Genomic DNA, 288358 nt, shown 5'->3' with positions numbered 1-288358 from the left:
TATGTTTTGTAGGACTATGTAAGGATGGAAAGAAATGTCATAAAAAACATTACTTTATAAAGGCATATACAGTTCTTCACAATCTTAATCATTTCATTAACAGAGAGATAGCCTGAGAGTTCTAGGAATTTTCTGTTCCATCCTTATTAGGGTATCATGATAGAGACCTGCTCAAGTATCTAATCTTCCTTGTCAAGTGATTCCTAATATTTTGGGATTTGGGGGATTATGAAGACAGATGGTAATGTGTGTGTTGAGGTACAAGAGGAAGGGAACTAGGGCTTACTAAGTCAGTGAGCAATGGCTTGACATTGATGTACCTTTAGAAACATGTTTCAGTACATGAAAGGGAATATAGTCTGCACTAAGCTTTCCATTTATAAAAATACCATGATCATATTTGTGATTGTGCTGTCTTGATGGTATAGAGGAGTTGTAACAGCTGATGTGCTTGCCCAGAAGAGCTGGTATAGTAGTCAAGTCAGCAAGTCGAGTTTACAAGCATTTTTTTAAGGGATTACAAATTGCCAGACACTGTGCTAAGGGCTGAGAATATGATACAAGTAATAAAAAAAGAAGACCCTGCTATCAAGGAGCTTATATCCTCATGGGAGAAGACAAACTGTAAGTATGTCTTACTGAGAAATAAGAACAAGCAAAACAGAGATGCCACCATCTTAATAGTAAATTGCATTCAGCAAAAACATTCAGAATACACTGAACTATGAGTTGGGAAACTGCATCAAGAAACATTGACTCTATGCTCAGCTCTGTCATAAGAGAGCTGTGAGAGTTTGAGTAAGTCAGGGGTCCTAAATTTGGAGTGGCAATGGAGATGATAGATTACCTATAAGTCCTTGCATCTTCTTGTACATCCAACCTTCTCATTTTATAGTGGTAGGGGAGGGAGGAGGAGGATTGAGGATAAGCAACGCAACTGGAATGCTAAGGTAAAAAGGCAGCAAATTGTCAGTTAACTACCATGTTTCTCAAACATCTTTAACTTAAAAATGACAATAACAAGATATGTTCTATCTATATCATAGTATTGTTATTCAGACCAAATGAAACAATGTACATGAAATCCATTTACAATATTCTTTTTTCTCTTTCTCTTTGCCTCAGTTTTTTCTATCATCCTCATTTGCTAAGGTCTCAAATTTATTTTCATCATTCTTACTACTGAATAATAATAATTGATATTTTATAATATTTTAAGGCTTGTGAATCATTTTGTATTCTTTTTCTCACTGGAGTTTTATAACAGCCTCCTGTGTCAGGTATCATGGATACTTATCCCTCCTTTGCAGGTGAGGACAATGAGACAAATAGAAGCAAAGTAAGAGACTCACCAATGTTCTCAGAGGTAGTTAAATATGAAAGCAAGCTTCAAATCCAGATTTCTCCAAGCTCTAAACCTAGATATCTGGCTATCATTTTATGTTTCTTCATTTACTGTTTTTTTTTTAATACTCATAAGCCAATGGTTTTTAAAATATCCTCACATGAGTGTGTCAGCAAATACCAAGCACTTCCTTCATGCCAGGCACCGTGTGCTAAGTGCTGGGAATGCAAAGAAAGGCAAAAATAGCCCTTGCCTCCTAGAACCTCAGATACTAATGGGGGAGACAACATGGAAAAAATTGTGTATAAACATGATTTAGAGAGGATGATCTCAGAGGGACATGATGTCTTTGTGTGTCTGAATCTCCTTCTGTCTCTGTCTCTGTCTCTCTCTGTCTCTCTCTGTCTCTCTGTCTCTCTGTCTCTCTGTCTCTCTCTCTCTCTCTCTCTCTCTCTCTCTCTCTCTCTCTCTCTCTCTCTCTCTCTCCCATCATACATGTGTTTTTGTTAGCATAGGGAGTTCATGATGAAACATTTCCTTTACCAAAGAATATTGCTCTATTTTTAAATCATCTTAGAGAGTGACAATAGCTTGGTACAAAGAAGATAACTGACTTGAACAGAGTCTACACAATCAGAGGAAGGACTTAAGTTAGGACTCTCTAACTGCAAGGCCCAGTTCTTTGTCCACATCTTCCTATCCTATGATTGGTAGAAATTTGGACTACACTTTTGGTTCTTTAAGTTCTGTTTTCTGAGCTTTGGTCTTATTTTGTCAGGGTCCAGATGACTCTCACAATTTCTCAATTATTTCTACATTATGACAAGTTGTGGGTACCTTCCCCTGCCATTTTCACCATCATCCCTTTGTGTGTTTTCTCCATTATAAGCTCTGTGAAAAAAGGAACTTTCTTGCTTGTGTTCATGCCCCTCAAACTCTAACATACTGTCTGGCATATAATAGGTTCCTAAGAATGTCATGTCTATCTGTCTATCTATCATATCTCTATCTATCATGTATCTATCTATCATCTATTTATCTATCTTATCTATCAGCTAATAATATTGTTAATTATTTCAAATTTCTGTTTTTTATCACCAGCAGCTAGCCCAGTACTTGGTACATGAGAGTTGCTAAAGAAATGCCAGATGATTAATGCTGTGAAAACATCTTAAGTTCCTTAGCACCACATTCAAAATCATTATTTTCTATTTATCCAAACCTAGAATTTTTATTTAAACATTTAGAATTGTAAGTCCATTAGAGGTTACCAAGTCTCACTGTCTCATTCTGCTGATAAAGAAATCATCTCTTTCTGTCTTTTCTCTTTAAAGGAGGGAGACTTGAAATTATAGAAGGGAGGCCTATGACAGAAACAAGAGTTAGATTTCAAAGAATTTTTTTAGATACTAATTTGAGATCTCATGAGATGGGATAACTACATTTCTGTTCTTAAGAATGTTTACGAGTTCTTTCAATTTCTTTTACATCAAGAATTGCTTTCAACAAGGTCTGGGGGTTTCGGATTTGAAAGTGTTCATTCTAAACTAGAAATTATTTGATGGACTATATAAAGCCCCAGAATAGTAGTCAGGAGCCTTGGGTTCAAATTTCTACTCAGTCTAACCTTCTTTGACCTTGAATAAGGTCTTCCCCTTAATTTTGTGGTTATAATCATAAAATTTGTGGTTTCAAGCCTTTAAGAAGTCAATCATCATTCAGTGTTGGAAAGCCAGGATTTCTTAGACTTAGACAGATGAAGCTGCTCTTGCCAGTTAAGACATGAGTTCAGTGAAAGACTGGAAAGAACTTCACCAAAATCTAGATAAATGCTGGCATATTTTTATATGAACCTGCTCCTTCTTCCAGTGGTTTTTGTTCCCTGGTTAATTACCTATATTGTTCATATTTTTTCTTATGTGAAATTTGTCCCTGATATAATTTAAGCCCATTCCCACTGCTCTTTGGTTTATAGGAAAAATTAAAAAATGTGCCTTCTTTAAAATAATGATTTAGTAGAAGGTAGTTTGTATAGAATGCATCTACATGATGTCAGAAAAGGTAATTGAAATGTGAACATTTCATGTCTAATGAGGCTCCTTATGTAGGTAAAACAGAGCTTCATGTTTTTTCTGATCAATATCATGTCACACACTGAGCATGTAACTGAGAAGAAGTAGGAAAAAAGGAAAACTACTCAACGTGAGCCAAAATGGCATAAGAAAATCCTTGAGAGCAAAGTTGGTTTTGGTTAACTAGATCACATTTGCAAATACTTCAGAGTCAAGGCTGAGAAACTATATTTTAAAGATTCCTTTCTGTTATTCACATTCATTAGAGACAATGTAAATTTCTGCCACTCCAAAGGACCTTTGCAGGAAGAATGATGAATGCCTTAGAAGCAGCTGTCCAATCATGTTAAGATTGGAGGAAACTGAAAAAGGGAGCTGGCCCCACGTGGGCAGGTGTAAAAAATAGCAATCCCTGAATAGAGCACTAAGTGAATTCTCTGTTGAAATTGCATTTTATCTATGCATTGAACTAAGAAAGGAAAGGGAATAATATATCTGAAGAAACTGAGTGTTTAAATGAAAGTGGAGATCCTAATAGCAGACAGAGACTTTGTGAATTTTCCAAGTTACATAACTAATAAGTGTCAGATTCTGGATTTGAATGTAGAAATTGATTACTAAATGTAGGTCCAGCACTTTATCCATTGTACCACCTTGAAACTTAATCTTGGGACAAATCTCTTTGTATGGCCTGTCATTCTGTTTTTGATTCCATTTCTTATAAAATTTCCATTACACATACAGCACTACTTTCCACCACTTTCCAGGCATGCACCTCCACTATCTTGATCTTGAGCATCAGTCTTGTTTCTGGCCTGTAACAGTATAGAGAATTCCCAAATATGACCATCCATCACACACAAGACTCAGATAATGGAATTATTCCATGGACCTTATTTGGTCTCAGTGAAAGACTGGGGTAGTAAGGGGAATTTTTGTTTAAGTATTAAAGGTGTTCCAAAACATCAGATGAAAAAGAACATGAGATTCCTGAAGAAAACTCTCTCTCTCCCTCTCTCTCTCTCTCTCTCTCTCTCTCTCTCTCTCTCTCTCTCTCTCTCTCTCTCTCTCTCTCTCTCTCTCTCTCTCTCTCTCTGTTTCTGTGTATTTTTGCATGTGTGTGTGTGTGTGTGTGTGTGTGTGTGTGCATGAGTTTTATTTAACTCAGTGGGGGAAATGAACTCATTGACACGAGATCTCAATAACCAAGAATTGTGTATCTACTTTTCATCTGTGATGCAATACAGTTAGGTGACTTCATCAAAATTTTATTTTGCTATATCAAAGCATTTTTAAGTTACCTAATTTTAATTCAGTTCTTTCTTTTCTTCTCTTCAGTGAACAAAATAAACTATTTTGTGTTGGATTTTGCAGTCATACACCAACAAAAGGAAACCAGACAACCTACTCATATGGCATCAGATAATCACTCCTCAGTGACTGAGTTCATCTTACAGCGTTTCTCTGAAAATCCTCAGGTTCAGATCCTTATCTTCAGCCTCCTTTTAGAACTTTTTATAATGGCGTTGATAGGTAACTCACTCATTATCACTGTGATTAGTCTAAATCCTGGCCTCCATACTCCTATGTACTTTTTCCTTATTAATTTGGCCTTGCTGGATATTCTCTCCACCTCCACTATAGTGCCTAAGTTGCTGTAGAACCTAATAAGCAAGAGCACCATTTCCTATGGTGGCTGCATAGCTCAGATATATTTCTTAACTTGGTGTTTGGGGGCTGAGCTCTTGCTTTTCACAGTCATGGCCTTCGATCGGTATGCAGCCATCTGCCAGCCCCTCCACTACACCACTATCATGAGCAAGACAATTTGCTGTCTCATGGCATCTACAGTGTGGGCTATCAGTGGGGTCAATACAATAATAAACACCATCATGACTGCTCGCTTGTCATTTTGTGGCCCCAATGTCATTGATCATTTCTTTTGTGAAATTCCTCCATTATTGCCTCTCTCCTGTTCCTCAACCAATGTCAACAATACAATGGTAGTTGTGGCAGACATGTTCTTTGCTATTCTGAATTTCCTGCTCGTCTTCATCATCACCAGCATTTTGAAGATCTGGACCAAGGAAGGAAAGAAGAGAGCATTTTCCACTTGTTCCTCCCACCTTATTGTGGTTACCATGTATTATTGCACTATAATTTATGTATACATTATTCCTGGTTTTGGTCAGTCTCTGAAGAAAGTCAAAGTAGCTTCAGTGATGTATGCCATAGTGACCCCAGCCTGGAATCCTCTGATCTACTCCCTGAGAAACAAAGATGTGAAAATAGCACTCAATAAATTGTGTCCATTTCTTAGGAAGTAATTGACCATTTAGCAAATTGATACAGTTGAGAAAAATGAGAATAAGATTATCTTTGTAACAAAGTTGTAAATGGATAACAGCCTGGACAAGTTTACACATCATTTTTCCTGGTAGGCAATATTTCTGAACTCAGGATGTGCCTTTAGTGGAACCAGTAAACTCACTGGTTACAGGTTTTCCTTAAGACTTTAATGAAGGAAAAGTCAGAATGTTTCCAAAGAATAGCACAGTAACATTTGAAGTGGCCATACTATGTCAGAAAAATGCTTGAAGCAGAACAAAATTTTGCTGCCAAGATATACTCCAGGAGATATTTCATTTCAAGGTATGGTATCATATTCTCTCTGATGTCAAATTATTAGGTGAGTCTTATTGATGTTTTTATTGTGAACTTGGTAGGCTTCAGTCGTAATGAAAATGACCTCATTTAAGTCCCTTACACAACAAGAGGACTTCCTTTCATTTAACTGTGGAGTAAAGAAAAGGTCTCTCTTTACTCTTTCTCCACATCCAAAGGAAAAGGCTTCAACTAAGGCTGATTTTTCTAGGGAATTTGAGGACTGTAGCAATGGAAGAGGTGTAGAGAAAGGCTACCAGTATGAAGGATGGGTCCTTAACTTAATTCCATATAGAACTCAACTCCTGAGACCTCAGCAAAAAAAAAAAAAAAGAATGATGAAACAAGAAAAAAATACTTTTATTATGCCAGGAATGATCAAAGCACTAACGCAAAAGGCAAAAATAAAAAAAAAAAAATTAATCCCCTATAATCAGAATCCTCAAAGAAAAATAGTTTGTCTATAAGAGCAATTAGATTTCCTCACAAAAATCATGCATATTTTTAAATTATATTTCACTCATGCATGTTTTTAAATTATCAAAGAAATGAGAGATATGGAAGGGAAAGGAATAAGCATTTAAATAATGGCTACTATTGTCACATCCTGTGCAAAGAAAATTTTACAAATACTATCTCATTTGATTCTCTCTCCAAACTGAAAAATACACATTATCATTATCCATATTTTGCAGTTGAAGAAACAGAGATGAAACAGATGTCAAGTGATTTGCTTAGGGTCATAAAGCTGGTGTTTGAGGCCAAACTGGAACTCAAGACTTCCTAGTGCTCTACCCACTATCCTTCCAGCTGCCCTCAAGAAGAGGAGGAGAACATTGGAAATAAAGTCCCATAGTTTAACAGAAGATGTAAAAAGCCACACTCTAGTAAAAATTCACTAAAAATCAGAATGGATAAAATTAATGATTCTATGAGTCAACATGAATACTTCAAATAAAGTCAAAATTGAAGAAACTGCAAGATATTTGATGTCAAAAAAATAACTGAACTAGAAAATAGATCAAGGTGAAAAAACTGAAGACTTATTGTGCAACAATTAAAAAGAAAATAGTTGGTTGGATCACAAATTCCCTCTGAGATTTATAATTTTTCAGAAAGAAAACTAAGTGGAGATCTACCCACTGTTGTGGATAGATATTTTTGTTCACAAACAGTGACAGTATGAGTTTTGGCATTCTCAAAAATGTGGGCTTTCTTTTATAAATCTGTCTAATGCTTCTTGGACTAGCTTACAATAGGATGACCTGAACTTTATAATAAAAAAAAGAATTTAAATATCATTTTTTCCAGAAATCATTAAAATAATCATCCACATATATAAGAATAAGAGGGAAAAATAAAAAGAGAAAGAATATACTGATAATCTCCTAAAAAACCCAAATAAAAAATTCCTAAATGTGTCATTGCCAACATCTAGAGCTTCCAGAAAAACAAATTACAAGCAGCCAGAAAAAGAAAGAATCAAAATATGTAAGAACCACAGTCAAGATTGAACAAGATTAAGGAGCTAGCACTTTAAAGAAATGGAGAACATGTAGGATAATATTCTATGGGGCAAAAAGATAGGTCTACAAACAAAAATATCTTACCCAGTAAAACTAAATGTCATGTCCTATGAATAAAAATGAATTTTGATTGAAAAGGATTTTAAAATATTCTTGATAAAACAGAAGTGAAAAGAATTTTAAAATATAGATATGAAACTGTTTATATTCTAATAGAGATGGAAGAGAATGTTAAAAGATTTCTTTTATCATGGGCATCACTGAGGAAGTCAACTGAGACAAAGACTGGCAAATTGCTTTGAAGATGTAATAAAAAAGAGAAAATAGGTAGTTGCAAAATGTACATTAAGGGAATATGGGAGAAAATGGGAGCTTTGTTAGGACATAATCAACTTTTATGAGCAGACATAGATACAAACATGGATACAGTGAGGAAATTGAGTGCTCTGTGGATGAGATTTTAATCTAAACTGGTCAAAAATGGGCATAACACACCCCGAGTTAAGTGTATAAATAAACAGGGTTACAAAAAAGAAAAAGGAAGAGAGAAAGGAGAAATATAGGTTGGAAGGTGTGTTCAAGAAGCTGTTTATAAATACAGCAATCCTGAAACTAGGAGAAGGAATAGGAAGGAAAAGGACAAAAGTGGGTAAAAGAGTAACAACTTTAAATGAACAAGAAGAAGAGAGAATAGAGAAAGACAAGCATAAGAGAATAAAATGGGGGGGGGAGGGTAAACAATTAATTATCATAGCTGTTTGTGTACTTGGGCTGAATTGACATAAAATAAAACTGGTTAAAAGAACTAATTAGAAAGCAATTTTAAAAAATTCCTTTTCCAATAAATGTACCTGAAACCAAAAGGGTTATAGACAGTTGAAATAAAGGATTGGAGCATTATAATTTCAGGAAAAGGATCAGAAAAATGTACTTTATTAAAAGATTTAAACAAGTATGCTGCATTTTGTTGAAAGGTAAAATCAAGTTACTTCAATACTTAGTATATATTCAACCATTGCCATATTTTCTTTATTCTTAAAGAAAAATATAAGTGCATTGTAAAGGAGAAAAATCAATAAAATGATAATAAAGGAGGAATCTCAATTTATTCCTGTCAACCTTAGATAAATACAAACAGAAATAAGTAAAGAGGTTAAAAAACAATTTGCCACTGTTTGAAAAAAGAGAGAGAGAATAATCAATGGAAGAGATTATGTACATAGCACAGAGAAGCAAATGTACCTAATTCCTTGTTGTTGTTCCTTCATGCCTGACTCTTAATGACCTTGGGGATCATACTGTTCATGGTTTTTTGGTTTTTTGTGGTTTTTTTTTTTTTGGCAAATAAACTGGAATTGTTTGCCATTTCCTTCTCTAGTTGACTTGTTCAGGGTCACATAGCTGATAAGTGTCTGAGGCTGAATTTGAGCTCATATTCTTCCTGACTTCAAGCCCAGTGCTCTATCAGCTTAGCCACCTAGTTCTCTCCTCTAAGTCAATAAACACAAAGGCTTTAGGTGCTGAGACAAGGACTCATTATTGAAGAACAACAACAATACTGATGGGAAAATTGGACAGCAGTATGTAAGAAACTAGATTTAGACTAACACCTCACACCATAAAGATAGGCTCCAAATGCATAGATGACCTATATATAAAAGGTTACACTATAAATAAATTTTTAAAAATGGGGAAAATTATCTGTCAAATCTATGTATAGATGAAAGTTCATGACCAAGCAGGGAAGACAGTGTACAGAAGATAATATGAATAGTTTTACATATAAAATTTAAAAATATATATCCAAACAAATCTCATAAAATTAAGATTGAGAAATAATTAATGAGAAAAATCCTTACAGTAAGTTTATCTTAACAAATTAATTTGTTTTAAAAATTCCAATAACTAAAAAAACTAAAGAGCTAATTCTAATTTGTTAGAAAGAGCCACTCACCAATTAATAAATGGCCTAGGATAATAAGAGAAAGATCTCACAGGAGAAAATCAGGAGAGTTATGGCAATTTGAAAAGTACTCTAATTCACTATTTATTAGGAAAAGAGCAAATCAGACCGATTTCGACATGCCACCTCATTCATCATAGTGGCAAAGATAAAAAAGAAAAGGATCAAAAGTAGGGGACTGTGGGGAAATTGGTACATTGATGAACTGATGGTGTTCATTTGAGTTGGTAAAACTATTGTTGAAAAATAGTTTGGAATTATCAAAAGTTACTAAACAACAATGCAATTCAAAAGTTAGATACTAATTTTATGCATATGTATATATACAAACATACACATAAGTACACAAACATATAACATATGAATACAGCCATCGAGGGAATGCTTTGTTACTATACATATATGTTAAAAGAATGTTTTTTTTTTCAATGAGGTTAAGCAGAGAGAAGGAGAGATAATGGATTTTCTATTTTTTTTTAGAGAGGTGTGGCTATTACAGGTAAAGGTTCCATGAATTTTCATATGAAGTTACTGTACTATTCATTTTATTTTGTTACAGGAGATGTTTAATGAAATGAGAGTAATCTATAAATATATGAAAAAAATTATAAAATAAACCTGTAAATAAAATTGCCTATAGATACGTTTGAAATGTAAAAAAAATAGAATATCAAGTTTTTTTAAAAGAGTAGTCTTGTATATTTTAGTCATTCAAAAATTGATATAGACCTTTCAATATTTTGCCTTTGCCAGTGCCACCTCATAGGCATGAGCTCTATGTCTTTATTAGTATGAATTTTAGAGATGGATAGAAACTTAGAGATCGTGTATATCACACTATGTCTGCATATAAATCCCCTCTAAAGCAATGCAGGTGTTTGCTTAAAAACCAAGAGTGAGATCTCTTGAGGAAGACTGGTGCATTTCTGGACTATTCTGTCACGAAGATATTTCCTTATGGCTAACTTAAATATACCTCTAGACAGCTTTACTCTCATCACTTTGTTCTCTGGGTACAAAGTAGAAAAAAAATAATCCCTTTTATTTTTGACAGCCTTTCAAAATTTAAGGTTGCTCTGAGTGACTGGTCCAGCAACCATCATTCTAGGTGCGAAAAGATTATAGCAGAATGAAAAGACAAATTAAGGCAATTTCCAGAATTTCTCAGTAATTGGTTTTCATTTGAGTCCTTAGAAACATAGAGGTCCAACATGCTTAAAGTAGAATCCAGGAGTACTAGATTTGAAGAGACATTAGAGTCATACTATTACAAACATATCGGTGTAGATGAAGACATGGAAACACAGAGAGAGAAAGTTTTGCAGCCAACCGCTGTGGCTTGTCTGGCAAAGAAGGAATTACTCCTTGCCCTTAGGCTTTAGAGACTGAACCAGTACTTGAGTGATGAACTTCCTGCATCATTTTTCAGAAAGAATGAGACTTGTAGGTCAGTGGAAACATCAAGATTTCAATAATGCATCTGAATCTCTCCATTGCCCACCTCAGCCTTGGAATGATAGGGAAGCAAGTCAAACAGTTCTATGCTGTATATTTCACAAAGCAGGAGGCTGCTAAGGTGTTTATTGCAACTTCAATTTCTCTTGTACATGAATCCTGGGAGAATCAATAAAGAGTCTCAAGCAGATGAGGACTTGTTGGCTATATTATAGAGGGAATTTTTATTCAGATATGAATGGGGACTGGATGGTGTCTGATGTCCCATTCAACTCCAAGGCTATTTTGGTGATAGGGTACATTGTAACCAATTACTTAAATCAAAGGAAAAGTGGGAGCATACAGAATCTGTTGGGTGAGATTCCTAAAGTCATGTGAATGAGGCAGTGTACTGTTTTTGTTTTGTTTTCTAAGGTGTAAACAAGTCACAATATGTGTTAGTTCTGTTTTTATGTCTTAGAGGTGTGTCTATTTAGGACTTCAACATCTTATTATTTATAGTCAATTCATTTTGTGAATTCCCTAGGGCAAAAATAAACTCCCAATCATCAGTCACATCAGTTGGTTAGTGCCATGTAAACCAAAGAATTTAGTACTTGAATTTTCCTTTGACCAGAATTATACTGTCATAGTTTCAACACAATCCAAGATAAGTCATATTTAATTGTTCCTCTAGGGGCTAAAATGACAGCATTTCCCAGTGCTCTCTCTAGTTGACCTTTGGAAAAGGACCGGGCATAATTGAGTCTCTGTGCTATCCATACATATAGAGCAATGAACACACAAGGCTCTGAGCACTCATGATTTTCTAGAAAAAAAAAAGCATCTTCCAGTTATTGTCATCTAGCAGAAAAAGGTAAGTTTTCTAAAAAATGAGGAATGGTACTTCTTTTTTTATGAGATTTTAAAAATACTGACTACAAGAGTATGGAAGGAAAAAAATACATGTTTAAAATTTAGCTATATTTACCTTTTTATGATAGATCACTTTTTAATCTATGTGAAATGTCAAAAGTAGGAGAGAGAGAAAGAAGGATAAAAAGAGAGATATGGAGATAGTAAGGGAAGGACAGGAGTGACAGAGGGAGAATGAGAGCATTTTCAATAAAATAGGAAATTACATAATTGTTCATAAAAAATAAAAAGTAGTATTTCTGTTTACAATTCCATGTTAACATTTGTGATTGACTCAAAGAATCAGGCTCTGGAAATTCTTTATTATCAAATATATCTCTAATTTTAATTTGCTGTTATCACCACCAGTAGCACTACCAGTACCACAACTATCACCACCACAACCAGCACCAGCACCAGCACCAGCACCACCGCACCACCAGCACTACTACTACTACTACTACTACTACTACTACTACTACTACTACTACTACTACCACTACTACTACTACTACTACTACTACTACTACTACTACTATTATCCACACCAAAAAATTCATAGCAGTAGAGAACATTTAGTACGAAATTTCACTTCACTTATGTAGTTTGGCACCTGCTATAACTTGCTATCTCAGTTGCCCAGGGTACTAACCATTAGTCCCTGATTTGGTCAAGCATGTGTCAGAGGTTGAATGTAAATTCAATTCTTCCTGACAGGGAGGTCAATCTTATATGTACCATTCTCTAGTGCCTCTCACACCCTATTTGAATTCATGGCAATAATATATTATAAACTCATAACATTCTGAAAGCATCAAAGAAGAAATTTTGTTCAATGCAGTTTTTGTAAGATGTTTACATTCCTTATCCTCCTTTAAAACTTGGTCACTTCTTCTATACAAACACACATAGTAATAGAGTAGGATAAGATAAGATTGGACATAATACAAAATAATATAATAATACTATGGATGTATGGATATTTATATTATAAGTGTATAATACATTTATACTTACGTGTTACATATAAATATATAACATTTTGTATAGACTATTAGTAATATTTTTCAAAAAATTATCCAATTTAGGAGAGAAAATGGTAGTTAACTGATTTCCTTCTTTGGTATCATATAATCTTGCCAGAATTTAAAGTCCTTATTTCAAAAAGACTGTCTGGCATAGTAGAAAAAAACTGAACTTAGAAAAAAAAAGGATCTAATTAGAAATGAGAATCAGAAGAATCTACCTTTTCCACTCATTATTTCCATTGTCATACAAGTTGATTGAGTTCTGTAAGTATGATTTGTAATTTCCAAAGTGAAGATAATTATATCTGTCCTGTATTTTTCAGGACTGTGTGAGGATGAAAAGAAATGTCATAAAAAATTTTGTTTCATAGAGGCATACTGATTTCTTCAAAATCTTACTTTTTTGTTAGCAGAGATATAACCTGAAAGTTCCAGGAATTTTCTGTTGCATCCTTATTAGCATATTATGATAGAGACCTGCCCAAGTATCTAATCTCCCTTTTCAAGTGACTCTTAATACTTTGGAATTTTGGGGACAGGCATTACAAAGACAGAGGGTGACGTGTGTGTTAAAGTACAAGAGGATGAGAACTAGGACATGCTAGTCAGTGAGCAATGACTTGAAATTGATGCAACTTTAGAAATATTTTCAGTACAGGAAAGGTAATATGGTCTGTACTAAACTATTCAATTATAACAGCACCATGTTCATATTTCTGATTGTTCTGTCTTGATGGTACAGAGGAGTTACTATAACTGATGTGTTTGTCCAGAATTGTCAAGTCAACAAGTCGAGTTTATAAGCATTTTTTAAGGGATTACAAATTGTCAGGCACTATGCCAAGGGCTGAGAATCTGATACAAGTAATAAAAAAAGAAGACCCTGCTAGTAAGGAGCTTATCCTCATTGGGGGAAGACAAACCATAGGCTTGTCTTATTGAGGAAAAACTCAAGCAAGCCAGGGAAACCACCATCTGAATATTAAATTACATTGAGCAAAGACATTTAGAATGTGCTGAATTATGAGTTGGGAAACTGGATCAAGAAACCTTGAATCTGTGACCAGCTCTGTCATAAAAGAACTGTGAGAGTTTGAGTAAGTTAAGGGTCCTAAATCTGGAGTGGTAATGGAGTTGATAGATTATCTATAAGTCCTCATATCTTCTTATACATCCAACCTTCTCATTTTGTAGTGGTGGAGGATGGGGGAAGAGGATTGAAGATAAGCAGTGCAAGTGGAATGCTTAAGGTAAAGCAGCAGTAAATTGACTGTTAACTATCATGTTTCAAAAACATCATTAGCTTCAAAATGATGATAATAAGGTATATTCTATCTATATCATAATGTTATCATTCAGACCAAATGAAACAATGTATATGAAATCCTTTCTCAATAGTCTTATTTCTTTGCCCCTATTTTTTTCTATTATCCTCATTTGCAAAGATCTCAAGTTCATTTTCATCATTCTTACTACAGAATAATAATAATAAGTGATATTTTACAGGACTTTAAGATTTGTTAATGGTTTTTTATTCTTTTTCTCATTGGAGTTTTCTAACAGCCTGCTGTGAAAGGCATCTTGGATATTTATCCTTCTTTTTCAGATGAGGACAATGAGATCCACAGAGGTAAAGTAACAGACTCACCAATGTTCTCAGAGCCAGTTAACTATGAAAGCAAACTTCAAATCCAGATTTCTCCAGGCTCTAAACCTAGATATGATTTCATGCCTCTTCATTTACTGTTTTTTTAATACTCATAAGCCAATGGTTTTTAAAATAACCACACATGAGTGTGTCAGCAAATACCAAGCACTTCCTTTATGCCAAGGCACCGTGTGCTAAGTGCTGGGAATGCAAAGAAAGGCAAAAATAGCCCTTGCCTCCTAGAACCTCAGGTACTAATAGGGGAGACAACACGGAAAAACTTGTGTATAAACTTGATTTAGAGAGGATGATCTCAGAGGGATATGATGTCTTTGTGTGTCTGAATCTCCTTCTGTCTCTGTATCTCTGTCTCTCTGTCTCTCTGTCTCTCTCTCTCTCTATCTCTCTCTCTCTCTCTCTCTGTCTCTCTCCCCCATCATACATGTGTTTTCGTTAGCATAGGGAGTTCCTCAGTACCACATTCAAAATGATAATTTTGTATTTATCCCAATGTAGAAGTTTTATTCATAGGTTTAGAACTGAACATCCATTAGAGGTTACCAGGTCTCTCTGCCTCCTTCTGCTAAAAAAAAATCATCTGTCTCTGCCTTTCTCTCTTTGGAGGAGGGAGGCCTGGAATTATAGGAGGGAGGTCTATGACAGAAACAAGAGTTGGATTTCAAAGAACATTTTTATATACTAACTTGCTACCTTGAGGTCCCATGAGATGTGAGAACTATATTTCTGTATTAAGAATACTTGTGAGTCCATTCAAACTCTTTCACATCAGGAATTGCTTTCAACAAGGTCTGGAGGTTTCAGATTTTGAAAATGTTCATTCTAAACTGCCATTAATTTGGTGGAATATATAAAGCCCCATAGTAGTAGTTAGGAGTCTTGGGTTCAAATTTCTACTCAGCCTAAACTTCCTTGACCTTGGATAAGGTCCTCCCCTTAATTTGTGGTCATAATCATAAAATTGGGGGTTTCAAGCCTACAAGAGGTCAATCATCATTCAGTGTTGGAAAGGGAGGATTTCTTAGACTTAGAAGGATGAGACAGCTCTGGCCAGTTATAATATGAGTTCACTCAAGGATTAGAAAGAACTCCACTAAAATCTAGATAAAGTCTAGAAGATTTTTTTATGTTACCCTACCCCTTCTACCAGTGGTGTTTTTTCAATGCTGTGTGTGTGTGTGTGTGTGTGTGTGTGTGTGTGTGTGCTATTTAACTCAGTGGGAAAAATTAATTCATTGAGAGGAGATCTCCTAACCAAGCAATGTGTCTCTACATTTCTTCTGCGATGCAATGCCAAAATTTGTCAAAATGATTTTGCTAAATCAAAGCACTTTTACTTTGCCTAATTTTAATTCAGATCTTTCTTGTCTTCTCTTCAGTGAGCAAAATAAACTATATTGTGTTGAATATTGTGGGCATGTACTGACAAAAGAAAACCTGACAACCTACTCATATGGCATCAGACAATCACTCCTCAGTGGCTGAGTTCATCTTACAAAGTTTCTCTGAAAATCCTCAGGTTCAGATCCTTATCTTTAGCTTCTTCTTAGGACTTTTTATAATGGCATTCATAGGTAACTCACTCATTATCATTGTGATTAGTCTAAATGCAGGCCTCCATACTCCTATGTACTTTTTCCTTATTAATTTGGCCTTGCTGGATGTTATCTCCATTTCCACTGTGGTACCCAAGTTGCTGCAGAACCTAACAAGCAAGAACACCATTTCCTATGGTGGCTGCTTAGCTCAGATATATTTCTTAACTTGGTGTTTGGGGGCTGAACTCTTGCTTTTCACAGCCATGGCCTATGATCGGTATGCAGCCATCTGCCAACCCCTTCACTATACCACTATCATGAGCAAGGCAGCTTGTTTTCTCATGGCATCTGCAGTGTGGGGTATCAGTTGGGCCAATATAACAATAAACATCATCATGACTGTTCACTTGTCATTCTGTGGCCCCAATGTCATTGATCATTTCTTTTGCGAGATTCCTCCATTATTGCCTCTCTCCTGTTCCTCAACCAATGTCAACAATACAATGGTAGTTGTGGCAGACATGTTCTTTGCTATTTTGAATTTCCTGCTCATCCTGGTGTCCTATGGTTTCATCATCTCCAGCATCTTGAAGATCCAGACCAAGGAAGGGAAGAAGAGAGCATTTTCCACTTGTTCCTCCCACCTTATTGTGGTTACCATGTATTATTGCACAGTAATTTATATATACATTCTTCCTGGTTTTGGTTAGTCTCTGAAGAAAGGCAAAGTAGCCTCAGTGATTTATGCCATAGTGACCCCAGCCTTGAATCCTCTGATCTACTCCCTGAGAAACAAGGATGTGAAAATAGCACTCAATAAATTATGTCTATTTCTTAGGATTTAATTGGCCATTTGGCCAACTGATACAGTTGAGAATAGTGGGAATAAGAATATCTTTGAAATTAAATTGTACACATATCACAGCCTGGACAAGTTTATATATCATTTCTCCTGCTAAGCAATATTTCTGAACTCAGGATGTGATTTTGGGGAAACCAGTAAACACCCAGGTTTCATTTTTTCCTGAAGACATTAATGAAGGAAAAGTCATAATATGTCCAAAGAATAGCACAGAAATGTTTGAAGTTGCCATACTATGTCTGAAACATGCTTGTAACAAAACAGAATTTTCCGGCCAAGATACAGTTTAGGAGATAATTCATTTCAAGGTAGGGCAGCATTTTCTCTCTGATGTCAGATAATTAGGTGCCTCTTATTGGTATTTTTATTGTGAACTTGATAGGCTTCAGGTGCAACAGAAGTGGCCTCCAGAGGAGGAGAACATTGGAAATAAAGCCCCATAATTTAACAGAAGATGTACAAGACCATCCTCTGTTAAAAATTCACTAAAAATCAGAATGGATGAAAATAATGATTCTCTGAGTCAAAATTAATACTTCAAATAAAGTTAAAATTTAAGAAACTGCAATATATTTGATGTCAAAAAATAACTGAACTAAAAAATGGATCAAGGTGAGAAAACTGAAGACTTATTGTGTAGCAATTAAAAAGAGAGTAGTTGGTTGGATAACAAATCCCCTCTGGAATCTATAATTTTTCAGAAAGAAAACTAAGTGGATATCACCCCTCAGCTGTTATTGTGGGTATATACTTTTGTTCATAGACAGTGACAGTATGAGTTTTGGCATTCTCAAAAATATGGCCTTTCATTTATAAATCTGCCTAATGCTTCTGGGGCCAGTTTGCAATAGGACAACCTGAACTCCAAAATAAAAAAGGAACTTCGACACCATTTTTTAAGAAGTCATTATGAAAATAAGAGGGAAAAATAAAAAGAGAAAGAATACATTGATGATCTCCCAAAAGAAACATCCAAATAAAAAATTCCTAAACGTGCCATTGCCAATATCTAGAGCTTCCAGAAAAAATAACTACAAACAGCCAGCAAAAGAAAGAATTGAAATATAGAAGAACCACAGTCAAGACTGAAGAAGATTAAGGAGCTACTACTTGAAAGAAATGGATAAGATGGAGGAAAATATTCTATGAGGCAAACACAAAGGTCTACAACCAAGAATATCTCACCCAGTAAAACTGAATGTCATATCCTATGAATAAAAATGAACTTTGAATGAAATGGATTTTCAAATATTCTTGACAAAACAGAGCTGAAAAGAACTTTAAAATTTGATATGAAACTTTATATTCTAGTGGAGATAGAAGAGAATGTGAAAAGCTTTCTTTCATCACAGGAGTCACTGAAGAAGTCATCTGAGACAGATTGGAAAATGGCTTTGAAGATGAAAGAAAAAATAGAAAAGTATCAGAAAAAAATGTACTTTATTAAAAGTTTTAAACAGGTAAATTGCATTTTGTTGAAAGGTAAAATCAAGTTACTTTAACACTCAGTATATATTCAACCAATGCCATATTTTCATTATTCTTAAAAGTATCAAGGAGAAAATCAACACAATGATAACAAAGGAGGAATCTCAATTTATTCCTATCAACTTTAGATAAATCTAAACAGAAATAAGTAAAGAGTTTAAAAAACAATTTGGTATTGTTTAAAAAGAGAGAAAGAAAGAACAATCAGTGGAACAGATTATATGCACAACACAAAGAAACAAATGTACCTAATTTCTTGTTGTTGTTCATTCATGCTTGACTCTTCATGATCCTGAGTACCATAATGTCTGTAGGGTTCTCTTGGCAAATACACTGGAATTGTTTGCCATTTCTATCTCTAGTGGATTAAGGCAAACAGAGGTTATATGACTTGCCCAAGGTCACACCTGCTAAGTGTCTGAGGCTGGATTTGAACTCACAGTCTTTCTGACTTCAGTTTCAGTGCTCTACCAGGTGAGCCACCTAGCCACCTTGTATAAATCAATGCACACAGAGACCTAAGCTTCTAAGATAAGGATTCATTATTGAATAACAACAACACTGATGAGAGACTTGGATGGCAGTATGAAAGAAACTAGATTTAGACTAACACCTGAAACCATATACAAAGATAAACTCCAAATGCATAGATGACCCACATGTAAAAGGTCAATCTCTAAACAAATTAGAAAAAACAAGGGAAAATTATCTCTCAGATCTATGGATAGATGAAAGTTCATGACCAAACAGGGAAGACAGTGTATAGAAGATAATATGAATAGCTTTGTATATAAAATGTACAAGTATATATCCAAGCAAATCTCATTAAATTAAGATTAAGAGATGATTAATGAGAATAATCTTTACAGTAAATTTATCATAACAAATTAACTTGTTTATAAAATTCCAATTTCTAAATAACAAATTTGTAAGAAAAAGAGTCATTCACCAATTGATAAATGGCCCAGAATATTAAGAGAAAGATCTCAAAGGAGAAAATCAGGAGAGTGATGTTAAATGAAAAGCACTCTAATTCACTATTAATTAGGAAAAGACCAAATCAGAGAAATTTTGAAATGCCACCTCACTCATCATAGTGGCAAAGATAAAGAAGAAAATGGTCAATAGTAGGGGACTGTGGGAAAATTGATGCTTTAATGGACTGACAGTGTTCATTTGAGTGGGTGAAACTATTCTTGAAAGCAGTTTGAAAGTATCAAAAGTTAATAAACAAAAATGTTTTTCAAAAGTTATATATTATTTATATGCATAAGTATACATACAAACATGTATATATGCATATACCCATAGATAACATATGCATATAACCATTGAGGGAATTAGTTTTGCTTACCATGTATATTTGTTAAAAGAAATGTGTTTGTGGGTGGAGCCAAGATGGTGGAGTAACAGCTGTGACTTCTAGAGTGCTCCTGCCATATTCAGCCAAATACCTGTAAAAAATAGCTCTAAACAAATTCCAGAGCTGCAGAACCTACAGAATGATGAAGTTAAGCAAATCTCCAGCCAAAGACATCCTGGAAGGTCACCAGCAAGTGTCTATCATGCCACCCTGTGAGCAGAGCACAGTCCAGTATGGGCCACAAGTACACAGAGGCGAAGTGATAAGGCCTTGGGGAGACTGTATCTCTTGCACCTGTGGTGGTTTCCAGACTTCAACCCCAAAACACTGAGGATAAATTGGAAGGTCAGTGGAAAAAGCCAGTGCACACCAGTGGAGTGATCCTGTCCCAGGCTCAGGGTTGCAGAAGGAGAAGGGAGAAGGGGAACCAAAGGCATATAGCTCTAGACCAATGTATTGTGGGAGAATTGAGTGGCTAACAGTACACTTTTCCACCCCCAATGGAAGCAGAGAACTACCTTGACAAAACGTTCAAAAGTCCAGTAAATGACTGGGGAAATGAGCAAAAACAAACAAACAAAAAGAATCAGACTATGGAATCTTACTTTGGTGACAAGAAAGACCAAAGCATGCAAACAGAAGAAAACAAAATCAAAGTTCCTCCATCCAAAGCTCCAAAAAAAATGCGTATTGGTGTCAGGCCATGGAAGAGCCCAAAAAGGATTTTGAAAATCATGTAAGAGAAGTAGAGCAAAAATTGGGAAGAGAAATGAGAGTGATGCAAAACAATGATGAAAAACGAGTCCACTGCTTACTAAAGAAGACTCAAAAAAATGTTGAAGAAAATAACTCTGTAAAAATTAGAGTAACCCAAATGGCAAAAGAGATCCAAAAAAGTCAATGAGGAGAAAAAAATGTGCTAAAAAGCAGAATTGGCCAGATGGCAAAGGAAATTCAAAAGTTCAGTGAAGAAAATAAATCCTTAAAGATTAGAATGGAATAGATGGAAGCAAATGACTATAAAAAATCAAGAAACTAAAAAACAAAAACAAAGGAATGAAAAAATACTAGAAAATATGAAATATCTCACTGGGAAAAAAAAAGCTGACCAGGAAAACACATCCAGGAGGGACAATTTAAAAAATATAGTATTACCTGAAGGCCATGATCAAAAAAAGAGCCTAGACATCATTTTTTACGAAACTAGCAAGGAAAACCCTGATATTCTAGAACCAGAGGGCAAAATTAATAATGAAAGAATCCACCTATCATCTCCTAAAAGACACTCCAAAAGAAAAACTCCTAGGAATATTGTAACCAAATTCCAGAGGTCCCTGGTAAAGGAGAAAATATTGCAAGAAGCCAGAAAGAAATCATTCAAGTATTGTGGAAATACAATCAGGATAACACAAGATCTAGCAGCTTCTACATTAAGGGATAGAAGGGCTTGGAATATGATATTCCAGAAGTCAAAGGAACTAGGACTAAAATCAAGAATCATCTACCCAGAAAACATGGATATAATACTTCAGGGGGAAAATGGACATTCAGTGAAATAGAGGACTTTCAAGCATTCTTGATGAAAAGACCAGAGTTGAATAGAAAATCTGATTTTCAAATACAAGAATCAAGAGAAGCATGAAAAGGTAAACAGGAAAAAGAAATCATAAGGGACATACTGAAGTTAAACGGTTTACATTTCTACATAGAAAGATAATATTTGTTACTCTTCAGATTTGTCTCAGTATTTGAGTAGTTGGACGGATTATATGCATGTAGACAGAGAGCACAAGGTAAGTTGAATAGGAAGGCATGATATCTAAAACAAAAATTAAAGAGTGAGAGAGCAATGTGTTGTGAGGAGAAAGGGAGAAATGAAATGGAGCAAATTATCTCTCAGAAAAAGGCAAAAAGCAAGCTTTTTCAATGGAAGGGAAAGGGGGAATGTGAGAGGAAAAAGTGAAGCTTACTCTCAGCACATCTGGCTTAAGGAGGTAATAACATACACACTCAATTTGGTATGAAAATCTATCTTACACTACAAGAAAGTAGGGGACAAGGGGATAAGTGGGGTGTAGGGGGATGATAGAATGGAAGGCAAATAGAAGGAGGGAAAATTAGAAGCAAACACTTTTTGGGAAGAACAAGGTCAAAAGAGAGTATAGAACAAATGGGGGACAGGATAGGATGGAGGGAAATATAGTTAGTGTTCCACAATATGACTTTTATGGAAGTATTTTGCATAACTACACATGTAAAACCTATATTGAATTGCTAGCCTTCTCAGAGGGGATGGGTGAGGAGTGAGGAAGGGAGAGAAGCTGGAGTTCAAAGTTTTAAAAATAAATGTTAAAAATTGTTTTTACATGCAGCTGGAAAATAAGAAATACATCTAATGGGGTATCAAAATGTATCTTGCCCTATAAGATAGTAGAGGAGATGGGGAGAAAGGAAGAGGGGGTTTAATAGAAGGGGAGGCAGATTGCAGGAAAGTGTGATCAGAATGCATGGTGTCTTGGGGTTGGAGAAGGAGAGAGATGGGGAGAAAATTTGGAACTCAAATCCTATGGAAATGAATGTTGAAAACTAAAAATAAATTAATTTTAAAAAATAAAAAAAAATGTTTTCTTTTTTTCAATGAGGTTAGGCAGAGAGAGGGAGAAACAATTAATTTTCTAATATTTTTTAATAGAGAGATGGAAATGTTACAGTTGTTAAATGCTGCATGAATTTTCATATAAAGTTACTATATTGTTCATTTTATTTTGTTACAGGAGAAGTTTAATGAAGTGGGGACAATCTATAAATATGATAATGAAATAAACATATAAATAGAATTATATATAGTTTTGTTTGAAATGTAAAAAGTAGAATATCAAGAAATTTTCTTTAAAAGTAGTCTTGTGTATTTTAGTTATTCAAAAATTGCAACAGAACTTTCAATATTTTGGTTTTGCCAGTGCAACCTCATGGAGAAGATGAGCTCTGTGTTTTTATTAGTTCATTAGTTTGAATTTCAGAGATGGATAGAAACTTATAGATCATGTATATCACACTGTGTCTGCATATAAGTACCCTCTAAAACAATGCAGGTGTCTGCTTAAAAACCAATAATGAGATTTCCAGAGGAAGACTGGTATATTTCTGGGCAATTCTAATTATCAAGAAGATTTGCCTTATACTTAACTTAAATATATCTCTAGACAGCTTCCCTCTCATCACTTTGTCTTCTGGGTAGAGAATAGAAAAAAGGCTATCCCCTCTTATTTTTGACAGCCCTTCAAAATTTAAAGTTATACTGTTTGACTGCTCCAGCAACCATCATTCCAGATGTAAAAAGATCACAGCTGAATGCAAAGACAAACTAAGTCAATTTCCAGTATTGCTCAGCAATTATTTTTCATTTGAATCTTTAGCAATATAGTGGTCCAACACGTTTAGAATAGAATCCAGGAATACTAGAACTGGAAGAGACATTAGAGTCTGGCTAGTGAAACACTTCAATAAAGATGGAAGTCATGAAAACTCAGAGAGAGAAAGTTTGGTAGCCTAATGCAGTGGCTTGTGTGGAAGAGAAAGAATTGTTCCTTGTTCTTAGGTCATAGAGACTGAGCCACTATTTTACTGATGACCATCCTCTTTCATTTTTCATAAAGAATGGGGCTTACAGATTTGATTGATGCATCTGGAACCCTTCATTGCATACCTCAGCCTTGGAATAACAGGCAAGAAAGATGGACAGTGCTATGCAGTGCATTTCTTTTTCTAAAATCACTTTAAATATATAATGCATTTATTTTTCAGTTCTCCACATTCACTTCCACAAGAATTTTACTTCAAAATTTTCTCCCCATCTCATCCCATCCCCACCACAGGACAGCCTGTCCTCCAGTCTGTCCTCCCCTCTATTACCCACCCTTATTCTGTCCCCCTTCCCCTCTACTTTCCTGTAGGGCAAAATACATTTCTATACTCCATTGCCAGTATATCTTAATTTCCAGTTGCTTGCTAAAACAATTTTTAGCATTCATTATTAAATCTTTGAGTTCCATATTCCCTCCCTCCCCACCCATTCTCATTGAGAAAACAAGCAAATAAATATAGGTCATACATGTGTAACAATGCAAAACACTTTCAAAATAGTTATGTTGTAAAAGACTAACCACATTTCCCTCTGTCCCATCCTGCCCTCAGTTTATTCTATTCTCTCCCTTGACCTGTCCTCCCACAATAAAGTTTGCTTCTGATTTTCCTTTTCCTGATTTACTGTCCCTTTAATTATCTTCCCTCTCCTGTTCCTTTCCCCCTTGAATTCTTGCAGGGCAAAATAGATTTCCATATCCAACTGAGTGTGTGTTATTCCTCCTTAAGCCAAATCCCATAAGAGTAAGGCTCACTTATTTCCTTTCATCTCCTCCCTCTTCCACTCCATTGTAAAAGCTCTTTCTTATTTCTTTGATGTGAGATGATTTGTTACATTCTACCTCTCACTTTCTGTTACTCCTAGTATATTCCATTCACTACCAAACTTAACATTTTTAGGTATTCACCCTTCCTATTCAGCTCATCCTATGCCCTATGTCCATATATATATATATATATATATATATATATATATATATATATATTATATATACATACACACACACACACACATATATGCCCACATACATATAGGTACCCACACACATATAATGTAGACATATATGCATACCCATGCATACTTACATATATATATGCATATGCATATGTATTTATATATATATATATATATATATATATATATATATATATATTCCCTCTAACTACCCTAATACTGAAAAAGATCTCATGAGTTACAAATAAGATTTTTCTATGTGGGAATGTTAACAGTTCAACTTTAATGAGTTTCTTAAGGCTTCTCTTTCCTTTTTATCTTTTCATGTTTCTCTTGATTGTTGTATTTGAAAGTCAAATTTCCTATTCAGCTCTGGTCTTTTCAAAAAGAATTCTTTAAAGTTCTCTATTTCATTGAAATTCCATCTTCCTCTGAAGTGTTATACTCAATTTTGCTGGGCAGGTGATTCTTGGTTTTAATTCTATCTCCTTTGACCTCTGGAATATCATATTCCAAGTCCTTTGATCCCTTAGTATAGAAACTGTTAAATCCTGTGTTATCCTGATTGTATTTCCACAATACTTGAATTGTTTCTTTCTGACTGCTTGTAATATTTTCTCCTTGACCTGAGAACTCTGGAATTTGGCTACAATATTCCTAGGAGTTTTCTTTTTTGGGATCTCTTTCAGAAAGTGATTAGTGGATTCTTTCCGTTTGTATCTTACCCTCTGGTTTTAGAAAATTAGGGCAGTTTTCCTTGATAATTTCATGAAAGATGATGTCTAGGCTCTTTTTTTTATCATGGCTTTCAGGTGGACCAATAATTTTTAAATTCTCTTTCCTGGATCTATTTTCGAAGTCAGTTGTTTTTTCAGTGAGGTATTTCACATTGTCTTCTATTTTTTTTCATTCTTTTGTTTTGTTTTGTAATTTCTTGGTTTCTCATAAAGTCATCAGCTTCTATTTGCTGAATTCTAATTTTTAAAGAACTGTTTTCTTCAGTCAGCTTTTGAACCTCCTTTTCCATTTGGCCAATTCTGCTTTTTAAACATTCTTCTTGTCATTGACTTTTTGGACCTCTTTTGCCATTTGAGTTAGTCTATTTTTAAAGGTGTTATTTTCTTCAGCATTTCTTTGAGTCTCCTTTAGCAAGCTGTTGACTCACTTATCATGATTTTTTTGTATTGCTCTCATTTCTCTTCCCAATTTTTCCTCCACTTCTCTTATTTGAATTTCAAAATTCTTTTTGAGTCCTTCCATGTCCTGAAATCGTTGCATATTTTTGGAGGCTTTTAATATAGAAGTCTTTATTTTGATGTCTTCCTCTGATGGTATGATTTGTTCTTCCTCATCTGAAAGGATGGAAGAAAATACTTTTCACCCAGAAAGTAAGTTTTATAGTCTTATTTTTTTGCCCTTTTGGGAGCATTTTCCCAGGCAGTTACTTGACTTTTGAATCCTTTGTCAAGTGGAGGGTATACTACCCTGGGCTTCAAAGGTTTTGTGCAGCTGTTCTCTGAGGTATCTCTAGGGGCCTTTGAGTTCTTGGTTCCTCCTTGGTGACACAAACAAGGGAGAGGAGCTTACTCCTCTGCTGGTCTGCCCTCTAGTGTGTGAACAACCACAAGCATTCTTTTCTGCCCTGGAACAGTGAATAGGGTTCCCTCTCCACAGCCACTACCAGCTTCCCCATGCCAGCACTCTTCCTCACCCCAGTGCCACCACTCCCGACTGAGATCCAGATCATCTGCTCAATTCCCTCAAGGTCTTTATGTCAAGGGGTCTAAAAGTGGATGCTGCTGCCACAACAGTTGCCTCTGTCCTGGGACTGGGGCTGGGAGCAGACCATGCTCCTCTCTACCATACTTGAAAGAACTTTCTTATTGACCTTTGAAGCTGTCTTTGGTGTTTGTGGGTTGAGAAGTCTGGGAGCCACAGCTGCTATCCATGATTCTGCACCCTGCTCCAGGCCTATCTGTACCACGTGGCCCAGGCTGACTTGTGCTGTGCTCTGAGCCCAGCACAATAGACCCTTCTTGTCTGTCTTCCAGGCTGTCTTAGGCTGAAAATCTGTTTGACTCGTCATTTTGTGACTTCTGCTGCTCCAGACTTTGTTTAGAGTCATTTTTACAGGTATTTTATGGGTTATGGGGAGAGAACTAGGACAGGTCCATCCTTCTACCATCTTGGCTCTGTCCCTGTTATACAGTATATTTCACAAAGGAGGAGTTTGCTTAGGTGTTTTTTACAACCTCAATTTTTCTCACACAGGAATCCTGGGAGAATGGATAAAGAGCCTCAAGCAGATGAGCACTTGTTCTCTATATTATAGAGGGAATTTTTATTCAGATATGGGTGAGGACTGAATGGTGTCTGATATCCCATCCAAATCCAAGTTTCTGTGATTCTGTATTTGGAGCTGACTTCACTTCCCTTATTTTGATGATAGGGTACATTGTAACCAATTAGTTAAATCAGAGGAAAAGTGGGAGCATACAGAATCTGTTGGATGAGATTCTTAAAATCATGTAAATGAGGAAGTGTACTGTTTTGGTTTTGTTTTCTCAGGTGTAAAGAAGTCACAATATGTGTTAGTTCTGTTATTATGTCTTAGAGGTATGTCTATTTAGGACTTCAACTTATTATTATAGTGAATTCATTTTGTGATTGCTACTAGAAAAATAAACTCAGACTCATCAGTCACATCTGTTGATTAGTGCCATGTAAACCAAAGAACAGTTTAGCACTTGCTTTATCTTTTGACTTGAATTGTAGTGGCTTAATTTCAACATAGTCCAAGATAAGTCAATACTTTAATTTTTCCTCTAGGGGCTAAGATGACAGAATTTCCCAGGGCTCTCTCTAGCTGACACTTGGAAAAAAACTGGGCATAACTCGATCCTATTCAATGCCTACTTAAGAACTAATGAAGACACGAACTAATGAGCACTGGAGGTTTTCTAGGGGAAAAAAAAAAGAACACTTCAGTTATTGCCCTCTCAAACAAAAAGGTAAGTTTGCTGAGAAATGAGAAATAGTGTTTCCTTTGGTATGAGATCATTAAAAAAAAAAATCTGATTACAAGAGGATGGAAGGAAAAAAATGCACATTTAAAATTTAAGTATGTTTGCATTATTATGAAAGATCTCTCTATATCAGTGCAAATTGTCAAAAGTAGGAGTGAGACAGAGTGAGACATACAAATAAAAAGAGAGAGAAAGATGGAGATAGAGCAGGATTGAGGGAGGGACAGGAGAGACAGAAGCAGAGACAGAGAATTTTCAATAAAATAGGAAATCATATATTGTTGATAAGAATAAAAAAGCTTATTTGCTTTTCATTTTTAATTTCCATCTTAAAGTTGAAGACTGAGTCAAAGAATTCAGTTAAGGAAATTATCAAATATATCTTTATAAATAATTTGTTATTATCATCACCATCAGCACCACTACTGACTATTACTACTACTACTACTACTACTACTACTACTACTACTACTACTACTACTACTACTACTACTTTTGTCCACACCAATAATTTCATGGCAATGGGAACATTTAGTACAGAAATTAGTTTTACTGAAATACCTTTGCACCTGCTGCAACTTGCTGTCTTAGTTTCCTGGGGTACTCAGCATTAAGGTGATGACCTTTTCAAGTATGTGTGAGAGACAGGACTTAAATACAGTTCTTCCTGACAGTGAGGCCAACTGTCTGTCTACAATTCCACACTGCCTCTCTCATCATATGTGAATTCATGGCAATAATATAGTGTAACATTGAACAGTTTGAAATTATCAAAGATGAATTTTTTCTATGTGGTTTTGGTATAAAGTGTAAGTTCTATGTCCTCCTTTAAAACTTGGTAATTTCCTTTATGCAGACATACGTTGTAATAAAATAGAATAGAACTGGATTGAATATAATACAATATAACATGATAATATGATGGATATATATACACATTCATATTATATATAAATGTGTGATACATTCATATTTATGTATTATATATAAATATAAAACACATTTATATCTTTATATATCATATTTATACAAAATTAATAACATTTTTAAAAAAATTATCTCATTTAGATCAGAAAATGGCAATTACTGCCTTGCAGTTAAGCGATTGCCATCTTTGGGATCAAACAATAACACCAGTATTTAACCCCTGTATTTCAAAAGGGTAGCCTGGCATGATACAAAGAGAATTGCACTTAGGAAGAGAAGGATATGGTTAGAATTACAATTGATTAGATCTGATTACACCTAATTACATCTGATGATTAGGAACTGATTTGGTTAAAAATTGAAATCAGAAGGATCTAAATTTTCTACTTATTATTTCCATCCTCAGACAAGTTAATTGAGCTCTGCAAGCATGATTTCTCATGTCCAAACTGAAGATAATTGTCTTTGTCCCATGTTCTGCAGAGCTGAGTGAGGATGAAAAGAAATGCTGTATAAAACTTTGCTTTATACAGGCATAGAGATTTATTTAAAATTTTTAATTTTTATTAGCAGAGAGATAACCTGACAGTTCCAGGAATCTTATTTTGAATCCATATTAGGATATTATGATAGAGAAATGGTTATCTTTTCCTTCGTAAATTATTGCTCAGTAATGACATAATATAACCTGTTTCAGTCTAGCAACTACCAGAAGCGTAGAGTGGGACCTTCTGCATTTACATGCCTACAACACTTGGTTTTAGCTAATTGCTTGGGTCTTCTTTGGTGGCAAAAATGGCAAGAAGTGGATCCAGACATGGGGATCACAAAGGAAAGATGAGCAAGAGATGAGAAGTGACAAAAGTGCCAATTACTGTTGGTCCACCTTCTCTGTCATCCCCAACCCACCCATTGCATTGCTTCATCCCAGATGGTGAGTGATGTCCAAGCAATCTAGTCCCTTGTTTTGGAAACCCATTTCCTTGGAAACTCACCAGGTCTGTAACTTTCAAATCTTTGGTAAAGTATCTAATCTCATTTTTCAACTGATTGCTGATTCTTTGGGATTTTGTGGATAGGGATAAGAAGACAGAGGATGATGTGTATGGCAAGGTGTAAGAGGAAGGGAACTAGGACTCACTAGTCAATGAGCAATGGCTTGAAACTGATGCAATTTTAGAAATATTTACAGGACAGGAAAGTTGTCATCTTCAAAAGGGAATATAGGCTGTACTAACTTTCTCATTTATAAAAGCACCACAAACATATTTGGGATTGTGTTGTCTTGATGGTATAGAGAAGCTGCCATAGCTGATGTGCTTGACTAGAACAGATGTTATAGAAGTCTTCAGTAAGTCAAGTTTAGAAGCATTTGTAAGGGATTACAATGTGCCTGATACTATGCTGAGAGCACAAGGTGAAAAAAAAAAGAAGCCCCTGCTCTCAGGGAACTTATATCCTAATGGAAGAAGACAACATCCAAGCATGTCTTATTGAGGAAAAACCTAAACAAAACAGGATAACCCTCATCTTAATACTAAATTGAATTCAGCAAAGACATCTAGAATGCACTGAATTCAGAGTTGGGAAACTGAGTCAAGAAACTTAGAATTTATGCCCAGCTCTGTCATAACAGAGCTGTGAGAATATGAGTAAGTCAAGAATCCTAAATTTATAGTGGTAATGGAGTTTACAGATTATCTATAAGTCTTTATTTCTTCTTATAGGTCCAACCTTTTCATTTTATAGGAGCAGGGCTGGCAGGAGGAGGATAGAGTACAAGTGATGTGCCTCAGGTGAAAAGGCAGTAAATTGTCATTTAACTTTCCTATTTCTCAAGTATCTTCAGCTTCAAAATGAGAATAATAATGTATGTTCTATCAATACAATGGTACTGCCATTCAGACCTTTGTCATAAAACAATGTATATGAAATCCTTTTTGAATAGTCATCTCTCATTCTCTTTGCTTCAGTTTCTTCTATCATCCTCATTTAGAAGGGTTAAATTTATTTATTTTCATCCTTTTTCTATTGAATAATACCGATAACTCATATTGTATACTATTTTACAGCTTATGAATCATCTTTCATTCATCTTCTCGATAGTTTTTTTTTAAAACAGCCTTCCTGTGGCAGGCATCTCTGACATTTATCCCTCTTTTTCAGATGAGGATAGGGAGATAAAGGCAATAAAGGTAAAGTAAGAGACTCATCTATGATCCCAGAGCTAGTTAAATTACTGAAGCAAGCTTCAAATTCAGATTTTTCCAGGGTCCCAAACTTGTTATCTAGCTATTATTTCATGATACTTCATTTACTGCTTTTTAGTACTTTGATTTTTTTAAATATCCTCACATGAATCAGTCAGCAGATATTGACACTTGCTTTGTGCCACACACTGTGTGCTAAGTTGGGAATGCAAAGAAAAGCAAAAATAGTCCTTGTCTTCTGGAAGCTCAGACACTAATGTGGGAGGCAACATGCAAACAATTGTGTATCAATATGACATAAGGGTGAGCTAGAGGTGCTCTCAAAATGAGATAGCTTCTTTCTCTCTGTCTCTGTATGTTTCTCTCTCTAATCATACATATGGTTTCTTTGTAAGAGGGGGTTTATGATGAAAAATTTCTTTTACCAAGGAAGATCAGTCCATCATCAAATCATTTTAGAGAGAGAGTTGCTTCAGATAAAGAAGATGAGTGACTTGTGCATAATCTACACCATCAAAGGAAGGAACAGAGTTAGGACTCTTGCATGAGAAAGCCAACTTTTTGCCCACGTTCTTTTATCCTTCCAGTTTTAGAAACTTGGACTACACTTCCGTGCCTTATGAATACCTTAACCCGATATAGTTATCACCATCACTTTGTGTGTTTTCTTCATGATAAGCTTCTTGAGAAAAGGGAATGTCTTCCCTGTACTTGTAACCCTCAAAGCTTAACATAGTGCCTGGTACATAGTAGGTTCTTAATAAATGTTCTGTCTCTCTTGGATACTAGCTACTATTATTGTTAATTACTCCAAATTTCTTTCTTTTTATCACCAGCACCTGGTACATGAGAGTTGCTAAAAAGAAATGCCATTTGATTGAACGTGTGAAGATATCATAAGTTCCTCAGCACCATATTCAAAATCACTATTTTCTATTTATCTCTAACTGGAATTTTATTCAAGGATTTAGAACTATAAGCCCATTAGAGCTTACCTTGTCTCACTCTCCCATTAAGTTGATAAAAAAAGATCCATCTCTGTCTGTCTGATGTGTTGGCAAGAGGCCTGAAACTTGCAACTCATTCCACTGAGACAAACAAGGAGTTGGAATTCAAGAATATTTTTAGATACTAACTTCTACCTTGAGATCCAATGAGATGTGATATCTGCATTTCTGTTCTTAAGAAGGTTTGTGAGACCTTCCAGTTTTTTTATATCAGAAATGGCTTTCAACAAGGTCTTCTTTCAGATTTTGAAAAACCTCATAGAATAGTAGTCAGGACTAATCTTCTTTGTGATTTTGGATAAGTTTCTCCCCTGTTTAATACCCTTGTGACAAATGAAAGTGATAATTACTGAGCTCTCAAGTTTCTTTAACTCTAACATTCTGTAGCTCTGTGAATACTTCTGCTTACTGTAGCATTGAGAACTGTGTCATATAATGGCAAAAACCTGAGCTTAAGTCCTGTCTTAGACATATACAGGGACTATGACACAGAGCAACAAATGAACGTTCTAGGCAGCTCTCAAAGACTAAAAGTGGAAGAGAAGAGTGTTAGTAAAGTCAGTTTGTGTTAGTACAGGCAGTTTATCAATTTTTACAGTTATCTAACTGTATGTAATTATATTCTGCATTAATAAAAGAAATTACTTAATTATCAGCACTTCTGTCATAGACAGTATGATTCAGAGCCAATAGTATGGTTGGTATTATAATCTTACACTACGTTTGTGCTCTACTGTATCCTTTAATATATCTTTGTTCCCACATGAAAACTGATCTTATGAAGGAAGTGGCTACACAGCAATATGGACAAATGATCAGTATATTTTTGGTAACAATTTTTAAAAGTTCATTTGAAGAATGGTAAAATCCTTTCTTAATTTTGTGGATATGATCATAAAATTGGTACCTTCAGCCTTCAAGAACTCAATATTCTTTCTGTGATGGAAATGGAGTATTTCAAGAATTAGAAGGATGAGAAGGCTCTGACTAGTTATTACATGAGTTCCCTGAAGGACGAGATAGAACTCCAATCAAATATACATAAAGGCTGGCAGATTTCTGATATGATCCTACCCATCAACCAGTGGTTTTTGTAAAATCGTCAATTATCTATATAATTAATATTTTTTCTTTGAACCAATTTACCTCTTTGATATAATTTAAGCCCATTTGCACTAGTCTTAGGGTAACAAGAAAAATAAAATAAATGGTGCCTTCTCGAAAGTGATGATTTATTAGAAGATAGTTCTTCTTGAAGCTCCCTATAAAATGTCTGGACAGGTAATTAACATGTGAACATTTCATGTATAATGGGGTTCATTATGTAGGTAAAGCAATAGCTTCACCTCGTGTCTAATCAATATCATCAACATAGACACTGAGCACATCACATAGAAAAAGAAGGGAAAAAAACTAGAGCCAAAATGGTACAAGAAAATCCTAGGGAGGTAAATGTGAGTTGAGTTATCTAGATCATGCTTGCAATTACCACAGAGTTAACATTGATAAATCATATTTTCAAGATTCCTTTCTGTTATTTAGATTGATTAGAGAAAAGGGAAATTCCTGACACTTCAAGGGACCATTGTCATGAAGAGCGATGAATGCTTTAGATGCAGCAGTTCAACTATGGTGAGATTAGAGGAAATTGAAAAACAGAGCTGGTCCCACCTGAGCAAGCATAAAAATATAATACCTGAATAGAACATTAAGTGAATTCTATGTTGAAACTGCATTTTACCTTTATATTGAACGGAGAAGGGGAAAGGGCATAATATTTATGAAGAAACAGAGTAATTAATCAAAGTGGATATCCTAATAGCAAACAAAGATTAAGTACTTTGCTCAAGTGATACAACTTATAAGTGTGTGAAGCCAGAACTGAACTTAGCTATCACTAACTCCAGTTTCAGTAGTTTATCCATTGTAACACCTGACTACTTATCCTTGGGCCAAATCTTTTTGTGTGACTCCTCAATTCTGTTTCTGACCCTGGTTCTGATCCAGTTTCCATTACAGATACAGCACTAATTTCTGAAGCTTTTCAGGCATATACCTCCACTCTCTATACCTTGAGCAACAATTTTGTTTCTGGTCTGTAATAGTACATAGGGTTTCCAATTTTGGCCATCCCCCAGACCCCAGATTCAGATAAATGAATTATATCATGGAACTTGTTTGGGCTCATCTCATGGCTGGGGTAATAAAGGGAAATTTCAACTAAAGTATTAAAAGTGCTATAAAATATCATATAAAAAAACATGATTATGATGATGAAGATGGATGATGAAGATGATGGAAGGATGTGTATTTATTTTATTTAACCCTGTGGGGAGAATGAATGCATTGACAGGACTCATTGACCAAATAATGTTTAACTATTATCGGTGTAATAAAGTTAAATGACTTTGTAAAAACTTGGTTTTGGAAGACGAAAACATGTTAATTTTCCTAATTTTAATTCAAATCTTTGTTTTCTTCTCTTTAGTAAACAAAATAAACTATTGTGTGTTGGATTTTGCAGTCATACGCCAACAAAAGGAAACCTGACTACCTACTTATATGGCATCAAACAATCATTCCACAGTGGCTGAGTTCATCTTACAGCGTTTCTCTGAAAATCCTCAGGTTCAGGTCCTTATCTTCAGCCTCTTTTTAGGACTTTTCATAATGGCGTTCACAGGTAACTCAGTCATCATCACTGTGATTAGTCTAAATCCAGGTCTTCATACTCCTATGTACTTTTTCCTTATAAATTTGGCCTCCCTGGATATTCTCTCCACTTCCACTGTGGTACCTAAGCTGCTGCAGAATCTAGTAACCAAGAACACCATTTCCTATGGTGGCTGCATAGCTCAGATGTATTTCTTAACTTGGTGTTTGGGATCAGAGCTCTTGCTTTTCACAACCATGGCCTATGATCGATATGCAGCCATCTGCCGGCCTCTCCTCTATACAGCTATCATGAACAAGGCAGCTTGCTGTCTCATAGCATCTGCAACATGGGCCATCAGTGGAGCCTATATAACAATAAACATCATCATGACTGTTGGCTTGTCATTCTGTGGCCCCAATGTCATCAATCATTTCTTTTCTGAGATTCCCTCATTATTGCCACTCTCCTGCTCCTCAACCAATGTCAACAATGCAATGGTAGTCGTGGCAGATATGTTTTTTGCTATTTTGAATTTTCTGCTCATCCTGGTGTCCTATGGTTTTATCATCTCCAGCATCTTGAAGATCCAGACCAAGGAAGGAAAGAAGAGAGCGTTTTCCACTTGTTCCTCCCACCTTATTGTGGTTACCATGTATTACAGCACTATAATTTATATATATATTCTTCCTGGTTTTGGTCAGTCTCTGAAAAAAGGCAAAGTAGCCTCAGTGATTTATGCCATAGTGACCCCAGCTTTGAACCCTCTGATCTACTCCCTGAGAAACAAGGATGTGAAAATAGCACTCAATAAATTATGTCCATTTCTTAGGAAGTAATTGGTCATTTGACAAATTGATGCAATTGAGAAAAATGAAAATAACAATATCTATGAAACAAAATTGTACACACATCACAGCCCAGACAAGTTTACACAACATTTCTCCTGCTAGGCAATGTTTCTGAACTTAGGATGTGCTTTTAGGGAAACCATAACTCCCTGGTTACAATTTTAAATGGCACAGAAACATTTGACATGCCCTACCCTGTCAGATCCATGCTTTAAGTGGAACAGAATTTTGATGCCAAGACATACTCTAAAAGATAGTTCATTGAAGGCATGGTTGCATATTCTCTCTGATGTCAAATAATTATGTGAGACTTACTGGAATTTTTATTAGGACCTTGATATACTTCAGGTGAAATGGAAATGACCTCATTTAGGTCCCTCATACCACAAGAGGACTTCCTTTGATTTAAGGAATAAAGAATAGATCTCTCTTTATTCTTTCTCTGCATATAAAGGACAGGGCTTCAATTAAGGGTAATCATAGTAGAGAATTTGGGGATTGTTGCAATGGAAAAGGCATAGAAAAAGGCTACCAGTACGAAGTTCAGGTCCTCAACTTGATTTCATCTAGAACTCAACTCGTGAGAATTAAGCAACAAAAATGAATGATGAAATAGGAAAAATAACACTTTGAATAAGCCAGGAATGATTAAAGTACTAATGCAGAAGACAAAAATAACAAAAACAACCCATATAATCAGAGCCCTCAAAGAAAAAAGTTTGCCTACAAGAAAAATTAGGAATCCTCATAAAAATCATGCATATTTTTAAATTGTAAAGGAAATGAGAGCTAAGGAAGAGAAAGAAATAAGCATTTATATAGTGGCTACTATTGCCAGATACTGTATTAAGCAATTTTTACAAATGTTAACTCATTTACAACCTGAAAAATACAAAGTATTATTATCCACATTTTGCAGCGGAGGAAATAGAGATGAAACGGACATTAAGTGATTTGCTAAATTTCATAAAACTAGTAAGTATTTGAGGCCAAATTTGAACTCCAGGTTTCCTAATACTTTACCCACTGTCCCACCAACTACCCTCAAGAAGAGGGGGAGAATATTGGAAATAAAGCCCCATCGTTAAACAGAAGATGTATAAATTCACACTCTAGCAAAAATTCATGAAAAATTAGAATGAAATGAATTAATGATTCTATGAGTCAGCATGAATTCTTAAAGTCAAAATTGAAGAAACTACAAGATATGTTTTATAAAAAAACTGAACTAGAAAATAGATCAAGATGAGATAACTGAAGACTTATTGTGTAACAATTACCAAGAAAGTAGTTAATTGCACCACAAATTCCCTCTGGGATCTATAGTTTTTCAAAAAGAAAGCTCAGTGGACAACAGCCCTCGGTTGTTGGTGGGGGGGTTGAAATTTTTGTTCACAGACATTGACAATCTAAATATGGGGATTGTCAAAAATGTGGTCTTTCTTTTATAAGTCTGCATAATGTTTCTTGGGCCACTTTACAATAGGATGACCTGAACTTCATAAAAAAAAAAAATAAACAGGAAATTGGATATCACTTTTGAAGAAATCATTAAAGATATCATCCAGATATATAAGAACAAGTGGGAAAAATGAAAATAGAAAGAATACACCAATAACCTCCTAAAAGAAATATCCAAATAAAAATTCCTAAATGTGCCATTGCCAATGTCCAGAACTTTCAGAAAAAAAATTATAAGCAACCAGAAAAAGAAAGAATCAAAATGTTGAAGAACCACAATCAAAACTGAACAAAATTTAGTAACTACCACTGCAAAGAAAAGAAGATGGAGTGAAATATCCTATGAGACAAATACAAAGGTCTACAACCAAAAATATCTTACCCAGTAAAACTGAATGTCATGTCTTGTGAATAAAAATGAACTTTGAATGAAATACAATTTCAAATATTCTTGATAAAAACAGAACGGAAAAGAACTTTAAAATGTAGATATGGAACTGTTTATATTCGAATAGAGATGAAACAGAATGTTAAAAGATTTCTTTTGCAACCCTATTATCACAGGTCATAGAGGAAGCCAACTGAGAAAAAGATTGATAAATAGTTTTGTTTTTGCAGATGTAAGGAAAAAGAGGAAAAGAGGGAGCTGGAGAATGTACATTAAGGGGAGATTAGAGAATAATGGGAGCTTTGTTAAGATATAATCAGCTTTTATAAGTAGACATACATACAAGCATGGATAGAGTAAATTGAGAGTCTACTGAATTAGAACTTTAATGTGAACTGGTCAAAAATGGGCATAACACCTCCAGAGTTTAGTGTATAAATATATCCAGCTGAACAGGAATACAAAAAAGAAAAAGGAACAGGGAAAGGAAAAATGTAAGTTGGAAGGTGTATTCAGGAAGCTGTTTTTAAATATAGCAAACCTGAAGCTTAGAGCGGGATGGTAAGGGAAAGGTAAAAAGGGGGAAAAGATTAATAACTTCAATTAAACAGGAAAAAGAGTATAGAGGAAGATAAGCATAAACAAATAGAATGAAGGGAAGTAAACAATTAATTATCATAGCTGTGAGTGTACTTGGGATGAATTAACCTCTAAAATAAAACAGACTAGAAGTATTAATTAGAAAGCAATTTAAAAAAAAAAAAGCATTCCTTTTCCAATAAATGGATTTGAAACCATGAAGTTTTATTTATTGTGTTTAGGTAAATAGAAAACAGTGTTGGTGATGAGGTCATGTGATGCACAAGTCATCAGTAGTAAATGACCATTGCTGCTGCTGTTTCTAACTTCATTCCTCCCTAGGACTCCCTGCCAAGTCTGATAGTCTGAGACTACTCTAGCATTAAAGTCACCCAGAATTATAAGCTTGTCGCCTTTTGACACATTGATGATAAGGGTCTCTATGTTTTCATAAATTTTTTCTTTGACCACATCAGCGTTCGTCATGTAGAAACATAGGCACTGATGATGGTGGCATGGTGCTTTCCTGAAAGTGGCAATCGCATCATCATGAGCTTGTCATTCACTCCTTTTGGCAGGCATACCAGTTTCCTGACTAGAGCAGTTTTGATTGCAAAACCCATGCCAACTTCAGGGCACTCCCCTTCACTGTGTCCACTCTAGAAAAATGTGTACCCAGCTCCAAGTTCAGTAAGCTGGCCTTCATTTGCCAGCCATGTTTCACTCAGTGCTGCTATTTGGAGGTGATACCTGTTGAATTCTCTTGCAACAAGATCAGTTTGTCTTTCAAGTCTACTGGATTTTGTGTTGTCTATAAGTGTGCACATGTTTCATGTGCTGATGGTGAGTGGAATAATTTTTGCAGATGTTTTTATAAAATTTGTACTTTTTTTTGTATTTTGACCACATAGTGGGATTTCCTGCCTATGGCAGTAATCATGCCTGGGTTGGGTAAGCAGGAAATAGGGCACTTTTTCTAGTCCCATTCCTCACATCAGGAAGTGAGCAGTGTGAATCTTAAAAGGCTGCTCAGACACCCAAGGGGCGTCTTGGGTGCAGAGACCCAAGGAGCTGCTGAGTCCCACTGCTGCTTCCAGTGAGAAACAAACCTATGACCTAGGCCACCTGTGTGCTGGGTTGTGACTACAGCTCCCAGGGTATCTGCACCTGCTGTTTTATCACTTGCCTGTCACCATAGGACTTTGAGGAATAATAGCAAAATGGTATAGGTGATGTCTTTTGATTCGTGCATAAATAGAATTTAAGTGAGGCAGAGTTGCACAAAGTCATCAGCCTCACTCCCTCCTCCAGAATCATCATAGTCCAGTGGCAGGAGACAGTCAAGACAGCTGGTGATGGCTCAGGATGCAATGGATGACCTTGACGTCTTCAGTGTCTAACCAAGCTCTAAGTGCTCCTCATCACCTGTTTCAGCTGCCTTCATGGCCATTGGAACTAATTGTTCTCATCCACCCATTCCACCAGAAGTTTACAAATGCTTGGGGGAGACACCCACCTAACTCACCAAGGGGTCTGAGAACTCTTGGTTACCCTCAACCTGGTTTGGCTGCTCATGCTGCAACTTCTTGGAGCCTCAGGTGACAGTTGGGTGGGACTGAAGAACACCAAAGTTGGAAAGAGCCTCCAAAAGGACTTGGTAGCCATCACGCCAAAGGTACTGGTCCTCCCTGAACACACCCTACACCTTTTGGATGCACTTCACAGATGCACCCTTACAGCAAACATTGGCATCTAATAGATTATGTGATTGTAAGGAGAAGAGACAGACAAGATGTGAGAGTAACAAAGGAAATGTGTGGTGCAAAGTTCTGGACTGATCATAGATGTATCCTTTTCAAGCTAAATATTTGCATTCATCAAAAGTGCCACTCCCAAAGCAAAATGACTGCAGAAGAATTAACATCAACAAATTAGAGATCTTCTCTGAGTGTGAACAGTTGGTTGATAACTTGGAGGAAGAGTTGAGCCAACACATAGTTGGCAACAGTGGAGCAGAAAAGCAGTGGGCAGCTTTCAGAGACTTGATGTATAGCATTGCATTTGCTCATCTGGGTCAGAACACTCACAAACACCAAGACTGGTTTGATGTAAATGATGGGGAAATTCTGAAGCTAGTAAATGAAAAATGAGAACTTCGAAGGATATACCAGCAGAATAGTTCATCTACCTCAAAGAAGGCAGTGTTTAATTCCATCAAAAGCAAAGTACAAGCAAAGCTCAGAAAGATGCAGGATTTCTGGCTCAGTAAGAAGGCAGATGAAATTCAGTTTTATGCTGATAGTAAAAATCCAAAGCACTTTTATGATTTCCTGAAAGCCATTTATGGACCAAAAACCAATGGCACATCACAACTACTCAGTGCTGATGGAGCCACATTGATTAGTGATAAGGGCAGAATCCTAGAAAGATAGGCTGAACACTTCCATAGTGTTCTCAACACACCATCATCAATCAATGCTGAGGCCATTGACCATTTACCTCAGGTTGAAGTCAGTCCCTCCTTAGCTGAACTTCCAACTGAAGAAGAGGTTTTGAGGGCCATTAGGCTCCTTTCATGTGGCAAAACACCTGGTGCTGATTCTATTCCAGCTGAGATTTACAAGATAGGGGGACCATTGCTCATACAAAAGCTGATTGAAATTTTCCAGGTTATATGGCAAGAGGAGGTTATCCCCCAGGAGTTCGAGGATGCCTCCATTGTCCATCTCTATAAGGGTAAAGGGAACAGATTGTCCTGTGTCAATCACAAGGAGGCTCCAAAGAAAAGTTTGGGAGAGAAGTATTAGACTAACTACCAAACTGAAAGTCTACAGAGCCATTGCGCTGACCTCATTATTATATGCTTGTGAAACATGGACAGTCTACCAGTGGCATGCCAGGAAACTGAATCATTTCCATTTGAACAGTCTTAGGAAGATTCTCGGGATCACCTGGCAGCATAAGGTACCAGACACTGAACTCTTTGCTCGAACCGAACTGCCGAGCATTCAAACTATGTTTCAGGAGAGCCCAACTGAGATGGGCTGGCCACATCATTCAAATGCAACATGTATGCTTACCAAAAGACTATTTTATGGAGAACTCATATGTAACAGGTGATCACATGGTAGTCAGAAGAATCTATACAAGGACACTTTCAAGGTTTCTCTCAAGAACTTTGGATTTAATTGTGCAATATGGGAGACACTGGCACAGGATCACTCAGCATGGCATGCCCAGATCAGAGAGGCTGCTGTGCTCTATGAGCAAAGCAGAATTGAGACAGCACAAAGTCAATGTAGGATATGCAAATTTGGAGTATCCAACACAAATATTCACACGAACTATCTGTGCCCAATCTGTGGTAGAGCTTTCCAAGCTGGCATTTGTCTGATGAGCCACAGTCGGACACACTGAAACTTCACTTTATCATGGTGATGTCATTTTGATCCTCTTCAAAAACAGAGGACAACCAATCAGCCACCCCAACAAACCAACCATTTGAAACCAAAATACTTACAGACAGTTGAAAGAAAGGACTGGAGCATTGTAATTTCAGGAAAATAATCAGAAAAATGTACTTTATCAAAAGAGTTAAACAAGCAAGCTGCATTTTGTTGAAAGGTGAATGAATTTGCTTTAATACTCAGAATATATTCATTCAATGTCATATTTCCTTTATTCTTAAAGAAAAACTAAATGTGATATACAGGAGAAGAATCAATAAGATGATAGTAATGTAGGGATCTCAATTTATTTCTATCAATCTTAGATAAATTTAATAAGAAATGAATAAAGGATTCAAGAAAAATTTGGTACTGTTTAAAAAGATAGAGAAAGAATAATGAGTGGAACAGACTCTGTACATGACACCAAGTAGTAAATCTACTTAATTCTTTATTTTTCATTCATTTCTGACTGTTCATGACTCAGGGATCATATTGTCCATAGAGTTTTCTTGGCAAATATGCTGTAATTGTTTGCCATTTCCTTCTCCAGTGGATTAAGATAAACAGAGGTTGTGTGACTTGCCCAGAGTCACACAGCTGGTAAGTGTCTGAGGCTGGATTTGAACTCACATTCTTCCCAACTGGAAGCCTAGTGCTCTATCAGCTGAGCCATGTAGTTGCCTCCTATAAATCAAATAAAGACAAAGATCTTAGCTATTGAGATAAGGACTCATTATTGAAAAATAACAACAACAACAACACTGAAGGGAGAATCGGACAGCAGTATGAAACTAGACTTAGACTAACACCTGAAGCCATATACAAAGATAGCTCCAAATGCATAGATTCCTACATATAAAAGGTCACACTATAAACAATTTAGAAAAATATGGGCAAAATTATCTCTCAGATCTATGGATAGATTAAAATTCATGACCAAGCAGGGAACACAGTGTACAGAAGATAATATGAATAGTTTTGTATATAAAATTTAAAAACATATATCCAAGAAAATCTCATAAAATTAAGATTGAGAAATAATTTTTAATATTTATTTATTTATTTTTAGTTTTCAACATTCATTTCCACAAAATTTTGAGTTCCAAATTTTCTCCCCATCTCTTTCCTCCCCCTACCCCAAAACACCATACATTCTCATTAACCCTTTCCCCAGTCTTCCCTCCCTTCTATCACACCCCTCCCTTCCCTTATCCCCATCTTCTCCCTTGCCTTGTAGAGCCAAATAAATTTCTATATCCATTACCTGGATTTCTTATTTACTAGTTGTATGCAAAAACAATTCTCAACATTCATTCCAAAAACTTTGAGTTCCAACTTCTCTCCCTTCCTTCCTCCCCACCCATTCTCACTGAGAAGGCAAGCAATTCAACATAGACTATATATGTGTAGTTTTGCAAAAGATTTCCATAATAGTCACATTGTGTAAGATTAACTATATTTACTTCCATCCTATCATACCTCCCATTTATTCTATTCTCTCTTTTGACCTGGTCCCTCCCCAAGAGGGTTTACTTCTAATGGCTCCCTTCTCACATTTTCCCTCCCTTCCATTGTCCCCCCAACCCACTTGTCCTCTTCTCCCCTACTTTCATATAGTGTAAGATAGATTTTCATGCCAAATTGAGTGTGCATGTTACTCCTTCCTCAAGCCAAATTTGATGAGAGTAAGCTTCATTTTTTTCCTCTTCACCTCCTTTCAAAATTTATTTTATCTTCTGGTTGTAGGATATCAGGGCAGTTTTACTTGATGATTTCATAAAAGATGATGTCTAGGCTCTTTCTTTTTTTTTATCATGGCTTTCATTTAAATTGTCTCTCCTGAACATATTTTCCAGGTCAGTTGTTTTTCTGATGAGATATTTCATATTATCTTCTGCTTTTTTCATTCTTTTGGTTTGTTTTGTAATTTCTTGGCTTCTTATAAAGTCATTAGCTTCCATTTGCTGCATTCTAATTTTTAAAGAACTATTTTCTTCAGTGAGCTTTTGAACCTTCTTTCCATTTGGATAATTCTGCTTTTTAAAGCACAATTCTCATTGACTTTTTGGACCTCTTTTGACAATTTAGTTAGACTATTTTTAAAGGTGTTATTTTCTTCAACATTTTTTGGGGGTCTTCTTTAGCAAGCTGTTGACTCACTTTTCATGGTTTTCTTGCATCACTCTCATTTCTCTTCCCAATTTTCCTCCACCTCTCTTATTTGATTTTCAAAATCGTTTTTGAGCTCTTCCATGGCCTGAGATTGTTGCATATTTATTTTGGAAGTTTTGGATGCAGAAGCCTTGACTTTTATGTATTCCTATGATAGTAAGCATTGTTCTTCCTCATCCAAAGGCATGGAAGAAAATATTTGTTCACCAAGAAACTAACTTTCTATAGTCTCATTTTTACTCTTTTTTGGGAGTACCAGTCAGTTACTTGATTTTTGAGTCCTTTGTCAAGAGGGTAGTATACTCTAGGGGCCTGTAAGTTCTCAGTTCCTCCAAGGTGGCACAGTCAAGGAAGAAAAGTTTACTCCTCTCCTGGCCTGCACTTTGATCTGGTAGCAACCAAAGCTTTTCTACCCAGGATCTCCAAGCAAAAATCCCTTTCCAGAGCCTCCACCAGCTCCGCCATGCAACCAGCACTCTTCCTCACCCCAGGGCTGCCACTCAGGGCTGAGTCACAGATCAGCAGCTCAATTCCCCCAGGGGCTTTAGGCCGAGGGCTGCAAAAAGTGGATGTTGCTCAGGCTGGCGTTGCCTGGGGCAGGGGTTATGGGAGGACTCTGTTCCCTTCTCATTAAGGTTAAAAAGCTTTCTCACTGACCTTTGAAGCTGTCTTTGGCGTTTGTGGGTTGAGGCATCTGAGAACCACAGCTGCTGCTAGGGATTCTGCCCCCTGAGGCCTGTTCTAGTCCTCTTCCTGCTGGGGCCATGTGACCAAGCCTGGGCTGGGCTCGGTGGGTTGTGCTCTGCTCCATACCCCAAGCAATAGACCTTTCTTATTGGCCTTCCAGGCTACCTTGTGCTGGAAATCTTTTTTACTCTGTCGTTTTGTGGACTCTGCTGCTCCAGAATTGTTTAGAGTCATTTTTTACAGGTATTCTATGGGCTCTGGGGGAAGAGCTAGCATAGGTGCATCTTTCTATTCCACCATCTTGGCTCTTCTCCCCCTTGAAAATAATTAATGAGAAAAGTCTTTACAGCAAGTTTATTGTAACAGATTAATTTGTTTAAAAAATTTCCAATATCTAAAAAACTAAAGAGCTAATTCAAATTTGTCAGAAAAAAAGTGTGACTCATCAATTGATATTTGGACTGAGATATTAAGAGAAAGATCTTAAAGGGGAAAATCAGGAGAGTTATGGTAATATGAAAAGTACTCTAATTCACTATTAATTAGAAAAAGAGCAAATCAGACCAATTTTGAGATGCCACCTCATTCATTACAGTGGCAAAGATAAAAATGAAAAGGATCAACAGTGGGGAATTGTGGAAACATTGGGACATTGATGAACTCATGGTGTTCATTTGAGCGGGTAAAACTATTCTTGAAAAAGTTTGGAATTATCAAAAGTTACTAAACAGCAAACATACGTCAAAAGTTATATATTAATTTTATTTATTTGTATATATACAAGCATGCACACACACACACACATATAACATATACATATAGCCATTAAGGGAATGTTTTACTTACTATACATATTTATTAAAAGAAATGTGTTCTTTTTTTTCAATGAAGTTAGTCAGAGAGAGGGAGAAACAATGGATTTTCTATTTTTTTTAGAGAAGTGTAGATGTTACAGTTAAATGATGCATGAATTTTCATATGAAGTTACTATATTGCTCATTTCATTCTGTAAAAGGAGGTGTTTAATGAAGTAAGAGTAATCTATGAATATATTAAAATAATAATAAAATAAACCTACAAATAAAATTCTCTATAGATATGTTTGAAATGTAAAAAATAGAATATCAAGAATTATTTTATAAAAGAGGAGTCTTGCATATTTTAGTCACTCAAAATTGATACAGATTTTTCAATATTTGTTTTCACCAGTGTAACCTCATGGAGATGAGCTCTATGTTTTCATTAGTTGGAATGTCAGAGATGGACAGAAACTCATAGATCATGTATATCACACTGTGTCTGCATATAAATCCCCTCTAAAACAATGCATGTGTCTGCTTAAAAACGAAGAGTGAAATCACTAGAGGAAGACTCCTGCATTTCTGGACAACCCTAATTGTCAGGAAGATTTTCCTTATGGCTAACTTAAATATACCTCTAGACAGCTTCAATCTCATCACTTTGTCTTCTAGGTACCAAGTAGAAAAAAATCTAATCCCTCTTATTTTTGACAGCCCTTCAGAATTTAAGGTTGCTCTGAGTGATGCTTTCAGAAACAATCATTCCAAGTGTGAAAAACCATAGCTCAATGTAAAGACAAAGTAAGACACCTTTCAATATTGTTCAGTAATTATGTTTCACTTGAGTCCTTAGAAACATAGTGGTCCAACATGCTTTGAGTACAATCCAGGGATATTAGAAGTGAAAGAGATGTTAGAGTCTGACTAGTACAAAAACATAAACATAGATGAAGATATGGAAACAGAAGGAGAAAGTTATGTAGCCAAGTGCTATGGCCCACGTGGCAGAAAAGGAATTACTCCTTGGTCTTAAGCCTTAGAGACTGAGCCAGTATTTTAAAGATGACCTTCCTCTGTCATTTCCTAGAAGGGATAGGGCTTACAGGTGAGTGGAGAAGACAAAATTTCAATGGGCGTTCCTATATCGCTTCATTACCCACCTCAGCCTTGGAATGACAAGGAAGCACATCGAACATTTCTGTGCAGTATATTTCACAAAGCAGGAGGTTGCTAAGATGTTTTTTGCCACCTCAATTTTTCTCTCACAGGAAACCTGAGAGAGTGGATAAAGAGTCACAAGTAAAGGAAAACTTGCTGACTTTATCATAGAGAGAATTCTTCTTCAGATATGGGTGGGGACTGGATGGTCTCTGATGTTCCATCCAACTCCAAGATTCTGTGTTTGGAGATGATTTCAGCTCCCTTATTTTTGTGATAAGATACATTGTAACCAATTAGTTAAATCAAAGGAAAAGTGGGAACATAAAGAAAAAAATTATTTGTTGGATGAGATTCCTGACATCATGTGAATGAGAAAAGGGTACTGCTTTTGTTTTATTTTCTAAGGTGTGAAGAAGTCACAATATGTGTTAGTTCTATTAGTATGTATTAGAGGCTTGTCTATTTAGCACTTCAATATCTTAGTGTTATAGTCAATTCATTTTGTTAATTCACTAGAGGAAAAATGAACACCCAAACACCAGTCACTTCAGTTTGTTAATGTCAAGTAGACTGAAGTAGAAGTTAGCACTTTTTCTTTTGACTGAAATTACAGTGTCATAGCTTCAACATAGTCCAAGATAAGTCATACTTTAATTGCTCCTCTAGGGGCTAAGGTGACAGAATTTCCCAGGGCTCTCTCTACCTGACCTTTGGAAAAGGACTGGGCATAACTGGATCCCTATTCCGTATCTACTTAAAGACCAATGAACACACAAAGAAATGAACAGTGAAGAATTTCTAGAAAAAGGAATCCTCCAGAGACTGCCCTCTAGCAGAAAAAGGTAGGTTTGCTAGGAAATGAGAAATAGTGCTTCCATTGTTACAAGATTTTAAAAAACTGACCAAAAGAGAATGGAAAGAAAGATGAACATTTAAAATTTAAGTATTTTTACATTTTTATGAAAGATCTTTTTTATTTATGTAAATTGTCAAAAGTCAGAGTGAGAGAGAGTGAGAGAGTCAGTTGGTAAAAAGAGAGAGAAAGATGGAGATAAATGGGAAGAAGGGAGGGACAGGAAAGACAGGCAGAGACAGAGAATTTTCAATAAAATAGAGAATCATATAACTGTTAATAAGAATAAAACCTGGTATTTCTGCTTTTCCTTTTTAATTTCCATCTTAAAGTTCAGGATTGAATCATAGAATCAGGCTCAAGAAACTATTATCAGTTATTTCTTTATCAATATTTTGCTATTACCATCACTGTCACCACCACCATTACTACAAAAACTACTATTACTACTACTAGCATTAGTACTACTGCTACTGCTACTCTTACCGCTGCTGCTGCTGCTACTGCTACTACTACTACTATTGTCCAGACCAATAATTTCATTGGAGTAGGGAACATTTAGTATAGAAATTAGCTTCATTAATGTGGCAGACTATAGCACCTGCTGTAACTTGCTGTCTTAGTTGCATGGGGTATTAAGCATTAAGTCCTTGACCCATGTAAATATCTTTCAGAGATAGGACTTAAATGCAGTTCTTCTTGAGAGTGAGGCCGGCAATCCATCTACCATGTTGCAATTTCTCTTGTCATATATGAATTCATGGCGAGAACATATTGTAACACTCAACATTTTGAAATCATCAAAGACAAAATTTTTTCTATGTGGTTTTAGTATAAAGGGTAAGTTCTGTGTCCACCTTTAAAACTTATTAATTTCCTTTATGTAGACATATATTATAATAGGCTATAATAGGATAGGATTGAATATATTATAACATAATATAATACAATAATGTGATAGACATATAGACATTTAAATTACATATAAATATGTAATGCATTTATACTTGCATATTATACATAAATGTGTGACACATTTATATTTTTATATATTATATTTGTATACTACTAGTAATATTTTTTTAAGTTATCTAGTTCAGGTCAGAAAATTATAATTACTCCCTGGCAGTTAAGTGACTAATTTCTTTGGGACCAAGCAATCATACCAGTGTTTAAACCCTTTATATCAAAAAGACAACCCAGCATAGTGGAAAGAAAACAATTTAGAAAAAGAAGGATCTGATTAGAATTACAGTGGATTAGATCTGATTATATTTAACTCGATTAGAAACTGATTGGATTAGTAATTAGAATCAGAAGGATTTTGTTTGCCACTTGTTTCCATTGTCAGGAAATTTGGTTGAGCACTGATTTCTCATTCCCAATGAGAAGATAACTGCTTTTGTCCCTGATTTTGCAGGAGTATGTGAGATTAAAAGAAATGCTGTATAAAACTTTGCTTTACACAGCCTTATACATTTCTTCAAAATTTTATTTTTTTATTATCAGAAAAATAACCTGAGAGTCCCAGGAACTTTCTGTTGCATACTTGTTAGGATGTTATGATAGAGAACTGATTAACTTTTCCTTCCTAAATTATTATTCAATAATATCCTAATATAATTTCTTGCAATCTAGCAACTACCACAAGCATGGAGTTGGTACTTCTGCATGTATATGCCTACAACTCCTGCTTTTAGCTAGTTCCTTGGGTTTTCTTTGGTGGTGACCATGGCAAGACATAGGTCCAGACGTAGTGATCCTACAAGAAAGATGAAGAATGAGAGATGAGAAGTGAGAAAAATGCCAATTATTGCTGACCCACCTTCTCTATTCCCACCCCCACCCTACCCATTGCATTGCTTCATCCCAGATGGGAAATGAAACAAAGCAACCTAGTCCTTTGTTTTGAAAACCAGTTTTCTTGGAAATTAACCAGGTCTGTCAATTTCCAATCTTTGATCATGTATCTAATCTCCTTTATCTACTGATTGCTATTTCTTTGGAACTTTGGAGACAGGGAATAAGAAGACTGAGAGTGATGTGTGTGTTAAGGTATAAGAGGAAGGCAACTAGGATTGACTAGTCAGTGATAAATGATTGAAATTGCTGCAACTTTAGAAATGTTTTCAGGACAAGAAAGTTGTCATTTTCAAAAGGGAATATAGTCTGTACTAACCTCCTTTATAAAAGCACAATGAACATATGTGTTATTGTTTTGTCTTGATGGTACACAGGAGATGATATAGCTGATGTGCTTGCCTAGAACACATGGTGTACAAGTCAAGTCAACAACTCAAGTTTACAAGTATTTTTAAGGGATTACAATGTGCTTGACACTTTGAGAAGGTCTGAGAATACAAGGAGAAAAAAAGAGGTCCCTGCTCTCAGGGAACTTATATCCTAATGGGAGAAAACAAACTCTAGGCATGTCTTATTGAGGAAAAACTTAAACAAAACAGGATAATCCTCATCTTAATACTGAATTGAATTCAGCAAAGACATCTAGAATGTACTGAATTAAGCACTGGGAAACTAAATCTAGAAACCTAGAATTTATGTCCAGTTCTGTCATAAAAGAGCTGTGAGAATTTGAGTAAGGCAGGAATCCTAAATCTGGACTGGTAATAGAGTTTATAGATTTTCTATAAGTCCTTATGTCTCTTATAGGTCCAACCTTCTCATATTTTAGGGGCAGGAGTGGCAGGGGGAAAACAGAGCATACGCAATACAAGTGACTTGCCTCAGGTCAAAAGGCTGTATATTGTCACTTAACTTCTCTATTTCTCAAGTATCTTCAACTTCAAAATTAGAATAAAAATGTATGTTCGATCAATAGAATGATACTGCCATTCAGACCAAATGAAACAATGTATATGAAATCCTTTTTCAATAGTCTTATCTCTCTTTCATTCTCTTTGCCTCAGTTTCTTCTGTCATCCTCATTTAGAAGGGTGTCAAATTTATTTTCATTCTTTTTCTATTGAATGATAACACTGACAACTCATATTATATACTACTTCACAATTTATGAGTCATCTTTCACTCCTTTTCTCATTAGTGTTTTATAACAGCCTCCTGTAGTAGGCATCTCTAATATTCATCCTTCTTTTAGAGACAAGGACAATGAGATTCATAAAGGCAAAATAAGAGACTCACCAATGATCCCAGACCTAGTTAAATTACAGAAGGAAGCTTCAAGTCCAGATTTCTCCAGGCTCCCAAACTAGATATCTAGCTATTATTTCATGCTTCTTCATTTATTGCTTTTTTTAATACTCATAAGCCAATGATTTCTAAAATATCCTCACATGAGTTGGTTAGCAAATATTAAGCACTTGCTTTGTGCCAGGCACCATGTAAGAGGTATTGGGAATGCAAAGAAAGGCAAAAATAGTCCTTGTCTTCTGGAAGCTCAGATAATAATGGGGGAGGCAACATGCAAATAATTATGTATAAACATGATATACAGATGGTGAGCTGGAGTTAGTATCAGGGTTCATGATGCAGCAATTCCTTTACCCAGGGAGATCAATCTCTCTTCAAATAATCTTAGAGAGTGAGAATTGCTTTGACAAAGAAGGTAAGTAACCTGTACATGATCTACACAATCAGAGCAAGGAGGGAAGTTAGGACTCTTGCACTAGAAGGCCAGTTCTTTGTCCACATCCTCCTATCCTACCAATGATGGAAATTTGGCTCTACTTCTGGGTCCCTAGGTTCTGTTATATGAGCTTTGGCCTCATTTTTTTAGGGCCCACATCATTTGCAAAACTTCCCAATTACTGAGACATTCTGAATTATTTTGGCTGCCTTACCCCATCATAGTTACCACTATCACTTTGTATGTTTTCTCCATTGTAAACTTCTTGACAAAAGGGACTGTCTTCATTGTATTTATAACCCTCAAAGCTTAGCGTCATCTCTGGACAGAGTAGGTTTTTAATAAATGTTCTACTGCTCTTGAATATCGGTTACTATAATCATTAATTATTCTAAATTTCTTTCTTTTTATCACCAACACCTAGCCCTATACCTGGTACAGAGATGTTAAAAAAATACCAGTTGATTGATGATGTCAAGATACCATAATTTGCCCAGCAGTATGTTCAGAATCACTGTTTTCTATTTATCCCTCTTTGGAATCTTTATTTGTGGATTCAGAACTATAAGTTCATTACAGTTCACCTAGTCTCAACCCCTTATTCTGCTGATAAAACTATATCCATCTCTGTCTGTCTGTCTATGTAAGCAGAAGGCCTGAAACTTGCAAAACATTCCATTGAGAGAATAAGAGTTGGAATTCAGAATATTTTTAGATATTAATTTCCTACCTTGAAATCCCATGAGATGCAATAACTGCAGTTCTCTTCTTAAAAATGTTTCTGAGTCCTTTCACTTTCTTTTAGATCAGGAACTGCTTTCCAAAAGATCTGCTTTCAGATTTTGAAAAACTTCATACAATAGTAATCAGTAGCCTTGGGTTCTAATTCCTACCAAGTCTAATCTTCTATTTGACCTTGAATAAGTCCCTACCCTGTTGAATACCCTCTTTGTCAAACTAACTTGGTAAATTACTGAGCTTTCAAGTTTCTTTTAGCTCTGACACTCTATACCTCTTCGAATATTTCTATTTCCTCTAGCTTTGAGAGGCTGTGTATTATAATGGCAAAAACATGAACTTAAAGCTAACAAGACCTGAATTTAAGTCCTATCTCGGATGCATACAAGGACTATGATCCAAAGCAATCAATGTTCTAGGCATCTCTCTAAAACTAAAAGTGGAAGAGAAGGCAACAGACTATGTTATTAGAGGCAGTTTCTCTACCCACTAGTTTCCTCTATTAATAAAAGAAATCCCATAAATATCAGAATTTTATCACAGATGGAGCATGATTCAGGGCCAGTAGAATGGTTGGTATTGTAATCTTACACGAGGTTTGTGTGCTACTGTGCCCTTTAATATATATATTTGTTCCCACATAAAGACTGATCTTATGAAAGAAGTGGCTATACAAAATTATGGACAAATGATCAGTACATTTTTGGCAAAATTTTAGAAGCTTCATTTGATGAATGTCAGTATTCTCTCTAAATTTTTTTGGACAAGATCATAAAATTGGTGGTTGCCACCTTCAAGAAGTCAATCTTTCAGTGTTAAAAGGGAGGATTTCCTAGACTTAGAAGAATGAGAAGTTTCTGACCAGCTATTATATGAGTTCCCTGAATTATTTGAAAGAACTTCACTAAATTCTAGACAAAGGCTGTCAGATTTTAGATATGACCCTACCCCTCTATCAGTGATTTTTGTAAAATGGTCAGTTACCTATATAATTATTTTTTTCTTTGATGAAATTTGTCCCCTTGATATAATTTAAGCTCATTCCCACTACTCTTTGGTTTATAAGAAAAATAAAATAAATGATGCCCTCTTGAAACTAATGATTTGTTAGAAAAATAGTTTGTACAAAAGTTCTCTAAAAGATGTCTGGACAGGTAATAAAAATGTGAACATTTCATATATAATGGGGCTCATTATGTAGGTAAAGCAATAGCTTCATCTCATGTCTAATCAGTATCACATCAGACACTGAATACATCACCAAAAACAGTAAGAAAAATGGAAACAAATCAACCTGAGCCAAAATGACATAAGAAATTCGTTGGGGGTAAGATTGAAATTGCTTTTCTAGATTGTGTTTGCATCTACTTCACAGTAAGTGTTGATAAATCACATTTAAAAGATTCCTTTCTGTTATTCAGATTGATTAGAGATAATGAAAATTTCTGCCACTCCAAAGAGTGAGGAATTCTTTAGAAGAAGCTATCCATCTATGGTAAGGTTAAAGGAAACTGAAAGAGTGAGCTGGTCCCACATGGGCAAGCATAAAAAGGCAACATCTGAGTAGTACAAGTAAATTCTACATTGAAATTGCATTTTATCTATATATTGAACTGAGAAGGGAAAAGGAAAAAATAGTGATGAAGAAAATGAGTGTTTAAAATGGAAGTGGAAACCCTAATAGGAGACACATATTAAATGACTTGCCCAAGTTATATAAATAAGAAGAATCTGATTCTAGATTTGAACTTAGGAATTACTAACTCCAGGTCTACCAATTTATCCTCTGTATCACATAACTACTTAACCTTGGGCCAAATTTCTTTGTATGACCCTTGTATTCTGTATCTGATACTGCTTCAGATCTAGTTTCCACTACAGATAAAGCACTATTTTCCACCAGTTTCCAGGCATGCACCTCTGCTATCCATATGTCTGCCATCAATTTTCTTTCTGGCCTGTAATAGTCCAGGGAATTCCCAGTTATGGCCATTCCTCACACTGCAGACTCAGTTAAATGAATTATACCATGAAACTTAATTGGGCTCACCTCAAGGCTGGGGTAGTAAAGGGAACTTTCAACTAAAGTATTGAAGGTGCTATAAAATATCACATGAAAAAGACCATGATTTTCCTGAAGTAAGACTGATGATGGGGATGAAGATGATATTTCTTTCTCTGTTTTATTTACCCCTGTGGCAAGAATGAATCCATTGAGAGGAGATCTCACTAACCAAATAATGTTTCTCTATTTTTGGCACACTACAGTTAGATGATTTTGTAAAATTTTGATTTTGGAATATCAAAGCATTTTAATTTTGCCTAATTTTAATTCAGATCTTTGTTTTGTTCTCTTTAGTGAATAAAATAACATATTGTGTGTTAGATTTTGTGAGCAGACACTGACACAAGGAAACTTGACAACTGACGCATTTGGCATCAAACAATCATTCCACAGTGGCTGAGTTCATCTTACAAAGTTTCTCTGAAAACCCTCAGGTTCAAATCATTATCTTCAGCATCTTCTTAGGACTTTTTATAATGGCATTCACTGGTAACTCAATCATTATCACTGTGATTATTCTAAATCCAGGCCTTCATTCTCCCATGTACTTTTTCCTTATTAATTTGGCCTTGATGGATAATCTCTCCACATCCACTGTAGTGCCTAAGTTGCTACAGAATCTAGTAAGCAAGAACACCATTTCCTATGGTGGTTGCATTGCTCAAATATATTTCCTCACTTTGTGTTTGGGATCTGAACTCTTGCTTTTCACAGCCATGGCCTGTGATCGGTACGCAGCCATCTGCCAGCCCCTCCACTATACCACTATCATGAGCAAGACAGTTTGTTGTCTCACAGCATCTGCAGTATGGGCTGTCAGTGTGGCCAATGCAACAGTACATATCATCATGACTGTTCGCTTGTCTTTCTGTGGCCCCAATGTCATTGATCATTTCTTTTGTAAAATGCCTCCATTATTGCCTCTCTCATGCTCCTCAACAGATGTCAACAATGTACTGCTCGTTGTGTCAGACATATTCTTTGCTATGTTAAATTTTCTGCTCATCCTGGTGTCCTATGGTTTCATCATCTCCAGTATCTTGAAGATCCGGACCAAGGAAGGGAAGAAGAAAGCATTTTCCACTTGTTCCTCCCACCTCATTGTGGTCACTGTGTATTACAGCACTATAATTTACATATACATTCTTCCTGGTTTGAGTCAATCTCTGAAGAAAGGCAAAGTGGCCTCAGTGATTTATGCCATAGTGACCCCAGCCTTGAACCCTGTGATCTACTCCCTGAGAAACAAGGATGTGAAAATAGCACTCAATAAATTATGTCCATTTCTTGGGAAATAATTGGTTATTTAGCAAACTGATACAGCTCAGCAAAATGGGATTGTGAGTAACTTCAGAATTTACATGTATCACAGCCTGGACAAATTTGCACATCATTTCTCCTGGGAGACAATGTTCCTGAACTCAGAATGTGCTGTTATGTGAACCAGTGAACTCCCTGGTTACATTTTTTCTTGAAGACTTTTAATGAAGGAATAGTCAAAATGACTTCAAAGAATGGCACAAAAGAATTTGAAGTACCATACCATGTCAGATCCATGGTGTAAGTAGAAAAGAATTTTTTTTTTACCAAGATATATTCTGAGAGATCATTCATTTGAAGGTTTGACTGCCTATTTTTTTACGTCAAATAGTTAAGTGAGACTTATTGGAATTTTTGTTATGAACTTGATAGGCTTCAAGGGAAATGAAAAAAAGCCTCAGTTAGGTCTCTTACACCACAAGACTGTTTTTGATTTAACTGAGGAATAAAGAAATGACCTCTTCTTACTCTCTCTTCATCCAAAGGAAAGGTCTTCAACTAAGGCTGATTGTACCAGAGAACTTTGGTGACTGTGGCAAGCCAAAAGTCACACAGAAAGGCTACCAGGATGAAGGATAGGACCTCAACTTGCTTCCATCTAGAACTCAGCTCTTCAGGCTTCAGTAACAAAAATGATCAAACAGAAAAAAAGAGTTTTATTGTGCCAGGTATGATAAAAGTAGTAACCTAGAAGACAAAAATAACAACAACAAAAACCCCTTATATTTAGAACTTTTAAAGAAAAAAGCATGCCTATGAAAATAATTAGAATTCTTCTGAAAAATGATGGAATTTTTTAAATTATAAAAGAAGTGAGAGCTATGGAAGGGAAAGGGATAATCACTTATATAGTGGCTATTATGTGCCAGTCACTGTGCTAAGCAAAATCATCACTTTGGATTCTCTCAGAAACCTGAAAAATAACAGAGATGAAACAAAAGTTAAGTGATTTGCTCACGGTCCTAAAGCTAGTTAAGTGTCTGAGGTCAGATCTGAACTCAAGGCTTCCTGACTACAAACCTAGAGCTCTATCCAATAGCCACAGCATGTCCTCAAGAACAGGAGGAGAGAATTACCAATAAAGCACCATAGTTTCACAGAAGGTGTATAAAGCCATACTCTAGTAAAAATTCACTAAAAATCAGAATGGACCAAATTATTGATTCTGAGTCAACATGATTATTTACAATAAAGTTAAAAGAATGAAAGTGATATTTGATATCCAAAAATAAGTGAGATAACTGAAAACTTACTGTGTAACAATTACCAAGAAAGTAGTTGGTTGGAGCACAAATCCCCTCTGAGATCTATAGTTTTTCAAAAAGAAAACTAAGTGGAGATTAGCCCTCAATTTTGGCTGGGTGGATAGAAATATTTTCTTTTCACTCAAAGTGACAATGTGAGTTTGGGGATTCTTAACAATGTGAGGCTTGCTTTTACAAAACTCTCTAATACTTCTTCATTCAGGATAACGTGAACTTCAAAACCAAAAATAAGGGAACTCTGATATCATTTTTCAAAAAATCATTAAAGAAATCCTCCACATAGGTACGAATAAGAGGAAAAATTGAAAATAGAAAGTATACACTGATAATCTCCTAAAAGAAAACCCAAAATAAAAATTCCTAAGTATGTTATTCCTAAGTATCCAAAGGTTCCAGAAAAAAAAGGAAAAAAATGCTATAATGTTAAGGGAATTTGAAGATCTTCCCTGCCCCTTAATAGGCTCATGTGATGACCTGCTTTGAGCTTTGGTCCAATGCACAGCTTGCTGAATGGGTGGAGCAAGATGGGCAAAACTGAAAGTCAAAGCTAAGGTAAAGCAGCTAGGGTGAGTGAAAAAGGTAGTAGTTTTGCCTAAGGGAGTTTGTTTGTATGGAAGCCTGATGGAGGGAAGGCTTGGGGATGGCCCTGATCCCTGCATTGATAATGTGTATAGATTTCTTTGTTACTATGATGGATTTTTTTTTCTGGTGTTTGAATAAACATCTTGGTTTCATCTCTGAGGAAAAGAGTTTATATTTTGTAAATTTACCCTGGAAATATGCATGCATATCCATAGTAACTGCTGTGGGTATGGTATTGACCTTACAATTACAAGCAGTCAGAAAAAAATAAAAATATTGAAGAATCACAATCAAGACTGAATAAGATTTAATAGTTACCATCCAAAGAAATGGAGAACATGGAATGAAATATTCTATGAGGCAAAATACAAAAGTCTACAATAAAGGATATCTTACTGAGTAAAAATGAATATTATATGTATCAATCAAAATGAACTTTGAATAGAATAGATTTTCAAATATTCTTGAAAAACAGAACTGTAAAGGACCTTTGAAATATAGGTAAAGAACTGTTTATATTCTAATGGAAATAGAAGAGAACATTTAAAGATTTCTCTTGAAATCCTATTATCACAGGGGTCATAGAGGAAGTCAACTAAGACAAAGACTGATAAATAGTTTTGTTTTGAAGATGTAAGAAAAAAGAGTTAGTTGGAGAACGTACATTGGGGAAGATGGGAGAAATATTGGAGCTTTGTTAAGACATAATCAGCTTTTATAAGTAGACATATGTATAAACGTGGATAAAGTGGGGAAACTGAATGTCCCTTGAATTAGACTTTAATCTAAAGTGGTCACAAGAGGGCATAACACACCCAGAGTTTAGTGCATAAATATGTTCAACTGAACAGGGATACAAAAAAAGAAAAAAGGAAGAGGGAAAGGAGAAAGAGAAGTTGAAAGGTGTATTTTGGAAGCTATTTGTTTTTAAATATAACAGACCTGAAGCTTGGAGAGGAGATAGTAAGGAAAAGGCTAAAAATGGGGAAAAGAGTAACAACTTTAAGTAAACAGGAATAAAAGAGTATAGAGTATTAAAAGTATAAGAGAATAAAATGGACAGGAGTAACAATTAGTTATCATAAATCTGAGTGTACTTGGGATGACTTCACCTATAAAATACATGAGCTTAAAAGAATTCGAGAGCAATTTTTCAAAAAAATATCTTTTCCAATACATATATTTGAAAACAAAAGATTTATATACAGTTGAAAAAAAGGCTTAGAGCAAAATCCATTGTTTCTCAGATGAACATAGAAAAGCAGTATTGTTGATTATAATTTCAGGAAATGATTCAGAAAAATAGACTTTATTAAAAGAGATTAACAAGTAAATTGCATTTTATTGAAAGGTAAAATGAATTTACTTTAATATTCAGCATTTATTCATCCAATGGCACATTTTCTTTATTCTTAAAATAAAATCTAAATGCATTATAGGGGAGAAAATCAATAAAATGATAATAATGAAGGAATCTCAATTTATTCCTATCAACCTTAAATAAATCTAATCATAAATAAATAAAGAGTTTAAAAAATTTGGTACTGTTTCCAAAAGAGTCTTTCTCTTTTGTAAAGAGAAAGAACAATCAGTGGAACAGACTCTGTACATAACACAGAGAAGCAAATGTACCTCCTCACTGTTGTTCATTCATGCCTAACTTTTTATGACCCTGGGAATGATATAGTCTGTGGGATTTTCTTGGCAAATACAATGGAATATTTTGCCATTTTCCTTCTTCAGTGGATTAAGGCAAACAGAAGTTATGTAGACTTGCCCAGGGTCACACAGCTAGTAAGTGTCTGAGGCTGGATTTGAACTCATATCTTCCTGACTCCAGGTCAGTGCTCTGTCAACTGAGCCACCTAGTGGTCTCCTATAAATCAATAAATACAAAGACCTTAGCTGCTGAGACAAGGACTCACTATTTAAGAACAACAACACTGATGTGAAAATTGGACAGCAGTGCAAGGGCAAGCAAAGTAGTATCTTTGATTGTTTTTATTTTAGTACAAAGTGCTTCTGATTATGATTAAAGGAGATCTTCCCTGCCCATGGATTGACCTCAGGTGGGGTTATTGAGAGACACTTACTTAGGGGAGGCTTGTTTCCTATGAAGGCCCACATCTTTCGCTGATTGCTAATGAGGCACTGGGTCAAGAGGGGTCACACCCTCTGGCTCTTAAAAATCTGAGATGGGGTTTTGCTTTGGGGCTTAGTTTTGGAAAAGAGTTTGTGTGCCAGATGAGATGCTGGGAAGCCACTAAGCAGCCCTCAGTGTTGAAAACCCGGATGTTGGCTCTTCCCTCTCTGGTAACTATATATGTATGTAATGGTGAGACAGTTAGATCTGCCTGTTGAACTATGATTTGTGTATTCCTTACTGTTAGACACTTTGGAAACACCATCTGTTGATTTAGATTTCTCTGTATTTTCTCTGAAGTTCAAGGTGCTGACTTTTTCCCCTGAACAACATGAATGATACATGTGCTCAATTAAAGTTATTGTTGATCCCTTGAAAGTTGCCTTTCTTTTTAAAAATGCAGATCTAAGAACGTATGATAACAGGGCCCCCTGTGTATATCGAGGTCCTTACTGATACAAGCAGTATGAAAGAAATTAGATTTAGACTTAACATCTCACACAATATAAAAGATAAGTTCCAAATGGATAAATGACCTACATATAAAAGGACACACTATAAACAAATTAGAAAAAAAAAAATGGGGAGAATTATCTGTCAGATGTATGGATAGATGAAAGTTCACGACCAAATGAGGAAGACAGTGTTACAGAAGATAAAATGAATATTTTTGTCTCTAAAAACTTTAAAAAGTATATATACAAATAAATTTCATTAAACTATGATTGAGAGATAACAAGAAAAATATTTACAGAAAGTTTATCTCAAATTAATTTTTTTATAAAATTCTAGTTTCTGAATAACTAAGGAGCTGATTTAAAGTCATAAGAAAAAGACCCTTTCCCCAACTGACAAATGGTGTAAGACATTAAGAGACAGATATCAAAGGAGAAAAATCAGGATAGCTATGGTAGTATGAAAAGTACTCTCATTGGTAATTAGGAAAAGAGCAAATCAGAGCAGTTTTGAGATTCCACCTCACTCATCACAGTGGCAAAGATAAAGCAGAAAATTATTAGAAGTAGGGGGACATGGGAAAATTGGTGGATTGATGGACTCACAGTGTTCCTTTGAGTGGATAAAACTATTCTGGAAAGCAGTTTGGAATTATGAAAAGTTCCTAAACAGCAAATGTGCTTTGAATGTTATATATTAATTATATGCATATGTATACATACATACCATATATAAACACATACATATGCACATACATATAATATACACACACACACACACACACACACACACATATATATATGTATATATATACACATAGACACACACACACACACACACACACACATACAGCCATTGAGGGAATTTGTTTTGCTTACTCTAAATATTTGTTAAAAGAAAGGTGTTCTTTTTTTTTTCACTGAGGTTAGGAAGACAGAGAGAAACAATGGATTTTCTATTATTTTTTTTTTATATAGGGAAGTAGAGATATTACAGATTCTAAATGCTACATGAATTTTCATATGATGTCACTTTACTATTAGTTTCATTTTGTTGCAGGAGATGTTTCAGGAAGTGGGAGTAATCTATAAATATCTGTAAGTAATAATAAAAGTAAACCTATAAATAAAGGTGTCTATAAATATGTTTGAAATGTAAAAACATAATATTAAGAAGTTTCTTTAAAGAAGTACTCTTGTATATTTTAGCTACTCACAAATTGATACAGACCCTTCAATTTTTTTTCCAGTGCAACCTCTTGCACTGTATATCTTTATTAGTTTGAATTTCAGAGATGAATGGAAACTTATAGACTATGTATATCACACCATGGCTGCATATAAATTCCCTCTGAACAACTTAGTTGTCTGGTTAAAAACCTGGAGTGAGATCTTTGGAGGAAACCTGGTACATTTCTGGAGAATTCTAATTGTCAGGAAGATTTTCCTTATAGCTGTAAGGGAAAGCAAAGTAGGATGTTTTACTTTTTCCGGATTGAGTTTTAACCCATCAAGTGCCTTTGGCTTTGATTGAATCAAGAGTCTTTGATTGGAAACAGGATATTCATTGTATTGCTTGAAGGGAGAGAGAAACAGAGCTGAGAGAGAAGAGGGAGAAGCAGAGTTGAAAGCAAGCATGAGAGGACTAGGGGAACTGGCTTATGAGGAGGTCTAACAGAAAGAATGTGATATCGGCTCTCCCTCTGTTGATCTGTGTTGATTTCTCAGACAGAAGTCCTATCTGTTAGTCTGTGTTAATTTATCAAACGGAAGTCCTGTCTTGATGACACTGGTAATGTGTATAAACATTGTTATAGCACTGTTAAGCTTTGTTTTCCTAGAAACAGAAACTCTGGGCAGGAGCCCCTGGAGCCTGCTGTGAGGCAGAAGCAGGAAGAGTTTGGAGACCCATGAGTTGAGACAAGGAGCAGGAGCAGAGATGTGCCTTCATGTGAACTCAGCCAAGAATGGAGATGGAGCCTTGAGGTTTGAAGTTAGCCTCAAGTCAAGATGAAAGAGGACTTTACTTGGAGACTGTGTATTGATCAAAGAGGTTGTTCTTACCATGACCTAGGGATGGATGGTGCAGTATTTTCTCCTACCCCATAAGGATGCATCATGCATGGGAAGACCCTAGTCTGGGACCCCTGACTTTGTGGATGAAATTGTATATGCTATGTGCCATATGACCTACTGAGTGTTGTGAGATACATATATACATGAGATGATATGTTTTGCTTAAGGATGTTGCTAAGAATGTTATGCCTTACTTTACTGAACAATGCTTAATTTATTGCTGAATAAATAGAGAGTTCATTATACTGTGTGATTAGACCCTTAAAATTATTCACAGCAGTAGTCCTCAGGTGTGCTGACATGATGGGTATTACAATAACTAACAAATATATTTCTAGACAGCTTTCCTCTCATTTATTGGTCCTCTGGCTACCAAGCAGGAAAAAAAATCTAATCCCTCTTATTTTTGACAGCCCTTCAAAAATTTAAAGCTTGTGGTGAGTGACTACCCCAGCAGTCATCATTCCAGGTGTGAAAAGCTCATAGATGAATACAAAGACAAAATGAGACTTTTTCTAATATTGCTCAGTAATTATTTTTCATTTGTGTCCTTAGCAACATGGCAGTCCAACATTCTGTCAGTAGAATCCAGGAATACTAGAATTGGAAGAGACTTTAGAGTGTGCCTAGTACAATCGCATCAATATAGATGAAGACATGGAAACTCAGAGAGAGGAAGTTCCTAGCCAAGTGTTATGGCTCTTTTATCAGAGAAGGAATTACTCCTGGTTCTTAGACCTTAGAGACTGAACCAGTATCTTAGTCCTGACTTTCCTCTATCATTTCCCAGAAAGGTTGGGGCTTATAGGTCAGTGGAGAAGTCAAGATTTCAATGATGCCTCTGGATAACTTCACTGCCCACCTCAGCCTTGGAATGACAGGGGAACAAACTGAACAGTGCTATGCAATATATTTTACAAAGCAGGAGTTTGCTAAGGTATTTTTTACAACCTTAATTTTTCTCCCATAGGAAGCCTGGGAGAGTGGATAAAGAGCCTCAAACAGATTAGCACTTGTTGGCTATGTTATAGAGAAAATTCTTATTCAAATAGGAGTGGGGACTAGATGGTCTCTGATGTCCCATCCAGCTCCAGGGTTCTGTGATTCTATGTTTGGAGCTGAGTTCCCTTCCTTTCCCCTGTTTTGGTAATTGGGTAACTAATTTAACCAATTAGTTAAATAAAAGGGAAAGTGGAACCATAAAGAAACATATTGTCTGTTGGGTGAGAGTCCTAGCATCATCTGAATGTTTCTGTCTCTGTCTGTCTCTCTCTTCCTCCTCTCTTCCCTCTCAATTTTTGTTAATTAAAATACAATTTAGTCAAAAATAGGGTTCAGGGGCTACAGATGGGGAATGGCGAATACACTTTCCTATGAGGTCACTATATGTTTAATTTCATTTCTTTTATTCTATTAAAAGTAATCTCTCCTGGAGTGAGCATGATCTGTAAATGTTTGTAATTTAAAAATAAAGAATGTCAATTAAACTTTAATTAAGAGAATAAGCACAGATAAGAAGAAACAAAATTATTGCTTTTTCATTTACTTAGAAAATCCTGAACTAAGATGTAATTGAAATAATCAACAACCTCAGAGTTGTTTCAGGACTTAAACTCTACTTGGCATCTGCTGTCTGCCTGTTTTTCAGCTCCATGGAACTAGATCCTCCTCCCAGCATTACTAATGATCTCATTACCATGCAGCTAAACCATATTGTGATTGACACCATGTCCCTCAGCTTTCTCTCCTCTCTGAGAAGAGGACTGGAAGGTGGAATAACCAGCTCCTCCCATTGCCTTTCTTTGTAGAGGCAGAAAGTAGATTTTTAGCACTCTCTACTTTGCACCAGCTGCTCTTCCTCTGTTTTGAACTCCACAGTACCTCTCAATGTCCCTCCCACCCTTTTTCTGCCTCCTTTTGTGTTATCTCTCTTAGTTAATTGTAAGCTTCTTGAGGGTAGGGATTGTTTTTCTTTTTCATTTAATTATATCCCAGTGCTTAGCTCAGTGACTGGTGCATAGCAGGTATTTAAAAAATATTTATTGGATTAAAAAAACAAATCTAAATAAGCCATCAGCATTTATGTATGTTGCCAACAAACTCCAGCAGGGGGAGATAGAAAGTGAAATTCCCTTAAAATTACAGAAAGTAAAATATTGGTGATTTTATTTGTCAAGAATCAGATCTGAACCTCTCCTGCAGCCCTCCCTACCTGAATTTATGAATAAAACTACAAAACATTCTTTATAGAAATAAGTTGAGGAAATATTCATTGTTTAAGTATAGGCCAAGCCAACATAATAAATATGTGATACTAGCTAAATACATTTACTCGTTCTGTGCCTTACCAATTGAACTACCAAGTGATTACTTTACAAAGCTAAAATAAGAAGAAGTAAAAGTAATAAGAACTTGCATATACAAGGAACAAAATGTGTAATATTTCAAAGTACTTTCACATTTTAAAGGAGATAGCCTGGGAGAGTGTAAATTTTTCGGAATGTGAAGACGCAAAGCCTGTATTACATTCCAAGTTTTGCCACTCTTTTACTTTGTAGCTTAACGCATGTTACTGAACATGCCTCCATTTTTCTACTAATAAAATGGAACTGAGTACTTTAATTGCGATGCTGCTAGCCCTCAAAAACCAGAATGATTTCTTTCATTTGATACTTCTGACAACTCCATGAGATAGTCAGAATAAATATTTTTCTCCCTTCACAGAATATAAAAATCAGTTTGAGAAAAGGTGATTTGCCCAGGGTCACATAGGGAACAGGTGGCAGTCATTTTTGTATTGATGTTGCTTGGGTACCCAGAATGTATAGATCAACAAAGTAAACTTTATTTCCAACACACACATACACACACACACACACACACACACACACACACACACACACACACACACACACCTGATTTGTCCTAGCAAAATAGCAAGATATATATATAGAGAGAGAGACAATGAAGGAGAACTTTTTGATTTTTTTTCTGTATCCACAGTGATTATTAACACAATACCTCACACATAAAATGTGCTTAATAAACGCTTGTTGACCAACCAGCGGTATAGGCTGCCAGGACTTCTGCTGTACACCTTGTCTCCTCCACCCACCTCTTCAAGGGACAATTTTCCATCAGTCCTTGAAGTTTCTACTAGGATTTAATAGATGAACCTACTATTGCGATAGGAAATTTCCTGTTTCCATTTGACTTTCAGGTAGTTCTTAGCAAACACTCCATAGTTTCATTGTGTTACATAATATGTTAGATAAATATTATATAAATATGCGGAGAAAAAGCCATGAAGTAGACCACTCTAGAATTCAAAATCTCAAATTCAGAGAAGCATGAGTAATTGATTAATATTCTATTAGGAAGCAGAGCAACATTCCTGAGCATCCAAAACATGTCCTGGAAGACAAAAGCTTTTGCTATCAGTCATTCTTGACCTTTGTCCAAATCCTAAAACAGAGTCAAGTTAATTAGAGGAGACTTAGCAGGTATCCTCAGTCACAGAATCAGAAGTTTGGAAGGGTCATCATCTCCTGAAGAAAGACAACACTTTCTTGATTCCCACTTTGACTTCTTTGTTCCTCAAAGTGTAGATAAGAGGGTTGAGGGTGGGAGCCACCGATGTGTATATCACAGATACAACTTTATCCTTATCCAATGAGTAGCTCGAAGATGGCCGTATATAGGTGTAAATTACGGTGCTGTAATACATACTGACCACAATGAGGTGAGAGGAACAGGTAGAAAAAGCTCTCCTTTTGCCCTCAGTGGTGCGGATTTTCAGGATGCTGGAGATAATGCAGGCGTAGGAGAGCATTGTGATCATGAAATTCCCCACAGCTAGGAATACATCTGCTGTGAAGGCCATGGTTTCATTTAGGGAGGTAGGGCTGCAGGAGAGCTTCAGTAAAGGGGGGATCTCACAGAAAAAGTGGTTAACTATATTAGAATGGCAGAAAGACAGTTTTATCATTAGACCAGTGTGTACACTAGTGTTGATAATACTGATTATCCAAACACTAGTAGCTAACAGCAAACAGATCCTCTTACTCATCATGGTGCTGTAGTGGAGGGGATGGCAGATGGCCACATACCGATCATAAGCCATAGCAGTGAAGATCAACAACTCAGCCCCTAAGGACCAAGTGAAGAAGAATAGCTGGGCCATGCAGCCTTCATAGGAAATAGTCTTCCCACCCATCATATTCTCCAGTAATTTTGGAAGAATTGTGGAGGTGCAGAGGACATCAACCATGGCTAAATTGATGAGGAAGAAGTACATTGGTGTGTGCAATGCTTGGTTAAAGCTGATTGTAACAAAGATGAGGATGTTCCCTGAGAGGGCTACTGTGTAGAGGGAGAGGAACAAGACAAAGAACAAGGACTGAAGATGAGGGGCTTCTGAGAATCCTTTTATTAAGAAATTAGTAACTAATGTCTGATTTATCCATGCCATTAGGGAAGGTTAAATCTTGATGAAATCAAGAAAGTCACAGAAATTCCATTTTCCTTCATCTGCTTCATTATGATGTAGTATAAGATAAAGAAAATATGTATATTAGTATTAAATGTTGCTAATTCAACTCTTTTAAAAACATGCTTATAGGAACACTAGGACCCTTGACCATCCTGATGCTTGGAGTCAAGATCCTTTTATGGACCAGAAACATCAATTTATTATATTGGGCAGAGGATCGAGGGGCTACAGAGATTTTGAATATTCTACTTATCTGACTTGATCAGAGCAGTTCTGATCATTGTATTTTCCTTGGACTAATTCTCTTATGGTTAAAAGTTCCCACACTCCTCACTCTCCAAATCCCTAGTATATTGTATCATCTTATTCCCCAAACCCTATTCACTTAAATCCTACCTGCAGCAAGGTCCAATTTTCTGCTGCTTATTTGTCCACACTATCTACTACACCCTCTGGAGCTCCCACACTATAATTGTCAAATGGCTTCATTCTATACCTCTTCTTATTTTCCTTCCACCTTCTGAGTTTCATTGAACTCTAACTTTATGAGATGATATTGCATCATTAGCCATATTTTTCAGTACTTATTACAGTTTTTCATATTACCAGCTCATTAGTCCTAAAGAGGGAGAGGTGGAATACTCTTTGCTTCCCATTGCCACTTCTAGATTCCCTCTACTGCCATCATTTTCAGCCTCACTTCCTTTGAATTTCCCTTTACTTTTTCACTCAATTCAGATCTTGATGGCTATTATCTACTAACTACAGAATATTCTCCCTCCTTCTTCAGTGTATTCCGTGGTTGGTTCACAGTTTCCCACTGTACTGCAACACCTGTTCTCAAACTGTCATTTTTCAGTCACATTCAACTCTTTGTGACCCCAGTGGGATTTTTTTGGCAGAAATACTGGAGTGGTTTTGCCATTTCTTTCTGTAGCTCATTTTATAGGTGAGGGAACTGAGTTTTTTGACTTTGCTAGAGTCATACAGTTAGCAAATGTCTGAGACTGGATTCAAATTCAGGAAGTTGAGCTTTCTGATTCTAGGGCTGAACTCTCTCCATTGAGCCACTTAGCTGGTGAGGCGTTCTCAAGCCAGAGGACTTCAGCTTGCATGTTGATATTGCCTCAAATATTCTAGCTCATTGATTCATCAATATACTCAACTTCCATGACATATACTCAACATCTTCCATTATACCTTAGTTATATACAGAGATAGACACATACTTGCTATCACCCACAAATTTCCCACTTCTATAGTGATGAACTCTGAAATGTTTTATCAGAGTTTTTATCTGATTATCTGGTCTATCTCTCACTATGTATTATTCCTCCTAAAATTTTCTTTATTCTCATCACAATCTATAATTCTGTTACCTTTCAGTAATTTCCCAATCGTCACTCTGGCTTTGTCCATATTCTATTCCTTTCCCTGTCTCTGTCTTTTGATGAATCATTAAAGCTCTGCACTATCTTATACTCTCAAATCCCTTTGTTCTATTGTTTTTCAGACATGCAAAACCCCAACTCTGAATTAATTAATTCTACCTACCACCTCCTCTACTTCTACATACAGGCTACCGAATGGAGTTGAGGGAAGTAGTGCAATTGTACTGATAGAGTCCACTACAGGTTTATGCTATTGAATCTTATCTAGAACATGACTGCATCAAAGTGATTCTTTGAATTCTCCCCAATAGATCTTTCTGTCTCATTGCACTGGTTGTCCCAAACTTATTATTCTCTTCTTAAACATCCCATAGAACCCCCTCCTCTCACATTTTTAGTTTAGTTTGAGAATCTCCCCTCATGTTTTACTGAGAAAATTGAAGCCATTTATTTTAAGTATCTTTTCTTCCCCCATATCTTGATCTTTTCCCTTGTCCCCCAAGTTACTACGGACAATGGGCATTGTCCTATATTATTATCATCATCTGTTATTTTCTCAGTTACTCCAGTCTCTGAGGAAGAGATGAATCATCTTCTTGCCGAGGCTAATCCTTCTATGTGTGCCCTTGAATCCAACCACTGTCTCCCTTTGAAGATTGCCTGCATTATAATTCCCTTTTCAAATTTTTAATTTCTCTCTTTCTTCTGGCTCCTTCTCTGCTACCTACAAACATGCCTACATCTCCATCTTTAAACAACTTTCACGAGATCCTAGTATCTCCTATCATCCTATGTATTATTTTATGTCATCAGCCAAACATTTTTAAAAGCTGTGTACACTAGGTGTCTCCAACTGTTCTCTACTCACTATTTTTTTTTTTGTCTTTTGTAAACTGGCTTCTGACTTCATCATTCAGCTAAAGTTGCTTTTCCCAAAGATGTTTGATGTCTTAATTGTCAAGTTTTGTGATTTCTTCTCAATTTTGACCCTTCTTGACCTCTATGTAGCATTTCACAATGGTGACCACTTTCTTCTTCTGGATTATCTCTCTGGGCTTCTGACAGCATTGTTTACAGTTTCTCATACCTGTCTATCTTTCTCAGTCTTATTTGCTAAATAATTGTGTATGCCATTACTCTAATTGTGAATATATCACAAGGCTCTGTTTTGACTCATGTTTCTTTTCTCTATATATAAAATGACCTTATCAGCTTCCATGGATTAAATTATCTTCTATATGCAAATAATTGCAAGGCATAGTCACGCTGGCCACTGTTCTGTACTTCAGTCTCACAGAGGCAATTGCCTATTCAACATTTCAAACCAGCATCTCATAACACCACAAACTCAACATGACCATAATAGAACTCATCTTTTCTCTCAAGCATACCTAATTTTCATAATACAGTTAAGGGTGCCAACAACCTTCCCTGGATCTCAGACTGTGACAACAGTCCAGGTAACAACCTCAATATTATCCTCATCTCTTCATTCTCATTCCAAGTATTAAATTAGTTGCCATGTACTTGACCAGCTCAATCAATTTTTGCTTCCATTTCAACTATATCTCTAGTAAATGTCCTTTTCTTTCTTCTCACCTCAGTTCAAGCCCCCATCACCTCTTTCCTTGAGTATTTCAAGAGTCTCCTAAATGATGTTCTTACCTCAAATCTCTCCCTACTCCCAGTCATCCTCCATATTTTTTTCCTAAATTTTTCCTAAATCTCAGTTAAGATGATGGCACTGCATCCTTCATTCAATAAATTCCAATAGCTTTCTATTACCTCTAATCTAAAATATCAATCCTTCTCTCCTACCTTTAAAACTTTTCATATTTTTTTTCCATTTCATCCCTTTCTACGTTCTCAGAATTATTCTGCATTACTCTTCTCCATTCATTATGTAATCTTGTCATGCTGATCAATTGCTGTTATTAACTGAAGACATTCAGCCTCCCATTTCCATACATTTGCATTGATTCTCCCCTAAGGCTGCAATATTCTCTCTCCTCACATCTGTCTTTTAACATATCTACTTTCCTTCAAAATTCAACTCAAGTACTACCTTCTACATGAAACCATTCTTGATCACCTCTGTGCTAGTATCCTACCTCTACTAATTCAGAATTATGTGCATAATTCATATTGCTCATATTCTGTACATATTTATCTATGTATATATTATCCCTCATTAAAATGTATATTCCTTAAGGGCAGAGTTGGGTTTGCTTTTTCTTTATAGCACCAGTATTAGCACCATATAGCAATGACTGAACATAGTAAACACTTAATAAAAACTTGTCAATTGGCTGACTGAATGAATATTTAGGAAAAATTAAAGTTTTCTGACTGAACTTAGAAAATCTGGGTCTAGTCCTACTTCTACTTCTCTCTAGCTGTATGATTTTGGCCAAGAAGGTATCATGGTGCTTTGGAAATAGCACTGGCTTTGGAGTGAGAAGATTTTAGTTGAAATACAACGTCTGATGCTTAAAATCTATATGATCTCCAACAAGTCACTTTAACTATCTATTTCAGTTTTCTCATCTGTGAAATGAGGGTATTAGAAAAGATGTCCTCTAAGATCCTTTCTAGCTCTCAAGCTGTAATATCACGCTCTCATTTAGACCTCCTGGGTCTATTTTCTCACTTGGAAAAATGGGAAAAAATGCCCTTTCTCACTTCCTTTGCAGGATTGTTCTGAATACTGAATGAGGTGAAGGATATCAAACCACTTTGAAAGTTGTAAATTAGCACATAAATGTCCAGAGGTCTTGTGGTGGTGGTTGGGATGACATTGGAAATCCCACAAGGATGCTAGACTCTCTCTTCAGCTACCCTCAGCTTGACCCCACCAGTATCCCTTCACCTTTCACTAGAGATCCATTAATCCAATCAAAATTATCATTGCAACTGGGATAAAAGTGTGATAATATTCTACTGCCTTATGACTCCACTCACAATCTCTCTGACTAGTGAAACTCAAGTTGCCTTCTCCAGCTATCACTTGGAAACAAGTACTAAACCTCCCGGAGAAAGCAAGGACATCTCACTTTTGTCTTTGTATCCCAGAGGTTTGTAAGATGCTTAAAACATAATGGACACTTAGTAAATGCATAATTATAACTGGTTGAATGTTAATATCATCAGTAGCATTAGTATTTAGGATTAAGTAACTTAGAATCTTGTTTTGGGTCATAAACCAAAAGGGATTTCAGCATTGAATTTTAGAATACATGGAATTAAAGACAGAATAAAAATCCCCTCCGGCAGTTATTCTGATTAGTAAAGAAGCATCTAGGTTTTTAGCCTCATCTATGCTACATGACTTGTATATTCAGTCAAACAAAGTTCATAAACACCTTGATCAAAGACAGCTTTGAGATACTATTGAAGCTGACCTCTTGTCTGTTACTGGTAAAGATTGGCTGGTGATTTAATTCTGTATGTGCATGTGGTAAGGCAGGGGGAGGAACTCTATCAATATTTCTGAGCCCTATTCATGTTTTCCTAGTGTTGGGCAATGAACTGGCACAGTTATTATAAAGTGGTAAATGCTTAATAAATTTTTGTTGACTGAATGACTATCACTAAAAGAAAGTTATCTCTAACTCTTACAGTTCTTCTATGAGCACTTCTTGACCTTGAACTAACTTTATTCATCAGAACTTCATTATCTCTTCTGGTAATAGGATAATCATAAAGAAATTTGGTCTCTCAATTTGGTCAGGGTGCTCCCATTCTATAGTTTGGTCTGTTTCCTGGGTGTTGTGATCTGTGACAATTATACAATCAAGACAATAAAGGAATACTCAGAAGGTCAAAGATACAGATAGAACTGACTTTAAGTCAAGGAGTCATCACCACTAAGGTCTCAGTGTTCTGCGTACCCAGACCTCAAGCATCTCACTTCAGAGTCTCTTCACAAGATGCCTCTTGAGTCACACAAAGTATAAGGGAATATAAAGGAAACAAAGAGGAAGTCACCAAGGAATTTGGGATTACAAAAGGTCCAGATTTCCATTACAGGGAGATGTCATTCACTTGTTCTCTCTTTTCCCAAGAAAATTACCTATATTTCAGATATAGAAAGTTCTACTGGACCAGAGATCCCTTGTTCTCATTCTGTCTGCTCAGAATGAAGAATTGGTGCTTTTGTGAAAACACTTCACAGCAGCTACTGCCTTCTTGTCCCCAGTCTCTAATCCCCACTAATCCAATTTCTCTGCTTTCTGAGTATATTAAACATTGTTAAGGTCTCACTGTTGTGATGATGATGATGATGATGATGATGATGATGATGATGACGAGCACGACGACGACCACGACGATGGTGGTGCTGATGGTGAAAAAGAAAAAGGATGACACATGATAATGACTGTTTGTATTTATATAACCTGCCTTACTGGGGTTGTTGTATGAAAACCTACTGGGGAGGCAGAATTCCATTATGATCATATTATTAGCAGAAGACAGTGAATGATTCAATGCCAACATAAATTGAACTACCAAGTTCAAGGTAAATGAAGAACCAAATAAAAATCATAAAAGACAGAGAGATCATTTCTCATAGTGACAGTCTGTCAGGCAACAAGAAACCCACTTTGAAAATTCTAAAATGAAATACTATGGAGAATTTTTATTTTTGTTTTTTTAATATTTATAAAATAAATCAATACCTAGAAAAAAGTGTGGCATAATGGATCAGGAGATGGCCTCCAAGTCAGGAAACCTGGGTTCGTCTGACACAGTCTTGGTGTGTGACACTGAGCAAATCACTTGAACTTCTTAACGTTCCAGACAACTTACTAAGAATATGTTACTAGACAGTGACTAAACTGAATCATTAGAGGAAAGTTCTTCATTTATAGGATATCATAAGTGTGATTAAAAGAAATCTAATTCTAATACCTGATCTTTGCCCATATCTCATTTCAGATACAGACTTCATAGAGGGACATTTTGAAGATTTCCTCACTATGGACCTATATAGTCCAGAAAAGCATCATCATCATCACAATAATAACCCACATAATAATGTGCTTCATAGTGTACAAAGAATTTTCCTCACAACTCTATGTGATAGCATATTATTATTATTATTATTTCCATTTTACTGATGAGTAAACTGAGGCTCAGATTGTATAAGATAACTTACATACTCACCTTAAAACATGCCTTCATTTTATGGATGAAAGGAAGGGTCTATGGTCAAATTTTCTCCTAGTCTTAAGACCTTCACCTTTAGCTCCTAAGTTTATTTTTAGTGATAGTCTCCAATAGTTTTGTTATTTATCCTACATTGACTACCACATTAAAAGCCCATGAAGAAAAGAGTCATGATTACAGTGCACATTTCTCAAAGATTTCTTACTTAATGACATGGAAGTAGATGATCCTTTTGCAACAAATTGCTTGATTTGGCTTCAAGTAAACAATCTCTTACCAAATTATTGTTTTCCTAGGTAATCTCATTTACCTTTGCTCATTTGGTCCAAATGATGTCCTTCCTCAATATGTGGAATTCAGAAAGGAAAAACCAACAATTAAATCCAACACCTGTAAGTTAAAGTCGTTTAATCTTTCCACAGTACCAAAACAAAATGCAATTGTCCAACCTTATCATCTACCAGAGTTTCATCAAATTTTTAAACACCATTTTAAAATAGTATAATTATCTCAATATTGTAGGAAAGTATAACTCACATAAAAAAAAATCTTTTTTAGCCGTTTGCTTTAAAACATGAAGCTCTTCCCTTACTCCCAAATAAAGCCACTTTAACTCTGCTATTATGAAGAACTAAAATTTGGACAGGCAAATAAGAACCTGAAGTGGTACCAGGGGTGGAAAAAACTCTAAGTGGAAAATGCAGAAGGTTTGTGACCACAACTGGAAGTTATCTATATCATGTCTAGTGGACACTTGGGATTTCAATTTTTAGTAAAACTCAAATGAGTCCCTCAAGGAACAATTAAGACAATGCTTACATTCTCTAATTACAGACTTCCAAGTGCATTTTCCCTGAAGTCCAAGATAGAGTTAATAATTTTCAGAGTAAGTGGTGAGTAGGTCAGGGTATATTTGCTAATTCCAGGGCCATATCCAATGACTAAACCAAGGACAAGAGAAAAAATGCTGGCATGTGATAATGTCCTGGTCTGAAATTAGAGAAGCTAGAGGAAAAGATGAAGAGGACTAGATTTACCTCCTGACTGATCACTAACTAAAAAACAAACAAACAAAACTTAGATTGAGCCAAGCTTTTGTTGGAATGTACTTTTTATAATATTACATTTCTAGTTTTTCTCCTTCCCGTCTAAACACATTTCCTCAATATCCTTGGCTAGATCATCATCCATCTCCTTAGCAGATATTTACTCCATGGTTGTCTTTGGCCTTCACTTCTTTCCATTAGATTGGAAGTTTGTTGAAAGCAAGGCATTGAGAAAAGATTCTAGCTTTTAGAATAACAGCTGGCATATAGTAGGCCCTTGCTAAGTGCTTGTGGTCATGACTTTCATCTTAATTCTGAAGGTGATGTCTTCTCCTTCCATGAGTTCAGCTATCATCCCTATGCATTTTTGTTCCATGAATAGCCTCAGACAAGTCATTTCTCTCAGCCTTCCTCACCACTATCTCCTGGCTTCCTTTAGATCCCAGCTAAAATGCCACCTTCTCTTAAAAGTCCTTTACAATCTTCTTTGATGCCAGTGCTGCTGCTATGTCAATAACTCTAGTTTTTTTTTGTTTGTTATTTCCATTCTCTATTATCTCTAATTTATCTTTTTTTTTTTTAATGCATAGCTGTTTGTGGATGGTCTCCCCCACTAGACTATTAGCTATTGCAATGAAGGGACATGTTGTTGGGTTTTGTTTTATTTAATTTTTCTTTGTATTACAAGCACTTAGTACAATCTCTGGCACATAATAGGCAATTGTGGACTTGCCTTGTCTTCTTTTAAGGGTTGTGTTAATTACTGTGTTCTCCATGGTGGCTTCTCTGACTAGTAAAATATAAATTCCTTGAAGTTAAGGACTATTTGTTTTTTTATCTCTGTATCACTTAACACTAAACCTTGGTTATACTTCAGGAGTATGCTGGACACAGCTTATTCTGACTTTGGAGAGCTGATTGTTAAATTATCAGTGTGAGAATTTACACCTCAAAAATCAGTAAATACTACAAATCAGGGCTTCCTTTATTGTGTTGTTGATTGTCTAGACTTAAGAAAGTGACTGAGAAAATGTTAATAGTAAAAATCAAACTTAAAAGTATGTCATGCATTCTTAAATTTTTTTCCTGAAAAGCTGGTTGTTAAACTTTTACCAGCACATGTCACAATCCTGTATAAGGTACTTAGTAAACGTTTGTTGAATTGAACATTCCAAATTATTAGGATTCAACCATTCCTCAAATTAATTGTTGTTTACTTAGTTACTAATCTACTTTTTCCATTTTTACCAGTCTCAAGTAGTTTTGATGATTACTTCTTTCTGTGACATCTTGGAATATGGGCATAAATTTTTCAATGATGGAATAGATTTTTTTTGGGGGGGGGGTGTCTCCTCATACCTATTCCTTTGACTCCCACTTTATCTTTGCAGTTTTATTAAATTCATTGTTTTATATTTTGGCGACAGGTGTTCTTCCAGTTTATATTATTATAATAACTGTATATATTGTTTTCTTGCTTCTGATTACTTCATTCTGTATCAATTCAGATAACGCTTTCTGTGCTTCTCTGTATTCACCGCACATAATCTCTTATAGCACAATATTATTCCATTACATTTATATAGCACAATTTGTTTGGTCATTCCCTAATATAGGAACATCTACTTTCTTTCCAATTCTTTGCTCTCTCAAAAAGTGAAACAATAAATATTTTGGGTACTTTTCTTGTTACCCATCACTTCTTTGGAGTATAAGTCCAGTAATAGAGTCCTTGCTTCAGAGGGTATGAACATTTTAGTCACTTTATTTACATATTTACAAATTCATTTCCAAAATATTATTATACTATTTCATGAATACATCAACAAATTATTAATATACTTATTCTTCCACTAACACTCCTTACAGTGAATTTTGTTATTATTTTCTAGAGTTCTATAAAGTAGTCATCCACTTGATAGTTTGATTGGTATTACATGAAATCTGAAAATTTATTCTGATAACATCACTTTTATTATATTGTTAAAACATGTTGATCTGTGTAGATAATCTATTTTTATTTTGCCCTCTAATTTTAACAATTCACAGTAATGTTCTTTGTAACAATTCATTTAATAGAACCAGAAGTAGCGCCTTAGTAGAAATGAGCAGTCATGATAAGGCAGCAAGTAGACTTGGGTTCCATGACTTGCATTAAGGGGATTCCTAGTATACCATTCTGCTTTCTTTGTAGACTGATATTTCTATGAGAGGGACATAGCCAGCATATGGCCCTATTAAACCAAACCAAACCAAGCCATGTAAATATGCATCTATCCATCTATCCTTCCATCCATCCACCTATCCACCCATCCATCCATCCATCCATCCATCCATCCATCCATCCATCCATCCATCTATCTATCTATTGTTCCCAAACCTCAGCTGAAGAATCACTGAAGGACCCTGTCAGGTATCAGTTGCCTGGTACTAGGCAGTGAGAGTGGGGTGGGAAGTACTTCCCTAGAAGGATATATAACACCCTACTCTCAGATTGTTAGCATTTATGGCAGAACCCCTGTTGCCTGGTGCTTGTTCCAACCCTAATTATTGAGAAATAAATTATACTTATGTTTGTTTTAAATGTTTCATACTATTCAAGTATTATTCATGTTATGATATATAAATATGAGAAAGGTCCATAGAGAAAGAATATTTTAATTAAGATCTATCCTAGATGAGACAGGAATAAGAGGTATAAAGGCATAAAGTTGGAACTGTTCCCAATATGAGTGCCCTTGAGAAAGCACCAGGGAAAGGCAAGAAAAAATAGATAAGAAACCTGGTGGGGGTTCATAGTTTTCCCTGGAAAGGGCAGACATACAGAAGACTACAATAGAAAGTAAATTTACACTTCTAAGGAGCATCACTGCTGAATTCTTATTATCTGACAGAAAAATGAAAAGACATAACACTTGGATTATATATTACTTTTTTAATGTTGTACTAAATCACACAAGTTTATTAATGAATAGTTCTATAAACTTCATTGTTAGTAATAAAGTGTTTTATATGGGCATTCTTTTCTACTTACCATTTTTTAAAGAGGGTTCAAGCTTTTCAAAGTAAAGGCTAAGAGAGAAGGCTGCTATCTGGTGGTTAAACTTGGACTCCCTTTTAGAGTAAATAGATGTGTTGTCCAGAGCCTTCCAGAGGCAAAAACATGTTGACTGTTCTATTAAACAAAGAATTTATTCATTTGGATCATTTATAGCTTTCTGTAGTATATTTTTTAAATCAGAGGAATAATGCCATATCTCTGTGAAGAAGCCTTTGAAGTCCCTTAGCAACTCACTAATCATAACCTTTTCTTGGCTTTGAATTAATTCCCACCACCACCACCAAAGTCTTATTCTTTAATCTCACCAGTGTTTAGGGGTAACTGTGGGTTCTCTATGACAACAGATAAGCATTTGTTGGCTATGCAGGACACTGGCCAGTTAAGAATCCATTCCTTGGCCGATGATGAAAATAAAAATACAAAATCACCCTCAGTCCTGTACGGCTCTCTTTCAGGTTTGGTATCAACTATAAAAAAAAGTGGGTAAGAAAGCAATGGTTACTAGGGATTACAGTTTTTAGAACATCCAGATGTCTGAGCTTTGTACAGAATAAAGTAAAAAAACATATTAATAAGAAATGATCCAATTAAACAAGTATTAAATGAAAGCCACATACCTTGGTACCATGTGAGGTACTGAGGTATGACTACAAGAGCTAAACAGTCCCTTGCCAGATTTGATAATTTATAGAAGGGACAACACACATTTACAATACATACATACACATGTATGTATGTGTATATATGTATATTACATACACAACACTATCCACATGCTGCATATAGGTATATGCATGCATTATGTGTTATACATAAAATTTATACATAGTTGGATATGCTTATATACACATGTAGTACTATAAATTTGGAGTTATTAACTTGGTTTCTGTGGACTCCAAAGAAGCCTATTAACAGATTTCAGGAGATCTGTGAATATGGATGCATAAAACATTACATCCTTATTCCCACTAAATTCCAACTTATATTTAGCATTTTTCTTAATTGTTGTATTATAAAAAGACTTATAGATTTCACCATATCTCAATGGGGTGCATAACACAGAAAAAGTTAAGAACCTCTGTTATATACATACATTGAGATTACTTAAGAAATAGACACAAGATGATTTTGTGGGAAATAGCACTAGTATTTAGATAAATTATGAAATTTTCATGTAGAAGGTGGTACTTAAGTTGAGTTTTAAAGGAAACTAAGAGGTAAAAGTGAGAATGGAGAGTAGTCCAAGCATGGGGTACAGCCAAAGTCAATGCAAAGATTTTGGAAATAAATCCTTTAGGTTAATGAACATATAATGAAAACAATTTATGTATGTCAAGGGGCATTGTTTGGTATAACAGGTTTCCCTAGAGGTACATGTCATTACTTTAGGGAGGTAGTGCCTGACTTTAAGGCATAGGTGATAATCCAATCAGTGAATAGGAAGACAGATCACATCTCAACTTTGCTGTAATAACCAATCAATGATATTTGTCTATGTATCAGTAAGCACCCTGGCATACACAAGAGGACCTGCTGTACAGGTTCTCAGATCTGCTTTTTCTGAAAACTAAGCAACTTTTGAGGGGTCGGCAATATACTTGGATCAAGCACATATATCATTCACTTAATTCAGGGGAAAATTCAGCACCCTGAACTTCAGAGAAAGTATAAACAGAAATTATAAGCAGAAATTACAAAGAGACCAACAGATGGGCTTCCAACTGTCTGACCATAGACAATACATACCTCACACATCAACAGACAGATCCAACTGTCTGACTATGATATACATACATAGTTACCAGAAAGAGAAGCACCAACATCTGGGTTTTCAAAACCAGGGGGGCTCCTTAACAGCTATCCTGAGTCTCATCTGGTCAAAAGAACACGTACAGTGAGTAAGCCCCAAAGTAAAACTTCACCTCAGACTATTTATACACCTTTCAGAGCCAGACGGAATGCCCCTCTGATCCATTACCTCAGTAGAAATTAACAAAAGCTACTGAGGCCTACTAATAGTTGGAGAAGTTTTAACTCATTAGAGTCTACAAGACAATTGCACCTATTCTACCCTTTAACCTGTGCCACCTTCTGCCACTTAAGCTCTAAACCCCTTCCCCCACATTCTGAGAGTATTGCCAGTCCTTTAGATCAGGTATAAAGTAAGCTAACTATGAACTACAGTAGCTATACCAGAGCCACTAGGAAAACTCAGTCTTCACCTATTTTGCCCAGATCATCACCTCCATATACTAAGGACTCCTCAGAGGACAGGCTCTGCCTTCAGAGTTCAGCAACCAGTAAGGAAACACCCTGGCTTCTTTCTTTCAGTTTTGAGTGATATCAAGTGACTCACACAGAGTAACTAGTCCTGTGGAGAGGGAATTAGGCCTGGAATCAGGAGGTCTCATATTCCTGAGTTCAAATCTGGGCTCAAACACGTACTAACTAAGTGACCTTCAGCAAGTCACTTAACCCTGTTTGCCTCAGTTTCCTCATGTATAAAATGATCTGGAGAAGAAAAGGGGAAACTATATCTTTGCTAAGAAAACACCAAATGGGATCAAAAATTGGACATGATTGAAATGGTGCAACAAAAAATGAGTCACACAGAATAAAGAGGCATGAGTAGATTATGATCTATTTCTCAGATATCATCATATCATATCCTCACTCTTCAACCTAGCCTTCTTCTAAATTTCCCTTTTACAGGGGAGGAGCCAAGATGGCGGAATAGAAAGAGACACATATGCTAGCCCCCAACCCATAGCCCATAAAATACCTGTAAAGAAGAACTCCCAAAAAAATCTGGAGCAACAGAAGCCACAGAACAACAGGGTGGAGGAGATTTCTGTTCCAGAGAGACCTGAAAAACAGACGCAAAAGGTCATCACGCCTAGCCCTGCCTTGGCCACGCGGCACCAAGAGGAGCAGATCTGAGCAGGCTTCAGGGACAGAATCTCCAGTGGCCGCACAGGTCCCTCCACCCACAGGTGCCAAAGGTCAGTGAGAGAGTCTTTTTGGCTCGCAGAGAGGGGAGCAGGGTGTCCCAATAACTCAGGCCCCTCGGGAGGCAGCAGCCGAGGCAGCAGGGCACAGGGGCTCCCAAAGCAGGCAGGAGCTCTGATCCATTGTTGAAGGTCTCCATGTAAACCCCCTGAGGGAACTGAGCCCCAAGTGGTGGCCCTGCCCAAACCTGAGCACCTGAACTTAATCTCACACTGAATAGCAGCCCCACCTACACCGAAAGCCCTGAGGCTGGGAAGCAGCATTTGAATATCAGCCCCCAAGCACTAGCTGGGTGGATCTGGAAGCCAGATGGGTGTGGAGAGGAAACTCAGAGGTCAAGTAACTGGCTTGGAAAATGCCCAGAAAAGGGAAAAAAGACAAGACTATAGAAGGTTACTTTCTTGGTGAACAGATATCTCCTTCCATCCTTTGTGATGAGGAAGAACAATGCTTACCATCAGGAAAAGACATAAAAGTCAAGGTTTCTGTATCCCAGACATCCAAAACTGGGAAGAGAAATGAGAGAGATGCAAGAAAAGCGTGAAAAGCAGATCAACACCTGGCTAAAGGAGACCCAAAAAAATGCTGAAGAAAATAACACCTTGAAAAATAGGCTAACTCAATTGGCAAAAGAGGTTCAAAAAGCCAATGAGGAGAAGAATGCTTTCAAAAGCAGAATTAGCCAAATGGAAAAGGGGGTTCAAAAGTTCAATGAAGAAAATAGTTCTTTAAAAATTAACAGATGGAAGCTTATGATTTTATGAGAAACCAAGAAATCACAAAACAAAACCAAAACAATGAAAAAAATGGAAGATAATGTGAAATATCTCATTGGAAAAACAACTGACCTGGAAAATAGATCCAGGAGAGACAATTTAAAAATTATGGGACTACCTGAAAGCCATGATCAAAAAAAGAGCCTAGACATCATCTTTCATGAAATTATCAAGGAAAACTGCCCTGAGATTCTAGAACCAGAGGACAAAATAAGTATTCAAGGAATCCACCAATCACCTCCTGAAAGAGATCCAAAAAGAGAAACTCCTAGGAACATTGTGGCCAAATTCCAGAATTCCCAGGTCAAGGAGAAAATACTGCAAGCAGCTAGAAAGAAACAATTCAAGTATTGTGGAAATACAATCAGGATAACACAAGATCTAACAGCTTCTATGTTAAGGGATAGAAGAGTGTGGAATGATATTCCAGAAGTGAAAGGAACTAGGACTAAAACCAAGAATCACCTACTCAGCAAAACTGAGTATAATACTTAAGGGGAAAAAATGGTATTTCAATGAAATAGAGGACTTTCAAGCATTCTTGATGAAAAGACCAGGGCTGAAAAGAAAATTTAACTTTCAAACACAAGAATGAAGAGAAGCATGAAAAGGTAAACAGCAAAGAGAAGCCATAAGGGACTTACTAAAGTTGAACTGTTTACATTCCTACATGGAAAGACAATATTTGTAACTCTTGAAACTTTTCAGTATCTGGGTAGTTGGTAGGATTACACACACACACACACACACACACACACACACACACACACATACACACACACACACAGAAAGCACAGAGTGAATTGAATAGGATGGGATCATATCTTAAAAAAATGAAATTAAGTGATGAGAGAGAAATATATTGGGAGGAGAAAGGGAGAAATGGAATGGGGCAAATTATCTCTCATAAAAGAGGCAAGCAAAAGACTTTTTAGTGGAGGGAAAAAGAGGGGAAGTGAGAGAAAAACATGAGGTTTACTCTCATCACATTCCACTAAAGGAAGGAATAAAATGCACACTCATTTTGGTATGAAAACCTATCTTACAATACAGGAAAGTGGGGGAGAAGGGGATAAGCAGGGTCGGGGGGATGATGGAAGGGAGGGCAATGGGAGGAGGGAGCAATTTGAAGTCAACACTCTTGGGAAGGGACAGTATCAAAAGAGAGAACAGAAGCAATGGGGGGCAGGATAGGATAGAGGCAATGGGGGCAGGATAGTTAATCTTACACAACACAACTATTATGGAAGTCATTTGCAAAACTACACAGATATGGCCTATATTGAATTGCTTGCCTTCCCAAAGGGAATGGTTGGGGAGGGAGGGATGAAGAGAAGTTGGAACTCAAAGTTTTAGGAACAACTCTCGAGTACTGTTCTTGCTACTAGGAAATAAGAAATACAGGTAATGGAGTATAGAAAGTTATCTGGCCCTACAGGACAAAAGAAAAGATGGGGACAAGGGAAGGGAGGGATGACAGAAGAGAGGGCAGATTGGTGATAGGGGCAATTAGAATGCTTGGTGTTTTGGGGTGGGGGGAGGGGACAAATGGGGAGAAAATTTGGAACCCAAAATTTTGTGAAAATGAATGTTAAAAGTTAAATAAATAAATTTTAAATAAATAAATAAAATTCCTCTTTTACCTTCAAGACCACTTTAATGCCTCAGTGTTGTTTTAATTTGCCCTTCTATAATCAATAGCGATTTAGAGCGTTTTTCTGTGACTATGAGATAGTTTTGATTTCTTCTTCCAAAAACTGCATATTCATATACTTTGACCGTTTATGAATTGGGGATTCTTATTTTTTATAAATTTAACTCAATTCCTTATATATCTGAGAAATGAGTTCTTTATCAGAGAAACTTGCTATAATTTTGTCATTGTTGTTATTACTTCATTGTCTCTGGTATCCTTTATCAAGATCTAGTTTCCTTGTCTTGGCAATTTTAATCCATGATTTCATGAAGTATAATATCTGCTCTACCTTTTTTCTGTAATCAAAGACAGCAATAATACAGGGATTCTGATTTAGTTTTCTCCTTGACACATTTTCCATGTTACTTTTTTATATAAGGTTATTTATATTGTATTCTATTTTTTCAGTCTTTGTTTTAATACACCCCTTTATATATATATATATATATATATATATATATATATATATATATATATATATATATATATATAATTTCATGAAGTCATGAAATCATTGTCTTGTGTGGTCCATTTTAATTTTCAGGGAGTCTGATACAAAGCATTTCAAGATAAGCATAATATTTTACATATATTATGTCATTTTATCCTTACAATAATTGTGGGAGAGAGATACTATAATTATCCTCATTTTACAGAAGAGAAAATTGACAAGGAGTAAGTGATACAGGACCACACAACTAAAGTGTCTGTGACAGAATTCAAATTAAGGCTTTCATGATTCTAAGTCCAGCACTCTATCCACTGCACCACCCATTTGCCTGAAATACAAAAGTAAGTCCAAACTTCAGTTCAAGATGGCTTTTAGATACAGCTCCAGGATTACAGCAATACAACTGATGACTATTTCCTCTTCCTTCTTCCTACATAACAGACAAGTTCAAGTGTTGAACATGCTGTATCTATGACTCTTCAGCTTGTCCTAATACATAGCCAAAAGGCTCTGTGAATGTCTTCTTGGTGCTCACAAGTCTTGGACAGTCTCCCCACACTGACCTATACTGTAAAAGTGACCAAGTATGGTTTCTCCTATAATTTCCTGATCATTGCAAAGATCTGATATTCTTCTTTGATCTTTGAGTAATTGTGTGAAAAAGTTGGGTTGTATTGATTTTTCCTTTACTACCATGTTTGTTGATTTTCCTGCAATAGCTTACTAATTGGTCTCATATTTAATTCTCTCCTCACTAGAATCCACCCTCCACATAGCTGCTAAAATTGTATTTCTAAAGTGTGGATCTCACAATGATACTCTTCTACTCTATAAACACCAGGAATTTCCTATTGACTCAAGATTTTGTTTTCATCTCAAGGTTTAAAAATTGTTATTTATGTGTATTTTATAAAGTATTTAATTATTAGTACTGTAGTATATATAATTGATTTATAAGCAAAATACATATATGGGATTGCTAAAATTATTGTTACTTATTGGTATATACAATCCAAAATTTAGAGAGTGTTGTCATAGACTATAAGAATGTGGTTATTTCATGAACTGGATAAGATTTTAAGGTATGAGGGAGTTTACAAATTATCTAGCACTTGTTTCCCCAGCTAGGATCATACAAAGTATTAAGAAATGCTGGAATGGGGGTGGCTGATTGTAGTGAGGGGAATCCAGAGATTCATTTAGGTTCTATCTTTTTCTTTACATTAATCTCTATGCTTATAGTGGAGAATTCAGTGTATATATAGATATCTCCTTAAACACTCATTCCTTCAGGGTCATGGACCTCTTCAGTTCTAATGACCTGAATGCACCTTCTTAGTCATGCAAAAAAAGAAAAAAAGATTGTTCTTTAAATCTTACCATCACCCATAAGACTAGTACCTCCATGATGTACTACTCTGAAATTGTCCCAAAGGATTATAACCTCATATACTTCTCTCAATCTATTTAAATTCCTTGTGATTTTTTTTCATAAATTTCAGTCCTTCCATACTTCCCTTGTTTCATATCCCTTTACCCGTACTTTGTTTCCACGTTCCTCTATTCATACTTTTGAGCATTTGAACATTATGCTTCACCCACTCATCTATATAAAGTTGTCTTTTTTATGTTCTTGACTCCCTTTCTTTTTGCCACTTATACTTTGTAGGACCCCAGCCATGTATCATTCTCACTCTTTACCTTCTCCATTCCTAATCATCTTCTTATGAATGCTGCTGGATGAAATCAGTCAATTATGCTGACTGGGCCATTTACAAATGTATCTTCTCTAATTTCAAATGAGCCTCATTGCTTATTGATTATTCTCTTATTGATTCTCTATCCTACTCACCTCAAGGGCTATTCCAAACCTTATTACTTTTCCTCAACCATTCCACCAACCATTTCCATTTCTTTTACTGCAGAGGATATAGCCTCCCACTTTACTGAGAAAGCTGAAACCATCCATTGTGATCCTCCAGTTCTTTTGTATAACACGTCTATGACACTTTTATATTATTTTCTATTTTTTCCCATGCTCTAATCTCTAACCAAGAGGCAGGTCATTCTCCCTACAAAGGCCAGTCCTTCTACTCATGCTTTTAATTCAATTTTTTCTGGTCTCCTTTGAAGAATTTTCTCCTGCCTTCATTTCTTCTCATTCTCTAATCTTCAGTCTCCTTAAGCACTGCTGCCTTTAAATATACCTTCACCCTTGACTTCTTAGGTTATTATCCTACATCTCCTCCTTTCATGTACAAATACCTAGAATGAATTCCTTATCATAGTAGATCATATTTTCTCATCTCTATCGTTTCATCATCTTACATTTGACTTCTGATCAAATACCTAGCTGTAAACTGTTTTTACTGTGTTTACCAATTATCCCTCAACACCAGGGGCTTCCACATCCTGGAACATCCCTCTTGCATGCTGGACTGAACTTTACCACCATTTCTTAGCTGCGGTCGCATATTACAATTGCCCTCATCACCTGGGGCCTCCTCTCAGTACAACAACCCACTTCTCATTGATGAGTTCCTGCTAGGATTTCTATTTTTAGGAGAGGCTCAGGCTCACCAAACTTCACTAGCTCTGCTAGCTCTCTTTTAGACTTTTTATACTTCAGCACCATACTTCTGAGGGCATATGATGTTTTCTTTCTAAATTCCATTTTTTGCCGTTGTGCCCCATTAAATTTTAAGCTTCTTGAGGACAGGGACTACCTTCCCCTCTTGTGTGTGTATCCCCAGTGTTTATCACAGTCCTGACCTGCATCTATCTTTGTTCCAACATCATTACTGCATTTAGATTAACAGGATATACATTTGTGTAAATATGTTTGTTTACAGTGGTTTGGGTTAATCTTACCACATAGGAATATACTTACAATACTAAAGAATCAAAATGTAATAAAGATTTGTATACTGGTATTCTGAGATTTTTAATTCAGAATGAATCTCAGCCTTGAAAGTAATTTGGACCATTATAGTCTTTGAGTCAAAATATTTTTACCTAAGTTTCCCTCTATCCCTTTCATTTAATTTTGAAAAAAAAAATTGAAACTCTTCTGAGAATACATTTGAGGTTTATGCCCAATTAACTATTTTTGTGACTATGCTTATAGCTGTTTTGACTTTACTGTCTTCTTTTGTACTTGTATCTTGGTTTTCCCTGTCACCCTAGTAACTTTTTATGGTCAGATTATTTTTTGGCAGTTGCTCATTTTCCACATGACTTCCTGATTTAGAACTTTATGTTAATGTTGGGCTTTGTTCCCAGAGGTGGGGAAGGGAGTGGTTATGTCTATAGCTTCAGGCTTCCTCATAATGTTGTTTCCAGAGCTAGTTCTGGGTGTTTAGATGTTTTTAGTGCTTCCAAAGGGAGAGGTGTGGAAACAGTTCTCTTGGTCTACACTTTTTTCATTACCCAGGAACAGCCTTTGATCCCTTGGGATTATAATCCATTCCTCTACACAGCCACTCCTCCTTTGGAGTTGGAAGTGATCCTGCCCTTCAGGGCTTCCATTTCCTCTTGAACGAAAGTGCTTGAATTATGAGCCGGAAGTGGGTATAGGCAATGGAGCTGCTAAACATCATCTGGTCTTGCTTCCAGTGCTAGCACAGGGATACCCTACAATCTCTTTCTGACTAGTGTCTAGGTCTCCTTACCATCTCTGCCTTGAAAGCTTCTGCAGCTGCTTATGTTTCTGTCACCACCATTTAGTCTAAAAACTGGAATTTCATTGACATAAACTTCCCCATGTCAGACATCTCTATTTCAAACTTCCTATTTTGTCTTGGGATGAAAGAATGCCTCATCGTGACTTTTTGTTGGCTCTGCCATATAGAATTTGATTTAAGGCATTATTTTAATGTTGTTTAGAGGAAAATGTTAGGAGAGTTCAGCTTAATACTTCTCTACTTTTCCATTTTGACCCTAATATAATTGTGAGATGGAATTTTAGTAGTAATGGTATAAAATAGTACATTATATTAGCTGTAATATTTCTGAGGATAAAAAGCTGACATAGCAATTGTTTCTTATATTCTATCAGGCTAAACCAAGTTGAATTATATAATGAGACTATGAGGAGTCAAGAATATATTGTTTTTCAAAACAAGCTTTGAAAATCCATCTCCTTTTGGAAAGAGTTTAAACATTTTTGCATTTCCTACTTTGAAGATACTTTGTCCAGGGTTGTTGTTTATGAGTTTCTGGATAAAGTTAATTTTGCCCTTTTGTCCCTAAAACATTTAATGTTTACTGTGAAAGTGACCAGGTGTAATCAAAGGTACATTGAGTTGGAAGTTAAAAGTCATTCCAGTTCCAGCTCTGTTTTATCTAGCTATGTAACCTGTGATAGGGACACTTCCCTCTGAGCTTGTGTTTACTCATCCCTAAAATGTAATGATTGGACTAAATGATATCTTAAGTCTTTTCAAGTTTTCTTCTTTCATTTAATTATGTTAACAGTTACAATAATGTTTGAGAGCCAATGTTATAGCATCTTTTCCCTTGATATAGAATGCTATATTAATCATTTGCCAATTTTAACTTTAAAATCTTCTAATTATAAATTTAAAATTCATTACGAATATTGGTCTATAATTGCTATTCTTTGGTTAACTGTGCTTGGTCTAGTTAACAGGTTGGTATTTATCTGTACTGGATGGTATTTGGGGGTTATCTGTCTGTAAAAGGAGTTAGGTAGAATGTTTTTCTTTCTCCAAATTGGAGATGTATCTAGTGTAGACTCTACGTATTTTTTAAGTGTTTGATAGAATTCGCCTCTAAATCCACTTAGACAAAGTTTTTTTTTTTAATTTAACTTTTAACATTCATTTTCACAAAATTTTGGGTTACAAATTTTCTCCCCTTTTATCCACTCCCCCCTCAAAACACCAAGTATTTTAATTGCCCCTATGACGAATCTGCTCTCTCTTCTATCATCCCTCTCTGCCCTTGTCTTCATCTTCTCTTTTGTCCTGTAGGGCCAGATAGCTTTGTATATTCTTTTACCTGTATTTCTTATTTCCTAGTGGCAAGAACATTACTCGACAGTTGATCCTAACACTTTGAGTTCCAACTTCTTTACCTCCCTCCCTCTCCACCCCTTCCCTTTGGAAGGCAAGCAATTCAATATAGGCCAAATCTGTGTAGTTTTGCAAATGACTTCCATAATAGTTGTGTTGTATAGGACTAACTATATTTCCCTCCATCCTACCCTGTCCCCCATTACTTCTATTCTCTTTTGATCCTATCCCTCCCCATGAGTGTTGACCTCAAATAGCACTCTCCTCCCCATGCCCTCCTTTCTATCATCCCCCCCACCCTGCTTATCCCCTTATCCCTCACTTTCCTGTATTGTAAGATAGGTTTTCATACCAAAATGAGTGTGCATTTTATTCTTTCTTTTAGTGGAATGTGATGAGAGTAGACTTCATGTTTTTCTCTCACCTCCCCTCTTTATCCCTCCACTAATGAGTCTTTTGCTTGCCTCTTTTATAAGAGATAATTTGCCCCATTCAATTTCTCCCTTTCCCCTCCCAATATATTTCTCTCTCACTGCTTGATTTCATTTTTTTTAAAGATATGATCCCATCCTCTTCAATTCACTCTGTGCACTCTGTCTCTATGTATGTGTGCGTGTGTGCATGTGGGTGTGTGTAATCCCACCCAGTTCCCAGATACTGAAATGTTTCAAGAGTTACAAATATTGTCTTTCCATGTAGGAATGTAAACAGTTCAACTTTAGTAAGTCCCTTATGACTCCTACTTGCTGTTCACCTTTTCATGGTTCTCTTCATCTTGTGTTTGGAAGTCAAATTTAGTTTTCAGCTCTGGTCTTTTCATCAAGAAAGCTTGAAAATCCTCTATTTCATTGAAAGACCAATTTTTCCCCTGAAGTATTATACTCAGTTTTGCTGGGTAGGTGATTCTTGGTTTTAGTCCTAGTTCCTTTGACTTCTGGAATATCCTATTCCACGCACTTCGATCCCTTAATGTAGAAGCTGCTAGATCTTGTGTTATCCTAATTGTATTTCCACAATACTTGAATTGTTTCTTTCTAGCTGCTTGCAATATTTTCTCCTTGACCTGGGAATTCTGGAATTTGGCCACAATGTTCCTAGGAGTTTCTCTTTTTGGATCTCTTTCAGGCGGTGTTCTGTGGATTCCTTGAATATTTATTTTGCCTTCTGGTTCTAGAATCTCAGGGCAGTTTTCCTTGATAATTTCATGAAAGATGATGTCTAGGCTCTTCTTTGATCATGGCTTTCAGGTAGTACCATAATTTTTAAATTGTCTTCCTGGATCTATTTTCCAGGTCAGTTGTTTTTCCAATGAGATATTTCACATTATCTTCCATTTTTTCATTCTTCTCACTTTGTTCTGTGATTTCTTGCTTTCTCATAAAGTCCTTAGCCTCCATCTGTGCCATTCTAATTTTGAAAGAACTATTTTCTTCAGTGAGCTTTTGAATCTCCTTTTCCACTTGGCTAATTCTGCTTTTGAAAGCATTCTTCTCCTCATTGGCTTTTTGAACCTCTTTTGCCAGTTGAGTTAGGATAGTTTTCAAGGTGTTATTTTCTTCAATATTTTTTTGGGTCTCCTTTAGCAGGGAGCTGATCTGCTTTTCATGTTTCTCTTTCATCCCTCTCATTTCTCTTCCCAGTTTTTCCTCCACTTCTCTAACTTGATTTTCAAAATTCTTTTTGAGCTCTTCCATGGCCTGAGCCCATTGGGTGGGCTGGGACACAGAAGCCTTGATTTCTGTGTCTTTGCCTGATAGTAAGCATTGTTCTTCCTCATCAGAAAGGAAGGGAGGAAATGTCTGTTCACCAAGAAAGTAACCTTCTATAGTCTTATTTCTTTTCCCTTTTCTAGGCATTTTCCCAGCCAGTGACTTGACCTCTGAATATTCTCCTCACACCCACCTCGCCTCCTGATCCTCCCAGCCAGCATTTGGGGTCTGAGATTCAAATGCTGCTTCCAGCTTCAGGGCTTTGGGCGAGGGCAGGGCTGCTATTCAGTGTGAGATTATGTTCAGGTGCTCAGGTGGGGGCAGGGCTGCCTCTCAGGCTCAGTTCCCTCAGGGAGTTTATGCACAGACCTTCAACAATGGATCCATGCTCCCGCCTGCTTGTGGAGCCCCGGTCTGCTGCCACCCCTCAGATTCTGTCTCCTGAGGGGGCCCGAGCCATGGGGGCACCCCACTCCCATCTCGACCCGCCAAAGAGACTCTCTCACCGACCCCCATCACCTGTGGGTGGAGGGACTTGTGCGGCCGCTGGAGATTCTGTCCCTGAAGCCTGCTTGGATCTTTTCATCTTGGTGCCGCGGCCGCGGCAGGGCTGTACTCAGCTCCCAGTCCCGGCGCCCAGTCCGCAGTGCAAAGGACCTTTTGTGAGAGGTTTGCAGGTCTCTCTGGAAGAGAAATCTCCCTCGCTCCAATGTTCTGTGGCCTCTGGGTGCAGAATTTGCTGTGAGTTACTCCTTTGTAGTTGTTCTATGGCTTGTGGGTTCGGAGCTATGTGTATGTGTGTCTTTCTACTCCACCATCTTAGCTCCGCCCTCCGACAAAGTTTTAAATATTGATTATTTGGTAGTTTCTTTGCAGCTAATCCAATTTTTCTTTCTTTTATTTTGAAAGTTTTATTTCGTAGAGTCAGCTTTCTTTTTAAGTTTCTGCGAGATTCTAATAGCGATAGAAGAGTATGGCTATTCTTCAACATTTCTGCTAGTATTGTTATGGTGCTTTTATCCCCCACTTAATAGAATTTTATGTTTTCAATTACGTGTAAAGATTTGAGTTCCAAATTTTTCTCCCTCTTTCTCCTCCATCCCCCCTCCTTAAAAGACCAAGCAAGTAGGTATAGGTAATAAATATACAATTATGTTAAACATATTTTCAAATTAGTAATGTTGTGAAAGAAGAATCAGAACAAGAGGGACAAACCTCAAGAAAGAAAAAAACTTTCAAAATGAAAAAAAAAATATGCTTTGATCTCCACAGTTCTTTCTCTGGATGTGGTTAGAATTTTTCATCATGAGTCTTCTTGAATTGTATTGCTGCATCATTGTATTGCTGACAAGAGCTAAGTCTATCATAGTTTATTATCGCACAATGAAGCTGTTACTGTGTATAATGTTATCCTGGTTCTACTCACTTCACTCAGCATCAGTTCACATAAGTCTTTCCAGGTTTTTCTGTATTCTGCTTGCTTTCCATTTCTTATAACACAGTAGCATTCCACTATATTCATATACCACAACTTGTTCAGTCATTTCCCAATTGATAGACATTCCCACAATTTCCAATTATTCGCCACAACAAAGAGAGCTACTATAAATCTCTTTGCACATTTACGTTCTTTTCCCTCTTTTCTGATCTCTTTGGGATACAGACTTAGTAGTGGTATTGCTGGATCAAAGAGTATGCACAGTTTTATAACACTTTTGACATAGTTCCAAATTGTTCTGAAGAATGATTGGATGAGTTCACAACTCCACCAACAATGCATCAGTGTCCCAATTTTCCCACATCCTCTCCAACATTTATAACTTTTTGTCACATTAGTCAATCTGATTAGTTTTGAGGTGATACTTCAGAGTTGTTTTAATCTGCATTTCTGTAATCAAGAGTGATTTAGAGCACTTCTTCACATGACTATAGACACTTTGATTTCTTCATCTGAAAACTGCCAGTTCATATCCTTTGACCATTTATTGATTGAGGAATGGCTTGTATTCTCATAAATTTGACTCAGTATTCTCCATTTTTGAGAAATTAGACTTTTATTGGAGACATTTGCTATAAAGATTGCTTGCCAGTTTTGTGCTTTCCTTCTAACCTTAGTTTCAGTGGTTTTGTTTGAACAGAGGCTTTTCAACTTAATATGATCAAAATTATCTAATCTTCATTTCATAATGCTTTCTATCTCTCCTTTTGTCAGGATTTTCCCACTCCCCATAGACCTGATGGGTAGACTATTCCTTGATCTTCTAATTTGATTGCTTCATTGTCTATGTTGCCTTTTAGAAAATGCAGTTTCCTTATCTCCTTTAATTAGATCTGTTTTTACTTTTATTTTGTCTAAGAGCAGGATTGCTACCCCTACTTCTATTTTTTTTTTTTTACTTCTGTGGAAGCATGATAGATTCTCTTAAGCCCCTTAGATCTATTCCGTGTGTATCTATTTAAAGTGTGTTTCTTGTAAGCAACATCTTGTAGGATTCTGGTATATGATGCACTCTGCTATCCACTTCCATTTGGTGGGAGAGTTCATCCCATTCACATTCACAGTTATGATTACTGTGTATTTCTCTCCATTCTATTCTTTGTCCTGTTTGTTCTCTCTCTCCTTCACTCTGTCCCTCCTCTCCAGTATTTTGCTTTTGTCTACCACTTCCCCTGATCTTCTCTCCCTTCTGTCAGTCTCTATCCCAATCCCTTTACCTAATTTCACCCCTTCCTACTTCCTTGTTGGTAAAATAGATGTTTATATTCATCTGATTGTATGTATCATTCCCTCTTTGGGCCAATACTGGTGAGAATTATGTCCAAGCAATGCCCACCCCCTTTCTCATCTTCCCCTCCACTGTAATCAGTTTTTCTCACCTCTTCATGTAAGACAATTTATACTATTCTACCTCTCTATTCTTTCTGAACCCATTATACTCCCTTATCTCAACCCTTAATATTTTTTATTCATTCCCTCAAATTAACCTTATGCACATACCCTCTGTCTCTGTATATTCCTTCTACCTGTACTGTTAGTGGTACAATATTTAAGTTATTAGTATCATCGTCCAATGTATGGATGTAAAAAGCTTAGCTCTACTAAATCCCTTATATTTTCTTTTCCCTTTTTACCTGTTCATGTTTCCCTTGGGTCTTGAAATTGGAGGTCAAATTTTTGGATTGGTTCTGGTTTTCTCCTTATGAAGGCTTGAAGTCCTTCTCCTTTGTTGAATGATCATGTTCCCCTTGATATATTATACTTAATTTTTCTGGATGATTCTTGGTTGTAGACTTAGTTCCTTTGCTCTCTAGAACATCGTGTTCCATGACCTCTAATCCTTTAATGTTGTAGCTGTCAAGTTTTGTGTGATACTGATTCTAACTCACTAATATTTGAATTCTTTTCTTCTGGCCACTTACAGTATTTATTCCTTGACATGATAGTTATGAAAATTGGCACAATGTGCCCTGGGTTTTTTGCTTTTTGTTTTTTACTTTTGGATCTCTTTTCTAATGAATTTTTTCAATGTCTATTTTGCCCTCTGGTTCTAGGACATTATGGCAGTTTTCCTTGATAATTCATGAAAAATGCTGTCCAAGTTTTCCTTTTGATTATAGATTTCAGGTAGTCTAATGATTCTGATATTGTCTCTCAGTTTTATTTTCTAGGAGAGTTGTTTTTCCCATGAAGAATTTTACATTTTCTTCAATTTTTTCATTCTTCTTCATTTGATTGATTCATGATGTCTTTAGCTTAGTCACTGGCTTCTACTTAGTCAGTGTTAACATTTTTTCCCTCAGTTATTTGAATTTTTATTTAGTATTTTATTTTTTCCCACTTACATATAAAAGCAATTTTAACATTCACTTTTAAAACTTTCAGTTCCAAATGCTCTCTGTTCCTCTCCTGCCACAATCTCTCATTGAAAAAACAACCAATTCAATATAGGTTATACATGTATAGTCATGCAAAACATTTCCATAATAACATGCTGTGAAAGAAAACAAAGACAAAAAAAGTCAAGAAATTTAAATAAAGTCATGTTTCTTCTATAATCAGATGCCATTTAGTTTTTTTTTCCCTTGGGGAGAGATAGCATTTTTTATCATAAGTACCCAATGTTGTCTTAGATCCTTTTATTGTTGAGAATAGTTAAGCCATTCATAGCCAATCATCTTAAAATGTTGCTGATATTTTGTACATAGGATATCTCATTTTGCATCAGCTCATGGAAGTCTTTCCCATAGAAACCATGTAGGTTTTGGAGGGTGGAGCGAAGATGACAGAGTAGAAAGATGAACCTGTTTTAGCTCTGCCTCTCATAGTACATAAAATAATTGTAAAAAATGATTCTAAACAAATTCTAGAGCAGTATAAACCACAAAATGATACAATGAAAGAGATTTCCAGCCCAAGACAACTTGGAAGGCCAATAGGAAAGGTCTATCACACCAGGCTCAGAGTGAAGTGTAGCCCAGCATGGGCCATACAGCATGGACAGGACTGGAGAAGACTTCAGGGTATGTAATCATGGGTAGCTACTGTTATTCCATAATTTTTCAACCCACAAACACTAGAGACAGCTTCAAAGGTCAGTGAGAAAGCTCTTTCACCTGGGTGAGAGGGGAGGAAGGACCAGTCGCAGCCCCAGCCCCAGAGCAGCAGCAGCCACTGCAGAAGCAGCCTCCACTTTTGGAGCCCTCCACACAAAGACCATGAGGGAATTGAGTGGCCAACTGAGTCTCAGTTCTGAGTGGCGGTCCTGGGGGGAGGAGGAGCATTGGCATGGTTAATTCTACTCTCAGATCTTGAGTAGAAAAGAGTGCTTGCAGTTGTTCACAGAGCAGATTGTGTCACCTTGGAGAAACTGAGAACTTACAGGTCCCTAGAATATACCCTCCACTTGATAAAGGACTCAAAAGTCATGTAACTGGTTGGGGAAAATGCCCGACAAAGGGAAAAAATAAGACTATACAAGGTTACTTTCTTGATGAAAAGGGATTTTTTTCCATCCTTTTGGATGAGGAAAAACAAAGCATACCATCAGAGGAAGAGGCTTCTATATTCAAAATCTCCAAAAAATGTATGCAATGGTCTCAGGCCATGGAAGAATTCAAAAAGTATTTTAAAAATCAAGTAAGAGAGGTGGAGGAAAAATTGGGAAGAGAAATGAGAGCGATGCAAGAAAATCATGAAAAGCAAGTCAATAACATGTAAAGGAGACCCAAAAAGTGCTGAAGAAAATAACACCTTTAAAAGTCAACTAACCAAATGGCAAAAGAGGCCCAAAAAGTCAGTGAGGAGAAGAATGCTTAAAAAGCAGAAGGAGCCGAATGGAAAAGGAGGTTCAAAAGCTCACTGAAGAAAATAGCTCTTTAAAAATTAGAATGAAGTAGATAGAAGCTAATGACTTTATGAGAAAGCAAGGAACTATAAAATAAAACTAAAAGAATGAAAAAATAGAAGACAAAGTGAAATATCTCATTGAAAAAACAACTAACCTGGAAAATAGATCCAGGAGAGATAATTTAAAAATTATTGGTCTGCCTGAAAAATCATGATTCTTGTTACATATATATAGTCTGATTTTTTTCTGGTGTTTGCTCATTTCCCCAGTCAATTACTTGACTTTGCGGCTTTTTGTCAAGACAGTTCTCTGATTTCAGTGAGAGTGTTGTGGGGTATACTGTCCCAGGCTTCAGTGGTTTTATGTAGCTATTTTCAGAAATACTTCTAGGAACCTGCAAATTTTCATCTCTTCCAAGGGTCTATGATCAAACGAAAGGTGTTTGCTCCTCTCTTGGTCAGTGCTCTGATCTGTGAGTGATCATATGCATTATTTTCCTGCCCTGGAACTGTGAGGAGGGTTCCCCTTCCACTACATAAGCCTCACCACACTAGAACTCCTTCTCATCCCAGGACTGTCATCTAGGACTGCTACCCAGACTCAAGCATGGGTAAAGCAAGAAAATCCCACCTCAGCACCAGCAAAGAGATCCCTTCAATCCTCCTCTGAGAAACCACTGGATTCCCTCACAATCTGGAGTCTTAGAGGTTCAGAAATAGCTCAGGTTGCTGCTGCTGCCACCAGGATGGTCTCTGCCACCCCCTCCACCACCCTGGGACTGGTACTACTCTCTCACACAGGTCCAACAAGACTTTTCCACTGACCTTCCAAGTTGTTCTTGTCATTTTGGGAACAATAAATCTGGAAACTACTACAGCTGTCAGCAATTCCATCCCCCAAGCCCTGCTGAGGTCCCATCTGTGTTGCTGAGGCCCACACTAGACTATGCTCTGCTCCCAGTCTGGTGCAAAAAATGCTTCTGTTGACCTTCAGGCTGTCTTGGGCTGGAAATTTGCTTCCCTCCATCATTCTGTGTGTTCTTCACTTCCATAAATTGTTTAGAGTCATTTTTTACAGGTATTTGGAGGGGTTTGGTGGAGAGCTCAAGCAAATCCCTGCTTTTACTCTACCATCTTTGCTCTGCCCCAACAGTTTTCTTAATAAGATATCTCACATTGTCTTCCATTTTTTCATTCTTTTGTCGCTGTTTTACTGTTTCTTGACTTCTCATAAAGTCATTAGCTTCCATTCCCTCAACTCTAATTTTTAAGGAATTATTTTCTTCAGTAAGCTTTTGGACCTCCTTTTACATTTGGCCAATTCTGCCTTTCAAAGCATTCCCCTCCTCATCGACTCTTCATACTTGCTTTACTACTTGGACCAGTTTCTTTATTAAAGTGCTATTTTCTCGATTCTGTCTCCCTCTCTACTTCCTTTGGGGATTTAGGATTTACTGGCTAGATGTCCTTCCTTCCTTCCTTCCTTCCTTCCTTCCTTCCTTCCTTCCTTCCTTCCTTCCTTCCTTCCTTCTTTCCTTCCTTCCTTCTTTCCTTCCTTCTTTCCTTCCTTCCCTTTCCTTCCCTTCCCTTCCCTTCTCTTCCTTTCCCTTCCCTTCCCTTTCCTTCCCTTCCCTTCCTCTCTCCCTCCCTTCCTTTCTTCCATCTCATTCCCAAAACCTTCATGAACCATGAAGCCCATGGGCTGGATAACAATAGGTCCCTGTCCAAGCTCCACTTAATGGCTGGCTTAGAGTGATTATCACTAGCAACAGGTTCTGCTGATTTAGTTATTTTTTTCTTTTGTTCATTAAAAGGGCCATTCTCTGACTACTTCTTAAAGAGGCTTATTCACTCACTGGGTGTTACCTCCATCTAGGTGAGTACATGAAAATTCTAGCCTAAAAAGACCAAGGTCTCCCATTGCATCCTGGGCCATCTCCAGTCATCCTGATGAATATCTGGTCACTGGATCCAGATGGTACAGGAGGAGAAGGTGAGGTTGGTGACCTTCCACAGCCCTCCCTCACTCAAAACAAAGTCAAGTGCAAATCATGTCATCATTTCTCTGATGTCATGGTCTTCTTTGAAAATGAAGGACGAATACAGATTTTCTTTGGTATTTTTTTGGGTGTGTCTCCTCTACCAAGATGCTGACTCATTTCTCATGACTTTTCTGTATCCCTCTCACCTCTCTTCCCAGTTTTTCCTCCACCCCTCCTACTAGATTTTCAAAATCCTGTTTGAGTTCTTCCAAGGCCCAAGACCAATTCAAATTTTTCTTGGAGACTTTGGATGTAGGAGTGTTGACTTTGTTGTGTGTTTTGATCTTCCTTACTACAATAGCAACCTTCTATAGTCATAGTGTTTATTCATTGTTTACTTATTTTTCTACTCTATTACATGACTTTTTACTCTTTGATAAAGTAGGGCTCTGCTTCCAGTGTGGAGGATGCACTGTCCTAACCTTTAGGGGTTCTGTGTATCTGTTTTCAGAGATCCTTAAAGAGACCTCTAAGTTTCAGTTTTTTCTCAGGTGGAATGATCTAAGGAAAGTTGTTTACTCCTTTTTGGCCTATGCTCTGGTATGTGAGTGACCACAAGTATGATTTCCTGCCCTGGAACTGTGAGAAGGATCCCCCACTACACTGTGGTCACAAGTTCTGCTGTGCTAGTGCCTTACCTTTCCCTGGCATTGCCACTCATCTGGGCAAAGTATGGGCAAAGTAACATATTCCTGTCTCAGTACTACCAAAAAGACCCCTGTAATCTCCTTCTGAGCAGTTGTTCAATCTCTTTTACCATCTATGAGCTGAAAGCTGAAGCAGCCACTGTTGCAGCTGATTTAGTCACTCCCAAAGACTATTCCTGGTTTGCTATGGCTGAAACTATGCTGAACCTGCACTGGACTGTGGTCCACTCTCACTCAAATATGACAGACCTTTAGTGCTTGACTCTCTAAGTTTTCTCTGGCATCTGTAGGCTTACAGGTCTGGAAACCACCACTGCTACCTCTGATTCAGTCACCCAAAGGCCTGCTCCGAGTTTGCCAGGGCCTGGTCTGTGGTGGTGCTCTTCTCCCACCCTGGAACAACAGACAATTCCTGTCTACTTTCCAAGGTGTCTTAGGCTGGAAATTTCACTCCATCTTTTTGTGGATTGTGCTGCTCTAGAATTTGTTTAGAATCATTTTTAAATGCATTTACAGATATTTCGGGAAAAGCTCAGCTGAGTCCATTTTGGCTTCACACCCAGCACCCCATTCTAACTTTTAAGGTCTTGTTTTCCTCAATTAGCCTTTGTCTTTGTTTTCCATTTGGACAATTGTACTCTAAGTAGTTGTTCTCTGGATTTTTGTATCTCCTTTTCCATTTGGTCAATTCTACTTTTTAAGCAGTTTTCTAAGTTGCTGATTTTTTTTTCATAATTCTCTTGCATCACTCTCATTTCTTTTCTCATTTTTAATTTTTTTCTCATATATTTTTAAACTCCTTTTTGAGCTCTTCCATGAGTCCTTTCTAGGCTTGGGATCACTTCCCATTTTTCTTTGGAGTTTTGCCTATAGGTTTTTCAATAGTGTCCTCTTCTGAATTTATGTCTTGGTTTTCTCTGTTACTATAATAACTTTCTGTGGTCAGATTCTTTGCTGCTTTTTGCTCATATGACCTTTATCTTTTCTTTTAAATTTGGTCTCTGCTCCTAGGGTAGATGTGGCTTTGTCTCGGGCTTTTTGTGCAGTGGCTACAGGCCTTGGCTATTTACTTGGTATTGCATTGATGTTGCTCTGAAGCCCATGGGGGACCCTTGTGCCTGGTGTTGTGTTGAGGTTATGGGGTGGAGGCTGCCTGACACTGCTGTAAGTTGTGGGGGTCTGGCAGATTACCTGATGCTGAGTTGAGGTCCTGGTGGTGGTGTCTGGTATGTTGTGAGGTCTGGTGAGACTTTTCTACATTTCCCTGGAGCTACACTGAAACATGTGGAGGTCCAGCCACTGTAAAATGCCTACCCAGGACAATGCTGAAGCACGTGGACTTCCAGTCATGGGAGGATGTCTGCCTGCCCAGAATTGTGCTTAATCATGAGGATTTCTGACAGCCAGAGGATGCCTGCCTGCCAAGAGATGTGCTGAAGCACACGGAGTTCAGGCCACTGCAGGACATCTGCTCATCTGGGGCTGTGCCAAAGCACATGGAGGTCCAGCCACTACCATATATGTCTTTACACGTGGGACTACACTGAAATACATGGTAGTTCTTGGAACTGGAGTCCACCAATTCCTCTGGCTATGTTAAATCACATGGGACGGCCTGGTGTTGGCATTTGCCTACTCCATCACACTGGGCATCAGGATCTCCCACTGGTTTGCTGAGGTGGGGCTTGTTGCCAGATTGCTAGGATGCTTCCCATCCTGGACAGCACTCTCCTTTTACCCAAGTAGGACAGAATTTTCTTGCTGATCCTCCAAGTCTCTTGGGATAAAAGACCACTCTATCTTGTCTTTCTACTGCCTCCATTGTTCCAGTATTTGTTCTGGGCCACTATTTTATGGTTGGTTTGGTGGAGGTAAATATGTAATAACTATAGTGATTTGCTGTTTACTCTGCCATCTTGGCTCCCAAAATGGAAAAATGTTGTTTGACTGGTTCTTGATGTTTCATAGAGTCATTAGCTTCTGTTCCCCCAATTCTATTTTTTAGGAATTATTTTCTTCAGTTAGCTTTTGTCCCACCTTTTCTATTTGGCTAGTTCTACTTCTCAAGGAGTTATTTTCTCCAGTTGATGGAGTTTTTTTTTTCCATTTTCCTAATTATATTTTTTAAGGAATTGCTCTCTTTGGTCAATTTTTGTCCTTCCTTCACCAAGTTGTTGACTCTGTCTTGCATACCTCTCATTTCTTTTCCCAATTTTTCTTCTGCCCCTATGATTTTTAAAATCCTTCTTGAACTCTTCCAAGAAGGTACTTTGGGCTTGAGACCTTTGAGGCTTTGTGTGTAGGTATTTTGAAAAGGTTGCCTTCTTTTGAATTTGTGTTTTGATCTTCCCTGTAGTAGCTTTCTATGTTCAGGGCTTTTTTTTTCTATTGTTGCATTTTTGCTCATTTTTTAAGTCTTTTTCATGACTTTTAAAGTTTAGCTCTGTTCTTGCGGAAGAGGAAGTACTGTTCCAAACTTCTTGTACTGGTCATTGACTTTCTGCACTGGAGTCTCAGGTACTAGCAACTTATCCAGTGAGCTGGGGTGGCCTGGGTTAGTTATACCTATTGTGCTGGGGTTCTGTGACTGACAGTTAACCTTCTACACTGGGACTGGAGGCCTCACAGTTGACCTCTTGTGCCACAGGCCTCCTGAGCCAGGATGAAGGGGTCGTGACTTGAATTTATGCTGTGGCTAAGAGCCTCCCTCATGCTTGCCCAGATACCATCTGGGCTGAGCTGTGCTCCCTTTCTTACCCAAGTAAGACAAAAGTTTCCTAAAGTCCTTCTAAGCTGGAAAATTATTTCATTCTATCTTTGTGTAGATTCTGTAGCTTGAGAATCTATTGAAAGGCTTGATTTAATATTGTTTCCAAGGGAAACTGGGGAGAGCTCAGGCAACTTCCTGACTTTTCTTCACAATCTTGGCTTCACCCAATTTTCTTTTTCTAAAATCAGATAATTTAAAATCTATACAATGCAATATGTTGATTTAGAATTTCATAATTTTTGCAGATATTTTTTTGAATCTCAGAAGTTTCTTAAATATATATATATATGCTATATATATACATACAGACACATATATCTACACATATATTATATTTTATTTTATTTTGCATTCTGACACCAGAACACAAATACAGATTAGAGAAAAGAACCAAAAGCATATCATAAATAAATATTGCCACTTAAATACAAAGTTAAAAATAAAAAAAAGCATGAAAGAACCATAGCAGAACATAAGAGAAGATTCAAGTTATGTAACAATAAATTTGCATTTCAAGAAAGACTGTATGATAAGTAATATTTGTTGTGTTGAATATTGTCCATCTTTTCTTTGCTTCCCTGTGAATTCTTTTGTTCTCTGCCATGCATTTTTTTATTTTGTTCTTTTCCCTCTTCCCCCACCCCCAGAAGGCTACAAAAAAATTAGATTTGTTTCTCTATAGCTATAGATATATACATACATATATCCATGTATACATACATATATAGACATATACTTTTCCAAACATGTTCTACTCCTGATCTTTGTTTTTATGTTTGTGCATATCTCTTGCTTCCCTATCCCTCCTGCCTCTTCTATTTTACTTCTACCCACTACTTTGCCCTCCTATTAGTTGTCTGCCCCCTCCAAGGATCCTTACCCTGTCCTCTCACTCCCATAAATCTAAACACCCTTCTATATCCCCCTTTTACCTATTCCCTCCAAAGATCTCTCCCTTGTCCTCTCCCCTTCCCTATTCCCCTACCAGTGTATTTCTTCTGAATTTAGAAGACTTTTATACTCTTCTAAATATGTATGTTCCCTCTTAAACCCAATCCTGATGAAAGTAGATTACCAGAACTATCCGCCTCCTTCCTCATCTAATTCCTCTGTATCAGTTCTTCCTCTTCCATCTCATCTGTATAAAATAATTATTCTTTTTAGTTGTTCTAAAATGGTTTTACTTTTTAAATTTGTATCCTTCTCAGGATTTCCCCAATCTTACTTGTGAGCTACCCAATTATTAATAAGCATAATACTTAGTCTTTCAGCATATGATATTTTTGACCGGAATTCCAGCTCTATTGCTCTTTTATACATTATGTTCCAAGACCTGTGATCCTTTAATGTATCTGCCGCTATGTTTTGTGGGAATCTAATTGTGGCAGCAACAAATCTGAATTGTTTTAGTCTTGACACTTTTAATATTTTATCCTTGAGCTAGGGGTTTTGGAATTTGACTATGATATACCTATGAATTTTTCTCATAGGATGTCTTTTAAGTGATGATAGATGGATTTTTCCTATTTCTACTTTCCCCCTTGTTCTAATGCTTCAGGACAATTTTCTTTAATTATTTCTTGTATTTTTGTATCAAGATTCTTTTTTTATCATAACTTTCAGTTAATCTGATTATTTTTATATTTTCTCTTCTTGACCTATTCTCCAAATCTATTGTTTTTCTTATAAGATGTTTCACTTTCTCTTCTATTTTTTCATTAGTCATATTTTGGTTAATTATCTCTTGATTTCTTATAATTTCACTGGCCTCACTTTACCCACCTCTAATTTTCAAGGTGACATTTTCTTCCTTAAGATTCTGGATCTCCTTTTCTAATTGGTTGACTTTCCTTTCATAACCTTCTTGTTTTTCTTGGATTGTTCTTATATTTTTTTTTAGTTTTTCCTCCATCTTTGTCATTTGATTTTTAAACTTTTTTTTAAAGATCTTCTATGAATTCTTTTTGGGAAAGTAATCATTTGATATTACTCTTTGAGGATTTCTGTGCTTCAATAATCTACTCTGAAGATGAACCCTGGTCATCTCTATTTCCATAATAGCTTCTAAAGTTGAATTCTTTCTCCTTTGTCTGTGTGTTTTTGGGTTTAGTTTTGTGTGTGTGTGTGTGTGTGTGTGTGTGTGTGTGTGTGTGTGTGTGTCTGGTAATAGTTCAATTTTTGTAATCATCTCTAGCCCTGGGATATAGGAAATGGTGCCTCTTGCCCCAGATCTTCAGTTCTCCCCTCTAGCCTGGAACCAAAACCAAATGTCCTATCTCCTGTAAGTGCCCACAGTCAGGGACATTCAGGCCCACTGCTTCTGCATTCACCAGGCGTGTACTGGATCCTTCTCATCCTTACTGCTCTTCACAGCACAGCTGGGACTGGTGTTTCTTATCAGTAGACGTTCTCAGGCTCAAATACCCAACTCCCCTCACTATCCAGGGGTAAAAGTTCCAGTGCCTGGGACCTGAGGCAGTCTCTCAAACCAACTAACCCCATACCTTATCTCTTGTTGATAAAAGGGAACCTAACCTGGAGGTGTTTACTCTTCACAGGAACCAAACCTCATCCTGAGATTTTTCTTCTGATCTTCTCAAACTGTTGCAAGAAGAGTCTGGTTGTGCCTCCACTCTTATTTACCTCCACCCACACTTTGTTTGCCCCAAGGTACAATTTTGACTCTTTTGTGGGGGAAAATCTCGAGAGTTTGGAATTTTCTGACCCAGCCATCTTCCCAGAATCCTCCTTCTATTATTACCATTTTAAAAATTAAATATATACTTTTTGAATTTGACTTCTGTTGTGATTTCATCATATTCATTTTTTAAAGTATCTTGAATTTTCCCTCCTCTTTAATCAGGCTTATTGAAAGTTAATTTATTTTATTGGTAATTAAATAAGTTTTAGTTTTATCAGTTAAATTAGTTTTTTTATTTTTAATTCTTTTTTTTCTCTTCTAGTTTTTAAGACTTCCTCATTTACTCTCATTTCTTATTTATTTATTTGCTTGTTTTCTAATTCTTAAATTTCATATTTAATGTATTAATGTTCTTTTTTTCTATTTTGTTGATATATGTTATCAAGAACATCCTTAGAAGATCATTTTTGATAAATTTCAGAAATTTTAATATGGGGTCTTATCAGCTGAGTTTTTTACTATGTACACACTAAATCTGGGTACAATGAGACTTTGACCCTCATGAACTGTGTGACCTTGGGGAAGCTGTTGAGGTTTGGGGTGATGTACCCTAAAATACTGACATGTAGGGTCCTGATTGAATGAATTCGATGCAAGCCTTCTTAAAGCCAAGGAAAAACAAAGTTTATTAAAGATTCGTCATACTGGGTTGACTCTTAAGGAGCCTAAGCATTTGTAATGCTTGTATTCACAAGCGAGTCAGATAGAATCTCACCTAAACAGAGTCTGAGCTGGATTGAATCTGAGGGCCTTCATGGCAGAGAGATGGAACTTAAATACAAAAAAAGACTGAGAGAAGAATCCAGGTGTTGCCAAGCAGTCTCAAGTCCCAAGGATGGTCCAGATAGGGGAGGTAGATCAAATCCAGGGAGGATTCTGATGGGAGTGGCTGGTAGTCCAGACAATTCACAATCCTGGCTGGGTGACTTGGTCCTCAAAAGAATCCTAACTAAGCAACCAGTAATAGCATCAAAGGGAGGAATATCAAAAGAATGCTAAATCAAGTAAGGGGAATCCAAAGAGTCCCCCCAAGGTCAGGTTTTCCAGAGCCCTTCCAACAAATGGGACCTAAACCCTACCGGTCTAAGGGATGAAGGTCTCTGCTTGGGCTTGTACTCCATCAAAGCCATATGACCTCTCTGTGTCTCAGTTTCTTCATCTGTAAAATGGGTTTGTTGGACTCCATAGCTTCTAATGATCTTTTGAGCTCCAATTCCATAATCCTATAATCATATGATCCAGCTATTGTTTGTGATTTGCTGTTTGACAAACATTCAAGATATCATTGTCTCCATATATGGTTGGGTTTTTTAATTATTACATTCGTGCTTCCTTCATTAATTATTATTGATGGTTGTATTACAGTTTGGAAAAGTTAGGCCAGTAATTCTCCTTGTGTCTTTTTATTTATAATTTCCCTTGACCTTAGTGCATGACCTACTTTTATAAAGTTACTCTGTTGTCCTGAATGATACCTATTTTTTAATGTTCACATTTCAGAAAATTCATACATCTTTTAGTTTTGCAATTCTTGGATACTTTTCAGTTATCCATTTTTCTTTTTATTGTTCTTTCCTTTAGAATGATTCTATTCTGAGAAAGGAATATTAAAGCCTCCTACTCTGTTATCGGAAATTCAGTTATTTTTCCTTAATAAATTTAGATTATATGACACTTGGTTGATAGGGATTTAGTGTTGATATTTGTTTGTTAGGTATAATATATTTGTTTATTTATTTAGTGAATTCCTTTCCTCCCTTCCTCCCTCTCTTTCTTTCTTTCCTTCTCTCTTTCTTTCTTTCTCTTCTTATATAAAATGACCAATAGTAAATGTTTTACACTAATGCACATCTATAACCTAAATTGGATTGCTTACCACTTCAGGAAGAGGGCAGTGGAATAGAATTTGAAACACAAAACTTTTTTTAAAAAATATTTTCAAATGTTTTAATATGTATTGGGGATAATAAAATGTTGTTTGGAAGTTAAAACAAAAGATAATAACTCAGAAAATAAAAAGTTTCAGCAAATTTGCAGGCAGCAACATAAACTCACAAAAATCAATCACTTTCTTTATAATAACAACATATGAAAGGTAACATTAAAAAAGAAAATTCCATTCCATTCAAAATTAATACAAAACATATAGAATGGTTTTTGGGGTGGGGAAATTTACCAAATCACACCATTCTTATATAGATTTATTTGCAAAAAGAAAAAAATAACAGCAGATATCTCAAACAGTTCGAGGATGATTCAGTGTCCCTGGCAGGTCTTGTCAATATAATAAAAATTACAATACCAGGAAATTTAATTTAGAATCTTAATGCTCTACCAATCAAACTACCAAAGAAATACTTTATAGGGAGCAATAATACAGTAACCAAATTCATTTGGGAGACCAAATATCCAGACTATCAAGGAAGATGATGAAAAATAGTAGGATTGAAAGAGGAGGAACATTTCTATGCCTCAGCTTATATTATAAACCAATCACCATTAAGAATATTTTATACTGCTTAAAAAATAGAAAAGTACGTCAAAGAATAGAGAGGGGATAATCAGACATAACGCAATTTGCTTGATAGCATGATTTTTCATAAAAAGTGAACAAACTACCAAGGCAAGATTTCTCTATTTAACAGGAGCTTCTGTAAAAATCAGAAAACATTCTGGCAAAAATTAGGCTTAGACTAACATTTTATACCAGATTCCACAATAAGTTAAAAATGTATGTGTAATCTGAGTGTTAAAGGATGCACATACACACACACGCAATCTATTTATCCCTCTATCTACCTATGTATATGTATGTATGTATGTATGTATGTATGTATGTATGTATGTATATATGTATGTATGTGTCTATCTATCTATCTATCTCTCTATCTATCTATCTATCTATCTCTCTATCTATCTACCTATCTATCTGTCTGTCTCTGACCAGACACCTCCAAGAGCTCTGGGTAGGAGATGTATTCTTGACTAAACAAGACTAGAGGTAATTACAAGAGATAAAATAGTTAACTTGATTATAAGAAGGAAGAAAATAAACTTTATTAAGTCTTTCCTATGTTCCAGATACTGTGCCATGTGTTTTACAAATATTACCTCCTTAATCCTCATGACAATCCTGGGAGATGGGTGCTATTATTATCTCCATTTTACCATTTTACAGTTGAGGAAACTGAGGCACACAGAGTTTATGACACTTGTCCAGGGTCACACAACTAGTAGGCATCTGAGGCCAGATTTGATATCAGGTTTTCTTAACTCCAGCCCCAGTGTCCTATCCACTGTACCACCTAGCTGCCTTAATTTCACATTGAAAAGCTGTTGTACAAACAAGCCCCCCAACACCTTCAAAATAAGATAAGAAAAATGTTTTCCACTTTTATTATTACAAAAAACATTTGTAATAATTATATCCAAGGGGGCGGAGTAGAAAGACACACATATACTAGCTCCGAACCCACAGCTCATAAAATACCTGTAAAAAAGAACTCCCAACAAATTCTGGAGCAGCAGAAGCCACAGAACAACAGATCAGATGAGATTTCTGTTCCAGAGAGCCCAGAAAACCTCTCACAAAAGGTCCTTCATGCTGTGGACCCAGAACCGAGCCCAGCCTTGCCTTGGCCGTGCAGCACTGAGAGGAGTGGATCTGAGCAGGCTTCAGGGACAGAATCTCCAGTGCCTGCACAGGTCCCTCCACCCACAGGTGACAAGGGTCAGTGAGAGGGTCTCGTTGGCGGGTGGAGAGGGGAGTGGGGTGTCCCCATAACTCAGGCCCTCTTGGGAGGCAGCAACTGAGGCGGGAGCAGACCAGGGCTGCCCAAGCAGGTAGGAGCTCAGATCCATTGTTGAAGGTCTCTGCATAAACCCCCTGAGGGAGCTGAGCCCTTGAGGCAGCCCTGCCCCGACCTGAGCACCTGAACTTAATATCACACTGAATAGTAGCCCCACCCCCACCCAAAGCCCTGAGGGTGGGAAGCAGCATTTGAATCTCAGACCCCAAGTGCTGGCTGGGTGGATCTGGAGGCCAAGTGGGTGTGAAGAGAATATTCAGAAGTCAAGTCACTGGCTGGGAAACTGCCCAGAAAAGGGAAAAAAAAATAAGACTATAGAAGGTTACTTTCTTGGTGAACAGGTATTTCCTCCCTTTCTTTCTGATGAGGAAGAACAATGCTTACCATCAGGGAAAGATACAGAACTCAAGGCTTCTGTATCCCAGCCCACTCAATAGGCTCAGGCCATGGAAGAGCTCAAAAAGGATTTTGAAAATCAAGTTAGAGAGGTGGAGGAAAAACTGGGAAGAGAAATGAGAGACATGCAAACAAAACATGAAAAACAAGTGAACACCCTGCTAAAGGAGACCCAGAAAAATGCTGAAGAAAATAACACCTTGAAAAATAGGCTAACTCATTGGCAAAAGAGGTTCAAAAAGCCAATGACGAGAAGAATGCTTTCAAAAGCAGAATTAGCCAAGTGGAAAAGGAGATTCAAAAGCTCACTGAAGAAAATAGTTCTTTCAAAATTAGAATGGAACAGATGGAGGCCAATGACTTTATGAGAAACCAAGAAATCACAAAACAAAACCAAAACAATGAAAAAATGGAAGATAATGTGAAATATCTCATTGGAAAATAGATCCAGGAGAGACAATTTAAAAATTATGGGACTACCTGAAAGCCATGATCAAAAAAAGAACCTAGACATCATCTTTCATGAAATTATCAAGGAAAACTGCCCTGAGATTCTAGAACCAGAGAGCAAAATAAGTATTCAAGGAATCCATAGAACACTGCCTGAAAGAGATCCAAAAAGAGAAACTCCTAGGAACGTTGTGGCCAAATTCCAGAGTTCCCAGGTCAAGGAGACAATATTGCAAGCAGCTAGAAAGAAACAATTCAAGTACTGTGGAAATACAATCAGGATAACACAAGATCTAGCAGCTTCTACATTAAGGGATCGAAGGGCATGGAATAGGATATTCCAGAAGTCAAAGGAACTAGGACTAAAACCAAGAATCACCTACCCAGCAAAACTGAGTATGATACTTCAGGGGAAAAATTGGTCTTTCAATGAAATAGAGGACTTTCAAGCATTCTTGATGAAAAGACCAGAGCTGAAAAGAAAATTTGACTTTCAAACACAAGAATGAAGAGAAGCATGAAGACGTAAACAGCAAAGAGAAGTCATAAGGGACTTACTAAAATTGAACTGTTTACATTCCTATATGGAAAGACAATATTTGTAACTCTTGAAACTTTTCAGTATCTCGGTACTGGGTGGGATTACACACACACACATGCACATACACACATAGAGACAGAGTGCACAGAGTGAATTGAATAGGATGGGATCATATCTTAAAAGAATGAAATCAAGCAGTGAGAGAGAAATATATTGGGAGGGGAAAGGGAGAAATGGAATGGGGCAAATTATCTCTCATAAAAGAAGCAAGCAAAAGACTTATTAGTGGAGGGATAAAGAGGGAAGGTGAGAGAAAAACATGAAGTTTACTCTCATCACATTACACTAAAGGAAGGAATAAAATGCACACTCATTTTGGTATGAAAACCTATCTTACAATACAGGAAAGTGGGGGAGAAGGGGATAAGCAGGGTAGGGGGGATGATGGAAGGGAGGGCATGGGGAGGAGGGAGCAGTTTGAAGTTGACACTCATGGGGAGGGACAGGATCAAAAGAGAGAATAGAAGTAATTGGGGGCAGGATAGGATGGAGGGAAATATAGTTAGTCTTATACAACACGACTATTATGGAAGTCATTTGTAAAACTACACAGATTTGACTTATATTGAATTGCTTGCCTTCCAAAGGGAAGGGGTGGGGAGGGAGGGAGGAAAAGAAGTTGGAACTCAAAGTTTTAGGAACAACTGTTGAGTACTACTCTTACCACTAGCAAATAAGAAATACAGGTAAAGGGGTATAGAAAGTTATTAAGCTCTACAGGACAAAAGAAAAGATGGAGACAAGGGCAGAGAGGGATGATAGGAGAGAGCAGATTGTTCATAGGGGCAATTAGAATGCTTGGTTTTTGGGGGGGAGGGGACAAAAGGGGAGAAAATTTGGAACCCAAAATTTTGTGATAATGAATGTTAAAAGTTAAATAAATAAATTTTTTAAAAAAGAGAGAAAAAAAATAATTATATCCAATCAGAGTTTGGTACCCAACATATAGAGACAACTAACAGAATCAAAAATCATTCCTCAGTAAAAATGTCAAAGGATATGTACAGGTAGAGCTGCAAACCATTAGTAACCATATGAAGAGTGTTAATAATGACAGAAATGCAAATCACCATAATTTTGAGATTTGACCTCATAGCCAGAAAACTGCCAAAAAAGGCAAAAGATGAGAACAATCAGTGTTGGAAGAGTTGTGGAAAGACTGGAACACTAATGTGTGGTTTGTGGAGCAGTCAGTGAGTGCAAACATTTTAAAACAAAATTTGGAGTAATTCAAATAAAGTGATTAAATGCTCATTTCCAATGAAGCGGAAATTCTTTTTCATTGCTCTTTGATTTATTTATTTTTAGTTTTTTACATTCATTTCTACCAGATTTTGAGTTCCAGATTTTCTCCCCATCTCTTCCCTCCCCCCCACCCTGATATGGCATACATTCTGATTAACATTTCCCCAGAGCTGCCCTCCCTTTTATCACCCACCTTTTATCCCCTTTTTTCTCCTTCCCCTTATTTTCTTATAGGGCTTTGTAATACTAATGAGAGTTAAAGATCTTCCCCAACCATTAAAGGAAGCTTGATTAGCCCACAGCTCTTGTTTATTTTCTAATGAGACATTGATTCTCAAAGGTTGTGATTCCCTCTGGCTCTGAAAAGCATATAAATACTCTGAGGTGAGGTTTTATTTCTGGGCTTATGCTTTGGAAGTGTTTGCCTGGCCAGAGGAGACTGGGCAGAAACTAAGGAGCCCCTTGGCTTTTAAAACCCACATGTTGGTGCTTTTCTGTCTGGTAGCTATGTGTCTATATAATGGTCAAACAGTTGGATCTGTCTGTTTATCTGTAATGTATGTATTGCTTACAGTCATATAGTTGGCAACCCTGTCTTGTTGGTCTCTCTGAAGTTCAAGGTGTTACTTTTTCCACTGAACTAAGTGAATGATATATGTGCTTGATTAAAGTGATTGTTGACCCCTCAAATGTTGCCTTTACTTTGAGAAAAGCAGATCAAATAACTGGTACAGCAGGCCCTCCTGTGTATGTTGGAGTGCTTCCTTTACAAATACAGATTTCTATACCCCATTGCTATATATCCTATTGCCCAGTTGCATGTAAAAACAATTTTTAACATTTGTTTTTAAAACTTTGAGTTCCAAATTCTCTTTCCTTTTCCTTCTCCACCCACCTTCATTGAGAAGGCAAGTCATTCAATATAGGTCATTCATATGTAGTTGTGCAAAACACTTCCATAACAGTCATGTTGTAAAAGACTAACTGTATTTCCCTCCATCCTATCCTGCTCCCCTCTCACTTATTCTACTTTCGCCTTTGACATAGTCCTTTTTCAAAAGTGTTTGCTTCTGACTGCCTCTTTCCACAATCTGCCATCCTTTCTATAATGCCCCACCTTATCCTCTTTCCGCCTACTTTCCTGTAGGGTGAAGCATCCAACTGAGTGTGTACGTTATTCCCACCTTAAGCCAAATCCAATGAGAGTAAGATTCAGTCATTTGCTCTCACCTCCTCCCTCTTCCCCTTAATTGTGAAACCTTTTATTGGCATTTTTCACTCTGTCATTTTGGGGGTTCTGCAGCTCAAGAATATGTTTAGAGTCATTTTTTACAAGTATTTGCAGGGGTTTGGGGGATGAGCTCAAGGAAGTTCCTGCTTTTACTTCACCATCTTGGCTCCACCCCCAACAAGTGGCAAAGATTCTATTACTGATCATCTAGACTATCCAGGGGTACAGAAAATTGCATATAATGGAAGATTTTTATATGTATTTATTGGTCTAGCTAATTTTTTCTTCTTTTTTTTTCTAAAAGTTTTCAAGGAGAGATGATTCTCTGAGAGGTAGAGAGATATACATGGAAATATAGGTGATATAAAACAAAATATGCCAATAAAATCTATTATAACAAAAGAATTATCCTTTGTTTTTTCTTATGATGGTAAGAGAGAGGTGTTGGAGCAAAGTTACTGTAGTTCCCTGACTCTCTATGTTATAAATAGGAATCCAGTTGAAAACTTATAAACTCTCTTTCCTTGCTATTGCATACACATAGAGGCTGCTAAAGTAGAGATGCTAAGTGAAGCTTCTAAGAATTAAGGATTTTCAGCATTAACTTGTGATGCTTTTACCTAGGTTGTGTTGTCTTCTCTTATGGATTTAGTTGTAATTACTTTCTATCTGAACTTTTGAAATGGTGTGTGAAAAATTAAATAGGATTAGAAGAAACAAAACAAGTAATCAGCATTGTTTCTGGTCAAATGACCTCTTCAAGCTCTAAATCCTATGCTGGAAACAAATCCAGATAATGTCCAAAGTCCCAATTAGCTCTCCTTTTGTGGGGCATTGTTTTCCTGTTATCAAATAAGTCTAATTGTACTCCTTAGCATTTATTAAGTCCCTACTTGGTGCAGAACAGTGCTCTCAAAGCTAGAGAAAATTTAGATAAAACATTGATCCTGCTGTAATGGAGTTTACAGATTAACAGGATCATATTATCTCAAGTCCTACATCCTCCATAAATTACCTGATCCACATCCCTGCATAATTTTTCTCTTCTGATTTTCTAAAAGTACATTCCCTGGGCATCTTCTTCTACCTTATAGGAATTCTATTATTTCTACTTTCAGAACACTTGGTTGGTGTGATGGATAGAGTGGTGGACCCAGAATCAGGAAGACTGAATTCAAGTCTAGGTCCAGACACCTACTAACTATGTGACCTTGGGCAAGTTACTTAACTTTTGCCTGCCTCGGTTTTCTCAACTATAAAATGAGGTTTATACTAGCACCAGGCTTGTAATGAAGATCAAATGACAATCTACATAAAATGCTTAACATCTTGCTTTTCTTTAGTAGGTGCTTATTAAAGAGTTGTTTTCTTCTCCCTAGTGCTCCTGATATCTTGCGTATATATTGTGTTCAGCTCTATTTGATTATAAGCCTTTTTTAGGCCAAGGACTACATTGATTTCCATATTTTCATACTTTTAATATACATATACCTTTTATGCATATATCAGGTAGTCAACATATTTTTTTAATTGAATATGACATAGATAAAATACTATAACACAAAATAACACATTAAGGGCATAAGAGGGGTATAAGTAAAATATCATATGAAGTTTATGGTTGTCATTTTTTGGTAGTGGCATATGGAAAACTGTCCAAAGGAAGTCTAATAAAAATTATACTTTAAAGGATGGACAAAAATCTGACAGTTGGAAAGAAAGGTAGATCATGGGAGAGGGGAATATTCCACATATAGAAAGGTGTGAGCAAGGACAAAAAGTTGGGAAATTATTAAGACAATGCAGTGGAAAGGAGGAAAAAACAAACATTTATTGAGTGCCTATAATTATGTGCCAGATATCACACTAAGTGTTTACTATAAAACTATCTCTTTCAATCCTCATAACAACCTACAAGGTAGTTGTTGAAGAAATTGGAGTCAGAGGTAAAATGACTTTTACTGTATTCTCATAGCTAGTGAGTATATGGTGATGGATTTTTACTTAGATCTTCTTGTCTCTGCATCCAGCACTGTCTTCTGTGCAGCATCTAGTTGAATTTGAGGACAGTGTCTGTCCATTTGGTCAGAATAGAGATTGTCTGGGAAAAACGGTGTTATGGAAAAAATATGGAAAGATGGGTGTTATAATTTTGTTGATGGATTTGAATCCTACGCAAAACAACAAGATCTTTACCTAACTTTCTGGTGATTTTTTAAATTAAATTAATTTGCTTTCAGTTTTCAACAATCACTTCCATAAATTTTAAATTTTCTCTCCTTCATTCCCCCTCCCTCCTGATATGGTATGTAATCTTAAATGAGTTCTACACATACATTCTTATTAAACACATTTTCACATTAGTCATGTTGCATAGAAGAATTAAAATGAATGGGAGAAATATGAGAAAAATCAAACCAAACCAAAACATAACACAACAGAAAATAGTCTGCTTCATTTTGCATTCCGAAACCATAGTTCTTTCTCTGGATGTGGATGACATTTTGCATCCAGTCCTATGGGAAAGTTTTAGGTCCTTGCATTTCTGTGAAAGGATAACTCTCAGAAACAGCCCTCATACCTTTCAGATATTTCTGTGTATAATGTTCTCTTGAGTCTCCTCATTTCATTCAACATCAGTTCATATATGTCTTTCCAGGTTTTTCTGAAGTCCTCCTCTTCATCATTTCTTATAGCACAGTAATTTTCCATTACATTTATATACCATGACTTGTTCAGCCACTCCCTAATTGATGGGCATTCCCTCAATTTCCAGTTCTTGGCCACCACAAAAAAGAACTGCTATAAATAGTTTTGTACATGCAGGACCTTTTCTCATTTTTATGATCTCTTTGAGCTACAGCCCTAGAAGGGATATTGCTGGGTCCAAGGGTATCCCCATTTTTGTAGCCCTTTGGGCATAGTTCACGGTCCTTACTAAAGAGGCTAGAGGGATTCACTAAAGAACTTTGAGAAGAGCAGCATGATCTTACTCACTGGATAGCCTATCAGAGATGTCCCATATGTAACTGGAGGTACAGATCTGGAGCTCAGAAGAGAAGTCAGGGCCAAAGACAGAAATTTGAGAGTCATCTACAGATAGGAAAGTCATCAATGAAGGTGATGGTTGAAGAAGTGGCAGTGTCCACTACTAATAGGCATAAGAGAGAAAAGAGTTGAGAAAAATAGTTCAGGGAATCTCTACCTTAATGAATGAAGAGAAAAGTGATAAACTAGCAGAGGTGACAGAGTAGCAGTGGTTAGAAAGGTAGGAGAAAAACCGGAGTATCTACCCTCTAACCTACAAACTATTCTTTACATGTATAATAGTGAAGGGTCATGCAATTTCATTTGAAAAAGACTAGGAAGCCTGCCTCTGGAAAGGCAGGGTCATATGTACAGTTCTGCTCCATGATTTGTGGCATATGTTAGCATTCTCAAACTGGTCCAAATCTACTGACCTCGCAGTGAAGAGATTGACCCTTGATTAGCTGTGGAACCAGAATTGGGATGCATTCAGAAAATATTCATCAGTAAAACCAAATTGCTTGAACTTACTATTGGTTCATTCTCTGGCTTGTCCTCATTCATGACATTGTATTCCAGTGAAGAGGGTAAAACTTCCATAGGCAGTCCCCAACAGGGCTCTGTCAATATGGCTTATGGATACATGGTTCTACTGTGGCTTTTGTTTCTACTGCTCTTTGGTGAAAGAGACTAGATGTGGGTATGATATTTTGAGTTCCAAAAAGTCGGAATAGTGAGCCACCAGAGGTCCAAAAGTTGAAGATTTCCAAGATGCTTGACAGTGAAAAGTGAAGTTTTGCATTATGAGCAACTTTCTTGACTAACATCAGTGGTAACTAAGACAGAGACTTAAGTAGTGGATAGGTCACGTTTTGGAAGTAAACTTGATGGGACAAATTAAATTTAGAGACTGTCATAAGTTCAATGCTTATTTCCCTAGAGACCAAAATGGCATTAGAGAGGGAGTACCTCCAGATGTCAGAGAACAGAAATATTTGCGATTTCTATTCTTGCTAAATCTTCAAAGTAAATATTCCTTTGTAAAAACTACTTGATGATAATTGCTTAATGGAACTGATATGGTAATTACTGGTAGCTACCAGGAAAAGGGGGTGAGGCAACTAGGTGGCCCAATGGAAAGAGCACTGAACTGGGAATCAAGAAGATTTCTCTTCATCTTTACTTTGTTGAAATAGTAATGGTTTCTGAAGGGATAGGAGAAAAATTTATTAAGAAAACAAACAAAATGTCACTTTAGGCACTTAGATAATTTAAAGATAAGGGGGAAGTCTGATAAGAGAATAAATACAAACTTAGACTCTTATAATTTGGGGATATCCCAAAATCACCAATCAGATGTACCTTTTTCTACTTACTTTAGACATCAAAGAAATTACTTCTGTTTTGTAATTGTTTCTTGTTTATCTTGGTCCTCTGCCACGTTCGTTGAATAACTGTGTACTTTATATTGATTACGATATTGAGGGTTACTCTTTTAAAGAACTAGGAGATCAGGGGGACCCAGATCAGAACACACAGATAGACTAGAACTAACAAAGTGCATCTGAACGAAACCATATGCAGCTACAAATTGTACCTATCATGGTGATTAAGTTATTGAGTCATATTACACCAGAAAATAAAGAAGCCATATATCCAAAGAGATGGCAGTAGTTGGCCCATAGAGAGTCAGTCAACAAAAATTATTAAGTGCCCATAGTAGGCAGGTGTAGTACTAAGCACTACAGGCACCAAGTCAAGTTTCTCAAACTTGTGTCCCTAGGAGAAGAAGAAACCACTGACCCAGGAGACTATGAATGGTAGGTACACAGAAAAGCAGTAGCAGATCCTCTGCTCTGCCATTAAATGGCCAGAGGCAGCATTAATGGCAAAAGGGTGATAAAACATAAACCCAGACTACTGGAATGAATGAACCAGCATAAAACTATGGGCTTGGGACAGTTTTTTTCTGCATCACTTGCAAATCTAGATCCTGTTTCCAAGCCAGTGAAGGGAGAAGTCTACAATATCACTGAATTTTTGGATCCTGTAAATGTGGAATACTATTTTGTGGGCTCATATTTCTAGTAATATAAGGTGAAATCACATAACCTCCAGTGCTGCCATGTTAGAGCCTAGAATTTTTTTTTGGAAAATTGGAAGAACTATATGTGGGAGGCTAGGATAGCCTGACATCACTCATAGCTATGGCTTGACCTCAAAAACATTTAAAACATTGGAATATGGAAAAATAAAAAATAATATTGGAATGTGTCTCTGTCACAGGTGTCAGTGCTGGGGGAAACTATTGTAGTCTTTAGGTACATGAAAAGAAGTTTAAGAAGCAGAATATACTGAGCATAGGTGAGTATCTTTAATGCATCTAGCAGAAAACAGATACAAAAAATTTGAAAGGCCTTCAGGGCATGGTCCAGATCACTTTAAATCATTAACAAGTGGACCATGAGACATGAAGTTGGCTTAATAGCTTTCAAAATTAATGTGAATTTTTCTAATAGGGAAAGTGGAAAATATTTCATAAAAAAATCCAAGTACATAGATTTTTATGAATATTTCTTTTGTCATTTTTCTTGTGTGTCCAACTTTTCATAACCTTTTTGGGGGATTTTGTAGTAAAGATACTAGCATGGTTTGCAATTTCCTTCTCCAGCTCATTTTACTGTTGAGGAAACTGAGGCAAACAGATTAAGCAGCTTGTCCAGAGTCACACAGTTAGTAAGTGTCTAAAGCCAGATTTGAACTCAGGAAAATGAGTCTTCCCAACCCCAGGCCTGGCATCCTATTCATTGCACCACCTAGGTACTCCATAGATATTTCTAGCTCATTATAAATATGTAAAAGTATCAAAAATGACTTCTAAAAATGAAAATTTTTTAAATCTACAGTGATATAGACATATAAGCATTTCTACAAATAATTTAGAATGAGAAGGAAAAGTAGTACCTCTTCTGGGACACTGTGAAAAAAGGAAGGAGGGAGGGAGGGAAGGAGGGATAAAGGAAGAAAGAGAAAGAGAGCAGAGAGAGGAAGGGAGAAAGAGAGAGAGAGTGAGATTGAGATTCACCATTCTTCTACTTACTAGAAAAGAAACTGATGAGGTGAAGCAGAGAGCAAAAATAAAACATGGGTACCATTAATTCAGTTCTATTCATGGTCTAGATTAGTCGCATTTAAGTACATTATTGGTTGTTAGAATTCCTAAAACATGATGCTCAATTCCCCTTGAGGACTGGAGGTAAAATCACATCTTCTTTTCAAACTCTGGTTTTGATCTGACAGTAGTTGATGTTGGGGGTGGGGAAGAAAAAGTTTAGCATTGATTCTTTTGAAGAGGCAAGTCTATTTTGAAGCAAGAAAATCTTATCCCATTTGCAATAGACAACTGTCTAGTCCTTCAAATCGCATGTCAGATTGATCCCTTTGTACCAAGGCCCTTTGCTTTGATGGAACCTAATGGAGGGTGGGAGAACATGGGGAACATGTAAAAGTATTCATTGGCAATGACAATATTTCCAATGATAGTAAGCTGAAATGTCACTAATTATAGTCAGTGTATATATATTACCACTTTAATGGGACATAGAAAATTTGAACAGGAGATTTTTTAGCTGCTGGCTGATGGCTTTCCACTCACCATGTAATTCCTTTACCAAGCAACTGCAATTGCTAAAGCATCACATGCTTTGGTGGATCCTAGAACGTGAGTTCTGTCATAATTGAAATTCTGTCTTCTTCACATGTTCCAAAAGAAGGACACATTAACCACGTTTTAACTCCTTGGCTCAGATACTATTGGAAGAATGAATCCTTGTTTTACTAAATTCCCTGGATTCACTTGGGTTTCTGAAATAGGTATTGGGAAAGCTTGTTTTTATTCCTTTTGTTGACATGGATGCCACATGAAATCAACCCAGAATGCTTGCAGATGCCAGAATGTTGATGTTTAATCTCAATATTTTCCTTGATACTTAGATTAGAAGACCTAAAACACAAGGAGTCAGACTTTGAAATGTTAGCCAAGACAAACAGAACTCATGACTTTGAGCAGACCTAAAACACAAGTCAAACTTTGAAATGTTAGCCAAGGCAAACAGAACTCATGACTTTGAGCAAATTAATTATTGTTCAGATAATCATACACTGTTCACAGGATGCTTCATAAAAAAGCTTCCTTGGTCCTTCCCTACATCTTGACTTAGCAGTAAGAACACCAAAGCTCCAATGGCTGCTCTTGGTGTCAGCCTTGCCTTGCTGGTTTGGTTTGTTATCCTACTCTTTGTCTCAGTATGGAAGCAGATTTACAACAGCTGGAAACTTCCTCCAGGCCCATTTCCTCTTCCAATTCTTGGAAACATCTTCAACTTGGATATTAAAAATATCCCCAAATCTTTTGACAAGGTATGGAAAGCTGTTTTCTTTTTTTTTTTTAATTGAAGAATCAAGGCTAAAACATATGCTTCTTTTATTAATTAGCAGCCAAGAATAGCAGAGCTGTCAAAATGTGAAAGTGTCTTCTTCAGGAGGTAATATATTTCCTTAGCACTGGAGTTCTTTAAGTAAAAGATAGTTTGTTAATTACATCATTGAGTGGATTTATATTCAAGTATGAGTTGACCTGGATGACTTCTTAGGTTCCTGATAACTATTAGATTCCACAAATACTTGTAAAACACATAAAAGTTATAGATTGATTTTGCTGCATCTATTTAATCCTAAAACCAGTGAATCAAATTAAAAAAAAAACAAATAAACATGTTTAGCCAATTTAAGTGATGGGGAAAGGCAAAGGACTGTCTTACTATTAAACAGATGATTGCATTGATGTTATTCGTGGAGCTATTTCTTCTTGTTTGGTGGCAAGGTCATAACCAAAAAAAATCAGACAAACTTTTGGTTGAACTGACCAAAATATCTTCAGAAAAAAGCTACAGATTCTTCTGGGTTTTTAGTGATATTACCTCCTAGTATAAAGACTATGACTGACCCAAAAATCAGTTAGAATCATTCTGCAATATCACTTTGGTTTGAGCATGAACTATTTTCAAAGGACTCTTTCTTTTGAATTGATCTGTTGCTTGGCATTTTGTATAGAGATAGCCATGTATCTAAAGGAAAAAGAACTTTGATCACCATTAATAACAGCTTGCATCCATGTACTACTTTCTTCATACAAGCCATTGAAGTAGGAAATATGGACACTATTATTTTCTCTTTAAGGATGAAGAAACTCAGGCATTGAATAGGATGTCTATTCGAATATAGTCGGTGCATGTCTGAGGCAGGATTTGAAACCAGGTTTAGTGATACCAGGTCCAACACTGGAAACTTAAGTAGGAAATATTTTAAAAATGAAGTTCTAGATGATCATTACATTAGTAATCTAGCTTGGGGAAAATGCCACATCTTTCCAAGACATAAAGCATACATGCCATGGTAGAATGACATTGCCTATGAAGTCCTAAAACCTGAGTTTGAGTTTTGGTTTTACCTCTTAAATTTGTATGATCTTGGACAAGTCACTCTTTGAACCTCCATCTTCTCTTCTGTGTAAGTAGGGATCATGATTTTTGCCGTACCAAATTCCTGGGTAATATTGAGAGAATCTAAGAGGATACTAAGTATAAAGCACTTTTAAATAAATGTTCTCTTTCTCCCTCCCCCTTTTCTCTATATTTCTTTCTCCTTCTCATGCTCCCTTTCCTCTTTTGCCTTTTCTTCTCCCTGGAAAGGGGTATTATGAAAACTTGGAGATGTTGGTAGGCTGAGCGTTGTAGGATGAGTGTTGTTCAGTCAAGTGAGACTTTTAGTGACCCCATTTGATGTTTTCTTGGCAAAGATACTGGAGTGGCATTTCCTGTGCTAAATCATTGTACTGATGAAGAAACTGAGGCAAACAGGTTTCAGTGACTTGCCCAAGGTCACATGGCTAGTAAGTGTCTGAGAACAGATTTGAAATCAGTAATATGACTCTTCCTGCCCTCTGGCCCAGCACTTTACCACACAAGGTACTGACCCAGATGGTAAGTTGGGATTTAAAAAGTTTCAGATAACCTTGCTCAGAAGGAAAATACAAGTGTCAGATTAGTAAAGAAAAAATGGTAAAAAAAATCTTCTGCCTGTGTGAGGTAATAGTCAGTAGGTAAATATACATTACCGGCTGCTGTCCTTAATTATACAGGTGCTAATTCTCTAAATCATTTAGATTTAAGCTTAAGGAAAAGATTTCATTGAACTTCCTTGTATATTTTCTGTCACTTTTATAATGACAGCTGTTTAAATGTTCGTTACTACTGAAGGGTAAAATGTTTAAATGAGTAATTCCCTAAGCAATGATTTTCTTTTCTTTAAAAGAAGCTAGATGGAGTGGAAGGGGGATGTAAATAATGCTAGGTGGAGATGGGAGCTGTTCCCTCTACAGTTGTTTTTGAATTTAACTGAGATCAAAATTATAAATCCTAAAGTTTTCCTTTGCATTCAAAGAATAGGAAAAATTGCAGGGCTCTCTTCAAAAGGAAGAAATTAATAAAAGTAGGACTTCAGTCATCACAGCTGACTAGTGGGAAAAAATTGGGGGGATAGGAGTATGATTTCAGTAACACTTGTTCCATCTATAAGAACAGCCCTGATCTCAACCAATCACCACAACTGATTTCAGTAAATTTATAAAATAAAATGATCAATTTGATTGCTTTTTACTCCGTTTGCCATCTATTTATGTGATAAGATCAATTTCATGTTGGATTCATTAAAATGATTGAACAGGAAGTTCCTGAGAGTAAGTATCCCATGTGCAGATCATCCTGAAGAAAAGGATGCTAGTGCAAAAGAGGAAAAGGGTAGAAGTGTCAGAGAAAAAGAAAAGGAAATTAAAGAAGCTGGTGATAGAGGAACCCCTTGCACAGGAGAAGTCCCTGAAGAAGAAAGAACTGAGAGTCAAGATATCCATAGACCCTATGGATACAGAAATTTCTCAGTACAGTAAGTGATGAGAAAAAGGAAAATGAGCAGAAACTGACCCCAGAGGAAAGGAGAACCCCAGAAAGAAAAATGAAGAAGGAAAGGAAGCAAGAAGAAAGGAAGCTGCTTCAGTAAGCAATTCATGTTGCAAAAACCATCTGTACCCGAGTTGGCCTTGAACTATCTCATGAAGATCCAAGTTTCCTTCCCCTTTGGAGAGAGAGAAACAGATTGTAGTCCAACCTCAGCCTCCAAAACAGTTGGAGAATCTCCTCACCAGCCACATACCTCACCTTCTCCCCTCCAGCTGCCCAGATTTCTTAATGTTTTTTCTTCCTGTCCAGGTCCAAAAACCAATCAAAGTTGTAATATGGTGATTCTGGCAAAAGGTCATGTCACAATCACCACACAACTATGATAAGCAAGCTTGGTATTTTTTTTAATTGATCTTGGGCCGGTCTTGGACTTGCACTTTGGTGTAAAATAGAAAGTTATATTAACCATGCATGGTGAAGAAAGCCCATGCAGGATAATAATATTCACAGTAAGTGTACCAATGTGAATAGAAAGAACAAGAACAGTACCCAAACAAACAAAAAAACAAAAAAACTCACAACGCTGAATGCTGTGTAATTATAATAACCAAGTTCAGTCTGAAGAGCAGTTGAGAAAATGCAGGGTTCCGAAAATACCAGTGTGGAATATTACATTTACCTTTGGGCATAATCAATGTGTTGACTAATTTTACTCAACTGTCTTTTTTCTATTTCTTTTTAATCTTTATTACAGGGGATGGCTTGCTGTGTAGAGTAGGTCAGAGGGAGATATATAATACAACTTCCCCTATTTAATTCCTTGCATTTAATTTAAAAACAAAAGGATGCAACAATAAGATAAAAAAAATTTAACTTTTTTCCAAAAATTCCTCATGAGTTAATTTGAAAGTATTTAACTTACCAAGAACAGCCTAACCCTCATATCTTCATATATGAAAGACAAAATTAATCATTCACATTCTGTGCGCTGATGTGTTCATTTTGCTCAGTACTTTACAAATTGAATGAGCCACAAAGTCTAAAATATTTGCAGATACTGCATTCTTATAATGTCTTATATTTGTTTAGTTCTTTGCAACTTAAAAAAATGCTTCCATTCTCTTTTCATTGGATTCTTTTTTAAAATTTATTTATGCTGCTTGTCCTTTCATCATAGTCATTACCCACTCACGCCTCACCAGATTGAACCATCCCTACAGACAAAACACTGAAAACAATTAAGCAAAACGTCTGATGCATTAAACTTTCCTGAGAGTATGTACAATAGCCTATTAGTCTTTCCTATTTCTGCTGTGGGTAATTATGTGTAATTATCTGTTCTCTGAAACTTTAATCGTTCTTTTAATTACTCCAAGTTTTGATCATCTTTTCATTTACATTGTTGCCATCATTATGTATAGTATTCTTTTGGTTCTCTTTATTTCATTCTACATCAGTCCATGTAAATCTTCCAAGTTTCTCTGAATTTCTAGTATTTGTGACTTTTTTAACCACAAAATAATATTCCATTATATTTATGTACTCTAGATTTTTTCCAGCCATTCTCCAATAAGTGGACAACCTCTTTGTTTCTAGTTCTTTGCTACAAGAAAGAATTCTGATATGAATACTTCAGCATACGATTAAACCTTTGTTTCTGTCTTTGACTTTCTTGGAGTGTATGCCTAGAAGTGGGACCACTGAATCAAAGAGAGAGTTTCCTCACTTTTCTTACACCATTTCAAATTGAAATACAGAGTGTCTGGACTACTTCAAAGATCCACCAACAATGCATTAATATATCTGAGTTCCTACATATTGACAGTTCCCATCTCTGGAAAATCTTTGCCAATTTGCATGCTGGGAAGTGAAACCTCAGAGCTGATTTAATTTTCATTCCTCTATTAGTGATTTGGAATGTGTTCTCATGAGGTCATGTAGAGTTTGCAATTCTTTTGAAAACTATTAATGTCCTGTGTATGCTTTTCTATTGGGAAAAAAAAAATAGTTGAACAGAAAGAGAACTAGATATTATCTTCTTTACCTCCTGATTTTAGAGTAGAGGACTGTATCCTGGTTAGCCATTTTGCCCTCAACCTGAGTAGTCTATATTTTGTTGAGGAATAGGACTTGTATTTTTACTGAAATTTTTTTTGGGGGGAGGGGAAAAGTTGCAATTTATTAAAATGTATGGGACAAGTGAAGAAATGTGAAAGAGCTAATTTATCCAATCTGGTTGTTTTCCCTCTCCATTCTGTCCCCTTATCTTCCCTTCCCTCTAGGTATTTTAGATAGTAATAAACAGAAATAGATTGAGTTTAGATTTTTCTGATTACAAATCTAGTGCTCTTTTTTTCACATTGCACTGAGAGTTCCCTTTCTGTCATGACTTTAATCCCTTTCAGTCTACACTGCATGACTTTAAAAATGAAATAGAAAGTCAATGCTGCAAGACACTAGTAAGAGGACAAAGGGAATAAAATGGCTTAATTCTTAGTAACTTAAGCGAATAGATTGGGTGAACAAAGGCAGGGTCTAACCTTTGAGGAAACAGATTGGCAGTGGCCAGTTTTGTCAAAGGCCATCTCTATCCATTACTTTTAGATCCTGTTTCAAAAAAAATTTGTGTTCCATTCAGTAGTGACATTCTAACTCATTAGCATCCATTCCTGACAATTTTATCATGAACAAGTATTCACGATTAATGAGGAGAAGTATTGGAGGGAAGGGGGTCCAGGGATAGGAAATTTCTTTAGACTGCATAGGTCTAGGAATGTGGAGTTAAAACGTCAGCTGGAACCTTCCTGTAATCCAATTCCCTTTCCTGTCACAATAAAATCTGGTGGTTTTTTATCTATGTATGGCAATTTCAGTATTAATATCAATATTCAAGATCCTGGTTCTAAACTCTTCTGACCCTATTAAAATTTTGTATATTTACTGAATTTTTTTAAATTGACTCTTTTATGAAGTGTTACTTATGAGTTTTGTTTCTATATCATAGTCATTTATGTATAAACCCTACCTCCTTCCCTGCCCTTTCTCCCATGAACCTTTCTCCTATCTGAAAGTCCTTTCATTGACACCTTACAATTCTAGTCATGGGCAGAACTAACTCCTATAAGTCTTTCAATTCTTTGAACAAAGGTGATTTTTTAAAATGCCACTCCCCCATCCAGCTTCAATATATCTCCCTACTCCTCTGTGTACACTGCTACCTAAAATTCATCTGAATTTTTAATTCTGCATCCAACTGTTGGGAAATATACAGACCAACCTTAGACCAAGCATTACACTATCATTAAAATTATCACCATCCATAATCCTAGATGCCCATTATGAGATTTGTCAGTCATCTTGGTTTTTAAATGACTGGCAATAAAAGATAATTCCTAAAATAAAACAAAAATAAAGCACCTTTGTTATCAAGTGTTGAATGACCTTGGGGTTTGTTTGTATGTGTCTTTCTCTCTGTGTGATCTTTTACAGCTAGCTAAAGAATATGGCCCTGTGTTCACTATATATATTGGTTCAACACGTATTGTGGTGTTACATGGATACAAAGCTGTGAAGGAAGCTCTGCTTGATCTTAAAAATGAGTTTTCAGGGAGAGCAGAGATACCAACCTTTGAAATCCATAAGGATGCTGGTATGTCTCTAAACCTTTTAAACTTAAGTTTTCTATATATGTGTTAAGCAGAAGATGATAGTAATCAATCGATGCTCTTAGATCATTTAATGTTAAAATCAGAGACACCTTAGAAATTCAACTCTTTCATTTTACAGTGAAAAAAAAATTAAGGCCTTGAGGTCATAGGACTTGGCCAAGATCACACAGGTAGAAAATGGGAGAGCTAGGACTTGAATGTGAATCCAATTGGTACTGACTCCAAATTCAATTTTCATATGAATGCAGGTTTAGAGATTGGAAGGAGGGTCCTCAGAGGTCATTTAATCTAATCCTTTCATTTTATTGATGAGAAAGATGAAGCCCAAAACTGAAGTTACATACCTGAGTCATATGGGTTGAACATGGGTTCCCTGACTCCAAATTGGCTGTTCTTTTCACCACTCATTTTTTTTTTACATCACTTAATGATTGAGAAAAACTCCTCCTTGCTTCTGGGATAATATAACTCCAAGACTTGGCACACAAATGCCATCATGATGTAGCACCAACTTATCATTCTGGCCTTGTTTTATATTACTGCCCCTACAAATCCTACATTCTATCTGAATTGACCTACCTGTAATTTTTCACACACAACTTCCCATTTCCTACCTAGATGCACTTGTGGTGAAAGATGAAATGATTGATAAAACAAAGGTTCATGCTTCTAAGCATATCAATTTATTAAGCAATACATGCCAATTATCCAACAAATTGGTACCAGCAGACTTAACTTTGGCATTAGATGCTATATACAGGGGGAGAAAGATTTTTATACATTATAATAAATTAATCAAATAAGATCAATTAATTAAAAGAAAATAATTAACCAGAGTACAACATTAGGTGATCTGATTTCTAATTGGAAGAAAGAAGACTTTCCAAGTTGGGAGGGGGAGAACAAACAGGTGGAATTTCTTGAAATCAGAACAAAAGAGGTGTTCTACTCCTCCTACATGTTTGTGAACAAAGTAATGCAGAAAAAATAACTGATTGGTTGACATGGGGCCAGTTTTCATATAAGACATATGAGCTGCTTGAGATGTATCATTGTGAGAAAATTCCTTGCATCCATCTTCAGACTTAACTGGGATTCCGGTCAGCAAATGCTAGGTTCTTAGTTAAGGATCTTTAAGCAATAAGTGGAGGTGGTTCACCTTCTCAGACATGAAGGACTAGGTTCAAACAATGTGATAAAGTTTTCTCTCAATTCCCATGATTGAATAAAATTTCCTTACAAGACAGAAATCAGACTAGACCCATAGCTGAACAGAAAGGAAACTAAGCTATTTCCAGAACTGAATTACAGGGCAGAGTCAATGTGGTTCACTCAATTACCACCACCACTTGGTGTTTAAATCCCCTCAGCTCCCTCACTTTGGGTAGGTCAATCTCCATGTATGGAATGTTCTTCCTCCTCACCTCTACATTTTAGAATCCCTAGTTTCATTCAAGGCTTAGTTTGTTTGTCAAATACTATACCAGGCCTTTTCTGATACCCCCACCCCAAATTATTAGTGCTCCCTCCATACTAAGATATCTATTTACTTTGTATACTTGATGTAGATTTGAAAAATTTACTTATGTATGTGCATGATTTATCCCTGAAGAGAATGTAAGCCCATGGAAACTGGGACTGTACCCTTCCCATCAACCTTAGCCTTTTTTGATATCCTATCTCATTTTCTTGAAGTTGATTCTATGAAGTAATATTTAATATGCCTATGTAATGCCCATATACTGATATTTCTTCCCTAGGAATTATTTTCAACAACTCAGAGACATGGAGAGACACACGTCGATTCTCCCTCACGGTCCTCAGGGATTATGGAATGGGGAAAAAGAGCAATGAAGAAAGGATTCAGAGGGAATCCCAATTCCTGCTTGAGGCACTCAGGAAGACAAATTGTTGGTGTTTGGGCAAATATTTGTTAAATGTCCATTGAGGCCTTGAGGGAGGATAATAACACATAGCAGTCCTTGCTGTCAATGAGCTTGTTCTTGTGAGGGAGATAAGACAGGAACAAAAAGAATGATAATATAAGTGAGAATGTGATCTGGGCTTAAAAGGAGCACAAGGAGCCATGCGATTTGTTATTGAGCAAGAGGGAGAACCAGACCATAAACTTTAATAGAACCTGAGTAACAGAGATAAAGAGAGTGAGAGAGATAGACACAGAGACAAAGAGACAGAGACAGAGATTTTAGGTCAATAATTAAAAACAAAAAGCATTCCTGACCACGAAAGCTGACCAAAAATGACATTTTTCATCTCTGAAAGTTTTTAAGTTGAAGTGGGAAAACTCTATGTCCGGTGTACCATAAGAATTATTCCTGTGTAAGGAACAGAATGAAGTAGATGATCAAGGGATCATATCAATAGAATTGGGAGGAAGCAGAGAGGTCATAGAGCTCAACCTTATTATTTTACAGATGACAAAACTGAGGCTTCAAGAGATGAAGTGATTTGTCCCAGGTCTCATAGGAAGGCAGTACAGAGCTCCAAAGTCCCTTGTGAACCATATATTTTATGCGTCTAGAGCTTGGGACTTTTCAAAATCTCTTTAATAAAGCATAGACACTCAGATAATGGTTGCTACTGCAACTCTTCTGCTCTTGGGGGTGGGGGAGTGGGTGGGGATAATGTAATTTTTGTTTTCAGTCCCTTTCCTAATGCAGATAACTGTTCAATAACTTTTCTAGTCTAGAGAGAGGTTCATTCCTGACTAAGCAAACTTTTGAAGGAAGAGCAAAGCATCTTTACTTACTACATTAATATGCTATGCACAGGATAATTTACTTCTGACATATGTTTTGGCCTGTATGTAGATTACAGGTGGCCTAGGAAAAGCCATTTAATCCCTTTGTCCTTCAGCTTCCTCTTCTATCAAACAGAACTAATAAATCCAGTGCCTACTAGATCTATTTCACAAGGTAGTTGTACAGATCAAATGAGAGAAAGCATGTGAAAGATTTGTAAATTAGAAAACACCATAAAAATAGAAATTAATAATTAGTAGTCTCCATGAAATAATGGAGCTTCTATCTTTTTTTGAAAGTTTATTACCTATGTGGCCTTAGTCAGGTAATTTTATCTCCTGGGGTCTCAATTACTTCTTCTATAAAATGATAAGGTTGGACTAGTTGGCTTTTTAGGTCATTTATTGCTCTAAATTTATGATTTCAGTAAGATTATTATTGATATTATCTTTTGGTGCTTCTATTTTTATCTGGAGACTGACAATATTGATTTGGATTGCCACTCTCAAAGATTCTAGCTCATTTTTAATAAACATCATGTCACTAAGAAAAGAGGATAAACTAGTTTCTCTTCTTTCCCTACTCTTACCAGATTGGGAAGGGGGTGGTGGGAGAAGAGTAGATTTTCAACACTGCCTCTTCTCCTTTAAGCAGAATAAAAAAAATACATAACGTGAAAACATTAAAGCAAATGAAAGATTAAATACAGAAATGATGTTCCTTTGATGTCCCAAGATAGATCAGCAGGACAACTGAAACATGTGGAGACTAGGAAAATTAGTCTTTGGTGGGAGGGATTTATAATGAGTAAGAGACTGAAACAGTGGAAACAGATGGAAAGGAGAATTTGGTATACACACACACACATGCATGCACACACACATGCACACACGCACACACACATGCATCTAATAAAAATATTATCTATTAAATCTCTCACCTATTTGCGGCTTTATCTTTCTTTTCAGCCCAGCCCTTTGATCCAACCTTTGTCCTTGGTGGTGGTCCCATAAATGTCATCCATGACATCCTTTTCCACAGTCGCCTTGACTATTCAGACAAGAAGTGCCAGAGGTTGTTACATTTGTTCAATGAAAACTTCTACCTGTTAAGCACACCCTGGATTCAGGTGAGGTCATTTTTTTCTCTCATGGGAAAGATAACTTTCCTTGCTGGATTAGTGTTTCAATTATTCTGGGGACACTGAGGTAAACACAAAGAGTCAACAAATACAAAAAGAGAAATAAGCTCGGTAGGTAGAAAATATAGAGAAGTAGATGTCAGATCTCTATAAAGGAAAAAAAAACTGCCTCTAAAGAAAAGCTGTACCAAAGTGGAATGGATTACCTTGATATTTAATGAATTACTCATCTTAATAGATCAAGTGGGGAATGAATATCAGTTTTTCTCAATGCTGTTATGGAGAATCTTGCTTCAGAAATGATTTGTACTAAAGGAAACCTGATGTCTCCTCTAAGTTGGGTATTCTTTAATTTTTAGATGAGTATACGAAAGATCTGTTATGTTTTCTGCAAGGAGGAACTCTCCGTGTAGGAATTTCCAATATCTAGCTAGTGAGAGAGACAGACAGACAGAGACAGAGAGAGACAGAGACACAGAATGACAGACAGAGACAGAGAGAGACAGAGATGCACAGAGAGACAAAGAAACAGAGATAGAAATAGAGACAGATAGGGAACAGAGAGGCAGAGATACCAAGACAGAAAGATATTAAATCAAGCTACACAATGAACAATCAACCCAGTGAACAATTTTGTCTTGCACTCAGAAAACCAAAAGGTGATGGCACAGTTGAGAGGTGCAGAGAGTAAATTTAGGGAGTTAGAGAGATCTGAATTCAAATCCAACCTCAGACCCTTACTGTATGACCCTGTGCAAATCTCTTAAACCTCTATTTGCCACCATTTCCTCATCTGTAAAATAGGGATAATAATAGCACATACCTTCCAAGGTTATTGTGAGGATCAAAGGAGATAATTATAAAATCCTTAGCATAAAATGCCTGGCATATAGTAAATATAATATGTGTTAGCTATTATTATTATTAGTCTCTCTTTTTAGATTTACAATAATATAGGATCTTACTTACGTTACCTACCTGGAAGTCACAGGACTATTATGAAAAATGTATCTGAAGCAAAACAGTATGTGTTTGAACGAGTCAAAGAACATCAAGAATTATTGGATCCCAACAACCCTCAAGATTTCACTGACTGTTTACTAGTCCAAATGGAGAAGGTATGACATAAAAAGTCATTTTGTCATTTGATTCTGTTGTTTCTGCAGGATAATGAGGTCTAGAGAACTCTAATTGCTGTGTCCTGCACAGCAGTTTAAACAGGGTCACCTGTAAGGGGCAAGAGCACATGAGGGAATAGAAGAGAACATATACATCAAACTGTTTAGTGCATAGCCTGGGCAGGCTCAGGAACAAGCAACTGCCCCAGTCATTTCAGGAGTTAACTTATACTTAGGAACTGACATCCTGACTACATTCCAAGATAAGGAGAGACAAACATACATTTCCTGAAAGAGCACCTATAGATAGCACGGATATACAATACATAACTTTAAGACCCTTACAATATTTAACTATTGTGACCCATTGGCCTGTCTTCATGATATAGAATTCTATATAATTTACTTAGAGGATTTTCTGAACAGCTGGATTCCCAAGGAGCCATGCTTGACCTCACAGTCACATCCCTGCTGTTGCAGAAGACATATACCTCATATACAACTTTTGCTGCATATGAGGCTTGTGATAAAGCAGGCTGAAAAGTTATGTATCAAAATCAAAATAAAATGTAGACTTTAAAAATTCATTATAAAACTAATCTCTCTAGAATAGATTTCTACACTGTTGACATTCAGTAGATATTGCTTGTCTTTGTTTATGTAGATAGGACTTTTGAGTTTCTGCAACCTGAATAGCATAGTGAGAACTGATAACCTTTTCTACTCAAGCTAAATTTCTCATTTGCCTGTTTCATTGGAGGACAGTAACATGAGCTCTGTTCAGAATATCCTTTTTGTATTAGTCATTTTTCTCTGGGTCAGGCTTTGAGCAAAGTTTTCCAATTGCTGGTGTCTAAACTACTATAAATAATTAAATTTGAAATAAATCTTAGTCTAAAAATGATCTGTACAGTTCAACTTGTTCCAGGCACAAAAGACTGGGAAGTAAAAAATGAGCTTAAGTAAATGTTTACATTAAAATATAGTATCATAATAAAAAATAATGTAATAGCATGTTCTTAAAAGAGATGAAAAATGACAGTAATATATTACTATGAGGAATATTTTAAAAAATAAAATGATTGGGTAACTTGCCATTTCCTATAGAATAAAATAATTTAATTTAAATAAACCTGTCTTTCCAGAGATGTTACATCTTAGAATCAGAGACCAGAAAGGCTCTTTTTGGTATAAGGGACAAATCACTAAAAGTAGAGTCAGGACACCTTTATTTTTAGTCCTAACTTAAGCTTCTTAGACTTCTGTACCAAACCCACAAAAAGGGGAAAACATGCTTGCTTAGACTTGTTTCCTATGTTCCTCTGAAGTCTGGAAACATATTCCCATATTTAAATTTCTTGTAACTCCCAGGAAACAATGTTAGGTAATTCCTCCTCTATTCTGGATAGTTGTGACACAGTTGATTACTGTGTGGCTCGAATGACAAGCAAGATTCAAAGCAGTAAACATTCTTTAGTCAGGACTGGGAAAGTATAATACAGGGAATGGGAGAAAACATCTGTAGCTGCCACCTCATTGTGCAGTGAGGTCCAATTCACCAAAGACTCAATGATTAACCGTTTTCCATGCAAGTTCTTTTGGAGACACTAGAACTAGATTATTGTAGGAGAGAACTTGGCTTCAAGGAGTAGCCAGAAGTTCTTTGCTCATAGTTAAGTTTAGAAGACTTCTCATGCCATAGACAGTTGGGTGTTATGGTGGATAAGAGAGCTGGCCTTGGAATCAGGAAGATCTGAGTTCAAATCCATTCTCAGACACTTAACTAGTTGTGTCACACTGGGCTACTCAGTGAATCTTTCTCAATTTTGGTTTTCTCATGTGTAAAAATGGGGATAATAATAGTAGCTTCTTAACATGCCTATTGTAAGGATCTAATTAGAAAACATGTATAATACTTTGCACACCTATAAGTGCTATGTAAACACTAGCTATAGAATATATATGGAGTAGGAAGAGACCTTAGAGTCTCATTTTACAGATGAAGAAATAAGGCTAGGAACTGTATATTCACATAGCCTGCAAGTTGTTGATAGGATTTGAATTCAGCTCTGCATTCCTTTTCTTAGGGCCCCACTCAGATTGAAGGGGACAATGGGGCAGATATCACTGAACCTGTAGGAAAGCATTGCTCTATTTACTAATAAATTGCTCACATGTCTATGCCAAATATTTTTCAGGACAAAAAGAATCAAAAGAAAGGATTTGACTTAGAAAATATAACAGTTACTGCGTCAGACTTACTTTTTGCTGGAACAGAGACAACCAGTACCTCTCTGAGATACGGACTCTTGCTCCTTCTAAAATACCCAGAAGTAGAAGGTAAGAGGAGCTAGGAACAATTGAACAAATGGGGTCTGGGAGAAAGCAGTGCTGAGGTAGTTCTAATCAGGACATCATGTTACTAGCTTTGATTCTGTCTCTAACAAGATGTGTAATTTTAGAGAAGTTTCTGAACTTTTCTAACATCAAGTTCCTTACTCTAGAGAAACTTTCATTGAGATCACTGTAGCATAACCTTTAAAAAAAATCAATTATTTCTTTATTTTCAGTTTTCAACATTTGCTTTTATAAGATTTTGAGTTCTAAATTTTCCCCCTCCCTCCACTCCCCCTTCCCCAAGATGGCATGCAATCTGAAAACCATGAGAAAGAAAAAAATAAAAAAACAACAAAAGAAAGCAAAAAATAGTATGCTTCTATCTGCATTCAGATTCCATAGTTCTTTCTATGAATGTGGATAGCATTTTCCATCCTAAGTCTTTGGTACTGTCTTTGATCATTGCATTATTCAGAGGAGCTAAGTCTAATAAAGTCAGTCATTGCATAATGCTGCTGTTACTGTATATGGTGTTTTCCTGGTTCTATTCTCTTTACTCAACATCAGTTCATACAAGTCTTTCCAGGATTTTCTGAAGTCCATCTGTTAATCATTTCTCATATGATAAATTATTCCATTACATTCATATACTACAACTTGTTTGGTCATTCCCCAATTGATGGCATCCCCTCAATTTCCAATCCTTGGCCACAACAAAGACAGCTATCATAAATAGTTTTGTTCATCTGGGTCCTTTTCCCGTTTTTATGATCTCTTCAGAATACAGAGCTAGTAGTGGTGTTATAGAGTATAACTTTTGAGCTTGAGAGGAACTTCTAGTCATATTTCCAGTTGTACCACATTGTCTTTTGGTGTGCTAAGGGAGAGAAAGATTAGACTTTTATCGAAACTAAAAGAGTTCAATGAATATTCTTGTTAGTATTAAATACTAGTGAGAACTGATTAAGGAATTGAAGACGTGAGTGGATGAAAGGCATAGAAATTTCAATTGTTAAGCACTGAATTTAATTTGAACCAGTGACTCTGAGGAAGATCCTTATTTCTACTCACACTATGTGCAGGTGAATCTAAGCCATTTCAAAATGGCAGTAGTTTGGGAATCGCATGATTTGGATTTCAATTTGGACTCTGTTGCTCTTTGTAATGTTAGACAAGTCACTCACCATCCCTGTGACTCAATTTAATCATCTGTAACAACAGGGGCTTGAATATGAGAGATCTTCAGGACCTGTCAGCTCTAAATCTATGATCTCTGCAAGTTTCTGGACCTCAAGTCTTGACAACTGAGGTGGGGAGACAGAGTCATTCAGTGAATGGACCAATGTCTCTGGTGCACTGTATTCTAGTGAATCTGTTACAGGTGAGGGGTGAAAAGAACCAGAGTGAGACAGGCACAGAGAGAAAGAGAGAGAGACAGAGACAGAGAAAGAGAGAGATAGAGAGAAGAAGAAGAAGAAGGAGAAGAAGAAGGAGAAGGAGAAGAAGGAGAAGAAATGGAGAGAGAGACCAAATAGGAGACAGATAAAGTTAGAGAGAGACACATACCCAGAGAGATGGAGGGAGACAGAGCCAAAAAGATAAAGGTCAATCAAATGGTCTATACAGATTGCTTAGATATATCAGTAAGTGAATCACAGTTTTAGGTTCAAAAAGTCCTAAGCACTTCAATGACTCTCCTAGTAATTTTTATTTCTGTTTTATTAATTTATTAAAGTTCCTTAACTAAGGAACCAACAAGCTTAAACTAAGTGCTTGGTGTCATCACACTCATATCTAATCCTAAACACCTGAATTGTGTAGACATGTGATCTGAGTCTCTCTAATACCTTTTCCTCATGACAGTTCAGTTCCTGGAGTCACTATGAGGTGAGACAATACCCCTGAATGTCCTTGTCCCTCTGTGACAGTATGACCACTAGATCTCCATGCTTTTTTTCTGTTACTGAAACATGTATTGATCACAGGAACTATCAGTAAACTCCCTGAGTTTACCAAAACAGCACCACTAAAATCCCAAATAGGGAGCTACTTGATTCAGTGGATAGAAAGCTGGCCCCAGAGTCAGGAAGACTCATCTTTATGAGTTCAGATCTGGCTTCAGACACTTACAACTGTGTGGTTTTGGGAAAGTCATTTAACCCTGTTTGCCTCAGTTTCCTAGTCTTTGAAATGAATTGGAGAAGTAAACGGCAAAACACTCTAATGTCTTTGCCAATAAAACCCCAAAGGAGTCATGAAGAGAGACATGACAAAAACAACTGAACAACAATAAAAAAAAATCCCAAGTACCTTTCTACATCACTTTTCTTCATACTTCTTAGAATGCAGGAGTAGTTGTCATAAGGTAGAACCTTAGGCCATACCTTCCAGGAGTATTAACCTCTCTATATATCTTGACAGAAAAACTTCATGAAGAAATTGACCGAGTGATTGGACCAGAACGACTGCCTTCCATGATGGACAAAGTAAACATGCCTTACACAGAAGCTGTGATGCATGAGATCCAGAGATTCATTAATCTTGTCCCTTCCAACCTACCCCATGTAATGAATCAAGACTTCCAGTTCAGAGGATATTCTATCCCCAAGGTCAGAAGAATCCACAAGTCCTCCATTCCCACATGCACCCAAGCATTAAATGGGATCTGTCTCATTAACCAAATTATCAGACAGAGAATAGGTCATAAAAGTAATATTCCAGTTCCCCAGGGCTGGTCATGCTCCTATTTCTGAATGTTTCCTGCCAATTGATTGAGAATCAGTAGACTAGAATCTAATCTTGGCTTTGCTGCCTACTACCTATGTGACTTTGACTAAGTCACTACCTTCACTGGGTTTCCATTCAGTTTTCTCACTTGCAAATTAGATACAGCTTCCTGAGATTTATATTCTAGATTGTTATGTGCTGTAATAACTTGAAAACAATATTGGTTTTAAGATCTGACCCCAGTGACATTTCCCCACATTAGGAACTGTTTGTTTGGTACCTAGCATGCTTACCCAGCCCTTCTATGTTGCTTATCTGTTTTATCAGTTTTATAATTGCTCTCCTGACAGTTTTTTAAAAATCATCTCTTCCATCCTCTTTCTTCCTCAAAGCAGTTTATAGCTCTCTTTGGAAGCTGTTGTATTGACCACAGCAGTTTTTAGCATATCTCTGATTAACACTACTATACTGTCAATTGTGTCTAGACTATATCTTGCTCACCTCTTTATCCCCAATTGCCTGGCAAATAACATAGGTGCTTAAAACTTCGATCAAACTATTGGAGGTTTTTGAAAAAAGGACAATATCACATTTTTATTGTATTTTCCAAGTTAGAACACATTCTTAGTAGAGTGATCCTTTGAGGTAGATGTTTTGAGTTCCTGGCATAACTGCAGTCATTCATACAATTATTCCCATTATAGATGTGAGAAAACTGAACAAAGGATGGTCAAGGAATTTGCCTACATTAATATGTCTCATGTGAAATATTTAGGACTCCAGTCCAAGACCTCAGAATCAATATCCAGCACTCAATACACTCTAGAACATTGCCTCCTATAAATAAATATCTTTGGAAATAATGAGTTGAATGAATCAATTAATTTCCTGAGATTTAGAATAAAACTGTGTCACTAAGGGTATTCAAATTCAAGCAGATCATTTGGCAAGTTGGCTTATTTGTGTGGTGTTTATTTACTTTAGGGTACAACAGTGATTCCAACGCTGAGCTCTATCATGTCAGACAGTGAAGAATTCCCTAATCCAGAACAGTTTGACCCAGGACACTTTCTGAATGAAAATGGAAAATTTAGGTACAGTGACTATTTCAAAGCTTTTTCTGCAGGTAAGTAAAGTTCATTTTTTGCCATTCCCAATAATTAATTGAGCTCCCAGAGTTGCTTTCTTGAAACACTGAGGGTTTTTTTGCTGCATTGGTACTTGTCAGAATCAGAGAACTCAGCAAGATTCCCACTCCCTCATAGGTAAAAGGTACCCCTTTTCTACTCAGGCAAAGTTCATAAAATCAGAAGCTCAGAGCTTTATAGCTAGAAGGGAAATTAGAGTCATTCAGGTCCAACTCCCTTACATAGAAGAAAATGGAGATGCAGAGAGGGGATTCTACTTGCCCAAGGTTACAAAGGTAGTAACAAAGGTAGGTTTGAATCGAGCTCCTCTGACTTCAGATTCAGTGCTCTTTCCACTGTCCCATACTGTCTCATTGCTTGAAAGCCTCCAGTTATGGGAAGCTCACTGCCTATATATTCAGGAATTTTGTTCTACCTTTCCACTGTTTGTTGGGAAAGCTTGCCACAAATTGAATTGCAATCTGTTTTTCTGTCATGTAGGTGCTGTTTGTTGTTCTTTGGCTGTCTCAATCACGTCTGACTCTTTGTGACCCCATTTAGGGTTTTCTTGGCAAAGATACTGGAGTGGTTTGGAATTTCCTGTGCTAGCTCATTGTACAGATAAAGAAACTGAGGCAAAGAGGTTAAGTGACTTGCCCAGGGTCACACAGTTAGTTAAGTGTCTGAGGTTAGATTTGAACTCAGGAATTCCTGACTCCAGGCCCAGCACTCTATCCACTGCTCCACCTAGCTGCTACATGTGTATACTACTCCTACCTCTACACATAAGGATAAATGGAATCAATCTAATTTTTGAAATGCTAGCTAGCTTTTCATATTTGAAAGTTTGCTTTTTCAAGTCTTCTCTAATTCTTCTTCCTAGTTTCTTCAACTGATCATTTAATGACATATTTCTTTATTCCCTCACCTTTATGGTCATCCTCCTCTCACCTCTTCCCAGTTTGTCCTTCCTAGAATATGACTTCTGGAACACAACAACATTCTCAAAATATGATCTGACTGTAATTGCAGACTGTAGGACTATCACCTCCATCATTCCAGACATTCTCTTTATCACAAACTAAGACATTTCCTTTACCACAAATTAAAACTACAATTTTTCTGTCCTGTCATCACCAAATCATACTGATGTGGGACTTTAGCCCAGCATTTCAGAATCTAAATTCAGCACTCAATACATTTCAGGACATTGATTCATGTATAAATATCTGTGGAAATAATGAGTTAAATGAATGAATTACCTGAAACTTAGACCAACTCTATATCAAAACTATCAGACATATGCAGTATTTATCTCTTTCTTAGTACTACACTGTGATTCCCATGTGTTTTCTCCTCTTTAGTGAGATAAAATAAAAGGGTCAACCACACTCCATGTGACGAACATCTCTGATATGGATCATTAAAATGTTTTGTTGAATGAATTCTAAAAAAACCTAAAGCTAAGTGAAAGACCTCCAAACTTCAAAAAGTCTCATTTTGCTCATTTTTCATGAAAATTTTCCTAAATATATGCCATGCTTCTCTGGCTTCTGGATTAGATGAAAATCCATACGGTTCATTATTCTCTTTGTGACTTTGGATCATCATTATAAACATCCAGTATTATACTGTATACATACTATCAATAAATTTCAAGTTATTCAGAGAGATTGATCCCATATATTATATCACTCCAGGTGGTTGTATTTTTCTTTGTAATTTTTTTCTTACTATTGTCTTCCACTTGTAACATGTCTTCAAATTCCTAGTTCCCTTGAAAATGCATCTCAATTGCGCCATTACATGAATGATAAATTCTTGTTAAATGGAAGTAAACTGCTATTTATGTATTGAATTAACTGAGTTGGAGTAGTGGAACAATGTCATTGACTAAAGTTACTCTTGCTCTCTTTCAGGAAAGCGTGTATGTGTTGGAGAAGGTCTAGCTCGAATGGAATTATTTTTATTCATGATTGTCATTTTACAGCATTTTAATTTGAAATCTCTTGTCCCCCCAGAAGAGATTGATACCAGCCCACTTACTGTTGGTTTTGGCTCTGTCCCACCAATTTATAAGCTCAGGCTTCTTCCCCGATCAGAGATATGAAAAAGGATGTACTGAACCTTCAATTCCTTTCTGGAATCAAGAATTTTCTTATTGGAATTATACTTCTTGTAAATAGAGACTCAATCTGCTTTGAGCTGGAATAGAACTATTTAAAAGAACATCTTGGTTTCTAATCCTAGTGCTTGTGATAACAGTTTGTCTCTATGGTTAACATCCACTCTTCTTGCTAAGCAAACTTTCCTTGTCTCTTCTTTGGAACCCTTATGTCTGGAATTTTTCTTGTTGGAAACTACCAGGTACCTAGCTAATAAGCCTGTATCTCTCTGTGACACTAAAGGTAGAAAGCCAATCAAATTTTACGACTTTACCAATCCCTATAAAATCCTTGATTTTCGTCCATATTAAGTGTAAATCACCTGTCTATATGACAGTTTAGGGTTTCACTTCTGAAATGGATTGCGTTACTGTCATAACATTGGTATTAGAACAAGAAGCCACCTTCAGTTAGGTCACTAGGAACCAAAGCTGTGTATGCTGTCCTTTCAGAGCTCTGCTTGTATTTTTGTCTCTCTCGGTGACTGGCTGGATCTTTGTGCCCTTTTCCTTTGCCCCCCACTTCATGTTCCCTGAACATCTAAAGTTTAATATTTTTTTCTTTGTGCAAGATGAAATTCACCTACAATAAAGGCCTGGCTCTTTTATTATTATTTATTCATTTACTTTTTCTCTGGAAAACTCTGGAAACCCCCACCCCAATAAGCCACATGCACAAACACAACCTTATCATTGACTGGTACAACTAGATCCCTATTTAAGGAGTTTAATTCCATTCAGTAATTTAGTCATTCTCAAGTATCTAATTGAGCTATGAAGACTTTTCATGGGTTTAAGCCTTATGCTAGAATTCAGAACTGATTCTGATTAAAAAATATTTGTTGGATTTAAGAAATATTTTAAAGACTTAGGGAGGCTGACAGGAGGAGGGAAGCAGGGAAGCAGGTACACTATGGGTTTCACATGCCCACAATTTCAAAGACCTATTCTGAATCAATATGAAGAGTGTGTGTGTGTGTGTGTGTGTGTGTGTGTGTGTGTGTTTATCCTTCATTGCCAAAGAAGACTATGTTATCAGAGAAATAATGCCATGACTTGCACTTTACTTTGTTTTGAGTGAGGGAGGGCTGTGCAGGTCACTAACCTCACTTCTCCTCCAGAGTCATCGAATCCAGTGAGCAGGTATTCATCAGGATGACTGGAGATGACTCAGGATGAGGCAATTGGGGTTGAGTGACTTGCCCAAGGTCACACAGCGAGTGAGTGTCAAGTGTTTGAGGTGAGATTTGAACTCAGGTCCTTCTGACTCCTGCACTGGTGCTCTATCCACTGCACCACCTAGCTGCCCCTAATATGAAGAGTAGCCTCAGGGTGAATGTTGGCCAATTTGGTGGTGAGATGGTTCAAGAGAAACTTCTGAGCATATATGCACAGATAATTTCTGTCTATCTTCATATTTCTTTAACATACTAATGGAACTAAATTCTCACTGATGTAGGCAAACAGGAAAGAGAAAACATAAGGGATTCAATAAGGTTAGATTGCTTACATTTCTACACAGGAAGAATATATTTGTATCATTTAAGAACTTGAAACTGTTAAGAATTTTATCAATATTTTGTCAGTTGAAGGAGAATATATAGACAGAGGACATGAGTATAACTTGACTCTGATGACATGATTTTAAAAAGATAAAATAAAAGGATAAGAAAGAGGGATGAACTGGAAGAATGAGAAAGGGAGAGTGGGATAAATTATCTCAAGGGAAAGGGACCTGAAAGGAAAAGCCTTTACGCTGGAGGGAAAAATGAGGGAGGGGTGGCGGAAAACACTTGAACCTTACTCTCATCAAAATTGGCTACAAAGAGGGAATAATATACACACTCAAATGTAAATAGAAAACTATATTACCCTATAGGAAAATATAGGATAAGGGGCATAAGAGAAGGCGGGCTGATAGAAAGGAGGACAGATTGGGGAAGGCAGTGGTGAGAAGCAAAACACTTGTGAGGAAGCACAGGGTGAAGAGAGAGGGAGGGAAAGAGAGAGAAAGAGAGACATGAGGAAAGGGAGAAATAAATGAAGAGAGAGAGAGAGAGAGAGAGAGTATGGAAGTGGAGGATGACAGAGTAGATTATAAACCAGATACTAAAATATGTTGTTTACAAGAAATATATTTGAAGCAGAGAGACACTCACAGAGGTAAGGGACGAGAGCAGAATTTAATATGCTTCTGTTGAAATTAAAAAATCAGGTGTAGTTCTCATGAGAGACAGAAGAAAAGCAAAAATACACCTAATTAAAAGAAATAAGGAAGGAAAGTACATCTTGCTAAAAGTTACTATAGACAATGAAGTAATATCAATATTAAATTTACATGTACCAGATGGTATAGCATCCAAAATTTTAAAGGAGTGAGTTATAGGAAGAAATAGACATTAAAACAATACTAGTGGGAGACTTCAACTTTCCCAACTCAGAACTAGATAACTCTAACAAAAAATAAACAAGAAATAAGTTAAGGAAGTGAATAGAATTTTTAAAAAGTTGGATATGATAGACCTTGAAGAAAACAGAATGGGAATAGAAAGGAATATACATTTTTCTCAGAGGCATATTGCACTTACACAAAAATATTACTGGAAAAAAACCTCAAAATAAAATGGAGAAAAGGACAAAGATTAAATTAATCCTTTTCAGGTCATAATGCCATAAAAATAGATGAAAAAAGAACCATGGAAAGTAGATTAAATTCATTGGCAACTAAACAATCTAATCCTCAAGAATGAATGGTTCAAAGAACAAATGCTGGGAAAAAATCAATAATTTTATTAATAGAATTTCAACAGTGAGAAAACATATCAAAATTTATGGGATGCAGCCAAAGCATTACTTAGGGTAAAATTTTTATCTTCAAATGCTTGTACCAATAAAATAGAGAAACAGATGAAGAATTCAGCATGCAACTGTAAAATATAAAAAAAAAAAACCTAGAAAAGTAACATTAAAAATCCCCATTTGGATTGGACCAAATTGGAAATCTTACAAGTCAAAGGAAAAAAATAATAAAATTTAAAGTAAGAATACCATTGAACTAACAAATAAAAGTAGGAATTGGTTTTTATAAAAAAAAAAAGTAGATAAACCATTGGTCAATTTAATTTAAAAAGGAAAGAAAACCAAATTACTAGTGCCAAAAATGAAAAGGGTTAATTCACCACTAATGAAGAGGAAATTAAAGGAATTATCAGGAGCTATTTTGAACAATTATATGCCAACAAATCTGACAATATATGCAAAATAGTTGAATATTTACAAAAATACATATCTCTAAGATTAGCAGAAGACAAAGTAAAATATTTAAATAACACCATCTTAGAAAAAGTCATCAAAACAAGTCATCAATGAACTCTTTAAGAAAAAAATTCCCAGAGCCAGATGGATTAAAAATGAATGCTATCAAACATTTGAGAACAATTAATTACAATACTGTGTAAAACATTTGGGAAAGTAGGCAAAGAAGGAGTTCTACCAAATTCCTTTTATGACACAAATATGGTGCTGATACCTAAACCAAGAAGAGTGAAAAAAAAGAAAAAAGGACTATTGACCAATTTCCCTCTTGCACATCAGTACAAAAAACTTACATAAAATACTAACAAGGAGAATACAACAATATATCACAAAGATCCAACACTGTGACCAGAAAAGATTTCTACAAGAGTGCAGAGCTGGTTCAATATTAGGAAAACAATTAGCATAATTGACTATATCAACAGAAAAATCAACAAAAATTATATGACTTTCTCAATAAATGCAGAAAAAGTTTTTGACAAAATGCAGCACCTATTCCAATTAAAAATACTAGAGGACATAGGAATAAATGAATTTTTTCTTAAAATAAGTGGTATAAACCCAAAACCATCAGTAAGCATTACAAGTTAGAATAGGGATAAGTTAGAAGCCTTCTCAATAAGAACAGAGGTAAAGTGTGGATGCCTTTTATCCCACTATTATTCAATATTGTATTGAAATGCTAGCCCTAGAAATATGATAAAAAAGAAATTAATTAAAATATACAATGAGAAAATGAAGCTATCATTCTTTGCAAATGGTATAATGGTCTACTTGCAGAATCCAAGAGAATCAATTTAAAAACTAGTAGAAATAATTAAAAGCTTTAGCAACATTGCAGGTCATAAAGTAAACACACATATATTGAATAATTGTAGACAATATAAAATATAGTCTATCTGCCATGACTAACCATGGGACCATATGAACAAAATTATGTAACAACTTTCACACAAATAAAGCCAAATCTAAACAACTGGAAAAAAAAATATCAACTAGTCATGGATAGGCCTAGCAAATACAACAAAAATAAATAAATAAATATGATAATTATATCAAAATAATTTTTTTATTTAGTTTCATACCAATCAAAGTATCAAAAATTATATTACATAGCTAGAAAAAAAAAACAAAATTCATCTTGAAGAACAAAAGGTCAAGAACATGAAAGGAATTCGTGAAAAAAAAACAGAAGGTGACCTAATCTTACAAGATCTCAAACTGTATTATAAAATGGTAATCATTAAAACAGTCTGATACTGGCTAAGAAATAGAGTGATGGATCAATAGAATGGATTAGGTACACAAGACACAGTAGTAAATGACCATAGTAATCTAGTATTTGATAAACTCAAAGATTCAAGCTTTTGGAACAAGAACTCACTATATGACAGCTGGGAAAAATGTAAAAACCTTAAAACTGGGAAAACAACATGACAAAAAGTAGGTATAGACCAATGTCTCATACTGGATACTAAGATAAGGTCAAAGTTGTTATGATTTAAACATAAAAGGTGATACTATAACCAAATCAGGGGAGTTTGGAATAGTTTACCTATGAGATCTTTGGATAAGGTATGTATTTATCAGCAAACAAAAGATATAAATCATTGTGAGATGCAAAATTGATCATTTTGATTATATTAAATTAAAGATGTTTTGCACAAACAAAACCAGTACAACCAAGATTAGAAGAAAAGCAGAAAGCTGGAAAGGCCTCTAGTAAAAGCCTTATTTTTCAAATATATAGAGAACTTTATCAGAATACGTGTCAATCCCCAATTGATAAATGGTCAAAAGATATGAACAGGCAGTTTTCAGATGAAGAAATCAAAGCTATATAGAGTCATATGAAAAAATGCTCTAAATGACTATTGCTTAGAGAAATACAAATTAACACAACCCTGAGGTACCACCTCAAACCTATCAAGTTGGCAAATATAACTGAAAAGCAAAATAAGAAATGTTGAGAGGGATGTGGGAAAATTGGGACATGAATGCATGATTGGTGGAGTTGTGAATGGTTCCAGTTATTCTGGAGAGAAATCTGGAACTGTACCCATAAAGTTTTACAATGGTGATTTCCCTTTGATCCAGCAATACTAATACTAGGTCTGTTACTCATAGAAATATAAAGGGAAAAGAACCTATATGTTAAAAAAATGTATAGGAGCTCTTTGTATAATGGTAAAGGATTTTAAATTGAGGGAATGTCCACTAGGAAATGTCTGAAAAGTTGTGTTGTATGATTGTAAAGGAATGTTACTGTGCTATAAAAAAAAGACAAGAAAGATGATTTTGAAAAATTTAAAGACACAAATTAGTGAAAAATGAAGTGAGCAGAATGAGAACATTTGCACAGTAATAAAAATAGTGTACCTTGATCAACTGTGAATGATTTGCAATTCACAGTAATACACTAATCCAAGACAATTCTAAAGGACTCATGATAAAAAATGCTATCCATTTCCAGAGAAACAATTGATGCAATCTGAATGCAGAACAAAGCATAATATTTTTTACTTTTTTCATGGTGTTTTGATCTACATTTCTTTCACAACATGACTAACATGGAAATAAGTTTTGCATGACTGTGCACGTATAACTTACATAAAATTATTTTCTGTCTCAGGGATGGGGAGAAAGAAAAGGAGAGGGAGAAAATTTAGAAGTATATTTTTAAAATTAAAGTTAAAAATTGTCTTTACATATATTTAGGGGAAACAAAACATTCAAATAAGAATGTTGTGAAATATTTTTCATTGTTTTTAGATTGTTTATTTAAAATGCTTATTAATTCAATAATATTTTAAAAGGTGATAATGGATTAACAGGGACAATGATACTGAATCAGATGAGATTGGAGAATGAGTATAGAATACTTTCAATCACACCAAAAAGCCAATGGACATTAATAAAAATAGTATAGATGATGATTTATAATTGCTTATCTGGGTCAAGACCATTAAAAATAAAAAGAGAGTTGATGTAATAATGAAATGAGTTTAGAAAGATAAAAGTCAAACTTTACTCAAAAGGCTAGAGTATGTGTCTGTCTGTCTCTCTCTTCATACATAAATGTGTGTGTATATATGTGTATATATATGCATATATATGTTATGTAAAAGTTGTATGTATCCACACATTTACGTACATACTTTTGTAAGTATATATATGTCCCTGTAATTATAAAACTTGGCCAAAAAATAAATCCTTTAGTGTTCCCTCCTAAGTGGAATCTGTCTTACTTTATTGTACTTCTAGAAAGTTTGATATTATCTCAAAGGAATTATGGGAAGGTTGCTTGAAAGAGTATGAAGAGTTATTCTTCCAGGGGAGACTTTGTTGTCTCCAAATCTAGGGATGTAAAATCCCTCATTCCATTTGTAGTCACCAATTTGTCTGTTAAAAATTAAATTGTTCCTAGAATGTTCCAATCATAATTTGGACAGTAACCCATAGATTCACCTTTTTTTGTCATCATATATGTCCCTGTTTTATAAACCTTCATTTTGTGTACTTCTTTGTTTGATCATTTATTTCTTCCAAAAGAATAAAAATGCTTATTCTTGGATAATTCAGATAGGGATGTATTCAAGGCATTAAGACTTGACTGAGTTTCAAAGCTGAGTATTAGGTCAACTTTTAAACAGTTACCAGCATCAAAAAAGCATTGGAAAACCTGAAAGTTTGGGTGTTAATTGCACAACCCTAAAAGTAGTAAAGTTAGAAATCACTTATCCCCCACTTTTTCCTGGTGGGAAGAGCTGAGTGAGAAGAACCAAGGTAGAAAAACTGAACTCAACAAGGATTACAAAGAGAACAAAAAAAAGTAGTGGACAAGGGAGCTTTCCAGAAGAGATTCAGATTCTTCTGATATTCTATGCCTGGAGAACTTTTCAAGGTATCACTATAGATCCTATCAAAAAAATCTATTCTATGAATAGAGAATCTTGCACCCTGAAGCCCTACTAGAAAACCTATAAGATGACTTTGAATATAATCTTCATCACTCATGGAACCCAAACAGAGGGTTCTAGAAAGGGTCTCTCTACAGAGTGGTGCCTCAAAATTCACTAAAATATATTAAGCTTCTGCTAAGTGCCTTATCTGACAGGACACAGAGAAGGAGGGTGAGTTCCTGGAATAACCACAACTCCCAAGAATTCTCCCTTGCAATCTTAGATTGATTGAACTCCAAACCTCCAAAATCTACAAAGATGTTTTGGGTTTTTTTAGCAGACAAACCAGGAATACCATTTCCTTTCTTTGATTATCTGACTTTATCTCTGGAATTCCAACATAACCATGGCTGAAATGACATAGAGAATGTATCTTGTAGGTTATTTTTTCCTTTTTAACCTAATATCTGATTTAAAGCCTAAATCGGGAGTTGTCCTGCTTACTGGGACAAAACATTTATCATTTGGGAGAACTGCTTGAAGCATGAAATACCATTAAATCTCTCCAGTATTCTCAACTTTTTGGCTACAGTTCTTTAACCAATCTCTCTGGTTGACTGCACTTCCCCCTTAGAAATCGTTCAATATTGTAGAATTTATAAACAATAAACATGCCACAAGATAAAGATTTTTCTGCATATTTTATTAAGAAACAAAAACTGACAAAAATGGTAAGACAAACATACTTGCTAGCTTTCTTATCTTCTCTATAGTGAAAAATCCCTTCTTTGAGCCAATTATGGGAACCATTTAAATTTTTATATATTTTAGCATAACTTGAGACCTTTATATTTTAGTCAACTCCTTCACTCCCGGATGGAAAATTACAAACCAATAAGAATCTTTTCTAAGGGAATGTTGATTTGACAGTGAGCTCTTCCCCTGGACTCATGCCAAAGACCTTTTAACCTGGGAGAATTCTCCAGTATTTTATTATTACCAGAACTCATAATTTCCTTGAAGAGAAGAAACTTTCTCCAACCTTCAGGGTTGGGGTAAACCTAATCTCAATGTTCCAATAAATGGACTAACCCTTTCCCACCCTTCAGGGCTGGGGTAAACCTTTCCCAGTAATGTGCAAACAAACCTTACCCGTTCTCTGATCTTCAAGGTTGTGACAAACCTTTCCAAGAAGTGCATGGGTAAACTTTACCTTAGCACATGAAAGATTAACCAAAGTACTGAAGGGAGATTTTCTGAATAACTGTCATCCCAGAGGTTGGAGTCCTGACTTAACCTTGCTTGGCTAGCTAAAAATTGTGATAGGTAAACTCTGAAAGAGCTGAAGAAACAAAGTTTCAGATTTCTGAGCATACTGTTATACTAAATAAAGGATGCCAATTGCAACAAATTTGAACCAGGCCTTCTCAGCTTGGTGCTGGAGCCCAAACACAAGAGGTGACAGGGGAATATAAACCAGGATGCAAGACTAGATAGTCTGATTTCTAATTGAAGGAAAGATTGGGGCTTTCTGAGTTGGGAGGGGGTGAGAGAGTTTTGAGAATTGGCGTGAGGCGGGGGAGGGGGATGTGAGGGGAAGAGAGACCAAACAAGTGCAATTCCTTGAAAAAAGAAAAAGAGGTATCCCACTCTGCAAACATGTCTGTATTCAATCAAAGGAACATAGAAACCATAATCAGTATGGTGCCAGTTTCCAGATAAGATACGTGACTGCCAGAGATATATTATCGTGAGAGAAGTCTTTGTATGTATCTTCAGATTTTACTAAGTTTCTGGTTAGCAAAAACTAGGTCTTTAGGAAAGGTCTCCAACCAATGGGTGCATGTTGCCCAGCTTCCCAGTGAGTGGGATAGGTTTAGTGAAGACTTCTCAGATTGTAATTCTTCTCCCAGGGGTGAGGTAAGGCCTAAAGGCTCAAGATTACAATATTTTTAGAATAGAATAGTTCCATATAAGGATATAAAACTGTGTAGTGTATTAAGGTCTCAATGATTGGACAAAACTTACCTAATTCCTCGATGTCTTCATTTCAAAAAGGATTGGTTAGATTTCGTATCTAGAATGTAAGACCACATTCTCAGCTAATGAGAATAATGGTCAGTGGGGGGAGGAGGGACTTGCGTTAGGGCCTATATAAATCACTGCCCTTTTCTTTGTTTTCGTCTTTCCTACTCCTACAGGTTAGCCCCGCTTCTCGAGAATCGAACAAATCTCTTTTCTGTCATCACTTTGAGAGGCCTCTGAGTAACTGATTTATGTAGGGACCTGAGCCATCCCACACACCAGCCATGCAGGACTAGGTTCAAACAAAGCATTAATGTTTTCTCATAATCCCCATTTAATTAAACAAAGTCTTATTGCCAGAAGGAAATTAGACCAGATTCATAATTGAAGAAGAAAACTGAGCTAGTTCCAGAATTGAGTCACAAGATGGAGTCAGTGTGGTTCACTGAATTGCCACAATTCATTCAATTGTTTCCCTTATTTCCCTGTTCTATTGTCACTCCCATCCCCATCCCTGGTTATTCACCACTCTAGGATCTATTCCTTTAGCTTAAAAAACTGAATTTAAAATAAATGATGGGGAGAATATCTTTTATGCCTCATTTACTCTTCTGATAACTGACTAGAGGCAGGATTATTCCATATTATGAAGGAAAAGACTCAGGTTGGAGTGTTAGGTCTCCATTTCCTAACAGTGTTACATGGGACCAGGTAATTCCCCTCTCTGGGTCTAAGATTGGATTAGATTATGCCTAAATTCACTTTCAGATGTAAATCTATGATCCTATAATCTTATTATTCTCTTACTGCTAACATTTCTTCTGCCTCTAGAGCCTAGGAAATTCTTTATCTAATTGCCTCAGGGTTCAAGCTCTGAAATTACATAACTGATAAATATAAATTAATAATCCCTAGTAATGATAATCCCTAAACAAGTCAATGCTAAAATATCAAACCAGAGTCCTCTGGAGATAATTCTTGCTCTTTGTTGCTTGAATTATGAATTTAAGGTCATAGCCCATTGGTCAAGGCTCTGTTTTGAAGCTTTCAAGCCCCTTACTGGATTCAGTCCTGGTCGGACTAATACTTAGCAAGAAACATTATCAAAGCAGTAACTAGTGCTTTCCTATATGAAAGCTTCACAAAGATCCTTTTCAGGGTTATTGGATCTTGCTTTTACCTTACTGGGGAAATGTCTATTCTACACTTTCATTTAGTATTCTGAATTTAGCAACATATACTCTTCTTACAGCTGAAGTAATGAGAATGTAATTCAGGCTGCCATCTAGAACAGTCAACCATAAACAAAGAGAAAATGTAGAATAAACACAAAGAACAAATATCAAGTGTGAAAAATGAAGTTGTTAAGAATCCTCTGTGTTCCCCATCCCCCTCATCCCTGCTTCCTTCATTTAGCATTCAAGGGATTACAGGGAGCACATTCCAGAAAGGTTTCTAGGGCTCTGCTGTGGTTTCTGTGTAGGACTAAATACTGTTTATTGGTCATTTAACTTGACTTCACTTTTAAAAAAAAATAAATCAGGCATTTTAAGCTTGAATTTTTGACCTGAAACCTCTTCTAGCTGTGACCAGATTGCTGCAATGGAGCCCTGGGGATTCACCACTTTCATCCTTGTGGTCTGTGTCTCTTTCTTGGTCATTTTATCACTGTGGAGAAAAGACTACAAAGGAAGGAAGTTGCCTCCTGGGCCAGCTCCTCTCCCCATTGTTGGAAATATGCTACAGCTACACAAGAAGGATCTCTCCATGTGCCTCAGCAAGGTAAGGGGACTAAACCTTGTGGAATCAAGTGGAATGTCCATTACAAAGTCTTCTAATAATGACATCTCATAGCTGAATCTAAAATGATTGGGCATAGAAACAAATCCCCCATAAACGATCTCATGACATAATGAGATAATGGTGGCATGATATGGCTGGACAAAGAGTCAGGATGATATTGTCTTAAAGACAAAATCAGACAGTTCTTGAAGTTATAGACAAAACTGAATGTTGACTATACATGTATGCATGCATATATTTAAATGAGTGCATATATTCATATATTTACATATATATGTGTGTATGTATGTGTGTCTGTATATATATATATATATATATATACATATATATATGTATATATATATATATTCATGGTTATACTTAAGTTCTTATGAATGTTTACAGGTCATCTCCACTCCAGGTCAGCCAACTGCACTGAAAAACATTAAATTTGGATATTAATATTATCTTAAGCTCATTTTAAAAGTTTTATGCATTTAGATAAGACATTAGAAGTTAGCATAAGTATTGTACTCTAACTTCTGCTATGAATATATTTTTTTCCTTGGTAATTGTTTTAGTTGAGATGCCAGGAGGAAAAGAGGGTGACAGAAAAACTATGGGAAATCTGGCCATATTGCTCCCCACCACTCATATTAAATAAGTGTTTCTGGAGCCTTGACCAGGCAGTCAAGGATATTCAGTATTTATAGTATTGAAATCAATAAATCACAGAATCTCAGAGTTGGGGGTGCATAATCTCAGAGGCTATCTAAATGAATTTTTTGTCATATAGTCATTTAATCTGTTTTAGTAAGAAGGATTGTGGCAGCTAGGTGGTGCAGTGGATAGAGCACCAGCGCAGGAGTCAGAAGGACCTGAGTTCAAATTTCACCTCAGGCACTTGGCACTCGCTAGCTGTGTGACCTTCAGCAAGTTGCCTCATCCTGGGTCATCTCCAGTCATCCTGATGAATATCAGAGCCATCTGGGCTCTGTAGAAGTGAGGCTGGTCACCTGCACAGCCCTCCCTCACTTAAAACAAAACCAAGTGCAAGTCATGTCATCATTTCTCTGATGGCATGGTCTTCTTCGGCAATGAACGACAAACACACAGTGAGAAAGATATTACAGACCAGGGGTTCTTAATCTGGGATCCATGACCTTCCCTGAGATCACTGATAGATTTTCAGGAATCCATGAATTGGAAAGGAAAAATATTTTTTTAATTTATTTATTTAACTTTTAACATTCATTTTCACAAAATTTTGGGTTCCAAGTTTTCTGCCCCCTTGTCCCCTTCCCCCACTCCAAAACACCAAGCATTCCAATTGCCCCCATCACCAATCTGCTCTCTCCTCTATCATCCCTCTCTGTCCTTGTCTCCATCCTCTCCTCTGTCCTGTAGGGCCAAATAACTTTCTATACCCCTTTACCTGTATTTCTTATTTCCTAGTGGCAAGAGTAGTACTCAACAGTTGTTCCTAAAACTTTGAGTTCCAACTTCTTTTCCTCCCTCCCTCCCCACCCCCTCCCTTTGGAAGGCAAGCAATTCAATATAGGCCAAATCTGTGTAGTTTTGCAAATGACTTCTATAATAGTCATGTTGTATAAGGCTAACTATATTTCCCTCCATCCTATCCTGCCCCAAATTACTTCTATTCTCTTTTTTGATCCTCTTCCTCCCCATGAGTGCGACCTCAAATTGCTCCCTCCTCCCCATGCCCTCCCTTCCATCCTCCCCCCGACCCTGCTTATCCCCTTATCCCCCACTTTTCTGTATTGTAAGATAGGTTTTCATACCAAAATGAGTGTGAATTTTATCCCTTCCTTTAGTGGAATGTGATGAGAGTAAACCATGTTTTTCTCCCACCTCCCCTCTTTATCCCTTCACTAATAAGTCTTTTGCTTGCCTCTTTCATGAGAGATAATTTGCTCCATTCCATTTCTCCCTTTCTCCTCCCATATATTTCTCTCTCACTGCTTGATTTCATTCTTTTAAGGTATGAGCCCATCCTCTTCAATTCACTCTGTGCACTGTCTCTATGTGCATGTGTGTGTGCATGTGTGCGTGTGTAATCCCACCCAGTACCCAGATGCTGAATAGTTTCAAGAGTTACAAATATTGTCTTTCCATGTAGGAATGTAAACAGTTCAACTTTTATAAGTCCCTTATGACTTCTCTTTGCTGTTTACCTTTTCATGTTTCTCTTCATTCTTGTGTTTGAAAGTCAAATTTTCTTTTCAGCTCTGGTCTTTTCATCAAGAATGCTTGAAAGTCCTCAATTTCATTGAAAGACCAATTTTTCCCCTGAAGTATTATACTCAGTTTTGCTGGGTAGGTGATTCTTGGTTTTAGTCCTAGTTCCTTTGACTTCTAGAATATCCTATTCCATGCCCTTCGATCCCTTAATGTAGAAGCTGCTAGATCTTGTGTTATCCTGATTGTATTTCCACAGTACTTGAATTGTTTCTTTCTAGCTGCTTGCAATATTTTCTCCTTGACCTGGGAACTCTGGAATTTGGCCACAATGTTCCTAGGAGTTTCTCTTTTTGGATCTCTTTCAGGCAGTGTTCTGTGGATTCCTTGAATACTTATTTTGCCCTCTGATTCTAGAATCTCAGGGCAGTTTTCCTTGATAATTTCATGAAAGATGATGTCTAGGTTCTTTTTTTGATCATGGCTTTCAGGTAGTCCCATAATTTTTAAATTGTCTCTCCTGGATCTATTTTCCAGGTCAGTTGTTTTTCCAATGAGATATTTCACATTATCTTCCATTTTTTCATTCTTTTGGTTTTGTTTTGTGATTTCTTGGTTTCTCATAAAGTCATTAGCCTCCATCTGTTCCATTCTAATTTTGAAAGAACTATTTTCTTCAGTGAGATTTTGAACCTCCTTTTCCATTTGGCTAATTCTGCTTTTGAAAGCATTCTTCTCCTCATTGGCTTTTTGAACCTCTTTTGCCAATTAAGTTAGCCTATTTTTCAAGGTGTTATTTTCTTCAGCATTTTTTTTGGGTCTCCTTTAGCAGGGTGTTTATTTGTTTTTCATACTTTGCTTGCTTGTCTCTCATTTCTCTTCCCAGTTTTTCCTCCACCTCTCTAACTTGATTTTCAAAATCCTTTTTGAGCTCTTCCATGGCCTGAGCCCATTGAGTGGGCTGGGATACAGAAGCCTTGACTTCTGTATCTTTCCTTGATGGTAAGCATTTTTCTTCCTCATCAGAAAGGAAGGGAGGGAATACCTGTTCACCAAGAAAGTAGCCTTCTATCGTCTTAATTTTTTTCCCTTTTCTGGGCATTTTCCCAGCCAATGACTTAACTTCTGAATATTCTCTGCACACCCACTTCACCTCCAGATCTGCCCAGCCAGAGCTTGGGGTCTGAGATTCAAATGCTGTTCCCAAGCCTCAGGGCTTCAGTGGGGTCAGGGCTGCTATTCAGTGTGAGATCAAGTTCAGGTGCTCAGGTGGGGGTCGGGCTGCCTCTCAGGCCCAGTTCCGTCAGGGGGTTTATGCAGAGATCTTCAACAATGGATCCAGGCTCCTGCCTGCTCTGGGAGCCCTGGTCTGCTCCCACCTCTGCTGCTGCCTCCCGAGGGGGCCTGAGTTATGGGGGCACCCCAGTCCCCTCTCGACCTGCCAAAGAGACCCTCTCACCAACCCTTGTCACCTGTGGGTGGAGGGACCCGCGCGGCCGTTGGAGATTCCGTCCCCGAAGCCTGCTCAGATCTACTCCTCTCGGTGCCGCAGCCAAAGCAGGGCTGGGCTTGGCCCCAGGTCCGCAGCGCGATGGACCTTTTGTGAGAGGTTTTCAGGCTCTCTGGAACAGAAATCTCATCTGCTTCATTGTTCTGTGGCTTCTGCTGCTCCAGAATTTGTTCAGAGTTCTTTTTTTACATATATTTTATGGGCTGTGGGTTCAGAGCCAGCCTATGTGCGTCTCTCTACTCCAGCCATCTTGGCTGTGCCCCCAAGGAAAAATATTTTTTTAATTGCCCTCTAATTGTAATTCGTCTTTCCACCAACTATGAATTTTAAAAATTCATTATTCAGAGAAGGGGTTGGTAGGTTTCATCAGATTGTCATTGTCAATTGTCATCAGATTATATGTCATGACATACAAAAAAGTTTAAAATTCCCTATTAAGCAGGCATTAGAACTAGATTTTGAGTCAGAAAATTTGGATACATACTCTAGATATGATACTTAGAATCTGTGTGATCTTGGAGAAGTAACTGAAACTCTGTATGACTCAGCTTCCTTCTTTCCAAATTAAGGGTGCTAGACAAGATTATTCAAATTTCCTTCAAGATATTCCGTGAAGGGGTTGCTCAGTACTTCCTGGGAGGTGGTTCATTCTATTTTTACATAGATCTAATTGTTAATATTTTTCTCTCTATCCAGCTGAAAACTGCCCTTTTCAGCCTCCAGTTCAGCATTCCTCATGTCATTTTTTGGGAGGCCCAGAAAAAATCTAATCCCTTTTACATACGATTACCTTCAAACAATTGGTTGCCATAATTCTCTTAAAACTGTACTTTGTGGCTAAAAACCTTTATTTCTTTCCATTGATCTTTTCAAAATTTGGTGCTTGAGTCCCTCTTATCAACTTGACTATGCTCTTAACATGTGCCAGCTTGTGAATGTCCATCCTTAATTGTGAAACTCAGAATTGAACACCTAGTGATCCAAACGTAGTCTGACCAGAAGAGAGTACAACAGGACAGTCACCATCTCTATCAGAATATTTGGCTTCTCTTAATGTCATCCAGTCAATTTTGATTTAAGGCACAGAATGATGTTCCAGGAGTCAGAAAAGCATTGATTCAAATGTTACCTCTGATGTTAACTAGCTATGTGGCCCCGGGCAACTAAATGAATCTCTCCGTAACCTAGGAACTCTTTAAGATAGTAAGGTGTAGAAAAGGCACCAACATCCACTTGTGAAGGGAGTCCCTTGCTAGGAGTTCCTATAGCAGTGAAATCCCAAGTCTTCCCCTACTCCCTTGAAAAGTAAATCACAAACACAATGATCTTAATGCTCCTTCAATATACCAATGAAACTATATTCTCCCTGATATAGGTATTTCCCTCAATAGTGTAGATTGCAATGAAGAAGTGTATTTTCATTCTATGCAAATCTTGTCCATGTTTTCCCATTAATTAGCCATAATGGATCTACCCATACTGAAGGCCTTCCTCTAGGTCAGAATCTTTTGACCTGGGTTCTACTGACTCCTTTAATTTCGGCAGATTCAAGTTGGATCAGAAAAATATTTTGATAACTATAAATCAATATAATTAGCTTGCTTTATAATTCTATGCATTTTATTTTTATTAAGTGTAAAACATTTTCCTCAGCAAAAGAGACCACAGGCCTACTTCACCAGACTGCCGAAGTGGTCCATGACACAGAGGTTAAGAATTGCTCCTTTAGGCCTACTTATTTTGCAGTTACTGGTGTATCAACATTTCTATATTTCTTACGCAAGACTCTCCATTTTCACTCCCCAGGCATCTTCACTATTTTCTACACCTAGAATACTCTCCTTCCTCATGTCTGCCTAATGGCTTTCCTCATTTTCTTCAAGACCCATCTAAAATCCTATCTTATATAAGAAGACTTTCTTGATTGCCCCCCACTTAATGCTAGTGCCATCTATTTACTATATCCAATTTATCAAACCTATATGTAAAATATATATGTATATATAATGTATATATATGTAAAATATACAACATACATGTGCGTTATATATATATAGTTTTTCCATAGTTCTTTTCATGTTCCTTCCCTCTCCTTTATACCATGAGTTATGTTTTAAAGCAGAGACTGTCTTTTGCCTTTTTTTTAAATTTCCAGCCCTTACCATAGTGACTAGCACATAGTGACACTTAATAAATGCTTATTGACTGACTTATGAACTACTAAATTCTGCATCCCACTGCCCATGTGACTTCTCCAAGTTATTTATATCCATGTGATAATCAATTGGATTATACTTTCATCCACATGTATATGTCTGAACAATAGATAGTTATCATTCATTTAATTTTTCTTCTATGAATTATTAGGCTGATATTTAGAATTATCATGTATTATACAGAGGTGTTTTTCTACTATTATGGGTTTGGTTCAATCCGTAAAATATAACTAACAAATAAGAGCACACAGAATATGTCACAGTTTATAGAGAATCATTTCCATTTGAATCCAGCACAGGACTTCTACGAAAATCCTGAACAGCGTCAGAGAACATATTTCTCCTTGATTTATCAAACTTTTGTCATGAATAATCAGAAAGTTGTTGAACAGATACACTGCTTTTTTGTACTTAAATAAATCTCCTTTCACCCTTTCCCTCCACACCAGTGTTTTGCTTCTACTACCTTCCCCCATCTTCCTCCCTTTATTTAAATTCTTCCCTCTGAATTTCCTATAAAGTAATATAGATTTCTATACACAACTGATTATATACATTATTCCTTCTTTGAGTCAATTCTGAGGACAGTGAAGTTTAAGCAGTGTCCTCCCTCCCATCTTTCTCTCCACTATAATAGGTCTTTCATGACTCTTCAAGAGAGAGAATTTTCCCAGTTCTAACTCTCCATTCCTTGTGCTCCCAGTGTAATCCTTTTTCTCACCCCTTAATCAATTTTTTACATTATCCTGTCAAATTTGCCTTCTACCCACACCCTCTGTCTACATATACTTCTTCTAACTGCATTGTGAATGTCATTAAGAATTACAAGTATTATCTCCCCACGTAGGTTTACAAATGGTTTGGCCTTATTGAATCCCTTATATATTTTTTTCTTTTTACCTGTTTGTGTTTTACTTGAATCTTAATACTGAAAATCAAATTACTTTGTTTAGTTCTGGTCTTTTCTGTGGAAAGTTTGAACATCTTCTGTCTCATTAAATGGCTATTTTTCTCCTTGAAAGATTATGCTCAATTTTGCCACATAGGTAATTTTTGGTTGTAGTGCTAGCTCCTTTGCCTTCTGGAATATCATGTTCCATGACCCCTGATCCTTTAATGTTACAGCTACAAGTTCTGGGCAATACTGATTGTAGCTCTCCAATATTTGAATTGTTTCTTTCTGTCTGCTTGCAATAATTTTTCCTTAACCTGAGAGTTCTGGAATTTGGTTACAATATTCTTGGGAATTTTCATTTTGAGATCTCCTTCTGGAGGTGATTGGTGGATTCTTATAATGTCTAGAACCTTTTCTTCTAGGATATTAGGGCAGTTTTCTTTGATAATTTCTTGAAGCATGATGCCCAGGTTCTTCTCCTAATAATAGCTTTTGAGTAGTCCACTAGTTCTTAAATTATCTCACCTAGATCTATTTCCCAGTTCAGTTGTTGTTTTTCCAATGAGGAAGTTTACAGTTTCTTTTATTTTTTTTGTTTTTTGGATAGATTTCTGATGTCTCATTGAATTTTTAGCTTTCGCTTGACCAATTGTAATTTTCATGGATTATTTTCTTTAGCCTTTTTACCTCCTTTTTCATTTGACTAGTTCTACTTTTTTAAGGACTTGTTTTTTTCAGTGGACTTTTGTGCCTCCTTTTCCATTTGGTCAATTCTACTTTTAAGATGTTGTTTTCTTTTCCCAAGCTGTTGACTCATTTTTCATGATTTTTTTCCCATCTCTCTCACTTCTTTTCTCAATTTTTCTTTTACTTTTCATTTGATTTTTAAACTCTGTTTTGATATCTTTCATGAATTCTTTCTGGAATTGAGCCAAATTCTTATTTTTCTTTGGAGGCATTGCACATAGGTGTTCTAACATTGTGGTAGTCTTCTGAGTTTATGTCTTGATTTTCCCTGACACTATAATAATTTTCTATGGTCAGATTATTTTTTTTTTTTTGCTCATCTTTTCAGCCTTTTCCCTTTCTTCTAAATATGAGCTCTGTTTCTGGGACACTTTCTCGAGCTGCACTGGCATTGCCCTGAGGCCCATGGAGGACTCTTGGGCTTGGTGCTATGATGAGGGGTAGGGTGAAGTTAGGCATGACTGGTACTGTTTGTAGGCTGCATGAGTCAGGCCTGGTGCATGCTGAAGTACGTAACAGGGGCAGACTATGGTGCTGGCTTCTACTCCATTCAAATGGCACTACGCTGAGGCATGCTGGGGACCCCATGCAGTGCTTCAGCCATGGGGGGTGTCTTGCTGCCCACCTATTGCTGCACAGCAGTGGAGGTGAGGTGGACATAGGCTGATGCTGCATGGTGTTGCCCAGTGCATCTCACCTGGTGCTACACTGAGGCACATGGGGTGTCCTGGTGCTAGCATCTTTCCATTTGCCCAGGGCAGCACTGAAGTACATGGGGAAGGTGGTCCCAGTGCTGTTGCATGCCCATTTATCAGGCACTACGCTAAGGCATGTGGGTGGCCTGGTTTTCGCATTTGTGTGCTTCTCTGGTGCTGCACTAGGGTTCAGGGCCTCTTGTTGGCTTGCTGAGGCAGAGCCAGGTGCTGCCATGCTACAACTTCTCCTATACTGGACTGTGTTCCCATTTTACCCAAGTGAAACAAACCTTTTCAGTCAACCTTCCATGTTTCTTGGGCTAGAAGATTGTTTCATCTCATTGTTTTGCTGATTGTAACATTACAGAATTCTGTTGAGGATGCTACTTTGTGGTTGTTTGCATCTGTTGCTGCACAGAGGTAGAGCAATTCAAGAATTCAAAAGACTGATATACCTGACAGCTTCGTCTTGTTATTTAATATATAAATAAAATACATGAATTTATTATTTTAGAGAATCCAATCTTAGGAAACCAAATCATACCATACTAAAAATTCCAAAGTAACAAATCTAAAAGGCATTCTTGCCCCAAAACCTTCAGTAAAGTTGTATAACAGTTATACTACTACATAAATTTAAAACCCTATATATATATATATAACATTTATTTATATACATATATACATATATAATATTTATTTATATATAAAATATTTATTTATGTATGTATGAATGTATATATATGTATGTATGTATATGTGTGTGTATGTATGTATGTATGTATGTATGTATGTATGTATGTATGTATGTATGTATTCTAATCTACTTGGACAAACATAGCCATTTGCCCTGCATTTCTAAGCACATGAAATAGAAACCTAGAAATACCCATTTTCAGGTTGAGCACTGTTCCTTGAGCTACTTCTTGTATCTTTTTTCCCAGCTATCTGAAAAGTATGGTCCTGTGTTTACTGTGTATTTTGGATCTCAACCAGTGGTGATTCTACATGGCTACAAGGCACTGAAGGAGGCTTTGATTGATCAAGGAGACATTTTTGGAGACAGGGGGAAAATACCAATATTTGATGACAATTACAAAGGACATGGTTAAGTTTCAGATACTTCAAGGAAAAATGGTACAGGTGGAAAGGTTAGAAGTAGAAGGACAAATTAACAATGATCTTTACACTAGCTGTAAACAATGATAAAATCAAAATTCTGCTTTAAGCAAAATAAAATTGTTAACTTCATTCTTGGTTCATTCTTTCTCCTAGGAATTACTTTCAACCATGGAGAAAAGGGGAAAAAATGCGCTGATTTTCCCTGATGACACTGAGAAACTTTGGAATGGGCAAAAGGAGCATTGAGGAGCGTATCCAGGAGGAAGCTCAGTTCCTATTAGAGGAACTAAGGAAAACAAATAGTTGGTTATCTTTGATTATTTTTTTGGACACATGGGTCCTGTATAATTACACATCACTAGTGCTAAATTTCTCTGAGTTCGTAGGTCACTCTTTTTACCACTATCCATCTCTGTAAGCAGATGGAAACCTTTGGGAGGGAAGTGGGGCAGCAGGATCAGATTTCTCCCTATTCTTCTGTTTTTTAAGATAATATGTCTGAAATATAGAGAAGGGAAACAGTTTAGCAGAGATACCCTAGATCTGTAATGAGGTTACTGAAGCCCTACTCAGATCAGATGTGGATAGAAGCTTTTTCCTTACCATCTTAATGCTGTTTGGTACAAAATATTATGATTAAATTTGCTCTTTCTTTTTTTGTGAATTTCTTTATCATCAGGTCAGCCCTTTGACCCAACCTTCATCCTTGGATGTGCCCTTTGCAATGTTATCAGTTCCATCCTGTTCCATGAGCGTCTCAGCTATGACAATGAAAATTTTCTTTCCATAGTGATGATATCATGTGATAATTTGAATCTTCTGAATACTCCAATGGCTCAGGTAATGCTGAGTTACCATCTGGTTGTGTACTTGGTCATATAGATATTCCAAAGTAACAAACCTAAAAGTAATTCTTGCCCCCAAACCTCCAGCAAAGTTGTATAGCAATTATAGTACTACATACACTTAAAACCCTATATATATAATATTTATTTACATATGTATATACATGTCTTTGTGTGTGTGTGTGTGTGTAAATTGAATTTAAATGAGGCAGAGCTGCACAGTCATCAGCCTCACTCCTCCTGAGTCATCATGGTCCAGTGACAGGACAGAGTCAAGACAGCTGGCAATGGCTCAGGATGCAGTGGATGGCCTTGGCATCTTCGGTGTCTAACCAAGCTCTAAGCGCTCCACATTACCTGCTTCAAGTGCCTTCACGGCTGTTGGAACAAATTGTTCTCATTGGCCCATTCCACCAGATGAAGTCTTCACCTGCTTGAGGTAGACACTCCCCTAACTCACCAATGGGTTTGAGAAACCTTAGTTACCCTCAACCTGGTTTGACCCATCTGCCAAAACAGTTTATCGGGGTGTGACTGCTACACATGCTGCAGCTTCTTGGAGCTACAGGTGAGAGTTAGGCAGAACAGGTGAACACCAAAGGTGGAAAGAGCCCCCAAAAGGGCTTGGCAGCCATCACACCAAAGGTACTGCTGCTCCCCGAACACACCCTATACCCCATATAAAGACTCTCCTTGAAATGGTCAACAGACATCTCTTTAGTTATATAGTCAAGGTTAAGGGCCACTGTACCCAAATAAGAATATAAAAAAATTAAGCAGAATCCTTCGAACCTAAAATTTGTATTCCCTCCTCCTGGGCCAGAATTGTAGTTTAGTGTGCCCTATCTCACTTAGGGTTAGAGATTACCAAGACACATATTATATTTAAGGTATGACAAAAGCCAAACAAAAGTCACTGTGTTCTATCTACATTTTCTTTAGTGTGTGTGTATGTGTGTGTGTGTGTGTGTGTGTGTGTGTGTGTTTAAACTTTGCTGTCTCCAAATATAAACATTTTGTTAATAAGGAAATTGAGACTGAGAAATTAAGTGACCTGCCAACAGTCAAACAAATACTGGAGAGAGAAGTTGCCTCTAGTGCTCCAGAGTTCCAGTCCTGTGCTTTTTCTATTATGCCACATACCACCACAATGCCCCATTGTGTTCATGTCTTTTGCAAATTTATCTCAAAGTAGGGTACTACTACATTACAGTGGGGCAGCTACTAACAGGAAACAAATATTTATTATATTTTAAAATTGTCCAGTTTATGAAAGAGATCAAGAAGAAGTATACTTTAAAGGCTACAAAATTTTCTCATCTCAGGGGATGAACTTTGCTCATTTTAGGTTGTGCTAGGGTTTCAAAACCAGAAACTGATTTGTTGCAATGATGAACTGATATTGGATGTTGCCACTCAATGTTTGTGTGACCCAGAACAAAGCAGTTTCCTCAACTATAAAATGAAGATAATAATAGCACCCAGTTCATAGGTTTATTGTGATCATCCAGTGAGAAAACATGCATCAAGTGCTTTGAAGACCTTAAAATGTTGTATATATTACATATATGTGTATATACACATACACATACATAAATTAACAAAATGTTACATACATTAACTATAAAGTTGTCCAATTCTATTCCGAATCTATAAGTTCATTGGGAATTCTGAATGAATAAACACCCAGATCAACAACTTCTCTACAATTTATAGTCTGGGAGAACTATCTGGAGGTTACTCACAGGTTAAGGGGCATGGACAGGATCACATCTCCAATACAGTACAGTACAGAGACAGGAATTTAACCCAGATGTTTCTGACTATCAAAATGGCTCTGTACCAATGACTATCTTTTCTTTGTTATGATTGTTATTCATTATTCTTATAATCTACCACCTGTCTTTTTTTCTTTTCTTTTCTAGCTAATATGTTTTTATAAAACCTAGTTGTTCTGACAGCCCCTTCAAGGCCAGAATGCTGTTTATTGCCTTCTGTGTCCATGTGCTCTATGTCTTGAATAGTACTGCACAGGCAGATTCAAAATACTGAATGAGTGGATAGTTGTTGGTTGGGTTGGATAAAGATATTGACTGCAGAGGGCAGGCCATGACTTATCTATGCATTGTGAGGACTAGCCCTTTCCATAGAAGATACCATTTGGTTAGACAAAGGCTGAGTCTATGAAAAGCGAACTTTTATAGATGACACAATACCCATTCCTCCAGATTCAACCAGATGCACCAGGAATGAGCTGCAGTGAGTTTCTTCCCTCCATGACTAGGCCAGTCTGTGGCAAAACACCACTCACCTACCCTGTAAATAAAATAACAGGGATATAGAACAGTATACGGATAACTATGATTTCACTGGCATAGGCAACCTCAGATGAGGAAATTCATTCTACCAAAGCAGGTCAGCAAATTTTTAGCAAATTATAATCTTGGAGAGATACTTAGAACAGTAAGTCAAACTCAAATACAAATGGGTAGCCACTAAATTCATAAATAAATACAGGCTGCATATTGACTTAGAAAACCACATATTAATGATATTTGTGTTGAGTTGTATTTTTTTTTATTTAACTTTTAACATTTATTTTCACAAAATTTTGGGTTACAAATTTTCTCCCCTTTTATCCCTTCCCCCCCTCCAAACCCAAGCATTCTAATTGCCCCTGTGACCAATCTGCTCTCTCTTCTATCCTCCCTCTCTGCCCTTGTCTCCGTCTTCTCTTTTGTCCTGTAGGGCCAGACAGCTTTCTTTACCCTTTAACCTGTATTTCTTATTTCCTAGTTGTAAGAACATTACAGTTGATCCTAACACTTTGAGTTCCAACTTCTTTAGCTCCCTCCCTCTCCACCCCTTCCCTTTGGAGGACAAGTAATTCAATATAGGCCAAATCTGTGTAGTTTTGCAAATGATTTCTATACTAGTTGTGTTGTATAGGACTAACTATATTTCCCTCCATCCTATCCTGTCCCCCATTACTTCTATTTTCTTATGATCCTTTCCCTCCCCATGAGTGTTGACCTCGGATTGCATTCTCCTCCCCATGCCCTCCCCTCTATCCTCCCCCCCCACCCTGCTTGTGCCCTTGTCCCCCACTCTCCTGTATTGTGAGATAGATTTTCCTATCAAAATGAGTGTGCATTTTGTTCTTTCCTTTAGTGGAATGTGATGAGAGTAGACTTCATGTTTTTCTCTGAACTCCCCTCTTTATCCCTCCACTAATAAGTCTTTGCTTGCCTCTTTTATGAGAGAGAATTTGCCCCATTCAATTTCTCCCTTTCTCCTCCCAATATTTCTCTCTCACTGCTTGATTTCATTTTTTTTTTAAGATATGATCCCATCCTCTTCAATTCACTCTGTGCACTCTGTCTCTATGTATGTGTGCGTGTGTGCATGTGTGTGTGTGTACTCCCACCCAGTACCCAGACACTGAAATGTTTCAAGAGTTCCAAATATTGTCTTTCCATGTAGGAATGTAAACAGTTCAACTTTAGTAAGTCCCTTATGACTTCTCTTTGCTGTTCACCTTTTCATGGTTCTCTTCATTCTTGTGTTTGAAAGTCAAATTTTGTTTTCAGCTCTGGTCTTTTCATCAAGAAAACCTGAAAATCCTCCATTTCATTGAAAGACCATTTTTTCTCCTGAAGTATTATACTCAGTTTTGCTGGGTAGGTGATTCTTGGTTTTAGTCCTAGTTCCTTTGACTTCTGGAATATCCTATTCCATGCCCTTCGATCCCTTAATGTAGAAGCTGCTAGATCTTGTGTTATCCTGATTGTATTTCCACAATACTTGCATTGTTTCTTTCTAGCTGCTTGCAATATTTTCTCTTTGACCTGGGAATTCTGGAATTTGGCCACAATGTTCCTAGGAGTTTCTCTTTTTGGATCTCTTTCAGGCGGTGTTCTGTGGATTCCTTGAATACTTATTTTGCCCTCTGGTTCTAGAATCTCAGGGCTGTTTTCCTTGATAATTTCATGGAAGATGATGTCTAGGCTCTTCTTTTGATCATAGTTTTCAGGTAATCCCAGAATTTTTACATTGTCTCTCCTGCATCTATTTTCCACGTCAGTTGTTTTTCCAATAAGATATTTCACATTATCTTCCATTTTTCCAATCTTCTCGCTATGTTCTGTGATATCTGTGTTTCTCATAAAGTCCTTAGTCTCCATCTGTGCCATTCTAGTTTTGAAAGAACTATTTTCTTCAGTGAGCTTTTGAATCTCCTTTTCCATTTGGCCAATTCTGCTTTTGAAAGCATTCTTCTCCTCATTGGCTTTTTGAACCTCTTTTGCCAATTGAGTTAGGCCAGTTTTCAAGGTGTTAATTTCTTCAACATTTTTTTGGTTCTCCTTTAGCAGGGAGCTGATCTGCTTTTCATGTTTCTCTTTCATCCCTCTCATTTCTCTTCCCAGTTTTTCCTCCACCTCTCTAACTTGATTTTCAAAATTCTTTTTGAGCTCTTCCATGGCCTGAGCCCATTGGGTGGGCTGGGACACAGAAGCCTTCATTTCTGTGTCTTTGTCTGATGGTAAGCATTGTTCTTCCTCATCAGAAAGGAAGGGAGGAAATGTCTATTCTCCAAGAAAGTGGCCATCAATAGTTTTATTCCTTTTCCGTTTTCTGGGCATTCTCCCCAGCCAGTGACTTGACCTCTGAATATTCTCCTCACACCCACCTCGCCTCCTGGTCCTCCCAGCCAGCATTTGGGGACTGAGATTCAAATGCTGCTTCCCGCCTTAGGGCTTTTGGCGGGGGCAGGGCTGCTATTCAGTGTGAGAATTAAGTTCAGATGGTCAGGTGGGGGCAGGACCGCCTCTCAGGCTCACTTCCCTCAAGGGGTTTATGTACAGACCTTCCACAACGGATCCAGGCTCCCGCCCACTTGGGGAGCCCCTGTCTGCAGCCGCCTCTCAGCTTCTATCTCCCGGGGGGGGGGGGCCGAGCCATGGGGGCACCCCACTCCCCTCTCGACCCGCCAAAGAGACTCTCTCACCGACGCCCGTCACCTGTGGGTGGAGGGGCTTGTGCCGCTGCTGGAGATCCTGTCCCTGAAGCCTGCTCAGATCTGTACCTCTCAGAGCCACGGCCGCCGCAGGTCTGGGCTGGGCTCCCCTTCTGCAGCGCGACGGACCTTTTGCGAGAGGTTTGCAGGTCCCTCTGTGGGTGGAGGGACCTGCGTGGCTGCACGAGATCCCGTCCCCATAGCCCACTCGGATCTTTTCCTCACAGTGTCGCGGCTGCTGCAGGGCTGCACTCAGCTCCCAGTCCCGGCGCCCAGTCCGCAGCACAAAGGACCCCCCGTGAGAGGTTTGCAGGTCTCTCCGGAACAGAAATCTCCCTCGCTCCAATATTCTGTGGCCTCTGGGTGCAGAATTCACTGTGAGTTGGTCCCCTCTAGCCGTTCTGTGGGTTGTGGGTTCGGAGCTATGTGTATGTGCGTCTTTCTACTCCGCCATCTTGGCTCCGCCCCTGAGTTGTATTTTAATTTATATTTTAAAAAAATATTTCACAATTAAATTTTAATCTGGCTCATCCACTGGTCATTGGGAGATTAAATCTAGAATACTGGGAGATTAAATGACTCAACAAGGTTCACAAACTAGTATGTGTCAAAGGTGGCAATTGAACCTAAGTTTCCTGGCTTTGTGGTTAGCAATAGAGACTCCATTTCCACATGCTGTCTCTAACACCGTTTATAAATATTTTAATAATTTTTCCCTTGCACATTTCTGTACAATTTAGATGTTTGTTGTCACTTCCATAATTCACACTGCTTCCTTTTTCCTCATCTCCAAAAGTGCTCCTCCTTAAGTATTTCTAGCTAGAAGACTCACTAGCCTTCTAAGCAACTGTTATCCTAAACTACCACGTTGTTAAAGGGTAGGAGCCCTATTCCCTTCCAAAGAAACAAATATAATTTTAAACAATCATAAAACTATGAGTATGCAGGAGATTTTCTGAACAATAGTAAACTCATATGTGATCTCATTCTCCCTCCTTTTTTTGTAGCTTTACAATCATTTTCCTTGGCTTGTCCGCTATTTTCCTGGAACTCACAAGAAATATTTTTCAAATATGAAGACACTTAAAAAGTTTATTTTGGATAATATAGAGAAACAACAAGAGACTCTAGATCCTAATAATCTTAAGAATTATATTGACTGCTTCCTCTACAAAATGCAGCAGGTGATGTACACATGGAAATTAGCTCATGGGAAATAGTTATCTCTACTCTTTTAAAAATAGGTTTTATTGAAAAATCTTTGTTTTTTCATCAGTTATTTCTAGAATCTCTTTTCCCTCCTTGATTAAGTTTTTACATAGAAAAAAGAACAAGAGTCAACCATATTAAGTGATCCTGCTGAGGAAGTATGTAGTGTTCTGCCATTTGTCTCTAGGAAATGAAGTGAAAAATGTTTCATTAGCTATACTTGGGATGATTAGTGACTTCTTAGTTGTGCATCTTTCAGGTTATTTTTTGTGAGGTTTTCTTTTAATTTGCAATAATAACTGTCTCTATTGTTATATTAGTTCCAATCATTTTACTCTTTATCATATCATACAAATCTTCCCAATGTTCTTGAAATTCCCCCCTTCATCATTTTTTTTACTCCCCACAAATATTCTATTACTTTTGTAAATCAAAAGTTTTCTTTTTAATTTTTTATCTAACTGTATAAGATCATAAATCTCAATGAACTTATGAGTCATAAATGTGTTAATTTCCTGTTTCATATGTAAAATCTAATTGTTTAAGAATTAAAGGAGACATGCTTAAAATGAAAAAAGAACGAAATTCTATTCATCTTCTTCACTTCTTGTTTATTTTGAGGTTAGAACTATCAAGTTCAGAGAGGGGGAGGTTGCGGTCCCCCACTACCACAGTTTTGCTGTCTACTTCTTCCTGTGACTCCTTTTACTTCTCTAAGAATTTGGATACTATACCACTTGGTGCATATATGTTTAGCAATGGTATTACTTCATTGTCCATGGTGGATGTAGTTTCCTTCCTTATCTCTTTTGATTAGATCTATCTTTGCTTTGTCTGAGATTAAGATTGCTACCTCTGCATTTTTTTACTTCAGCTGAAGTATAACATATTCTGCTCCATCCTTTTACCTTTACCCTGTGTGTATCCCCCCATCTTTCAAATGTATCTCTTATAAATAACATATTGTAGGATTATTTTGTTTAATCCATTCTGCTATCTGCTTCTGTTTTATGAGTTCATCCCATTCACATTCACAATTATGATTACTATCTATGTCTTTCTCTCCATCCTATCCCCCCCGTTTATGCTTTTATTTCTCCCTCATCCCTTTCCCTCCTCAAAAGACTTGTGCTTTGACAACTACCTCCATCAATCTTCCATCCCTTCTATCAGTCCTCCTCCCTTTTCTTTCTCTTTTCCCTTACTACTTCTTCCCTCCCATCTAACCACCTCTTCCCTTTTCTTTCCCCTTTCCCCTCCTACTGCCTGTAGGACAAGTGAGATTTCTATTCTTAATTGAGTATGTTATTCCCTCCTTGAACTAAATATGATGAGAGTAAAGTTCAAACAATCTACATCTCCCTCCCTTCTTTCACTCTACTATGTTTTTTGTGCCTCTTCAGGTGATGTAATTTACCTTTTTCTGCCTCCTCTTTTTCTCTTCTCCCATTACAATCCATTTTCACCCATCAGTTAGGATTTTACCATCACATCAGTTAATCTATACCCACACGCTCTTTCTATGTATATCCCCTTTAAATGTCCTACTAAAGATACAATGCTCAAGATTTACAAGTATCATTTTCCAATGTAGGGATGCAAACAATTTACCCTTATTGATAACGTTTTTTTTTTCCTTTATTTTCTTATTTACCTTTTTATGCCTTTCTTGAGTCTTGTATCTGAAGATCAAATAACAGTAGGTTACTATAGTCATTTACTACTATGTCTTCTGTGAGTAGACTCAAACATTGTGTGCCACTGCCAATTTTCTCTTCCACTGAGAATTTCCCAGTCTACCTCTCCCTTCCTTATTCTCCTAATGTATTCATCTTTCAATTCTCTTCATTTTATTCAGAGATCTTTCCAACATAATAGACCCACATATGCACCCTCTAATTGTGTAAACTTCTCTTAAGCACCTATTAATAAAGTTTATAATAGTTACATGTGTCATCTTCCCACATAGGAATGCAAATAGTTTAATTTTATTGAGTCCCTAATAACTGTTGTTTTTATTATTTTTTATGCTTATCTTTAGTCTTTTGTTTCTATATCAGATTTTCTATTCAGCTCTACTCTTTTCATCAGGATTGTCTGAAAGTTTTCTATTTCATTAAATATCTGATTTTCCTCCTGAAGGACTACACTCAATTTTGCTGGGTAGGTGTGTCTTGGTTTCAATACAGTATATGCCCTCCCACCACCACTCATAAACCAAGGGAAAAACTAAAAGAAAACTTCTAGTCCACTTCTTTTCTTCAGCCTATACCACTATTTTCCTAAACATTATTGGCATATCCCTTCTTATCTTGACAGGAAAAAAATCTTCTGTATTATGCCCCATCATCTAAAATATTATTTTACTCAGGAAAGAAGGTGTTTTCTAGGCCTTGAAATAGTCTCTTTGTGGTCTTGTCCTTTTCCTGATCTTTCCATATTTTTTTTTATAATTTGCTCTTTAGATTTGCTTCCCAAAGATTTAGCTTCACACACACACACACACACACACACACACACACACACACACACACACACACACATATATATATATATGTGTATATATATATATATATATACATATATATATATACACACATACATATATATATATACATATATGTGAACTTTTTGGTAATTAAAATTATTTCAAATACAAAATGAGAAAATAAAAAAGAACATTTAACTGTACACAGCAGAATATGAGAGGATTCAACATAAAACAGTGATTTGTCTAGATCTTACCAGATGAAAACAGAAATTTCATTTGATATATATTTTTCAAATATGCCAACATTTTTCCTGGTTGACCCTATCCATTTTTATACTTTCAGTTTAGTCATTTTTATATCAAATGTCTTATTTTCCTCTGGGTTCTTTTGCAGAAATGAATACAATTGTACCGCATTTTAATGCAATATTGCATTTAGTAGACAAAACCTTGCAGGTTATGTAATTTGGGCACATTAGTCAACCTTCTTTGCCTTCCACGATGTCACTATGCTTCTTTTTTCTCCTCTGAATTCTTGCAATCTAGCAGTCCCAGGCTTCTCTGGGTTGATTTTCCTAATAATAATGTTGATAGCTTTACTATTTGCAAATGTTTTTATCGATGTGTAACCTGGTTTGACTAAAAGGATTTTTAGTGAAATATACTTAATATTCCCATTCACCATTCTGTGTGAATTCCTTCAAACTGAAATTTGACTTTACTTCATACTTCTTCACAACTTTCCTGAGTTATTTCCTCAGTACAGCATTAAAATTTTTATTCATCATTATTTTCTCCAAGTCCTAGAACATTTAGATGATTTCATCATCCTACATACAAGTTCAGTATTGATTTGCAGAATTCTCATATTTTCTTCCAAATATGTTGTTATTTGAGGTTTTTTGTTTGGTTAATTTTCTTTCTACTTTGGAATTTTCATTCTAATTCTGTCATTTTGTTTTTCAGAGAAATTATTAAATAGCGAGAAACTTTTTCTTAATTCTTTGCTTCTTTTGATGTTCTTCTTTGAGAGCTTTGCTTTGCCATTTCATTTAATATTTTCATTTTACTCTTTGCCTACTTTTCTGAGCTACTTCAGATTCTCAGAGTTTCTTCCTTGTTTCTGAGGGTCTTGCAGAATTTATGTAATTTGATTTTTTTTCCAAGGAATTTTGACAGTTTTTTTCCTTCAATATATTTATTCTTGGGAAAGTTTTCTTTAGTTCATCTCTCTTTAATCCATCTCTATTTTTACACTGTTTTTATATGGTGTCTATACTGCAAAGTTTCTTAACATAGATCTTTTCATTGCTGTTCTCTTTTAATTTTTCTTTTCATATCACTAAATTTGAATAAGTTTGGTGGCCCTCAAGAAGTTAAAAGAAACAAGTGGGAGACTGCGGCAATGAGATTCTGAGAGGCTACTGCGTGGGGCCAATAGTCTACTTTTCTCACCCTATTCTTGTGACCTACTATCCTTTCAGCAACTGAGTTTTCTTCAGTCCTGTGCTAAGACTAGGGTCAGAGCTCATGAAGAAGGCAGTCAGGAGAAAACTCTAAATTAATGCTGAGGAAATCTCTGAGAAGGCATTGCAATTAGCAGTCGTTACTTCTGCCCCACATTATTACATCCCATTCTCACTTCTGACATTGTTATCACTCTTCTGCAGGCCCTCATCAGCTCTTAGTAGTACTATCATAATAGCCTATTGGATAGTCTTCCTGCCACAGATCTCTCACCTTTCCAATTCAGCTCCCACTCAGTTGTCAAAATGATCTTCCTAGAGTTTAGATCTTACCATGTCACTCCCCTACTTAATAAATCTCAATAGCTATTTTTTCTAAAATCAATTACGAAATCTTTTGTTGGGTACTTGAAGCCCTTCATAGTCAGCCCCTAGCCCAAGATTTCACATCTTTTTACACCCCCTATAACTGCAGATATATTTTGGGATTCAGTGATGCTGGCCTTCTTGCTGTTCCCCAAAGGAAAAAACCACCTTCAGCTACAGGTTCAGCACATTTTCATTGGTTGTCCTTTGTGCCTGGAACGTTCACTGTCATCACTTCCTCCTGACTTCTCTAACTTCTTTCAAGTCCTAGCTAGAATTCCACCTTCTATAAGAAGTTATTTTTTCCCCAGTACCCTTTAATTGTATTATCTTCCCTCTGGTCATTATTTCTCATTTGTGTGTGTATGTGTGTGTGTGTATACATACATACATATATACATACATACATACATATATAATTTCCATACAGTTGTTTCATGTTATCTCTCCCATTAGATTGTGAACTTCTTGAAAGCAAGTACTATCTTTTCGATAACACTTTGCCTGACTGGTGTTTAACACAATATCTGGCACATAGCAGTCCATTTAATGACTGTCAAAGTAGATGGGGAATTCATGTGACTGAATCTAAACACAGCTCACTGAAAATTAAATTTTTATGGCACTCAAAAAGTTAATGGAATTTTAGGTTTCATGAAGAGAGACATGTCTAAGAATAGAGAGTTAGTAATTCAAGGCAAAAAACATTTATTATGTACTTCCTATGAACTCAAAATGGAGCTTCCAGCAGGAACTCACCAATGGATGATGGCACTTCACGACCAGAGTTATCTTCCTGGGTGAGAAGAATATAGAGGACAAGGGACATATCAGAGTGAGAAGGCTCCTAGGGCAAGCAGGAGTATAGTAAAGAGTAGATCTGGAGAAGGCAGTGGAGGAATGATCCTGATTACTTTATCAAAATGGTGACTCAAGAAGGAAATCACTAATCAAAAGTGAGGGATACTTAGAGATACCTTGCAGGATGTAAGAAGACAACAGAGTTGGTTCCATGTACTTGGATGAGAAGGCTGCTAATATATACAGAGAAGTTCAGAGGATCAAAAGTGGAGCCAGAGAAAAAAGTGAAGTGAGATGTGGTTATCTTGTTGTTCTGTGCTCTTCTTTATTATACCATATCTAGATTACTATGTTCATTTTGTAGCAGATTTGAGGAAGAATATTAACTAGCTAAGGAATGTCCAGAAAAGGACATTTAGCATGGTAAAGAGCTGTGAGATTATGTCATATGGAAATTGGTTGAAGGAGTTAACAATGTTTCACCTGGAGAAGGAAGATTTAGATGGAGGAGATAAGAATTTCCATTATTTGAAGGAGTGACAGGCAAAAAAAAGAATTAGTTTCTTTTGCCTAGTCCCAACAGGTAGAGCAAGGAGAAATGGCCAAAAGTTGCAGACAGAAAGATAAAGGCTTGATCAAATGAAAATGTAAGATCGAGAATGTCTCAGGAGGTAGTAGGATTTCTCTCCACTAAAGGTCTTTAAACCAAGGTTAATTGACCATTTTTTCAGCATTGTAATAGAGAGGAGTCCCATTGACTTTGGAATTGCCACCCTAGGTTAACATGTCTTGATTAATGAATAAGCACAATCTCAACTAAACTATAACTTGTGTCCAGCCCCAGATTTTTCATATCCAAGTTAGTCACCTTCCTTGATAATCTTGCCATTTGTGCTACTGTTTCGTAGTCATTCCCAATCAATCTTCCACCTCTTGCTTTGTTGGGTTCCAAATACATTGTTATAGTTTTTGACATCTGGGCTCTCTGATATCACTGTTATATGAGGTTCGATTTGTTCTGGGTGAGTTTCAAGGAAATACTAATGGCCCTGGACAGTTCTTAGGCTAAAGACCCACAAACTATCCTAAAATACCAAAAAGCCATCTTTTAATTTCTCTACAGAGGCCTTAGTAGGTATTATTGTGCCAAATCCCCTCCAACATCACAACAAACTAAGAGCAGATTCCAAGGGGAAAAAAGATAAGCAGAAAAGTCTTGAAGAGTTTGGCAAGGGCAGAATTGTGTCCATGTCTGACAAGCAAGAAGCATTAGGTAGGCTCTTATCCTCTATAAAACAGAGAATGCTAGAAGTGATTGGACTAGGACAGGAACTAAAGTCATGTTTCCTTCCTGCCAATTTTTATCTGTGGTTGACTTTAAGGTCATTACTTCTTAATTATTGCACTTCTATTTATTTATTTATTCTTTTATCTATCCATTCATTCATTCATTTGGTTTTGTTTTTTTTTTTTTTTATTGCTGCCTGAACAATCTGTAGGAACAAAAGAATCCAGACTTTGTTTTTGACCTGGAAAATTTGGCAACAGCAGGATTGGATTTATTTGATGCTGGATTGGAAACAATCAGCACCACTTTGAGATATGGCCTGCTTCTTCTCCTGAAACACCAGGAAGTACAAGGTAAAGGAAAAAAATCCAAAATGCTCTGATACTAAAACCCAAGATTCCAATTTAAATTGTCTAACCCAGCTTGCCAACACGTTAGCACTGTGATTGAATAACTCTCAAACAAGATTGTAGCTTATAGAAGAGTGGGAAGCAGAAAAAAAAGAATAAGCTGAGGAGAAAAGGACAAATAAGAGATGGTGGGCACAGGACTCAGGGCATAGCAGCTCACTCTTCCACTTACCACAGTCACTACTTTTCCCACCAGAGCAACTCTTCTAGTTCCTCATGACCACATAAAATGTCACATTGTTCCTGGAGCAGATGTTACTATTAACTGGCAGGTTACAGCATAAGTGAATCCTTTTAAAATGTTATTCCCTTCCTAACTGAAACAGTAGAAGAGAACATGTCTGGAATATGTTTCATTCAAAAGAATTGAGGATACAGAACACTTTTCATATGTACCCAATCAGTTAATCAACAAGCATTGATTAGGCACCTACCATATGTCAAACGTTGTTCTAATTTCTGGGGATACAAAAACAAAGAATGAAATATCTTCCTTCAAAGATTTTATATCTATGTGGGGGAGTCAAGTGCACATAAAACAATATACCAAATAATTTTAAAGAATATAACTAGAGTCCTATGTCTCTCCTGCCTTTTGAGGCTTATCCCCTTAAAAGTGCCCTCTACAATAGGTGTTTCTACTTCCTTTCCTTTCTTTTGTTCTTCTTAATTCTTCATAACTTTGCTTCTGGGGCGGAGCCAAGATGGCGTAGTAGAAAGACGCACATACACATAGCTCCGAACCCACAACCCATAGAACAACTACAAAGAAGTAACTCACGGCGAATTCTGCACCCAGAGGCCACAGAACATTGGAGCGAGGGAGATTTCTCTTCCAGAGAGACCTGCAAACCTCTCGCAAAAGATCCTTCGTGCTGCGAACTGGGCGCTGGGACTGGGAGCTGAGTACAGCCCTGCCGTGGCCGCGGCACCGAGAGGAACAGATCCGAGCGGGCTTCAGGGACGGGATCTCCAGTGGCCGCACAAGTACCTCCACCCACAGGTGACGGGGGTCGGTGAGAGAGTCCCTTTGGCTGGTCGAGGAGGGAGTGGGGTGCCCCCATGGCTCGGGCCCCCTCGGGAGACAGAAGCTGAGGGGCAGCGGCAGACCAGGGCTCCCCAAGCACGCAGGAGCCTGGATCCATTGTTGAAGGTCTGTGCATAAACTCCCTGAGGGAACTGAGCCTGAGAGGCAGCCCTGCCCTCACCTGAGCATCTGAATTAATCTCACACTGAATAGCAGCCCTGCCCCCGCCCAAAGCCCTGAGGCTGGAAGCAGCATTTGAATCTCAGACCCCAAACACTGGCTGGGAGGATCAGGAGGTGAGGTGGGTGTGAGGAAAATATTCAGAGGTCAAGTCACTGGCTGGGAAAATGCCCAGAAAAGGGAAAAGAAATAAGACTATAGAAGGTTACTTTCTTGGTGAACAGGCATTTCCTCCCTTTCTTTCTGATGAGGAAGAACAATGCTTACCATCAGGCAAAGACACAGAAATCAAGGCTTCTGTGTCTCAGCCCACTCAATGGGCTCAGGCCATGGAAGAGCTCAAAAAGAATTTTGAAAATCAAGTTAGAGAGGTGGAGGAAAAGCTGGGAAGAGAAATGAGAGACATGAAGTCAAAGCATGAACAGCAAATCAGCTCCCTGCTAAAGGAGACCCAAAAAAATGTTGAAGAAAATAACACCTTGAAAACTAGCCTAACTCAATTGGCAAAAGAGGTTCAAAAAGCCAATGAGGAGAAGAATGCTTTCAAAAGCAGAATTAGCCAAATGGAAAAGGAGATTCAAAAGCTCACTGAAGAAAATAGTTCTTTCAAAATTAGAATGGCACAGATGGAGGCTAATGACTTTATGAGAAGCCAAGAAATCACAGAACAAAGAGAGAAGAATAGAAAAATGGAAGATAATGTGAAATATCTCATTGGAAAAACAACTGACCTGGAAAATAGATCCAGGAGAGACAATTTAAAAATTATGGGACTACCTGAAAGCCATGATCAAAAGAAGAGCCTAGACATCATCTTTCATGAAATTATCAATGAAAACTGCCCTGAGATTCTAGAACCAGAGGGCAAAATAAATATTCAAGGAATCCGCAGAACACTGCCTGAAAGAGATCCAAAAAGAGAAACTCCTAGGAACATTGTGGCCAAATTCCAGAACTCCCAGGTGAAAGAGAAAATATTGCAAGCAGCTAGAAAGAAACAATTCAAGTATTGTGGAAATACAATCAGGATAACACAAGATCTAGCAGCTTCTACATTAAGGGATCGAAGGGCATGGAATAGGATATTCCAGAAGTCAAAGGAACTAGGACTAAAACCAAGAATCACCTACCCAGCAAAACTGAGTATAATACTTCAGGGGAAAAATTGGTCTTTCAATGAAATAGAGGATTTTCAAGCATTCTTGATGAAAAGACCAGAGCTGAAAAGAAAATTTGACTTCCAAACACAAGAATGAAGAGAACCATGAAAAGGTGAACAGCAAAGAGAAGTCATAAGGGACTTACTAAAGTTGAACTGTTTATATTCCTACATGGAAAGACAATATTTGTAACATTTCAGTATCTGGGTACTGGGTGGGATTACACACACACACATGCACACATGCACACACACATAGAGACAGAGTGCACAGAGTGAATTGAAGAGGATGGGATCATATCTTAAAAAAAATGAAATCAAGCAGTGAGAGAGAAAGATATTGGGAGGAGAAAGGGAGAATTGAATGGGGCAAATTATCTCTCATAAAAGAGGCAAGCAAAAGACTCATTAGTGGAGGGATAAAGAGGGGAGGTGAGAGAAAAACATGAAGTCTACTCTCATCACATTCCACTAAAGGAAAGAATAAAATGCCTACTCATTTTGGTATGAAAACCTATCTTACAATACAGGAAAGTGGAGGATAAGGGGATAAGCAGAGTGGGGGAGGATGATAGAAGCGAGGGCATGGGGAGGAGAGTGCAATTTGAGGTTAACACTCATGGGGAGGGATAGGATCAAAAGAGTAGAAGTAATGGGGGACAGGATAGGATGGAGGGAAATATAGTTAGTCCTATACAACACAACTATTATGGAAGTCATTTGCAAAACTACACAGATTTGGCCTATATTGAATTGCTTGCCTTCCAAAGGGAAGGGGTGGAGAGGGAGGGAGCTAAAGAAGTTGGAACTCAAAGTGTTAGGATCAACTGTAATGTTCTTACCACTAGGAAATAAGAAATACGGGTAAAGGGGTACAGAAAGCTATCTGGCCCTACAGGACAAAAGAGAAGACAGAGACAAGGGCAGAGAGGGATGATAGAAGAGAGAGCAGATTGGTCAGAGGGGCAATTAGAATGCTTGGCATTTGGGGGGGAGGGGAGAAAAGGGGAGAAAATTTGTAACCCAAAATTTTGTGAAAATGAATGTTAAAAGCTAAATAAAAAAAAAAAAAAAACTTTGCTTCCGAACTATTCATTCAATCAAAACTGATTACCCCAAAGTTACTAATGATCTCTTAACTGCCAGATTTAGTCTTTTTTTCTGATTCTCATCCTTCTTGAAAAGAAAAAGGCCATTAGATTTAACAATTAATTTCTCTCTTCTATATCATTTGATACCATTAATTACATTTTCCTCCTTGATACTCTTTTCTCTATATATTTTCCTGATACCACTTTTTTGCTGGTTCTCTAACTGTCTAACTTTACTAGAGATCCTTCTGGGTCTCACCCATTAAATACAAGTGTCCCACAGAGCTCTGTCCTGAATCTTCTTTTCTTCTCCATCTATAGTGTTGCATTTGGTGATCACATCAGCTCCCATGGTTTCAATTATTGTGTTTATACAGATGACTTTCAGGCATACTTGTCCAACCCTAATCTTTCTACTTCCTAGTCTTGCAACTTCAACTGCCTATTAAACATTTCAAAATATATGACCCATAGAATTCTTAAGCTCAACATGCCCAAGCCTAAAATTATGATGTTTTTCTAAGAAATCCTCCCTTCTTCATAATGTCCTAACTTTCCTATCACTACTGAGACTACTATCATCCTCCAAGTCACCCTAGCTCGTGACTTTGGTGTCATATACAATTTCACACTCCCTCTTACTCCTCTATTCAGTTGTCAAGTAGTATCATTTTTATCTTTGCAACATCTCTCATATATATTATTTCTTTGCTGATTTTGCCATTGTTTTGGTTCAGGACCTCATCATTTTTAGCCTCCAACATTTCATTATGCTACTAATTTTCCCCCCTGAATCGAGTCCACACACCAATCCATCCATTCTTCACTTTCCCAGTTGATCTTTCTAAGGCACAAGTCTGTCTATGTCAGCCCGTCAGTCAACAAACTCTTGTGCTTCCATATTTCCTCCAGGATCAAATATAAATCATTTGTTTGGCTTTTTAAAGCCCTTCACAGAGACAGAGCCATGATGGCAGAGAAAAGGTAGAAGCTCACCCAAACTCATAAAACATAAACTCAGAAGAGGATAAAAGTGTCAAAACACCTATATGTAAGCATTCAGATAGAAATATGAATTGCTCTTATATCCAAAGTAAACTCTTGGAAAAACTCAAAACAGATTATAAAAATGAAACAAAAAGAGTAGAAGAAAAACTGGGAAAAAAACGAGAGTTGTGCAAAACAGTCATGAAAAGAGTCAATAACTTGGTAAAGGAAGCACAAAATACGAAAAATAATGTGCAAAAATCCACCAAAGAAAATAAAATCCTTGAAAAGCCATATTGGCTAAATGGAAAAAAGTATAAAAGCTTATTCAAGAAAATACTTCCTCCCTTTGACCCAGCAATATCGCTACTAGGACTATATCCCCAAGAGATCATAAAAATGGGAAAGGGTCCCACATGTACAAAAATATTTATAGCAGCACTCTATGTAGTTGCCAAAAACTGGAAGTCAAGGGGATGTCCATCAATTGAGGAATGGCTGAATAAATTATGGTATATGAATGTAATGGAGTACTATTGTGCCATAAGAAATGATGAACAAGAAGACTTCAGAGAGGCCTGGAAAGACTTATATGACCTGATGCTGAGTGAAAGGAGCAGAACCAGGAGAACTTTATGCACAGCAACAACCACAGTGTGTGAGAGTTTTTTCTGGTAGACTTAGATTTTTGTAATAACACAAGAACTTCTTACCAAAAAAAAAAAATCCCAATGGAGGATCTCAAGGCAAAATGCCTGCCACACTCAGAGAGAGAAATATGGAAGTCACTCACATATTGTAGCAGATCATGTTTGTGTACGTGTATGTGTTTGTGTATCATGTTCTGATTTGTTATACGATTTCTTTCATTTATCTTAGTCTGACTACATAGCATGACTATAGTGAAAATATACTCAATAGGAAAGTATATGTAGAATCTATACAGAATTGTATGCAGTCATGGGGAGGGAGGGGGGGAGTGGGGGGTAGGTGGGGGGGATAAAATCACAATTGTATGGCAGTGACTGTTAAACATTACAAAATAAAAAAAAAATACTTCCTTAAAAGCTAGAATTGGGCAACTAAAAGCTAGTGAGTTGATGAGACATCAATTCTCAATCAAACAAAATAAAAAGAATGAAAAATATAAAAAAAATATGAAATATCTTATTGGAAAAACAATTGACCTTGAAAGATCCAAGACAGGTAATTTAAGGATAATTGGACTACCTGAAAGCTATGATCAAAAAATGAACTTGGACAGCATCATTCCAGAAATTATCAAGGAAATTATCAAGGAAAACTGCCATGATAACATAGAACCAGATGGTAAAATAGTAATTGAAAGAATCTATCTATCACTCCCTAAAACAGATCTCCAAATGAAAACTCCCAGGAATTATATAGTCAAATTCTAAAGCTCCAAGGTCAAGAAGAATATAGTGATAGCAGCAAGAAAAACACAATTCAAATATCAAGAAACCAGTCAGGATTACACAGGATTTAGCAATTTCTAAATCAAAGGATTAATGGGCATAGGGCATGATGTTCTAGAAGTCAAATGAGCTTGGGCTACAACCAATAATCACACACCCATAAAAATTGAACATAATACTTCAGGAGGAAGATGACATTCAATGAAATAGAGGACTCTGAAACATTCCTAATGAAAAAACCAGAGCTAAACAGAAAATTCAGTTTTCAAATACAAGACTCAAGAGAAACATAGAAAGATTAACAGGAAAGGCAAAACATAAACTATTTAATATGATTAAACAGTTTACATCTCCACATAGGAAGATGATATTTCAGAACTGTTTCACTATTAGGACAGTTAGAAAAAATATACAAAGACAGAAGGTAGAAGTATAAGTTGACTTTGATGAGTTGGTGCAAAAAAAAGTTAAGAGGTGAGAGAGAAGATTGCACTGGGAAAAGAGGGAAGGGAGAAGTAGAAGGGGGTAAATCATCTCACATAAAGAGGTGTAAAAGGCCTATTATAGTGGAGGGAAAGAAAGAAGGAGAGTAAAAATCTATCTTACCTTATAGGAAACTGGTATGGGAGGTGGACAATACCAGGGGTGAAGCTGATAGAAGGGAGGATAGATTACGGGAGTCAATAGTCAGAAGCAAAACACTGATGAGAAGGAACAAGTTAAAGGAGAGGAAGAAATATAAACAGGAGGGAAAGGGATAGAGGAAAATACACAGTTGGTAATCATAACTGTGAATGTAAATGGGATCTACTCACCCATAAAACAGACATGAATAACAGAGTGGGCTAAAAACCAAAATCACACAATATATTGTTTACAAGAAAAACACCTTAAGTAGAGACATACACACATAGAGTAAAGATAAAAGACTGGAACAAAATATAATATGATTCAACTAAAATAAAAAAAACAAAAACAAAAACAGATGTAGCAATCATGATCTCAGACAAAACAGAAGTAAAAATAGGTGTAATTTAAAAATATAAGGAAGAAAATTACATCTTGCTAAAAGGTACCATAGACAAGGAAGTAAAATAAATACAAAAATACATGGACTGAATAGTATGGCATTCACTTCTCTAGAGGATGAGATAAATGAGTTACAGGAGTAAATAATGAAACTATGCTAGTGGGGGTCTGCAACTTCCCATTTCAAGAACTAGATAAATCTAACCACAAAATAAATAATAAGGAACTTAAGGAGGTGAATAGAGTTTTAGAAAAGTTAGATATGATAGACCTCTGAAGAAAACTGAATGGGGATAGGAAGGAAATACATCTTTTTCTCTGTGGCACATAGCACACACAAAAAAGAAATGACCATATGTTAAGTCATTTAAAAACTCACAATAAAATATAAAAAACATGATATTAAATGTGTCCTTTTCAGATCATGATGCAATAAAAATTAAATTTAATGAAGGGCCAGGGAAAGATAGGCTAAAATTAAATTGGAAACTAAGTAATCTAAATGAGTGCATGAAAGAACAAATAATAGAAATTAGTAATAAATATATTAAAAAGAATGACAACAGTGAGACAACATAACAAAATTTATTGTGTGCAGGTGTAACAGTGCTTAAGAGCAAATTTCTCTCTCTAAATGCTTACAACAATAAAACAGAGAAATGGCAGATCAATGCATTGAGTCTGCAACCAACAAGAAAAAAAAACAACTAAAAGAACAAATCAAAAATCCCCAGTTAAACACCAAAATGGAAATTCTGAAAATCAAAGAAGAATTTAGCAAAATTGAAACTAATAAAACCATTGAACTGATAAAAAGAATAGGAAGCTTGTTTTATGAAAAAAAACAATAATATAGATATACAACTGGTTTATTGATGAAGAGAAAATTAAAGCAATAATTAGGAGCTATTTTGCACAAAGCATGCCAATAAATCTGACAATATAAGTGAAATAGAAGAGTACTTTTAAAAATATGAATTGCCCAGATTAACAAAAGAGGAAATAGAATACTTCAATAAACCCATCTTTGAAAAAGAAATTGAACAAGCCATCAATGTAATCCCTAACAAAATGTCCCCAGGGCCACATGGATTCACAAGTGAATTCTATCAAAAATTTAAAGAACAATTAATCACATTACTATATAAAGTATTTGGGAAAATAGGTGAAGAAGGTATCCCACCAAATTCCTTTTACAATACAAATGTGGTACTGATATCAAAAACAAGAAGAGACAAAACAGAGAAAGAAAACTGTAGACCAATTTACCTAATAAATATTAATGTAAAAACTTTAAATAAAATACCAGCAAGGAAATTATAGCAATATGTCACAAGGATCATACACCATGACGAGGTGGGATTTTTACCAGCAATGCAGACCTGGTTCAATATTCGGATAACTATCAGCATAACTGACTGTTTCAATAAAAAAATAGAAATCATATGATTATCACAAGAGATGCAGACAAATATTTTGACTCTATAAAACACCTATTCCTATTGAAAAAATATTAGAGAACATGGGAATAAATGGAGCTTTCTTTAAAGTGATAAGTAAAGTATGAAAATTGAACAGCAAATATTATCTGTAATCAGATTGGGGTAAAGTATAGAAGGCCATTATCACCACTATTATTCAATATTGTAATAGAAATGTTAGCTATAGCAATAAGAGAAAAAAAGAAATTGAAGGAATTAGAATAAGAAATGAGGAAACAAAGCTGTCATTCATTTCAGATGATATAATGTTATACTTAGAGAAACCTAGAGAATCAGTTTTTTAAATGACTTGAAAAAATTAAAACTTTTGCAAAGATGCAGGATATAAAATAAGCCAACATAAATCACCAGCATTTCTAGACATTACCAATGAGGTCCAGCAGCAAGGGATAGAAAAAGAAATCTCATTTTAAAAAGTGTAGACAAGAAGGATTCTGAGAAGATGGTAGAGTAGGTCAGAAAATTCCAAGCTCTCCAGGTTTCCCCCAAAAAAAGCCAAAATAGTACCTCAGGGTAAATGTAGAACCCTAAAAATTAAGAAGGGTTGGGTCATAATAATGGTCCTCCTGGGACAATGACAGAAGATCTGAGGAAAAATTCCAGGACCCAAGTTTGGTCCCTGTGAAGAGAAAACACCTCAGGCTAGTTCCACTGAAACAAAAAGCTGTGAGCCCTGGGGCTAGGTGAGTTGGAATGTGGTCTCAGGCCCAGTCACAGGAACTGTCACTTCTTAGACAATATGGGGAGCCAGACATCTTAAGGAAACTTCTGCTGACAAGGAAGACTAGATCCAGCTGTGCTGCTGAGAGGCATTACCGGGAGAGAAGGAAGAAGTTTACGCATGGTAAGTGCAAAAGCAGTGGTGAAGGGAAAATGCTGGTTGTGAGCACTTACAAAAGGGTGGAATCCTTGGTTTCATTCCAAGCTGAAGGGGAGTACTGAAGGAGGATTTGAGGCCAGAGGCACCATTTGCCCATCCCACGACTGGAGGTGATTTCAAAAAATAAACTGCTACAAATTTTAAAAAATGAGCAGGCAAAGGGGAAAAAAATCCAACACAGAAGGTTACTATGGGAATAGAAAAGATTGGGGTTCATCTTCAGAGATAAATACTGAAGCAAAAGAAAAGTCTCTCCTACCCCAAAGAAAAATGTCAAATGGTCACCTGCCCAAAAAGATTTCATAGAAGACTTTTAAAAGACTTTAAAAATTGAATGAGAGAGACTGAGGAAAAATTTTTTAATAAGAGCAATCCAAGAAAAACAAGGAGTTTGTGGGGAAAAGTCAGTCAACTAGAAAAAGAGATCTAGAAACTGAAAGAAGAAAATGATTCCTTAAAAATTAGAACTGGGCAAGGAGAACCAGCAAAGGTACAAGGGAACAAAAATTATAAAACAAAATATAAAAAATGAAAAAAATTGAACAGAATGTGAAACATGAGAAAAACAAGTGATCGGGAGAACAGAACAAGAAGAGAAAACATAAGAATAATTGGACTATCTGAAAGTTTTTATTACAAAAAAGGAATATTGTACAATAATGCAAGAAATAATTAAAGGAAATTGTCCTGAAGCATTAGCACAAGAGGGGAAATTAGAAATGGAAAAAATCTACCAACCACCACAACTCCACAAGAATATCATAACTAGATTCCAAAATTCCAGGTCAAGGCTAAAATATTATGAGCAACAAGGAAAAAAAAACAATTTAAATATGGTGGTGTCACAATTAGACTCACACAAGGCTAGCGATGGCAACACTGAAAGACCACAGGTCTTGGAACACTATATAACAAAGAACAAAAGAACTGGAGTTGTGGTAGAAAATCTAATACCCAGCAAAGCTAAGCATAATCCAGAATTTTTTTAAAAAAAATAAACATTAAATGAATTGTCAGACTTTCAGGATTTTGTTTTTTAAAAAAAACCTGAATGTAATAGAATATTTGACGTATAAGATTCAAGAGAAATATCAGGTACATGGCAAAGACTAATTATAAGGGACTTGATGATTATAGATTGCTTACCTTTTATGCAAGGAAATGTAAAACATATGTCTAAGATTCTTATTAGTAATGAGTAGTTTGTGAGAAAGAAGGGAATTTCCCTGAATATGATATCATTTCAAAAGTTAAACCATTTAGGAACAGGTGAAAAAGAGTATTTTATACAAAAGAAGTCTCAGAGGAAGAGCTGATAAAGAAGATTAGATGGCAGAAGGTGGCTGGTAGTTCTGGAGCCCTACTTTCATCAGGAATGGGTTTAAGAGGGTAGAAGGATATAAAAGTCTTCTAAATTCAAAAAATGAAAAGGACTTGTCTATACAAAAATATTTATAGCAACTCTTTGTGTGGTGGTTAAAAACAAAATTGAGAAGGTGCCCAACAATTGGTGAATGGCTAGAAGACTTGTGGTATATGATTGTAATAGAACATTACAGTGCTATAAGAAGTGATAAGGAGGATGATTTCAGAAAAATCTGGAGTTATGTAAACTGATGCAATGTGAAATGAGCAGACCCAAGAGAACATTTTACACCATAAGAACAATAGGTATGATGATCATTTGTGAATAACTCAGCTACTGTCAGCAATACAGTGATATAAGATAATTGTAAAGGACACATGATGAGAATGGTTATCCACCTCCAAAGAAAGAACTGATGGAGTACTAATGCAGGTCAAGGCATACTGTTTCTCAATTTCTTTATTTTTTTTTTTTTTTGTGGTTTTCTTTCTTTTGGGTCTGAGTCTTGTTTCACATGTCTAATGTGGTGGTATGTTTTGCCTGACTGAACATGTATATCTTATTTCAAGCTGTTTACTGTCTCAGACAGGGGCAAAATGAGGAAGGAAGAGAGAAAATTTGGAACACAAAATGAAAAATATGAATGTTAAAAATTGTTTTTATATATAACTAGGAAAAACAAAAAATAACTTCATAACCTATAATCTTCCAGAATTCTTTAACCTTGCTTTCCTCCATTAACTCTATTATCCAGTGACATTGGTCTCTTTGTTATTCCATGAACAAGAAACTCCACCTATGGACTCTAGGCATTTTTAAGGGATATCCCCTAATTCCTGAAACTCTTTCCCTCCTCATATCTGCCTCCTAGCTTTCCATGCTTTCTTCAGTTTTCAGGTAAAGGCTCATCTTCTGCAAGAAGACTTTTCCAGCTCATTTTTAATCTTAATGCTTTCACTCTGAGGTTACCTGCCAATTTTAATCTGCATGTGTAATAGTTTGTATATTCTGTTCCCTGTTGTGCAAAGAGCTCCTCGAGAGCAAAGATTGTCTTTGGTCATTGTTTGTAATCCCAACGTTTATATCACAGTGATTTGGACATACTATTTACGCAATAAATGGTAGTTGACTTACTATCTGCCAAAGTGTTAATACAAAGCAACAATTTGGAAGTTCTGGAAGAGGATCATATAAAATGTAGAGCTTGAGCTCATTTTAAAAGAAGAGAGAGATTCTATGAGGCAGAGGAAAAAAGGAAATACATCCAAGTATGAGGATGGCTGAAAAATGGGAAATTATGGGAGATGAAGTGTCACTCAAAAAGAAGAGAGGATACCAGTTTGGCTGGATTATATACTTAAGCTATGATGTTGAAAAGGTAAGGATATTTTGTTTGTTTGTTTTTGTGAAGTGCTTTTGAAACTGAGTGGAGGAGGTTTGATTTTATTCAGTAAGGAGCCACTAGAGTTAATTGAGTAGAGGAGTAATATAGTCAAATCTCTTGACAATTTTTGACCAAATTTTTGATCACTTAAGAAAATTTTAAAAGGAAGAATAGTGAGGGCTAAAAGATTTTCCCATTCTTCCTGGATTTGCTGATTACCACATGGTATCAGTTTACAAGGAGTCATGCACAAGATAGAAAAGATTCAGCCATTTACTCATATTGCTCACTGATAATAAATGTGTAGCATGATATGTTTTTAATATAACAAAATAATTAGGGACTTCCCAGTCAAAGAATCAAGACACACAACTGGCCTGTGATATGCCCTAACTGAAGGCCAGCTGTGCCAATGGTATAGTCATTGTCAGATCAATTATTCTTTCTAAGATGGGAAAGCTAATCCTTTACCCTTCTGAGGGGGTAGAGTGGGTGATTCAGAATGTTATAGTGGAAAAAAAAGGTTGAAATTGGAGTCTGAAGACGACGGTTTTAATCATGGTTATCTTCTTTTTTTGTTAATTTCCCTCTTTGACAAATAAAAAATTTGGACTAAGTGATATCTAAAGGCTTCTTTCTAACTCTAAAATATATAATCCAATCAGTATGAGCAAAATCTTTCTCCTGGTCTTCTAGGAATTTTGTTTAATTTACTTTCTGTTAACTGTATTTCTTATGCCCAGGTCATTGTTTCCTATTATTTAGACAACACAAAATTAGTCATCTTTTATGTCCACACAGATAAAATTCATGAAGAAGTTGATCGAGTGATTGGACATCATAGAATTCCTTCCATTAAAGACAAACTGGAGATGCCCTACACAGAGGCTGTGCTGCATGAGATACAGAGATGCTTTAATCTTGCCCCTTTCAGTCTGCCCCATGAAGTTACCCGTGACACCCAATTCTATCAATACTTCATACCTAAGGTAAGAAAAAGGGACATGACAAAAATGCTGTAGCTGAGTTAGAATCTAGAATCTGTATTCCCTTTGGACTCCACAATTCCATGTACAAATTTTAACGTGTCATAAAGTGTGAATCCAGTATATATATTCTAGTGTTAGTGTCTGGGGGTACTCAGAGGAGAAGTGACTTATCCTGGGCTACACAGATAACATATGCCAGAGAGAGAGTTTGACCCAAGGCCAATTTCTTATTTATTGTGTCATCTTGCACTTTGTTGATTTGAATATGTGAGGGAAATAGTGATAGAAACTTAATTGCTATAACAGGCAACTTCTTTAACTGAAGTGGCCTTTTCAGTTAAGAAAAAATCCATTTGGAACATATCCCTGGCATTTTTATCTCCCTACTGAATCTTACTCACAACCTACTCATTTATGTATCTACCCATCATCAAATTGAGTTATATATTTTCAGTCAAGTTGAAATAATTACACATTCCTTTAATACTCCATATATTTCATAATTCTGAAGAAGAAATAATAAAAACTATTACTTTCTCTCTACTCTTTAACAGAGTATAGTAGGTAGACATTCTGCTTTGGAGTTAGCAATACCTTTGTTCAAGTCTGCCTCAGACTGATAATAGTTGTGTAGCCATTGTAAAATCAGTTAATTTTTAGTAGCCAGGTAATCCTCTAGTCTTTTAGTAAATGGAGTTTCCACACCAAGGGTTGCCTACACAGATGAACTTACTTGTCCAGACTTACCCCACTACCATAAAAAAAATCCCCTATACTCTAGCAATCATCTAGCTTTGAAAGAGCAATTTGCTGCTGATATAGTTTTTTCTAGTTATATCCACCTGTATCTTCATTTTAGGAACAAGTCTACCAGAAACAATTTTTATTTATTTATTTTTTACTTCAATAGATACAAAAGATGTCAGTTATCCCCGGAACCTGAAAATTACTCTTTCACAATGCATTTTACAATTTAGAAAATTTACTGTGTGTGTGTGTGTGTGTGTGTGTGTGTGTGTGTGCATGTGGAAGTGTGTGTGCACGAATATGTGTGTGTGGGTGTGAATCTATAGAGAGGAATATACATATTACTTGGATTTATGGAATCTTATTTGACCTTGTCTTCCTCTTTCCCAGGATCCCTCTCTCTTGACTTTCCCTCAGTGGAACTGGATATTTTCTAGCCAGTAGGATTAATTTTTGTATTATTTAGCTGTGGTTTTGCCTTCTTTTTTTAGTCCCTTTTCCCCTCCCCTCCTAAGGTCCTTTTCACAAGTCTCAGGTAAGAGAACAAAGAAGAATCTTTTTTATCCTGTTCAATAATAGAAGTTACTGGACTCCTATCGAAATGCACTTGGACAAATTCTTTCTCCTTTGGAACTGGGCAATCATGTTTTGCTCCTCATTTTAAAAACCTGATCAAAGTATCATAACCCAGCTGGTTTTTGCATATTCACTAGCCACAGAGTTGCACCCAATTTCTAGATTGCAGTGGGAAACATCAAGCTTTTCTCTTTTTCATCAAGTTGTGGCTTATGGCTGCTTAAAGAAACCTTCTAATACGGTTTTCATTTAGCCTAAAACTGCTAGCCTTTCCCAAGGAATGTTTTCATTTCTATCAAAGTGCCGGGTTCTATAGGCACAGCTCCTGCACCTCCACAATTTTTGTCTTTTTCTTTTTGGCTCCAATTCAGTGTTGAGCAAAAATTCTTACATAAATATCAGTTTCATTTGGGGATCTCTTTAAGGAGGGAATCAGAGGATTCTTTTGATTTCTAGAATACCAGGGCAGTTCTCCTTGATAATTTCTAGAAAGATGATGCCTGGACTCTTCTTTTAAATCACAGCCAATTGATAGTTTAATAATTCTTAAATTATTTCTCCTGCATTTTTCTAATGAGATATTTCATATTTTCTTGCATTTTCATTCTTTTGCTTTTTTATTGCTTCTTGAAGTTTTATGGAGTTATTAGCTTCCACTTGCCCAATTTTAATTTTTGAAGAATTGTTTTCTTCAGTGAGCTTTTATACCTCCTGTTCATTAACCAAATCTACTCTTTAAATTTGTGGAATAAAACAAGCATTTCAATAGCATAGTACAATACAAGAGATGATTGTACATGAAACTGTAAATCTCCAATGCATGACTTGCTGTTCCTTTCCAATGCATAACAAAATTACCATGTAAATTTTTTTTCTTTTATTCTTCAATCCTCTCCTCCACCAGTCATTATTAGACACAAATAGGTCTATCTATGTAAAATTATTCTACACATACTTCTATTTATCAATTCTGTCTCTTGCTACAGATAGTCTCTTCATATATCCTTTAGGATTAATTTAGGTATTTATAATAAATAAAATAACTTACTGGCTCAAAGTTGTTCTTAAAACAATATTGTGATTATTATATACAATGCTGTCTTATTATCCCAAAGGATGTAGGGAGTTTAATAACTCTTTAGAAACAATTTCAGATTGCTCTCTAAAATGGTTGGATCATTTTATAATTGCACAAACAATTAACTTTTCTACATCCTCGTCAAAATTTGTCACTTCTACTTTTTATCATCTTAGCCAATCTGGTAGTCATAAAATGATATTTCAAGGTTGATCTGCATTTCTTTAATCAATAAAAATTTAGTGTATTTTCATATAGCTATTAATTGTTTTGATTCCTTCATTGGAAAATTGCTTGTTCATATCCTTTGACCATTTACCAACTGAGGAATGACTTGTATTTCTATAGGTTTGGATAAGTTCCAATTATTATTTCTGAATTCAAAATTGTGCACTCAAATTCAAAAAATACAGTAAATGGTAAAGTTGTGTTTACATGTAATTGAGGGAAAATATTAAAAAAATTTGTGATGAGTTATGAAAATTTTCTCTCTCTTCATTGAAAGCTTAAAGAATTTGGTCAATCAGGAAACATTTATTAAGTGTGTACTATTTGCAAAGCACTGATACATTGTATCAAGATATTAATCAATTTACTATTGTTATTTCTTTACTCCAGGATACAATAGTGTTGACATTGCTCTCTTCTGCCTTATTTGACCCCAAAGAATTCTCCAACCCACATCAGTTTGACCCAGGACACTTTCTGCATAAAGATGGTAGTTTAAAAAAGAATGACTACTTCATGGCTTTTTCTATGGGTATATTTTCTTTCTTGTCCTAACCTCAAAATTTGAAAAGAATCCATCTCTACAACAACTTTTCCCTTTGGCTGCTTATCTTAATGCATTCTGGGAAGACATCTCTGGCTTCTTTATACATCTGCCACTAATGCCCACATGATTCAGTTTTGTTTCTGTAACCAATATGATGGGGTATTATCTCAGAACACTTCAGCAAGCTAGCTTTGCTTCTTCTTTCTTTCTTTCTTTTGCCTTTGTTTGTATCTCTAACTCTCAGAATAGGGCTGACACAGAAGAGGTGCTGAATAAACACTTATGCAAAGTTGAATCTTTTGCTGTTTTTGTTTTAGAGAATCAAGTGCCTTTGATTGGGTCTTGCTTTTGAATGAATGAATCAATCAAGAGTCTTTGACTAGAAATAGTATATACACACACACACACACACACACATACACACACATATACATACATATATATGTATACTATATATTATATCTGTAGACTCTATATATAGTAGAGACAGCAGTCAGAAACAGAGCTGAGAGGGAGGAGAGAGAAGTGACTGTGAGTGGGCTAGGGGAACTTACTTGTGGGGAGGCCTAACAGAAAAAATGCTTATGATGATCAAGTCTTGTCTGTTGATCTGTGTTGATTTCTCAGATAGAAGTCCTATCTGTTTATCTGTGTTAATTTCTCAGACAGAATCCCTGTCTGTTTGTCTGTGTTGATTTCTCAGACAGAAGTTCTGTCTGTTGGTCTGCGTGAGCGAGCTGAGATGATGGTACTGGTGGTATATGTTAGAATGGTTGTTGCCCTGGTGAGCTCTGTTTTACCAGAGGCAGAAGCTGTGGAGTGGAGCAGTCCCCATGAGTGGAGACATGGAACAGGAGCAGGGAGCTGCCTAAGTGTGAATGCAGGCAAGAGTTGGGAATGGTCAGCCCACAGAGGAAGAACCATGGGACTTGTAAGCCAAACCTGAGTTAGGATAAAAGAAGACTTTACTTGGACACATGATAGTGATTAAGAAGATTGTTCTTACTGTGACCTAGGGGTAGATAGTGTGTTATTTTGAAAGAGGACATTATGGGGATACTTGGTATTGATCAAGAATGTTGCTATTGTTATGATATATATATATATAAATGATATATTTTACCTAAGGATGTTGCTATGAATATCATGCTTTACCCTATTTAACAATGTTTAGTTTGTTGCTGAAAAGAGAGTTCATTATACTATGTGATTTGTCCCTTGAAATTATTCACAGTAGCAGTCCTGAGATGCACTGCCATGATTGTCTTTACACTAACCTACTATCACCACACTATGGGAATTAGATACATGGGTGGGAGATGTGGAGAGTTCTGTACATACACACACATATATGTATGCATACACATATGTGTGCACATGTATAAATACACATACACATATATACATGTGCGTATATGTGGGTATATGATCCATGTGGAAAGAGAGTGTAGAATAGTGGAAATAAGTAGCTTTAATATCAACTATGGTTCAAGTTCTGCCTCTGACCCATCCTCCTGGTCATGGGATCCTGGGCAAGTCATTTAAGCTTTAAATTATGATTAAAACTATAAGGTGAAAAGTAGTTACATATTTATAGTAGTAGAAGAAATTTCCTCATTGGGGAAATCCTTATTTTGTTAACGTTTTAGACGAGGACCAAAAATGAAAAATGCATTGTGCTTGGCAAAGAAAGATATTCAAAGATAAATGAGCCATAGTCTATAACTTCCAGGAAGTTATAAAATAATTGTGTATGGAAAAGAATAGATGAGTATAAATAATTACACTTCAAAAAGAGAATATCATGAATGCATGAAGGCTATATCAATAATATTTTAAAACAGAATAGTTATTTAATATATATGCTTTGCAATAAAGTGCTCTATCTCATTTACCTCAATTGATCCTCCCAACCCTGAAAAATAGATACCAAAATTATTCCCACTTTACAGATGTTAAAAATGAGGTTGAAAGAGTTTAAGTGACTTATGCAGTCTCATGATTAGATAGTGCTTAAGGTCACAAAAGAAATTAATTTTTCCAGGTTCCAGGTTCAGCATTCCATTTCCCTGTGCCACTAAGTTTCTTAAATAGGTACTAACAAGGTGCTACTCTATTGGTGTGGAAGGGAGGTGTCTCAGATAAGATTTTTGGAAATGGTGGTATAAAAATGAATTTTTAACAAGAAAGTCATTGAAAAGAATCTTGCTTTCTTTCACAAAAACTGGCCTGTTTAGGATGGAGCTTGGCTAAGATGGAGTCATTTTTATTCCTGGTCACCATTCTGCAAAACTTCACCCTCAAGGTTATCATTGATCCAAAGCAAATCAGTATCAAGTCACATTTGAGCTGAGTTTTCATTCTATTCCAAAATTCCAACTGTTTTTCCCCCACTAAGGAAGAGAAAGTCATACTTAAAATTCACCTTATTGCTTTCCCATCAAGATCCAAATTCTCTTATTTCTTGAAACTAGCCAACTCTATTATGGAGAAATGCAATTTTTATCATTTTCTTTTAACAGCTTCCAATTCTTATACACATGCTCAATGAAAAGCAATAGATTAAAGATCTCCTTATATATTTTCATGTCAGGGGGGTAGCATTTTAGAATAGCATGAAGACACCCTGATAATCTTCAGGTTTTAAACCATGCTGCATGTTTGGAACTTTTAGTTTTAGTTGATACATTTGTTCTCACTGGAGTTCACTGTGTGCCGTGATTCATTTTTTTTTAAGAATGGTATCTTGATGTTAAAAGGAGAAGACAGTTTGAGGATGAAAAGACATGCCATGAAAAATACTGAGATAAGTATCCGTTAGAGTTCAATAACAATCTGGCATTTCAAAATAGAGATACCAGCAATAACCACTAATTTGATTCAATACCACGAATATGCAAATAGGGTTGTTAAGTCAAAACATAGTCCAAGAAATTGTCCTGAGGGTGGGGAGCCATAAAATCTGATTTTTACAAGAGAACCATTGAATAAAATCTTGTCTCCTTTTAGGAATATAGGCCTTTCTGGGAGAGGGCATGTCTAAAATGGAATTGCTTTTTTCCAGTCACCATTCCACAAAATGTAGTTACCACAATGTTCTGTTGGGATTTTCAATGTTCCCAAATTACCATATAATTTAGAAAACATAATAGTGGATTTCACTGAAACTACATGTCAAGTGTGAGTCTTGAATGACAATGACTTTGTTGAGAAAGTCTGAACCATTAATAAAGTGAAATCTGACTCTGATGTTACTCTTGGAAAGGTATATGAAGCCCTACACTATTTTTTACAAGCTAATGGTCAACCATAAGTATCTATGATGCCAATTGCTCTGTTATTTAGGATTGACCTGGAATTGAATAGTCACAAAGACCTATTACAGTAGAGGGGGAAAGGGGAGGGAGGTGAGCATTGAATCTTACTCTCATCATGTTTGGCTTAAAGAGGGAATTACACACATGCTCATTTAGATATAGAGATCTATCTTACTTTATAGGGAAGTAGGAGGAGGGAGAAAGAAAAGGGAGAGGTTAGATAGAAGGGAGGGCAAAAGGGAGGACAGAAGTAGTAATAGAGGAAAGGGGAAAGAAAAGAGAGCAGGTTTATAGAAGGTAGGACAGATTGAGGGAAGTGGTGATCAGATGGAAAACACTGGTGAGGAGGTAAAGGGGGAAAGGAGAGATAAAAGCATAAAACGGGGGGTTGGGGGGAAATAGGATGGAGGAAAAGACACAGTTAGTACTCATAACTGTGAATGTGAATGGGATGAAGTTTCCCATAAAATGGAAGGGGACATCAGAGTAGATTAGAAACCATAATCCTACAGTATGTTATTTCCAAGACACATTTAAAGCAGAGAGATACACATACAGTAAAGGTAAAAGGCTGGAGCAGAATACATTATGCTTCAACTGAAGTAAATAAAAAAGCAGGGGAAGAAATTCTATCTCAGACAAAGCAAAAATAGAGCTAAGTAAAAGAGATAAGGAAAGAATCTACATCTTGCTAAAAAGTACCATACACAATGAAGTAATATCAATATGAAACATATATGCTTCAGGTGATATAGCATCCAAATTCTTAGAGGAGAAGTTAAGTGAGTTACAGGAAAAAATAGATAGCAAAACTATAGTAGTGGGGACTTCAGTTCTTCTTATAAATCTAACCACAAAATGAACAAGAAAGGAGTTAAGAAAGTGAAGAGAATTTTAGAAAAGTGAGATATGGTAGATATCTGGAAAAAATGAATGTGGATAAAAAGGAATATGCTTTTTCTCAGCAATACATGGTACCTACACTAAAAATTGATCAAGTAAAGCATAAAATCCTTATGATCCAAGGCAGAAATATTAAATGAAACCTTTCAGATCATGATGCAATAAAAATGCATGTAACAGAAGGTCAAGGAAAGGTAGACAAGAAATTAATTGGAAACTAAGTAATCCAATTATAAAAAATGAGTGGGGCAAACAATAAATCATAGAAATAATCAATAAATTCATCTAAGAGAATGGCAATAATGAGACAGCTTCCCAAAACTTATGGGATACAGTGAAAGTGGTTCTTACAGGAAGTTTTATATCTCTAAATGTTTATATAAATAAAATAGAGAAAGAGGACATTGATAAATTGGACATGCAACTAAAAAAGCTAGAAAAAGAACAAATTAAAAATCCCCTATTAAATACCAAATTATAAATGATGAGAAATCAAAATAGAGATTAATAAAATTGAAATTAAGGACACCATTGAACTAATAAATAAAACTAAGATGGTTTTATTTTTTAAAAAATACAATAGATAAACATTTGACTAATTTTGATTTAAAAAAAGAAAGAAAAAACAAATTACCAGTATCAAAATTATAAGGAAATTAAAGCAATAATTAGGAGATATTTTCCCTACTATATACCAATCAATTTGACAATCTAAGTGAATTGGTTGAATATTTACAAACATATAAATTGCCCAGATTAATTGAAGAGGGAATAAAATACTTAAATAACCCATTTCAGGGGGGAAATGAATAAGCTATCAAAAAGATCCCTAAGAAAAAATCCCCAGGGCCAGATGAATTTACTAGTGAAATCTACCAAACATTTAAGGAATAATTAAATCTAATGCTGTATAAACTATTTGGGAAAATAGGCAAAGAAGGAGTCCTACCATTTTTTTTTTTTTTTTGTGACACAAATATGGTGCTGATACCTAAACCAGGAAGAACCAAAGGAAAGAAAATTACAGTACAATACATCTAATGAATATTGGTGCAAAAAGTTTAAATAGAGATTAGAGCAACTTATTACAACAGTAATACAAATTAACCAGGTGGGATTTATACCAAGAATTCAGGGCTGGATCAATATTAGGAAAACTATCAGCATAACTGACCATATTAATAATAAAATTAGCAGAAATCATATGATATTTCAATAGATTGCAGAAAAAGCTTTGGACAAAATATAGCACCCATTCATATTTAAAAAAACTAGAGAGTAAAGGAAAATCATGGAGTTTTCTTTAAACTGATAAGTAACATCTATAGTATCTTCTATCTAAAACCATCAGCAAGCATATATATAATAGAGATAAGCTAGAAGCATTTTCAAAAAGATCAGGGGTGAAAGGATGTCAATTGTCACCACCATTATTCAATATTTTAGTAGAAATGTTAGATTTAGGAATGAGAAGAAAAAATGAAAGAATTAAAATAGGCAAAGAAGAAACAAAACTATCACTATTTGCAGATGATATAATGTTCTACTTAGAGAATCCTAGAGAATCAACTAAAAAAACTATGTGAAATAATGAACAACTTTAGCAAAGCTGCAGGATGTAAAAAACCCCCATATAAATCATCAGAAAAATCTTTCTATAGAAAGAGAAATTCCTTTCAAAATAACTGTAGACAATATAAAATATTTAAAAGTCTCCCTGCCAAGACAAACCCAGGAACTATATGAACACAATTATAAAATACTATTCACATAAATGAAGTCAGATCTAAATAACTGGAAAAATGTCAGTTGCTCATAGGTAGGCTGGGCTAATATAATAAAAATGACAACTCTACCTAAATTAATTTACTTATTCAGTTCCATACCAAATTACCAAAAAGATATTTTATAGACCTAGAAAAGTTTGTAACACAATTCATCTGGAAGAACAAAAGGTCTAAAATGTCAAGGCAGTTAATGAAAAGAAATACAAAGGAAGGTGGTCTATCTGTACCAGATCTAAAGCTATATTATAAAGCAGCCATCATAAAAATTATTTGGTACTGGCTATAGAGTGGTAGAAGAGTGAATTAGATTAGGAACACAAGACTTAGTAGTCAATGACTACAGAAATCTGTTGGATAAATTGAAAGACTCCAGCTTCTTGGTTAAGAACACAATATTTGCCAAAAAACTTCCAGGAAAACTGGAAAATAGTCTGGCAGAAACTAGACCAACATCTTATACCATATACCAAGATAAGGTCAAAATGGGTACATGATTTACACATAAAGGGTGATATCATAAGCAAATTAGGAGAGCAAGGAATAGTTTATCTGTCAGATCTTTGATAGATGGAAGAATTTATGGCCAAACAAGAGATAGAGAACATTATGAAATGCAAAATGAATAATTTTGATTACATTAAATTTAAAAAAAAAAAGTTGTGCACAGACAAAGCCAGTGCAACCAAGATTAGAAGGGAAACAGAAAGCTGGAAAACAATTTTAAAGCCAGTGTCTCTGATAAAGGCCTCCTTTTGAAAATATATAGAGAACTGAGTCAAATTTATAAGAATACAAGTTGCTCCCCAGTTGATAAATGGTCAAAGGATATGAACAGGTAGTTTTCACATAAAGAAATTAAAATTATCTGTAGCCATATGAAAAAATGCTTTAAATAACTATTGATTAGAAGAATACAAATTAAAATAACTCTGATGTACTACCTCATACCTATCAGATTGGCTAATATGACAGAAAAGGAAAATGATAAGTGTTGGAGATGGGGGAAATTGGAACACTAATTCATTGTTGGTGGAGTTGTGGATTGATTCAACAGTTCTGGAGAGCAATTTGGAACTATGTCCAAAGGGCAATAAAACTGTGCATACTCTTTGATCCAACAATTTCACTACTAGATCTGTATACTTAACACATCATAAAAAAAGGGAAAGGACTCACACGCACAAAAATATTTAGAGTAGTTCTTTTTGTGGTGGCAAAGAATTGGAAACTGAGCAGGATGCCCATCAGTTGTAGAATGGCTGAACAAGTTGTTGTACATGAATGTAATGGAATACTATTGTCTTATAAGAAATGATGAGCAGGAAGATTTGAGAAAAACTTGGGAAAGACTTATATGAACTGATGCTGACTGGAGTGACCAGAACCAGGAGAATGTCATATACTGTATCAGCAACATTCTGCAATGATCAACTATGACAGGATTAGCTCTTCTTGGAAATTCAGTGATCCAAGACAATTCCCAAAGGCTCATGATGGAAAATGCTATCCACATTCAGAGGAAGAACTATGGAGTCTGAATGCAAAGCACTTTATTTTCACTTCTTTTTCTTTCCCATGGTTTTTTCCTTTTGTTCTGACTTTTCTTTCACAACATGACTAATATGAGAATTTGTTTAACATATATCAGATTGCTTGATGCCATGGCGAGGGAAAGAAAGGAGGGAGAAAAATTTAGAACTCAAAATTTTGTAAAAATGAATGTTGAAAACAATCTTTACATGTAATTGGAAAAAAATAAAATACTATTAAGACAAAAAAGGTATTTAAAGTCATAGTCTATTGACCAAGGGTCTGTTTTGAAGTGTGCAACCTACTTTCTAGATTTGGTCCTTGTCAGAATAATGCTTGACAATAAAGATGATTATTAATAAAGATAATGCCTAAGTATGTGAAGATTCCCAAAGAACCCCTCCAGGGTTAATAGATCTTGCTCTTACTTTATTGGGTAAAATTTATATTTTACATTTTCATGTTATACTCCAAATTTGACAACATCCATTCCTTTTATGGCTGAATGTCATTCGGGCTGGCTACCATCAAGAACAGACAACCTCAACAAAAGGGAAAATGTAGAGAAAGTGTGCAGGACCAGGATCAAGCATGTCAAATGAAATTTTCATGAATCCTCTACATTTTCTATCTCCCTCATCCTTGCTCCTGGTAGTATTCAGGGAATTACAAGGTGCAGTTACAGGGATGGTTGCCAGAGCATTGAAACTGGATATTGCTTAATAAGCTCTATTGCCCTCTTCAGTTTGAGTTACTGAATATGTGTTATTTCCTTGTAGGACTATAGACTCATTATTGGCTCTTTACTTCCACCCCCACTTAAAAAACAAGTCAGACATTTTGAGCTTGAGTTTTTGACGAGATACCTGTTCTAGCTGTGGCCAGATTGCTGCAATGGAGCCCTGGACAGTCACCACTCTCACCCTTGTGGTTTGTGTCTCCTTCTTGGTTATTTTATCGCTGTGGAGAAAAGACTACAAAGCAAGGAAGCTGCCTCCTGGGCCAGTTCCTCTCCCCATCATTGGAAATATGCTACAGTTAGACATGAAGGATCCCTCCGTGTCTCTCTGCAAGGTAAGGGAACTGAATCTTGTGATTGGACTCCATCAAGTGGAATGTCAATCATAAAGCCCCCTAGTAATGAAATCTCATGCCTGATTCTAGGGATGACTGGGGATTAGAAACAAAGATCCCAAAAAGGTTTTCATGATATAATGAGAGATATTGGTAGCATGATGGCTGGAGCACTAGACCCAGAGTCAGGATGATGTTACCTTAAAGACTAATTCAGAGAGTTCTTAAAGAGAATAAGTTGTAGACAAAACTTAATACTGACTATATAAGTATATATGCATGTATTGGGTGTATGTGTGTGTATGTATACACAATATAGATATATATGTATTCATGGTTATATTTAAGTCTTTGCAAGTATATCCAGGAGTGAGAGTGTATTCAAAAAATAAGCTTACCTTTGAAAAATTTTGTTTTCAGACATAAAAAATAGTATGGGAGACATGATGGAAATAAGGATTAGCATTAACAAGCATATTAACTGCACTGGGGAATGTTAAGTATAAATATCAATTTTTATTTTTGCAGTTAATAGGACAAGAGAATTTCATATGCTTCTTCTATTCTAGTTTCTGCTGTGAGGCTGAGTAACTATTCCTTGGTAACTGTTTTAGTTGAGGGACCAGGAGCAAAAGAGGATGACTAATGAACTATGGGACATCTAGCCCTGTTGCTCCCACCACTCATCTTAAATCATTATATCTGAAGCTTGACCAGACAGTCAAGAAAATTAAGTACTCATAGCTTTGAAATCAATGAATTATGAAATCTCAGAGCTGGGGGTGCTTGATCTCATAGGCTATCTAGGTCAAACTATTTTTATTGTATAGTCATTATAGTTGTAGTAGGAAGGATATTATAGACCAAGGGTCTTTAATCTGCTACCTGTGGACTTTCATAGATTAATTGATAGATTTCTAACGATCCATGAACCTGAAAAGGGAAAAAAACACATCATTTTTATAAACCTTTAATTGCAATTTTCTATTTTCATCTTTTCCAAATTTTAAAAATACGTTATTCTGAGAAAGGGTTGGTGGGTTTCACCAGATTGTCAGTGGGGTTCATGACACATAAAAATGTCAAATTCCCTTAATAAACAGGTATTATCAGCAGATCTGGAGTCAGAAAATTTGGATTCACATCCTAGGTCTGATATTTAAAATCTAAGTGACCTTGGGCAAATGACTTGTCTTTATGGTTGAATTTCTTCATCTCCAAAATTAGGGTGATGGACAAGATGATCTCAAATTTAATTCAAGATACCAAATGAAGAGAATACTCAGTACTTACTGGTGGTGGTCCAGTCTACTTTTAGACAGATCTAATTATTAAGAATTTTTTTCTATCTGTCCAGCTGAAAACTACCTCTTTCAACCTCCAAGCCAATGTTCACTCTGTTTTCTGTGGCACAGAAAAATAAGTCTAATCCCTATTACATTTGATAGCCCTTCAAATAACTGGTTATCACATTCCTCTTAAACCTGTTCTTTTAGGCTAAAAATCCATGTTTCCTTAAAATAATCTTCGCACAGCTTAGTATTTGAATCTCCTTACCAATCCAGCTAATCTCACAACACATGCCAGTTTATGAATGTTCATCCTTAATTGTGACACTCAGAACTGAACACACTAATCCAAATGTAGTCTGACCAGAACAGTGTACAGCAGGATAGTCACCTTTCCTATCCGGGACATTTTGCTTCTATTATTGTCATCTTGTGGTTAATTCTGATTTAACGTACCTGGAATTGTTCCATAAATCATAAAGACCTGAATTCAAATCCCACTTCTGTCACTCACTGGCTATATGGCCCTGGACAAGTAACTCAATCTCCACAGTAACCCAGGAAACACTTTAAGGCTGTAAATTGCAGAAAAGGCACCAACCTGCATTGTTAAAAAGAGTTTCCTTATTAGGAGTTTCTATAACAGCGAAATCTCAAATCTTCCCCTCCTCCCTTAAAAAATAAAACAAACCACAAGCACAAAGATCTTAATGCTTTTTCAATATAACAATGAAACTATGTTCTCACTGATGTAGGTATTTTCCCTAATAGTGTAGACTGCAACTCAGAAATGTCTTCTCATTCTATGCAAATCTTTTCCACATTCTCCCATTAATCAGCCATAAGTGTGTCTACCCATGTTGGCAGCCTTCCTCTGTGGTCAAAGTCTTTTAACCTGGGCTCCATTGACCTCTTTATTTCAGGAGATTCAACTTGGAGCAGAAAAATATTTTGATAACTATAGTTTAATATAATTGGCTTGTTTTGTATTTCTACATATTTTATTTTATTAATTTTAAAACATTTACCTCAGTAAAAAGGACCTATTTTACCAGAGTGCTAAGGTGATCCATGACACAGAGAAGGTTAAGAACTACTACTCTAGGACTACTGGTATTTCATAGTTATTAGTGGGATATCTATATGTAGGAATATCTATATATTTTCCCGTCACCTTGCACAAGACTGAAATACTTTTTTTTCTCATTGTATGTGTCTTGAATAATACTGTTTTCCATTTCTATGACTAAATAATCACTGGAAATACCCTGAGCCCCACTTTTGTCCAACATGCCATTTCTATTTTAACCTTTGACTTACTAACAACTTTGATTCTTTCAAGATTGTGTTACTGAAATATTTGTATAAATGCACACATTATCCCAAGGAGAATATTGATATTTAAACATATTTTGCCAAATATAAAATCTTATGTTTTGGCAAAGCCTTTTTATAACCTGGCCCCCTTTTACCTTACAAGCCTTCCTATACCTTATTCTTCACCCCTTTCCTCCATTAAGTGATGTTGGCCTCCTTGCTGTTCTTTGCTCATGGCTTCCATTTCCATACCCTAGGCATCTTCACTGACTAGTCTCCACACCTAGAAAACTCTCCTTCCTTATGTCTACTTCATGGCATTCTTGAAGATTCATCTAAAATCCCTACTTCTATGAGAAGCCTTTCTCTTAATCTTCCACCTTAATATTAGTGCCACGTATTTACTTCCAATTTATTATATGTATATGTATGTATATCTTGTTTTTTCCAGTGCTGTTTTCATGTTGTGTCTCCCATTAGATTATGAATTTCTTGAAAACAGGAACTGCCTTTTGTCTTTTAAAAAAAATTCGCAGCACTTATGGTAATGCTTAGTACACAGTAACATTTAATAAATGCTTATTGATTGACATGTGGACTATTAAATCCTGGGTCCATCTCTCTTCCCATGTGCAGTGCTTCTAAGAGTTATTTGTACCAAATCTGATAACTAAATGGAGCATATTTTGAACCACATCTTTGTCTGTACAATAAACATTTATTATTAATTTAATTTTTCTTCTATTAATCGTTAAGCTAATATCTTGAACAATCATGCATAGCACAAAGGTGGTTTTCTAGTGTTCTAGGTTTGATTCAATCAGTGAAATGCCATTAACAAATAGGAACATCTAGAAGATGTCACCATTTATAGTGAATTATTTCCATTTGAATTCAACATAGAAGTCCTAGGCTTCCATTCACGTGAAAAATTCCAAAAGTCAATGCAGTGCATATTTCTCCTTGATTTATAAGTCTTTTGTAAAGAATGATCAGAAGCGTATTGAAACAAATCTATTGCTGCAATTGAACTTATAAAGAAATCTCATTTTATTTTATATATCTTACATTAATTATTAAATTACTATTTTTACTAATAATTAGATTACTAAAAAATAAATTAATATTACTTTCTAAAAAATATTAAGTGTTTTATGTTCCTTATAAAGAAATCTTAAAGTTTGGATAAGCAAATCTTTACTGCTATTATTCTCCCCAGTGATCTCCCCACCCAACTAGATGGCACAGTGAATCAAGTACTAGGGCTGGAGTGAGGAAGACTGGAGTTCAATTCTGGCATCAGACAATTATTAACTTTGTGACCTTAGTCAAGTCACTTAATCATTTCCCCTCAGTTCCCTCAACTGTAAAATGAGCATAATAATAGCACCTCTTTTCCAGGGTTGAGGATTAAATGAGATATTTTTAAAAAGTGCTTATCATAGTTCCTGACACATAATAAGCACTATGTAATTGCCAACAATTATTATTAATTATTCCCATTAATATTTCTGTAGTCATTGTCAATATTATTTTCATATTTCTGCTCACTTTATTTTGCCCCACATCTGCTTCTATGACTTTTCACTATTGAGCATTACTGCTTACCTTCCTCTGCCATTCTCCTCTGTATTTTACTACCACTTACTCTGTGTTCTAAACTTCTATTTTCCTATCTCTCCTTTGTGGCAAAAATGTTATGTTTATGGGCTACAGAGCTCTTTTGGCTTACTTTGGTGGATCTGCTTTCACCAGTTAAACTTGCATGAAATGGTTATGTTTGAGGTTAATATGTTTGCCTCTGTTCATTTCCTACTTTTACAGCTTAGTTTTTTTTTATTATTTTTATATGATTCTTGACTGTTATAAGCTGTGTCTATTTTTTATTAAACTTAGAAATGTTGATTGTTACTGAAATGAGTCTATGGCTTCTTTACACACATGAAGTTTATTCTAATACTCAGTGCTGATGGAGCCACATTGATTAGAGATAAGGACATGATCCTAGAGAGGTGGGCTGAACACTTCCATAGTGTTCTCAACAGACCGTCATCAATCAATGCTGAGGTCATTGACCATTTACCTCAGGTTGAAGTCAATCCCTCCTTAACTGAACTTCCAACTGAAGAAGAGATTTTGAGAGCCATTAGGTTCCTTTCATGTGGCAAAGCACCTGGTGCTGATTCTATTCCAGCTGAGATTTACAAGGTAGGGGGACCATTGCTCATATAAAAACTGACTGAAATATTACAGGTTATATGGTGAAAGGAGATTGTGCCCCAGAATTTCAAGGATGTTTCCATTGTCCATCTTTATAAAGGTAAAAGGAATAGATTGTCCTGCAACAATCACAGGGAGGTCTCTCTCTCAGTCACTGCTGGCAAAATTCTTGCTAGAGTCCTCCTTAATAGGCTGATCCTTCACCTGGAAGATGGGCATATAGCTGAGAGCCAGTGTGGCTTCAGAAAGGGCAGAGGAACAGTCAATATGCTACCCAACAACTCCTGGAGAAATGCCAGAAACAGGACAGAGGTCTGTACACAATGTTTGTAGATCTGACCAAGGCCTTTGACTCTGTTACTCGTGAGGGTTTATGAAAAATTATGTCAAAATTTGGTTGGCCAGAGAAGTTCATCAGCATTGTATGTCAATTTCATGACGACATGTTTGCCTGGGTTCTTAATGCTCTCGTGCCTTTCCAGTCATCAATGAAGTAGAACAGGACTGTGTGCTTGCTCCTATGCTTTTCAGCATGATGTTTTCAGCCTCATTTTCAAATGCTTTCTATGAGGATGGACAAAGGCATCAAGGCAAAACTACTGTATTGATCGTAAGTTTTTCAATTTGAAAACTGAATTCAATTTGTTACAAGCCAAGACCAAAGTGGAGGGAGTGTTGGTGCATTATTTTCTGTTTGCAGATGATTGTGCACTCAGTGCAGCCTCTGAAGCTGAAATGCAACGAAGTATGGATCAGTTCTCTGTTGCCTGTACTAATTTTGGCCTAATAATCAATACCAAGAAAACACAGGTGCTCCATCAGCCAGCACCACACCATCCATACCTGAAACCATCAAGTACAACAAATGGAGAAGATTTGAAAGCTGTGGATAAGTTCACTTTGTACTTTTCAGGGATGTACACATTGACAGTGAAGTTGACACATGCATTGCCAGAGCTAGCTCAGTGTTTGGGAGACTCTGAAGAAAAGTTTGGGAGAGAAGAGGTATTAGACTGATTACCAAACCAAAGGTCTACAGAGTCATTGTGCTGACCTCATTGTTGTATGCCTATGAACAGTCTACCAGCACCATACCAGGAAACTGAATCGCTTCCATTTGAACTGTCTTAGGAAGATTCTGAAGATAACCTGGCAGGACAAGGTACAAGACACTGAAGTCCTTGCTCGAGCTGAACTGCCAGGCATTCAAATTATGCTTCAAATAGTGCAACTCCAGTGGGCTGGCCATGTTGTTCAAACGCAAAATGCATGCTTGCCAAAAAGACTATTTTATGGAGAACTTGCATAGGGCAGGCAATCACATGGTGGCCAGAAGAAATGATACAAGGACACTCTCAAGGTCTCTCTCAAGAACTTCAGATTTGACTGTGCAACATGGGAGACACTGGCACAGGACCACTCAGCATGGCATAGCCACATAAGGAAAGGTGCAGTGCTCTTTGCACAAAGCATAACTGAGACAGGACAAAGTAAATGCAGGATGTGCAAAATTTGGGATATCCACCCCAAATATTCAAACAGACTGTCTGTTCCCAGACTGTGGTAGACCATTCCAAGCTCATATTGGTTTGATTTGCCACAGTTGGACATGCTGAAATTTCACTTTACAATAGTAATGTCATTTTGGTCCTCTTAGAAGACCAGGGACAACAACCAACCATATGTGTGTATGTTTGTATATAAATACACACACATGTGTATATATACATATATACCCATATCAGAAAGAGTACTGTGCTCTATGAGCAAAGCATAATTGAGACAGCACAAAGGAAAAGTAGGATGTGCAAATGTGGAGTAACCACCCCAAATGTTCACACAGACTATCTGTGCCCAACCTGTAGTAGAGCATTCCGAGTTCACATTGGTCTGAACAGCCACAGTCATACACACTGAAACTTCATTTTATCGTGGTGATGTCATTTTGGTCCTCTTAAAGAACAAAAGACAACAACCTATTTTTGCAGCCTAGTTTTTTTTTTAATCATTTTCATATGATTTTTGAAACTTTAACGGATTTTATTATTATAGGCTGCATCTATTTTTCATTAAACTCCCAAATGATGTTACTGTTAGTGAAATGAATCTTTGACCTCTTTGCACACATATAGCATATTCTAATGTATTTCCCATACTGGCAGTTGAACATTTCCTATCTATTACAATGTAGCAAATTAATTTTATATAGTTTTGTGTTCATTAAATCCAGTGCCTCCCTACACTTTTTTGAATAAAGTAATCATGACATATTGGCATGAAGAAGTCTTAACTTTCTTTTTTTTCTTTTACCATCTCCCTCTATCCCAATCTGTGCATTAAAGTCACTAAGTATATAAGTATGTGTTGTCATGGTGTGAATGATTTTGACGCCTTCTTTATGGACTCCCCTCGCTATTTTTTTATCTGCAACAGAAAATAATATCTGTGATTACTTATGTGGTACTACTTTTGCTCATTAGCATTAGCATTGCATTGCCCCATTAAATTACTTTTCTTATTGCCTTGGGAAGCACAACCTAACTCTATCAAAATCCTATTGGCCATCATTTCATTTGGTTAAAACTTCATCTTCTTGTTTTGTTCATTTTAAAAATGTTAATATCAATATATCATGTTCTTCCAGTAGTGTAACCATTAGACAAAGATGTCACATTGAGGACCAACCAAAATTTAACATATATATACATGGTCTGTATGATTTTTTTGCCATCCTTTTCCCCACTTTTCATTATGACCCTTACCTTTACTAGTGAAACAAACGGAGTTCATGTGTGAATGAAATCCATTTCGATGCTTTTCTTCTTATAGATCATTAAAGTCAAAGAATTGATTTCCAAGTACTCAACTTCCCAGTAATGACCTTTTCAGTGCTTAACTGATTTGGTCCATTAATATCAACATCAATCTGTTTCCATACAGATACTCAGAGCCCGTTTTGCATGTCAGAACCCTTAGAGCTTACATTCTGTGCAAGTCTGTGGGTTCCCAGCATTACATCCACATCACCATGAGATATCAGAGGAGGACTTAGTGGAATATCTGTCCATAATGGTCAGATAAGAATTTTTTGAGTTACATCAATTACACTTCAGAAATATGAGTTTCTATTTTCTGATTTCACCCATTCCTGAGTAAGACATGATTCTTGTGGAGCTGAAACCAAGCAGAATAGCTGATGGAAAATGAAGAGTTTAGTTAGAAAGTCCATGGACTATATATATGTTGTTCCTACTGTAATATCCACAATTTCTTCAGAGAAAGAATTAAGTGATTCAACATTTCAAGAGATCAGTGATCTCATTGTAGGGGATCACCTCCACCCACACAGATCACCACTCATCAAGGCCTTAAGAAATACTTTAGTATGCTGTTGCACCCTCAATGATTTTTCACCTAGTGTCTAGTCTTCTGCAAGCAATCTCTCTGAACTCATCTAAGCTGATCTTGAGTGAAAGAATAAATGAATGAATGAATGAAGAGATAAAAATGTATTAAGGACTTATTATGTTCCCATAACTGTGGCAAGAGTTGGGATTTCAAACAGAAGCAAGTAAGATAGTCCCTGCTGTCAATGAGCTTACATTCATACGCAGGGAGGAGAAAACTCAAAAGAGGGATTTAGTAAAGCAGATGGGAGAAATTCTATGGCATAGTCTTGAGATTACAGAGAAGCGACAGGGAAGCTTGTTTCCAAATAATATAAGCTGAAAGGTCACCTGTGACTGCCCAGAGTTACATGGGCACAGTTCAGGTAGGATGATAAGGAGGATGGCCAAAGTTCATGGGGCACAGTTTGGAAAGTGAAATGTCGACATAGTTCCAGGAATAATATAGAGAATGCTCAACTCTCTGAGACAAAATAGACACATATTTCAGTTCAATTTAACAATTATTAAATTACTGTGGTGTGGGTAAGGTACTGGTTTAGGTATTAAAGATAAGAGAGAGAAATAAAAGAGCCAATGATTCTTGTCCCCCAAGAGTTCGAATCCTAAGGTATGAGGGGTATGTAGAACATTGCACAATCATGTAAAAATAAAGTATATGCAAATTATTTAGAGATGGGAAAGAAAGAGATAATGGGGGAGGAAGGGAAAAGAGAGAGAGAAGGAGGGAGATAGGGAGAGGGAGAGAGAGAGGAGAGGTAAAAATATCATTTTGGCACCTATATGGAAAGTGGATTGGAAAAGGAGAGAGTAAGGCAGGGACACTAATCAGGAGCTACTGCAATAGTACAGGTAAGAGGTGATGAGAACAATTGAAGGAAGTCAAGAGTGATTCCAAGGTTGTGAACCTAGGTGACTGGGAGAATGGTGATACTAATAACAGAAAAGAAATTGAAGGAGGGCTAGGGTTAAAGTTAGATAACCATTTTTAGGATATGTTACAGTGGAAATCCCTTTAGCTTATAGGCTGGATTGGGTAAACAATATGTTCCTTTCCATCTCTCGAATTCTGTGATTCTTGGGGAAAATGTTAATCTCATTTAGACATGTTCAATTTGAGATGACTATAGGATATTTTGGTACAAATGTCCACCAGGCAGTTAGCAATATAAGATTGAAGTTCAGGAAATAGATTAATGATGGGTATATATCTATTTTTGAGTTACATACTTGGAGATAATAACTGAATACATGGAAGCTGGTAAGATTGCTCAGGGAAAGGGTACAGAGAGAAGAGAAGACCCAGGGTGGCAGAGGATGGCCCATGGAGAGAGAACCAGATTAACTCAGAGAGTATTAGAGAAGGCAAAATAGGAGAGTGTGTTTTGAGGAGGGAGTGTCTCATTGTTTCAAAAACTTCCAAACCAGCAATTGAGCAGGATTAAATCTGAGAAAATTCTATCAGAGCAATCAGAGCTTGAGGTAACTGGTGATGCAGGGAATAGAGTACTGAGCCTGAAGTAAGGATGACCTGAGCTCAAATCCACATGTAGCCATTTACTAGCAACTGAACCCTGGTTAAGTCACTTAATCTGTGTTTGTCTGTTTTCTCAACTGTAAAATCGGTATTACAATAACAGAACCTACCTTGCAGGATTGCTGTGAGGATTTAATGAGAAAACGTTTGTAAAAAGCACTTAGTATGGTGTCTTACACTTAGCAGGCACTATTTAAATGTTGTTTCCTTCACTCTCTTTCAAAGGTTTCCATTCTAGTGACATAACTTTCAATACACCAGGATCAGCACCATGCCCTGATAAGTCACCTTTGTAGGGTGTTAATGTAGGCCTTTTACACAGAAAGTGCTTGATAAAAAATATTTCCAGTGGAATTGAATCTACTCTAACCTGCTCATTTTACAGAGGAGGAAAAAAGAAACCTGGGATAGCCACATGAATTCAAACAAACCACAAGGCTATTTAGTAACAGAACATGGACTAGAACAAGGGTCCCATGCCTTCCAAGCCAGTGCTCTCTCTACTTGATATAATTCCTTAAGTTAAAAAAATTATTTAATACTTATTATATTTCAAGGACAGTTAAATGTATGGAAATAAGAACAGAGGATTAGGAAAGTTCTTTCAAAGAGATCACTTTCTATTTGCAATAGTCAATGCTTATAGGAAGGTTCAGTTACAGGGCAAATATAGCCATGTGCCTTGCATTTCTTATCACTTGCGATAGAAGCCCAGATATACCCATTTTCAAGTTAAGCACTGGTCCTTGAGTTGCTTCTTGTATCTCTTTTCCCAGCTATCTGAAAAGTATGGTCCTGTGTTTACTGTGTATTTGGGGTCTCAGCCAGTGGTGATGATACATGGCTACAAGGCACTGAAGGAGGCTCTTGTTGATCAGGGAGAAATTTTTGGAGACAGAGGAAAACTGCCAATATTTGACGACATTTACAAAGGACATGGTAAGTTTCAGATTCTTCCAGGAAAAGTGGTAGAGGTGGAAAGGTAAGAAACAGAAGGAGAATTTAACAATGTTCTTTAAGCTAGTTAGAAACAATGATCAAATAAAAATTCTAGCAGTTCATAGCAAAATAGAATTGTTAACCTCATGCTTGATTCATTCTTTTCCTAGGAATTGTTTTCAGTCATGGAGAAAAGTGGAAAGAAATCCGGCGATTTTCCCTGATGACACTGAGGAACTTTGGAATGGGGAAGAGGAACATTGAGGAGCGTGTCCAGGAGGAAGCTCAGTTCCTTTTGGAGGAACTGAGGAAAACAAAGAGTTGGTTATCATTCAATATTTCTTGGACACATGGGTCCTGGAAAATAATATATCTCTAATTCTAAATCTCTCAGGGTTGAGAGTTACTGTCTTTACCACTGTCCATCTCTGTGACCAGGTGGAACCCTTATGGGAGGAAGTGGGGCAGCATATAAGCTTTCTCTCTAGTATTCTCATGTTTCATAAACTGTTTCTGTCCTAGATACAGGGAAGAGAATTAGTCCAGCAGAGATGTCATAAATCAGCATGGAGGGAACTCAACCCCACGCTCAGATCAGAAGCCTTTTCTTGCCATTCTAATGCTGGTTGATTCAAAATAGTATCATTAAACTTATTCTTTACCTTTTTTTATTTCTTTATCATTAGGTCAACCCTTTGACCCAACCTTCATCCTTGGATGTGCCCCTTGCAATGTTATCAGTTCCATCCTTTTCCATCAGCGTTTTAATTATGACAATGAGAAATTCCTTTCTATGATGAGCTTATTAAGGGAAAACTTGATTCTACTGAACTCACCAGTGGTTCAGGTAAGGCCAGAGTCATCCTCTGGTATGTACTTGGTCATCACATTTTAGCGACCCCAAGGGGAAGAAGCTTCTTTGGTAACACCTATTACCAGAAAACTTCCACACAAAGCATAACAAGGTCATGGTGTGAGGTCATTGTCTCTTTAACAAAGTCTTTTGCAGGGTTGCATGAATGGGCTCTGGAAATAGTCATGCTGTTCATAAAATTATAAGGATTAGTGGTGAAGGCAATTTTCAGAAAAGAAGCTGAAATTTCCAGTGGTGGCTATGGTGGCAGCAGCAACATTTTGTTTTAGACTAAATATTTTTTAGACTGAAATATATTTTAGATTAAATATTTTACTAGTTATCCTGAGAACAGAATTAATCCAAAATGTTTAATGACATAAAAGGCAATAAATCTAGCAGAAGAATATCTATTGCATATACGTGAAGCACATTCACTTACAAAAACATAATATCATCAGTGGAAAGACTGCATGAACAACAATCATTCATAAGAAGCAGAAATGTAAGGAACATGTATGACCAGAGCATACTTTAGGGAGTTCACCTGCATATGGCCATCCAGGGAACATGTAGATAACAGACGTTTGATATTTCAAAATAATTTGTGTCTTCTGGCAATGTCATCTCAGTATTCTTATTGGGCATGCTACTCAGTGGACCCTGTTTACTGAACACATTTTTCCACTGGTCTTGGGGTTGACTCTGGGTACATAGAGCCGCACAGCACAGTTGCTGCGTGATTCTATTGTATAATCTTTTCTGGGAGTTGCTCTGATGACCCCATCAGGATCACATGGTGGCCTTTTAAGTTTCTGTCTGCCAAAAAAGTATACTGACTAGAAAGTCTCTGCTTGAAATGGGCGTAGTCAAATTAGGAGCCAGCACCCAAATAAGAGCTTCCAGAAAATTCTAGGTAGAGTGTCTCCAACATAAAATTTGTATTTACTATGCCTGAGTCAGAATCATAATTCAATGTTGCAACCTCACTTAGGGTTAGAAATTACTGAGACTCTTGAATTTGAGTTACAACAAATGTCTAACCTAAGTCATTGTATTCCATCTGCCATTCCTTTTGTGTGTGTACACGTGTGTGTGTGCATGTGAGTATATGAAAACCTTATTGTCTCATATAAGCATTTTGCCGATAAGGAAATTATGTTATGTTATGTTATGTTAAAAGAGGTTATGTTAAAAAAGTTTGCCAGAGACAAACAAATATTGAATCCTAGAGTTGGCTAGAGATTTCTAGTCCAATTATTTTTCCATTTTACCATATTACATTACAATATCCCATCATGTTTATGGCTTTGGTAAACTTATCTCAAAGTAAGGTACTACTCCAGCAATTCTACATTACAATTAAGCAGCTTCTAACAGGAAACAAATATTTATTTTATTTTAAAATTATCCAACTCGTCAAAGGGGTCAAGAAGAGACCCCTTCAAAGGGCACAAACCTTCCCTTCTCCAAAGGATAAACTTTGCCCATTTTTTGTAACAGTAAATTGTCAAGGCCAGAAACTGACTTGTCCTGATAAGCTGAAACTGAACCTTGCCACTCAGTCTGTGTGACCCTGAACAAAGCACTTAACATCTCTTTCTCAGTTTCTTCATCTGTAAGATGAAGATAATAATAGCACCCACCTCATAGGTTTATTGTCAACATCAAATGGGAAAATATGCATCAAGTGCTCTGAAGACCTTAAAATGTTACATATATGTTATCTATAGTGTTATCTGATGTAACCTGTGTGTGGGATGGCTCAGGTCCCTACATAAATCAATTACTCAGAGGCCTCTCAAAGTGATGACAGAAAGTTGATTTATTCGATTCTTGAGAAGAGGGGCTCACCTGTAGGAGTAGGAAAGCCAAAGACAAAGAAAAGGCAGTGATTTATATAGACTCTAACACAAGTCCCTCCCCCCCCCCCCCACTGACCATTATTCTCATTAGCTGAGAATATGATCTTTCATTCTACACACAAAATCTAACCAATCCCTTTTGAAATGAAGACATTGAAGAATTAGGTAAACTTCATCCAATCATTGAGACCCTAATGTACTACACAGTTTTATATCCTTATATGGAATTATTCTGTTCTAAAAATATAGTAACCTTGAGCCTCTCAGTCTTACCTCACCCCTGGGAGAAGAATTACAATCTGAGAAGTCTTCACTAAACCTATCCCACTCACCTGGATCTGTAATTTCATTGGGTTAGGGAAATTCAAGGGAATGAGCAAATTCTCTGCAATTTATAGTCTGAGAAAATTATTTAGGGTCACTGAGAGGTTAAAGGACATGGCCTGGATCACACCTCCAATACAGTACAGCATGGTGCAGAAATGGGAATTCAACCCAGATGTTCCTGACTATCAGAATGGCTCTCTACCAATTATTAGTTTTATTTTATTATGATTGTAATTTGCTATTCTCATAACCTATCACCTGAATAAGTCCTGTCTTTTTTTGTTTATTTTCCTAGTTAATTTGTGCTTATACAATCTACCTGTCCTGTCAGCCCCTTCAAAGCCAGAATGCTGTTTACCACCTTCTGCACCCATTCCCTAGTGTCTTGCATAGTACTGGACAGACAGATTCAAAATACTGGTTGTTATTGCATTCAACAATGATGTTGCTTGTAGAGGGCAGCCCACAACTTGTCTACAGATTGTGGGGAACACCCTTTCCTAAGAATGTACATTTGGGGAGACAAAACCTGAGCCTATAGAAAAGAGTATTTCTGTAGATGACACTGAAGCTGGCCCTCTACATGTAGCCAAATTTGCCAGGAATGGACTGCACTGAATTTTCTCTCTCCATGCCTGGGTCAACCTGTGGCAGAAGACTACTCACCCATCCTGAAGTATAATGTCAGGAATATAGAGCAGCATAGGGATAACTCCAGAATCTGTGATTTCACTGATATAGGCAATCCCTAGAGAAGAATATTCATTCTCCCAAAGCAGGTTATCAAGTTTTAGTTAACTATAATCTTGGAGATATATCTAGAACAGTGGGGTCAAACTCAAATAGCAGTGGGCAGCCACTGATTCACACAGAAAGATCCCTGTTGTCTGCATATTGACTTAGAAAACCATACACACGTTCTATCTATTTTATTCATTTTGTTAAATATTTTCCAATTACATTTTAATCTGCCTGGGCCACTGCCCATTTTTGACCCCTCTGACCTAGAACATGGGGAGATTAAGTGACTTGGCCAGGTTCATAAAGCTAGTACGTATCAAAGGTAGCTTTTGAACCCAGGTTTCCTGACTTTGAGGTCAGCTACTATTTTTTAAATCATTATATAGATTTTTAAAATTATTTTTTCCGTAATACGTGAAAAGGTTTTGAGGACTGAATAGCATTTTGTACATTTCTATACCAGTACTTAAGATGTTTGGTGTCACTTCCCTAAATCATAATAAATGCTTCCTTTTTCCTGATCTTCTTTAAAAGTATTCCTCTCTAAATACTTGTAGCCACAAGACTCAATAGTTTTCTAAGCAATTACTGTTCCAAACTATCATGTTTTTAAAGGGGACAAGCCCTTTTCCTTTCCAAAGAAACAAATATAATTTAAACAATTATAAAATTGTGACTCTGTAGGAGGTTTTTCTCAAAAATAGTAAACTCATATATGATACTTTTCTCTCTTCCTCCCTTTTCATAGTTCTATAATAATATCCCTTGGCTTTTCCGATACATTCCTGGACCTCACAAGAAATATTTTTCAAATGTCAAGGCACTTAAACAGTTTATTTTGGATTATACAAAGAAACACCAAGAGACCCTGGATCCTAACAATCTTAAAAATTACATTGACTGCTTTCTCTACAAAATGAAGCAGGTAACGTACACATGGGAAATGGTTAATGAGAAATAGCTATTTCAACTCTTTTAGTAATAGATTTCATTGAAAATCTGTGTTTTCTTGTTCTAGAAAATCTTTTCCCTCCCTAGTTAAGTTTTTACATGGAAAAAAAAGCTAACCATATTAAGTGGCCCTGTTTGACAAAGCATCCCACCATTTGCCTCTAGTAAGTGAGGTGGAAAATGGTTCATTAGCAATACTGGGGATGATTAGTAACTTTTCAGTAGTGTGTCATTCAGCTTCCTTTTAGTGATCTTTTCATTCAATTCATTGAGGTAATTATCTCAATTGTTATTTTTGTTCTGCTCATTTCATGCTTTATCAGATCATTCGGATCTTCTCAGTGTTCTTTTATTGTTATTTCTTTATTATTTTTATTTACTATAATTATGTTCTACTATATTTGGACACCAAAATTTATTAATTTATTCTATCACTACTCAATTGATGGAATTCATGTTTATAATTCTCTGCTCTCATGATATAATGCTGTCATGATTGGAGAGAGAATATATAAATTGGATAAGCATATGTATATATTCTATACAAATACACATATCTTATATTTAAATATGTACATATATACATATGTGTATATATATATGTACATGCACGTAAACATACTTACATACATAGTTTTTTAACTCTTTGAAGTATATGCCCAGTAGTGGAACTCTTATCATAAAAGAAATGAACAGTTTAGTAGCTTGTATAATTACACACTGAATTTCCCGATGATTGCAACAGTACCCCATTTACCAATGGAGTATTAATGTTCTTGCATTTGAGGTGAGGTAGGAGATTGACAAAAGTCTTGGCAATATGAGAGGAGAGAAGTAGGAATGTTTGAGAAATGTTACTAAGATAAAATTAACAGACTTTGGCAAGATATTATACATGAGGATGGGGTTAGGGAGAGTGAAAAGATGAGGATAATTTGGAGGATAGTAGTGCTATTCACAGCAACAGAAAAGTCTGAAAGGGAGGAGGCTTGGGAGGACGGGGAGGAAAGACACTGAGCTCAGTTTTGGATATATTTGGTTTAAGTCCACAGGACATACAGGTCAAAATGTTCAATAGGCAGTTAGAGATGTGAAAGTGGAAGTTCAAGAGAGATTTAAGGACTGGGATAAGTAGATCTGATCAATAGCAAAGACATGACAACTGAATTCATGAGAGCTGATGAAATCACCAAAGTAATATACAAAAAGAAGAAAAAACGAATGGAGAGGAGGAGAGGGGAGGGGAGGGGAGAAGAGGAGAGGTTCTAGAACAGAGTTCTGCAGAATACCCAAGGGTAGTTCAAATAAGATGGATGAAGATACAGCAAAGGAGCCTAAGAAGTGGTCAGATAAGTAGAAGGAAAACCCAAAGAGAGTACTTATGAAAACCTAGACAAAAAAAGAGCATCAGGGAGAAGAGGGGGAAAGAACAATACCAAAGGCTGCAGAGACATTAAAAAAGATGAATTTTGAGAAAGGGCCATTAGATTTGGCAATTACGTGATCATCAGTAACTTTGAGAATGCAATAGCTTATATGGAAACAGTTTCAGTTGATAAAGGTCAGAAGTCATAGTATTAGTCGACCCCCTGGTCATGTCTTTTCTACTCTTGTTGTTATTTAGTTGTATCTGACTCTTTGTGACCATTTTGGAATTTTTCTTGGCAAAGATACTGGAGTGGGTTGTTGTTTCCTTCTCTGGCTCATTTTACAAATGATGAGACTGGGACAAACAGGGTTAAGGGACTAGCCCAGGGTTACACAGCTAATAAGTGTCTGAGGCCAGATTTAAACTTAGGTAGACGATTCTTTCTGACTCCAGGTTGGGCACTCTAACCTCTACACCACCTAGTTGCCCTTAATTGCAGTACGCTATAGATAAATGGTGTCAAACTGAAATAGAAATAAAGCATACATAAAAATCCTTACAATCACATGTGAACTTAGAAAACAACACATCAATGTTATGTATACTGTACTGTATTTTTATTATTTTGTTAAATATTTCCCAAATACATTTTAATCTTGTGTAGATCTACACCAGGATGTGTTGTGACTACACACAGTTTGTGGGCTGCATGTTTAAACTTCTGCTATAAATCATCTGAAAAGAAATAACTTTCTCTTAATTTATTAATGATCACTTAATTGCTAAATCTAGTGGCCTTTTCTCAGACCTCATCTTTCTTTACCTCTCTGTAGCCTTTGACTTTTGTGTTTACCCTCTTTCAGGCAGCTAGGTTGTGCAATGGATAGAGCACCAGTACAGGAGTCAGGAGGAGCTGAGTTCAAATCTCACCTCAGACACTTGACACTCACTAGCTGTGTGACCTTGGGCAAATCACTTAACCCCAACTGCCTCATCTTGGGTCATCTCCAGTCATCCTGAAGAATATCTGGCCACTGAATTCAGATGGCTCTGGAGGAGAAGTGAGGCTGGTGACCTGCACAGACCTCCTTCACTCAAAACAAAGTCAAGTACAAGTCATGTCCTCATTTCTCTGATGGCATGGTCTTCTTCGACAACAAAGGATGAACACACACACGTGATACTATCTTCTCTCTTGGTTTATGACATTACAATCCCCAGTACTTCTTATTACCATGACTCAGTTTTCTTTGCTGGATCTTAATCCAGGTCATGTGGACTAACCTGGGGTATTCCTCAGGACTCCATCATGGGCTTTCTTCTCTTTTCTGTCTATACTGTTTTGTTTGGTGATCTCATCACCTGTCATGGATTCAATCATCTCTCTGCTGATGATTCTCAAATTTATTTATCCCACCTTAACCTCTCTGATGATCTGCAGCATCTCATCTCCAGCTTCCTAGTGGACATCTTGAAATACATGTCTCATAAACATCTTAAGCTCAACACATCCAAATCTGAAATTATTATTAAAGAAACCCTCTCTTATTAGTGATGCCCCAGTTACTATTAAGAGTACAACCATCTTCCCCATCATGCATGCTTGCAGCCTAGCTGTCATCTTCAAGTACTCACTCTTGCCCCTCATACCTATTCAGTTGTCAAGTCCTATCAATTTTACATTTGTAGCACCTCTCAGATAACATCCCCTTCTCTCCTCTGATGCTGCCATGAATCTTCTTCAGGCCCTCATGAATTCATAGCAGCACTATTAGCCTATTGGATGGTCTCCCTACCTCAAGTCTCTTCCCCTTCCAATACATCTTCTACTCAGTTGTCAGAATGAACTTCCTAAAGTTCAGGTCAGACCATGTCAATCCCCTATTCAATTCTCTATTTCCTCCAAAAGCAATTATAAAGTCTCTTACTGGACACTCAAAGCCCTTTATAGCCTGCCTCTTCTCCAAGATTTCACATCTTCTTGAACCTCCAAAATATTCATATATATTGTCTGGTACAGTGACACTGGGCTTCTTGATGTTCCTTGAACATACAAATAACAATTTTTTAAAAATCACTTCCAGCTACAGATTCAGTGCATTTTCATTGGTTGTTCTTTATGCCTGGAATGTCCCAGTCATTATCTCTTCCTCCTGGCTGCCCTGGCTTCCTTCAAGTTCCAGATAGATTTCCACCTTCTAAAGGAAGTTCTTTTCCCCAATACCTCTGAAATCTATTGTCTTTCCTCTGTTGATTATTTCCAATTTGTATACATAATTTGTTTGCACAGAATGCTCTCATGTTATCTCTCCCATTAGACTGTGAGCTTCTTGAGAGCAAGGACTGTCTTTTAAACAATATTTGGTCTCCTTGATGTTTTGCAAAGTGGCTGACATGTTATAGCCTCTTAATAAATGTATATTGATTGGATCATAAAATAGATGGGCAGCTCATGGGACACATTGCAGACCTGGCATAAAATTAAGAAGTTTGGTGAACTCTATGCTCACTAAAAATAAGATTTTTATGGCACCTGAAAAGATGATGGGATCTTAGGTTGCATGAAGAGAGACATAACATCCCAGACTAGAAAACCAATAATTCAGGGCAAAGAGCATTTATTATGTGCTTCCTATAAACTCAAAATGGAGATTCCAAGAGGAACTCACCAATTAGAAGATGGGGCTCCAGAACCTGGGTTATCTTCCAAAGTGAGAAGAACATAGAGGACAAGGGACCTCCCACAAGAGTGAGAAGGCTGCTAGGGCATGGAGTAGTCAGCAGTAGATTTGGGTAGAGTACTGAGTGAGTATGGGGATGACCTGATCACTTCCTCAAAATAGTGATTTAAGAAAAAAATAACTAAACCAAGATTAGGAATGCAGAGGAAGAGATACCTTCCAGGATCTAAGAAGACAACAGAGGTGATGGCATTTCCTAGAGTGAGAAGAATGGTTGTACAAACTGAAATGTCCAGACATTCAAGAATAGAACCAGAGAAAGAACTGAGGTGGTGAGATATGGTTGTTCTGTTGTAGTGTACTCTTCCCTGCTCGTACCAAATCTCACTTTTTTGAGCAGCTGAGAACTAATTCTCTATCTCTGTCTCCACCCCAACCTCTATCTTCTGCAAAGTTTCTTCTTGCAAGCTCTTCTCAGACAATAAATGCTTTGTTAGCAGCGATTAGACTCTGTTTAATTTAGGGTCCCTCTTTTTGGACCCAGAGGTATTTTGTTAACACTTCTTACTGCAATTCTACTTTTATTTATTTATTCGTTCATTTCTTTATCTATCTTTTCATTCATTCACTTGTTTATTTCTGCCTGAACAATCTATAGGACAAAAAAAATCCAGAATCTGTGTTTGACCTGGAAAATCTGGCAACAGCAGGAATGGATTTATTTGATGCTGGAACAGAAACAACCAGCACCACTTTGAGATATGGACTGCTTCTTCTCCTGAAGTACCCAGAAGTGCAAGGTAATGAGAAAATCTACAATGTTCTGATGGGAACACCCAAGATTCCATCTGAAGTTGCGCAACACAGATTTAGGCAGAAACTGGCCGAACACTTTATCATTGTGATTGAATGACTCTCAAACAAGATTTCAAATTATAGGATAGAGTCCTGTAATAGTGGAAAACAGAAAAAAGAATGAGCTGAGTAGAAAAGGAGAGGATGAGCACAGGACTCAGGGCACAGCAACTGGCCTTTTCACTTAACACAGCCATCACATTTTCCCCAAAGCAATTATTCTAATTCTCCATGACTACACAAAATGTTGGATTGTTCCTGGAGTAGATGTTTCTTTTAACATGAAGTTTACACTGCAATTGGACCCTTTTTAAATGTTGTCCTATTCAAAACCGAAAAAGTAGAACAGAACATGTCTGGAATGTGTTTCATCCAGAGGAATTAAGGATATCAAATGCTTTCTTTATGTAGTCAGTCAATGAGCATTTATTACCATGTGTCAGGCATTATGCTAGGTTCTGAGGATATAAAAATAAAGAATGAAATAATCTCTTTTTTCAAGGATCCTACATAGTAATGAGGGTGTCAAGTGCACATGTATTTGTTTTTGCTGTTTAGTCATTTTCAATTATATCCAGCTCTTTGTGACTCTTCTTGGGTTTTCTTATCTGTGATGCTAAAGTGGTTTGCCATTTCTTTTTCTAGATCATTTTACAGATGTAGAAACTGAAGAAAACAGGGTTAGATGACTTATTCAAGGTTAACAAGGCAGTGTCTGTGGACAGATTTAAACTCAGGTCTTTCTGACTCCAGGTCTGACAGTCTGTCCACTGCACAATATAGGTGCCCCATATTAGTATATAGAGAATAATTTTAAAGGGTATAGCTACTGTCCCAAATCTCTCCTCTCTTTTGTGGCTAAGTTCTTTGAAAATGCCAACCACAATATATGTGCCTACTTCCTTTCTGCTTTTTTATTCTTCTTAACTCTTTGCAGGCTATCTTCTGAAATATTCATCCAATCAAGACTACTCACCCCAAAGTTACTAAGAATCTCTTAATTACAGAATCTAATAGCTTTTTTCTCCAATCATCCTTACTGGGAAGAAAAGAAAGTCCATTTGATTGTGCAATTAAGAGAATTTCTTTGTTTGCATCATCTGACACCACCAATTCCTTCTTCTCCTTGATACTCTCTTATCTCTATATTTTCCTGACACTGCTCTCTGCTAGTTCTCCAACTGTCAGACTTTGTTGTGACTTCATCTGGGTCTCACTCATTAACCAGAAGCATCCCACAAAGCTCTGGGCTGAGCCTTCTTCTCTTCTCCCTCTTTAGGGTTGCATTGGTGATCTCATCAGTTCCCATGGTTTCAATTATCATCTTTATGCAGATGACTCTCATACATACTTGCCCAAACCTCACCTTTCTATCTCCAGTCTTACAACTCCAATTGCCTATTAAACATTTCAGACTACAAAACCTATAGACATTTTAAGCTCCACATGTCCAAAACTAAAATCATTATTTCTCCAACAAATTTTCCCCCCTTCCTAACTTCCTAACTTCCCTGTATGTGACTAAGAGTATTACCATCCTCCCAGTCACCTTGTCTCACAATGTGAGTGTTATCTACAATTCTACACCTTCTCTTATCCCTATATAGAATCAGTCACCAAGTACCCTCATCTTACCTTTGTAACATCTCCTTTTCTCTCCTCTGTCACTGACTCTGTTTTGTTTCAGGACCTCATCACTTGAAGCCTCCGCTGTTTCAATATTCCATAATTTGTCTCCTGACTCAAGTTCCCACACCAATCCACTTACCCCCTCTTCAGTTGTCCAACAGCACAAGTCTGACCATGTCACCACCTTATATAACAAACTCCACTGGCTCCCTATTTCCTCTAGGATCAAATATAAAAATTATGTGTTTGGCTTTTTAAAGCTTTTCATGACCTGGAAACTTGCCAGTCTTTTTGCACTATACTTCCCTCCATGAACTCTATTATCCAGTAACACTGGCTTCTTTGTTATTCCATGACCAAGAAACTCCATTTATTGATTCTAGGCATTTTCACCGGCTGTGACCCCATTCCTGAAACCCTCTCCCTCTTCATTTCTGCTTCCTACTTTTCCTGGCCTACTTCAAATCAGTTAAAATCTAGCCTTCTGTAAGAAGCTTTTGCCAGTGATCCTTAATCTTAGTGACATCCTTCTGAGGTCATGTAACTTCCCCCTCCCCCCATTTATCCTGTATATATCTTGCTTGTACGGGTTGTTAGCACGTTGTTGTCCCCATGATGCTATGAGCTCCTTGAAATCAGAGATTGTTGACAGACTTTCTGTGTCACTCCAGCACTTAGCATAGTGTCTGGGATATAGTATTGATTTAATAAATGCTAGTTGACTCACTGGCTGACTGGCTAAGTGTAAATAGAAAACACAAATTGGGAGATTCCAGGAAAGCTATCATGTAAAACTTGAACTCATCATGAAAGAAGAGTAATTTTATGAAGCAGAGGAAAACAGGGAATATATTACAAGTATGGGGATGGTCAAAAGAGGCAAAGTGATAAGAGATGGAGCATCATTCAAAAGGAAAAAAAGAGAACATCAATTTAACTGGATTTCAGAATTAAGGAATGAGGTTGAATAGCTAAGGGTTTTTTGTAAAGGGTTTAAAAGCTGAGCAGAGAAGTTTTCATTTTATCCTTTCTAAGGCAGATCCATAATTCCTCATAGGATGAACCATTTAAGGACATTTCACAGGGAAGGTTAATGAGGAATAAAGGATACTCCCATTCTTCCTGGAATTGATGATTCCTACAGGCTGTCAGTTTACAGGGAATCATGCAGATTGTAGAAAAGTTGTAACCTTTAATTCAGATGGCTCACTGGTTGTAAGCATGTACCATGATACATTTATAAGACAACAAAAACTCAGAGACTTCACAGACAAAGAACCAAGACATATAATTGGCTTCTAATTAAAAATTAACATTCATAATGTCATAGTCTCTATCTGATAAATTGTTCTTTCAAAGAGTGGGAAAGTCAGTCCTTTCCTTTTTTTTGGAAGGGGTCTGTCTAGTATGATGTAGGGAAAAAACTCTGGATTTGGACTCTAAAGACCTGAGTTTAAGTCATGGTTATCTTCTCTTGCCCCTAATTTCCATATTTGACAAAGATAGAATTTAGACTAAGTGACTTCTAAGTCTTCTCTCCAGCTGTAAATTATATAATTCAATAAGTATGAACAAGATCTTTCTCCTGGTCTTTTAGGAGTATTTTTAGTTTACTTTCTGTTAAGTGTATCTATTACGTCTAGTGTTCCCAATTTTTCAGACAACACAAAATTGGTCATTATTTATGTCAACACAGATAAAATTCATGAAGAAATTGATCGAGTGATTGGACAACATAGAATTCCTTCCATTAAAGACAAACTGGAGATGCCCTATACAGAGGCTGTGATATATGAGATACAGAGATATTCTGATCTTGTCCCTTTCAGTTTGCCCCATGAAGTAAGCCGTGACACCCAATTGCAACAACACTTCATACCTAAGGTAAGAAGGCAGAACATGACAGAAATGTCCTAGCTGAGTTAGAATCCAGACCAACTTGATGTACAAATTTTAGGAAGAATCATAAAGTAGGATCCCAGAATATGTGCTCTAGTGAGTCTGTGACCTGTTGTTAATGATTGAGGATACTCAGATATTAAGCAACTTATAACACAGCTATCATGTGCTAGAGAGAAACTTTAACTCAAAGTCAATTTCTTATCCGCAGCATCATTTTGCTCTTTGTTGGTTGGAATACATGAGGAAAATAGTGACATAAACTTAATAACCATAAAAAACTTCTCCAACTGAAGTGTACTTTTCAGTTAAGACAAGATGTATTTAGAGCACATTCCTGGCATTTGTGTCACCCTACAAAATCTTGCCTACAACCTTCTCGTTTATGTATCTACCCTGTCACCAAAATAAGTAATGGTCGGAAAATTGAATTGGTTGATAATATTCTCTTATGCTGAGAAAACACAACAAATTAGACTACTAGGAAAAAATAATACTCCTCATCGTGGTAAGACTAGATAGTCAGCCAATCTAAAAAACAAACAAAAAAAACCAAACAAACCTAGAAGACAGCAGAAATTCTACAAATATCACATATCGCAAGTATCTGTCACCCATATAAGTTTGTTGTTGGATTCCCCAGTGACCAGGGAGTTAGGATGACAGAAGAGTCAAGAAATAATGCCTCAAGAATCAACTAGCACATACAGATGGATAATTGCTGACATGTGATCCATAAGTAGAGGATCCGAGTTAAAATATGGAAAATTCAGAAGGGGATCATTCATACCACTTGAGGTTTGGGGAAGATCATCAATATTCTCCAATTAGAGGGGTTTAAGCTTGGATACTATGGAGGAAGCAGATATATAGAACAACATTCTCCTACCCAATACTCCAGCAGTTGAGTTTCCTAAGGAACAGAGGCCCTTGATAGAGCTTTACTCCTTAGGAAATTGAGATTATACCTTTCTATTTATTCTTTCCACCAGTTTAGAATTAGAGATTATAAATGAATGAACCTTAGAATATGAGCTTTCACAATGATGAAAATTAACTATTATTCTGTGGTATTTGAGAAGACTTCAAGGCTGAATATGATCTATGCAAACACAGAGCTTTAGTTGTTAACCCTTGCTCATAACGTTTAGAAAATATAAAACCAGTGAGACTTTCCTTAATATAGAAAAAGTGGAAGCAGGATAACCTGGTTTTCTCACAAGTACTTTAGCAAGTACGGATAAATAATATCAGATTAATTAATGACAGAAATTAAAGGAAATACAAATATATTTTGCCTGCCCAATTACATGCAGGAAGCCTCAAATGTCTGATCACTAGAGAAGTGATCCAAAAGGAAAAAATCTTCCAATCTCAGCTTATAGAATTCTATTCACCCAGTTAATACACCAGACTAACACTTAGTAAAGATGGGAAAACACAGCTGTTTTACTCTGACTCTGAATCAGAAGGCTTTGGGGTTCTGATCTGGAGAACATCAATCTATTATTCAGTTATCCTGCTTTCCACAATCTTTTGCTTTTTTGTGTTTAAAAATATTATTTATGTAGAAGCAGAGGCAAGATGGTGGAGTAAAGGCAGAGTTCTCTAAAACTCTCCAAATGCCTTTAAATAATGACTCTAAACAAATTCTATAATGGTAGAACAAACAAAAAGATGGAGTGAAAAATTTCCAGCCCAAGACAAATTAGATGGTCAGCAGGAAATGTCTGTTGTACCAGCATGAGAGAGGAACACAGTCTAATACAGACCAGGCACCAGCAAACCAGGTACAGGCCTCAAGATGGCTAAATCAGTGGCAGTAGTGGTAGTTTCCAGACCTCTCAGATCACACACACTAGAGACAACTTAGAATGTCAGCAAGAAAGCTATCAGATCATGCCAGTTCAGACTGGGCCCCAGGAAACCAGGAATATGCCTTTGGAGCCACTGAATTAGTAGCAGCAGTGGCAGCATCTTCCAGAGCTCTCAACCCACAGGCAGCAATGGAGTTGAACAACTGGTCAGAAAGAGATTACAGGGGTCTTATTGCTGGAACTGAGGACCGGACTCTGTTGCTTTGCTCATTCTCTGGGGTTGAACAACTGGTCAGAAAGAGATTATAGGGGTCTTATTGCTGGAACTGGGGACTGGACTCTGTTGCTTTGCTCATTCTCAGACCCAGGTTGCAGTCTTGGGTGGCAGTCCCAGGGTGAGAAGGAACACTAGTATAACAGAGCTTGTGTGTCTACAGTGGAAGAGGAGGACTCCCCTCACAGTGCCAGGGCAAAAGAAGAGTACTTATGGTCATGCACAGATGAGAACACAGGCCAAGAGAATAATAAGCACACCTCTTCTTAGATTATACCACCTTAGATTATACCACCTTGGAATAACTGAAAACATATAGATCTATAGAAGTATATCTGAAAACAGTTTCACAAAACCACTAAAGTTTGGGAGAGTGCACCCTCCACCCTGGATGCAGAGTTTAAAATCAAGGAATAAGACAGGTAAATGAGCAAACAACAGAAAAAATCTGACCACAGAAAGTTACTATGGTGGTACCCAAAAGAAGATAACAAATCAAAATCTCCTACTTTCAAGGGCTCCAAGAAAAATATGAATTAGACTCAGACCATGGAAGAACTCAAAAATTTTTTTCTTTTGAAAATCAAATATGAGATTTAGAGGAAAAATTGGGAAGAGAAATGAGAATGATGGAAGAAAATCATGAAAAGAGAGTCAACAGCTTAGTAAAGTAGACACAAAAACTATTGAAGAAAATAATACCTAAAAAACAGAACAGGGCAAATGGTAAAAGAAGTTCAAAAAAGCCAATGAGTAGAAGAATGCCTTAAAAAGCATAACTGGCCAAATGAAAAAAAAAGACACAAAAATTCACGTAAGAAAAAAAAAACTCCTTTACAAAGCAGAATTGGCCAAATGGGAAAGGATGAGAAAATTTCACTGAAGAAAATAATTGCTCAAAAATTAAAATTGAGCAAATAGTAGCAAATGACTTTGTGAGAAATCAAGAAACAATAAAACAAAACCAAAAAAAACCCCAGAAAAACAAAAGCTGATGTGAAACATCTCATTGGAAAAAAACAATTGACCTAGAAAAGAGATCCAGGAGAGATCATGTTAAAATTACTGGACTACCTGAAAGCCACGATAAAAAAAAAACCTAGACATCATCTTCCAAGAAATTATCAAAGAAATCTGCTCTAATATTTTAGAAACAGAGGATGAAATAGACATTGAAAGAATCCACCAAACATCTCCTGAAAGAGATGCCAAAATGAAAACTCACAGGAATATTATAGTCAAATTCCAGATCAAGCAGAAAATATTACAGGCAGCCAGAAAGAAACAATTCAAATATCATGGAGCCAGCTTCTACATTAAAGAATCAGAGGGCTTGGAATATGAAATTCCAGATGACAAAGAAGTTAGGATTACAACCCAGAATCACCTACTCAGCAAAATTGAGTATAAAACTTCAGGAAAAAATGAACATTCAATGAAATAGAAGACTTTCTGTCATTCATAATGAAAAGACCAGAGCTGAATAGAAAATTTGACTCTTGCACACAAGACTCAAAAGAAGCATAAAAAGATAAATAAGAAAGAGAAATCATAAGGGATTTAATGGGGATAAACTGTTTGGGTAAATTATCTCACATAAAAGAGGCAAGAAAAAACTTTTGAAGGAAAAGAGGGGGCAGGTGAAGAGGAGTTAGTTAATCTTACTCTCCTCAGAACTGGCTCAAAGAGAGAATAACATACACACTCAATTGGGTATAGAAATCTATCTTACCTTACAAGAAAGTAGGAGGGGAAGATTATGAGAGAAGGGAGAGGTGATAGAATGCAGGACAGATTAGGGGAGGAGGTACTCAGAAGCAAAACACGCTTGAGGGGGGAGAAGGTAAAAGAAAAAAAAAGAGAATAAGTGGGGGATTGGATGAAGGGAAACACAGTTAGCAAGAGTAACTGTGAAAAATGTTGAAGTAATTTTCTCTGATAAAGGTCTCAGTTCTCAAACATAGAAAACTGAATGAAATTTGTAAAAATGAGAATCATTTCCCAATTGATTAATGGTCAAAAGATATGAATAGTTTTCTGATGAAGCAATCAAATCTATCTATAACCATATGAGAAAAACACTCCAACTCAGTAGTGATTGGAAAAATGTAAATTAAAACAATTCTGAGGTACTACTATTAGACTGACTAGTAGGACAGAAAAGCAAAATGGCTAATGTTGGAAGGAATGTGGGAAAAAATGAGACTTTAATGCACTGTTTCTGGAGTTGTGAACTGATACAATCATTCTGTAGGGAAATTTGGATCTTTTCCCAAAGGGCTATAAAACCATGCACATACCTTTGAGTGGTAGGCCTGTATCCTTAAAAAGATAAAAAACAAAAAAGGAAAATGACCTGTATGTACAAAAATATTTATAGCAGCTCTTTTCTGGTAGCAAAGAATTGGAAATTGAGGGGATGCCCGTTAACTGGAGAATGGCTGAATAAACTGTGGTGTGTGATTATGATGGAATACTATTGTGCTATAAGAAATGATGAGCAGAATGTTCTCAGAGAAACCTGGAAAGACTTACATGAGCTGATGCAAAGTGAAATATACAAAGTAATGGCAATATTATAAGATGATCAACTGTGATGACTTAGCTATTCTCAGCAATACAATGATTCAAGACAACTCTGAAGGACTCAAGATTAAAAATGCTATCTGTTCCCAGAGAAAGAACTGATGATATCTGGATATAGATTGAAACACACTTTGGTTACTTTATTTTCACTGAGGTTTTTTTGTCTATGTTTTCTTTTACAACATGACTCTTTCAGAAATGTTTTGCATGACTGAAAAAATAGTATTTGTTATATATAGGATGTCTCTCTTGGCAGGCTAAGAGAAGAGATATGGAGATAGTAATGTAAAAAATAAAAGATGAAATCTATTTTAAAAATATTTTGAATGAAAGAAAAGATCTGCAAGAGGTATTCTAGGGTCTTTGAATAGATCAAATGGGTTGGTGAACTTAGATGGCAAAAATTTCATCTTTATTTCATTAAAACTGATTTCCTTTACATGTCTATGTATTTTACAAATTTACAAAAAATATTCTGAGGTTTCTATAGACATCATAAGACTGCCAAAAGGGTATAAGACAAAGAAAAAAGGTTAAGAACCATTGCTCTTGTGGAGAGAATTGGAAGAGGAATAAGTATGCCAGACACAGAGACTTACCCAATCCCCAAATTCCCTGGAAATTAATTTGGTCAAGGGAATTAAATGATTCAGTGAGTCATCAATAAATACCAGAACAAAATTTAAAAATTGAAAAAAAATCACAAAATGTTAGATATCTACCATAAAAAATCAAATCAAATCAAATCATAGGAAATGGTAAAGAAGATATCTAAGAATCAGGAGATGAGCTGAAAACCTCAGCCATAAAAATGAGCAGATACTATATTTCAAGAAAACATGCGTTAAACAACTGTGAAAAATGGAAAATAGTTTGGCAAAAATTATGTTTAGATCAATATCTTATACCACATACCACAATAAATCAATCCATGGGAATAAATACATATATTACATAGGTATAAAAAGTCATATTATAAATATATTAGAGGAATAAGGGAAAGGATAATTTATACAGTTATGGAGAGAAGAATTTATGAACAAAAAAGAGATAAACAGAATCAGAAAATAAAACGTAGAAAAATTGAAAAGTTTATTTACTCATTTTCAACTCTATGTTGATGACTCCTACATTTCTATAGCTAATCCTCATGTGTTTCCTGAGCATTATCACACATCTCCACATGTCAATTGTCTATTTAAAACTGAATAATCTGTAAACATTTCAAGTATGATAAGTCCAAAATTGAGGTCATATCTTCTATGTAATGAAAATGAACAAAAAGATAAAATAGCTTGTAAAATTAGGCCATTGAGCTCTACTTTTTGTCTTTAATGGTATTCAATCTTCCTGGATAGAAAACCTTATTTGGGCTTCCTGGACAACTAGGATGAGTGTGGCAGAGGTGTCTTCACACCTTGTGTATCATGCTATGTTTATTGTTCAGTATTAAAATCTATGGTGAGTTATTAAATTTTTCTCTCTCTTCAATGAAAGCCTAAAGAATTTGTTCAGTCAATATTCAGTCACTAAGCATTTAATAGGCATCCACTATGTGTTACTTAGCACTAGACCAAGTTATTAACCCACTAACCATGTTATTTCTTTATTCCAGGGCACAACTGTGTTCCCAGTGCTTACCTCTGTCTTGTTTGACAAAAAAGAATTCCCTAACCCACATCAGTTTGATCCAGGGCACTTCCTGAATAAGGATGGCAGTTTCAGGAAGAGTAAATACTTCATGGCTTTTTCTATAGGTAAATTTTCTTTCCCATCTTTACTTCTAAATCTGAAATGAATCTGTCTCTACAACATTTTCTCCATTTGACTGCTCTTCAATGCATTCTGACTAGAAATTTCTGTTTTCTTTCCACATCTGTCACCAATGCTTAAAGATTTTTTTGTTTCCTGTAACCAATATGATTGGGTATTACCTTAGAGCACTTCAGCGAACTAGCTTGGCCCTAAAGAGTACTTACCGTCTGCTTTTTTTTTGCCTTTATCTGTAACCTAGCTCTTACAATGGGGCTACCAAAAATAGGTGCCAAACAAATGCTTATTGGGGAACTAACTGACTCACACCACGCTACAGGAATTAGAGCACATGAGTGGGAAATAGGAAGAGTTGTATAAAAAGATTTATTTGCTCTTATGCCTAATGATTATAACTGAGTTGAGTTTATCCGAGATAGATTGCTTTATATTTGCTCTCATTACACCCATTTTAACAAGCTTATCAAGTGCTCATCCTACATCATTCATCTGTTCATTCATTCATTGAAATAACAAAAACATTACAATGCACTTCATATAGTATACACAAGATCCATGTGGAGAGGCAGCTTGGCGGAGGAAAAGAGTCAGCTTTAATATCATCTTGTTTCAAGTCCTGCCTCTGACACTTCCTGCTTGTGTGACTCTGGGCAAATCGTTTAGACTTTAAGTCCTCATGTTTAAAACTGTAAGATGCCAAACAGTTACTTATTTGTAGTAGTAGAAGAATTTTCCTTATTGGGGCAATCCTCATACTGATAAAATCATGGATGAAGATCAAAATATTAAACATAGAAGCCATTGTACTTGACAAAGAAAGATATTCAAAGACTACTGAGACTTAGTCTGTGACTTCTAGGAACTTACAAAACAAATAGGGGAAAGAAAATATAAGCATAAAAATTATACAAAAAAAAGAATATGCATCTGTGCATGAAGACTGCACTAACAGTATAATAACTATTATATAGTGCTCTAAAATTTCAAAGTGCTCCATCTCATTTGAACTTCACAACTCTGGAAAGATAGGTGCTATAATTATCCCCACTTTACAGATGGGAAAATCGAGGCTGAAAGAGTTTAAGTGACTTGTGCAGAGTCACATAGCTAGGAAGTACTTGAAATCAGTTTTTCCATATTCCAAGTCCCAAACACTAGTTCCCTGTGCCACCTAACTTCCTAAATAGGTGCTAACAAGGTGCTGCTCTATTGGGGTGGAGGGGAGGTGCCTCAGAAAAGATTTTCTGGAAATGGTAGTATGGAGAGGATTTTTCCATGAAGGCCACTGAAGAGAATTTTGTCTTTCAGGAAAACGGGCCTGTTTAGGAGAGGGCCTGGCTAAGATGGAATTGTTTTTATTCCTGGTCACCATTCTACAAAACTTTACCCTCAAGAGTACCATTGATCCAAAGGAAATCGATATCAAGCCATGTTCTACTGGAATTCTCACTGTTCCTCCAAAGTTCCAGCTCTGCCTTCTTCCTCGCCATGGATGAAAAAATCACCCTTCAAATTCACCCTATTCCTTTCTTACCAACATTCTAAATCTCTTTTCTCTTGAAATTAACCAATCCTATTGAGGGAAAATGTGATAGCTATCATTGCCTTTTAACAGATTCCAATTCTTATACACATGTACAAGAAAAGATAATAGATTAAAGAACTGCTTGTGTACTTTCATGTCTGGGGATAGCATTATAGAACGGCATGAAGACACCCTAAGCATCTTTAGGCTTTAAATCATGTTGCATATTTGTGAAGTGTTAATTCAATAAAGGCTGATTCATTTGTTCACATTGGAATTCGCTATGTGCCATGACTCATTTTTTTCCCTTATGAATGCTACCTTGATGTTGAAAGGAGATGATTTGAGCCTGAAGAGATATGAAAATGCTTAGGTATTACTTATTGTTCAGTTGTAAGTTAGCTTTTCAAAATAGATAATAGTAATAATTAGCTGTCACTTGATTCAATACAAAGAATATGCAAAGAGGATTATCAAGTAAAAAAAAATAGTACAAGAACAATCCTTAGGGGGGGGGGGGGCGGAGCCAAGATGGCGGGGTGAAAGCAACGACTCACCTAAGCTCCTGGAAAAACTCCTCTGGATATCTCTGGGGGGAGAGTCTGACCAGACTTTGGAGGTGTAGAATCCAGTGGGTGACGGAGTTTGACGGATTCGGAGCCCAGGCTGGACCGGAGGGTCCACGGGAGGGATCTGTTCCGCGGGGGTAAGACCCCGGCGCACAGCGCAGCGCGGTTGGCGCGGCAGGGCGGAGGGGACCAGAGGAGCCCGAGAGTGGCGGGCGAGACCAGCGGAGCAGGAGATAAGCCAGGCCGAGCCAGTGAGAGCTGCTGAGTGCCAGACATCAGCGCAGCAGCCCTTGAAATCTTCAGCCTGAAGACGGACTTCGGTGGGTCACTACTTGAACTTCCAGGAACTGGGATGGCAGTGATCAGTAAGTGCTCTCTCCTCCCCCCTGATGACCCTGAGGGAACCATAAAATTCTTCCCCAGATTAATCCTGGATCAACGGGAACAGCAGAAGGGGGCGGGTGGTCTCATAACACCAGAGGCTGGAAAAGTGGCAAAGGGGGATTCTTCCTACGGTAGCGGAGACGGCTGGAGGGACAGACGACCCAGGGCAGAGAAAATTCGCACTGAGACCCAGGCAAGCCTCAGAGCCGGGAGACGAGCCCCAGGTGGGGCGGGAACACGCGTTAGCTTCTAGGCGTGCCCCAGCCCTCCAGGAGAAAAGAGAAGACAATAGGGAAGCTGGGATCACCATCCCCTGACCTTGCCTTTGCCTCAAGTCAGCTAAGGAGATATCCTGAGGACAGACCACCCCTCCCACATACCTAACAACCTAACCCCAGGGTTGATTGGGGAAACAAAAAACAAAAGCCTGCTTTTAGCCTAGACACACATCAGCTCAACTTAAAGATCTGTACCTTCTGACTGAAAGAACCAAAAGCTACAACACTCAGCCAACATCATGAATCGGAAAAAGCAGACGAAAAGTGAAAAAACCATAGAATCTTTCTATGGGGATAAGGACCAAAACACAAACACCAAAGAGGTTATAGCTGAGACTGTACTTCCATCTGAAACCTCAGATGGGACTATGAATTTCTCGCAAGCACAACTAGATTACCTGGAACGTCTGAAGAAGGATATAAAAGAAAAACTGGCCAATGATTTTAAAACTATAAAAAAAGAATTCACTGATGAGAACATCACCCTGAAAAAGAAAATTGAAGAAATGGAAAAGGAAGTTCAAAAATTAACTGGAGAGAATAATTCCCTAAAAGGAAGAGCTAATCAAATGAAAAAGGAAACCCAAAACCTAATTGGGAAAATTAATCAGATGGAAAAGGAAACCCAAAACCTAACTGGGAAAATTGGTCGAATGGAAAAAGAAGTACAAAAATTAAATGGAGAAAATAGCTCCTTAAAGGGAAAAATTGGTCAGATGGAAAAGGAGATGGAAAAGCTAACTGAAGAAAACACTACAATGAAGATTAGAATTGGGCAAGTAGAAACTAATGACTCAATGAGGCAACAAGAATCAGTCAAACAAAATCTAAAGAATGAAAAGATAGAAGAAAATGTAAAATATTTAATTGGAAAAACAACTGACCTGGAAAATAGATCCAGGAGAGAAAATCTAAGAATTATTGGCCTGCCAGAAACCCATGATGAAGAAAAGAGTCTGGACAATATCTTCCAGGAAATCATCAAGGAAAACTGTCCAGAAGTACTAGACTCCGAGGGAAAAATAGTCATCGAAAGAATCCACCGTTCCCCTCCCAAAAGGGATCCCAAACTCAAAACCCCAAGAAATATAGTTGCCAAATTCCAGAGCTATCAAGTGAAGGAGAAAATACTACAAGCAGCCAGAAAGAAACAATTCAAATATCAAGGACACACAGTCAGGATCACACAGGACCTTGCAGCTTCTACATTAAAAGATCGAAAGAATTGGAACCCAATATTCCGTAAGGCAAAGGAGTTGGGACTTCAACCAAGGATCAACTACCCAGCAAAGTTCAACATAACATTTCAGGCAAGGAGAAAGTCATTCAACGAAATAAGGGATTTCCAGAGCTTCCTGACCAAAACACCAGAACTCAATAGACAATTTGATCTTCAAATGCAGGTCTCCAGAGAATCATAAAAAGGTAAACAGAGGGGAAAAAACAAAAACAAAAACTTGCTACTCAATTAGGGCAAACTGTTTACCTCCCTATAAGGGAAGATGATACCTGTTAATCTTGAGAACTGTGCAGCTATTATGATAAAAGGGATATATGTAGAGGGAATGGGCATAAAGTAAATGATGTCATGTCAAAAATATGATTTAAGTATGAGAAGGGAATGTAATAGGAGGTGTGGAAAGGGGGAAGCAGAAAATGGCAAATTATATCACAGGAAGAAGTACAAAACTATAGTAGAGGGAAGGAGGGGAGGGAGATGAGCATTGTTTGAGAGGTACTCTCATCTGATTTGTTCAAAGGAGGGAACATTAATCTTAAGTAGATAAGCCTAACTAGCTCTATAGGTAGTAGGAGGGGAAGGGGGAAGAAAGGGGAGGGAAGCTAAAAGGGAGGAAAGAAGCAATAAGAGTAAAGGGGACTAAAAGGGAGGGGGGTCAAAAGAAGGAGGGGAAGGCTGCAGGAGGAGGGGGAGAAAAGTGAATACTATTGAGGAGGGGAAGGGAGAAGTGAGAGCTAAAAGCACAAATGGTGGGAAAGAGGTTGGAGGGAAATACACAGATTGTAATCATAACTGTGAATGTGAATGGAATGAACTCTCCCATAAAACGGAGACGGATAGCAGAATGGATTAAAAGCCATAATCCAACAATATGCTGCTTACAAGAAACACATTTGAAACGGGGGGATACACATAGGATAAAGGTCAAAGGATGGAGCAGAATATATTGTGCTTCAGCTCATGTAAGAAAGGCAAGAGTAGCAATCCTAATCTCAGACAAAGCAAAAGCAGAAATAGATCTAATCAAAAGGGATAGGGATGGAAACTATATCCTGCTAAAAGGCACCATAGACAATGAAGCAATATCATTACTAAACATGTATGCTCCAAGTGGTATAGCATCCAGATTCTTAGAGGAGAGGTTGGGGGAGTTGAAGGAAGAAATTGATAGCAAAACTATACTAGTGGGGGACCTCAACCTCCCCCTCTCTGAACTCGATAAATCCAACCTCAAAATAAACAAGAAAGAGGCTAAGGAGGTAAATAAAACTCTGGATAAGGTAGATATGATAGATCTTTGGAGAAAATTAAATGGGAATAGAAAGGAATATACTTTTTTCTCAGCGGTACATGGAACATTTACAAAAATTGACCATGTACTAGGACATAAAAATCTCACAATCCAGTGCAGAAAGGTAGAGATAATCAATGCATCCTTTTCAGATCATAATGCATTAAAAATTACATGTAATAAAAGGCCATGGAAAGAGAAACCAAAAATCAATTGGAAACTAAATAATCTAATTCTAAAGAAGGGTTGGGTTAAAGAAGAAATCATAGAAACAATCAACAATTTCATTCGAGAGAATGACAATAGTGAGACAACATACCAAAACTTATGGGATACTGCAAAAGCAGTTATTAGGGGAAGTTTTATATCTCTGAATGCTTACATAAATAAAATAGAGAAAGAGGAGATCAATGACTTAGGCTTGCAGTTGAAAAAGCTAGAAAAAGAACAAATTGAAAATCCCCAAGTAAATACCAAATTAGAAATACTGAAAACCAAAGGAGAGATTAATAAAATTGAAACTAAGAAAACTATTGAATTAATAAATAAAACCAATAGTTGGTTTTCTGAAAAAACTAATAAAATTGATAAACCTTTGGTCAATCTGATTAAAAAAAAGAAAGAAGAAAACCAAATTACTAATATTAAAAATGAAAGGGGTGAACTCACCTCCAATGAGGAGGAAACTAAAACAATAATTAGAAACTACTTTGCCCAACTTTATGCCCACAAATTCGATAATCTAAACGAGATGGATGAATATTTTAAAAAATACAAATTGCCCAGATTAACAGAAGAGGAAGTTGAATACTTAAACAACCCCATCTCAGAAAAAGAAATTGAACAAGCCATCAATGAACTCCCTAGGAAAAAATCTCCAGGGCCAGATGGATTCACAAGTGAATTCTATCAAACATTTAAAGAACAGTTAATTCCAATACTACATACACTATTCTTGAAAATTGGGGAAGAAGGAGTCCTCCCAAATTCTTTCTATGATACAAATATGGTTTTGATATCCAAACCAGGAAGAGACAAAACAGAGAAAGAAAATTATAGACCAATTTCCCTAATGAATATAGATGCAAAAATTTTAAATAAGATTCTAGCAAAATGAATACAGCATCTTATCACAAGATTAATACATTATGATCAGGTAGGATTCATACCAGGACTACAGGGCTGGTTCAATATTAGGAAAACTATTAGCATTATTGATCACATCAACAACAAAGCTAACAAACACCACGTGATTATCTCAATAGATGCAGAAAAAGCTTTTGACAAAATACAACATCCATTCCTACTAAAAACATTGGAGAATGTAGGAATAAAGGGAACTTTCCATAAAATAATAAGCAGTATCTATCTAAAACCTTCAGCAAGCATTATATGCAATGGGGATAAGCTAGATGCATTCCCAATAAGATCAGGGGTGAAACAAGGTTGTCCATTATCACCACTATTATTTAATTGGGTACTAGAAATGTTAGCTGTAGCAATTAGACAAGAGAAAGATATCCAAGGAATTAAAATAGCCAAAGAAGAAACTAAGTTATCACTCTTTGCAGATGATATGATGATTTACCTAGAGAATCCCAGAGATTCAAGTAAAAAATTACTTGAATTAATAAACAACTTTGGCAAAGTTGCAGGGTACAAAACAAACCCACACAAATCTGCATTCCTATATATTAGCAACAAAGTCCAACAGCAAGAGATAGAAAGAGAAATCCCATTTAAAGTTAGGGTAGACAGTATAAAATACTTAGGAGTCTACCTGCCAAAACAAACCCAGGGATTATATGAACACAATTACAAGACACTTTTTGCACAAATAAAGTCAGATTTAAGTAAGTGGAAAAACATTAGTTGCTCATGGATAGGCCGTGCTAATATAATAAAAATGACAATTCTACCCAAATTAATATACTTATTTAGTGCCATACCAATTAAACTATCAGACAATTACTTTCTAGAGCTGGACAAAATAATATCAAAATTTATTTGGAAAAACAAAAGGTCCAGAATATCAAAGGGACTAATGAAAAGAAATGCTTGGGAAGGTGGCCTAGCGCTACCAGACCTCAAACTGTACTATAAAGCAGCAATTATCAAAACCACTTGGTATTGGCTAAGAAACAGAGAGGTAGACAAGTGGAATAGACTTGGCACTCAAGATGCAGTAGGCAAGGAATATAGCAACCTTCTGTTTGATAAACCCAAGGACCCCAGCTTCTGGGATAAGAACTCATTGTTTGACAAAAATTGCTGGGAAAACTGGATAACAGTGTGGCGGAAATTAGGCATAGACCCATACCTGACACCGTACACAAGAATAAAGTCCAAATGGGTACATGATTTAGGTATAAAGATTGATACCATGAATAAACTGGAGAAGCAAGGAATAGTGTATTTATCAGATCTATGGAGAAGGGAAGAATTCTTTACTAAAGGAGAGATAGAATGCATTGTGAAATGCAAAATGGATAACTTTGATTACATTAAACTAAGAAGTTTTTGCACAACCAAACCCAATGCAACCAAAATCCGGAGGGATGTAGTAAATTGGGAAAGAATTTTTACAGCTAAGCTCGCAGATAAAGGCCTCATTTCTAGAATATATAGAGAACTGATCCAAATGTATAATCATACAAGTCATTCCCCAATTGATAAATGGTCAAAGGATATGAACAGGCAATTTTCAGAGGAAGAGGTTAAGGCTATCTATAATCATATGAAAAAATGCTCTAAATCACTATTGGTTAGAGAGATGCAAATCAAAACAACTCTGAGGTACCACATCACACCTATAAGATTGGCAAACATGACAGAACAAGAAAATGATAAATGCTGGAGAGGATGTGGGAAAGTTGGAACACTAATTCATTGTTGGTGTAGCTGCGAGCGCATCCAACCATTCTGGAGAGCAATTTGGAACTATGCCCAAAGGGCTACAAAAATGTGCATACCCTTTGACCCAGCAATATCGCTACTAGGACTATATCCCCAAGAGATCATAAAAATGGGAAAGGGTCCCACATGTACAAAAATATTTATAGCAGCACTCTATGTAGTTGCCAAAAACTGGAAGTCAAGGGGATGTCCATCAATTGGGGAATGGCTGAATAAATTATGGTATATGAATGTAATGGAGTACTATTGTGCCATAAGAAATGATGAACAAGAAGACTTCAGAGAGGCCTGGAAGGACTTATATGACCTGATGCTGAGTGAAAGGAGCAGAACCAGGAGAACTTTATGCACAGCAACAACCACAGTGTGTGAGAGTTTTTTCTGGTAGACTTAGATTTTTGTAATAACACAAGAACTCCTTACCAAAAAAAAAAAAAAAAATCCCAATGGAGGATCTCAAGGCAAAATGCCTTCCACACTCAGAGAAAGAAATATGGAAGTCACTAACAAAATGTAGCAGATCATGTTTGTGTATGTGTATGTGTTTGTGTATCATGTTCTGATTTGTTATACGATTTCTTTCATTTATCTTAGTCTGACTACATAGCATGACTATAGTGAAAATATACTCATTAGGAAAGTATATGTAGAATCTATACAGAATTGTATGCAGTCGTGGGGAGGGAGGGGGGGAGTGGGGGGTAGGTGGGGGGGATAAAATCACAATTGTATGGCAGTGATTGTTAAACATTACAAAATATAAATAAATAAATAGATAAATAAATAAATGAGTGAATGAATGAATGAATGAATGAATGAATGAATAAATAAATAAATAAATAAAAAAGAACAATCCTTAGGGAAGGAAGTATAAAATTGGATTTTTACTAGAAAAATCATTGAGTAAAATTTTTTCTCCTTTAAGGTAAGCAGGCCTTTCTGAGAGAGAGCTTGGCTAAGATGGAAATGTTTTTATCCCTATTCACCATTCTGCAAAACTTTCCCAAGTCTATTTTTAATAAATATTTTTATTTATTTAAATATTTAAATATTTATATAATAAATATTTAATAAATATTTTTAATAAAATCAATACCAATTATGACCAAACAAGAGATAGAGAACATTATGAAGTGCAAAATGGATAATTTTGATTACACTAAATTGAAAAGTTTTCACACAGACAAAGCCAATGCAACCAAGATTAGGAGGGAAGCAGAGAACTGGGCAAGAATTTTTACAATTAGTGTCTGTGATAAAGGCTTCACTTCTAAAATACATAGAGAACTGAATCAAATTTACAAGAATGCAAGACATTTCTCAGTTGATAAATGGTCAAAGGCTATGAACAGGCGGTTTTCAGAACTGTAAAAAAAATACTCTAAATCATTATTGATTAGAGTGATGCAAACCAAAACAACACTGAGGTACCATATCACAACTACTAGATTGGCTAACATGACAAAACAGGAAGATGATAAATGTTGGAGAAGATATGGGAGAATTGGAACACTAATTCAGTGTTGGTGGAGCTGTGAGCTGATCTGGCCATTTTGGAGAGTAAAGTGGAACTATGCCCAAAGGGCCATAAAAATATGCATATCCTTTGACCCAAGACTATCGCTTCTAGGGCTGTATCCCAAAGAGATCATAAAAATGGGAAAAGGTCCACATGTACAAAAATGTTTATAGCAGCTCTTTTTGTGGTGGCCAAGAACTGGAAGTCAAGAGAATGCCCATCAATTGGGGAATAGCTTGTTGCGATTGGAAGCTCAATTCCATGTGGACAGTCTCGGGCGGGTAAAGGTGGGAGCTTCTAAATCTTAGAGCTCTCACTAGACCCCCCCAGGAAACGGCAGGGAATAGAGATGAACCGAGCTATCTCGAGTAATTCCGCCTCTTCCCGTGAGAAACGTGATGGGAGAGAGATCTCCCCACCCTCAAGATGGTCCCGGATTGGAGCACACCTCGTTACCTAACAGCACGGTATTGAGATGCAAACTGTGCGGCTGAAGGTTAAGTAGGATTGAGGAAGGCTGAAAGCTCTCTTAGCACGTGAGGAGCCAAGAGGACAGTAGGGTCCGCTTCTCTTCTCTTCTCTCTCCCCTCCCCCTCTCTCCCCGCTTGTACTTCTACTTCCAATCCCTTAAGCTTAGCCTCCTTGGGAAATCTCCCCCTCTTCCTCCTAAGGAAGACTCTCCTGCACTTGTAACTAGACCCTGAAATAAAGCTCAACCCTTGTTTGACTCTGGAACGTCCTTTCTCTCATATGTGCATCCGGTTTTGGCCAACCGAAGACCTCGGAAGTGAGGTAAGAAAGACTCGGGTAGCCCAATACAGGCCTCTAGGCTTGGCAATAGCTGAACAAGTTGTGGTATATAAATGTAATGGAATACTATTGTGCTATAAGAAATGACAAATAGTCAGACTTCATAAAAACCTGGAAAGGTTTATATGAACTGATGCTGTGTGAAATGAGCAGAACCAGGAGAACATTATACACAGTAACAGCCACAGGGTGCAAGGACAGTTTCTGATAGACTTGGTCCTTCACAGCAATGTGAGGACCTAAAACATTCCCAAAGGACTTGATGCAAAATACTTTCCACATTCAGAGAATGAACTATTTAATAGAAATGCAGAATGAAGCAGACTATTTTCTCTTATGTCATGTTTTGTTTTGGTTTTCTCGTGGTTTCTCCCATTCATTCTAATTTTTCTATACAACATGACTAATGTGAAAATGTGTTTAATAAAAATGTATATGTAGAACCCCCCAAAAAAGAATGCAACCATTTAGGGTAGTGTCTGTAGACGTATAGATTTTGAAAGCCAATCTTTCCAGAAAAAAATGTTCTCAGCATAATTCCCATAGCTATTCATTTTGAAAAGAACATCACTCATTTGAATAAAAAATTATGATATTTTTTAAAAAATCAATACCAAGCTCTACTGGGATTGTCAATGTTCGCAGACCACAAGGGAACTTAGAAAGCATAACAGTAGATTCCATTCAAACCCTCTCATGTCAAGAGCGAGTCTTGTCACTCAAAAATTATGCATACTCAGCCAATGACAATGACTTTGTTGTGAAAGACCTGGACATAAATAAACGTGAAATTCCAATCTGTTATTCCTCTGTCAAAGGTGTATGAAGATCCTACACTATTTTTTCAAGCTAATGATCAACCATAAGTGTTTATCATGACAATTATTTTGTACTGGGTGACTTAGGATTGGGCTGGAAGTCAATAGGAAATCAAAGGAATAAATTTCTGCCTCTTCAACGTGGAACAGATGGGAACTTCAGGAACCTCAGAATTTGTAATCAAAAGAAAGAAAATAGTTTTGTACAGGCAACTATGCGATCCTGGGCAAATCACTTATGATCCATTAGTCACAATGTTCCTTCAAGTGGGGTCAGGGTTCAGAGACTTTGGCAAGGGTAGAAAACCTGCCGACTCAAGGCCAGATGTGGCCCTCTCCATTCTCAAATGCAGCTCTTTGAATCCAACTTGAAGTTTTTTTTCAATCAAAGGGCTGCACTTGAGGACCTAGAGGGCTACATGTGGCTTCCAGGCTGCATGTTCCCCATCCCTAGTACAGAGTATAACCATGCAGTGTTTGGGGCATCATGCATAATCTAATTTGGTTAGAACATATCCTTTACTTAGAGAAGTAAAAGGAGACAAACTACGTATGAGATGCTAAAGTCAATTTACAAGATACAAAAATAAGTTCTTATTATTTGCCAAAGTCAAAGAAGCATTGATAAAACAGTCTGGCATCTCTAAGAAGTTATTAATCAGCAGCAAACTGAGTACACTCCTTTGTATTATTTTTGCTTGAGAATCACTAAGTAGCAAGTGGTATGAAAGTCGTGAATCAGGACTGGTCTTCCCATGAACACAGTTTACGGCAGAGGTTCTAACAAAGGAACTCTTTCATTTAATTACTCCTTTAGGGACCACTTAGAGCTTGAAACATTGGACAGTTTTCCCAAATGTCCACCACAGAGGATGGAGAATCTTCTCATAGACCATTACAGATTCAGGATGAAACTTGCTTAAATGTGAGTTATGTATTTACATGATGCTTATAGGATATTCTCAGAGTAGAGACGCTATGACATCTATTTTGATTCACAACTGTATATGCTTTTGTATCTAACTGAAGAATGAGCTCAAATGTTCAGAAACATGGAGGAGTATTATCCAAAGGTAAATATCAATTATTTTTTTCAAGATTCCTATTATAGATATGTAGAGAAATAACATGAAACCAACATTTTAAATATTTGTATTGATGATATAAAATATTTTCATATGTCAGCAAGTATTTGTTTCAAATTACATTATTTTTATGGAATTGTAAACATGTCTAATCAATAAACACAGCTAAATAACCCAAATAAGAAAGCCAAAATCAATTTATATCACTGGGTTTTATTTCAGATCTTGACAGTAATAAATGGCTGGAAAGTCATTTTTTTCTATTTTCTTGTTTTGCTTTCTCATTACTTTGTTCCTGGATTCAATGCACTACATAGATCCATTTTGCTGTGTTAGGAAGTTTATGCCTTGGGAATCAGCACTTCTAGAATCTGATACTGAGTCCCTCATTAATTCCTCCAACAAATTCCTGTCTTTCTGGGATGCAAAATGAAGTAGTTGAACTAGATGCTCTTTCGGGTTCCAAATGTATGATCCAATGAACCTAGACAACTCCTCCCTTCAATTGCTGTGCTGCAGCTATTTGAAGACCACTAGTTATAGGAAAATCATTACATCCAAGTAGCTTTTTCCACTTTCAGTAAGCTTGGTAAGGAAATTTTTTCTCATATTTTTATGTGAGTTGATAATGAAATGTCATGTAGAATAAATCCACTTGATCCTTGAAAATACAAAAAAACACACAAGACATTCCCTAAAGAGTAGAAGCACAACAGAATGCCCTGATTTAAGAATATTGTGGACACTTTTAGCTGATCTTTTATTATGATGAATTAAGGGAGAAAAGGAAATGTTTTCACACTGAAAACTCCCATAGAAATTTGCCTAAGGAAGCATGGGAAACAACATTGTTTCTTTTGCTTCTGCCTTTTCATTGTTGGCTTTGTCATATAACTTTCTTTGTTTACATGTTTTTTTTTCAGCATTTCTAATAATAATGCAATTGTAATTTGGCAACCTATGTAAGTGGAAATTACCACAGTCTCTGTTACAATCATTCACAATTAGCGTTTTTCAGGGAAAGTTCTCTGGAGATTATACAAGGTTGGATGGTATGTCCTTTGGGTCAAAAGTGTAAAAATTTCTTTTTTAAAAAAATTCTATTTTGATGGTAAATTATTTGAAAAGAAAATATTTGGAAATAGAATTCTTGTTCACTTTATACATTCAATAGTGCTTTTTTAATTTGTTTGGTCAGGTTTTTTTTTTCTATTCATAATACAATTATAAACTGGCACTATAAATTGTAGAGACAATGGAAGTTTGATTACAGAGCTGGTCTCTGGATCCGAAAATTGTATGGCTCTGACATATATTTCTCTGAAGGGTAGAGAAGGTGCCAATCTACTCTCATTTATGACTTTTTTTCTCTTTATTTGCAACATCCATAATCAATTGATTTATATACATATTTTTCCTTTCCTATTTTTTTAAGTTAAATAGTATAATTACAATTAATTTCAAAAATTTTTATTTTTATAATTCCTTCATGAGTTACTGAACTAAAGTGACAATGCAAAGTCATAGTTGTAAAGGAAATTTTATTAAAGCACCTAATTTGATGACTCATCTTTGTTCCTAAGTCTGATCTATCATCGACACATAGTCAAAAGCTACTGCTATTTTGGGCAAATTGTCAATGAATTTCTGAAAAGTTATTCTTGCTTTTCAATGTTCAGCTCTTGTTTTCACAAAAGAATTCTTGGCTTTACTATTTTCTTCCATGTCTCAGAGTTAGGAGAGACATCAGGGACTATCCAGTTTGACTGAAGACTTCACAGGATTCCTACCCCTTGATTTGAAGATCTACAGTTAGAAAGAATCCCACCTTTCCATCACTCCATTCCACTTTTGAGTAGGTCTAATTGCTTGGCAGCTTTTCTTCACATGGGGTTAGTTTCCCTAAAGACAAATCTGTCCCTCTTCCATTTCTACGTAGTCCTCTTACTTCTTGGTCTCTAGTTCCAAGCAGGAAAAAAAAAATGAAATGCCTTTTCCACTGTCATGAAAATTCTAAAAGAAAATAAGCATTCCTCCTCCTCATGAGCACCAATAATTTTAGTTTTACTACTGTTCTTCCTAAAATATCTCCAGTGGAGTTAAACATAATATTATAGATGCACTACAAACAGTAATAGCATTTCCCTTATTCTCAACATTATGCAGTTTAAGCTTAAGTAAATATATTTGCTACTTAATGATATTATTGACACATTCAGATTACAATCCACTAAAATTCCCAGATGTTTTTCAATGAACTGCTACATAGACAACACTTCCCTCATCTTCCATGGAACATAGATTTAGAGCAGAAATGAATATTAGAGGTCATCTACTCAAAACATTCATTTTATTGTAAGGAAAGTCAAGCCAGGACAGATTTAATGACTTCCTCAAAATTACACAAGTATTTTTTATGGCAGAACTAGGATTTAAGTTCAGTTCTTTTCATAAATTTTACACTTATTCAACTATACCACCCTGGATTTTGGTTTTTTTTTTTTCAATCTATCAGATTTTAAATATTTCAACATTTTAGATTCAGTATGTCATATTCCAGAGCTTTATGTCATATCCCTTTGTTACTCAAACACCTTGTGTTACTGAACTAGTCATTTCAACTATATATTAGACCCACTAGCTGTTTAAAGTATCTTTTCATTTCTAGCGTAATGTTGAAGCTAAACAAAGATATGTATCAATGAAATGAATTTGGAGTCCCTCCCTGTTGTTGTTCTGTGAATTCTTTTATTTCACAAGCTATTTTAATTTTCATTATTTCCAAGAAATTTCATTGTGCAAGTTTTTTGAAACAGAGAATAGAGTGGCAGATTTCTTTTTGACAGTTTTTACAGTATCTCATAATTTTTACATGTCATTTGATTTGTCTTCATGATCTACTTCATGTCTTGGCTTCCATTTTTGCTTAAACTATTCTAGTTTATTCCCCCACTCTCATTGTTCTATTTTCCCATAGAATAGTCCTACTTAAATTCAAACACATTGTTTTATTAACATACTTGTAAACAGCTAAATCTCATCATCACATTACTTTAAGAATGTTAGGTTGCACATTACTTTCTGGTAACTAACTGCGTGATCCAGCTACTTCCCCAATGAAGCATATGTTGGCAAAGGATTTGTGTACTGTATGTTTATGGAAGGGTAAGCTACATGGGGGATAATACTTGAACAACTGTACAAAAACAGGCAACAAAAGACCAGGAAACTATTTATGAAATAAATTCTCAACCTGAAAGTCAGTATTTTTTTTAAATGCCAATGAACAGTATCAGATCTGCTCTTACTGTAATTATTAAAACTTCGAACAACATAAGAAGGAATTGTTGCACCTAGTTCTTTATTTATCTTGTAATGTTATTTGCTACTTTTTTACTTTCTTAAATTTCTTAAGCATTCTATTGCATTTTGAGGAAATTCTCTCTTTGTTTCTGATGCCACTGTTTTGATTATTCCAGTCACTTTTTTCTTGACTTCTGCCTCCAGTTCCTTTAATGTGTAATTTTTATTATGTACATTCTCTGTATGTTATTTTTATCTATTATTTAATTCTCAATTTGTAGCAGTCTTGCCTCTTTTTAACCTCTCCATTGGCTTAAGAAATGGACCTTGAGATTATCCCTGGCATCCTTTGCCTCTGCCACCTTCAATTCATGACTTTGCTTGTAAATTCAAGCGGGCAAAATTTAGTGGTCAAACAAAATCTGAAATCTGTTTATTTATTAAATAAGACTTTTGTTTTTATGATGTGGCTATGGAAATTACAGAGGGATATTACTGCACCCTGAGAAATGTCATCCAAAAGGAGAGAGATTATATATTCTGTCTATGCATATATTTTATGCTCTTGAATAAATTCTCACTAGTTCTGAAGCAGAAATATAAGGTTGTTCCCCTCTGAAAATTTTTCCCCAAAGTGACCTCAGCTGTCAATTGAATGAATCCTAAATCTTACAAAGACTGAAAAAAGCATAAGTTATGATTCTTCACAGCATAAAATAATCATGGGGATACTACTTTCTCTGTTCAGTTATAAATTATAAACTCAGTGAAATCAGGCTGACTAAATCGTATTTCATCTTTGCAGCACAGTTGTATAATATCAAGTCATGGAACACAACAGATTCCTAAGAATTAAAAAAGAGTATTGCTGAGGGCAGTTGAGGGGTGCATCATGGGTGTAGCACCAGAAGCAACACATGAAAATGAGGAATAAAAGAAGACCTAGAATAAAGGATGTCATCAAAGAAATGTATGCTTTAAACAAGAGATGAGCTAATCATATCTTGAGGGTGACAGATACTTAACAGCCCATGTGCTGCACCCAATGCTTGTAATAGAAAAAGACAAAGAAAGTGATCCCCTCTAATGAGCTTAAGTGAATGAGGGAATGGATGAAGCACGATTTTGTTAAACATTCACAATTTGCCAAACACTAAGCTCAGTGTTAAAGATACAAATAGAGAAGTGAAATACTCCCTCTTCGTCAAGAAACTACATTCTATTTGGGGGAAACAAAGGCACAGTTGCATGACAGATGGAAGGACATATTGGTCCTGATTGCAATTGCATTGAAGTTGATGCGGGTCAGTGGTCCTTAAGAGTACATTGGCAAGTTAGTTCACATTGCCTAGGAAGTTTAGACAGCAAGTCAGAAAATGTATGGATAATGTACAAGATTCAGCAGGAAGACAGGGACAGATGAGCTGGAGGTAATTGTCAATCACATGAGGCAGATCAATATGAGCATTTCCAATGCCTTCAACTACACCATGTATACAATAGATATTAAATAAATGTTTATTGAATTGAGATCATTAGACATGTTGAAGAGAGATGTTTGCTTAAAGTTAAATAGAAGGAAACCTTCTTTGCCCATGACACTATGACCAATTTTAATAGACTTGCAGAGGTAGAAGACATGTTGTTGAAGGCTAGAACCCAAAGTGAGGGAAATGAGGTTCCAAGAGAATTTTACAGCTTTGGCAAGTGTTACAGAAACGTGCCTATATAGATTACCCCTTCTAGCCTTGTGTTGTCCATAAAATGTCTATGAACAAAAGGAAAAAGTCCTTAGTAAATATAAGAATTAAAAAGGAATGAAGGTGAGATGTAAATCAAAATGAGATTTTAGAAATTGATTTTGATTTAATAATAAGCATGCAAGACTATTTCCATGAATTTACATGTATACTCAGAAGATCTCAGAAGATCTCTGTAGGTAAGTATCATTTTTATCCCCATCTTATAAAAGAGGATGAGAGATATCAAGTTCAGTGATTTGTTCAGTCAGTAAACTGTAAATATCTGAGACAGGATTTTAAGCCAGATCTTCCTGACTCCAAGTCCAGTTATCCTTCCATTCTACCATGCATTCATTGAAGAGGCAGTGATTCTATACACGACAGAAGGCGGTTAGGTGACATAGTGGATAGAGCATTGGACCTGTATTCAGAAAGACTCATCTTGTTTCTGAGTTCAAATGTGACCTCAGAAACTTACAAACTATGTGACCCTGGGCAAGTCATTCAACTTTATTTGTCTCAGTTTCCTCATCTATAAAGTGAGCTGGAGAAGGAAATAGAGAAACACTCCAGTATCTTTGCTAAGAAAACCTGAAATCGGATTATGAAGAGTCATACATGACTAAAAAAATGACTAAAAAGCATGAAGGAAAACTGGGTTCTATTTGTAACTACATTTCAAAGTTAGATTCATGGAAAAATAAGGTATGCTCCAGTGTGTGAGAATATATCTCTGTTAACATTGCTTCTGTATTAGTCCTTAATCAAAATTTTCCATTTTTTTCAAGTTCATATAGTACATGCAATTACCCACAGCCTGAGAGTCTCCTGTATGATCCAAAAAAACCTCCCAGCCCAATGGCCAAAAGAAACCAGACACAGGTGACTGAATTCATCCTCCAAGGCTTCTCTGAGCACCCTGAGCTCCGGATCCCCTTATTTAGCAGTTTCCTTTCCTTGTATATGGTGGCCCTCACAGGCAATGTCCTGATCATCATAGCCATTGTGCTTAATACTAATCTTCATAGTCCCATGTACTTTTTCTTATTCAATTTGGCCATGATGGACATCATCTGTACCTCCTCCATTCTGCCCAAAGTACTGGAGGGGCTCCTGTCAGAGGAGAACATCATCTCCTATGGAGGCTGTTTGGCCCAGCTGTACTTCCTCACTTGGGCCCTATCATCTGAGCTACTCCTTTTCACAGCAATGGCATATGACAGGTATGTGGCCATCTGCCACCCCCTACATTACAGTACCATGATGAGCAAGACTCTCTGTAATGTGTTGGCAGCTGGAGTGTGGGGAATCTGTGCCTTCAATTCCTCTATACATACTGGTCTAATGATGCGACTGTCCTTCTGTGGATCCAACGTGGTTATTCATTTCTTCTGTGAGATTCCCCCTCTCTTGTTGCTCTCGTGTACCTCCACCTACATAAACAGTGTCATGACTGTCTTGGCAGATGCCTTTTATGGAGTATTTAACTTCCTACTGACTTTGGTGTCCTATGGCTTTATTATCTCTAGCATTCTTAAAATCAGGTCAGCAGAGGGAAAGAAGAAAGCCTTCTCCACCTGCTCTTCCCACCTCATTGTGGCATCCATGTATTATACTGCTGTGTTCTATGCCTATATAAGCCCAGTTGCAAGTTATAACCCAGAGAAGAGTAAATTGGCTGGTGTGCTCTATTCTGTGTTGAGCCCTACCTTGAATCCTCTGATCTACACTTTGAGGAACAAGGAGGTTAAACAAGCCCTCAGGAAACTCTTTCTTTTCTATAGAAATTAAATGATATAGTACTTGAAAAGAATAGATATATGAAAACTGACCTTTCTAGGCTATAGACATCAGAGAAGTAAATCTGTCTTCATTTTGACAACAATGTTTAGATGTGTAAAAATGTAATTCAGAGTTGGTAAATAGAGAGGAAGAAACAAATATGGGAGATAAAAGCAAGGAAAGACCATGCTCGGGTTGTGGTCATCTAGGAAGTCTACTCTCCAGGACATCATAGAGAAGGAAGTGTTCCCTGAAAGACAATAACCAGGGATTCAAAGACAAAAACATAAGGAAGAATGATCAGAAAAGATAGATGGAAACAAAACCTATGTAATTAGATAAGAAGTAGAAGAAAGTGATACAGAGAAAGCAAGGTAGAAGGGCTATCTTGGGGGATATGTTATTGATATATGAAACATTTTGAGAAAAATTAATTGAAGGGCTGTAAAGAAAGTGGGTCTTTGTCAGTATGGTGAAAGGTAGAAAATTGTCAAAGAAGGGAAGGAAAAGAACAACTATACACATGAAGATTTTTTTTAAATGATGCTCTTTCTGAAGAATGATGAGTGACTCCTCTGAAGAAGAAAGATCTGCTTGCCCTTCTTAAAATGATAGAAGAGACATATGAAAAAATGCTCTAAATGACTATTGATTAGAGAAATGCAAGTCAAAACAGTTCTGAAGTACCACATCACAACTATCATATTGATTAAATAACAAAAGAGAAAAATGATAGATGTTGGAGAAGATATGGGAAAATGGAATATTAATGTATTATTGGAGTTGTGAACTGATAAATCAACTCTGGAGAGAAATTTGGAACTATGCCCAAATATAAAAATTTGCATACCCTTTGACCCAGCAATACCACTTCTAGGTCTGTATCCCAAAGAGATCATACAAATGGGGAAAGGACCTACATGTACAAAGATATTTATAGCAACTCTTTTCATGGTGACAAAGAACTAAAAGTTGAAGGTGCATCTATCAATTGGAGAATGGCTGAAGAAGTTGTAATATATGAATGTAATGGAATACTATTGTGCTATAAGAAATGATAAGCAAGTGCACTTCAGAAAAAAAAACTAGAAAGATTTATATGAACTGATGCTGAGTGAAGTGAGCAGAACCAGGAGAAAGACACATGATGGAAAATGTTATCGTTTCCATTTCTACCCATTAAAAGTTTGGGATGCTGCAGAAGAAAAAAATGACTTAGAAAAGAAGTAGTTGGCTTAGAAGACAGTGGGACTAGAATTTCTGGCCCATAACAGACCCTTGGCCAGGAATGGAGTTCTCCTAAGAAAGACTTGCTATTGCCTGCTGTCTTGGGTGTCAAACTACAGCTAGAGTAATGGATTCAGGTTTAGGAAAGAAATTGATAACTTCCAGAGTAAGATGCCCAGGGTGGTGAAGAGCCCTGAATCCATATCTTATAAAGATTAATTGAAGTAAGTACAGATATGTATCTTGAAGAAGAAAAAACAGCAGGATTCATATGATGGTTGTCTTCAAGTGTTTTACTATCTGTCCGGGGCAGCTAGGTGGTGCAGTGGATAGAGCACAAGTGCAGGAATCAGGAGGTCCTGAGTTCCAATCTCACCTCAGACACTTGACACTCACTAGCTGTGTGACCTTGGGCAAGTCACTTAACCCCAATTGCCTCATCCTGGGCCATCTCCAGTCATCCTGATGAATATCTGGTCACTGGATTCAGATGGCTCTGGAGGAGAAGTGAGGCTGGTGACCTGCACAGCCCTCCCTCACTCAAAACAAAATCAAATGCAAGAGATGTCATTATTTCTCTGATAGTATGGTCTTCTTTGGCAACCAAGGACAAACACACCTTGTTATTTGTGTGCTCTCTCCCCTATTAGACTGTAAACTTTGCAAGCACTCTCCTAGTATTTAGCATAGTGCATGGCACATAGTAGGTGTTTAATAAATGCTAGTGAACTGACTGGTCGAAGAATTGTGGAAAACACAATGTATTTCTGCCCTATCATTTCTCCATGAATTTTTTTAGCAGTTCTATTTGTTACATATTTCTTCAGTATTCCTATGTATAATGTAGTTGTACAATATTTAACTACAAGATGTGAAATATATCTTCCTTACTATTATACTTGCCAATTCTGGTTAAGTGTTGGTGAAATATAATGCATTGTAGAATGAAAGGTTAATTTGAGTGTGCTTTAGAAAAAAATTGAATTAAAACAAAATTTATCAGTATGTTAAAAATTCTTAGTATTTACATAGCATTTTTCAAAAAGAAAAAAAGTGAAATTGTAATTTAGAATGTCTTTTTCACTACTAGTATAATAGTCTGTAGGTACCTGGCAAGAATTAATGCCGATTCCCTTCATATCTCTAGAGAGAAAGATGTGTAATTTTCTAAAGAAAAATGGCTGGCCAAGAGACAGCAGAGTTTCTATGGTCTTTTGAGGAGAATGTTAGTCTATTCTTTGATCTCTTCCTTAATCAAGATGACCCAAAGCTATTTGAACCTTTCCATGCTATAACTGTGAATTGATAATTCTCCTTCAAACTAATTGTTCCCTGGTTAGGGGTACCTCTAGGTGCACCTAATTTGTTCATTGATGTTTTCCTTTGTTCCATACTTTTAAGTCCCTTTTGATAAGATTCCTCAGATTTACATCATAGATATAACTAAAATTCACATCTGCATCTGAGCTTAAAGAAAGGTGTCTTTTGAAGGATTGTTCATAACAAAAAAATAGTTCATTGCAGATATTGTATTTAGTATGTGCAAGTATATATTATATATGTGTATAAATACGTTAATATATGTACACATATATGTCTGAAATATAGATGGTATACATATCATATATATGTGAAAAGAAGAGAAAGGGAAGAAGGGAGAAGGGAAGAATGGGAAGGGAGGGAGGGAGAGGGACAAGGAGAGACAATGAGATGAGCAGAAAGGAGAGAGAGACAGATAAAGATTGAGAGAGGGAGAGAGACAAGGAGGGAGAGAGATGAGACAGTGAGACAGAGTCAGAGAAACGTGACAAAGAAAGAGACAGAGACAAAGACATATATATGTATATGTATATGTATATGTATATGTATATGTATATGTATATGTATATGTATACGTATATGTATATGTATATGTATATATTTAAGTGGGGAACTCCCCAATGTGGAAACTTTTACCACAGATACAGATTTGCTACTAGGTTGTTGTTTATAGTCTTGGAGTTACTTGATCATAGTCATAAAGGACATTTATGAAGGGACAGAATTGGATGACTTACTTTTAATCCTGAGGTTTTATGTCTCCTCAGTATCAATATTCAAACCTTCTCTGATAATAGCCTTAGTTATCTATATTTTTAAATGTCCATCCTTTTCATTTGTTGTTTTCAGAACTTTCACTTTGTTTAGAAACTGATTTTTTCAGATCATAGAATCTGAGTACTGGAACGGACCTCAGAGGCTCCCTCAGAACTCCCAGCATGGTGTTTGGCACATAGTAGGTATTTGATAAATGCTTGTTGGTTGAATACCAGTTGACTTTTTGTTGCTCTTGTTCAGTCATTTCAGTCATGTCTAAATCTTCATTACCCACTTTGGGGTTTTCTTGGCAAATATACTACAGTGATTTGCAGTTCCTTCTCAAGCTCATCTTACAGAAGAGGAACTGAGGCAAACAGGGTTATGTGATTTGCCCAGGGTCACACAACTAGTAAGTGTTCAACATCAGATTTGAACTCACAAAGATGAGACGTCCTGACTCCAGGTCTGGTACTCTATCCACGGCACCATCTAGTGGCCTGATAGTTGACTAGCATCTAATTTAAAAATCCTATGTACAACACCCCTGACCACAGGTCATGAGCTTTAGGGAAAGATCTGTAGTAATGGAGTGAGGTTAAAAAGTATTATGAAATAAGTTTAGAAAGATGATGACAGCTCAATTTTTGAGCATCATTAACACCAGACTAAATAAGAGATTTATTTTGTCCTCAAGGCAGAGGGGAGGCACTGAAGATTTTCAAGTAGGACAACATCATTTTGAAGGTTGTAGAGCTGTGATGTGCCTATATAATGATCATATATCCTTAATTAGCTTGAGGCTGCCATAAAAGAAAACATTGATTAGAAAGGCCTTTTCCTTCACATGTCTATGAACCATTATTTACTCATAACTGGCTCAAGTATGTTAAATAAAATAAATTCAATGAAAGAGTAAAAAAAAATCAAGTAATTTATAAACTTCTGCTTTGGCAAATGTGAACTCTTTGAGGACAAACTGTATTCATTCTTGACTTTCTAAACCTAGTCCCTTGAGTAGAGCTTAGCAATTAAATGTTGCTTAATAAGTTCTCATGGAATTGAATTTAATTGAATTAAGATAAAGGGATTAAAATGAAAATAGATATTCCTATACAAGTCCTTACATATATATATATATATATATATATATATATATATATATATATATATATATATATATATATATATATATATATATATATATATATATATATATATATCTCACTTCATGACAAAAATTATGCACAAATATAAATGGAATTCTGGGATAGAACATATCAGAAGTTCGAGCAAACATATAGAGGATTGGAGTCAGGAAAGACAACACTCAGTTTCAGGGAACTGGGAGTAACTACTTTCCAAAGATTAGATTTCCTAGAAAAAAAAGAATAAGTGCTTCAGAGAAATAACAAAGCAAGGATAAAGAATCTGGAGAGACCAAGGGAAAATCACAAACAATGTTAAAACATTGGAAGGTGGAAAAATATGATAGAGATAAAGAATGGAAGGACCATTGAATCTTCAAAGACTTTCTAGAAAAGGAAGATCTAGGACATTTGGAAAGTCAGTAAATTGGTCAAATAATATTTACTAATTTCCTACTATATATTGGGCACTATTCAAAGTGTTGAGGAGGAGTTTCTTGTGCTCTAAGGAATTGTGATGTGTTCTTTTAATTAAGGACAATGTTGGAAATGAAACCTTACATACACCAGACCTCCATTCAATAGACTTTCACCCTTTCTCCAAACTCCTGTAATCCAAAAATCATAAGCACAAAAACATATGACATTCATTCAAACAAGGAGCCAAAGTCTACCTGGGGAGGAAACTATCTAGAGCTCAGCAATCCATTCAGCATCATTTCCCTGTTTCTTCATTTCATTCCCAGAAGCCAAGAGAAATAAGTTCTGTCTCTATTAAGTCAGTGACCTTGTAAAGTCACAGAATCCAAATCATTAAGGTTCTAAATTAGAGCTTAAACTCAGGGGAGAAATAACCAAATCTATTACTAATTTAGGTTTAGAGATGGAACATGCTATAGCAATGTATCTCCAGTTATATTAGCTCCTCAGGACTAGTCATCAGCTACTTATGCATATAGTGCAAATGGAATGATAAAATTTGATCCTCCCCCCACTCTCAACCCTAGTCTTTTCAAATGTGTTCCTAACCAGTTAAATTATAAACGTAGACTCATCCATGGCCTTGCATATTCAGTTATGCATATACTGAACTATTAGCCTTAGCTTCCTACACATCCTCCAACTTTTCAGACAATAATACTTCCACATCCCACCTTGACAGAAATGTGACTAATAATGACAATGCATCTTTTTTTAACCCATTACACAAGTGGTCACTCCTTATTTCTCTAAACTGATGGGGTCAAGAGGGATATGTTATGATATATTTAGTCCTGGAAGGGATATTGGAGGTCATATATTCAATCTACTCATGTCAAAGAGAATGGCCAAATAACTGACTTAAGTAGGGTTAAAATCTATTCAGCAACAGAGCTAGGACATAAATATCCAACAATTTTTCCAATGCAGAATAACACACCTAGTCATTGTTCCCTGATCCCTCTTTCAGACCATGTGATACCATGATTCTCAATGATCTTTCTTTTATTGAAGTTCTATTGAGATTCACTAAAATAAGTTTTACCACCCTTTTTTCTTGAGTCTTCTGGTAGACTAGTACAGATAAGCACGTTTGTGAAGGTTCATAAATTATCATTTTGAGTGCATACACATCTACAAAGTACCTCCAATCAAAGGTAGCATTTTCTGGTGTATTTATGTGCAACATGGGGAGGGTAGGTTGAGTGGGCCCAAGTGGTACAGGACTAATAATAACACTGTCCACTTCATAAGAGGCTTATGAAGATTAAGAGGAAGAAAATATGAAAAAGGGGGAGTTAGAGCCAAGATGGTGGAATAAAGGAAAGCCTAACTGAGCTCTCTCAAATGCCATCCAAACAACTTTAAATAATGCCACAAAATGAATTCTGGAGCAGAAGAACTCATTAAAGGGTGGGGTGAAGAAATTTTAACCCTAAGACAACTTAAAAGGTCAACAGGAAAGGTCTGTCATACCAAGCTGAGAGTGGAGTACAATTCAGTGCAGGCTGCAACAGAGCAGGTGGCACCCCAGCAAGCTAGCAATAAGCTTTGTAGATGGTTACCTTTATGGCAGAAGTTTTCAGAACAAACATTCGTAAAGTTATCATACAACTGATCAGAAGGAGATTACAGAGGACTGTTTGCTGGAATTTGGTGAAGGACTCTGTTGCATTGTCCATAAACAGTCTAGGTCACAGCCCCAGAGTGATGAGAGACACTAGCAAAGGTGGGAATCTTAGTCTCAATTCCAGGGAAGAGAAGAGTGCTTGTGGTCATTCACAGCTCAGAGCACAGGCCAGGGAGGCAATAACCACACCTCTCTTTAGATAATACCACCTTGGAAGAACTTGAAAACTTATAGACTTTAAGAAGTAGCTCTGAAAATAGCTGCACACACACAGATATGAGAACTAGAAATGGGACAGTGCCTCTCCACTGTAGGAGAAGAACATGTTAGCATGAAGTTAAAGTTAAATAGCATAAAGTTAAAAGTAAATAAGTAAAAAAGTAAACAATAGGATAGAAAATTGACCAGACAACCAAAAAAATCAAAATACAGAAAGTTACTGTGGTAACAAGGAAGATCAAAACACAAGATCACAAGAAGACAACAATGTCAAAATAGTGACACATAAAGAAAAATATATATTGTCTCTGTTTCCCAAAAAAGAACTCTTGGAAGAGCTCAAAAAAGACTGTAAAAATCAAGTAAGAGAAGTGGAGGTAAAATTGCAAAAAAAAATGATAGTGATGCAAAAAATCATAAAAAGAGAGTCAACAGCTTGATAATAGGCACACACAAAAAATAGTGAAGGAAATAACAGCTTAAAAAAGCAGAATATGCCAAATAGTAGAAGAAGCACGAAAATCCAATGAACAGAAGAACTGTTTTAAAAGCAGGATTTTTCACATGGAAAAAGATATACAAAAATTCACTGAAGAAAATAACTCCTCAAAAAGTAGAATTAACCAAATGAAAAAGGAAGTACAAAAACTAACTGAAGAAAATAACTCCTGAAAATTAGAATTGGGCAAGTGGAAGCTAATGAGTCCATGAGACATCAAGAAATAATAAAATATAAAGAATGAAAAAAGAAGAAACTTTGAAATGTCTTATTGGAAAAGCAATTGACTTGGAAAATAGATCGATCCAAGAGAGATAATCAAGAATCATTGGACTACCTGAAAGCCATGATTTTTTAAAAAATAGTCTAGACATCATAGTTCAAGACATTATTGAGGAAAAGTACACTGGTATTCAAGAATCAGAGAGAAAAATAGAAACTGAAATAACTAGCTGATCACCTCTTGAAAGAGATCCCATAATGAAAACTTTAAATGAATATTTTAGCCGAATTCCAGAGTACCCAGGTCAAAGAGAAAATATTACAAGCTTCCTGAAAGATATAATTCAAGTATCATGCAGTCACAATCAGGATAATAGAAGATTTAGCAACTTCTACATTTAAAGATCAGAGGGCTTAGAATAAAATATTCCAGAGAGCAAAGGAGCTGGGATTGCAATCAAGAATCACCTACTCAGCAAAACTGAGCATAGTACTTCAGGGGGGGAAATGGATATTTAATGAAATAGAGGACTTTTAAGTATTCCTGGCAAAAAGACTAGAGATGAATAAAAAAAAATTGACTTTGAAATACAAGACTCAAGAGAATCATTATAAAAGAAAAAAATCATAAGAAATTAAAAATGATTAAATTGCTTATGTCCTACATGAGAAGATGATACTTATATCTCCTAAGAACTTTAGCATTACTAGGGCAGGGTGAAGGATTATACATAGATGGCTTCGATGTGTGTTGAATATTATGGGAAGATATCCAAAAACATTAAATTAAGGTGTTGAGAAAGATTGATGCACTGGGAGAAAGGGGAAGGGAGAAGTAGAATGTGGGTAAATTATCTCACAAAAAAGTCACAAAAGAACTTTTACAGTGGAAGGGGAAGTTGGGGTGGAAGGCAATGCTTGAAACTCACTCTCTCCAAAATTGGTTCAAAGAAGGAATAACATACATACATAATCAGTTCAGTGAATATAGAAATTTATCTTATGCAACATGGATGGAAGAGGAAGGGGGACAAAAGTAGGAGGATTGATAGAAATGTGGGTGGATTTGTGTATCCAGCTCCAACTTCAGTAAGCTAGCCTTCATTTGCCAACCTTGTTTCACTCAGGGCTGCTATTTGTATTCCATGCCTGTTGAGTTCTTGTACAACAAGAGCAGTTCTTCTTTCAGGTGTACTGGATTTTGTGTTGTCTATAATGTGTGCACGTTCCATGTGCCAGTGGTAAGTGGAATCATCTCAGCAGATGTTTTCATACATTTTGTACATGTTTTTGTGTTTCAACTGCATAGTGGGATTCCCTACCTGCTGTGGTAATCAGGCCAGGGTTGGATAAGTAGACAATGTTTAGGGCACCTTTTCTAGTCCACTTTCTCACACCAGGAGGTGAACAGTGCAATCCTTAAAAGGCTGCTCAGACATCCAGGGGGTTGCCAAGTCCCACTGCTCCTTACTGAAGCTGGAGCTGGATACACCTTTTTCTGGAGTGGGCACAGTGAAGGGGAATGCTGTGAAGCTTGCACGAGTTTTTCAATCAAACTAATCTAATGAGCAAGCTGGTATGCCCGCCTAAAGGAATGAATGACAGGCTCATGACAATGCGATTGCCACTTGCAGGAAAATTCCATGCCACCATCATCAGTGCCTATGCTCCCACCATGACAATTCCTGATAAAGTCAAAGAAAAATTTTACGAAGACCTAGAGACCCTTATTGTCAATGTGCCTAAATAGGACAAGTTTATAATTCTGAGCGACTTTAATGCTAGAGTAGATTCAGACTACCAGGTTTTCAGGGAGTCCTAGAGAGGAATGGAGTTGGAAATAGCAACAGCACTGGTCATTTACTGGTGAAGACTTGTGCACAGCATGACTTTCTCATCACGAACACTGGCTTCAGTTTACCTAACACAATAAAACTTCATGGATGCACCTTCGCAACAAACGTTGCCATTTAATAGATTATATAATTGTAAGAAAAACAGACAAGACAAGATGTGCAGTGACAAAGACAATTTGTGGTACAGAGTGCTGGACTGATCATATACTTATCCTTTCCAAGCTAAATATTCTCCTTCATCAAAAGTGCTGCCCCCAAGGCAAAATGACTACCAGAAGAATTAATGTCAACAAATTAGAGCTCTTCTCTGAGTGTAAACAGTTTGCTGCTAACTTGGAGGGAAAGTTGAGCCAGCATACAGTTGGCAGCAGTGGAGCAGAAAAGGAGTGGGCAGCTTTCAGAGATTTGGTGTACAGCAATGCATTTACTCATCTGGGTCAGAACACTGGCAAACACCAAGACTGGTTTGATGAAAATGATGGGGAAATTGAGAAGCTGCTAAATGAAAAACAAGAACTCCACAGGATTTACCACTAGGATAGCTCATCCACCCCTAAGAAGGCAGCATTTAATTCCATCAAAAGCAAATTACAAGCAAAGCTTAGAGAGATTCAGAATTTCTGGCTCAGTAAGAAGGCAGATGAAATTCAGTTTTATGCTTATAGTAACAATCCAAAGCATTTTATAATTCCCTGAAAGCCCTTTATGATCCAAAAACCTATGGCACATCACAACTCAGTGATGATGGAGCCACATTGATTAGTGATAAGGACATGATCCTAGAGAGATGGGCTGAACACTTCCATAGAGTTCTCAACAGACCGTCATCAATCAATGCTGAGGCCACTGAACATTTACCTCAAGTTGAAGTCAATACCTCTTTAGCTGAACTTCCAACTGAAGAAAAGGTTTTAAGGGTCATTGGGCTCCTTTCATGTGGCAAAACACCTGGTGCTGATTCTATTCCAGCTGAGATTTACAAGGTAGGGGGACCATTGCTCATACAAAAGCTGACTGAAATTTTCCAGGTTATATGGCAAAAAGAGGTTATCCCCCAGGAGTACAAGGATGCCTACATTGTCCATCTCTACAAGGGTAAAGGGAATAGATTGTCCTGCATCAATCACAGGGGGATCTCTCTCTTAATCATTGCTGCAAAGTTCTTGCTAGAGTCCTCCTTAATAGGCTGATCCTTCACCTGGAAGATGGCATATACCAGAGAGCCAGTGTGGCTTCAGAAAGGGCAGAGTAACAGTCAATATGGTGTTTGCTGACTGATAACTCCAGGAGAAATGCCAGGAGCAGAACAGACATCTGTGCACAATGTTTGTAGATCTGACCAAGGCCTTTGACACTGTTAGTCATGACAGCTTATGGAAAATTATGTAAAAATTTGGTTGCCTGAAGAAGTTCATCAGTATTGTATGTCAATTTCACGATGGCATGTTTGCCTGGGTTCTGGATAATGGACAATGCTCTTGTGCCTTCCCAGTCATCAATGGAGTGAAACAGAGCTGTGTGCTTGCTCCCATGCTTTTTATCATGATGTTTTCAGCCATGTTGACAAATACTTTCAATGAAGATGAACACAGCATCAAGGTCAACTACTGCACTGATGGCAAATTCTTCAATTTGAAAAGGCTACCAGCCAAGACCAAAGTGGAGAAATGTTGGTGCATGATTTTCTGTTTGCTGATGATTGTGCACTCAGTGCAGCCTCTGAAGCTGAGATGCAACAAAGGATCAATTCTCTGCTACCTGTGCTAATTTTGGCCTAATAATTAACACCAAGAAAACACAGGTGTTCCATCAGTCACCACCACACCACGCATACATGGAACCATCAGTTACAACAAATGGAGAACTTCTGAATGCTGTGGATATGTTCACTTACCTTGGAAGTGTACTTTCCAGGGATGTACATATTGACAATGAGGTTGATGCATGCATTGCCAGAGCTAACTCTGTGCTTGGGAGGCTCTGAAGAAAAGTTTGGGAGAGAAGAGTTATTAGACTGACTACCAAAGTGAAGGTCGACAGAGACAATGTGCTGACTTCATTGTTATATGCTTATGAAACATGGACAGTCTACTAGTGCCATGCCAAGAAACTGAATCACTTTCATTTGAACTGTCTTAGGAAGATTCTGAGAATCACCTGGCAAGAAAAGGTACCAGACACTGAAGGCCTTGCTTGAGCTGAACTACCAAGTATTCAAACAATGTTTCAGAGAGCACAACTCCAATGGGCTGGCCACGTTGTTCAAACGCAAAATGTATGTTTGTCAAAAAGATGATTTTATAGAGAGCTCATGTGGGGCAGGTGATCACATGGTGGTCAGAAGAAGCAATACAAGGACACTCTCAAGGTCTCTCTCAAGAACTTTGGATTTGACTGTGCAGCATGGGAGACACTGGCACAGGACAACTCAGCATGGCATGCACATATCAGAAAAGGTGCTGTGCTTTTTGAATAAAGCAGAATTGAGATAGTCCAAAGTAAATGTGGAATGCACAAATCCAAGCTCAAATGTTCACACAGACTATCTGTGCCCAACCTGTGGTAGAGTATTCCAAGATTATATTGGCCTGATCAGTCATAGTCAGGCACACTGAAATTTCACTTTATCATGGTGATGTCACTTTGGTTCTCTTTGAAGACGAAAGACAACAAGCAACAGTGGATTGGGGAAGGTGGTGGTCAAAAAGAAAACACTTTTGAAGAGGGACAGGGTGAAAAGTGAGAAAGAGAGAGAGAGAGACAGACAGACAGACAGAGAGACAGAGACAGAGACAAAGACAGAGGCAGAGAGAGACAGAGAGAGATAACAAGGAGGAAAATAGGATGTGTCATTCCCCAATTAAAAAGTGGTCCAAGATTTGAAATGGCAGTTGTCACATGAAGCAACAAAACTATCTATAGTCATATTTAAAGTGCTATAAATCACTATTGATTAGAGAATCGTAAATTAAAACAACCCTAAGGCACCATCTCACACCACAAAATTTGCTAATATGCCAAAAAAAGGAAAATGACATCTTGGAGAGGACATTGAAAAATGGGGACACTAATGCACTTTTGGAGTTGAGAAGTGGTCCAACCATTCCTGAGAACGATTTGGAACAATCCCCAAAGGGCAATAAAAGTGCATGTACTCTTTAACTCAGTAATACCACTATGAGGTCATATCCCAAAGAGATAAAAGAAAAGGATTTATATGTACAAAAATATTTATAGTAGCTCTTTTTTTTCTGACAAAGTATTTTAAAACTGAGAGAATGTTCATCAATTGAAGAGTGGCTGAATTAGTTGTAATATGTGATTGTGATGGAATACTATTGTGCTCTAAGAAATGGCAAGCAAGATGCTTTCAGGAAAACCTGGATGACTTACATGAACTGATGGAAAGTGAAATGAACAGAATTAGGACAACATTGTACATAGTAACAGCAGTACAGTATGAAGATCTATGGTCAATGACTTAGCTATTTTAATAATTACAACGATCTAAAACAATTCTAAAGCATTTATGAAAAAAAACTGCCACCAATCTCCAGAGAAAAAACTGATGGAGTCAGATTGTATATCAAAGGGTACTTGACTGTTTTTTTTTTTTTTTTTACTTTTATTGCTTTTTTTAGTCTGTATTTTCTTTCAGAACATGATTAACATGGAAATATGCTTTGCATGACTGAAGATATAACATGTCAAATTGCTTTCCTTCTCAATTGAAGGGGAGGAAAAATGGAGGAGAATTTGCGATTTGAAATTTTAAAAAGCAAATGTTAAAAAATAATTTTATAGGTAATTTTGGGAAAGCAAAATATTTACAGAATGAATAAGTATTTTGAAAATGTTAAAACTGTATAAATATCAGCCAAGCTTCTTAGTCATGAAATAATGCTATTTAGCTCATAGAGGAATACTATTTAGCCAAGTAGAGGAATTAGAAATATTGATTTACAATCAAACAAATACTATGTTGGCAATCTTATCTCTGGATTGCGAGCTCCATACATGTGACACATTACATTTGAGACTTTAAATGCTGCCAAGAAACCATATCTATTTCATTTCACTAAGATCTTGGTAGGGGATCATTTAGGACTTGGAGTGGAAATTAAAACATAAACAATTAAAGGTTAAACATAGTCTTAGCGAACTTCCAAAAGTGACCAATTAACAGCTTTAAAGTAATGCCCCACTGACCATACTTTGTTCTAACTCATCCTAATTGTGTCAGAGTGTATCTAGGTTTCTCATGGGTATTTTCTGTTTTATCATAATAAATACTCAAATGAATAACATATAAAAAAAAAAAGATGTTCATCTTCAAAGTGGAAAAATCTTCATCTCTAAAAACGATGAGGTAAGGTCCTAACTGTAGATACATGGTAGATGAGATTAGAGATTGTAATGTGATGATTTGGGTCTTTGGGAAACACTGTTAACAGTCTAGCTGAGGCAATATGAGTCTCATTATAATAAATACATGGTACATAAGGTCTGCTCCTCATTTCAAGCCTATGCAAGGGATTCACAGAGCATTGCCCTAAGTAGGCAGGGCAGGAAGGTAGTCAGGGTTTGAAGAAGGAAAGTCAGTCATTTCTGTCAAATCTCCATCTTGAATTTATTAGGGTCAGCCTGGAAATTCAAAAACTACAGTTATCATGGAGTAAAAATCGTGAGATCTGAGTTTTCTCAATGAAAAGCTCAGATTTGCTGGTAAGAAAATCAAATGCAAAACAGAAAATGGAAACTAAGAAAAGAATCAAAAGCATAATAAGTTCTGGTTATTTGAAAAATGATTTGTAAATTTTTAAATCCTTCTCTCAAACCAAAATCTCAAATGCAAGACCTTGCTCCTCTTGTCTATACCTTAGCCAGAAAAAAGCATTTGACTTGACAGAAATTTAAAACTACCCAAAGACAAAGGTGGCACTTCTGAAAATAGCCCCTGTTAGAGTATTTTCCCTTGTTCTGCCTTGATAGTAGAATTGTTCCCTAGACCACTGATCACTCCCAATTTTATCTATCCTAAAGTGGAATAATATACTTGATATAAAGGAACTTGTGAGTTAGGGTTGATTTTGTTCAGTCACTTCAGTTGCATCTCACTCTTCATGACCCCAGTTGGGATTTTCTTGGCAGAGATACCAGAATAGTTTGCTATTTCCTTCTTCAGTTCATTTTAGAGATGAGGAAACTGAGGTAAACGGGGTTAAGTGACTTGCCCAGAGTCACATAGCTAACGAGTGTCTGAAGCCAGATTTGAACTCTGAAAGATGAGTCTTACTCCAGGTCATCGTGCCATCTAGAGACTCCAAGGGATAAGCAAGGAATAATGAGTGTAATGAATGATGGTTCAGAGAATGAAGCCCAAACCAATTTATTCCAAATGACTTTGTTTCTACACAAAGGATAACTAAATTAATATTTATGTAAGAATGGCTAAAGATGAGAGGAGACTTGAACAGAACAAAACAAAACAAAAGAAGAAAAAGCTTACTTCTGCTTAGAGAGAAGAGAATAATGTAAAGGAAAACTGAAAACTATCAGTCAAGCTAAATCAGAAGAGAAATACCACAAAGCATCTCAATCAAACTTATCAACTCTAATATCATATTTCTTTTAAATTTTTTGTAATAATTCATTCAGTATGTCAGTCAATAATCATTTAATAAGTATTTATTATGTACTATACATGCTGATAAACACTGGGGTTAAAAGGAAAGGCAAAAAACAGTCTCTCCAGCGGCTCATACCCTAATGGGGGAGACAATGTGCATATAACTATGGATACACAGCATATATAACACGCAAATGGAAAGAAATCTTACAGAGAAGACACTAGCAGTTATCAATTTATACATGTACTCTCAAAATTACACTTTCATTTGTTGCAACATTCAAAAGCAAAATCATTGTAATCAAGCTATCTTCAGTCATGATGGCTATGAGTCATCCAATATAACAGGGGCAGTAGGGGTGAAGGACACTAGACTGGCAGACAAACTGGATTCTTCTGGTAGCTCTGCATTTAACAAGTTGTATGCCTTTGAACAAGTCACTTAACTGTTGAATTTCCCATCATGTAACGTGGAAGGCTTTGGTAAGTTAAGCTCCCTTCAATCTCTATATTTCTGTGTTTTCCCCATATGTAATAATGACTACCCATTTCTGCATTTCTTCCAGAGATGAAGCTATATCGTAAAAGGTTTTCCTGTCATGCATCTTATGAACTTAATAGCTGTAGAGACTAAAGATATGTCAAAGAAAAATCCTCTGTGGTCTTAAGAAGTTCCATTCCCTGCACCTTTACCAGAAGGAGGTATGGTCATTTTGGTTTTCTGATCTTAATTCCTCTTGCTTAGGATATACGTGAAAAATAAATAATAAAAATAATAATGGCATTTGTGTAGTGCTTTAATTGTAAAGTTCTTTACAAATGTTATCTCATTTATACTCGGAACTGAGAGAGAGATATTATTGTTATTCCCATATTACAGAGGAGGAAACTGAGGTAAAGAGAATTTTAATGATTGGCACAGGGTTATACAGCCAGCAAGTATGAGAGGGAAAATTTGAACTGAGTCTTGCTGACTCTGAGTCTCATATTCTATACACAGCACAACTTTGAATTACGATTTGAGTGAGAAACTATTATATGATACAAATCATTGCCTTGAAGGCAAAATATTCTATGTAAAGAGGCAGAGAGTAGTGTTGCAAAGTCATTCAGAAGACATAGCTCTACACATTAGCTCCTTGATCCTAGGCAAACTGATTATTCTCTATGAACTCCAACTTCTTAATTGTTTCAAAGGTACCTTTTCTATCCCACATAATTTTGAAAGAAGTTAAATGAAGTTAAATTTTATTATTTCATGAAAGCATTATGTCAAAAAATAAATAATATTAATTACTTTACTTTGAAATTTATTCTTTTGAATTTGTGACCCCAGTACCTATCAGAGTATCTGTATCATAGTAGGCACTTGAGAAATATGTTGATTGACATAATAAAAGGTATGTTCTTGAACATTGTGAGATCTATAGAGCAGACTAATTATTATTGAATATATTTCTAACTTATATTTTATGAAGAGCTTTAATGTTTCCAAAGCTCTTTAGAATAGTCTCATTTAATCCATACAACAACCTGGGAGGTAGGTGCTATTGTTATTTCCATTTTACAGGTGAGGAAACTGAGGTAGAGGTTAAGTGATTCATCCAGGCATACACATCTATTAAGTGTTTAAGATCACTTTTGCACTCAGGTATTCCTGACTGATGGTGCAGTAATCAATCTACTAGGTCACCTAGTTGCCAATCAAAATGTGTCAAAGTTTTATTGCCATGATCAATAAATTCTGGTAATGAGTCTCACCCATTAGCTAGGCTGATGCTCAGATGTCAAGACACATAGCTGCAATGAAATGTCAGATTCGTTATACAAATATTAATGGAAGAAATATTTTAAAATGAAAATTTACCAGCAATCAAGTCATGTAAGCATAGATTAATTTAAAAACTAAATATTGAAATATTGAACTTTAAGATAACATTATACTCATTTTCATCTTTTTGGTTTAGATAATTGATCAGTATATGTATATAGTGTGTCCTGAGCAGAACATAATCTCCCTGAGGGCAGGAACTATTTTATATTTTAGCTTCATAGCTTCAGTGCATTGCATGGTGAGTGCTTAATAAATGTTTGTTGGATTAAATCAGATTGGATTTATTAAATTTACTTGAAAAAACTAATCCCATGTATTTAAAAGCATCCTGTATGAAGATATATGAAGCAATGCAATAAATTCCAAATTATTTTAGATTTATACACCATGGTTTTGCTCTAATAAAATTTGATATTGTGATTTCATGACACAGCCCTTTACATATTCTACTCACTAGCCAAAGAGGTTATTATTATATTCATGGTTCCCAGGGACTGTTTTTTACCCGTCTTTGTGTTCTCAAGGTATAGTTCAGTCCCCAGCACATAATAGGAGCTTAATTAATGCTTTTTAATTTATTGGTTGATCCCTGGGTTATATCACTGATTTCATCCTATACCTTCCTAGCTTTAGACTTTTATTCATTCTATCCTCCATGGCTAGAATGTCTTCATCTCATATACTCTCTTTTTGCCCTAGTGCAGTGATTCTTCATGTATGTGTGTATGTGTGAGTGTGTGTGCCTGTGTGTGTGTGAGATGGCCCCTTTTGGTGGTGTAATGGAGTTCATGGATTCCTCTAAATAATACCTTTAAATGAATAAAATAAAATATGTAGGCTGGTTATGGTAATAGATGCCTATGGTCCCTGCTCCTGGACAGGCTGGGAGGATGATTCATTTGAGTTCTCGGGGTTGTAAGCTACAGAAGAACTAAAGCTGATTGGATGATGGTGCTAAGTCCATCACCAAGGAGTATAGTGCCTAGAATGCAGCACATCAGCCCTGGTCAGAAAGAGAGTAGCTAATTAGCACTGAAATTGAGCTGTGAGTGATTGTTGAACTTCCAGGCTGGGGCAAGATATGGAGGTTCAGTCTAAAGATTACAATTAAGTGAAAAAGAAAATATATGATTGCAAAAGTAAAATAGTTATGCTGAAATATTATTGAAATTTACAAACTAAGTTCATGGATGCCAGGCTAAGAGCACCTGGTGATGATACCTTTCTTACTCCTTCAAGGTTCACCTCAACTGCAATGCTGCTTCTATCTCGTTGGAAACCTTATCCCCTTCTCCCACTCCCTTTTCTGAAATACAAGAATAATCTCTATGTTGAATCTCTCAGGATATGCTATTTGACCACTTCCAAAAACTTAAAACTTGTCCAACTGTCTAAATTATTTGAGTATATTTCCCACTCCATCACCTAATTTAAGTTATCCAGCTATCCTCAGGCATGACGGGTATTTAGTTGCTCAGTGGAATGGAGATGACACTTTAAAGATGCCTCTTCAGTTATAAGGTTTTTGAGGCTAAAGACTGAATTGCAACAAGCTTGTGCACCCCTGTGTCTAGCAAAGCACAATGCACATAATTAGGGAAAATTAAATGCAAGCTGAACCAAAAGATCCTTTCTGTTTTATAGGTTCCATAACAAAATGGCGAAAATGAGAAATGAGACAAATATTGAGGAATTCATTTTAGAGGGATTTCCTGCTATCCAGCACCTCGGGAAACTCCTCTTTGTGGTCTTTCTACTGCTATACCTCGTGTCTATCATTGGAAATACAGTCATCATCACAACCGTGTGCATGGACCATCGCCTCCAAATACCAATGTACCTTTTCCTCAGTGGTTTCTCTTTCCTGGAATGCTGTTTTACAACAAGTGTTATTCCCAAATTGCTGGCAATCTTTCTATCAGGTATGCAAACCATTTCCTTTGCTGCCTGCCTGACTCAAGCCTTTGTCTTTCTTTCTCTTGGGGTCTCAGACTTCTTCCTCATGGCTGTAATGTCTATGGATCGATACATGGCAATTTGCAACCCTCTGCATTACCCCACTATCATGACAATGAGGGTCTGCTTCCTTTTGATTCTGTTCTGTTGCGGCATGGGAATCATTGTAACAACTGGTCTAGTTGTAAAGGTGTCTCAGCTATCCTACTGTGGCCCAAATATCATCAAACATTTCTTATGTGATCTTGGTCCTCTGACACAACTCTCATGCTCTGACACAAGATTTGTTGAATCATTGGCTTTTTTTCTCGCTCTGTTTATCATTCCATCTTCCCTTGCTGTCACAATCATTTGTTACATCAATATTACAGTCACAATAGTGAATCTCCCATCAGCCAAGGAACGCCAGAAAGCTTTCTCCACCTGTTCTTCTCACCTCATTGTCCTCTTTCTAATGTATGGCAGTTGCATTTTTATATATATAAAGCCCAGTCAAGCCAACAGATTAGACACCAACAGAGAGGCAGCTCTCATGAACGCTGTGGTTACCCCTGTACTGAACCCCTTCATTTACACTTTACGAAATAAGCAGTTCAGATTGGCTTTGAGGAATGTTATTTACAGGATGAAATTGTTGAGATAACCAACCACCTTATAGTTGGAAGACAAATTATTTCAACTAATCCTCCACACACTCCATTATAATGTCAAATGATAAGAGATTCATTTCCTCATTAGACAGTCCATTGTGGATCACTTCTAATGAGATAAAACTACCTTAATCTTTACAGAAAGTGTCTCTGATTAACGTCTCATTTCTCTAATATATAGAGAAGTGAATCAAATTTGCAAGAATGCTGGTCATTCCCCAATTGATAAATATGGTCAAAGATATTAAGAAATCAAAGCTATCTATAATCGTATGAAGAAGTACTCTAAATCACTTTTGATTAGAAAAATGCAAATTAAAATAACTCAAAGGTACCACTTCACACCTATCAGATTAGATAAGATGCCAAAAAAGGAAAATGATAAATGTTGGAGAGGATGTGGAAAAATTGGGACAATAATGTACTGTTGGAGTTGTGAACTGATCTAACCATTTTGAAGGGAACTTTGGAATTATGCTGAAAAGGCAAATAAATTGTTCATATCCTTTGATCCAGCTATAACAGTACTAGGTCTGTAACCCAAAGAAATCATAGAAAAAGAAAAGGATATACATGTGCAAATATATATATATATATATATATATATATATATATATATAGCAGCCCTTTTCTTATTTTCAAAACATTAGAAAATGAAGGTATGCCTTGTCAACGGGGAATGGCTGAATAAAGTGTGGAATATGAATATAATGGAATACTATTGTGCAACAAGAAATAATGATGAAGCAGATTTCAGAAAAACTTGGACAGACTTGTATGAACTGTTCAAAATTAAATGAGCAGGACCTGGAAAACATTGCACACAATATCAGCAACATTGTGTGATGATCAACTGTGAATAAATTAGCTCTTCTCTGCAACACAGTGATTCAAGACAATTAGAAAGGGCACATGATGGAAAAGGCTGTCTACATCCAGATAAAGGACAGATAGGTTCTAAATGCAGGTGAAATTATGCTTTTTTTACTTACTTTGTTTTTTGTGTTTTTTTCCTTTTGATCTATTTCTTCTTTCACAATTATGTCTAGTATGGAGATACATTTTATGTTATTGCACATATATAACCTATATCAAATTGCTTAGCATTTTAGGAAGAAGGAAGAGAAGGGAGGAAAAGAGAAATATTGGAACTGAAAATTCTGTAAAATAAATGCTAAAAATTTTCTGCGTATATAATTCAGGGAAAACAAAATACTATTTAAAATAAAAGTGCCTTATGTTAAGTGAAAATCTCAGGGTCGCATATTTTTAGCTGGAATTGATCTCAGAGGGTATCTGGTTCAACTCCCATAATAAAATCAATAATTAACTCATCTAACATTGCTAAGATTTATAGAGCACATTAACGTTTACAGAGCACTCTGCACAAACAATCTCATTTAAGCCTTATAATAACTCTAGGACTGGTATATTAGCTATAATTATTCTCATTTTGCAAGCGAGGTAATTGAAGTAGAGACAGACTTAGGAACTTGAAGGGATGCCTTGTCAACAGGGGAATGGCAGAGGCAGGGAGAGAGGCAGGATTTGAACCCAGATTTTGCTCATGCCATAACCAACATTGCCTTTACTGCACCATTCACAACTCCAAGTACAAGCCCTCTAGTCTTAGGACTTTTTGCTTAAAATATAGGTGGATTAGATAGTATATGTCTTCTTTCTGAATTAGGGTCATTTCACTGTTATGTGCTTGCTATCAACTGAGGAGCATAATAATGGCACACATGGTTGACAGAAGCCCTGGAAGCATTCTCTGATCTTCGAATTAGAGATCAAGCTATAGGAAAACTTTAGGAGTACAGATCCAAAAGAAACATTAGAATACCTTGTGGGACTGGACTGAGAGACTTTGATTAATTGTTTCTCATTCAGCATAAAGACCTGAGAGAATGAATTTTTTCTAAAACCACTTAGGACTCTTCTTGTAATGCTGTTCTATTAAATAGAGAGTTTGTTCAAACATTTAATCACAAGTGAATAAAAAGCCATCTCCCCAGAAAGGGAAAAACATTAAAGAAACAATAATCATAAAGTATCACACAATGGGTGATGCCACTGGAGGGATTATAAAAAAGATGAATATGAAAATGTACCATCATTCCCTGTCAGCATGATTATTCAGTTTAATGAGTAACACAATTCAGTTAAGATTTAGAAATAATTCAGAAATTGTCTCATATGAAACCTCCACCTAATTTTGCTTTTTAGAGCCATACAAAATACATCTACCTTGTGAATAACCAAATAAAGAGGCAACAAGATATAATGGAAATCATGTTCAATTTTGAGACAGAAGAATTGGTTCAAATCCTGCTTTATGAATTAGTTCCTGTGTGATTTGGGGCAAGTCATTAACCTCTCTGGGTCACAGTATCCCTCTCTCCAACATCAAACAATACACATTTTTAGCCTCTTATTATGTGCCAGTCATTGTGCTGAATACTGGGGATACAAAGAGAGACAAAAGATAATCCCTGCCCTCAAGGAGCTTAAAATCTAATGAAGAAGAAAACACCGATAGGAATATATGCAAAGCAACTTAGATACAAGATAAATATGAAATAATTAACAGAGGGAAGGCATTGGAGATAAGAGAGATTGAAGAGGACTTCCTGTAGAAGGCAGGATTTTAATGGAGAGTTAAAGGAAGCCAGGGAAGTCAATAGTTGGGGCAGAGGAGGGAGAGCAATGTAAGCATAGGACACAGTCAGAGAAAATGGCAGAGCTGAGAGATGGAGCATTCATGGCTCAGGAGTTCAGTGTCGCTGGATTGAAGCATACTTGTTGGGGAGTAAGATGTAAAGTGACTGGAAAGGTAGGAGGAAGGGGCTAAGTTATGAGCCTTAAATGTCCAATAGAGCATTTTGTATTTGTATTTTGTCTTGTCATTATTATGACAATAAAGGAATTGCATCATCCGTAGAGTGAGATATCCCCCACTGAGGACAGAATAGACCTTTGGCAGTATTGGAATAGTTTCACCTCATTGTTCTGACTGTCCCAAATTCACTGTGCCAAATTGAAGAATGGTGCATAGAACGTAGTTGGATGTGTATATATGTATTTTAATGAGTATGTAGGGGAGGGTGCTAAGCAATTATCAATTATGTGCATGTTGACATATTTTAAGCTCCAGAGAAGAATTGTACTGTATGTCCTTAAAGACATAGTCAATGTGGGTTGATGAATCCTTTCCAACAGTTCTGGTAATTAATCTTCTCTCCTTACTCACAATACCTTGTATTTTCTTATTTTTTTCACCATAGAGCTGCCATCTACCATTAGAATTAAGATCTCTGAGGTCAGGGACAGTTTTCTCTTCCATCTTTGTAAACCTAATGCCTAACAAGTATTTTTCATATAGTAGATTAATAAACCTTTATTGAATTGAATGGAAAATTTGATTTCATCTTCATTTGTAGACCAGAGATGATAATCCTGATAATAACCACTCCTCCCTACTTCATTGCTGAGTCTTTCCATGGACAACAATGAAGTTTTCTCCTTCTTTATTTTTGTGTACACTTGTGCACACATATATATACACACTCATGATCATCACCATCATCATCCCAATGATTTAGGGCTAGAACAGTATTCTGTAAACAGAGAAACAACCCTGAAACTGACTAAGACCAGGATGGTTAGAAGGGAAACCTTACATATTAGGTATATTGTACAACAACCAACCATTTATCCATTTTTCCTTCAGGTCCACTTATTGATAAATGTATTTTTGCCATATTAAAAACAATCACATATCTATTGTAATTCTCTGGATCTTCTTGTATTCTCAGTCTAGTCTATTCTGCTCTTCTCAGCTACATTCCAGTGTAGACTGTTCTGCTCAGCTATATTTAAATCTAGTCTACTCCATATAGTTCTAGTCCAGTGTGTTTTACGTAGTGATGTTCTGGTCTGTTCTACTCCGTATAGCTACATTCTAGTCTCATCTATGTTCTAGGCAGAGTAGATTTTGCTTTTCTTAGATCTGTTCTAGGCTAGTCTATTCTGATTTTCTCCACTCTTTCAACTATATTCTACTCTCTAACTGGGAGGTTTGGGATTCCATTTGCAATGTTTGATGAGTCCTATGAAGCACACCTCAGAATCATGTTTATAAAATAAAATACATTGGGTGAAAATGGAAATTAATTATATTGAAAAAGTTATTAAAATATTCAAAATTAAATAAATAGATTTATTTAAATATAAACATAAACAAATACAATAAATAAAACAAGTTCAAAGACTCAAGGTCAATGACCCCTCCAGACTGACCTGAAGCTTTGGCATTATTTAGACTCCATATCAGCAAATATATATATTTTGTGACCCTTTCTTCTCATCCCCTTGCTGACCTTAAATTTTCCAAATGTTGTCAATATCTGTGGATTATATCATGGATCTACATACCACTATCACAGACATTTTAATGGTCTGGCTATAAGGTTGAGAACTTTTGGGATAAGAATATCCAAGCCAAGACAACGTATTGTTCAGGGTACTCTGACAATGCTTTGAGAGGCAAATTGAGCTTAGAAGACATAAGCTACATTTGAACCTCAAAAGCTCTGGAATAAATGTTTGAGAGGATTTATGGGTGCAACAGTGTGGATGGCTGACACATGTCATAGTCCTTTCCATTTTAGTAGATTGGTTCATGGGATGTTGTGACCAAACACATGGTCAGTCTCCACGTTTGGCTAGTCTGGTTCTTGAATGTCAGATCCATATTCAAATTTTTTCCAGTTTTATAGAATCAATCAAATATTGTACTGTGGAAATACAGTCTTTGGGAAAATAAGTTCAACTCCATTTGCATGGCAAAATGTCAGAATAAGACATTGGTGAAGATCTGTAACCAAATCCCAGGGAAATAAACATGCCCATGTAATACAGACTAAGGAAGAGATATTTCATCTTCTCCAGGGGCCTAGATATAGAACAATGTGAAGTTTATATCTAAAAAGCAATGATAAAAAAGCAAAAGTTCAAGGTAGTATGGAGGTGACTTCTCAAAGTTACTTTGAGGACAACAAGGTTTTACCAAAAAAAAAGTCACTATTTTTACAGATAAGAAAAATGTATACAGGAATCTCTGTGGTTCTCAATGAGAGTGGACATCTGAAATAAAGTCTTGTTAGGGGTGTAAGCTTAGTTTCATGAGGACAGTCTCAGGCAGGTAAAAGTGAGGATTTCTAAACCTCAGAGTTCTCACGAGGCCCCCCAGGGAACAGCTGGGAACTGAGGCGTGAAACATGGGCTATCTCGTGCATTTCCACCTCTTCTCAGTGGGAAGCTTGCTGGGGAGAGCATCCCACCCTTGAGATTGGCCCGTGGTCTGAGCACACTTGTTGTTGACCAGCTAGGGTCTGAGAGCACGCATGGTATTCACGTGCAAACTATGCGGCAGGAGAGCTTAAGTAGGAACAGGAAAGCCTGAAGGCGCTCTTTGGCTGAGGGGCCCTTGGAGGGAAGAGGGTCCCCCCCCTCTTCCACTCCCATCCTCTTGCTGTATGGTCCTTGCCACTTGGGAGAAGGAGGATTCCTCTCACCTAAGGAAGAACTCACCCTGCATATGGATACGTAACCAAGACCCTGAATAAAGCCTAACCCTTGTTTGACTCTGGAAAGTCTCTTCTCTCAATACATTTATCCGGTTGGCCACCGAAGACCTGCGAAAGGTAAGAAGGCTCGGGTAGCTCATTGGCCTCTAGGCCGAACAAAGTCTCAGTATACCATGTCCCTAGAAGACACCTTCCAATAAAAGAAGAAACCTAAGCTGCTAGAAACCAGAATTCATCTTAATGAACTTAATGTCAAAGAAGGAATGGTCAGGCTTCTCACTCACTCTCTTCAGCCCTCAATAGAGTACTCAAATTATATTCTATATTATTTTCATGACTCATTCTTACTCTTTCAGTATTAAATACTTACTTATTTTCACTGTAAGATTATTGTCAACCATTGATGAACATGTCTGGTGACCTTGGGTAAGTCACTTATCCTTAGGCTTAAGTTTCTTCATAAAATGAGAGGTTTAGATTAAATATTTGAAGTTGCTTCCAGTTCCACATTTTATGGAGATATTGATTTTATTAACTCTACATCTGGGTTAAAAGAATTTTTTTAAATCCATGGAAGCAAAGAAAATAATTCTCCTACTCAGGGAAAGAATGGCAACAGAAACAAGCAAGCAGAAATATTAGCATAGAGAAAAGGAAAATATTTGGTGGAAAGTTCGGGGAAACAATTGAGGGAAAATATAAGAACTAATAGATTTCTGTAAAACTGAAAAAAGGAAATAATCATTCTCTATGGAAATTGTATGTTATAATTTCTCAGAGTTATTAAAAACAGATATAGATGATGAATACATCTATCTTCTCTACAAGTAGAAAAGGCATTCCACAAATCTAGATAATAAGAAACTTCTTTGTATTAATTTTAATGAAGAAAATTATAGAGTATTATTATGTTCTTACCCACCTGCCCAGAATATACCTGTCCATCATCATCATCACCACTACCACCAATCACCACCATCATCATCATCACTAACATTCGTATAGCTCTATGAGGCACTGTGTTAAGTACTTTACAATTATTACCTCATTTGATATGCTTCAATGGCAAACACCTAAATGCCTCTATAGTTCATAGTACTTGCAAAAAAGGAGAAAAATGTGATGTGTGTGCTTGTGTGTGTGTGTGTGTGTGTGTGTGTCTATGTGGAGAGAACAGTTTGGTCAAATGGATAATTCTGTTGCCAATAATTATAGAGAACATCAAGTTGAAGGCAAAATCTAAGAACTGCTTCACTTGTGAATTTTCATAGACTTCTTTCTCCAACTTTGAATTACTTTATATTAACTCTAGAGGAGAAATTACAATTCCCAAAGCAGCAGATACAATTCCAGTGTTAGTTTAAGCAGTTTTGCTTATGATGTTCAGGCTATGAAGAAATACTTTGCTTTTGAACCTTCCAGATGAGGTACAGCTACCTTTGAGTTATACCTCTTTTATATTGATATCTTTCTCTTTCATTTTCTCCTATATTCATCTATGAATGTGGATTCTGAGGATCACCTGGCAGGATAAGGTACCAGGCACTGAAGTCCTTGCTCAAGCTGAACTGCCAAGTATTCAAACTATGCTTCAGAGGGCACAACTACAAGGGGCTGGCCATATTGTTCAAATGCAAATGGCATGCTTGACAAAACGACTATTTTATGGAGAACTCACATGGGGCAGGCGATCACATAGTGACCAGAAGAAACAATACAAGCACACTCTCAAGATCTCCCTCAAGAACTTTGGATTTGACTGTGAAACATGGGAGACAGTGATACAGGACCACTCAGAATGGCATGCCCAGAAAGAGTGCTGTGCTCTTTGAGTAAAGCAGAACTAAGACAGCCCAAAGTAAACGCAGGATGCACAAATTTGGGATATCCACCCCAAATGTTCACACAGACTATTTTGTGTCCAACCTATGGTAGAGCATTCCAAGCTCATATTGGTCCGATCAGCCACAGTCAGACACAATGAAATTTCACTTTATCTTGGTAATGTCATTTTGGTCCTCTTGGAAGATGAAGGACAACAACCAACCATGAGTGTGTGTACCATGCTTATATTATGGAAGCATCTATTTAGTGATACATCTATGTCATTAGAATTTGAAGGGCACCAAAAATGATAACACCAAATGAGCAGAACCAGGAGAACACTGTATATGGTAACAGCATTATTGTATGATGCTTAACAGAGAATAACTATTCTCAGCAATACAGTGATCCAAGATGTGAGAAATGAATATTTCTCTCTTGTATTTAATGAACAATTATTGAATCAGGAACAAGATTTTTTCTCCTTTTCTACTTTCTCATCCAGAAATCAACAATGTGAGCCATCTCTCTTAAAGATTTACCCAAGTTAAGATCACAACAGATAGTAAAATAAACTCTAATTCTAGGCTAATGAGTGCATTCCTTCTTGTATTTGCTGAGAGAGTCCTGGACAGTGTTCATTCCTCTTTTTGTCAGAGAGATTATATGTAAATTGTTAAGTCTCCTTGAGTCAAGATTTGGGTGTTGCAACTCAAGAACTTTGTTTTGATATATAGTCCACCTCCCATTATAATATTCACTGTCTTGTTGACCAACCACAGCTGATTTTCACCCTTTCTTCACCCCTTTTTCCAAAAGATTTTATAAATATCAAACATTCAAGATATTGGTCTCTGACTACTGAGGAAACAAAAAGCCTGTTATTGTTGACTGCTTTCTAGATGTAGTCAATAAAAATGATTATAATTTAACCAGAAACTTAGTCTCATGGAATTTCTTAATCATTACAAAGATAATTCTAAAAGGCTTATGATGAAAAATGCTATTCATCTCCAGAGAAAGAATGGATGGAGTCTGAATGCAGATGATAGAATGCTTTTTTTAAAATTCTTTCTTTTCCTCTTTTTGTCTGTTTTTTTCACAGTATGACTAAAATGGAAACATGTTTTATATTACTGCACAAATATAATCTATATCAAATTGCTTGCCTCCTCAATGAGGAGGGAAGAGATAGAAAGATAAATGAAGAGAATTTGGAGCTCAAAATATTAAAAATGTTTAAAAATGCATCTAATTGAGGAAAAATTTTTAAGGTGTAAAAGTAAAGCCATTTTGAACTAAGAAAAAAATAAATTGCTCCAGATTGCTATATGTGTCTGACACAAAATAAATGCTTTAAGAACCCATCATGTAGAGCATATCATTAAATTATTGCCTCTATATTTTAAAAAGACCAAAAATAAACTAGAAAGTTTTCAGACTGTAGTGAACAAGGATCAATTGAAGGAATTAGTGATGTTTGCCTGAAGTTTAGGGAGTATATAACCACTTCCTTCTAATTCTTAAAGAGCTGAAATATTGAAAAGAGATTAGATTTGCTTCACATGGTCCCAGAAGGCAGAACTAGGAATAACAGCAATAACTTGTAGAGTAATAATTGTATTTTCATTATTAAATTTTGATAAAAATGGAAAAAAATACAAAGTGAAAGACAAATTGATTTTTAAGATCATTATGCTTCCAAAAACATCTTTAGTGAATTTTATATCATTTGATGTACAATTAATCTAAAGGAAGTGGGGAACCTATGGTCTTGAGGCCACATATGGTCCTCTAGGTCATCAAGTGGTGCCCTTTGACTGAAGTGATCACAGAACAAATCCCCTTAATGAAAGGATTTGCTCTGTAAACCTTGAGAATGAAAACAGGAAAACCTGAACCCTTTCACAAAATGGAATCCTTACAAAAAACTCATCAATGAAAAAGGGGGTGGGCCTTTCAGAGGGAACTGGTCTCAAGAAGGAAAGAAAGATCCAGAAAGGCAAGGAGGCTGCAGGAGCTGAGGGAAGCTGCAGGATGATGTAGCAGTGAAGGCCTGATTTTGAAGGCCATATGGCCAACAACATGGCTGGGAAGGGAATGAATGCAGGCAGGCCTAGGGCCCCTCACAAAATGGTTGCTTTAGGAGGAACTCACCAGATCATATAGCAAAATTAGATTGAATCCCATTCCTCTCACTCCAGATTTACCACACCACAGTGCTTTTTCTCCTAGTGATCAAAGTTCTGCTGTTGCATCATATTTAACAATTTTAGCCTTGGATGTTAATGTACTGAATTCCTCTATATGGTACTGTGGAAATATTGCAATATGTGGAGTTGGAACATTTAGATCCAAACCTCAATGTAACTGCTTCCTATGTGTGTGATTTGGCAAAGTCAATTAATTGCTATGGGCCTAAATTTTCTTAAATGCAAAATGAGGAGGTTGGTATTGATGATGAATAAAGGCTGTTGTCATTTTTAAAGGGAAAGAAAGAAAGGAAGGAAGGAAGGGAGGAAGGAAGGAAGGAAGGAAGGAAGGAAGGAAGGAAGGAAGGAAGGAAGGAAGGAAGGAAGGAAGGAAGGAAGGAAAGGAAAGAAGGAAGGAAGGAAGGAAGGAAGGAAAGGAAAGAAGGAAGGAAGGAAGGAAGGAAGGAAGGAAGGAAGGAAGGAAGGAAGGAAGGAAGGAAGGAAGGAAGGAAGGAAGGAAGGAAGGAAAAAGAGAGAGAAAAGAAAGAAGGAAATAAAGAAAATGAAAGAATGAAAGAAAGATATAGATGATTTAGATATAGACATTGGCCACAGAAAAATTTCCAATACCAAAAAAGAAACTTAGATTTAGGACTTCAGGCTAGATTAATGTTTGTCATTATTTGAATTTTTAATATTCCAATGAATCTGTCAGGTCATAGCATGGGTACTCTTTCCAAGGATGCAGATCACAACATGACCACACCATGAAACTTCTTTCCATGTTCCTCAAACTTGCCTATGGTCAATTAAAATGCCAGGGAACTTTTTGTAGATTAATATTTATATGGGGACTAATTTAACAAATGTTCACTTGTTATTCCTTGATCTCAAAATATAGTAAATCACTTTCTTTGGTGGCCATGTCTATTTTTGATTATGTCTTTCCCTCCACCTTATGTATGCATACCCATTATTCCAACCATGCATCTCTCCATTTTGATTTCCTCAGGCAATGGACCATAACTTTCAGATGCATGGCATCACACAATGAATATTGAGGCTAGAATTTTTTTTTTTCAGAGAGAGATCAGAATCGTTGCAAGTGCTATACAATATTCTAAATACAATCCAGTCTACATTGCTCTGGTCATTCAATTCCATATCCTGTTAATTGTCCATAAACTTCTGGCTATATTTTAGTATATAGTCAGGGAAGAGTTCCAGGAAGAGGTAGCACTGTGAGTATGTCCTTGAATTTCAGAAGATAGGTGAGGAACCACAAGGGAACATCACAATAGTTACCATTCAAAGGACACAGTGTGCAACACACAGTAATGGCATAAAGGTGTGAATGATCAGATTGGGTTTGGGGGAAGGAAATGAGTAAATTAGGATGCTTGGAGTATAACTTTTATATAGGAAAATAAGGGGTAAGAATTTGCAATTTACATATAAATTGTGTTTATGTATAATGCAATAAAAATTATATGCAATCAAAGGCCATGGAAACATAAACCAAAAATTAATTGGAAACTAAACAATCTAATCCTAAAGAATGAGTGGATTAAACAACAAATTATAGAAACAATCAACAATATTATTGAAGAGAATGACAATAATGAGACAAACAACCAAATCTTATGGGATACTGCAAGAGCAGTTCTTAGGGAAAGTTTTGTATCTTTGAATGCCTACAAGCATAAAATAAAGATGAGATCAATAAATTAGGCATGTAACTGAAAAAGCTAGAAAAAGAACCAATTGAAAATCCCCAAGTAAATACCAAATTAGAAATACTGAAAACCAAAGGAGAGATTAATAAAATTGAAATTAAGAAAACTATTGAAGGAATAAATAATACTGAGTTAGTTTTATGAAAAAAAACAATAAAATTGATAGACCTTTGGTCAAATTGATTTTAAAAAAAAGAAAGAAAAATACCAAAATACCAATACAAAGATGAAAAGGGTGAACTCACCTCCAATGAGGAGGAAATTAAAACAATAATTAGATATTACTTTCCTAACTGTATGCCCATAAATTTGACAATCTAAATAAGATGGATGATTATTTAAAAAAATATAAATTGCCCAGATTAACAGAAGAGGAAGTTGAGTACTCAAATAACCCCATCGCAGAAAAAGGCATTGAACAAGCCATCAATGAACTACCTAGGAAAAAATCTCCAGAGCCAGATGGATTTACAAGTGAATTCTATCAAATATTTAAAGAGTAGTTAATTCCAACACTATACAGATTATTCGGGAAAATTGCCAAAGAAGGAATCCTACCAAATTCTTTTTATGATACAAATATTGTTCTAATACCTAAACCAGGAAGAGCCAAAACAAAGAAAGAAAATTATAGACCAATTTCTCTAATGAATATAGATGCAAAAATTTTAAATAAGATATTAGCAAAAAGAATATAACAACTCAATGTGAGAATAATACATTATGACCAGGTAAGATTCATACCAGAAATGCAAGACTGGTTCAATATTAGAAAAACTATTAGCATTATTGATCATATCAACAACAAAACTAACAGAAAGCACATGATTATCTCAATAAATGCAGAAAAAGCTGCTGACAAAATACAACACTCATTCCTATAGAAAACACTGGAAAGCATAGGAATAAATGGAACTTTCCATAAAATAATGAGTATCTACCTAAAACCATCAGCAAGCATTATATGCAATGGGGACAAGCTAGATGCATCTCTAATATGATCAAGAGTGAAACAAGGATGTCCATTATCACCACTGTTTTTCAGTACGGTATTAGAAATGATAGCTGTAGCAATAAAAGAAGAAAAAGAAATTGAAGGAATTAGAATAGACAAAGAAGGAACTAAGTTATCACTCTTTACAGATGATATGATGATATACTTACAGAATCCCAGAGAATAAAGTAAAAAACTACGTGAAATGAGAAACAACTTTGTCAAAGTTGCGGGTTACAAAATAAACCCAGATAAATCATCTACATTTCTATATATTATTATCAAAGCCTAACAGTAAGAGACAGAAAGAGAAATCCCATTTAAAGTTACAGTAGACATTATAAAATATCTGGGAGTCTACCTGCCAGAATAAACTCAGGGATTATATGAACACAATTACAAAACACTTTTCACACAAATAAAGTCAGAACTATGTAAGTGGAAAAACATCAGTTTCTGGTGGGTAGGCAGAGCCAATATAATAAAAAAAAAAAAAATGACAATTCTACCTAAATTGGTCTACTTATTCAGTGCCATACCAACCAAACTATCATATAATTATTTTTTAGAGCTAGAAAAAATAATATCAAAATTCATCTGGAGGAACAAAAGGTCCAGAATATCAAGGGAACTAATGAAAAGAAATGCTAAAAAAAGGTGGCCTAGCCCTACCAGATCTCAAATTGTACTTATAAAGCAGCAATTATTAAAACCACTTGGTACTGGCTAAGGAACAGGGTGGCAGACCAATAGAATAGATTAGGTACTCAAAACACAATCAATGAATATAGCAATGTACTGTTTGATAAACTCAAGGACTCCAGCTTCTGGGTTAAGAACTCGCTGTTTGACAAAAATTGCTGGGAAAACTGCATAAGAGTGTGGCAGAAATCAGGCATAGACCAAAGCCTGACACCATACACAAGAATAAAGTCCACATGGATACATGACCTAGGTATAAAGATTGATACTATAAACAAATTAGGGGAGTAAAGAATAATGTATTTGTCAGATTTATGGAGAATGGAGAAATTTATGAGCAAACAAGAGAGAGAGAACATTATGAAGTACAAAATGGATAATTTTGATTCTATTAAACTGAAAAGATTTTGCACAAGCAATCCTAATGCAACCAAGATTAGGAGGGAAGTAGAAAACTGGGAAAAAAATTTTATAACTAGTGTCTGTGCTGAAGACCTCATTTCTAAAATATATAGAGAACTGAGTCAAGTGTACAAGAATATGTCATTCCCAAATTGACAAATGGTCAAAGGATACAAACAGGGAGTTTTCAGAGGAAGAAATTAAAGCTATCTATAATCATATAAAAAAATGCTCTAAATCACCATGATTAGAGAGATACAAATCAAAACAACTCTGAGATATCACATAACACCTATCAGAGTGACTAACATGACAAAACAGGAAGATGATAAATATTGAAGGAGATGTGGGACAGTTGGAACACTAATTCATTGTTGGTGGAGCTGTGAGCCAATCCAGCCACTCTGGAGAACAATTTGGAACTATGTCCAAAGGGCTACAACAATGTGCATACCCTTTCACCCAGCAATATCACTTCTGGGACTCTATCCCAAAGAGATCACAGAAATTGGAAAGGGTCTCATCTGTACAAAAATATTCATAGTAGCTCTCTTTGTGGTGGTCAGAAACTGGAAATCAAGGGGATATCCATCAATTGGAGAATGGCTGAACAAGTTGTGGTATGTGAATGCAGTGGAATACTATGAGAAACAACGAACAGGAAGACTTAAGAGAAGCCTGGAAAGACTTATATGAACTGATGCTGAGTGAAAGGAGAAAAACCAGGAGACAACCACAGTGTATGAGGAATTTTTCTGGTAAACTTAGTACTTCCTTGAAAAGCATGGACTTAAAAAATTTCCAATGGGCTCAAGGCAAAACGCCTTCCACATCCAGAGAAAGAACTATGGAATTGGATTGTAGATAGAAACAGACCATTTTCTTTTGTATTATGTTTTGTTTTGTTTTATTTTATGGCTTTTTCCATTCATTTTAATTCTTCTATACAGCATGTATTTAATAGGAAAAAAATAAAGAACAACTCTGAAAGCATAAAATGTTTCTCATTGCAGGTTGTCTAGGAAACACTGGAATCACTATCAGGCAACTCTAACAGTGGTGAAACAAAAACTGCAAAGTCATAACTCCATCACTCTCAAAGGTCATTTAAGAACTTTTGGTATGTAAGGCTTTCATGAGAGTGAAGTTTATGGCATAAGGCCTAACACAAATTCAGCTTCCTTTAATTACTCCTTTAGGGCCCACTTATAGGAAGAAATATTGGACAGTTTTCCCAACTGTCTTCACTGACGGTGGAGAAATCTGTCACAGAAGAATCACAGATTCAAGGGAGGGATGTTTAAATATAAGGTGACAGCCTCCTTTATGTCCTATTTATGGACTTTCCTCAAAGTAGAGATGTATCTACTTTGATGATTAACTAAGAAAAGCCCTCAGAAATCCAAAAATATGAAGGATACTTATTCAGAGGTATGTGTGAGTTACCTGTCTAGATTCATCCTATTGGAAGTACATGTGAAGGAAAAACACAACCATCTCAGCACATTCAATTTCTGTCATTGTATAAATCAACATTATGTATCAGAAAGCATTTAGTTCTACCACTTTTACTAATGTACACATATTTTTAGTGGGTTTTGGAGCCATATCAAAAGGAAAGCAAAGTATCTTTATTTAAATGCAAATAACAGACCTAATCAGGAAAACTCAAGAGAATTTAGAGTTCTGGGTTTTCAGCTGGAATGATGATATAAGAAAAGATGGATTTTATTGCATTTATGGATTTTCACTGGCTGACCCCCATGCCTGAAACCCTCATTGTCCTCATCTCCATTCCCTAGCTTCCCCACAGTCTTAGGGTTTCAGGTCTCGACTAAAACCTTTCCCTCTGCAAAAAGTCTTTTCCAGTTCTGCTCAATCTAAGTGCCCTTCCTCTGAAACTGTCCTACAATTTCTACTGTTGATATCTTGTTCCTACATAGCTATTTGTCCTCTGTCTCCCCATTGGACTGTGAGGTTTGTAAGCAGGGGCCTTTTGCTTTCCTCCAAGCATTTAGCATAGTGTCTGGCATGTAGCAGGTATTTAACAAATGCTAGTAATTGACTGTTCTGAAGAAATGAGGAAAATACAATTTATCTCTGCCTTGTCATCTCTCCATGAATTCTTTTAGCAGTTCTATTTGTTATATATTTCTTCAGTATTCCTATTTGTAACGTAATTATACATTATTAAATGGCAAAGGTAAAATTTGAAATATATCCTGCTTACTATTATATTTGCCAATTCTGGTTAACAGTGTTGGGGAAATATAACGCATTGTAGAGTGAAAGGTTAATTGAGTGTGATTTAGAAAAAAAATTGAATCAAAACAAAATTTATCAATATGTTTAAAATTCCTAGTATTTCGGTAGTATCTTTCAAACAGAAAAAATGAAATTGTAATTTAAAATGTCTTTTTCACTACCAGTATAAGAGCCTATTGATGCCTGGCAAGAACTACTGCCAATTCCCTTCATATCTCTAGGGAGAAAGATATGTGTTATTTTCTGAAGAAGTAATGGTTGGTCAAGAGACAGTAAAGTTTCTGTCATCCTTTGAGGAGAAAGAATGTTAGAGTCTGTTCTTTGATCTCTTTCTTAATCAGGATGATCTAAAGCAATTTGAATCTTTCCATGTGAATTGGTAATTGGTAATTCTCCTTCAAACTGATTGTTCCCCGGATAGAGGCTCCTCCCGGTCAATTTGTTCATTGATTGTTTCTTTTGTTCTACACTTGTAAGTTCATTTTGATAAGATTCCTTGGATTTACATCACTGATATAAGTGAGATTCACATAGCTGAGTTTAAAGAAAATGTGCCTTTTGAAGGATAGTTCATAACAAAAAATGTTTTATTGCAATTTTATTGTATTTAATATATTCACACGTATGCACATATATATGTTTATATATCATATATGTTTAGATAAATACATATATGTATGAAATACACATGTGATACATATATATATGTATAAGAGGAGAGAAAAGGGGGAAGAAAAGAGGGGATATGGACAGAGAAGAAGGGAGGGAAAGAGAGCGAGAAGGAGAGAAAATGAGATGAGGGAAAGGAGAGAGAGAGATAAAGATGGAGAGAGGCAGAAAGAGTCAAAGGGACAATGAGAGACGAGATAGTGAGACAGTCAGAAACAGAAACAAAACATATATGTATATGTATGTTTTATGTGGGGAACTCAGCAATGTGGAAACTTCAACCACACATACAGATTTGCTACTATGTCCTTTGTTATTAATTGTGCCATTGTTTACAGTCTTGGAGTTACATGGAGACCCTAAGGCTCAAGTGATATGCCCATGGTAATACAGCTATCTATCCATTTACACTGCACTGACCCACCACAGTGAATATATATGTAATGTACTCATTACACTCTCAGAAATACTTCTTTACTGATTTCTTCTAGGTTAGGAAATAATGTTTTGACTATGTTTTGGGTGGATTACAGCAAAAGGAAACTGGAGCACCTCAAAGAGATTCTTATTTCTCAACCTAACTAGTTGAATCAGTTTATTTGGTAACTAGACCAATCAGCCTATGATGGTTTATCCATTTAATTCTTAATCTTCACAGCTATCAGCTGAGAAAAAGAGACAGAGAAAGACAAAAGGAAGAGGGAGGGAAGGGGTGGGGGAGAGAGATTTTTTGCAGAAGTAAATGAGAATAAACAAGTTTTATTTCATATAGACCCTATCATATTTCTTTGTGTGCTTCATTTTCTTATTTCTCATGGTGCAATTATTTTTAATACATTTACATATCACAGTTTCTTACAGCATTTCATTGAACATATAGAAGAGTTCTAGAACTGCTAGCTTTTATAGAGCATCTTAAACCTTGCAAAATTGTCTCATGCTTTATCCATCCACTTTTATTTTGCTTCTATGAATAAGGCTCATAGAATTATTTTTGTACAGAATGATCCTTCCCTCCCACTCCCATTTCTAATTAGATGTATAGGATAAGATCCTGATAGAAACTAAGTCAAAGGGCATGAAGAGTATTCTGAGTCTTGTTCAGTATTTCCAGGTTACTTTGCAAAAAAAAAAAATTGTATGAATTCAGAGGCTCAACAGAAAGATAATAGAGGATCTGTCTATACATAGACCTACCAATTTGGAATTTTATCATTTTATTGTCTTTGCCAATTCCTTGCATATACTGTAGTATCACAAAGTTGTTTTAATTTTTATTAATAAGATTCTAAGAGTATGACTTCTTGTGGGAATTGATAATTTCTATTTTGTTAAAATGTATGTGTCTTATGGTTTTTCTTGGTATGACTAATTATACTGATTTCACTACTCTGACTCTGTCTTACAAAACTTGTTGTTCACAATGAATAATTACAACATTTTATTACCTTTAATTTTGGGTCTATTTGTGGGGGAGATATTTGATTTTGTCCTGTGATTTCCCCATTACCTTGTTTTATATAGGAGCAGAATTATAATGTCACATTGAAATAATGAGGGCTTTTCTTTTTTTTTAATTTTTTAATTTTTAATGTTTTACAATCACTACTATAAAACTTAGATTTTTCCCCCTTACCTAACCCCCACTACCCCCCTCCCTCCCCAAGATGGCATACAATTCTATATAGGATCTACACATACATTCCTATTGAATACATTTTCACTATAGTCATGCTGTGTAGACGAACTAAAATAAATGGGAGAAATCATATAACAAATCAAAACATAATACATACCCACACACACAAAAATGATCTGCTACATTCTGAGATTGAATTCCATAGTTCTTTCTCTGAATGTGGAAGGCATTTTGCCTTAGGACCATTGGGAATTTTTTTTTTTTTTTATGTCCTTGCATTGCTATGAAGATCCAAGTCTACCAGAAAAAACTCTGATATTCTGTGGTGGTTGCTGTGCACAAATTTCTCCTGGTTCTGCTCCTTTCACTCAGCATCAGATCATGTTGGGATTGGAAGTTCAAATCCGTGTGGACGGTCTCGGGCGGGTAAAAGTGGGACTTCTAAATCTTAGAGTCTTACAAGGCCCTCCATGAACAGCGGGGATTCGAGAAGGTCAGACTGAGCTAGCTCTGCTAGCTCGGGTATTTCCGCCTCTCCCCGGGAGATACGTGATGGGTGGAGTCTCCCTGCCCTCGAGGTCGTCCCGGATCTGGGCACACTATTGTTATCTAACAGCACGGTATTGAGATGCAAACTGTGTGGCTGAAGGTTAAGTAGGATTGAGGAAGCCTGAAAGCTCTCTTAGCACGTGAGGAGCCAAGAGGACAGTAGGCTCCGCTTCTCTTCTTTCCTCTCTCCCCTCCCCCTCTCTCCCCGCTTGTACTTCTACTTCCAATCCCTTAAGATCCTAGCCTCCTTAGGAAATCTCCCCCTCTTCCTCCTAAGGAAGACCCCCCCTGCACTTGTAACTAGACCCTGAAATAAAGCTCAACCCTTGTTCGACTCTGGAACGTCCTTTCTCTCATATGAGCATCCGGTTTTGGCCAACCGAAGACCTCGGAGGTGAGGTAAGAAGACTCGGGTAGCCCACACAGGCCTCTAGGCCTGGCAAGATCATATAAGTCTTTCCAGGCCTCTCTGTAGTCTTCTTGTTCATCATTTCTTATGGCGCAATAGTATTCCATTTCATTCATATACCATAATTTATTCAGCCATTCCCCAATTGATGGGCATCCCCTTGATTTCCAGTTTTTCGCAACTACAAAGAGGGCTGCTATAAATATTTTTGTACGTGTGGGACACTTTCTCATTTTTATGATCTCTTGGGGATACAGTCATAGAAGCGATATTGCTGAGTCAAAGAGTATGTACATTTTTGTAGCCCTTTGGGCATAGTTCCAAATCGTTCTCCAGAATGGCTGGATGAGCTCACAGCTCCACCAACAATGAATTAGTGTTCCAATTCTCCCACATCCTCTCCAACATTTATCATTTTCCTGTTCTGTCATGTTTGCCAATCTAATAGGTGTGATATGGTACCTCAGAGTTGTTTTGATTTGCATCTCTTTAATCAAAAGTGATTTAGAGCACTTTTTCATATGATTATAGATACCTTTAATTTCTTCCTCTGAAAATTGCCTGTTCATATCCTTTGACCATTTATCAATTGAGGAGGGCTTTTCTTTTAGTCTGTCTTTATCGGAAATATTTTGTATACTACACCGTTTATCTGTTCTTTGAATATTTTTACATTCAATTTTCAATCCCTTGACTCTTTCTGCCTTTATGAAATTATATTAGTGGCTTATTTAATTTCTTCTTAAAGAGTGTCTTTACATTTCTAGTTTTCTATTTGGATAATTTTTTAAAATTCTTTTATTCAGTAAAATGGATACTGGTTTTGGAATCAGAGGACCGGGGTTCATATCCTGCCTCTGACACTTGATATCAGTGTGACATTGAGCAAGTCAGTGGTTGCATGGAAATAGTTTTTGATCATAGTTGTAAAGGACAATTGATAAAGGGACAGAGTTGGGTGACTTACTTTTAATCCAGAGACTCTATGGTCTCCTCAGTATTGATATTCAAACCTTCTCTGATAGTAATCTTAATTATCTATACTTTTAAATATCCATCCTTTTCATTTGTTGTTTTAGAACCTTCACTTTGTTTAGAAGCTGATTTTTTTCAAATCACAGATCTAAGAACTGGGACAGATCCCTGAAGCTACCTCAGAACACCCAGCATGGTGTTTGGCACATGGTAGGCATTTGATAAATGTTTGTTGGTTGATTAATAGTTGGCTTTTTGTTGTTGTTGCTGTTCAGTCATGAGTGATTCTTCAAGACCCTATTTGGGGTTTTCTTGACAAATATACTGGAACGATTCGCCATTTCTTTCTCCAGCTTATTTTATAGATGAGGAACTGAGGCAAACAGGGGTAAGTGACTTGCCCAGGGTCACACAGCTAGTAAGTGTATGAGTTCAGATTTGAACTCACAAAGATGAGTCTTCCTGTCTCCAGGCCTGGGACTCTACCCATTGTACCACTTAGTAGGCTGGTAGTTGAGAAGCATCTGATTTAAAAATCTTATGCACAACATTCCTGACTGCAGGTCAGGGAGCTTTAGGGAAAGCCTTCTAGTAATGGAGTGAGACTGAAAAATATTATGAAATAAGTTCGGAAAGGTGATGACAGCCCAATTGTTAAACATCTTAAACATTAGCTAAATAAAGAGATTTATTTTCTCCTTAAGGCAGAGGGGAAGCACTGAAGGTTTTTAAGTAGGACCATAACATCTTGAAAGTTGTAGAGCTGTGATATGCCTATACAATGATTGAATATTCTTAATCGGCTTGAGGTTGCCATCAAAGTAAATACTGATTAGAAAGTCCTTTGCCTAAAAAAACTTCTCAAGTGTCTAAGATTCATTGTTTATTCACAACTTCAGTATTTTACTAAATAAAATAAATTCAATAAAATCAATACTTGGAAGAAAATTCATCAAACGAATCAAATTTGGTCAAACTGATGAAATGACTGTTTACATAATCACAGCCTCAGACTTCTAAATTTCTTGAAAGTAGGAATTATTTCATTCTTTGTATGTGTATCACCACCATTTAGGAAAGTACCTGGCACACAGCAGGTGCTTAATAAATGCTTGATTGACTGATTAAAGTAATTTAGTAGTTTTGGTCCCCTCTTTCCTTGGTTTTCTTGGACTTTAGATTTGTATAGAAATTAAAAGAGGACTTCAATCTCAATTTCAACCTTTACTTGCTGTTTGACCACAGGCAGGTTCATCTCTCTTTGTACTGCAACTGTCTTGTCTGGAAATAAGGAATAAGAAAAATATATACTAATATGTGGCACCCAACTTGTGAGATTTGAATGAGATAATTTATGTAAATCCCTTTATGGACTTTAAAGCTTTTTATGAATGTCAGCCTATTACTAAGAATGGATTTTACTTTAGTTTTGTGCTGATGTTATTTGTCATGCATATATAAGAAGTAAAAGGAATGAGAGGGACAGTATTGGTAAATCCAAATAGACAAAATGTCATTAGAGGATCAAATGAAAATATCAAAAGTGTAGCTTAAACTATTTTTTCTTATAGAAATGAACGTTTTTTCTTTCCTCTTACATATGGCTATTTAAATTACAGTGAAATTTACTATAAGCAAGGTGGTTTTTTTAAAGACAAAAGTGAAAATGTGCTCTATTTAGTCTTATGTAATTTCTCCCTTAATTCAGAAAAAATATAAGATTTTTTTAAAATTTTGAATAATTTTCTTCAAGATGCACGTGGCTATCAGAAGAGCAAGTACTTACTCTCATTACAAAGAAGAAAAATCAGCATAAGCATTTATGGATCTTCACAAATAAAACAATTATTGAAGTGCCACTTTCCTCATTATGTCATAGATTTCATGAAGTCAGTGACTATATCTCATTTTGCCTTTGTATCTCCCATGCATGATATTTTGCTCAAAGTGGATGCAAATTAAATTTTGTATTGAATAGAGAACTCAAAGACTCTTTTTTTGTAATTAAAAGCCATTCCCAAAAAATTAAATGAAAGAAGTTAATAATTTTCCCCAGATCTGCAACTACTCTTCAGAGTTATAGAATTATAATTCTCCCAAACAGAAGACCACTTGAGTGGAGAGAAGAAAACGAGAAGGTAGGTACATGTTAGTGATTATTGTCAGGGTTTAACAATGCTACAAAAATATTACTGGATAAACTCTCCTTCAATCTCTATTTTAGTGACACAGTAGCTATGAAAAAAAGGAAATTATATTGGTGATTAAATTTAAAAAATTAAAAAGAGAATGCAAAAGAAGCTCAAGAATGTTAGAATTGTTGAGAATTTTGATATTATAATAATAGTTCACATTTATAGAATATTTTGACTTGCAAAGTCCTTTTCATTTTATCTTTATACTAACCCTGTAAAGTAAGTCTTAATATTATCCCCATTTTACAGATGTGAAGACTCAGACTCAAAGAAATTAAGTAACTAATTCTAGCCCACAAAGATGTATCTGAAGTGGGGTAGGGGTAGGTCTTCCCATATCTAAGCCTAGTATTTCACCATGTAGTCTTTCAAGAGATATCAGTGACATTTAGCATGTCTGAAAATCATGATAAAATTAAGCATCACATGAAGTTAGAGGTGCTCTATAGGGAGGTAAGCACAACTATAGTTTCTGAGAATATGTCAGTTTTATAGAGTTCCTAAAACAATGATACATATAAAAGAAAAACTGCATTTATCCTAAGTCAACATCTTTAATTTCCTTTTCCAGATCAAATACCAAATATTTGTAGTTCAGAGAGAATGCAAGACCTGGATTCGTGAATATCTGAGTTCATATCCAGGTTCAGACACTTACTAGGTATGTTACCCTGGTCAAGTAACTTAACCTCTGCTTGTCTGAGTTTCCTCATATGTGAAATAGGGAGAGTAATAACAACTATTTCCCAAGGCTGTTATGAGGATCAAATGAGATGATCAACATAATAAGTAGTCCATAAATGTCAGTTCTTTATTGTCTTCATCATTATCACTATGTTTGTCATTATTAATTATTATTATCATTTATTACATAGCTCATGAAGCTACCCAGAGTTGAAGGATCTCCTGCCTCATTCAGAAAATTCTCTCACACAGATGGCTATGATCAATGAGACACAGATAGTTCAGTTCATCCTCCAGGGATTCTC

At 36.4% G+C, this 288358-nt stretch overlaps 9 protein-coding genes and 2 pseudogenes across 9 annotated transcripts in view; 10 read left to right on the top strand and 1 right to left on the bottom strand.

Moving 5' to 3' along the window:
• The first annotated feature begins 4405 nt into the window (after nucleotides 1-4405).
• On the top strand, nucleotides 4406-5768 carry LOC140524854 (olfactory receptor 13A1-like; annotated as a pseudogene).
• A 10406-nt stretch (nucleotides 5769-16174) lies between these two features.
• LOC140524849 (olfactory receptor 13A1-like) lies at nucleotides 16175-16861 on the top strand. Its single transcript, XM_072639687.1, has one exon. The coding sequence runs from the start codon at nucleotides 16175-16177 to the stop codon at nucleotides 16859-16861; it is 687 nt and encodes a 228-aa protein (XP_072495788.1).
• Nucleotides 16862-34162: 17301 nt separating this feature from the next.
• On the top strand, nucleotides 34163-35123 carry LOC140524838 (olfactory receptor 13A1-like). The gene has a single exon (XM_072639681.1). It carries the CDS (start codon nucleotides 34194-34196, stop codon nucleotides 35121-35123), a length of 930 nt encoding a protein of 309 aa, XP_072495782.1. The 5' UTR covers nucleotides 34163-34193.
• An 18325-nt stretch (nucleotides 35124-53448) lies between these two features.
• Nucleotides 53449-54390, top strand: LOC140514435 (olfactory receptor 13A1-like; the record flags this gene model as incomplete). Its single annotated transcript, XM_072624832.1, has 1 exon — nucleotides 53449-54390. A coding segment is annotated over one exon (942 nt), but the record flags the coding sequence as incomplete, so codon positions are not given.
• Nucleotides 54391-64474: 10084 nt separating this feature from the next.
• LOC140524836 (olfactory receptor 13G1-like) lies at nucleotides 64475-65419 on the bottom strand. Its single transcript, XM_072639673.1, has one exon. It carries the CDS (start codon nucleotides 65402-65404, stop codon nucleotides 64475-64477), a length of 930 nt encoding a protein of 309 aa, XP_072495774.1. The 5' UTR covers nucleotides 65405-65419.
• Nucleotides 65420-117233: 51814 nt separating this feature from the next.
• On the top strand, nucleotides 117234-137706 carry LOC140517303 (cytochrome P450 2E1-like). Its single transcript, XM_072628440.1, has 9 exons — nucleotides 117234-117454; nucleotides 123538-123697; nucleotides 125477-125626; nucleotides 127447-127607; nucleotides 128561-128737; nucleotides 130936-131077; nucleotides 133496-133683; nucleotides 134786-134927; nucleotides 136848-137706. The coding sequence occupies exons 1-9, from the start codon at nucleotides 117278-117280 to the stop codon at nucleotides 137036-137038; spliced, it is 1488 nt and encodes a 495-aa protein (XP_072484541.1). The 5' UTR covers nucleotides 117234-117277; the 3' UTR covers nucleotides 137039-137706.
• Nucleotides 137707-147923: 10217 nt separating this feature from the next.
• LOC140517302 (cytochrome P450 2C23-like) lies at nucleotides 147924-190983 on the top strand (annotated as a pseudogene).
• A 4946-nt stretch (nucleotides 190984-195929) lies between these two features.
• LOC140517301 (cytochrome P450 2C23-like) lies at nucleotides 195930-228341 on the top strand. The gene is made up of 9 exons (XM_072628439.1): nucleotides 195930-196210; nucleotides 206757-206919; nucleotides 207090-207239; nucleotides 207606-207766; nucleotides 211454-211630; nucleotides 216365-216506; nucleotides 219887-220074; nucleotides 226382-226523; nucleotides 227848-228341. The coding sequence occupies exons 1-9, from the start codon at nucleotides 196031-196033 to the stop codon at nucleotides 228033-228035; spliced, it is 1491 nt and encodes a 496-aa protein (XP_072484540.1). The 5' UTR covers nucleotides 195930-196030; the 3' UTR covers nucleotides 228036-228341.
• A 16536-nt stretch (nucleotides 228342-244877) lies between these two features.
• On the top strand, nucleotides 244878-245810 carry LOC140524832 (olfactory receptor 13A1-like). Its single transcript, XM_072639658.1, has one exon. It carries the CDS (start codon nucleotides 244878-244880, stop codon nucleotides 245808-245810), a length of 933 nt encoding a protein of 310 aa, XP_072495759.1.
• Nucleotides 245811-264278: 18468 nt separating this feature from the next.
• Nucleotides 264279-265220, top strand: LOC140524827 (olfactory receptor 6C75-like). Its single transcript, XM_072639645.1, has one exon. The coding sequence runs from the start codon at nucleotides 264279-264281 to the stop codon at nucleotides 265218-265220; it is 942 nt and encodes a 313-aa protein (XP_072495746.1).
• A 23085-nt stretch (nucleotides 265221-288305) lies between these two features.
• The window catches only part of LOC140524824 (olfactory receptor 13A1-like), a 924-nt gene continuing 871 nt past the window's right edge, over nucleotides 288306-288358 (top strand). The window contains exon 1 of the mRNA XM_072639630.1: nucleotides 288306-288358. This exon is cut by the window's right edge and continues 871 nt beyond it. Within this exon, the coding sequence (XP_072495731.1) occupies nucleotides 288306-288358 (53 nt within the window).

Source organism: Notamacropus eugenii, chromosome 1 (genome assembly GCF_028372415.1).
Source record: "Notamacropus eugenii isolate mMacEug1 chromosome 1, mMacEug1.pri_v2, whole genome shotgun sequence".
Classification (NCBI taxonomy): Eukaryota; Metazoa; Chordata; class Mammalia; order Diprotodontia; family Macropodidae; genus Notamacropus; species Notamacropus eugenii.
Note: the sequence above shows the minus strand (reverse complement) of the source record. Positions and strands in the feature narration are given on the sequence as shown.

What these genes read in the sequence shown, in the direction of transcription:
- LOC140517303 (XM_072628440.1), top strand. Translation starts at nt 117,278, where the DNA reads ATGGCTGCTCTTGGTGTCAGCCTTGCCTTGCTGGTTTGGTTTGTTATC. An exon ending in GGCACTCAGGAAGACAAATT is followed by an intron (nt 125,627 to 127,446) that starts GTTGGTGTTTGG and finishes CTTTCTTTTCAG; the next exon opens with CCCAGCCCTTTGATCCAACC. An exon ending in TAAGCACACCCTGGATTCAG is followed by an intron (nt 127,608 to 128,560) that starts GTGAGGTCATTT and finishes CTCTCTTTTTAG; the next exon opens with ATTTACAATAATATAGGATC.
- LOC140524836 (XM_072639673.1), bottom strand. Translation starts at nt 65,404, where the DNA reads ATGGCATGGATAAATCAGACATTAGTTACTAATTTCTTAATAAAAGGA.
- LOC140524832 (XM_072639658.1), top strand. Translation starts at nt 244,878, where the DNA reads ATGGCCAAAAGAAACCAGACACAGGTGACTGAATTCATCCTCCAAGGC.
- LOC140524827 (XM_072639645.1), top strand. Translation starts at nt 264,279, where the DNA reads ATGGCGAAAATGAGAAATGAGACAAATATTGAGGAATTCATTTTAGAG.
- LOC140517301 (XM_072628439.1), top strand. Translation starts at nt 196,031, where the DNA reads ATGGAGCCCTGGACAGTCACCACTCTCACCCTTGTGGTTTGTGTCTCC. An exon ending in CGACATTTACAAAGGACATG is followed by an intron (nt 206,920 to 207,089) that starts GTAAGTTTCAGA and finishes TTCTTTTCCTAG; the next exon opens with GAATTGTTTTCAGTCATGGA. An exon ending in GAAGTACCCAGAAGTGCAAG is followed by an intron (nt 216,507 to 219,886) that starts GTAATGAGAAAA and finishes ATGTCAACACAG; the next exon opens with ATAAAATTCATGAAGAAATT.
- LOC140524838 (XM_072639681.1), top strand. Translation starts at nt 34,194, where the DNA reads ATGGCATCAAACAATCATTCCACAGTGGCTGAGTTCATCTTACAGCGT.
- LOC140524849 (XM_072639687.1), top strand. Translation starts at nt 16,175, where the DNA reads ATGGCATTCATAGGTAACTCACTCATTATCATTGTGATTAGTCTAAAT.